General features: G+C 41.4%; 1 protein-coding gene across 1 annotated transcript; it reads left to right on the top strand.

The window, feature by feature from the left end:
• The first annotated feature begins 84415 nt into the window (after positions 1-84415).
• Positions 84416-238636, top strand: LOC126425234 (DNA topoisomerase 2-like). Its single transcript, XM_050088193.1, has 25 exons — positions 84416-84490; positions 90157-90325; positions 94293-94473; positions 97512-97755; positions 103125-103337; positions 103409-103582; positions 109515-109754; positions 109862-109967; positions 112840-113030; positions 114698-114829; positions 115762-115972; positions 116111-116220; positions 133011-133241; positions 141914-142161; positions 152145-152376; positions 156409-156608; positions 174062-174197; positions 174278-174577; positions 190292-190510; positions 192308-192541; positions 205313-205427; positions 205518-205700; positions 217867-218011; positions 219094-219332; positions 238166-238636. Exons 1-25 carry the CDS (start codon positions 84473-84475, stop codon positions 238288-238290), a joined length of 4596 nt encoding a protein of 1531 aa, XP_049944150.1. The 5' UTR covers positions 84416-84472; the 3' UTR covers positions 238291-238636.
• Positions 238637-288358: the final 49722 nt, after the last annotated feature.

Genomic DNA, 288358 nt, shown 5'->3' with positions numbered 1-288358 from the left:
CTCATTCAGGACTGTGTGGTGTAATATTTCCTTGCACGAGGTTAGCTCTAATTCTGTCAGCAAGTTAAGCCATCTTATAACAAGTTTTCGCTGGCTAAAAGTCTGTGCAGTGACCAGCCTGAGAGTGGCACTTGTGTTTACGGGCGTATCTAAATTGGTCAGTATTCTGTCTAGCCTGAACATCCCTGAGTGGGTGATTTGTGGCCCCCTTACACGGGTCCGTCATATCTGTTATTTTCTAATGGTATTCTAGGACACTTTTGTTTAAAAAATTTTTAAATTCCTCCAAGTTTGTAAATTCCTTTTATTGCCATTAATCGTGTGTTTGCTGAGACCTGTTTAATTTTTTTTAATGGCTGTGTTGGTAGCTTCACTACCTCACCGTACCTTATTAACAAAGTTCTGTATTTACTTTAGTAGCCTGTTTACTAATGTTCTTTAAATTGTTGTATTGCTATAAATTACTTTGATTGGCGTTAGCGGCGTGTTTTAAAAGGTAGTTTATTGCCGTACTGCTAGCTTCTGTACTTTTTTAAATTTTTTTAAACTGTTGTATTGCTATAAATTACTTAATTGCCGTTAGCGGCGTGTTTTGAAAGGTTGTTTATTGCCATGCTGCTAGCTTCTGTGTTTTTTTAATTGTTTTTATTTGTTGTATTGCTATAAATAACTTGATTGCCGTTAGCGGCGTGTTTAAAAGGCTGTTTATTGCCGTACTGCTAGTTTCTGTAAGATACGAATAAAACATTTGTGAAAATCTCAACTCGACAGTAAACTACCAGAAATCTGGCCCCGTTTCCCAACTTGTGGTGTGGCTTGTAGTAACCGTAACCACTGTGTGTGTCATCTATGCAGTAGTAGTAATATAATTAAAAAATTATGCTTCGTCTTGTTACAACAACGATTCTAGAGACGTTAGTCCTCCTAGACAGACAGCTGGGGCTATTCAGCAACTGCAGAAATAGTCTCCGGTACCCAGTGAGACAGCAGAGCAGTCCTGTAAGCGGAAAAAGAAGTATATAGGCCCCTTGTCCACAACAAGAATATTCGCCGGACCGGCGTTTCTGGCGGCCGGTAGAAAACCGGACGCCCTTGTCCACGGAGACGGCGCCGGAAATGCTGCAGTCGAGTTGTGTGTAACGGAGCAGTAGGATGGATAACAGCGACCTTTGCACTCTCGTTGCACTATATTATTTTTACAAAAAGAAACAGCGTCGTCGTAGGAAGTATTGGGTGCATCCTGTGCTGCAAGATCGATTTAAATTTGGTGCCTTCAGTACGCTACATGAAAAACTACAACAGGTCGACACAAAGCACTTTAATTTTTACAGGATGTCAAAAACAACGTTTGACAAATCACTGTCAATTTTACAAATTCATTTGCAACATGAAGACACCAATATGCGAAAACTGCATATCTCCTACTGAAATGCTTGCAGTAAGACTGCTCTGAGCACTATGGGACATAACTTCTGAGGTCATCAGTCCCCTACAACTTAGAACAGGGCTTCACAACATACGTGCTCGCGGAGCAAGCTGTGAGCAGAAAGGCGCGAGCACGGAGCAGCGCGAGCACGCTACCCCCACTACCGGACCAGAGCGGAGAGTGGGGAGAGTCACGTGGGGCACACAACAGCTGCCGCCAGTCAATGTAAATCCGCGGCCACCTGCACGGATGTCACTCACGAATTATTACTGCGACAAATGAAACAAATAAAGGAGAATGTACACGTGCCACATAATTTTATTAGCTTAGTGTATGCCTCTACATTCGTATTCATTTGTGAACTGTTACACAATAAAAGGTGTCACTGAAGTGTGGGATTCTCGGTTATCTTGTACTTTTTGCCTTTTACAATTGCGTCTATGTTGGGAGTAATAGTTCTTGTGCATTTTAGGCGTGCAGTTTAAATTTCGATCAGGCAATGCGATTCTCAGGCGCGTTTTGTTACATTTCACTGTAGAGAACAGTTGTTCACAAATATACGTGGAACCGAACATTGATATTATTGTAGCCGCCAGTTTGTGCAAACGAGGAAATTTATCCTGAGGGAAGTATCTGTAGAATTCCAAAATGTTTTTCTTGTTCTGAAATTTGTCTCTGTATTCTCTGTCACACTGCAGGTCAATAATTTCTTGCTGCAGCTCAGGACGAATCTCTTAAATATTCGCTGAATATGGAGAGAACAGATCAAAATCACTGTCTAGTGCTGTCAGATCTTGAAAGCGCTGGACAACTAAACTATGTGAATAACGTTCACAGTCTTTGTGAATATCTTGCATGGATGATAATTTAGGAAAATGAGCTAGGTTTCCTGTTTCCAGCTGACTCACCCAAAGTGTCAATTTCATTTTAAAAGCTCGTATTCGATCTATGAAATGAGTAATTAGCAGATCTTTACCTTGTAGTAAAATGTTCAAAGCATTCAGACGGCTAGTTAAATCTGCTAAGAACGCGAGATCACATTCAAACGTGCGCGTGCATTTCCCCTCCCTCCCCTCCCTCCCCTTCCTCCCCTCCCACCCTACTCCGGGACTTTGCACCTGCTCGGGTGCAAGTGCCTGAGCAGACGCGAGTACTCGCGCTCAAAACCGGCCAGTTGTTAAGCCCTGACTTAGAACTACTTAAACCTAACTAACCTAAGGACATCATACACATCCATGCCCGAGGCAGGATTCGAACCTGCGACTGTAGCAGCAGTGCGGTTCCGGACTAAAGCGCCTAGAACCGCTCGATCACTACGGCCGGCTAGGTAAGTACACAATTGAAATTTACTTATTAGAAACTATTAATTTGCTGTATCAAAAATTAACACCACAATTTAAAAACGCTCTTCATAAACAAAGTAGAATGACAGTGAATAGGGTTTTCTTATTTCCATTGAGATGAAAGAAACAATGTTCGATTTAGAATTAGTTTCAAAAATCAAATGTCTCGGAAATGTTGTATACGGTGGATGCAGGACTTGCATACGTTTCCAAAGACATGTCTTAATTAGGTGGCCTTGTACAAGTTGATACTTGATAGTGTTCTGCAGAGGTGTACGCAGAATAGTCGCTATCTTGATTTGGCCTTGGTGTATGGTACGACGATGTACCACCAAAAGTTTGGTATTCCTGTGAGGCATAGTTCCAGCAATCTTGGGCAGATTGCTGATGCATGTTTCTGTATTGTGGTTTCGTCCTAATTCTTTTTATAAGTTTAATGAAAGACCTAATTCTTTTTATAAGTTTAATGACTTCGTACTGGAAGTCTACGATTAGGCATCATTTTTCTGTCCAACTCATTTGTAGCTGTTTTGTTTCTCTGCGGATTTTCTTTAAGTTGGGGACAATGTTTTTCAGACTGATTGTCAGGGGCGTTTACGTTGTCACTATTACCCGGCATATTCTCGTCTGTCTGCTATTTTTTTTAGAAATTGCAGATGCTCATAAAATACATATATCCGCTTCTTGCTTGCTCCAGAACCGCTCTTATTTCCTTCGTTTAATTTCCTGTGGCATTTCATCCAGTTATCTCTTATGTTTGCCCATTTTTTACTGCCATCTTTCATGAAAAGAAAAGAAAGCCGGAGTAGAATCAAACACATTGTTTTTCTCATTTCAGATACTTTGCAACAGGAAATACTTTCACCAATCTCCATTACAGTTTCATACTAGGAATAAAAACAATTACTAGAATTGAACGTGAGGTTCGTATGAAGTTGTGGTTGATATTGCATAACACATATAAGCCCATTCTGGAGGAAAATGACTGGATGAATATAGCGCGTCAGTTTGAAAATACTGCAAAATTTCCAAACTGCGTAGGGGCCATTGATGGTAAACGCATGAGAGTTATCAAACCACAAGAAAGTGAATCAATGGTTTTCAGTTATAAAGGCTATTATTCGTTAGTCCTGATAGTGGTAGTGGATGCAAATTATAATTTTAATTATGTTGATGATGGTGCTTATGTGACTCAAGTGTTTTGAAAGGACCGTCTTTATGGAAAAAGTTGCAGACAAACTCGCTGAACCTGCCTCCTCCTAGGGTATTCCAAAATATTCCAGGGGAATTGCCTTACATTTTCGTTGCAGATGAAGCGTTTGCATTGCATAATAATATACTTCGTCCCTATGGTGGGGAAGATCTTGATATTATTAAGCGTATTTTTTAACTATCGCTTAAGCAAAGCAAGACAATTTGTAGAGTGTGCTTTTGGCATAATGGCCAGTAAATGGAGGATTTTTCACCGACCTTTAAATGTCTCCACCGATTTTGCGATTGTTTTGTACTGTCCTACAAAATTTCATCCATAAAGAAGAGGATTTTAATACTTTGTGTGCGGATACGACTATATATGTGGACTCTGACCTGCGAGAACTTCCACATACACAAGCAGTACGAGGTGGCGTGTCAGCGAACACTATCAGAAGTCAGTTCGCTAAATACTTTGTTTCTGAAAATGGGAAAATTCCGTGGCAAGATAAGTTCACCTAAGGTATTCATATTTTATGTGAAACAAACAGCAGTATAGAGAGAAGGAATGTGGTGTGTAATGAAAATGAAACAAAATAAATTTGATATGAAGTTAAACTACATACCTACATCATTTCTTTCCTTATCTCCAAGCGTTTTAAAATCTTCTTCAAGTTGTGTACACACATCCTTCCACGCTTCCAAAGTCAGTCGTCTATCATTATATTCTTCGGTTGTCTTATCCCACATCTACATCTACATCTACATACATACTCCGCAATCCACCAAACGATGCGTGGCGGAGGGTACCTCGTACCACAACTAGCATCTTCTCTCCCTGTTCCACTCCCAAACAGAACGATGGAAAAATGACTGCCTATACCCCCCCCCCCCCCCCCAGGGCTCAGCATTCATTTGCTGAGTACGGGCTTGGCGACCCTGGGGTCCTGAGCTGTGGACTGGTCAGCGCCGCCAGTCTCCTGTCACCGTAACCCCCGGACATGCTTCAGCGACCACCGCATGGCGCGGCGGTGGAATGTTGTGTGCTGCGGGGAATGGTAATCTTGGCTTGACCGCTTGGATTGCGAGGAAGGTAAACCTCTATAAAAACCCCTCAATCTTACGGTGTGCTGCGCGCCTATAAGATACATGGCTGTTGGGGTGGAACAGTCGCAAGCGGGCAACCTCTGGGGCACCTGCCGCACCCCAGTTGTATACGGCTTACTCAGGCACGCGGGGCTCTGTCTGAGCGGACCTTTAGTTCCCTAGCTGCTCGTGGGACCGCAATGGACCCTTCGACCTCTACATTTCCCCCTACCAGTGGATTGGGTGGGCCACTGGTAGGAAAACACACCCCATCGAAAAAGCGACTTCGTGCTGCGAGTCCTCCAGCACCTGGTGTTACTAGAGATTTATCAGACTGTCGTAACAAAGCACATGCTGATAACCAGAATGTGTTTTTGATTGTCAAATGGAAGGAAGGTAGCTTTGAGAGAGTTTCTCCCTTTTACATCCACAAGGGTCTTGAGGGAATTGCAGGAACACTGAAATCTGTGAAGCGACTGCACAATGGGACTCTGTTAGTTGAACCTTCTAGTTCCCGTCAAGTCACTTCTCTTCGGAAAGCAACCTGTCTCGGAGAGTACGCTATCGAGACCGAGCTCCACTCCACTTTGAACTATAGTAAGGGTGTTGTGACATGTAGGGACTTGGTGGATATCCCCAAGGACGAGTTGAAATCTGAGTGGGCTGACGAAGGTATTGTCGACGTGCAGCATATTATGAAAAGAGTCGATGGGGACCTAGTCAAATCCGACTCGTTTATTCTCACATTCAATTGCCCGAGACTCCCAGAGCATGTTAAAGCAGGTTTCTTACGTTTGCCAGAACGGCCATATTCCCCCAACCCAATGCGCTGTTTTAAATGTCAGCTCTTTGGGCATACTACGTTGGGGTGCAATAGGATAGCCACTTGTGGTAAATGTGGTCAGCCTACCCATGAAGGAGCCGATTGTTCTTCGCCTGTGAAGTGCGTGAATTTCTCTGGGAGTCACCCTGTCTGGAGCCGGGTCTGCCCCATCTATCTCGAGGAACGAAAGATACAGGAGATCAAAACATCTAAGCGCATCCCCTATGGTGAGGCCAAGAAGCTCTTTAAGGCCATGCAGCCTCCTGTGTTTACAACATCTTTCGCTTCCGCTCTGCAGAAACCAGTACAGTTGGCCACTGCTGCTACACAAACGGAGGTTGCTAGTGTCAGCCCCCCAAGACGAAGACGCTGAAGGTGAAGGTTTTGCCACCTGAGGAGACTAGTCAGGGTCAGTCCGATGACGATGCCATCATACTGTCTGACACCTCCCTTGGGTCGCCATCGGAGCTGATGGACATTGATGTCGATCGGGGGCGATATTCTCGCCCCAGGAATAAATCTCTGGCCAGTACGGGCTCTCCTCCTAAGCACAGAGGCAGGGTGAAAATTCAGCCACCCTGATCGCTGGCTCCCATATTACAGTGGAACCTGAATGGGTTCAGGACGCATGTGGCCGAATTACAACTCCTTGTACGAGAGCACCCCTTGTGCTTATGTCTCCAAGAGACACATTTTCGGGCCACTGATGCTCCTTCTTTACGGGGCTATATCCGTGTATCGAAAAGATGATCTGATGGGGGAAAGGGCAAAGGGTAGTGTTGCGGTTTTTGTCCGTGAGATGCACCACTCATCTGAGCTCCCTCTCGTAATGGATTTGCAAGCAGTTGCAGTTGACCTTCTTGTGCGGCGGAGGCTCACAATCTGTTCCGTTTACTTACCGCCTCAGGATGCAATAGACTCAGAGGCTCTCACAGACCTTATTAGCCAACTCCCCCGCCCATTTCTCCTTCTGGGGGACTTCAATGCTCATGTCTTATGGAGCTCTATGACTACTTGCCCCAGGGGTCGCACTCTGGAAAGCCTCATGGCGTCCGAAGAACTGTGCATCCTCAACTCTGGTGCTCCCACTCATTTCTGTACTGCTTCTGGGTCGTCGTCAGCTATTGACCTTTCCTTTTGCTCTCCAGCACTCGTGGATTCTGCTCTGTGGGAGGCTGCCGCTGACATTCATTCTAGTGACCACTTCCCCCTTTGGATTCGCCTCCTGGATGAGGCTGTGGCATTACCAGTGCCGCCCAGGTGGCACCTCTGCAGAGCTGACTGGACACTTTTCAGCCATTTAGCTGTTTTGGAACACCATTCTAGCGTCCACGAATGGGTCGACCATGTTACAGCCGTGATCTCCCATGCTGCTGAATTGTCGATCCCACAGTCTTCAAGTCACCCCAAGAGGCGTCCTGTCCCTTGGTGGACCTCTGAGTGCCGCTCAGCCATCCAAGCCTGCCGTGCAGCTCTGCGCCGCTTCAAGTGCCGTCCCTCAGCTGACAATCTTGTGGCCTTTCGGGTGGCGAGGGCCGAGGCGCGGCGAGTGATTAAAGAGAGCAAACGACGGTCATGGCAATCGTTCTTGAACTCCATCTCCCGCTCCACTAGTTCTACGAAAGTATGGGAAGCCATCAGGAGGATTTCCGGGAAACGCAGCCAACTACCTGTCACGGCATTGCTGCATCAGGGTTGTCTACTCACGGCGCCGAGAGACATTGCCCAGACACTGGCCATGCATTTTGCGGAATCTACTGCCACTATTAACTGTGTTCCAGATTTCTGCCGCTACCGCACTGCCATCGAGAGGGATCACTTGGACTTCCGGTCTCCAAATTCTGAACCCTACAACTGCCCCTTCACAATGTGGGAACTGGATTCGGCGCTGTCTGTGGCTCATGATACTGCGCCAGGTGATGATCAAATCCTGTACAGCATGCTGCAGCACTTGTTGCTGCCATCCAAGGAAGTTCTCCTGAACTGTTTTAATATGATATTGTCATCCGGCACGTTCCCTGACTGGTGGAGGGAGGCGATTTTGATTCCCCTCCTCAAACCGGGAAAGGACCGAATGCATCCCTGTAGTTATCGGAGTATTGCTTTGACGAGCTGTGTCGGGAAGACATTAGAACGCATGGTCAACCGTCGCCTGGTTTGGCTGCTCGAGACTAGGCAGCTCCTTAGCCACTCTCAGTGTGGCTTTCGGAGATGTCGTTCAACTATAGACAACTTGACCCTGCTTGAGGCAGCCATCCAGCAGGCCTTCCTACATAACCAGCATTGTCTAGGTGTATTCTTTGACATTAATAAGGCGTATGACACTACATGGCGCCGCCTTATCCTCAATCAACTCCATCAATGGGGCTTTCGTGGCCATCTCCCCATCTTCATTCGGTCCTTTCTTTCCCGCCGGCTGTTTCGATATTGGGTTGGTAATGTGCTATCTGATTTATACGTGCAGGAGAATGGTGTTCCTCAGGGAAGCGTTTTAAGTGTCACCCTCTTTGCCATCGCCATTAACAGTATCACGTCCACTATCCGGGGTCTGGCCCAGTGCTCCTTGTTTGTGGACAATTTTGCTGTTTTCCTTCATTCCTCCAGTCTTGTCACTGCTAGTCGGCAGCTGCAGTTTATGATAAAGCGATTAGAGGCATGGACTGCGAAGACGGGTTTTACCTTTTCTGCAGACAAATGTGTGTGTGTTCATTTTAATCGCTCTCGACGTGCTTTTACCTCCCTTGAATTGCGTCTGAGGGACACCATTCTTACTTTTAGAGACACTGTGAGGTTCTTGGGCCTCACTTTTGATTCCAAGTTGTCGTGGTTGCCGCACCTTAAAGACCTCAAAGTGCGGGCCCTGAATATTTTGAAGTGTTTGAGCCATCGGTCCTGGGGAGCAGATTGGGCGCGTCTGCTACAGTTTTATAGGGCTTTTGTCCGGTCGCGTCTGGATGCACCGTGTTTGGGTCAGCGAGGCCTTCGTATCTGAAGATTCTTGACGCAGTACACCATGAGGGTATCTGGCTGGCCACTGGGGTCTTCCGTACCAGTCCCATCCCCAGCCTGTGTGCTGAGGCAGGGGAACCGTCGCTCGCCATCCGGCGGAAACTCCTCATGGTGCGACGGGTGTGTCAATTCCTTGCCTGTCCTACCTCCCCTGCGTACCCTACTGTTGCCCGACCGCCTACGGAACATCTCTTTTCCAGTCGCCCCACGGCAACGAGACCATTTGGGGTTCGTGCCAAGCATTTGCTTGAGTCCCTTGGTGTGGAGCGTGTGGCACCCCAACTCCAGGGTTTTACCCGTCTGCCTCCCTGGTTGCTCCAGAGGCCCAGCGTCCTTTTAGACTTGTCAGAGTACGGGAGGAGCTGCACTCCTGCGCTTGTTTTTACCTCCTTATTTTACGATATTTTAAACCAGCATCCCGACCATGCACCAGTATTTATGGAAGGCTCTAAACAGGGGGACTCTGTTGGTTGTGCTGTTGTTTTCCCTGATCGAGTCGTCAAGTTACGGCTTCCTGCGGCGTTTACCATCTTTGATGCCGAATTGTTTGCGATCTTGCGGGCGTTGGAGCGGATGAGATGTGTTCCCAGTTTCTCATCTGTTCTGACTCACTGAGTGCCCTTCAGACCATGCAACACTTGTATCCAGCGGATACGGTCGTCCAGAACATCCACGATGCCCTACTCCACCTGCAACGGCAGGGGAAGGAGGTTTCTTTCTGCTGGATGCCGGGGCACGCGGGTATTAGGGGAAACGAACTGGCGGATGTGGTTGCCAAAGATGCATGTTCCCTCCCTCACGTTGTTGAATGTGCCGTCCCCCTCCATGCTGTTACCTCCCTTTTGCGTTTTCGTGTTATGCGTCAATGGGAAGAGGAGTGGCTGGCAGTCGGTGAAAATAAGCTGCGTTTGGTCAAGGCCACCACACGGCCATGGCGTACGTCCTACCAGTCATGCAGGTGGGATGAGGTTCTCCTCACTCACCTCCGCATCGGACACAGTCCCTTAACGCATGGTTTTTTACTCCGGCGGGAGGACCCCCCAATCTACTGTGCTTGTGGCGTCCAGATTACTGTCCGCCACATTTTACTTGACTGTCCTTTATTCTCTGATCAAAGGGGGGTGTTTTCCTTGCCACCGGATTTGCCCTCTATTTTGCAAGACGACGCAACGACTGTGGTTAAGGTCTTACGGTTTTGTGTGCTATCCAATTTGTTGCCTCGGATTTTAGGGAGAGGATTTTAATGTGCTGCTGGGTGACTGGCTCACCCAGGTTTTAGGTAAGAGGTCCGCCAGTCACGATTACCTGCTTGTTTCACTTCGATTTCTGTTCTCTTTTCCTTGTTTCCTTTCCTTTTTTAGTGCGTTTCTTTTCCACTTGTTTTGCCTCTGTATGTGAGGATTTGGAACTGCGTCAGGTCTGTGTCTTTTAGCCTGTCCTTCTTCGTCCCTTCACCTCATGTGTTCCTGTTTCTATGCGTTTGGGTGCCCGAAAACCTTAAACCACACACACACACACACTGCCTATATGCCTCTGTACGAGCCCTAATCTCTCTCATCTTACCTTTGTGGTCTTTCCACTAAATATAAGTTGGCGGCAATAAAATTGTACTGCAGTCAGCCTCAAATGCTGGTTCTCTAAATTTCCTCAGTAGCGATTCACGAAAAGAACGCCTCCTTTCCTCTAGAGACTCCCACCCGAGTTCCTGAAGCATTTCCGTAACACTCGCATGATGATCAAACCTACCAGTAACAAATCTAGCAGCCCACCTCTGAATTGCTTCTATGTCCTCCCTCAATCCGACCTGATAGGGATCCCAAACGCTCGAGCAGTACTCAAGAATGGGTCGTACTACTGTTTTATAAGTGGTCTCCTTTACAGTGAACCACATCTTCCCAAAATTCTACCAATGAACCGAAGACGACTATCCGCCTTCCCCACAACTGCCATTACATGCTTGTCCCACTTCATATCGCTCTGCAGTGTTATGCCCAAATATTTAATCGACGTGACTGTGTGAAGCGCTACACTACTAATGGAGTATTCAAACATTACAGGATTCTTTTTCCTATTCATCTGCATTAATTTACATTTATCTATATTTAGAGTTAGCTGCCATTCTTTACACCAATCACAAATCCTGTCCAAGTCATCTTGTATCCTCCTACAGTCATTCAACGACGACACCTTCCCGTACACCACAGTATCATCAGCAAACAGCCGCACATTGCTGTCCACCCTATACAAAAGATCATTTATGTAGATAGAAAACAACAGCGGACCTACCACACTTCCCTGGGGCACTCCAGATGATACCCTCACCTCCGATGAACACTCACCATTGAGGACAACGTACTGGGTTCTATTACTTAAGAAGTCTTCGAGCCACTCATATACTTGGAAACCAATCCCATATGCTCGTACCTTAGTTAGGAGTCTGCAGTGGGGCACCGAGTCAAACGCTTTCCGGAAGTCAAGGAATATGGCATCCGTCTGATACCCTTCATCCATGGTTCGCAAGATATCATGTGAAAAAAGGGCGAGTTGCGTTTCGCAGGAGTGATGCTTTCTAAAGCCGTGCTGATGTATGGACAGCAACTTCTCTGTCTCAAGGAAATTCATTATATTCGAACTGAGAATATGTTCGAGAATCCTGCAACAAACCGATGTTAAGGATATTGGTCTGTAATTTTGAGGATCCGTCTTTCTACCCTTCTTATATACAGGCGTCACCTGCGCTTTTTTCCAGTCACTCAGGACTTTACGTTGGGCAAGAGATTCGCGATAAATGCAAGCTAAGTAAGGAGCCAATGCAGTAGAGTACTCTCTATAAAACCGAATTGGAATCCCATCAGGACCTGGCGATTTATTTATTTTCAACCCATTCGGCTGCTTCACAACCCCAGGGATGCCTATCACTATGTCCTCTATACGGGAATCTGTACGAGACTCAAACGGCAGTATGTTTGTACGACCATTTCTCAAATGCTAAATTTAAAATTTAAGCTTTCGTTTTGCTGTCTTCCGTTGCCAGGCCAGACTGATCAGTGAGTGACTGGATGGAAGCCTTCGATCCGCTTACCGATTTTACGTAAGACCAGAATTTCCTTGGGTTTTCAGCAAGATCTTTTGCTAAGGTATGTCGGTGGTAGTGGTTATATGCTTCGCGCATCGCTCTTTTTACAGCAGCACGAATCTCTACTAACTTTTGACTGCCCTCATTCTCCCGATCTTTCTTGTACCGCGAGTGCAATTGCCTTTGCTTCCTGAGCATTCTCTGAATTGCTCTGTTAAACCACGGTGGGTCTTTTCCGTCCGTAACCTACTTTTTCGGCACATACTTGTCCAATGCGTGATTTACAATGTGTTTAAAATTTGCCCATAATTCTTCCACGTCCATAGTACCGGAAGTAAATGAAGTCGATTCATTTGCTAAGTGGGATGCTAACAACTGCTTATCTGCTCTTTCTAGTAAGAATACTCTCCTAGCCTTCTGGACCGACTTTTTAACTTTCGCAACCATAGTCGTAATGACAACATCATGATCACTAATTCCTGTCTCAACACTGACACCGCCGATGAGGTCTGGTCTGTTCATGGCTACCAGATCTAAAATATTTCCATTACGCCTTGGTTGTCGATTTAGCTGATCAAGACAGTTTTCGGATAATGTGTTCAAAAGTAATTCACACGACGGCTTGTTTGTACCACCTGTAATGAATACATAGACATACCAGTCTATACTAGATAGGTTGAAGTCGCCTCCGACTAATATAGCATGATTCGGGTACTTCTGCGATACAAAATGTAGACTCCCTTTGAATGATTCTAGAGCTGTCATGGTGGAACCCGGTGGCCGGTAATAACACACAACAATTAACTTTATTTCCCCTAGCCCTGTTAAATGTGTCCAGATAACTTCACAATCATACTCTACTTCGACCTCAGTAGACACAATATTTTTGTCAACTGCAATGGAGACACCACCTCCTACAGTGTCTAATCTGTCTTTCCAATACACGTTCCAACCTTCACTAAATATTTCAGAACTTTCTGTCTCAGGGTTCAGCCAGGTCTCAGTCCCGAGAATAATTTGCGCGCCACACGGGCAGTAAATTCAGGAACTTTATTCCGAACACTCTGAAAATTTACTGCTAATATCTTTATAGCTGAAGTGTCTTTACACTGAGCGCATCCTGATTTCCCTGCCTGCACGTCGACTGTTGAGTGTTCATCAGGACACCTCGCACTACTGCCTAGCCTAATACACCCACATATGCACACCACAAGTACTCTGCTACCCGAGTAGCCACTTCCTTCATGTAGTGCACCCCTGACCTATCTAGGGACGTCTTACAATTCCCCACCCAATAGCGCAAGTCTAGAAATCTACAGCCAAGACCGTCAGAGTCGACGAAGCCTCTGGTTGAGACCCTCCACTTGGCTCCAAATCAAAGGACCCTGACCCACTCTGGGAACAATGCTGCAGATAGAGAGCTCTGCTTGCACCCTGCATGTGAGGCCAGCGGTCTTCACCAAATCTGCCAGCCACCTGTACGAACTGAGGATCGCCTCAGAACCCAAGCGACAGGCATCATTGGTGCTGACGTGAGCAACTACTTGCAGACGACTGCACCCCATACGCTCGATAGCCACAGCCAGGGTGCCTCCACATCTTGGATGAGGCCCCGCGGCAGACAAACCGAGTGCACGTTGGATTTCTTTCCAGCCCTGTATGCTATTTCCGTAAGGTGCTCCATCACCTGCCTAACGTTGGAACTCCAAATAATCAGCAAGAATTTGCCCCCATGTGCCTGCTCGGGCCCTGCTGAAGGAGCGGCAACCTGCCCACTGACAGGACAAACGGGTGAGGCCCGCTGGACAGCCTCGAGCGACGCGAATGTGTTGCAGTCCGCCACTCACCCTGAGGTGAGGCCGGCTCCAACGCGCCGGGTACACTAGAAGGTGCCTCGGCGGCTGAGTCAGCGGAAGCAGCAAGTGACACCTGGGGTGTCTCAAGCGACGCGCCAGAGCCTCCGCCGCCGCTGCACCTCGAGGCAGCAGCCTGAAGGCGGCTGACCGTGGCCAACAGCACGCTCAGCTGCTCGCGAACCGCGGCCAGTTCCTCCTGCGCCCGCACACAGCACGCACACACCCTATCCATCCTACTGCTAATATCTAACGACTCTGCGACTTTATACTCTACAGCTATCAATAATGAATATTACTCCTCTCAAATACGAGAATACGCAAGGATTTTATGTAATTAAATATGCAAGTGCACAAACACTCAGAAACAAATTAAGAATCAAACTACAAAACAAATATGAAAGCTAAAGATGCGACTCGCTACAGCACTGCTACTGCACTGATACTTCACCAGCGGCTGCTCAAGGCCCACAGGACTGGTCATTCCTCCAACAACGCAATCAAAACTTCACAATCAATGTTCAGTTCAGCATTCATCTTGAAACTCAACAGGTACCACGTATGACGGCTCCAGGCGCGACTAAACTCTCCCGGCACCCGGCAAGCTGCCGGCTCGTTGACAAGCAGACACGTTCCAGGGAGTCCAAGTGAGAACCCGGCGCACCGTCCGGCTGTTGGCTTTGCAGTGGGCAACCGGAGGGGCATCCGGCAGCCGGGCCGGTCGTTTTGCCGTGTAGTCCCGTGGACAAGCCCTCATAAGAAACAATGTCTCACTACAAACCCGGCGAAACTGCCGGACTGGCGGCCGGCGGATATTCTTGTCGTGGACAAGGTCCCTAATTCTTACACTGTCTGTAGTACAGAGGTTTTTATTCTTGTAGACGAGGTGGGTCAGTGGCTCCATATAGATTCTGGAGAGGATGAGATACCTGAATGGGTCAAGGTTCAAATGGTTCAAATGGCTCTGAGCATTATGGGACTTAACATCTGTGGTCATCAGTCCCCTAGAACTTAGAACTAATTAAACCTAACTAACCTAAGGACATCACACACATCCATGCCCGAGGCAGGATTCGAACCTGCGACCGTAGCGGTCGCGTGGTTCCATACTGTAGCGTCTAGAACCGCGAGACCACCGCGGCCGGCAATGGGTCAGGGAAATGGCTATGGTTGAAGGGCTAGAAAGGCAGCATGACCTGGCCCTTTTAGAGGATGAGTTTCCTAAAGGGTAGAGATACCTGACAGTGCGCCATGCATCTAGAGTGTGAAAGATAATTACTCACTCTACTTGCAAATAATCAGTGTTCTTTCTTTCCTTGCAGCAGCAGCAGCAGCAAGCAATGTCTAGAACATTGAACTTAATTGTGTTCATTATTCTTTCTCTCTTCTGCAGCAGCTACATCTCCACAACCGCAGCACACTGTTATAATGAACTGCTACTGCGCAAAAGGAAAATTAATTAACTTGACCTTGACATAGATAATACAGGTACTACGTTTAAACTCTCTTTCGATTTTTTGCCTAGATGCACAGATTTTAAAATTTTGACCTGTGTAACATAAAAAATCTGTCACAAAATTTGTCTATAGATGAATACGTTTTCTTCGTGGCTGCTGCAAGGAGAGAACGGGTTAGGTGCGGGATAAGTTGGCAGTCGGAGATTTCCGTTTCTCCGGTTCTCAGAAAACGCCAGGCAAATTCGGAGAAAACTGCTACAACTCGCGATGAATACTCCCTCTCTCGTGGCAGTTAAAGTACTCACAGTTGCCGTAAGATTTTCTGGAAACATATTCAGATTGAGAAGTTTGAACAACAGTGGCAGTATGACATCTGGTCGCTCAGGGAACGTCTTTAACACACAAGCTGACGGCGAAATATTTCGCGTCGTTAGGACCGTGATAGTAGCAAGTTCGCCCAGTATTGTTAATTTGCGAAGAAATCACTCTGCACTGGATTGCTAAACACGCTAATGGTTTTATGAAGGTCGGGGGATCCCACATCGAATAGAAGTTCGTAGACGATATTTACCTTCTTTTTCACAAGATACGAGTGCATTTCGAAAAGTAAAAATACAATGGCTCGCAGTCCTTAAATAGAACATTTATTTAGAAAACGTCAGTTACATCTTATTAACTGGATTATTTGTTATTTTTCGACATAATCACCACTGGTATCTAAACATTTGTTAAGTCGGTGCACAAGCTTTTGTATCCCACAGTCATAGAAGGTTGCCGCCTGTTGTCGGAACCACATTTCAACTTCATCTTTGATCTCTTCATCGTCGTGGAATGATTTTCCACCAAGATGTAACTTCAGGTAACGGAAGACATGGAAGTCGGTGGGCCCAAGGTCCGGGCTGTATGGCAGATGGTCCAATACGTCCCATTTGAATTGTTTGAGTAGTGCTTTGGTTACGAGTGCTGTGTGAGGCCGAGCATTGTCATGAAGCAAGCGGACTCCACTTGTCAGCATTCCCCTGCGTTTGTTTTGAATTGCCCTTCGAAGATGTTTCAAAGTCTGTCAATATGCAGCAGAATTAACTGTCGTTCCAGGAGGCATAAATTCCAACAGAAGAATGCCTTGTCTGTCCCAAAAAACAGAAGCCATAATTTTCTTCGCTGAAATCGACATTTTGCATTTCTTGGCTTTTGGTGAATTCGAATGGCGCCATTGCATTGATTGTTGCTTGGATTCAGGTGTATGGTGATAAACCCACATCTCGTCACCTGTCACAATGTGATCAAGGAACTCATCACCTGCTTCAGCATAGCGTGTGAGGAAGTCGAGTGCAAAGCCCATCCTTTTCTTTTTGTGTTCTTCCGTTAACAGTTATGGAACCCAGTGCGCACACAATTTCCTGTACCCTAACTTGACAGTCACAACGTCCAGTATGATCTGATGCAATTCTTCCAATGTGAGACGTCTATTCGCACGAATTGCTTCCTCCATTCTCTGAAGAAGGGCGTCAGAGATCGCAGATGGCCGACCTGTTCTTTGTTCGTCATGATCATCGGTCCTACCTTCAGGGAAATGACGACACCATTTCGTTACATTTTCTCGATTCATAGTGTTCCCATAAACAGAAACAATTTCTTTGTGAATATCCGCTGGTCGCTGAACTTTTGCATGAGGAAAACGTATGACGGAGCGCACTTCGCATTCGGCGGGATTCTGAATCGGCGCAGCCATTTTAAACACGACCTACTCCAACCAGAAGCAACGTTCAACTGCCGAACGACTGCGAGGAGAAAGCTAACGGTTCAAGGTTAACACCAGTGTTGCCAACTTGCTCGCAAAAACTCTTCTATTCTACTGGCATACAGTGTATCTTTACTTTCCGAAGTACCCTCGTAATTTTTTTTTTTTCTTGATAAAGCAGGTTGTATCTCCTCTGCACTTCAAATTAATTCTACATGCAAATTACGTATTTGACTCTCCCACAAAAAAAGAATGTCTAATAGGCATTCCTTACATCAAAAATTACAAAAAGCATAGATGCTCCTTTTCGCAGCAAATTCTCAATTACAGTAGCATGTCATCCCTGGTAATATTACAATAATATTAGTTAAGCGCTCTGCTGCGCTTCTCAAAGTTCATCCTATGCAGGGGCATTGCACTGTGATGTAGTACCGGTGACGCTGGACCTGGTTAACATTGGGGCCAGGCTGTGTGCGGCACGCTTCGCCAGCTAGGCCGGCGCTAGTCGCCATGCCATGCTATAACCACCCCAGCACCACGCGTGTGGAGCAAGCGAGGAGCCGCCACCCACCACCCCCCAGGCTAGCGGGCCAGGCCCCCAGCAGCAACACAGGGTTATTTGGTAAGCGTGATAGCGTTACGGAGGTGTTTAGCAAACTCAAGTGGCAGACTCCGAAAGAGAGGCGCTCTGCATCGCGGTGTAGCTTGCTGTCCAGGTTTCGAGAGGATGCGTTTCTGGATGAGGTGTCAAATATATTGTTTCCTCCTACTTATACCTCCCGAGCAGATCACGAATGTAAAATTAGAGAGATTCGAGCGCGCACGGAGGCCTTCCGGCAGTCCTTCCCGCGAACCATACGCGACTGGAACAGGAAAGGGAGGTAATGACAGTGGCACGTAAAGTGCCCTCCGCCACACACCGTTGGGTGGCTTGCGGAGTATAAATGTAGATGTAGATGTAGAAATTCATCAGGCCAGAACCAGGAATTATTGTTGTTGTTGTGGTCTTCAGTCCTGAGACTGGTTTGATGCAGCTCTCAATGCTACTCTATCCTGTGCAAGCATCTTCATCTCCCAGTACGTACTGCAGCCTACATCCTTCTGAATCTGCTTAGTGTATTCATCTCTTGGTCTCCCTCTACGATTTTTACCCTCCACGCTGCCCTCCAATGCTAAATTAGCGATCCCTTGATGCCTCAGAACATGTCCTACCAACCGATCCCTTCTTCTAGTCAAGTTGTGCCACAAAATCCTCTTCTCCCCAATCCTATTCAATACCTCCTCATTAGATGTGTGATCTACCCATCTAATCTTCAGTATTCTTCTGTAACACCACATTTCGAAAGCTTCTACTCTCTTCTTGTCCAAACTATTTATCGTCCATGTTTCACTTCCATACATGGCTACACTCCATACAAATACTTTCAGAAACGACTTCCTGATACTTAAATCAATACTCGATGTTAACAAATTTTTCTTCTTCAGAAACGCTTTCCTTACCATTGCCAGTCTACATTTTATATCCTCTCTACTTCGACCATCATCAGTTATTTTGCTCCCCAAATTGCAAAATTCCTTTACTATTTTAAGTGTCTCATTTCCTAATCTAATTCCCTCAGCATCACCTGACTTAATTTGACTACATTCCATTATCCTCGTTTTGCTTTTGTTGATGTTCATCTTATATCCTCCTTCCAAGACACTGTCCATTCCGTTCAACTGCTCTTCCAAGTCCTTTGCTGTCTCTGACAGAATTACAATTTCATTGGCGAACCTCAAAGTTTTTACTTTTTCTCCATGGATTTTAATACCTACTCCGAATTTTTCTTTTGTTTCCTTTACTGCTTGCTGAATATACAGATTGAATAACATCGAGGAGAGGCTACAACCCCGTCTCACTCCCTTCCCAACCACTGCTTCTCTCGAGTCTTATAACTGCCATCTGGTTTCTGTACAAACTGTAAATACCCTTTCGCTCCCTGTATTTTACCTCTGCCACCTTCAGAATTTAAAAGAGAGTATTCCAGTCAACATTGTTAAAAGCTTTCTCGAAGTCTACGAATGCTACAAACATAGGTTTACGTTTTCTTAATCTATTTTCTAAGATAAGTCGTAGGGTCAGTATTGCCTCACGTGTTCCAACGTTTCTACGTAATCCAAACTGATCTTCCCCGAGATCGGCTTCTACTAGTTTTTCCATTCGTCTGTAAACAATTCGCGTTAGTATTTTGCAGCTGTGACTTATTACACATATCTAAACATCACGCTTGCTTTTGGGACCTCTTGTCGACAACTATGACCATCATATTCAAAATTCAGAGGATTTCATAGGATACCTGATGATGCTTAAACTAGAACCTTCAGATCTTCTAGTTAGCTCTAATGTTATATCATAACTTACAAAAGTGCCCATGCAGCCCTCATTAGAGGTTATTAGCACCAAGTTTGAGAAAGAAATTGTAGTGCTGTTTAAACATGTGCTAACCTCATCCTCTTTCTTATGTAACACCAATAACTTTGATCAAGTGGACAGAGTTCCCATGGGAGATCCTCTATTTCCCTTAGTAAATATCCAACCTTCCTCCTTCTGGCAGAATGTTGAAGAGACATTTGTGGTGTGGCGCACATAATACAGTAGATGTAGATGTAGGGAGCTGTCTCCACAGCCAGCGTGACCGGGTAGCCCAGGCTCATCCTCCTCCACACCTCAGCACATAGCCCTGTGCACCTCGCCGTCTCCACCGTCAACAGGATGGACCTCATCACCTTCTAGTAGTACACTACTGGCCATTAAACTTGCTACACCAAGAAGAAATGCAGATGATAAACGGGTATTCATTGGACAAATATATTATACTAGAACTGACATGTGATTACATTTTCACACTGGCCGTAATAATGGCCTTGATACACCTGCGCATGGAGTCGAACAGAGCTTCGATGGCGTGTACAGGTACAGCTGTCCATGCGGCTTCAAAACTATACCACAGTTCATCAAGAGTAGTGACTGGCGTATTGTGACATGCCAGTTGCTCGGCCACCATTGACCAGACATTCAATTGGTGAGAGATCTCGAGAATGTGCTGGCCAGGGCAGCAGTCGAACATTTTCTGTATTCAGAAAGGCCCGTACAGGACCTGCAACATGCGGTCGTGCATTATCCTGCTGAAATCTAGGTTTCCCAGGGATCGAATGAAGGGTAGAGCCACGGGTCGTAACATATCTGAAATGTAACGTCAACTGTTCAAAGGGCCGTCAGTGCGAACAAGAGGTGACCGAGACGTGTAACCAGTGGCACCCCATACCATCACGCCGGGTCATACGACAGTATGGTGATGACGTATACTCGCTTCCAATGTGTGTTCACCGCGATGTCGCCAAACACGGATGCGACCATAATGACGCTGTAAACAGAACCTGGACTCATCGAAAAAAATGACGTTTTGCCATTCGTGCACCAAGGTTCGTAGTTGAGTACACCATCGCAGGCGCTCCTGTCTGTGATGCAGCGTCAAGGGTAACCGCAGCCATGGTCTCCCAGCTGATAGTCCATGCTGCTGCAAACGTCGTCGAACTGTTCGTGCAGATGGTTGTTATGTTGCAAACATCCCCATCTGTTGACTCAGGGATCGAGACGTGGCTGCACGATCCGTTACAGCCATGTGGATAAGATGCCTGTCATCTCGACTGCTAGTGATACGAGGCCGTTGGGATCCAGCACGGCGTTCCGTATTACCCTCCTGAACCCACCGATTCCATATTCTGCTAACAGTCATTGGATCTCGACCAACGCGAGCAGCAATGTCGCGATACGATAAACCGCAATCGCGATAGGCTGCAATCCGACCTTTATCAAAGTCGGAAACGTGATGGTACGTGTTTCTCCTCATTACACGAAGCATCACAACAACGTTTCACCAGGCAACGCCGGTCAGATGCTGTTTCTGTATGAGAAATCGGTTGGAAACTTTCCTGTCAGCACGTTGTAGGTGTCGCCACCGGTGACAACCTTGTGTGACTGCTCTGAAAAGCTAATCATTTGCATGTCACATCATCTTCTTCCTGTCGTTTAAATTTCGCGTCTGTAGAACGTCATCTTCGTGGTGTAGCAATTTTAATGGTCAGTAGTGTAGTATTATAAGTACCAGAGATGATCCTGTGTGTAGCGGCAGTTCCGCTGCCGTCCTTTTAGTGAAGGACATCAGGTCAGTGACACCATACCGCAGTTAGAATACACAGTGAATGCAGACGCCTTTGCGGAGCGAACCTCGTTCAAAAGGATCGAGAATCCGGCAGGAGGATACTGCGATCCTGTCGGGTTTCTAAGAGTCTTGTGGCATGCGGTTAGGATTTCGGTATTTTACAAATAGTGGACAAGACTACGACAAAACCAATTACTTATTATTAGTGTAACATGAGATTTCATTTAATCGCTGCCTCTCCCGCCTAAACATAGTTATCCTGTTAAAGAAATCTCCACCCGGGAACGGGTACCAATGTTATCTGTGAGTACGAGGTTTGTCCGGAAAATACGTATAAAAGTTGAATAATGTCTTTATGTTACAAGTAGCAGTCACCGCCAGGTGGGACTACTGCTGTAATCAATCCCATCAACGCTCAGTTCGAGTCAGAGCACTCTGCGTGAAGGTGGGAGTGTGCGGCAGCTTGTTGACGGTTACCCTTTTTCACCTGCCGTCGGCATGGAGCTCTCTCTGATTGAGGAACAGCGCGTCAACATCAAGTTTCTTGCAAAGCTAGGCAAGAATGGCCGTGAGATTTTTGAGTGTTTGAAACAGGTTTACGTAGAGAATTCTCTGAAGGACCCAACCGTCAACAAGTGGTTAAAAAGGTTCCGGGATGGCCGAGAAGAAGTGAACGATGACCCTCGCCCAGGACGCCCGTCGACATCGAGTTCCGATGCAAATGTTGAATGAATTCGGGCTTGTGTTCTTAAAGACTGTAGATTGACAGTCAGAATGATTGTTGACGAGCTGTCAATCCCCAAAACAATCCTTCACGAAATCCTGACGCAAAAACTTGAAATGAAGAAATTGTATGCGAAAAGCGTACCGAAGCTCTTGACGCCACAACAGAAAGCAGAGAGGGTTGAGTGCTGTGAGGATTGGTTGGAAGCAGAGGAACGAGGGGACTTTCTCAACCGAGTCGTCACTGGAGACGTGTCTTGGTTTTACGAATTCGATGTGGAGCTCAAATCTCAAAGCAAGGAATGGAAACTAGCAGGAGAACGGAGAACAAAAAAGTGCCGGCCGGGATGGCCGAGCGTTTCTAGGCGCTACAGTCTGGAACCGCGCGACCGCTGCGGTCGCAGGTTCGAATCCTGCCTCGGGCATGGATGTGTGTGATGCCCTTAAGTTAGTTAGGTTTAAGTAGTTCTAAGTTCTAGGGGACTGATGACCTGAGAAGTTTAGTCCCATAGTGCTCAGAGCCATTTGAAACATTTGAACAAAAAAGTCGCGAAAATCAAGGTCCAATGTGAAGAAGATGTTGATTGTTTTCTTTGATTCTAGGGGTATTGTTCACAAGGAATTTGTCCCTCCCGGCCAGAGAGTGAACGGAAATTTTTACGTTGAAGTTCTGACACGTGTCAGAGCTCGTGTGGCCCGAGTTCGACCGGAGTTGGCAAAAGGGGGCAGGTGCATCCTTCATCACGACAATGCGCCCGCTCACACGTCGCTCGTTGTGCGCCAGTTTTTGGCCCGAAGCTCAATCACCGTGACAGACCACCCGCCTTATTCACCCGATTTAGCCCCGTGTGACTTCTTCATGTTCCCGAAATGCAAAATAGTGCTTCGGAAGCGGCACTTGGGAGATGTGGAAGCCATCAAGGCGGAAACGACACGGCAACTGAACAACATCACAACTGAAGACTTTCAGCAATGTTATCAACAGTGGAAACGGCGTTAGCAGAAGTGTATCGCGTCTCAGGGCGAGTACTTTGAAGGAGACCATATTGTAATACCTGAATAATTTTAAAATAAAGTTATTATTCAACTTTTATACGTATTTTCCGGCCAAACCTCGTAGTGCAAATAGCACTAATTTTTTTGCACAGCAGTGTTCTCACACAATTTAGCGAACGTCTATTCAAGGTGGCAAGACTTTTTCTTAAACAATATGAACTACTTTTACACCAATATTCAAGAAAGGTAGTAGGAGTAATCCACTAAAGTACAGGCCCATATCGTTAACGTCGATATGCAGCAGAATTTTGGAACATATATTGTGTTCGAACATTATGAATTAACTCGAAGGAAACGGTCTGCTGACACACAGTCACCATGGGTTTAGAAAACATCGTTTCTGTGAAACACAACTAGCTCTTTATTCACACGAAGTGTTGAGCGCGATTGACAAGGGATTTCAGATCGATTCCGTATTCCTGGATATCCGGAAGGCTTTTGACACTGTACCACACAAGCGGCTCGTAGGGAAATAGCGTGCTTTGGAATATCGTCTCAGTTATGTGACTGGATTTGCGATTTCCTGTCAGAGAGGTCACAGTTCATAGTAACTGATGGAAAGTCATCGAGTAAAACAGAAGTGATTTCTAGCGTTCCCCATGGTAGTGTTATAGGTCCTTTGCTGTTCCTTATCTATATAAACGATTTGAGAGATAATCTGAGCAGCCGTCTTCGGTTGTTTGCAGATGACGCCGACGTTTATCGACTAATAAAGTCATCAGAAGATCAAAACAAACTGCAAAGCGATTTAGAAAAAATATCTGAATGGTGCGAAAAGTGGCAGTTGAGCCTAAATAACGAAAAGTGTGAGGTCAACCACATGAGTGCTAAAAGGAACTCGTTAAACTTGGATTACACGTGAAATCAGTCTAATCTAAAAGCCGTAAATTCAACTAAATACCTAGGTATTACAATTACGAACAACTTAAATGGGAAAGAACACATAGATAATGTTGTGGGGAAGGCTAACCAAACGCTGCGTTTTATTGGCAGGGCACTTAGAAAATGTAACAGACCTACTAAGGAGACTGCCTACACTACGCTTGTCCGTCCTCTTTTAGAATACTGCTGCGCGGTGTGGGATCCTTACCAGATAGGACTGACGGAGTACATCGAAAAAGTTCAAAGAAAGGCAGCACGTTTTGTATTATCGCGAAATATGGGAGAGAGTGTCAGAGAAATGATACAGGATTTGGGCTAGAAATCATTAAAAGAAAGGCGTTTTTAGTTGCGACGGAATCTTCTCACGAAATTCCAATCGCCAACTTTCTCCTCCGAATGCGAAAATATTTTGTTGACACCGACCTACATAGGGCGGAACGATCACCACGATAAAATAAGGGAAATCAGAGCTCGTACGGAAAGATATAGATGTTCGTTCTTTCCGTGCGCTATACGAGATTGGAATAATAGAGAACTGTGTAGGTGGTTCGATGAACCCTCTGCCAGGCACTTAAATGTGATTTGCAGAGTATCCATGTAGATGAAGATATAGATACACACAATACCACATCCACACAACACTAATGTATTCTTTCCTGTCAAAAAATATTTCTTAAAAGTTCTTACTAAATAATCAGGGGTCATACATTAGCAGAGAACAATTTCACGACGTAAGATATTGTTTGCATCATATTTAAAGGTTACTCATGATCTAAGTCGAATTTATGATTTCTGGGTGGGTTCTGGGATCACGAATACACAATTATTACCATAAAAATAGACCATGAAGATTCTTGTGTCCTTAGTAGTTTGATTTAAAACTGCCGCTGCAATATTTCTCTAAGATGACGGCTAACATGAGACAATCACTTCTCGAATCTGGTTCAAGCGTTGTTTTACTCTCAACAAATAATATATATTAAATCTTTTCTGTACCTTAACTATATGCATTAACATTTAAAAGTATTTATCCATATTAATCACTCATTATTCAGCATTTTACCAACAATCCGCGCTGTAGATCAATGGCTGCACTCCATTGTAGCTGAACAGAAAACTTAACATTTATATAGGACGAGAATCATATTAAAATAAAAATTCAAACACACGTACAGATTTCAATGACACAGAAACTCTATTTTTCAAATATTACTTAACAACATATTACAGTTTTTCGCTGATCTCAGTGCTACAAGACATCAATCGCGTCCGATCATTTCAACAATTCTAACAAAAAGAAGGATTATTCTAGAAGAATCATAGATAACAAAATATGAAGATTTCCATATTTCCATTATCTTTTTCCATGAGTATTCTCTGAGATATAATTTTCACAGAAAATTAAATTGTGTCACTGACAATAATTAATTATTATTATTTCAGTATCGATGAAGTCCTTTTTTATTAAGATGACGAGAATGTATGCTCAAATTCCACACACAATGCTGTCGTGAATAATGTTCTGATTAAAATATAGTCTACATCTACATCTACATCCATACTCCGCAAGCCACCTGACGGTGTGTGGCGGAGGGTACCCTGAGTACCTCTATCGGTTCTCCCTTCTATGCCAGTCTCGTATTGTTCGTGGAAAGAAGGATTATCGGTACGCCTCTGTGTGAACTCTAATCTCTCTGATTTTATCCTCGTGGTCTCTTCGCGAGATGTACGTAGGAGGGAGCAATATACTGCTTGACTCCTCGGTGAAGGTATGTTCTCGAACCTTCAACAAAAGCCCGTACCGAGCTACTGAGCGTCTCTCCTGCAGTCTTCCACTGGAGTTTATCTATCATCTCCGTAATGACCCTGTAACGAAGCGCGCTACTCTCTGTTGGATCTTCTCCATCTCTTGTATCAATCCTATCTGGTACGGATCCCACACTGCTGAGCAGTATTCAAGCAGTGGGCGAACAAGCGTACTGTTACCTACTTCCTTTGTTTTCGGATTGCATTTCCTTAGGATTCTTCCAATGAATCTGTCTGGCATCTGCTTTACCGACGATTAATTTTATATTGTCATTCCATGTTAAATCACTCCTAATGCCTACTCCCAGATAATTTATGGAATTAACTGCTTCCAGTTGCTGACCTGCTATATTGTAGCTAAATGATAAGGGATCTTTCTTTCTATGTATTCGCAGCACATTACAGTTGTCTACATTGAGATTCAATTGCCATTCGCTGCACCATGCGTCAATTCGCTGCAGATCCTCCTGCATTTCAGTACAATTTTCCATTGTTACAACCTCTCGATACACCACAGCATCATCTGAAAAAAGCCTCAGTGAACTTCCGATGTCATCCACAAGGTCATTTATGTATATTGTGAATAGCAACGGTCCTACGACACTCCCCTGCGGCACACCTGAAATCACTCTTACTTCGGAAGACTTCTCTCCATTGAGAATGACATGCTGCATTCTGTTATCTAGGAACTCTTCCATCCAATCACACAATTGGTCTGATAGTCCATATGCTCTTACTTTGTTCATTAAACGACTGTGCGGAACTGTATCAAACGCTATGCGGAAGTCCAGAAACACGGCATCTACCTGGGAACCCGTGTCTATGGCCCTGTGAGTCTCGTGGAGGAATAGCGCGAGCTGGGTTTCACACGACCGTCTTTTTCGAAACCCATGCTGATTCCTACAGAGTAGATTTATAGTCTCCAGAAAAGTCATTACACTCGAACATAATACGTGTTCCAAAATTCTACAGCTGATCGACGTTAGAGATATAGGTCTATAGTTCTGCACATCTGCTCGACGTCCCTTCTTGAAAACGGGGATGACCTGTGCCTTTTTCCAATCCTTTGGAACACTACGCTCTTCTAGAGACCTTAGGTACACCGCTGCAAGAAGGGGGGCAAGTTCCTTCGCGTACTCTGTGTAAAATCGAACTGGTATCCCATCAGGTCCAGCGGCCTTTCCTCTTTTGAGCGATTTTAATTGTTTCTCTATCCCTCTGTCGTCTATTTCGATATCTACCATTTTGTCATCTGTGCGACAATCTAGAGAAGGAACTGCAGTGTAGTCTACCTCTGTGAAACAGAGGGTATTGAAGAGACAACTCTTCATTATCTTTGGGGATGAAAATGGCGTGATAACGCAGACCATGTCGATCGCCGAGTGCTTTCGTGAACCGTGAATTCACCTTGAGTGCTATACTGGCCCAGTTTTCCGAGATGGAAGTGAGAGGGTCAGCAAAAGCACTCGCCCAAATACTACAACTGGACATCCATACACATGCATAAGATCCGGTAAATGGAGGGCCCAGCTATATCAAGCTCCCTTGCTCGCTAATAAGAGGGCATGCATTAATGAAAATAAAACCGATCAGGCTTGTTTTGCACGACCAATTCTGGCTTGCGAGAGAAATTACAATCGAAGGCATCATCCCGAGCGTGCCGGTGTACGTCATGCAGTTGATAATATTCGTGGCTGTTATAACTTTCATGGTATCGAGATCCCCATCAAGATCCATATCATACCTAAATTTGAGGCGCAGAATACCGGAATATCGGTCAATGTTTATGGCCTGGAGAAGAAAAGCAAGTCAGCTGAGTCCAGAATGAGATTTTCACTCTGCAGCGGAGTGTGCGCTGATATGAAACTTCCTGGCAGATTTTTTTTTTAAGGAGGTGGGGGAGGGCGGGGAAGGCAGAGCGATCAGGGGTCGTAACCCGAGGCCTCGTCACAGTGTCCCCCTCGTCCGTCAAGGAATCAAGGAATCAGGGATGAGAAGGGGAAATCTTTTGTGGGAATTATTATTTATTTATTTATTTTTATTCACTGTTTTAATACATTCTTAATGTGGTTTTACTTTATGCCACAACAAAAATAAATGTATCTAGCACCGCATAGTGCTCAGAGTAAAGAAAACAATACTTGGCACGTTCCTACACCGAGGTAATGAATATGGGGAAAACGAAAAAAAAAAAGTGCTTCATACAGGATGCAGAAGGGTGTGTCGCTACTCTCCTTACGCTTCATCATTCAGGTACGTCTTCACGTATATCATGTTATTCCATCGAGAATCGAACTTAGTCTTGTCAGCTCACTCAATCGGTGTCTTCTCCTACCTGTTGATGATCCAACTACGTGGAGGGTTGCGTAGGGCACTCCCTAAGTAATTACAAAAATACTGTCTGTATTTTGGGTTCCGTACGATCTTGCAATGACGTTCTTGTAGGTAGTTCCAAAAGTCGAATACATCTTTAGGTCCATCGTGAAATAAGTAGTGTACCGCATGCGCAAGGATCCACGTGACAGCGTTGGTCTTGGCGCGTGGGAAATACTGTTGATCCGGAAATAGTAGAAACCGAGGTGTAATGTGTTCCGGAGTCACTCGTAGAAAATACGACAAAATTTGTCGCACCAAGCGCCATACGTCTTCTGCCGCGCCACATGAGAGACGGTGTTCGTCCGTGTCTGGTATCCCGCAGTCTACGCAGAGAGGCGATTCCACCATGTTTATCTTGTGGAGGGGTGATCGGGTGATCTGTTTACCACTGACTGTGATGTACCATGTGGATCGGACGGCTGTGTCCAGTGTAACCGCGTGAATCGTCTTCCACACCACCTTCCAGTTAACCTGAGGGCTTTTGGTCTCCACGATGTTTGGTGGGCGCCTCTGCTGTAGGACATGATATATATCCCGTGCCGAGGCCTGTTTCATCGGTGGTACTGCGATACGGACATAGCTGTGTTCAATGTAAAAGTTCCCGAAGTAGTAGAAGGGTGGGGGTATGTCTTGCGTCGTCAGTGGGGGCATAAGGGAGGGCGGAGCTAAGGACTCCAACAGCAAACCTGTCAAACTTTCCGGGTGGTGGCGCCACAGCTTGATGTGTGAGCTGACATACAGGGCCACAGCTCTGTCGTGCACATGGACGAGACCAAGACCTCCCCTTTCTGGGGGAAGGGTCAGTGACTCATAACTGACTCTGAAGAGCATGCCTGTGCTGACGTAGGCTCCGAGTGCCGCTAATAGACGTCGAGCCATCAGTAACGGTATTGGAAGAAAACGCGCTGTGTGTGGAAGGCGCGATGCGAGGTAAACATTGACAGAGTGTGTCCTTTGGAGAATGTCGAGGGTCCGCAGACGAAGGTTGAACATCTGGACCCGAATTTGTTGTAATAAGCGGCGGTAGTTAAGAGCCGCAGTGCGCCGTATGTCGTCGTGAAACTCTATTCCGAGACATTTGACAGTGCCACGAAGCTTTAGGGGTTCGACACACGCTGGGGTCAACCCGTCTCCTATGGCCATGGCGACCGATTTGACGACGTTGAGACAGCTGCCGGAAGCCACACCGTACGTGGTAATCCATTCTAGTGCTCTGTTGACATCGTCGCGATTGCGGAACACGAGAACCAGGTCGTCTGCATATGCTGTACAGCGAAATGTGACGTCACGTAGGGTAAGACCGGTGAGGCGTTGACGGAGGCCACAGAGGAGCGGTTCCAGTGCCAGAGCGTAGAGTAACGTCGACAAGGGGCAGCCTTGACGCACGGAGCGGAAAATCGGGAGGGACTGCGAGAGACGCCCGTTAACGAGCACTTTGGAAGTCGCCCTCGGAGGAGGCGCATCACGACGTCTGTGAATTGCTGTGGGTACTGCATGTGCTGGAGAACGGACGTTGGGTACGCGTGATCCACTCGATCAAACGCTTGGCTAAAATCTAGTGATGCCAGCGCTCCCGGGATGCGGCGTGCCCTGGCTAGGGCTATTAAGTCACGGTATCGACACAGTGCTGTGTGGATGTTGTTGACACCCCCTAGGGAAGTCTGATCTGGCGAGATGACGTAAGGTAGGGTCGGTCGTAGACGGTTTGCTAATAGTCTGGTGAATATCTTCATGTCACAGTTGACGAGTGTTAGCGGGCGGTAATCTTGTATTCGAGCCCCACCTTTAGGTTTGTGAACCGGTATAATTATTCCTTCTACGATGGTCGCAGGGAGCGGCACCGCGGGGGACATAAGCTCCCTACAGATGTCTGTCAACTTGGGAGCCAGTAAATACTGGAAAGTTCTATAAAACTCCACAGGGAGCCCGTCGGGGCCAGGAGACTTATTCGCCGCTCCTTTACCGATGGCGTCGATAACTCCGTCTTCCGTAATGTCGTTCAATAATTCAGTTTGTAAATCCTGTGGGACAACGCCGTAAACCAGTTGTGAGACTGCTGTCACCGTCGTCGGGTCGGAACATTGAGCAGAATAAAGTCGTGCGTAATGGTCGAAGGAGGCTGCAGCAATATCGCGTTGTGTGGTGTGATGAAGGCCGTCCTCAGTGGTGATGGCATGTATCAGCGCCCGTCTCCGCAGTGTACGTTCTCGGATGACGTGGTACATGGTGGGTCGCTCCGTTGCGAGTCAGTCTTGTGTTCGTGCTCGGACGATCGTCCCTTCGAGGTGCCGGCGCATATGGGCTACGATCCGTGCTTTCGCACGCTGAACTGTCAACTGTCGTTCCGGTGTGGGTGGCAAGGAGGCGCATTCGCGAAGGACGGTGAAATAAAAATCAAGGGTCTGCCGCCTCCAAGCAGCAGTCTCACGACTATACGTAATAAAGGTTCTCCGTAGGGCCGGTTTGGCGCGGGTTAACCACCAACTAATCGACGTAGGATACGTTGGGAGGCGGCGGACGCACAAACTCCACGTGTCTTCGATGGCGCGTCGACAATCCGGAGAAGCGAGATGAGCAAGGTTTAATTTCCAGGGATGTCGGCTGCGCCACACCCGTTGGCGACGAAGGGTGACGGCACATATATAGGCCTCGTGATCAGAAAAGGCTACTGGTCACACCTCCGCGTCACTCACCGTTGCCGCGAGAGAACGGAGACGTAAATCCTATCGATGCGACTAGACGAGTGACTCGTGAAATGGGTGTATCCCGGTCTATTTCCTCGGACATGTTCCCATGTATCTACCAGCTGGAGATCGCCGATGAGTGTCCCAAGTTCGGGGCACGTGAATGGCGTGGCAGCTGATCTTTAGGTGCTTGGGTGCAATTGAAATCGCCCCCTAATATCAAGTCATCGTGCCTGCCCTGAAAAAGCGTTGCTATTCCTTCTGCGAAGAAGAGCGATCGGTCACGACGGCGATTCGTTCCGGAAGGGGCGTACACATTGATAAACCGGACGCCTTGCACCGTTACGGCCATTCCTCTAGCGTCGGGGAGATATCGGACTTCGTCCGCCTCGAGGCCCTCTCTGAGGAGAATTGCGACTCCACTGTTAGTTGGCGAGGCGTGGGACACATGAGCCGTATAACCATACATACCCGGGAAATCGGTGACGAAGACTTCTTGGAGAAAGACAATGTCAACGTCTGCTGCATTGAGCATGTCTTGGAGCAGCGACAACTTCGTACGTGTCCGAATGGTGTTAATGTTGATGGTCGTTAAGCGATAGGTTTGTAGATCGTCTCCTGAGGTGGGGGCTGCCGTCAGTGTCGCCGTAAAAGGTGGGGCCTGTGATCTGCTGGCCGCGTCCGCGCCGTCATCTGTTGCTACTCGGGAGGGGCCGAGGTGTGGGAGGAGAGAACTCTCTCCTCATCCACCACAGCGGCCGTAGAATCGTCTTCAATGTCATCCGCCCAAGGTCCGCAAGTTAACGGTGGCTGCGGTAGAACACTTTTGGGCTGAGTGGCTAAGGGTGAATCCGCAGTTGTTTCCAGTTGTGTACCAACGGCGGGCGCTGTGCTGGCCATCCGTTTGCCCGAGAGAGCGGAATCGGGTTTGTCAAAATCAGACAAAGTGACAGGTGAGGTCGATCTCGTGCCATCCATTTTCCTCGTCGTTTCGTCGGCCGTCCGGTCTTCAACTGGAGAAGACGTCCGCTGGAGGCAATCGTCTGATGGCGTGCGACGTCGCTTTTTATGTTTTCTCGGTGACCTTTGTTTGCGGACTTGGGTTTCTGTGTCCGAAAGTGTTTGTTGTTCCCGTATAGCATCCCCCTCAGGTAGAAAGGCAGAGGTCGGTACAACCGTAGCGTCTAGTTCCATTCTCTCGTCCGAATCTTCATGTGGAGTCGATGGGCGGCGCTCTTCAACCTCTGCAGACACTGTAATGGTGTTGGTCAATACAGGACCGGCGACAGGTGCGCATTCTAACGCTTCCTGTCTGCCGGGGGGGGGGGGGGGGGGTTGTCGTCTGTCATTACGGTCGATCGTGTCACCTCTGCATAATTGAGGGGGAGGGCCGTGAGCGTAGGAGGTGGTGTCGTGTCATGCAATGGAAGTTGTGTAACCCGACGTTGAATACACGCCGAGCGCACATGACCCTCCTGGCCGCAACCAGAACGAGGTTGTCTGTCGTACATTACTATTGCTCGACAGCCATCTATGACTAAGTAGGATGGCACATGTTTCTTTAATTCAACTTTCACTTGGCGGACACCATTGAGAACCAGGTACGTCTCAAAGGTGTTCCATTTTTCGGCCACGTGGCTAATTACCGTCCCATAAGGGCGAAAAGCTGAGGTAACGACGTCCGGTGGTACTTCGAAAGGGAGTTCGAAGACTCTTAGTGTGCGTAATCCTAGTCCAGCATGGTCAACAGTAACCTCTCCGATGTGACCATCGGAGTGTTTGAACTTGAGAGTGTTCGCGCATCTGTTCACAACTGCGTGACATAACTCGTCATCGACCATCTTGACGTAAACGACGCTACTTGTGATGGATAGGTGGATACCGATGATGTGCTGTGTTGGTATTTGAACTTCGTCACGGATGACTCGTTCGACTTCAAAGGCTCGTGGTCGTGCGTAGTCGGGCTGGAAGCTGATCATGATGGTAGCTTTTCTGTACGAATGAGCCATGGCGACTCAGTGTAAACGGACGCGAGTATTAGCTGCGGCGAGGAAGTAAACAAACTACTCGCACTCGCGACTCTGCGGACGGGACGTAAACAAGACGTCCTCGCCGTTCACCTGCCGAAAAAAAACTGTGTGCCGGACCGAGACTCGAACTCGGGACCTTTGCCTTTGCGGGCAAGTGCTCTACCAACTGAGATACCCAAACACGACTCACGCCCCGTCCTCACAGCTTTACTTCTGCCAGTACCTCGCCTCCTACCTTCCAAACTTAACAGAAGCTCTCCTGCGAATCTTGCAGAACTAACACTCCTGAAAGAAAGGATATTGCGGAGGCATGGCTTAGCCACAGACTGGGGGATGTTTCCAGAATGAGATTTTCACTCTGCAGCGGAGTGTGCGCTGATATGAAACTTCCTGGCAGATTAAAACTGTGTGCTGGACCGAGACTCGAACTCGGAACCTTTGCCTGTCGCGGGCAAGTGCTCTGCCAACTGAACTAACCAAACACGACTCACGCCCCGTCCTCACAGCTTGGGTAGCTCAGTTGGTAGAGCACTTGCCCGCGAAAGGCAAAGGTCCTGAGTTCGAGTCTCAGTCTGGCACACAGTTTTAATCTGCCAGGAAGTTTCAAGTCAGATGAGCATGAAAAGTATATAGTCATCGGCCTCCTCCATTTCTCAAAATTTGCCAGTGAGTGTGATATGTATATAAACATGCTACTTTTCTCTGAAGGTGATAATTATTATGTTTGGATCAAAGACATTTTCCCACTCCTTTCCACCCACCGTGTAAGTATCACGGTAAATGGCATATTTGTTGAAAGGTGCCTCTGTGCCTTTTCCTCAAGTTAATAGCAGAGCATCTAATAGACTGTGCTTCCAAGGGCCCCATAAGTGTTATATGCCTACTGAGGAAAACAAATTCATAAACTTTAAAAATGGTCACCACTAGGAGCGATGCCTGTTTTTAGTGTATGCCAAGTTTGAATGCCTCTTCACTCATGTGACCCACTGTGAAGGTGACGCTATGACCTCACATACCACCTTTACAGAAAAACACGTACCATATGCGGCAGCGTTCCAAATTACATCGTCCTATAGTAAGAGTATTAACCACTACAAATCTTATGTCAGGGGTAATCCTGTGGTTTGGCTGCTCACTGAACTCGAAAAAACTTTCATAGGAGGTTGATAAGCTTCACAGCGACAACGTTCCCATGACCAGATCGAAGGAGAATGAAGATTCGTGCAACAAATGCGGTAGACTGTCATATTTGTGGGCTGCCGTGAGACAGAAAGGCGGAAACTCCTTGTAGGGACCACTGTCATCTTACGGAGGAGTTCCAAAGGGCAGGCCACAATCCTTGCGATTTGAAGTACTAAGGCATATATTTTCTTCCATAATTTAAGTGAGTATGACGGTCACTTTCTAGTTTATATGGATGATTTCGGCATGAAGAATGATCAGGCAGTGTCCTACCTGAGAGCGTCGAGAAATACATTTCATTCCCCAAACGAATGACGCCAAGAATTACGCTCTGCTTCCTTGACACGCTATGTTTCATACAGGTGGCACTGCAGGAATTCGTTGAAACTCTATCTCGGGGTGATATGCATATCACTTGAGCTGTATTTCCTGACGAGGAAAAGCTTCAACTTGTGACTAGGAGTGGGGTTTTCCCATACATCTGGATAGAATGGCAAAACTCAAAGAAACCAGGCTACCCGAGATAACTGCATTCTCCAGCAACCTTACAGGCGATGCCATAACGGATGCAGAGTATGAGCATGCCGCGGATATCCAGCAGAAATTCAACATCTCCACTTTAGGAGAGTACACTCGGCTTCACATGGACACAGATGTGTGCTTGCTTGCAGGCGTTTTCGAGAAATTCCGGAGTCTATGCATAGCCAAATATTCTGTGGATTCCGCCTTAAACACGGCTCCTGGGTTGTCTTGGGACACAATGCTCAAGAAAACGAAGTGTAGTATCGAATTATTGACCGATGCTGACATGCTCCTCGGTTTTGAGCGAGGGATCTGTGGGGGACTTTGTCAAAGTGTCCACAGGCACGCGAAGGCAAATAACCCGCAGATGGGTGACAGGTTCAGTGCATACCTTGATTCGAGTTACATAATGCACCTGGTTGTTGACAGATGTGAAAATTACCGAACTATCGGTTTAATAAGTCACAGCTGCAAAATACTAACACGAATTCTTTACAGACGAATGGAAAAACTAGTAGAAGCCAACCTCGGGGAAGATCAGTTTGGATTCCATAGAAACACTGGAACACATGAGGCAATACTGACCTTACGACTTATCTTAGAAGAAAGATTAAGGAAAGGCAAACCTACGTTTCTAGCATTTGTAGACTTAGAGAAAGCTTTTGACAATGTTGACTGGAATACTCTCTTTCAAATTCTAAACGTGGCAGGGGTAAAATACAGGGAGCGAAAGGCTATTTACAATTTGTTCAGAAACCAGATGGCAGTTATAAGAGTCGAGGGACATGAAAGGGAAGCAGTGGTTGGGAAGGGAGTAAGACAGGGTTGTAGCCTCTCCCCGATGTTGTTCAATCTGTATATGGAGCAAGCAGTAAAGGAAACAAAAGAAAAATTCGGGGTAGGCATTAAAATTCATGGAGAAGAAATAAAAACTTTGAGGTTCGCCGATGACATTGTAATTCTGTCAGAGACAGCAAAGGACTTGGAAGAGCAGTTGAATGGAATGGACAGTGTCTTGAAAGGAGGATATAAGATGAACATCAACAAAAGCAAAACAAGGATAATGGAATGTAGTCTAATTAAGGCGGGTGATGCTGAGGGAATTAGATTAGAAAATGACACATTTAAAGTAGTAAAGGAGTTTTTCTATTTGGGGAGCAAAATAACTGATGATGGTCGAAGTAGAGAGGATATAAAATGTAGGCTGGCAATGGCAAGGAAAGCGTTTCTGAAGAAGAGAAATTTGTTAACATCCAGTATTGATTTAAGTGTCAGGAAGTCATTTCTGAAAGTATTTGTATGGAGTGTAGCCATGTATGGAAGTGAAACATGGACGATAAATAGTTTGGACAAGAAGAGAATAGAAGCTTTCGAAATGTGGTGCTACAGAAGAATGCTGAAGATTAGATGGGTAGATCACGTAACTAATGAGGAAGTATTGAATAGGATTGGGGAGAAGTTTGTGGCATAACTTGACTAGAAGAAAGGATTGGTTGGTAAGACATGTTCTGAGGCATCAAGGGATCGCCAGTTTAGTATTGGAGGGCAGCGTGGAGGGTAAAAATCGTAGAGGGAGACCAAGAGATGAATACACTAAGCAGGTTCAGAAGGATGTAGGTTGCAGTAGGTACTGGGAGATGAAAAAGCTTGCACTGGATAGAGTAGCATGGAGAGCTGCATCAAAGCAGTCTCAGGACTGAAGACCACAACAACAAACAAACAACAATGCACCTGGACATAAATAACTTATACGAGCATAACATGCAACCATCACTGCTGATGGTGACTTTTGGTGGGTGCCCGAAGACGAATGCAAGTGATTAGGTGGAAAATCCGATGTAGGGTATGTGGTGGAGGCAGAATTCATATACCCCATTAGTCTGCATGATGTGCACGCCGATTTGTCACTGCGTCCAGACCAACTAGTTCCGTGAGGAGGCTCCACCCTGCGGAATAAGCACAGATACATTATTCACTATTGCAATCTCCAGCAGTGTCTCAGCTTGAGTATGTAGCTGGTTAGAATCACCTGGGCTATCTCCTTCGAGCACTTCCTCTGGTTGAAGGGGTATATTGATTTGAATATGAGACAGAGATATTCTATGATGGTGACTTTGAGAAAGATTTTTATAAATTAATGAATAACTCAGTTTTTGGCAAAACAATGGAGAATTTGAGGAACGACGAGAAATTTTCATTAGAACTGATTGGAATGGGCGTTATGACATAAGAAAATGCATTGCCAGCAGGCCACCATATTCAATAAGAACTTTGTTGCTGTGGAGATGGCGAAGACTGCAGTAGAGTTTATAAAACCCATTTATGTGGAGATATGTATATTAGACCTATCCAAACTCCACATGTACCGCTTTCATTATGAGTCTGCGAAAGTCTTTTCGCAGATCCTAAATTCATTTACATAGGTGCAGATAGTTTCATCTATTAGGTGAAGTAATGAGGTATCATGGTAACAAATTCGTTTTGCAGTCATACACAGCCAATAATCCACAGAACAAGAAGGTTATCGGCCTTATGAAGGACGAGGCAAATGGATTGCCGATTGTAGAGGTTGTAGGTCTGCGGCCAAAAATGTATGCGTATCGAACATTGGAAGGTGTCACACAGTAGTGGGCTAAGGGTGTGCATAGCATGGCAACGAGATCCCTCTCTATTGAAGACTATCTACAGCACCTGTACAGTGTCGTTCGCGGTTTTGCACTGCAGCCGCCACATGTGGTAAGGCAGACTAGTATTCAGTCGAGAGGACGCACATTGTATACTGTGTTGCAGCTTAAAATCGGCCTGTCGCCCCATGACGATAAAAGGGTCAGTTGTGATAATGGGATTGAAACTCTCCTGTACTCACACTACTCACTTGCAGCGAGAGAAGGGGTGGAGGACTGATTGAGAGAGAGAGAGAGAGAGAGAGAGAGAGAGAGAGAGAGAGAGAGAGAGAGTGTGTGTGTTTGTGTGTGTGTGTGTGTGTGAGAGAGAGAGAGGGGGGAGAGACTGCAGAGTAGTAGTATGACCCTTGTGTGGAAAAAAAGATTTAAAAAATAAGAAAAAAGTATATTTATGTGTTTATATATGCACTACCTGTGCGTGAAAAAAGATAAAAAAATTAAAAAACAAAAAAATATATTTATAGTTATTAAAAAAGCATAAACAGAAAAAAATATTTGTGTATTTATTTATTCATATGCAACATGTGTGTACCCTGTAAATATTTATATCTACACACCAAGAGTGTCTTGTAAATAGAATAGTTTTTAAGTTTTTCACCTGCTGCTAGGCATCCAAGTCAGATTAGTTTTTAAGTGTATATATCTATATATGAAGTTCGGTGGCAGGAGGAACAAGACTTCTGGTCAGGTGACTACAGGGTTATAAACACAAAATCAAATAGCGGTAATGCAGGAGTAGGTTTAATAATTAATAGGAAAATAGGAATGCGGGTAAGCTACTACAAGCAACGCATTATTGTGGCCAAGATAGACACGAAGTCCACACCTACTACAATAGTACAAGTTTATATGCCAACTAGCTCTGCAGATGACAAAGAAATTGAAGAAATGTATGATGAAATAAAAGAAATTATTCAGATAGTGAAGGGTGACGAAAATTTAATAGTCATGGGTGACTGGAATTCGGTAGTAGGAAAAGGGAGAGAAGGAAACGTAGTAGGTGAATATGGATTGGGGCTAAGAAATGAAAGAGGAAGCCGCCTGTTAGAATTTTGCACAGAACACAACTTAATCATAGCTAGCACTTGGTTTAAGAATCATGAAAGAAGGTGGTATACATGGAAGAACCCTGCAGATACTAAAAGGTATCAGATAGATTTTATAATGGTAAGACAGAGATTTAGGAACAGGTTTTAAATTGTAAGACATTTCCAGGGGCAGATGTGGACTCTGACCACAATCTATTGGTTATGACCTGTAGATTAAAACTGAAGAACCTGCAAAAAGGTGGGAATTTAAGGAGATGGGACCTGGATCAACTGAAAGAACCAGAGGTTGTACAGAGTTTCAGGGAGAGCATAAGGGAACAATTGACAGGAATGGGGGAAAGAAATACAGTAGAAGAAGAATGGGTAGCTTTGAGGGATGAAGTAGTGAAGGCAGCAGAGGATAAAGTAGGTAAAAAGACGAGGGGTAGTAGAAAGCCTTGGGTAACAGAAGAAATATTGAATTTAATTGATGAAAGGAGAAAATATAAAAATGCAGTAAATGAAGCAGGCAAAAAGGAATACAAGCGTCTCAAAAATGAGATCGACAGGAAGTGCAAAATGGCTAAGCAGGGATGGCTAGAGGACAAATGTAAGGATGTAGAGGCTTATCTCACTAGGGGTAAGATAGATACTGCCTACAGGAAAATTAAAGAGGCCTTTGGAGATCAGAGAACCACACGTATGAACATCAAGAGCTCAGATGGAAACCCAGTTCTAAGCAAAGAAGGGAAAGCACAAAGGTGCAGGGAATATATAGAGGGTCTATACAAGGGCGATGTACTTGACGACAATATTATGGAAATGGAAGAGGATGTAGGTGAAGATGAAATGGGAGATATGATACTGCGTGAAGAGTTTGACAGAGCACTGAAAGACCTGAATCGAAACAAGGCCCCTGGAGTAGACAACATTCCATTGGAACTACTGACGGCCTTGGGAGGGCCAGTCCTGACAAAACTCTACCATTTGGTGAGCAAGATGTATGAAACAGGCGAAATACCCTCAGACTTCAAGAAGAATATATTAATTCCAATCCCAAAGAAAGCAGATGTTGACAGATGTGAAAATTACCTAACAATCAGTTTAATAAACCACAGCTGCAAAATACTAACACAAATTCTTTACAGACGAATGGAAAAACTAGTAGAAGCCGACCTCGGGGAAGATCAGTTTGGATTCCGTAGAAATACTGGAACACGTGAGGCAATACTGACCTTACGACTTATCTTAGAAGAAAGATTAAGGAAAGGCAAACCTACGTTTCTAGCATTTGTAGACTTAGAGAAAGCTTTTGACAATGTTTACTGGAATACTCTCTTTCAAATTCTAAACGTGGCAGGGGTAAAATACAGGGAGCGAAAAGCTATTTACAATTTGTACAGAAACCAGATGGCAGTTATAAGAGTCGAGGGACATGAAAGGGAAGCAGTGGTTGGGAAGGGAGTAAGACAGGGTTGTAGCCTCTCCCCGATGTTATTCAATCTGTATATGGAGCAAGCAGTAAAGGAAACAAAAGAAAAATTCGGAGTAGGTATTAAAATCCATGGAGAAGAAATAAAAACTTTGAGGTTCGCCGATGACATAATTGTGTCAGAGACAGCAAAGGACTTGGAAGAGCAGTTGAATGGAATGGACAGTGTCTTGAAAGGAGGATATAAGATGAACATCAACAAAAGAAAAACGAGGATAATGGAATGTAGTCGAATTAAGTCGGGTGATGCTGAGGGAATTAGATTAGAAAATGACACATTTAAAGTAGCAAAGGAGTTTTTCTATTTGGGGAGCAAAATAACTGATGATGGTCGAAGTAGAGAGGATATAAAATGTAGACTGGCAATGGCAAGGAAAGCGTTTCTGAAGAAGAGAAATTTGTTAACATCCAGTATAGATTTAAGTGTCAGGAAGTCATTTCTGAAAGTATTTGTATGGAGTGTAGCCATGTATGGAAGTGAAACATGGGCGATAAATAGTTTGGACAAGAAGAGAATAGAAGCTTTCGAAATGTGGTGCTACAGAAGAATGCTGAAGATTAGATGGGTAGATCACATAACTAATGAGGAAGTATTGAATAGGATTGGGGGAGAAGAGAAGTTTGTGGCACAACTTGACCAGAAGAAGGGATCAGTTGGTAGGACATGTTCTGAGGCATCAAGGGATCACCAATTTAGTATTGGAGGGCAGCGTGGAGGGTAAAAATCGTAGAGGGAGACCAAGACATGAATACACTAAGCAGATTCAGAAGGATGTAGGTTGCAGTAGGTTCTGGGAGATGAAGAAGCTTGCACTGGATAGAGTAGCATGGAGAGCTGCATCAAACCAGTCTCAGGACTGAAGACCACAACAACAACAACATATCTATGTAGCTCAAAGTCCATCAGAAACATTGTAAAAACCTTTGCTATTGGGGCTGTGAAAATTAGTTTCTAAGTGTACACAATCCATCAGAATTATTGTGAAAGCTATTCTACAAGGACCGTGGAATTTAGTGTAGTAGTAAGGAAAAAATGTACCTCCGTATTAGTTTTTAGCGTAGACTTATATATCTGATAAACTGTAATCGTTCTCATCCACTGCTACTAGAAAGAAATGGTAAAGAAATTCGCAAGCAGTGTACTCTTAAGCATGTAAGTTAAAAGTATCTCTGCATTGGAATAGGAGAGGCAAATTGTACCTCAAGAAATATATTTTACCACAAAAACTATATTGTACCTCAAGAACTGCAGTGTACCCCAAGATCTGAATTTTAATCTCAAAAACTGAATTGTAATCTCAAAATCTGAATTGTAATCTCAAGAGCTATATTATATCTGTGTTAACTGAATAAACGAAAAGATTCGTTACAATATGTCTTTGTTATTACTTACAAAAAAGAACCTATCCCGCATTGCATAATGTGTATACATAAAGGATGTGCAGGCCACAAATAACATTAGTTTTTCTGAAGATGAGTATTATTAAGGAGGTGAAGTTCGAGACCGAGAACAACAAAATATATACAATGGTTGCATGGAACTACACCTGTCGTGCAGCACGAATTGGGTGATGGGAGCAGAAGGCACATGACCGCGTCCACTCGCAAAGGCTTATAGCAAACATCTCTGAAATTATATCCCTTGAAGAAAACCACAGACATAATATCTGGACGAAACTGTGTACTATCAAAGTGGGAACAGTGTGAAGAGAAATCATACACATATTATGAGGCAAAAATTCGTTTTTTTCTCATCAAACTTAAAGGTTATTTTACATTTTCATAAGCACACACAGCAACACTATCTTCACACATCTTCTTCTCGAATCGATGGAGAGCAGGAAACCCATAGAATTCCAGGTCTTGAATAGGAGTAAACTTGAAGATTTGACACATCCATGAGATCTTCTCCTTCCCTTTGACGGAGATGATGGTATTCGTGTAGTCGAATAATCGAAGTGTCACCATACCTTTATAAGGTATGCCAGGATCATCCCAGTGAATTCCATGGTAGAAATGTGTTAACTGCTTCGCGGTCTTCCGCGCTTTAGCATGCTTCACGTCTTTGAAAGACCTCTGTGATGCAATGTTTGCTGTAGATGTCTCTACATTCCGGCATCTTCTGCAACATCTTTAAATATGAACTGTCTACCCTCATCATCATATAAATCTTGAGCATCTGCAATGATGTTCACGCTTTGACATGCCACTGTGGAATTCTCTGAGTATGGAGCAGCACCTGTTGATTTTCACAGCTCGTTGCACAACAGCAGTGAACAGGCAGTAGTAAGTCACACGGTCGTGTACAGAACTAGAGCATACGGTGCAGCATATTCAGGGAGATTTGCTGAAGACCTTATTTCAGATTTAAGTGTACTGAAGTTTGCACGTAGCTCAATACCTTTCCCAGACTGTTTTAAGACATTCTTTAAATCATCAATATCATATGCACCTGGTTCTATTTCCACAATGTCTTTTTCACCATTGATATCCAGATGCAGCTTGTTGTTAGCCTTGGTGATATTTGAGATGCTGTTGTACGTCTCCAGTCCAATCAACGCAATACTCCATTCACCAATGCTCAAATTAATTAGTGGGAAGTAATTTGCATGAAATATAGGTGATTGTTCTTTTAAAGTCAAAGTGTTCGACATTGCATCTGAAACTCAACTGATAAAGGAATGTTTAAAGCTCTTCTGTATATATTCTTCTTCTTATTTTTCGTTATAAACATCAAGAGAAACATGATGCATAGATGTCCGCCGAGGGGTGTATTATAATCCTGATAGCGTCGAAAATTGGAGAACGCACGTCTTCTGTGTGTGAGGTATCGTTGTAATTCTTTTGGCGATTGCAGGTCACAAAATGAGTCGAAATAATAGATGGTATCCGCATATTTCATAACATATGACACCCAATGGGTGTCGGGACATCCAGCAACGTCTAAACTAACAATAAGACATCCACCAGTTTTCCACATAGTCTTTGGTAACGCATCTCACATAATCACAACAGGGAATCTTGGAATGCTGAATTTTTTTCTGAGAAATTTAATGTAAATGTTTGTGAGTTCCCGATCCAGTATTACTGCTAATGGGCTTTTTTTGAATTTATAAATAGAGTAAGCCCTTTCCTGTATGGTTTCAACTATAGTCCTTTCCTGACCGGTGCAGCTTCTACCGTGTGGTAACTGCACTTGGGAGTTTTGAGCGTTCTTAATTGTTTGAGCAACAGTTGCAGCACCACCAGAGGGGGACTCTATTGCCAAGAGAGCGAAGAGGGCTGGGATGAGGAGTGGAAGAAAATCAGTAGACGGGTGTTGGTAGAACTCGAGGTGCTTTAATCGTTCCTCTTCCTGCAACCTTCTGCTTCAGAGCGTTTTTAGCTGCATACACCGCTGTCAGGATACAGTTCTTCAAAAACCTCTGCTTTCCACTCACCTTCTTTGTCTTCTTCTTCTTCTTTAGTGGACAACTTGCACCATTCATAACTCGTTTGAAATTCGTCACTCCTTAATCCAACTTAATTTTTCCACACATGGTTTTATCAACTGCAAATGCAGCAGTATGTTGACCCATACCAATATACTTTCTTCTGCATATTGCCTTAGCCTTATCAGCTAAAATCCTGCCCGCAATGTGACGACTTGAGAGATCTTTATTTGCAGCGCATGCAATGACTTATTCCATATACAATTTTTCGAGCAGATTAATCCCATTATCACCTTGTGTCACATGTATTTGAAGCTTTGTTCCAGGTCAACTGTAGTTATATCCCAGAACGTGTAATTCCACTGGCAGTTTGTCTAGAATGCCACCACCTCTTCTAATGCATCTCGTAGCACCCATGATGTGCTATTGCAGTGGTTGTGGACTGCACACCCCATTATATAGCAAATCGTTAGCATCAATCCAACTGTTTTGTTCTGCAGAAAAACCAAGCCATTTGACTGACATTTCCATGACACCTTATGACTCTCTCCACAAGAAACACATCCGATTATCAGCTTTCCTGCAACTCCTCGGTGTAGAAGCAACCTGTAGTTTCTTCACCTTTACTGTCTTTCAAGATATAAGTTCTAGGATTCGCTCTTTGCACCTTTGAAACTGTAAAAGCATCTGTTGATCAGTTTGGCAGGTATGATTTCTCAAATGCTGTCTTGTGTTTTGAGATATGTAACAAATCACCTACAGAGGCATTAAAATGCTGTTTGCTTGGATCCAGCATTTTAATACGATAGTACACTGTATCCATGAGTCCATTATCACAAACATCAACTGGTCTCACTTTTATTATACTATATTTGGTTCGACTGTACTGAGAAATTATTTCTGGGAGGATATCTGTCCATCTTTATGAGCTGCACAGATTAAAACACATCCAATTTGTCCTTTTATTGTTCTGTTCAAACATTCCATGATACTCGCCTTCAGGTGGGTGAATGTTGGGTAGTGAAGTATTTCAAACCACTGCATCATGATCTTAAAATACGTATTGTAAAACTGTCCCCCATGATCAGTTTGGAGGTTGTCTGGGCATCAATTGGTCCAACAAATGCTCAAACATATCCGCAACATTTCCCCCCATTTTTGTTTTTCCAGGTAATGCCCAAGCAAATTTGGAGTATGTATCATTAACCATTAAAATATATTTGAATCCACTATTCTCATGTGAATAATCCCTCGTACCAACAAAATCAGCCTGCCATAAGTCGTCCAACCTTTAAGCATAACATGCCTACAAGGTTATGTTTTGCTTGCTGGTTTGTGCAATTCTTGAACTACTGTCTCCATACTTATTCTATGATACCTCTCTCTCTAAGCTCAGAGATTACTGAAACAACCTCATTCGAATGAGCTGTATTACCTGCATCAGCTGATACCATGAACAGATGTAGTTCATCTATTAGCTCATTGAAGCTGTCATAATATATACTGTGGGATTCGATTGTTCACTGCTTTATACTCAGTGTCAATACAATCACAACTGCTCATATTGTTTTCACCATCAAGAATTGGTTTTATATTTATTGTTGCTCTGGATTTTTGCGATCTTATGCACATCAGTCAACTGTAGTACTTCACGGTACATCATTAACTGAAGAATTTATGGATTTTTCGTGGTTCTTATGAAAATAAGATTCATTAAGTCAGGCGTTCTCTAAAACCGACTGTCACCAATCTGTACTGTGTCATGAGTTACGTTTATAGGTTGCGTACTCAGCATGGTACGGTCTTTCCCTGCTGACGCCAAATGTTCTATCTATCTGGCCAAAGGGCATGACGAATAGTGAATTAGTCAATGGCAAAAACATTGTTAGCATGTGGATTTGCTTTTGCTGAGAGCCGTCTGACAGATTCAGTAACCAGCTTAAAGGCCTCTCTTGGCGTTTGCTGTCGATCCGTATGCCCCAACCTTAGCAACCGTAATTTCTCTCAGACGGCTTTCCATGCTTGAATCTCTTTCTGATTTGTTGACATTTCAATATATACTAATCAGACGTTCTTCAGCGTGAGGCTTTATATATCGACTATTCTTCCTCTTATTACGTGCCTGCTCCCCTTTCTCAATACCAAGGGCATCTACATCGGTTACTTTCTCACCAATTTCATTAACTAACTCTTTTAATACGTTGATCATTCTCAAAAGATTCCGGCAACACGTCTCTAACTCCCTGTGCATACCTTCAGCTTTATGTACTGCCTATGTATACCAATTCTTTCGGGTTGAGAGCCATACATGCGCGCGAATTTGTCCATGGTACAGCGTGTACTGATGTAATCGCCTCTCTTACCGGGCTATATATACAGAAACTCTTGGAAGTTTCGCCTGTGCCTACCATCATTCAGTTTTCTTGTTTTGCCAATAACGAAAAACGCATACTGTGAATGATTCCAGAAATTGACACATATCTTTAAAAAATCATTGAATGACGTGTCAGTTCCTAGATGTGTTTGGTAAATGTGTTTGAAATTCAGATTGTCTTATTTGAGGGGTATAATGAGGTTTGCATTATCCCTAACCAACTGTTTGGGGATTCTGGAATACGTTTGGCTTAGATAAAATACCTCAGCACCCTTATGACGACCGAAACAGAAATATTTTCGAATGTGGCCTAGGTTTTGCACAGCAACATCGTGAAATATGAACACAGCACTTGGCTTTACATTTTGAGGTGGGGGGATGGCACTGCTTTCACTGATTGTCATATATGAAACGCCTTTTACGCTGCACAGTATCTCCTGTAATAGCTGATGCTGTAAACAGAACCTGGATTCATCCGAAAAAATGACGTTTTGCCATTCGTGCACCCAGGATCGTCGTTAAGTACACCATTGCAGGCACTCCTGTCTGTGATGCAGCATCAAGGGTAACTGCAGCCATGGTCTCCGAGCAGATAGTCCATGCTGCTGCAAACGTCATCGAACTGTTCGTGCAGATGGTTGTTGTCTTGCAAACATCCCCATCTGTTGACTCAGCGATCGAGACGTGGCTGCACGATCCGTTACAGCCATGCGGATACGATGCCTGTCATCTCGACTGCTGGTGATATGAGGCTGTTGGGATCCAGCACGGCGTTCCGTATTACCCTCCTGAACCCACCGATTGCATATTGTGCTAACAGTCATTGGATTTCGATCAACGCAATCAGTATTGTCGCGATACGATAAACCGCAAACGCGACAGGCTACAATCCGACCTTTATCAAAGTCGGAAACGTGATGGTACACATTTCTTCTCCTTACACGAGGCATCACAACAACGTTTCACCGGGCAACGCCTGTCAACTGCTGTTTGTGTATGAGAAATTGGCTGGAAACTTTCCTCATGTCAGTACGTTGTATGTGTCGCCACCGGCGCCAACCTTGTGTGACTGCTCTGAAAAGCTAATCATTTGCATGTCACAGCATCTTCTTCCTGTCGGTTAAATTTCGCGTCCGTAGGATATATATAGTATATAATTTAAATGTCATGCATCTGACTCTTTCCAGAATGAGATTTTCACTCTGCAGTGGAGTGTGCACTGATATGAAACTTCCTGGCAGATTAAAGCAGTGTGCCCGACCGAGACTCGAACTCGGGACCTTTGCCTTTCGCGGGCAAGTGCTCTACCATCTGAGCCACCGAAGCACGACTCACGCTCGGTACTCACAGCTTTACTTCTGCCAGTACCTCGTCTCCTACCTTCCAAACTTTACAGAAGCTCTCCTGCGAACCTTGCAGAACTAGCACTCCTGAAAGAAAGGAGACAGCGGAGACATGGCTTAGCCACAGCCTGGGGGATGTTTCCAGAATGAGATTTTAACTCTGCAGCGGAATGTGCGCCGATATGAAATTTCAGGAGTGCTAGTTCTGCAAGGTTCGCAGGAGAGCTTCTGTAAAGTTTGGAAGGTAGGAGATGAGGTACTGGCAGAAGTAAAGCTGTGAGTACCGGGTATGAGTCATGCTTCGGTAGCTCAGATGGTAGAGCACTTGCCTGCAAAAGGCAAAGGTCCCGAGTTCGAGTCTCGGTCAGGCACACAGTTTTAATCTGCCAAGAAGTTTCATATCAGCGCACACTCCGCTGCAGAGTGAAAATCTCATTCTGGAAACATCCCCCAGGTTGTGGCTAAGCCATGTCTCCGCAGTATCCTTTCTTTCAGGAGTGCTAGTTCTGCAAGGTTCGCAGGAGAGCTTCTGTAAAGTTTGGAAGGTAGGAGACGAGGTACTGGCAGAAGTAATTGTGAGTACCGGGCGTGAGTCGTGCTTCGGTAGCTCAGATGGTACAGCACTTGCCCGCGAAAGGCAAAGGTCCCGAGTTCGAGTCTCGGTCGGGCACACAGTTTTAATCTGCCAGGAAGTTTCATCTGACTCTTTATTTATCTTGTTTGCACCTGCACAATATTTCGAAATAAATCTTTTTGATATGCAATAAATTCCATGTGCATCTCCTCCATACCAATTGGCACCTCACAATACTCTGGTTTTTCACACACACACTTAACCTATCCCTCTTTTGGCTCTGCATCCATGTGCAAACAAATGTAGTGCTGTAAATGATCAACATGTACACTTGACACACATGAAAAGTTTAGAACATCATTGTATGTGGAGTCTGTGCTTGGAAACCAACCACTCAGCTCTCCAATACGAGGTGTATAATTTCATAACGGAGGCAATCCATAGATAAACACACTTGTCACCCAATTTCACACATAGTGCAGAGTCATCACACACTGTTGTAATAGTTAGTGTCACACCTGTAAGGTGAATGTCCTGTGGTAACACGATGGACAATACTCTGTGGTCATCTGCTGAATAATTTAGTTCTCTGCACGACATATCTCGTCCCAGTCGAACTCAGATACAGGCACTTTAACACCCTTCGATGCATTTTCAGTTTCTATCCCCCCATGCAAGTCCCAATCATGATGTGCTTCTATACTTATATTTACATGTTTTGTTCCCCTAGGAGTTAAATTTTATGTAGAACTGAAAAGCATGGGCACACTTGATACCTTTTTATCCAAAGAATCTGCACTCTGTCCCTGCACTAGCGCAGGGATGTTCTGGTGGGATGGGTTGTATATCAATGACCAGTACTGTCTTCCTTCTTGCTGTTGGTTAAGACGCCAGCAGCATTTGAGGCACTGGGAGCAGACCGTGAATCCTCATTACACAAATCAATGAGTCAGAAAGATTATTTATTTATTTATTTATTTATTCTTTGCCCATGGACTCCAGCTGAAACTCCAGCTGAGAGTATTGGGTGTGTCATACAATAGGCTATTAACATCAAACTTGATTTCATTATATATAAATGAAACAAATAATTAAACAAAAATGGTCTATAAGCATACAAAGGTATTATATGTTTCACATTATATATACACAAAAATCCTAACAACATACAGAAATGATAATTTTTAAAGGTACATTTCAGTTATGTTTTGACATATTTAAACACCATCTTAGTATTCACTCAGACTGTATATACATTTCTCTGTGAGATATAGTTTCAAATGATTTTTAAAACATTTTATGTCTGTTTATTGTTTAATGATTTTGGGGAGTTTATAAAAAACCATTTGCCAGCTTCTTCAGGGGCAGTCATATTTTTAGATTTCTGTTTATCATGTAGTAATTTTCATTTCCTCTTGTACTATGTTTGTGTACCTCTTTATTTAGGAGGTGTTTATCACTTGACCTTACCGCCATTATGCTTTGGTATATGTACAGTGAATATACTGTCATAATATTATAGTGTACAAAAGCTTGCCTACAGGTCTGTCTTGGTGGTATTTTTGCAATGCATCTCACTGCCCTTTTCTGAATTGTGAATATTCTTTTTAAGTAGCCAGCTTGTGCACTTCCCCATATATGAACTGAATAAGACAAATGTGGGAAGACAAGTCCATAATACATTGATCTGCAGACTTTATCATCCACAGTCTTAGCTGTTTTATGCATGATGAAGATCTGATTGTTAATATTTTTACACAGTGCATCTATGTGCTCCCCCCATGCCAAATGTTTGTCTATTATAGTTCCTAGAAAGTTTGTGCTGGTTAGTTCTTTAATAGTCTTTCCATTTATATTATAATTTTCACTATGCTTGGTCTGAAATACTACATTCATTGTTTTAGACTGATTCATAAACAGGTTGTTTTGTGTTAAATATTTATTTGCATTTTCGATATTCAGGAGTGCTTCCTTCTCAAGTTCCTCCTTTGTGTCAGCTGTGCAAATGATTGTTGTGTCATCAGCATACATTATAAGTTTCTGATTTATATAGCTAGGGAAGTCATTTACGTAGAGTATAAATAATATTGGCCCAAGCACTGACCCTTGCGGCACACCGTGTTTAACTGTTTGCAATTCTGATCTGTACTTTGTTATATTTCCCCCACTAGTATGTCTGATTTCCGTGCATTGTTTCCTATTTGTAATGTATGATTTAAGTATGTCATAGCATTTTCCTCTAATTCCATACTGATATAATTTCATCATTAATTTTGAGTGGTTCACACAGTCAGATGCCTTAGATAGGTCCATAAAAATCCCACAAGTCTTTTGTTGCCTGTCAAGTACATTAATAATGTGCTCGATTATATCTGTTGATGCTGTTTTTGTTGACTTCCCTTCTCTGAAACCATGTTGTGATGAATGCAGTATACTGTACTTTGTTATAAAACTTACAATTCTATTCTTTATTGTCATTTCATAGATTTTAGCAAATGTTGAGATCAATGATATTGGCCTGTAATTCCCTAATTCATCCCTTTTCCCTTTCTTAAATATTGGATTCACTTTACTTACTTTCAGTGAATCTGGAAATATACCTTCTTCTATCGCAGAATTCAGCATGTGTGTCAATGGTTTTAATATACATTCTCTGCATTCCTTTATAAGATGTAATGTAACACCATCCAAGCCAGACGAATGTTTAATTTGAAGTTGTTTTATGAGGTTTGACACTTCTGTATCTGTTGTAGGTATGAAAGCCATAGTATGATTTATATGTGGGGGACTTAACAATTTACTTACTGCATTTGTTTTATTTTGTCTTATTAATTCGTCTGCTACAGTAATATAATATCTGTTAAAAGTATTGGCTATTTCTAGAGGGTTTGCATTGTTTTTCCCACTCATCAATGGGCAGATGTCCTCTGCCCGATTTGTTACTTTTCCTCTCTCTTCATTAATGAAAGACCATAAACCTTTTGAGCACTTCTTTCCCTTATCTATAGACATCCTGATGAATGATGCTTTAGTTTCTCTGATAAAAGTACAGTACTCTTTCTTTTTTATTTTATACAGTGTGTTGTAGGCCTCACTATTTTTTTGTTTTGAGAGGTCATAATACACTCTCAGATTATTTCTGGCATGGATTACTTCTCCAGTCCCCCAGCGTTTCGTTTTTTGTTGCTTTTTGACAAGCTTTTTACTAACAGGACATGTAACATCATAATAATAATTGAATAAAGAAAAAAACTGGTTCCATTTGGTGTTTGCATCTTCAGATGCATGTATTGTTTCCCAGCTTTCTGCCTCTAACATCTTTTTTAGCAGATTTATGTTATGTGGGTAGTTCTGTCTTCTCATCTCCCATATCTTCTGCACTGAATCACTAGTCTTTATATTTATATCTATCATGATTGCAAAATGGTCTGCTAACGTGGAGTTTATTACCTGTGTGTCACAATAGCGTGTAGGAATATTTGTTATTGCACGATCAATTATAGTTTCACTATGCTTCGTTACTCTGGTTGGTTTATCTATTTTTATTTTTAGATTGCATATGCACAATAAGTCCAGTAGGGTCTTAGTATTTTCTGTATTTTTAATTGTGTGTATGTTGAGATCTCCTGTAATGATCAAATAAGCATATGTTTTTAAGAAGTGTTGTATTATATCTTCCAGCTGTTCAAAGGAGGTTTTAATTACACCATTTGGTGATTGATACAAACCTAATACACAACATAAATGGCTCTGAGCACTATGGGACTCAACTGCTGAGGTCATTAGTCCCCTAGAACTTAGAACTAGTTAAACCTAACTAACCTAAGGACATCACAAACATCCATGCCCGAGGCAGGATTCGAACCTGCGACCATAGCGGTCTTGCGGTTCCAGACTGCAGCGCCTTTAACCGCACGGCCACCTCGGCCGGCTACACAACATAAATTCCCATCAATTTTAGTTTCCAGTGCTGTAGCTTCAAAGCCCAATTCTGTAGTATATTTTGTTATATTTATGGCTCTAGTTGATTTATAGTTAGGAAAAATGGCAACCCCACCATCTTTATAGGAAGTTCTGCAAAAACTGGCTACTTTCACATAAATCTTCAAGTTGTACATTCCTGTGTGATTTTCTTTTAGCCGATGTTCTGTAACAACTAGAATGTTTGGCCTATATTCCTGTAATATTACCTCTAGTTCCTCCATTTTATTGTTTATGTATTGAACATTTTGGTGAGGTATTCTAACAGTTGGCTTTAAATTTAATAGTTCTCCTTCCTGTAATATACTAAGCACTTCACTTGCTCCCTTTGCTTCTGGTACTATGCAGTGATTTTTTTCAGTTTGTGTCATTAAACCTGGTTCATATCTTTGTCCTATGTTTATATTCCTCTAACTGTTGTCACACTGATATTTAAGATGGACAGTTTAACTTCCATCTTTTTCCATGTTCTCTTTCTGCTTACTCAATACCATAAAAAATCCTCACTTAGTGTAGCATGTCTCCTAGTTCTCAGGCATTTATCTTGATTGGAAGCTGCTTCTGCTGTTGATCTCCCAGGCCTTATGTATCTCTTCTGTGTGGTTGCTGTTGCTGGTGGCTGGTGATTGCCCTTCTTTGTTAGCTGCTGCAGCTAACGATACCTGTATGTTTTCCTCACCAGCATTTTCATTGCCTTGAGATAGTATTATGGTGTCTGCTGTTCTGGATGCTGTTGCTGATGACGACAGCTCTGCTGATGATTGTGGTGATTCTGCTGCCAGTGGTTTATCTGACACTGCTGCTGAGAATATCAGAGCCTTTGCTGTTGCTACTGGTGTTTGTTGTAGCTCTCCTGCAGATAATGATGGTTCCACTGTTACAGACGACTCCTGTTTTGGCGGAATTGGGATTGGAGACCCTTCCATTACAGATGACTCATTAATAAATTTAAGTATTTCGGCACTAATAATCTTTTTCCATTTTATGTTCATGTGGAGACCATGTCTTGTGAAGTGCTCTCTGTGAACACTGTTTATCTCTACAAAAGTCGTATTCTGGAAACCTCTACATATTTTCTCAAATATCCTGTTTGCTGTAACAATCTCGATGTTTACACATGAGTTTTCCATCAGATTGTGTCTCCTGGGGATACTAACAATGTAGAAATGCACTCGAGGCATCCTTTTGATGGTTTCCTTTAGAATTCTCGTTGCACGCCAAGTTTCATTACAGTAAACGTCATTTGCGCTTCCTGTTATGATGCAGCTGTTACCGGTCGTCAATATGTTGTCACTGTTTTTCAAAATTTCGCGTAGAGGCGCGCCTGGTTTGATGACGCCTGTTACATTAAGGTCTGGGTGATTTCTTCTCATAATTTCTGAAACTCCTCTCCCATGACTATCTGCAAAAATATATGTCTGTTTCTTGTATCCTTGCTTATGTATAACGTGGTTGTTTACTTTTCTTTCTTTACGAATATTTACCTTGTGTTTTTCTCCGTTTAATCCACTTGCATCTTTTTATGTGGATAGTTTGTTCATATTTTTATCCATAGACGCACTATTAACACTTTCTTTTCTTGCGTTTAATTCACTTGTGTCTTTTTGAGTGATCAGTTCGTTCATATTTCTAGTTACAGTCGTACTGTTTACACTTTGTACATTCGGTTGAGCAGACCTACGAATTTTATGGTTAGCATTAATGAGATCTTGTTGCCTTGACGATTCAGACAGTTCCCGTATGGTTAGTGCCACATTTTACATTGTTTTTATATATATTTTTATAATGTCAAGTTCTTTTTGAAGTTCGTCATGCACGCTGTCTTCTAATCCCGCGCAGCACTTTTCACTGGCGATCTCGCGGCCGTTACACTCTGTCACATTTACACTGTATTCGTAAATCTTCCAGTGCAAAGCAGTGTGAATGGCACCATTTATGTTTAAACACGCATATTCTAATTCCATTTAGCACTATTTCGTCACATACAATACACTTGATTGAAATTAAGTCTTCAAAAACTGCAGAGCGTTTTAAAGTTACGTATACACTTATCGCCAACTCCATGTCCTGCTCCAGAAAGTGAGCTATGTATGGAACCTTCTTATCCACAGCATCTACACTCTATGTCTACACTACAGCATGGATGTTCAGATGTGATGGGTCATATGTTGGTGACCTGTACTAACCTCCATCTTGCTGTCATTGAGGACCACCAGCAGCATTCGAAATGTTAGGAACAGACCAGGCATCTTCATCACCCAAATCAATAGGGGGATAGACAATTACAGCTTCTTTCCCCGCTCCAGCAAGTGCACTACACGATCCCATGTGGTTGTACAGGTTCAGACATGCCGGAGCTTGTTGCTGCTGCAGGTCCAGAGATCGGTGCAGGTCTTGACAAGATGGTGGCTGAGGTTGCTGTCGATCTTGATGAAGCAGAGATCGATATGTTGGTGCTCGCCCCCGCAGATCTCGACATGTTGAAGGCTACTGCTGAACAAGGAACTTTATATGCAGAACAGGACATGAAAACAACCAATAATAATAATGCTAACAACAGACAGAATTGTGAAATTGGATATTTAGTTTTCCGATTTTTTTCTGTTTTGCAGTGCTGTGCTGGATCTTTACTGCTTCTGCTGCTGACGCTTCATGGTTCTTCTTCTTCTGCTGCCACTGCTGGCTGAGTGAGATTGAGGTTTCAGAGCTGCTGAGCCCACCCTATATCTCCTCCGATGACGTCACCAGACACTGCGTTCTACTGGCTGTAGGCTATAACGTGTTTGGATTCGGCGTTCCCATTTATTCCCAAACTTTTTTCAGGACCACCATCTTGGATTACGTTATTGGAGGGGAGTGGGGGAGTGGCGACAGCGCCCTCTGGTGATGGCATGATGAACTAGGCCAGTTGGTTCAAAAATGGTTCAAATGGCTCTGAGCACTATGGGACTCAACTGCTGAGGTCATCAGCCCCCTAGAACTTAGAACTAGTTAAACCTAACTAACCTAAGGACATCACAAACATCCATGCCCGAGGCAGGATTCGAACCTGCGACCGTAGCGGTCTTGCGGTTCCAGACTGCAGCGCCTTAACCGCACGGCCACTTCGGCCGGCAGGCCAGTTGGTCTCCAAACCTCAAACCCCAAGATGAACACCTGTGGTTCATTGTGAAATAGGGGGAAGTTGATGTGGGGTGTTACACAATTTTAAAAAAGGTAGGCAGTTCCAGAACAAGCATCTATGTGCATGAGTTCTGACATGCGTGTTCACACCATCCCGCTGCATTGTCATTGTTTGCAAAAAGTATTCACCACATGCTCATCCATTATCTTTTGTTTCGACTCATTGTGTAGGAGGTTATGGATACAGTCCTCAGCTGTGTGCTTGTATCTAGAACATTTATTAAATTCATTTTTGCTCATCACCGGCATTTCCTCAATTGTACACAAGGTTGCTTCTGCTAATGAGGGTGAACATCTTACCTCTCGTGCTACGGAAGATTGACTGGACTTTTATTGAATGATCTACAGTTACAGAACACTAATTTATCAGCATGAGCTGTGAAGCATAACTTAGCCCCATCCTGCTGCATCTTCATCATTTGATAAAGCATATTCATCTTCTTCTTATATTCACAAAATATCATTGCCTTCCAAGCATTGTGCAGGTGGCTATAGACACAATCCTCAGCCACTTGATTACAGGTAATATACCCATTAAACTCCTCCTTCTCCAGCACAGACATCTCATCCATTGAACACATAGTACACAGTAAACAATTACATCCATCCTGTTGCAAAGCTCAGCACAGACTGAGCGTATTTCCCGCCATTTTTCCCCAAGCGCCATGTTGGATTATACCATGGGAGGAGAGGGGGAAGGCCAACAGCATCCTCCCATGGTGGTGTTGTGAACAAAGCCAATTGGACTCGAACTTCAAGGTGAATACACTGAATGGAGCTACTGTCTATGACAACTCAAATTATTTAAATAAACAATATACGACAATGTATACAAAATAATGACTTATGGTCATCCTACCCAGCAGCCCAGCACGGAGTCCCTTTCCCACCAATTTCCAGATGGGGGATGGGAGGGGACGGTAGTGGCGCTAGGTTAGCAGAAATAGCCCAATTGCCTTATTTTCCATCCAAAATTTGAATTTCTGTGATGACATCAGTGTGACGTTGCCATCTCTATGGTCCCCATCTTGGATACGCTATCTTGAATAAATTTGACAACAATGTAGAGGGGGCAATGTTCTCTTTGTTCCACTACTCATGCTGCCAGGACTCCTAGACCACGGGTAACTGATATGATGCCATCCTCACCCAGTTGGCCTTCTGGGCACCTGACCAGCAGGTCCTAGCAGCAGCTTGTCATCCATCATGGTGAGGTTGAGCCACTGTTACCAATTGTTATCAGTTACCCCAGTTCCTGCAGCAGACACAGATGCTGCCACCCTCTCTCTCCTAACAGCAGGTCACAGCTTTCCTCTGCATGGCTACATGCACTCCAGACAGGACTGGAGACCTCCTCTCTATGGCGTTGATCTTCTACGTCAATGAGAATGCTCTGGAAATCAGTAAACAGAACTGCAAAGCTGTGAACTACCACCCCGTGATAGCTGTGTTGCTGGCACTACTGGGGTCATTGTCCACCCTTGACGTAACAGCCTACTGCATGAGCCATAGCTGCCACTCCGAAGCTGCAAGGCGTTTATGTGTCATCATCAACAGGCCTGGTGTGGGCTCCATCAGACAGCTTAAGCTGATGGCATCCTGGGGAAGACAACTGTGTACTTGTGATTAATAAATACATAATTGACAATAATGTTTTCTCAACGCTTTTGAGCATATGACGGATCATCGCCACTGTATTCCACACAGCACAGTCGAGACAACTATAGGGGCCATGGTCTGGCGCTGTACAGTGTGCTGTCTGCTGATGGTGACTAATTTTATGATCAGGGAGCTTATGTTGTCATACGCAACCAAGTGAGACAACTGGGACTGCTCATACCAACCACATCCAAAATGTGCCATCATAGCAAACACTCATGATTGACTAGGTTTGTCGTCCATTTATACTGTTGGAAGACTGCTGTGGGTCACTTCTTTTAGGATGAGAGTATTGCTGATCTTCGACAAATGCACCTTTTCTGAAGACCTCAGAATTTAGTTCAATGGCAACTGAAATATTGCTAGTCACTGGAGCCTTCATCCACCATTCCAGCTGAGATACCACTCACTGTCCTAAAGCCAGGTCCACTGTTGTGGACTTACTGTGCTGTTGACTATAGGTCGTTCTTCCACCTCTATGGGAAATATTCAATTCCCTAATGACTACTAGGTAATATGCCTAGATGAAAGGCTGTTGGACTGGTAGTGGGGGCTTTTCACCTTGGATGCCATTTGGTCAGCAGAGCCTCATCAATCTAGAGCAGGGTACAGCACAATGGTGTAGGTGAACTCGAGACAAACAATTAAATGTAGGACAGTCTTGTGGTCTATCAATCAAGAAAACTGCCTCAAATTGGCCTGCAACAGCTGCCTGAGCTACAATACATGCACAGCAAATGAGGTTTTAAATATAGTCTTGTCCTCTTATGGCACCAGCTTCGTCAGTCAGATTATTATTTGCAATTTGTAATTTCGTGTGAGTGTAATGGAAGAAAAATGACTTTTATAAATACTTAGTGCAGTGTCTGTTTTCTTCAGTTTCTACAATGAAGAGCCAAAGAAACTGGTATACCTGCATAATACCGTGTAGGGCCCCCACGAGCATGCAGAAGTGCTGCAACACAATGTGGCACGAACTCGACTAATGTGCTGCAGGGAAGCGACACCATGAATCCTCCACGGTTGTCCATAAACCCGTGAGAGTACGAGGGGGTGGAGATCTCTTCTGAACAACACGTTGCAAGGCATCCCAATTATGCCCTATAATGTTCATGTCTGGAAAGTCTGGTGACCAGCGGAAGTGTTTAAATGCGAAAGAGTGTTCCTGGAGCCTCTCTGTAGCAATTCTGGACGTGTGAGGTGTCGTATTATCCTACTGGCACTGCCCAAGTCTGTCGGAATGCACAATGGACATGAATGGATGTAGATGATCAGACAGTATGCTTATGTACATGTCATCTGTCAGAGTCGTATCCAGACAATCACGGGTCCCATATCACACCAACTGCACACACCTCACACCGTTACATAGCTTCCACCAGCTTTAACAGTCTCCTGCTGACATGCAGGGTTCGTTCCTGAACACGTCGATCCGCTCGATACAATTTGAAACGAGACTCGGCCAAACAGGCAACATGTTTCCAGTCATCAATCGTCCAATGTCGGTGTTGACAGGCCTAGCGAGGCATAAGGCATTGTGTTGTGCAGTCATCAAGGGTACACAAGTGGGCCTTCAGCTCTGAAAACCCATATTGATGAAGTTTTGTTAGATGGCTCGCACACAGACCCTTGCTGATGGCCCAGTATTGAAATCTCCAGCAATCTGCGGAAGGGTTGCACTTCTGTCACACTGAGCAATTCTCTTCAGTTGTTGTTGGTCCTGTTCTTGCAGGGCCATTCTCCAGCCGCAGCAAAGTCGGAAATTTGGTGTTTTACCAGATTCTTGATATTCACGGTACAGACACTTGCTGTCTTATATAGGTGTTGCTGACTGTAGCACCGTATTCTGCCTGTTTACATATCCTTGTACTTGAATATGCATACCTATACCAGTATCTTTCACACTCGGTCGATGGTCGTCTCGTCATCAAGGTGAATGGCAGCTCGAAATGTGTAGGGCACCACCATGCAGGCTGGCTGATGGGAACAGTATTATGCTATGGGAGACATTCTCCTGCGGTTTACATGGCACCTGTGGTAGTGTAATCGAAGACATACTAACAGCTGCGAACCACTTACTTCTCTTCATGCTTCATGTCTTCTCTGACGACGATGTCATCTTTCAGCAGTGTAACTGTCCCTGTCTCAGAGCCACAACCGTGCTACAGTGGTTTGAGGAGCATTATAGTGAACTCACGTTGACATCTCGGCGACCGAATTCGCCTCATGCTAGTCCTATGGAATCCATCTGGTTCACTACCGAGCACCATCACTGCGTACGCAAGTCAGGACCCATTATTTACGCGAATTACACGACATGTGCATAGACATCTAATGCCACATACCTCCACAAACCTATGAACAAACCGTTGGAGCCCTGATACACATAATCAGTGATGTATTTCGTTCCAAAGATGAACAACCAAGCTATTAAGCAGATCGTCATAATTTTTTGGCTAATCGGTGTAGACAGATGCAAATATCCTTCAAACATGCATGTATGCATGCACTGTGTGTCCCTATGCAGGAATCACACGAACGGTGTGTGACCACTATGGGACATAGATACTATGACATATGGAAGTTTTGGTAAGTCTGAGAGGCATGCTTGGATAGCTGAAGTGGTTAAGGCAACGGCTCGTGCGAACAGGGAACTCCGGGTTCGAGTCCCGGTCTGGCACAAATACCAGTTTCTCTAGGGTGATCAGACGTCCGGATTAATCCAGACATGGCCTCCTTTTTAGATCTTTGTCCGGGGTCCGGGCGGATTTTTACAGTGTCCGGCTTTTTCGCAAAGTTGAGCGTAATACAGTTAAATTTACAATTCGTTCTGTTCTATTGCTCTTTTCTTAAAGTATCAATAATTGTTAAGGAATGTATGTATGTAATGCCTATAAATAATAAACTCATTTATTAAAATTGAATCTATGTTTGATGGGGAATACTGCAGATGAGGATACCACCCGTCAGCTTTGGACAAATCACATGAAAGTAGCCAATCAGGAGTGGCGTTTAGGAAGCCATCTTTGTTAAATCTTAAAACTACGCGTAAATATAAAAACAATAGATGCCACACTGTCACCACAATCAATGTTTTTAATTTAAAATAAAAAATATTGCTCTGGGGATCACCACCTGACCACCAGTAACAATTAACTACTAGTTTTACCAGTAATTACCGGCAGTCACGTGACTTGTCCAAAGCTGACGGGTGGTATCCTTATCTGCAGTTGACCCGTTTGATGTGTCCTCTTTTTTCTTCCTTTGTCCTCCTTTTTGAAGCTGTTTGTCCTCCTTTTTAAACAGTTGCATCTGGTCACCCTAAGTTTGTCTATAGTGAACCATACAGATGATGTAATACCATGTTCACAATTTGCAAATATATTTTATATTTTGTAAACGTTATGCAAAAACCAGTCACAATTAAAATTCGATCTCAGCTTAACTATTACAGAGACAGTAGTCTTATAGGCCAGAGAAAGAAAATAACTGAACTATTAAATTTTACATTGTTCAGATTTTTTAGGTAAAATTTACACAAACATCAATTTCAGATTTTGTAAGTGAAAGAACAAGATCGTTTAATATTCAAGAACGATTATTGCGAAAGAAATAAATGTGCCACAGACGATTATGTTTGGCTAAGCCGACGGAGTGAGAGGGTGAAAGGATATTCAAAATCTCGGGTGGCGCACCGGCGCTGTGACTTAAGTGATGGCATTTGTAAGTTAGTTTGAGATTATTTCCCGGATTGATAGGCCAGAAGTGTCTGATGTCCAATTGTTTGTATTGAGTTCCCCTACGCCACTGTGGTACGTTGTGAACAGTAATTGTTTATGGTCTGTATATGGAGTTGCTGTTGCAGCGAACAAGGGGCGATTTTTCTGATGTATGCAAGAAATTTTTACCATTTATCGCAATCTTTTTATTACTTCATCTATGTATTTTTTTCTTTTTGTAAGCAAACCACATACTTTTTTTCTGTGGTACTGGACTGGTCTTTCTAACAGGACCTCAATGACATATAATTTGTGCAGTTTTATGAAATATAGCGGCAGTCAAATGAAAACGAGACAGACTGTACACTGACATGGTAAAACTCATGGGATAGCAATATGCACACTTACACAGGGCTACTACAAATGATGGAAGCGATTTCATAAATTCACTGTAGCTCCATTCATTGACATGTGGTCACGACACACTACAGATACGTAGAAAAACTCATAAAGTTTTGTTTGGCTGAAGTCGCACTTCAGGTTTCTGCCGCAAGAGCGGTCGAGAGTGCAGTGAGACAAAATGGCGACAGGAGCCGAGAAAGCGTATGTCGTGCTTGAAATGCACTCACATCAGTCAGTCATAACAGTGCAACGACACTTCAGGACGAAGTTCAACAAAGATCAACCAACTGCTAACTCCATTCGGCGATGGTATGCGCAGTTTAAATCTTGTGGATGCCTCTGTAAGGGGAAATCAACGGGTCGGCCTGCAGTGAGCGAAGAAACGGTTGAATGCGTGCGGGCAAGTTTCACACGTAGCCCGCGGAAATCGACGAATAAAGCAAGCAGGGAGCTAAACGTACCACAGCCGACGGTTTGGAAAATCTTACGGAAAAGGCTAAAGCAGAAGCCTTACCGTTTACCATTGCTACAAGCCCTGACACCCAATGACAAAGTCAAACGCTTTGAATTTTCGGCGCGGTTGCAACAGCTCATGGAAGAGGATGCGTTCAGTGCGAAACTTGTTTTCAGTGATGAAGCAACATTTTTTCTTAATGGGGAAGTGAACAGACATAATGTGCGAATCTGGGCGGTAGAGAATCCTCACGCATTCGTGCAGCAAATTCGCAATTCACCAAAAGTTAACCTGTTTTGTGCAATCTCACGGTTTAAAGTTTATGGCCCCTTTTTCTTCTGCGAAAAAAACGTTACAGGACACGTGTATCTGGACATGCTGGAAAATTGGCTCATGCCACAACTGGAGACCGACAGCGCCGACTTCATCTTTCAACAGGATGGTGCTCCACCGCACTTCCATCATGATGTTCGGCATTTCTTAAACGGGAGATTGGAAAACCGATGGATCGGTCGTGGTGGAGATCATGATCAGCAATTCATGTCATGCCATCCACGCTCTCCCGACTTAACCCCATGCGATTTCTTTCTGTGGGGTTATGTGAAAGATTCAGTGTTTAAACGTCCTCTACCAAGAAACGTGCCAGAACTGCGAGCTCGCATCAACGATGCTTTCGAACTCATTGATGGGGACATGATGCGCCGAGTGTGGGAGGAACTTGATTATCGGCTTGATGTCTGCCGAATCACTAAAGGGGCACATATCGAACATTTGTGAATGCCTAAAAAAACTTTTTGAGTTTTTGTATATGTGTGCAAAGCATTGTGAAAATATCTCAAATAATAAAGTTATTGTAGAGCTGTGAAGTCGCTTCAATCATTTGTGATAACCCTGTACATTGCGGTAGTATCAGATACACAAGGTATAAAAGGGCACTGCATTGGCGGAGCTGTCGTTTGTACTCAGATGATTCATGTGAACCGTTTCCGAAGTGATTATGGCCGCACAATGGGAATTAACAGAGTTTTAACGTGGAGTGGCTGTTGGAGATAGGTGCATGGGCATTCCGTTTCGGAAATCGTTAGGGAACTCAGTATTCCGAGACCCACAGTGTCAAGAGTGTGCTGAGAATACCAAATTTCAGGCATTACCTACCACCATGGACAACACGGTGGCCAACGACCTTTACTTGATGACCGAGGGCAGTGTTGTTTGAATAGAGTTTCCCAAGCTAACGGACAACCAAAACTGCATGAAATAGCTGCAGAAATCAATGTGGGACGTATAATGAATGTATCCACGAGGACATGGTGTCAAAATTTGACGTTAATGCGCTATGATAGCAGACGGCCTAAGCGAGTGCCCTTGCTAACAGGACGTCATCGCCTGCAGCACCTCTTCTGGGCTCGTGACCACATCTGTTGGATCCTGCACGACTATGATAGGGTTCAATCGTGGTGAAGACCCCACAAAGCCACGGATTCAAGTTATCAACAAGGCGCTGTGCAAGCTGGTAGTGGCTCTGTAATGGTGTGGGCTGTGTTTACATGGAATGGACTAGGTCCTTTGGTCCAATTGAACCGATCATTGACTGGAAATGCTTATTTTCGGCTACTTGGAAACCAGTTGCAGCCTTTTGTAGTCTTCATGTCCCCATACAATGATATGATTTTTATGGAAGTCAGTGCGCCATGAGACAGGTTTACAATTGATTGCGCAGATCATAAAATTATGCTAAAGAAACTAAAATGGTATTGAGCCGTGCGTAGCTCATGTTTGTGTCATTTCTTATTTTACATCTTGTTTTTTTATTTTTCAACTACGCATTTCGCCTTATTTAGGCATCTTCAGGTTGATCATAATTTGGTATTTCTTAGAACGATCCTTTAGACTGTGTAGCCAAAGGGCATCGTCGAATACATCAGGCCAACATTGCCTTCGTTAAACTCAGTAAAAACTTTTCTAGATGGACGCGAGTGACTCCAAGACAAACAATACAGTACCACAGAACACAAACGAAACAAGAGTGAAGCTGGCTGCAAATAGAATGGCAAGTACAAGTGTAACCACACTCTGCTACCAGTGAAATGCCTGGTTAAATTCGCAGGACAACAGGTAGTTGGAAATGTGGAAAGGGGCCAAAAATGAGCGGCTGTCAGTTACACTCGAACACATATAACTTTATTTAGTTGCTCAAACATTACAGCACAAATTTCCGAGCTTAACTGTCGACTGAATATGTCATACAATCTTATGGCTTAAGGGCACAACCTTTGTTAATTTTAAAACGGTTGAAGGCCCATGATTTAAAAACACAACTACAATAAATTTTCAAAGGCAGAAGGCCCAAAGCTTTATCCTTAAATAATTTTAAAAAACGAGACTGAAGGTTCAAACAATCTAAGACTTAACAATAAGGAATTTTACCTTTAATACAGCTGAAGGTCCATGATTTAAAAACACAACTACAACAAATTTTCACAAGGCGGAAAGTCCAAGGCTTATCCTCAAAATGTTTTTATGAGGCTGAAGGCCCAAACAATCTAAGATTTAACAAGTAACAAATTTAAATTTTAAGGCAGCTGAAGGCCCATGATTGAAGAACACAACTACAATAAATTTTCAAAGGGCAGAACGCCCAAAGCTTTATCCAAAATAAATATGTTAAATGAGGCTGAAGGCCCAAACAATGCAAGACGTCACAAGTAAGGAATTTTCAATTTTAAAATGGCTAAAGGCCCATTATTGAAAACCCAACTAAAAGCATACAAATTCAAACCATCGGCTATGAGCCATTAAAATACACAGTAAAACACCTATAAGAAAAGGCAGTACAGCCAGCGGCACTCAGAAGTTTCTGGGGGTCAGTCTGCACTTGAAATATTAATGTTCACCTAGGTGAGACAGGTAGTCAGCCCAACTATATCCGATCCATCGGCAACCCAACCAACAGACAGTCAATTGACCCACTGACAAGGCGACTTGCTTTCCACCCGGCCAGTACACAAGAAACTCCAATGCCAAAACGTAAACGGTGTAGCCACCCACAACCAAGTATGCATAAGCTGTCAAAACTACACACATCTGTTGGGCAGTGACAACACGGTGAGGAAAGGACACTGCCTGAATTTTACGCCAGTGGCCAGGGCAGGTTACTGAAACGCTAACGGCCACAAGGCAGAAAATCCGCTGGTGAACTTGGACTTCAAATAACCAAAATACGGTAAAACTCCACTGGATTGTGGCCAAACTTTCCCCAACTCCAACACTCGCTGTTGCCCATGGGAATACTGCCAACAGCCAACCATGAAAGTGAATGGCACAATGTGAACAGACTGGCTTCGGTAATTAAATCACCATTCAACTTTGATGTCCTGCGTCGGTGAGCCACGAACCTTGTAGCTATCAGAACAGCTCCCACACACTCTGACACTGCGTAGAGACCGCCAGCAGGCCCGGCCCACTGTGCCACGCGGAGATTTCCAGGCTTATCCACACCAACCGACTGACTGTCACACATCAGCAAGGATACAGCACTAAAATAACTGAGCAGTCGACATCACAAGCTACACACAGTTTCATGAACACTTGCTTGAAGGACTAAACAATACTAATGGTAGCGACTGTGCCATACAAGGACGAATCACGAATCAGCACATGCAGGCAACCCATAAGCGATCGCTGGCCAACATACACGTTGTCAGACAGGACGACTGACCCTTGACCAATCAAGGTGGTCCGCAATCAAGTTATATGTATCGGCAACCATCGGGCGAGTCATGACTGTCCGGACCTCACTGCAGCCGCGCCCCAACTGAACTTCTGGCGTGTCCTAATCCGAAAACTGGCAGGTCCGAACTGCACTTCTAGCGCCTCCCAGCTCGCTGGCAGATCCGAACTAACTCCGAACACATGACAAACGGGAAGTAATAGCAGTCAGCAAAGATAATACGTCAGGGCTTATATCAATAAGCACCGCTGCTGACGCCCATGGGCAGGGAATGTGGCAACCAAGTGACACCAGTAATTGAAATTAACATAACAAGGTGGTAGTACAGTAGAAACAAGATGTCAAATGAGATATGGCACGAACATGAGCCACGCACGGCTCAGGTATGATATTAAAGATATTTTCCTAGCACAGGTACAGTCATATCTTAACAACAGAAAACAGAGAATCACATTAGCAAATGATATGACAAGAGTATGATTAAATTCAGAGTGGGCAAATATTAAGTATGGTGTACTGTGAGATTCAGTGTTTAGCTCACTCCTGTTCTCTGTCTACGTAAATGATTTACCTGTAGCACTGGAGGACCCTTCCAAAACTGTTACATCCATTGATGAAACAAGTATACTGATGAAAGGCCTAATGGGAGAAAAATGGAACAGTAACTGCTTGACCCTTATCTTACAAAAACTTATATTATGCAATTTCAGACACACAAATATGACTTGTATTCACCAGAATCCTGGTTAGGAGTGCTTTCACCATCAGTTCACCACTAATTTTGAAGTGTGTTTTCTGAAAAAATTGACCAGAGTCTGTTCGTGTGGTATCACTAAATCTAATACCTACGAGGGTCACTCAAAACAAATGCACACTATTTTTGTAAAAATACAGTTTTCATTCTGCATGTGTGAAAGTTTAAGAGTGTGTAGATACATCCTTCCCGCTTGTTTTCAAACTTAGTTCAACCTGTTCCCGTGAGTGGCGCCATCACAGCATGTCTTCAAGATGGCTGCTACACTTGATGTTAGTCAGAAGCAACGAGCTGTCATAGAATTCCTGTGCTGTGAAGACGAGACTGTGGGAAACATCCACAACAGGTTGGAAAAGGTGTATGGAGGTGCTTCTGTCGATCGCAGTACAGTCAGTTGGTGGGCAAGCAGGATATGTGATGAAAGCGGGCACGGCAATATTGAGGATTGTCCTCGCAGCGGCAGGCCTCGTACTGCACACACTCCAGACAATGTGCAGAGTGTTAACGAACTGGTGACTGCTGACAGACACATCACAGTGAACGAATTTTCACGCTACGTTGGGATAGGGGAAGGAAGTGTTTGCAGAATACTGAAAGCGTTGGCGTTAAAAAAGGTTTGTGCCAGGTGGGTTCCCAGGATGTTGACAGTGGCTCACAAAGAAACAAGAAAAACGGTATGCAGTGAACTCTTGGAACAGTATGAGAATGGTGGAGATTAATTTCTTGGACGAACTGTGACAGGTGATGAAACATGGCTCCATCATTTTTCACCAGAGACGAAGAGGTAATCAATGGAGTGGCATCATGCAAATTCACCCAAGGAAAAAAAAATTCAAAATCACACCTTCTGATAGAAAGGGTATGGCTACGGCGTTTTTCGATTCCGAAGTTCCTTTGCTTGTGGACATAAATAAATTCTGATGCATATGTGACGACACTGAAGAAACTTCAAGCACGCCTGAGTCATGTTTGACCACATCGGCAAAAGCAGGATGTTTTGCTGTTTCACTGCAATGCTCGGCCACATGTCAGTCAAAAAACCATGGAAGCGATCACAAAACTCGGATGGACAACACTGAAACATCCGCCTTACAGTCGTGACGTGGCTCCATGTGGCTATCATCTCTTTGGGAAACTGAAAGACTCTTTGTGGAAGACACCCTTGTGCACGCTGCCAAACAGTGGCTCCAACAGCTTGATCCAGAATTTTACCGAGCGGGTATACAGGCCCTGGTTTCAAGATGGCATAAGGCAGTTGAGAGGGATGGAAATTATGTGGAGAAATGAAAATATTGTACCTAAAGGATGTATCTACACACTGTAAAACTTTCAAACATGTAGAATAAAAGATGGATTTAAACCAAAAAATTTCTTTTGGAGTGACCCTCGTGGATTACATCAGGCACTAAAATCTTGTGTAGGACTTTAAAAAGACTCAGTTCTCAAATGAAAAGATCCACAGATCCTCATTATATAGAATGTGTATAGATTTAGAAGAAAATATTTCAGCGGGTAACTGCTAAGGTAAAACTACTTTGTAAATAGTGTAATAAGACTGTCAGCCAATAAATCAAAACTCCCATGGGAAATTGTAAAAATTGAAACAAGGAGGAGGCATGAAGTGCAGAGAGTAATAGTTAAAATGCTGATAACATTAGTAGTGACAAAAAAGACCTGCCAAATTACATGAATGATTACTTTATAAATGCTTCCCAAAACACAACGCTTAAATTTCACAATCAGGCTAAACATAAATATTTTACACCTATCTATAGCCTGAAATTAGTTCCAGCTACTGAATATGAAGTAGTAAAAGGTGATTTAAAATCTCAAATGCAAAATGTAAGCAATGTTAGATGAAGTATCACTTACAATCTACATTCCTTCACAAATTGCAAAGTTCTTGGCTCACAGTGCAAGTTTATCATTCTCTGAAGGAGTGTTACCCACACATTAAAATTTTATTAAAAAGTGGTAATAGGCCAAAGCTGAAAATTATCAACCCATATAACTCCTCTTGGCATTGTCTAAAGTATTTGAGAGATTAATGAAACATCAAATCACCATGTAGAAGTGCACAAACAGCAATAATGGTTTGCACAGAAATAAACATAATAACAATAATGTTATAGGAAAAACTTTTGATGCTGTAAGCCATGGAATACTTTTAGATAATCTAGAAACAATAGACACACAAAAAATAGTAAACAAATGGTTTCAATCGTATTTGCAAAGTAGATCGCAGGTTTTCGAATTCTCGTCTTCTCATTCTAATCATAAAAATAATATTAGTATCTGATACAAGACCATAGGGTGGTGTGTTAAGCCCAATTTTGTTCCTTATTTATAAAAATGATATACAGATCTCAGAATCTGCAGGTAAGATGAAGTGTAATAGTCAGCAATGCCAAGGAATCTCTGTCTATAACAATTAATCAACTTGAGGAGGATTACCGGGTTGGTTGCACCAATAATCACACCTATTTAGCAATAGTTCATTTATTAACCTTTGCACATACAAGGATCACAAAGAACTGAATTGCACATGGCAGAACAGCCAAAAATAATGCTTAGAGTCTAAAGATGAATGCATATCGATGTTGGTGTCGATTTCATCGGCGCCACATAGTCCCCCCCCCCCCCCCCCCCGTAGTACGGAGTACTCATGAGAGGCCGAGGAGGGGGCGGGTGACTATGGCGTCGGTAGGGATGGTCTGCAGGAGCTGGACCACAGTCAGCTCGACAGCATCGTCGGGGAGCTGTGTGGGTAGATGTCGTGGAGGAAGGTTCGGCCACCGAACTTGGAAATCGTTGAAGCGAGCCAGGCGTCGTGCTGGTCGCACGGCGACAGGTAGGCGGGCGGTTTGCAGGTGGAACGGAGCGACAACGACGATGTCTCCGGTGGCCGTGACGAACACACAAAGCATGCCCAAGTCGACGTCGGGCGGGAGGGGAACACATTTCACCAGGTGGCAGGGAATGGCAGAGGTTGTGTCATGAGCACTGGATGAAGAGAAACACACAATGAACAGTGTATAATCGCGCAGTATTATTGAGATGTCGTGGATTATATCCGGGGGGACAGGTACAAACGCCTCAAGCGAGGGCACGTTCATGATGGGGGGGCGTGAGAAACCTCGAGAGGGCGAGGAAGGCGACGGTGGAGAGGTCGAAGGGAACAGCGAAGGGCCCGGTGGCGAGGGGAGCATATGGTCACTCGACGAAGTATGTGAGACCAGAGTAGAGGGCGAGGTCAGAGGAGAGCTCGACGATTGGAGCTGGAAGTCACTCGATCGAGTGTGTAAGTCCGACGTGGAGGATGGGTCGGAGTGTCGTGAGCCACAACAGTGAGTGGTGTGGTCGTGGACTGAAGGGGGCTAGAAGAAGGCTTGATATGAGCAGGCTTAAGTCTGTTGAGAGAGACTGTAACAGCTGAATCTTTCATCTGGATGTCATAGGTGTTGGCTGAGCGCCGGAGAACTAGGTACGGGCCCGTATATGGAGGTTGGAAGGGAGCACGGACAGTGTCATCTCAGAGCATGACGTACTCGCAATTGTCCAGAGATTTTGGGATGTGAACCTTAGGGTGGGAATGACTGGCGGGTGGAGGGATATGGAGGTTGATGAAGTGGCATCTGACACGGTCCACGAAGGAAGGTAAGTCAGACCGAGGGAGAGAAGCGGAAGGGCTCACAAGTTCGCCAGGGACAACAATGTTGTGGCCGTATACGAACTTGGCTATTGTGCCTTTGAGGCCTTCCTTATAGATCGCACGAATGGAATGCCGAGTAGCACGAAGGGAAGGGCCTCTGTCCATAGAGAGTCGTGGCATCAAAGAGCCGCCTTGGAAGTGCGGAGCCAGTGGTCGACTAGCCCATTACTTTGCAAGTGATATTCTGTGGTACGGATGCACCCGATGCTGCAAATGTTACAAATCCCGTTGAACAGAGCCAACTCAAATTGTATACCCTGGTCAGTCGTGATGATAGCTGGACATCCGAAACATGATACCCATGACTCGACGAAAGCTCGAGCAACAGTTTCTGCCGTAATATTGGGGAGGGGGAAGCCTCCACCCAGCGAGTTGTTTGGTCGATAGTCGAGAGAACATAACGAAAACCGCTAGAGGGGGAGACAGGGCCGACAATGTCAATGTGAATATGCTGGAAACGCCCAGGAGGGATCGAAAAGGCGCCAAGGGGGACTGAAGTGGGATTGTGTACTTTGCAGCATTGGTACGCGATGCAGGAGCGTGCCCATTGCTGGCAGTCCTTGTTGACATTTCTCCACACAAAGTGCTCCGCTACGAGGCGGGCGGACGTACGAACTCCGGGATGGGCTAAATTACGCAATGCGTTGAAGACAGCTCGATGGATCATGGTTGGGATGAGGGGGCGTAATGTGCCCGTGCTGTCGTCGCACCAGATCTCACCAGAAATGCCAGGGAAGGTGGTGGGGACGAAGTGTAGTGAAGAAGTAGAGTCTGAAATCAGGTTTTGTGTTTCCTCGTCGGCGGGTTGGAGGTTAGGCAGTTCAGAGAGGTCTAACAGCGAATGGACGGCGTCGACTCGTGAAAGGAAATCAGCAACTATATTGTCAGCACTCTTTATGTGTCTAACATCGGTGGTGAACTGAGATATGAAGTCCATGTATCTGACACGGCGAGGAGGCGGGTCAGCTGGCGGGTGTGTAATGGCCGCAGCCAGGGGTTTGTGGTCCGTTAAAACATAGAAAGGGTGTCCCTCAATGTCAGTCTTAAAATGCTTAATCCCTTCGTAGACCGCGAGCAACTCCCTGTCAAATGTGGAATATTTCTGTTGTGCATTGGTGAGCTTGTGCGAGAAGAACTACAGAGGCGAAGTTTGGCCGTCGATTGTCTGGCTAAGGACAGCGCCGATGGCAGTATCGCTCACGTCTGTGGTGATGAAAAGCTGCGCATTGGGATGAGGGTGCGCGATGGTGCAGGCCCTGGCAAGAAGATTTTTGAGGGCAGTGAAAGAATCAGTCATAGCAGGGGTCCATCGAACGGTCCGAGATCCAGAATTGTTGGTGCCTGCCAAGGCGTCCGTCAGTGGAGCCTGAATCTCTGCAGCCCGAGGTGGATGTCGGCAATAATAATTATCCGTCCCCAGAAAGCGCCGGAGCTCTTTGAATGACGTAGGTCTGGGTAGGTTTAGTATTGTTTGTATTTTCTCAGGGGGCAGTGAAATGCCGTCGGCAGAGACCCGAAAACCAAGAAAAGTGGCAGCAGGTTGATGTAGCTGCAATTTGTCTGGTTGGTCTGGATGCCTGCTGCCACGAGAGTGTTCATAACAGTTTGCACATGTCGAATATTGTCCTCAACGGAGGAGCTGAACACAAGAATGTCATCAAGATATGCAAAGCAGAATTTTAGGTCGAATAGCACTTTGTTGATGAAGTGTCGCCAGGTCTGGGTTGCGTTTTTCAGATGGAAGGGCATGAATCGAAACTGAAATAACCCGATTGGGGTGGTGATTGCTGTCTTTTCAATGTCTTCAGGTGCCATGGGGTTCTGGTGGTAGGCCCGTTTGCAATCAATGACAGGGAACGTAGCCGCACCTGGGAGGGAACTGGTAAAGTCGGCAATATTGGGTACGACGTAGGTGTCCATTATTGTTCGTGCGTTTAGTCGACGGTAGTCTCCGCACGTGCACCAGGACCTGTCTTTCTTGGGTGTCATATGTACGGTTGTAGTCCAGCTACCGGCAGAGGGTTCAATGACGCCGGAGCTTAGTAGTTCAGAAATCTGATTTTTAAGGTTGGAGAGTCGCTCGGGACAAAGTCGCCGTGGTTTACTGGAGATCATAGGACCTGGCGTGAATCGAAGCTTGTGAACCGTGCTGTCGGTGACGACGGAAATGTTGCCAGCGGCACGGGAGGCGGTTTGTTTACAATGCGTGGCGGGCGGGGCAGGCGAGGCGTGGTCGTGGTGTTCGGAGCCACTCGGCGGATCCGACGGGAGCCGAGGTGGCGAAGTGTACCAGCAGTGCCCAAAGCAGCGGCACCGTGGTTGGGTGAGCTCGGTAGAGCTCGTGAGCCGTTAGTGTGTCCATTGTCCGAGGGCGCGGTCTGTGGCAGCACGGTCACGGACGAATCACTTGGCATGAGTGCATGTTTTTGTTGTCAGTGGTGGTTGCATGGCGGTGGGCAGGAGCCGAAGTTGCATAGTTTGAGGTGCTGTCCCCGAGGGGCGGGGTAGGAGCCGTCAGTTCGGGAACACGTGACGCTCGTCGCGCATGCTCACTTGTGTCCGGCCGAGTGTCAAACGCTGCTGCGTTAAGAGGGTGTTGCCCTGCGGAACTGTGAGTACACGTTATGGCAGTCCTGACAGCACGGTTGCGAGGGGTAGCAGGAGGTAAACACACGGGGGCTAGATTGCTGGGATCGCAAGCCGATTCGGCGCACTTACTGACCTTGCTTTGTCCTTGCTGTAGTGACTGTAATTCCTTTGCTGCATCGGAGAGCTGGAGCTTTGTTTCGTGGAGCCGGAGGGAGAGCTTGAAGTTTTCCTTGTGCAGGTGAGTGACGTGTTCAAGTTCGACAAGGCACTTGTGCGTGGTTTCTTGTAACATCGTCGACAGAGACGAGCACGTACAGATGAGATGAGCCCGGACCGATGTGTCACTGGGGGGTTTGCTCGACGGAGCACAGGGGAATTGAGTCTTGGATGGATGATGAAACACGGTGTATCTCACTAGGTCGGGTGAAAGTTTGTGGTGTCGCAAGAAGTCAATGCCTAGTATAGGTTCGTCAATTTTGCACACTAAAAAAATCCACTCGAGCTTGCAGTTTGCGGAGAGTGAGACGATGTGGGAAGTTGAACCCGAGCATTGTAGTTTAGCTGAATTCACGGCTTGCAGTGAAGTGTGATGAGGGCGGATGTTCGACGACGCTACGGACGTAGGCAGCAGCGAAATATCGGCGCCTGTGTCCACTAGGAAAAGGTATCAGGACGAAATGTCTTTAATGTAAAGTCGTCCACAATTATCTGGTCGTTCCCGAACATAACGGAGCACTGTGGGTGCCTGCCAAGTTGTGTGCAGGAGGTGGCACCCACACCTACCTGCAACTGGCGTTTGGGAAGTAGCAGGGTGGTCTGCAGTTCCGTGCCGCCTCACCAAACCATGTGTGGAAGTAACAGTATGGGTAGTGCGGTTGCATTTCCTGCGGAAGGTTCGTTGCCAGTGGCAGTGGCCGAGGTTCGGTGGCTGCAGCAGGTTCGGTTGCAGGAGGGGGCGTGACAGTGGGCGGAGCTGGTGACGTCCCAGTTGCTTGTTTACTGCTTCGCAGAGCGAGCACAACGGTCTGCACAGTACAGCCCTGGCCGCGTCCAGACACAGGGCGATGAGCCTGAACCTGAAACTTGTCAGGTAGGCAGTGGCTGGCGAAATAGAGCACTGATGCATCGTGTAGCTTGTCAGCAATTGTCATTCTTTGCTCGACAGGTTCAGGAGACCTTTGAGCCAGAGCAAAGCGGATGTGAGGAGATAGTTTATCTGACCAGATGGCGAGGAGAGCTGTGTCAGAAAGTAGATCGGCGCTGACCAAGGCACGTAGGCGTCTCCAGAGCTGAGAAGGTTTGTCGTTGCCTAGTTGTTCGACGTGGAGCACTTGCGGTATTGCTGCCTCAGTTGAGAGTGCAAGCCGATGTAGAACTGTCTTTTTGGCTATAGTGTACCGGGTAGATGAGTCCAGCGCGTCGACCAGGTCAGCAATCGAGTCCTCCTGGTCGTGCAGGTGGGTGATGAGGCACAGAAACCTGGTTGACTCGTCGAGTTTGTAATGGTCAAACACTTCATCCATAATTTTGAACCAGGTTGTTGCTCTGCTGGGATTAAACGGCGACAGCATCGGTAAGCATTTTAGAATGTTCAGAAGAACAGGTTGAGTTGAGTTTGTCAGGGCACGCCTGAATCGAGCTGTTGTTGCTGTAGTATTCCAGGAGAGTGTGCCTCCAAGGGATGTGGCAATGACAGCTGTTTGGGTGGCAGCGTGAAGGTGACATGTTGTAGTTGAGCGCGATCTGTCACGACATGGAAGGCCGACACGGGTGGGACACCGTAATGTGTCAATTTCAGTTGCGGAAGCTCAACACACTGTGGGTGTGTTCGGATTGACGCGTTGTGGAAGACCAACGTGGATAAGGCACTGAGATGTGCTGAGAACGATAGCGGAATCTCGACTGGAGCCGTCGCAGGGGCGACAGGTGAGAAAAAGTTCAAAGTTTGAGAAAGCGTGTTAGTCTGCGGAAAGCTCGACGTATGATCAGAGCCGGGGCCACCTGAGTTGCAGGGAGGCTGCAGAGGTGCGGGCTGTCCAGAAGCACCGTGTGGAAAATGATGTCGAACGTGGGACGAAATGTGTGACTGTTCCCTGTTCATAGTCACTCCACTCAAAATGGTGTGCGGATAAGGTGAAGATCGTGGCACAAAACAATGAGGCATAGCAGTGGGACGGAGGTGGAGGTCAAGCACAGATAACAAGTTATTGTTCCTGTTGCAGGCCGAGGTATCGAAGTAGGAAGGCATGTGCTGATGCTGAACCGAGGAAGGTGCAGGCGTGGTCGGATGCTGAGGAGGTAGACCTCTGGCCACGTGGCAGGTATCCGCATGGTACTGCACGGATTGCGGCGTGGCAAATCGTTGTCCTGGCGGTAGTAGGTTGTCCAACGAAGCATTTGTAGAAATCGGTCCTGCACTGCACGGAGATCCGTAAGAGGTAACTGCACAGTCAATGAGGGAGGGCACATGTGGCAGAAACAAAGGTGTTTGATAGCCAGAGTCATGCGCACTCCTAACCTCACTTATTGTTGCAGGCTCGAACACGTCCGGCGAAATCGGCGGAATCATCGAGTGAGAGGCATTGTGTTGCAGTTCTGGCGGGTGTACTTAGCCCGCAACACGATGCATGTCGATCACAAAATCTGGCGTTAGGCGCTGGGCCGAAGTCATTGTTCGAATGCCGTGTCGGTGTAATACATGCGAAAATAACCGACGCGGAGGTCGCGGACACAGTAAAACGGTGAAAACGGAAGACGTTACAACTCGGGGTCACCTGTGAGGAGGATTACCGGGTTGGTTGCACCAATAATCACACCCATTTAGCAATAGTTCATTTATTAACCTTAACACATACAAGGATCACAAAGAATTGAACTGAACATGGCAGAACAGCCAAAGATAATGCTTAGAGTCCAAAGATAAAGGCATATCGATGTTGGTGTCGATTTCATCGGCGCCACAAACTCAAATACTTTTATTCATTGTTCATTGTCAACAGGTTGAGCCATAGTGTGAAGAAAACAAACTTCATTCAATTCGTAAAAATGAATCAAACTCGAGACCTTCCGCGGATACTGGGCATAAATTAATTAAAAAGAGTACTATGTACAACACTTTTATAAATCTCTGTTGTTCAAGACTTATACTGGAAAGACCGTGTAAGAGAGCTCTCCCACAGACTCAGTTCAGTATGTGTTGCTCTGAGAACCATTTCCAAAGTATGCTCCTTAGCAGGTGCTAGAATGACATACTTTGTTTATTTCCTGTCCTTTGTAACATATGGAATAGTTTTTTTTGGGGGGGTAATACTAATAGTCAACTAAATGAAATTGTTACATTACAGAAAAGGGCTACTTGAATTCTGTCACATAGCTCTACAAGGACTCACGACAGGCCGCTACTTAAACAGATGTGTGTGCTTACAGTACAATCTCTATACATACACAAATGTATGACAACCATTTGAAATAACCTCAGAGAACTGCAGACTTGTAGTGATTACCACAGCTATAAAACTTGCAACGGTGGCTCCCTCCATGTAGAGTGATAAAAACAGCTCATACTCAAACACGTCAGCCATTTTAGCGTCATACTTTACAATGAACTGCAAACGTACATAAAAATGCTGGAGAAGGAAATGGCTTTTAGAGCTGAGTTAAAAACGTTTGTTATTGAGAAGTGTTTCTATAGTGTAAGTGAATGTGTTAGCTTACAGAGCTGCTGGACCCTCATTTATTGTGGAGTACTTTTTAATCCATTAGGAGTTGTACTATCTATGTTGTGTGTATCTCTGCACAAGAATGTTGCTACTTTTGGTTTCCTGTTTTCTCTACAGTGAAATACACCTCCTGTAGGATCCTTCCAAGAGGAGGATCTGTTGCAAGGATAGTTGTCACGGATGTAATGCTGGAAAATGTTCATATGTGTATATTTAAAATCAGTGTTCATTTGTTTGCATTTTTTCAAAAGTGTAAGTAACAAAGTTTTATTTTCTACACAGTCCAATCACATTAATATGACCACTGTCTATATTCAACATCAACATGCAATAACCACTCAGACGGCTGGTGACGGCACTAGCAATGGAGGGTATATAAAGCATGTTGGTGGGACGTGGGAAAACAGTGCAATTATTGTTGAATGCAGAAACTGAGTGCCTAGTTTATGCACCGTGCTGACTGTTGCTCGTAGGTGCCGAAGGCTGGAATTTGTACATCAGTGCCGGAACTGGACGTCAAGTGAGTGGTTATAGGGAGGCTTTTCAGATGAACCACCTTTTATACTCCATCAGACAGATGGCCGTTGGTGTGTACAGTACTGCAACAATCATCAAAAGGGTACAGGCAGGAGCACTGTTTGGTGTAGTGTGCAGGGACTGGGCTGCCACGGGCACAGTGTCGGGATGCTGTGGGGCAGGAAGGTCGGGAGAGGGGCACAAAACAGAGATAAAAAAAGGAGAGGAATGGGGAAGGAGAAAGACAGGCAGGTGCATTAGCAGGGGGTGGCGCACAAGGGTTGGGTTACCACAAATCCTCCACCCAACAGTTTCCAGCCCCTCTGTCTATCACTGCCTCCCTTTGTCAATCGACCTGTCTTCTTCCCCCTTCACCACTCCGTGTCCCCCCCCCCCCCCCCCCAGTCACCCTGGCCTACTGCCTCACGATGCTGTGCGTCTTGGCAGTCTAGTCCCTGCATGCTCCAGCATACAGCATTCCCCTCTCCCCCCACCCATACCCCGATATCCTTCCCCCTTCTCCACCCCCTCCAGATTGCTCCTTCCGTTCCATGTGACAGTTGCATTCCAGTTTCAGTTGAGTGCGCAAAAGCAACTAGGGCCATATGCCATGTCAGAACCGTGGAACACAAAAACGAAAGAGGAGTTAAAAATGACTGCACATGAAGCCCATTCGATGGAAGGAAAGACAGCTAAAAGCAGGGACTTGGACAAAGGTCCATAAAATACAACATAGAGACAACAGAGGTGCTGAACCAAAAATTAAATGTCCTTCACCGTGTAGCTGCCAGAGATGATGCCCATGTGTGTGTGAGGTGTGCTTGCTTGTGTGAATGAATGTGTGTATGTGTGTTTCCTTTTTTGACAAAAGCTTTGGCCAAAAGCTAATGTGTAAGTGTCTTTTTGTTCTTACTGTCTGAAACTCAATATGTCATCTTTAGGGTGAGTAGTAATCTCTCTTTTCCTTCTATTGCTGATATTCCAGCCTGAAGTTTCCATTACATTGTATTATGTTGTGGAACCCCACACTATTTGCAGATGACACTACATTTCTTGCACATGTAAGGGACTTAAGAGGATTAAGGCAGCAAATTAATTATCATCTCAGAGCAGCCCATATACCCAGAGACACTTCTCAGATTTGCTGCCAGATAACACTGTGTAAGTTTCTCTGAAGCAACAGTTGCTCTGGATTAATATTGTGGGACTTCCACAATGTTATCCAGTGGCGAACTGAAGATGTTAATTTCCAATAAATCTGCCAGGAAAACACAAATGATTTCTTTGTGTGTCTTCGTATCAATAAGTTACATTTTAATGTGTGTTAGAGATTACAATACTGAGAGTGCTTCTGCTAAATTTCAAACACAAAATTGGCATTGAAAAGTTATAGACCTACTGATTACATTTGTACAGAGCTAGAACATATTTTATATCTATTTCTGTTATTAATATATAACAGTGACTTTCCAGGCAGTATAAGATTTGGAGGAAAAATTCTCTTCACTGATAACAGCAGCATCAAAATCACTGATAAAAAAAAACACCAGAGCTCCTATTACAGAAAAGAAATCGAACCCTCAAGAATCTTTACAGTTGGGCAATACATAACAAATTGGCATTGAACATAGATAAAACAAACAGTATGCACTTCAACATAAAGAGGGAAAACAACACTGTCACATTAAGTGTATGTGATAAATCTAAAGGGTGTGTAACAAGCACAGACTGTTTTGCAGAAGAATACTGATCATCAGTTAACATGGAGTGAGCACACAAAGATATTGGCAGAAGGAATATTATCAACATGTTATGCTCTAAGGGTTTTATCATCAGTTTGTGACAGCCAATGTCTTGTGGTGATATACCGTACCTGCTTACACTAAATTCTTAGATACGGGATTCTGTCCTGGGGATCAAAGGAAGGAAACATGGATGCAACTTTTAAACTGTAGAAAAGGGACATAAGAATAATAACTAGAAGTAGCAGTCAGGCTCATTGTAAAGAGCCATTTAGAAAACTGCGCATCCTCAGTGCACCAAGTGAGATTCACCAGTCTGCGGTACATATCAGCGATAACAATGCTACGCATTCCCCTACTAGTGAATACAGTGGGCAAACTGAATCACAGTAGTAATAAGAGGCTCTATTTTACCATATCTTCTTCACACTGTACATAAGACTTGTACGTGTGTGTGTGTGTGTGTGTGTGTGTGTGTGTGTGTGTGTGTGTGTGTGTGTGTGTGTGTGTGTGTGTGTGTGTGTAGGTACAAAACAATCTCAATATTGAGTGAATTTAAATGCTTAAATATGAATAGTAAACAAATAAATTCATTTTAGACATTTAGCAGTCACTGTGTTGGCAAAGCTAACCAGTAATTTAAGTCAAGCAAGAGAATGAAATAAGTTGTTGCTTCAACATCGCTTAGCCCCTAATAGTGAACAAGAGCCCGTTTAGACTTACATTTACAAAGGAAAACAAACAAGAAACTCAAAACAGTATTTCTATCAGGAAATAGAATTGAATAACAAATTGCACAAGGAAATGAAAGACATTACTAAAAAACATTTGTTCAAAAAGGTACCTAAAACGTTTTGCATAATTAACACACATGTTCTAAAACACAATTAAAGGTTATTGGGAAGACTCAGAGCAGTGGGCAATAATGAAAGATGTTAACAACAGCCCCCTCTTGCATTTCACTACATTATTGCGAGAAAGTTGTATGTCAGGATATAATGAGCATTGTAGTACTGTTTTGGTGATGCAGTATTCTTCAGGCGGATAGAGGGGAGGACAGGAAGAAAACATGGAGCATACTTGAATGTTGGCCACACAGGAATTATTGTCCAAACAGGCTGGTGCTATTGTAAAGGGTGCAGCAACATATTCATGGCAGAGAAGTCATCAGCAGCTGAAAAATCAAATAGGAATCAACCGAATGAGATAGTGCAACTGTTCAGGCACTGGCCTCATATTTGGGAGGATGGGGTTCATTTTGTCTGGCTATCTTGATTTGGGTTTTCTTAGATTGCTGCAAGCAAATGCTGAGATGATTCCTCCATCAAGACCACGGCAGACCACCTGTGCTATTCTTACAGAGCATACTTAAGTATTCTTTGTTTACCTATATTTTGAGCTACTGATTTTTATTGTATTACCATGACATTTCCAATATCATTGTGAGATGTTCATCAGATGAAAAAAAAAAAAATAAGTTTGCTACGTAAACTGTGTTCCTGTGTATATTTTATTTATGTTAGCGATAACATACTGCTCAAAGCATTCAATGCCTTTTCCACAACCATTTGAAATATGGAGTTCTGTAATTGGGCAATTCCTATGACAAAGATAAAAATTTTTGTCTTCTTGCAAATCACATTTAAAATTTAATTCAATAAAGTAAAAATCCCCCCCATGAACCATGGATCTTGCCGTTGGTGGGGAGGCTTGCGTGCCTCAGCGATACAGATGGCCGTACCGTAGGTGCAACCACAACGGAGGGGTATCTGTTGAGAGGCCAGACAAACATGTGGTTCCTGAAGAGGGGCAACAGCCTTTTCAGTAGTTGCAGGGGCAACAGTCTGGATGATTGACTGATCTGGCCTTGTAACATTAACCAAAACGGCCTTGCTGTGCTGGTACTGCGAACGGCTGAAAGCAAGGGGAAACTACAGCCGTAATTTTTCCCGAGAACATGCAGCTTTACTGTATGATTAAATGATGATGGCGTCCTCTTGGGTAAAATATTCGGAGGTAAAATAGTCCCCCACTCGGATCTCCGGGCGGGGACTACTCAAGAGGACGTCGTTATTAGGAGAAAGAAAACTGGCATTCTACGGATCGGAGTGTGGAATGTCAGATCCCTTAATCGGGCAGGTAGGTTAGAAAATTTAAAAAGGGAAATGGATAGGTTAAAGTTAGATATAGTGGGAATTAGTGAAGTTCGGTGGCAGGAGGAACAAGACTTTTGGTCAGGTGATTACAGGGTTATAAATACAAAATCAAATAAGGGTAATGCAGGAGTAGGTTTAATAATGAATAGGAAAATAGGAGTGCGGGTTAGCTACTACAAACAGCATAGTGAACGTATTATTGTGGCCAAGATAGACACAAAGCCCATGCCTACTACAGTAGTACAAGTTTATATGCCAACTAGCTCTGCAGATGATGAAGAAATTGATGAAATGTATGACGAGATAAAAGAAATTATTCAGGTAGTGAAGGGAGACGAAAATTTAATAGTCATGGGTGACTGGAATTCGTCAGTAGGAAAAGGGAGAGAAGGAAACATAGTAGGTGAATATGGATTGGGGGGAAGAAATGAAAGAGGAAGCCGCCTTGTAGAATTTTGCACAGAGCATAACTTAATCATAGCTAACACTTGGATCAAGAATCATGAAAGAAGGTTGTATACCTGGAAGAATCCTGGAGATACTAAAAGGTATCAGATAGATTACATAATGGTAAGACAGAGATTTAGGAACCATGTTTTAAATTGTAAGACATTTCCAGGGGCAGATGTGGACTCTGACCACAATCTATTGGTTATGACCTGTAGATTAAAACTGAAGAAACCGCAAAAAGGTAGGAATTTAAGGAGATGGGACCTGGATACACTGAAAGAACCAGAGGTTGTACAGAGTTTCAAGGAGAGCATGAGGGAACAATTGACAGGAATGGGGGAAAGAAATACAGTAGAAGAAGAATGGGTAGCTCTGAGGGATGAAGTAGTGAAGGCAGCAGACGATCAAGTAGGTAAAAAGACGAGGGCTAATAGAAATCCTTGGGTAACAGAAGAAATATTGAATTTAATTGATGAAAGGAGAAAATATAAAAATGCAGTAAATGAAGCAGGAAAAAAGGAATACAAACGTCTCAAAAATGAGATTGACAGGAAGTGCAAAATGGCTAAGCAGGGATGGCTAGAGTACAAATGTAAGGATGTAGAGGCTTGTCTCACTAGGGGTAAGATAGATACTGCCTACAGGAAAATTAAAGAGGCCTTTGGAGAGAAGAGAACCACTTGTATGAATATCAAGAGCTCAGATGGCAACCCAGTTCTAAGCAAAGAAAGGAAGGCAGAAAGGTGGAAGGAGTATATAGAGGGTTTATACAAGGGCGATGTACTTGAGGACAATATTATGGAAATGGAAGAGGATGTAGATGAAGATGAAATGGGAGAGAAGATACTGCGTGAAGAGTTTGACAGAGCACTGAAAGACCTGAGTCGAAACAAGGCCCCGGGAGTAGACAACATTCCATTAGAACTACAGATGGCCTTGGGAGAGCCAGTCATGACAAAACTCTACCATCTGGTGAGCAAGATGTATGAGACAGGCGAAATACCCACAGACTTCAAGAAGAATATAATAATTCCAATCCCAAAGAAAGCAGGTGTTGACAGATGTGAAAATTACAGAACTATCAGTTTAATAAGTCACAGCTGCAAAATACTAACATGAATTCTTTACAGACGAATGGAAAAACTGGTAGAAGCGGATCTCGGGGAGGATCAGTTTGGATTCCGTAGAAATGTTGGAACACGTGAGGCAATACTAACCTTACGACTTATCTTAGAAGAAAGATTAAGAAAAGGCAAACCTACGTTTCTAGCATTTGTAGACTTAGAGAAAGCTTTTGACAATGTTAACTGGAATACTCTCTTTCAAATTCTGAAGGTGGCAGGGGTAAAATACAGGGAGCGAAAGGCTATTTACAATTTGTACAGAAACCAGATGGCAGTTATAAGAGTCGAGGGGCATGAAAGGGAAGCAGTGGTTGGGAAAGGAGTGAGACAGGGTTGTAGCCTCTCCCCGATGTTATTCAATCTGTATATTGAGCAAGCAGTAAAGGAAACAAAAGAAAAATTCGGAGTAGGTATTAAAATTCATGGAGAAGAAGTAAAAACTTTGAGGTTTGCCGATGACATTGTAATTCTGTCGGAGACAGCAAAGGACTTGGAAGAGCAGTTGAACGGAATGGACAGTGTCTTGAAAGGAGGATATTAGATGAACATCAACAAAAGCAAAACGAGGATAATGGAATGTAGTCAAATTAAATCGGGTGATGCTGAGGGGATTAGATTAGGAAATGAGACACTTAAAGTAGTAAAGGAGTTTTGCTATTTAGGGAGTAAAATAACTGATGATGGTCGAAGTAGAGAGGATATAAAATGTAGACTGGCAATGGCAAGGAAATCGTTTCTGAAGAAGAAAAATTTGTTAACATCGAGTATAGATTTAAGTGTCAGGAAGTCGTTTCTGAAAGTATTTGTATGGAGTGTAGCCATGTATGGAAGTGAAACATGGACGATAACCAGTTTGGACAAGAAGAGAATAGAAGCTTTTGAAATGTGGTGCTACAGAAGAATGCTGAAGATAAGGTGGGTAGATCACGTAACTAATGAGGAGGTATTGAATAGGATTGGGGAGAAGAGAAGTTTGTGGCACAACTTGACTAGAAGAAGGGATCGGTTGGTAGGACATGTTTTGAGGCATCAAGGGATCACAAATTTAGCATTGGAGGGCAGCGTGGAGGGTAAAAATCGTAGAGGGAGACCAAGAGATCAATACACTAAACAGATTCAGAAGGATGTAGGTTGCAGTATGTACTGGGACATGAAGAAGCTTGCACAGGATAGAGTAGCATGGAGAGCTGCAGGACTGAAGAACACAACAACAAAGTAAAAATAGCAACAGAACCATATATGGTACCAGTCTATACATCAACATGGTACACATCAGAAATAGTAGATCGATGTCACAGTTGCCAGACTTCAGAAAACTTTCAGATCACTTGGCATGAATGGGTTTAAAATTGGACAATAGTACAGCATATAGTGTGCACTTTGTGTATTCAGACAAATCACATAAAAATAGCTTTAGAAATGGCATTTTATATAACAGAAGACATCAAAAGATGTCCTAAGTTATTCTATATACTAATAGTATTACTACTGCACAAGTACGTGTGAATGTAATGGGCAAATTGAATCATAGTAGTAATGAGAGGATCTATTTTACTGTATCTTCTTCACAATAAATATATATATGTGTGTGTAAAAATCACAATATCGAGTGAATTTATATGCATAAATATGGATAGCAAACAAATAAATTCATTGTGGACATTTATTTATTTATTTATTATCATACCTATGATCACATTTGTGATATAGGATTTGTCAGGGTACATTTTAACAACTATATAATATCTTTACAAAATTTGTATCTGTGCTGAATTCATATTAATCTATCTTATGCTTAATACAATATACAACTAATAAGTGTTTTTATAACATAATTTATTATGCACTGATGTAATTTCATTTGTCACATTAACTTAAACATATATTTTATACAGTTGCGCAGAGATATTCAGTTATGCTGTAATAGCATTTGTCAAGCATGTGGTTCTGTAGAACAGTTTTAAATTTATCCTCATTTTCCAGCTCTTTGATATGTTTTGGTAGTGCATTAAAAAGTTTGATGCCTTATTACATACATGTTTCTGGCTTCGGGTCCTTGTTACAGCTTGTATGTGGAGATCTTTACATTGCCGTGTATCGTAATTACGGAAGTCTGTATTGGTTTTCATTTTGTCCTGATTTCTTTTGATCACCAACAGACATTTCAGAATGTATAATGGTGGAATTGTTAAAATTTTCAATGGTTTAAAAAGGGGCCTACAATGTGTTTGAGGTGGGCTGTGGGTCATTATCCGAATAGCACGTTTTTGCAGTTTGAAAATCTCATTTAGACGACAATTTGTTTTTCCCCAGAATACTATCCCATAGGATGCAATGGACTGAAAATATCCAAAATATACTAATCTGGTACAGTCATTACTACAAACTCTTGAAATTATTCTAAGCACAAAACATGCTGAATTTAGTTTTACTGCTGAGTTCACCACATGGTCCTTCCAATTAATCTTCTCATCAATGTGCATTTAGCGGTCACTGTGTTGGCAAAGCTAACCAGTATTTGAAGTCAAGCAAGAGAATGAAAAATATTGTTGCTTCGACGTAGCTTAGCATTTAAAATATAGTGCGGTCTCATAAACTTGGATTACCCGTGCACGCAATCAGAATTACCAGTCGATCCAAACGCCAAAACTTGAAATAACGGCCAAAAATACTGCTCGTTTGTTAATACGTCTCCAATGTAACAAGTATCACGAGAGGGGTACTTTAATTATCATTGTTGCTGGCACGAATTTGATGTGGAACGTATATTTATGAAACCCAATAAAAAATTCATTTAATGATTAGAAACCCACTTGTTGAGTGTCCCGTCTGCAGCAATTTCAGTTTTTCACCTAATAAGCCATTTCCCAAACTAAACAATGCCATGGTATGCGTGGCATATTTAAAGGGAACAGTAGTAGCTGTGACTGAGATACGGCGATTTACTAATACGTAAAAAGGTACGAAGTGTTTAAGAATTAGAATAACAATACGGAATTCTGCAGACGACGAACATCATTCTTAAGTTCAGAATTACTCCGTTACTGGCGCTGCAAGAGTTTGATACAACCAATGAGTGTGCAAGTTACGACAGCTGCAGCACGTGGGACTGACGCTGGAGAATAGTGGAGGGGTCGGTCTGGTGCCAAATTCAACTGCAGGTGCCAGGTGGAAGCTGTTATTTAACAATGTCAGGCCCTCTGACGGTAAGGGAAATATTGATTTCGCAAGTTTTTGTACAAGTATAATGTGATTTCCTGTCTGGAACGAATCATTGTCTCTTTCAACTGTATACTGGCCATTTCTTGGTATAGTTTCCGATAGAAGCCCATCAATTTTGCTTAATCAAGCGCACTGTGCTTTTTTCGGTTTAATGTGTATTAGTTTGTTGGATTAGGTCGCCAACCGTGGGTTTATGAATGTATGTTAACTGAACCGATGAAAGACGAAAGATTTGTGATAGTAGCCCTTTTTTCGGGTCGCTATGGGTTGTTAATTCATAGAATATGAAACTGCGATGATAGCGATCAGGAAGTTGCTCGTACAATAAATGTACACAGTGATAGTGATTTTGGCGGGATTATTATTGTTTAGGAGTCAGCCGTAATTTAAATTTAGTACCTGTTCTTAACTGTCACGTTAGTTGCACTGCAATATGAGTTGCTTTTAGTAATGACTTGTAATAGTAAACCTATTTATATTTTTAGTTGAATATGTAATGTGTATATATTGTTCGAGTACCAGCGTCCAGTAACGGCGTCTGTTGTACTTGTTTGAAATGTTGCATAGTTCTAAACAAGGACGTGCCATTTGACGGGTAACGAATATTGCGATTACGGTTTTACGGAGAGCGTTTAAGGTTTTACAGGACGAAATATTCTAAAGGGAATTTGGTTAAAACGTATAAATTTATTTATTCATTCATTTCAGAGCATTGAGTTAACCAGGCTATCGATGTGGTAGCGTAGTTTGTGAAACTAAAGAGTAAAGCCAATATTCAATGTCGGCTTGAACTACAAAACAGTTGTAAAGATAACAATAACATGGAAGTTGTTTACAAACTGTGAGGTCATCCTTTATATGGTTACAAGAGTCTCAAATGTATAAACCGTTTCTTTGCCCATTTTTTTTTAATGACGTTCCTACATCTTTAATTCGTCAGTACGTTCAAATGAAGGTGGTTAATAGAAAAGATTAATGCATAGATATGTGTAACTAAGATGACACGGGATATGTCAGGGAGGTGGTGTCTCATGTTAATTTCACAGTGAATGGCAACATAGTTTAGTGATTTCACGACAAATACGTTTGGTGCACTTAATTCTGATTAGTATCCTTTGCTGTTAATTCTGTTCTAAGTGATACATCGAACTGACATGGCGGATAAGATTTTGTTTTGCAAAGATTATTTTATAGGACTGACGACAGTGGCAACAGGAGCTATCTTCCCCTACCCCTTGTGAGGTGTGCTCATGGATTTGAGGTTTTGAAAGTTCAACACTGGTAGTGGTCTTCAGCACAGACTGTTTGATGCTACCCTCTATGCTAGTCAGTTGTGTGGAAGCCCCTTCAACTCTGTGTAACAACTCACATCCATTTGAACCTACTTACTGATTTCATCCCTCTGCAGTTCTTGAATTGGATTTATTTGCCTGAAGACAACTGTTATTATTTGTAACACCCCCCCCCCCCCCGCCCCCCCCCCCTCTCTCTCTCTCTCTCTCTCTCTCTCTCTCTCTCTCTCTCTCTCTCTCTCTCTGACTATACAAATACCTTCAGGAAATATTTTCTAACACTTAAATTGATGTTAACTGTAAACAAATTCCTCTTTTAAAATTGTTTTTTGTATATTCTCGTTCTGGCAATTACTTTGCTGCATGGCTAATCATACTACTCTCATCCACCACTTGAGTATTTCATTTCCTAATCTAATTCCATCAGCATCGCCTAGTTCAATTTGACATCATACCATTGCCCTTGTTTTACTTCTGTTGTTCATCTTCTCTTTTCAAGACATTCTGTTCCACTCAACTACTCTTCCAAGTCCTTTCCATATTTTACTTTTTTTTTCTCCCTGAGCTTGAATTCCTATCCAAATATCCCCCAGGTTTCTTTTACTGGTTGTTCAGTGTTCAGACTGAAAAATTTTGAAATTTTGGGGATAAAGCTACAGCTCTGCCCAATCCCTTTGCAACTTCTGCTTCCCTGTCATGTACTTTGAATGTTGTAACTCCTATCTGATTTCTGTGAATGTTGTAAATGACCTTCCTAACCTGTATTTTATCACTGCTACCTTCAGAATTGCAAAGAGTAGTTCCGTCAACAGTCAAAAGCTTTCTCTAAATCTACAAAAGCTATAACTGTTCGGCTTTCTTCAACCAATCCTGTAAGATAAGATACAAGGTTAAGTATTGGTTTTATTCAGGATTCCAATACCCCTTATTCCTCACCCTCTTTGACCACACATCCCGATTTATTTATTTTTTTTTTTCCTCCTCCTTCTTCTTCTTCTTCTTCTTTTCTTCTTCTTCTTCCAGCTTTATCTCTGGTCAAAGTGACAGATTTACACCACTCTGCTAGGGCATCCTGTGTGCTTGTCTGGTATCACTGTACTGGTCAGTTGGAACTAGTGTCATGCTTCGTCAATAATCTCCCCATCATCCAAGTATGTCTTCTCAAGAAGTCCACACTTTATTGGGCCAAGCAGATGGAAGTCTGAAGGTGAGATCCAAGCTGTGTGGTGGATGAGGAAGAACACTCCATTGAAGTTTCATGAGGTTGGTGAGGCCTTATGTTGTCCTAGAGACGGAAAAGTTTGTTCATATTTTTGAGGCAATGAACATGCAGAAGTTGCTTCTTAAATATCATGAGAGCAGCACAATAACCTTAAGAGTTGATCGTTGCTACACGAGGGAGGACGTCAAACAGAATAACCCCCTTCAGTCTCAGAAGACTGTTGTCACTACTACTGGTTTAGGGTGTTGCTTTAAACTTATTCTTTGGGGGCGAGGTGGTGTGGTGCGACACCGTGGATTGTCAGTTTGCTTCTGTTTCGAAGTGAAGAACCTGTGTCTCATCATCTGTGAAGATGTTGAACAAAAAATTATCACAATCAGACTCGTAATGTGCAAGCAGTTCTGCTCAGGTAGGCCTTCGTTGCACTTTATATTCTTCTATTAGGGAGCAAGGAACACAGTGGGCACACCTTTGAGTACCCCCAACTGGTGGACATGTCAGCTGTACCAACAGAGACGTCCAGTTGAGCAGTGAGGTGTCAGTGTGATCCATCGATCATCTTGAATGTATGTGCGCTTGTTCCAATAATTCAGGAGTCTCAGCTTTGTGCAGCTGGCCAGCACACGGGAGATCGGATATTTGCACAACCTTGTTGTGATGGCGCCGCCTTGCCTTCAACTTTGTGCTTTCGTTTGCTGCCAGGTCTTTGTAGACATTCTGCAAGTGCCTATGAATGTGATACTCCGGTTTTCTGCCAAAAGAAACTGAGACAGCTCTCTGCTTGGAATGCACCTCTGTTACAGACGCCATTTAGAAGGCTATGTATAGCACTGCCCCTCTCAGAACTTCACAAAACTACAGGGGCTCAAGTGGGAATATTCCACAATGTCCCACAACGATTTCTGCGTTTTTTAAATTGAAATTGGCAGAGAAAGTGTTGTTACTTTTGCTCCTCGTATTACGAAATTAGGAATCTTTTTTACCATAAAGAGTTACCCTGTAACACTGTGAAGCCTAGTTATCTGGCTGTAAAGAAACACACAGAATAGATCAAGCAACTCGTTCACTTGCACTAACTTGAAGTTTCCTTGTTAAGTGTGTGACTCTCGTTAGGTTAGTCTTCCTGATGGTTTCATGCCAATTTAAAGTTTGCACTCACTGGTTTAACAGATAATCATTAAGCTTTATAAGTAATTTCCAGTTGCTAAGAAACTGGCTTTGGCATACAGAACAGCATATGCATAGCATTATGCTAGGCAGATCACTCACATTATAAACAGTGACTATCCAGCCACAGAATCATGGAGTGCTCTTCTGGAAACATTTGGAAATTCGTAACTGCACTTTTACACGGAACTCCTCAATTTAAACTTTTTTTCCTATTACTAAGATATGAGCCTTTTAAATCTTCAGTCGACCGCAACGGTCGCAGGTTCGAATCCTGCCTCGGGCATGGATGTGTGTGATGTCCTTAGGTTAGTTAGGTTTAAGTAGTTCTAAGTTCTAGGGGACTGATGACCTCAGCAGTTAAGTCCCATAGTGGTCAGAGCCATTTTAACCATTTTTTTTTTAATATTCAGTTCTTGTTTCACTATTAAAATTTGATTATCCACAGAATCAAATGTTTTGCACAGATCAGGCAAAGGGCCCTTAATTATGTACTGCATAGCAGAACTACAGATGTCACACAGGTTACACAGATAATGTTATGAACTTAATAAGTCTGTCAGTCCTGCACCTACAGAACTTACAAGGCAGTAGCTTTGGAGAGGTCTTCATGAAGTCACTTAATGTTTTTAGAAAGCATCTTATTGGGCACTAATGAATGGTATGGGCTACTGTTTGCTCCATTGCATCAGTCACATTAGTGACTGTACAATTGTTGGTTTATAATGGAGTTTTGTGTACCTGTTTCTGAGTTGGCTTCAGATGTTTCTGGCAGCTGCACGCTCTTAAGCGGCACAGTCGGATCAGTCTAGCCGTATCGATCAATTTGTGTCCAATCATATTTACAACACTCTTCTAAATGGGACGGTGCAGTATGGTGGAAACTGTTGAGATCCCACACTGATGATCTTGATTGAAGCCTGGTGTGTGAAAGGAGAGAGAATTTTGTTGATGGGAGGGATGAAGGAACTGATTCATTACACAGAGTAGGCTGTATGTCAGTTGTCAAAAATGCATTTGGTGCAGTAATACTAAAAAATGAAAGTAGAAATTTATCAACTTAAAAGGACACAGTGTATTGCTCGACTTTCGGGTGACACTCTGGTAATTTTAACAGTAAACCACATCTTGATGCACCATGCCTCTTGTAATATCTACCATTGGAATTGGATGAGCACCTCTGTGGTGTTTCCACTTTTAGCAGCTGTATGGTAATGTGCTGCTTTTCCCTGAATTGTTTCTTACCTGTCAGTCATCCCAGGCTGACAAGTATGGGTTGGATGAGCAGACTGTTAACTACCTCCTTTGTGGGTTGTCTACACTTTCTGAGGAATCTTCAAATGGATCTTTCTGGCATCTGACTAACCTCTGATGAATTCTGTGTATTCTTTAACTTTATAAATTATTCTATACAAATATGGCTGATTTGACGCGGCATGTGCACAGAGAAATTTTTATTCTATACAAATACTCTCAGAAATTTAATGAATGTGACTGCTTTGGGTGATTGTGAAATTGTACAATTATAGGTTGTTTCACATATTTATGCAATGTGTTAAATTTGTTTGTCGAAGTTCAGCTTCCAATCACTGCCCCAAATGTCAGTCATCTGCATTTTATTATTTTCTGGCCTTCTGACTTAGTCACTGCTATTTTTGATTGATAAGTGGGGACTTTTCTTAGAGGACAAACTGTTTTGCACATCATGATAGCTGAATAATTGTACTAAAACACACCATTGACGAAAAACTGAGGGTGCTTACAAAAAGTATTACTAAAATTATTTACTGAGTAATTAGAGGGAACATATTAAAAAAAAAGACTAAAACCAAAATTCATAGTGAAAAATGACCATTTCCAAAGGGAGCAGTGGCATAATGCTACAGCATGAATCTCTTATGGTTAAATTTATTGCTGCCACATACTAGTTGGGGTAACATATCGTTCTGATATCACTCTTGTTTTCCAGGACTCTTCTTCGAGGATGAATGTTGCTGCCAGTGAAGTGCAGAATCTCTCTGCTGGCAGCAACACAGCCACTGCTGTGAATAAGAATGTAAAGAACCTGAGTGTGGAGAAAATATATCAAAAGAAGTCTCAGCTGGAGCACATTTTGCTGCGCCCAGATACTTACATTGGTTTGTATAATTAAATAACTTGTAAGATACTATATTGTTGGTATAAAATTGCACACAACTACAGTACAGTCCTACAAATGTATCTGATATCACAAAAAGCCATTGTACCCAACCTACTGTCAAAAGGAAACTTGCCAGCACAGGAGGGTATTGAATGGTGTTGTGTGTCTTGAACAATTACCTCCTGCCTTTGAAACCTGCTGTAAATGATGTGAATCCAAACTTGAAAGCATCTGCCAATACAGCTGTTTAGGATAGTTTAAATTTAAATTTCAAATTGTATAACCAGTCACATTTATTATGTCACAGTTACCACCAAGTGTTTTGGAGGGTTAGTTTTGTCATCAGATGGGTTTTTGTCAATGAATCCTTACACACCTGTGAACTTGTGTAGGAGTTAGGAGGGACTGTATCGCTGACCTGGTGGACTGCTGTAGCAGTTCTACCACTCTGGGTATTTCTCTGCTTCGCTACGCCTGACTTCTATGGGAGTTTGGCATATGCAGCATCTAGTGGCTGTGTTGGAAGACTAGTTAGCATTTGCATTCAGTCTCAAAGTGTGGTTTCAGCTCCAGTTGCACCACCGGTTTCCCACCTTGTTTCAATTCTGTACTGACGTGTTGATCTCTTCACTTGGATTCTAAGGAATGAAATAAAATAATCTGAACCTTTTCACACTTGGAGTTCTCACACACAGAAGACTCTTTGCCATGAAACTAACATAAAGAATGTACAGAAATGTAATTTAAACAGTGTAAATAAACATTACTGTGCATGTGAAAACAGAAATAACATTAAATATACTTTTTAAATAATAAAACACCCACTCCACTAGTGATGTGTGCAAAACTATGGATCTGATAGACAATCTGTCTAATCTTTTCATATTTTCTAAAAGATCCAGAAAAACTTTATTCAAAATGAAGATAAAAACATTTGAATGTATGCACAAATATTTTCCCAAATTACCATAAAATTGAACTGTGGTTGTGAAAGCAGGCCTAGAGTAGTACCAGGGTGAGTGGGAAATGTTTGTCAGACAGTGTGCACATTCAGGGAGGACTGGCTTGCATCCACAGCACACATAGATTTCCACTACTCTGGCATGAAAGGGATAAATTAGGTGTGGATGTGTTTTGTGTTTGACTTTTGAGTAACGTCTTGCATTGTCTTCCAGTGATCATAAGATGTTTTTCCAGTTGTATTTACAGAGCATACCTTGTATATAAGGTATAATGGATGAGACTGGTTAGATTTTTTTGTAGTTTAAATTGATACCCATAATGGTCACAACAGAGCCCAATCTAAAATATTCACATTTAAAATTAATGGAGCTCACTTGAGCTGAATAATTTTCTACTACAGCTAAATATGAAAAATTTAAATTGTATCAAATTTACATCCGTGCAGAATAAAATTACGTCTTGCACTAGTAAAATCGTTTTGTGAATTTGAGAAAATTGCCTTCTGCCAAACATAGCATAACATTAACTGCTAAGGGCATAAACGAGCAAATTAACTGATTTCTCTTGATAATTTGTGCTCTACAGTAAATTGTGTAGTAGTTCATGTAAGCAAAATGTGCATGTTTTTAAAGGATGAGTAATTAGTGTAATGAGGACTTCGTACATGAGTGATGCGTGTCACATTATTTACAACAATGAAGTGAAATGTAGGTAAAACAAACTGTGGACCAAGAACAACAAATTGAAGGACACAAAGAAGGTGTCATATTCAGTACGATTCATAACCTAATATTGCTATTATTGGTGAATAAGAAAGGACAGTTGAAGAGGGGCTAGAACACCATAGGAATATTTGACTGTCTGTGAGATTAGAAATTTGCAGAACAATAGAGGATAGTTAGCACCACTCTGAGCTTCTAAATAATTAGGAATATTCACATGACCTTTATTCTCTGGCAAAATTTACCAACAGTTCATTTGGTTCTTAAAAAGTGATATTAATAGACCATATTTAAACAAAATAATTGTTACATAAATCCTCCTCCTCCATAGCCATGGTGCAGCAACTATGATATATTTTCAGCAGGAAAAGTCTATGTTGCAGGGACTGCAGAAGCTTTGTATTCCAGTATTTGTCAAGATCAGAAGTGTGGCCCTATCTTAGCATAACTGCATGCCTTAGCTGAAGGTACACACCAAAAGTTTTGGCTACTTATGACATATGCGTTACTTAAAGTTCCCAAAGAAATTCTGAAGATGGCTAAAAAAATTGTAGTTTTTCATGGAATCTAACAGGCTAGGAAAGAAGGGAGGGAAACCTTGACACTTCATTAATTTACTCCACTGCATAAAATGACAGGCAAAAACACAGTAATACATTTAAAGACACACAAATGTAATTATTTTTCCATTATAATATTCACATATTAGTTGTGGAATGCAGTAAAAGTAGCCAATTGAATAGACAAAAATCACCAGCCTCTAACCACATACAGGGTGTTTCTGAAGGAGATTGTAGTATGAACAATCAGAAATTCAATTTAACATGTCTAGTTTTTATCGTTACAGAGGTCAGGTGTTAAGATTTAACCCAGTCCCAGATGATGTTGAGCAAAGGCAAATGATTAAGTGCAAAGTTGATTTTTATAAATTCCAACATCAATGCGGTTTCGAATTCTCCAAACAAAATCTCTTGTAGCTCTTCTGAGGTCCTGTTATCTTTTATGGGCCAGCATGGTTCATAATCAAAATGATCAGTTTCTCTTGTTTCCTGTTCTTTTGTATATTTCACCTTTCACCCATTCTGACAGGCAAAAATCTAAATGTGGAGGTGTGGGGAACTTTGTGGCCAAGAAACATGACCATTTCTGGCAACTGTCTTCCAGGAAATGTAAGATTTTAGATGATATCACATAATGACAAGAATGTGGAGGGACCCGGTTATGCTGTAATTAACGTATCCATTGTTGTAGCGGAAGGAACCTCTTCTTATATAACGCTGGAAGCTCGTTTTTGAGAAAGTCTAAGTATGGGCCCCTATAAAATGACGTAACATAAAATGCCAAATCAAGATTGTCAGTCATGCTACACCACACATTTCAAGAGAGTTGTGTATCCACAAAGGCACTTGGGTTCCTGTCAAACCACTGGAGTGAGACTGTGCTGTTGACCTTCATATTCTTCTCAAAGGTGTTGAATTCACTGTAATTGATAAGGTTGAAATTTCATTTGTTACTTTGATACAAGAAGTACCCTCTGCATTGCAAGCATTGATGTAGCCACCAATTAAATTGCTGTGTCGAGAAACTTTGTTGTTCAGAGGTGCACATTTTCTTTTACTTCAAATATTTTATTTGTATTCTTTATGCTAATCTGATGATTAGTGTGTGTTAAGAGAAATAACTTGCTATTCACTATTAATACATAGCAGAATATGGTGCTCTGTGTTAATGTTGACTGTGAGGTGATTTTTCTTACTGAAGATTTGTGGCCTGTCATTCTTTAATACTCCACTCTTGAAAATATTATGTAGTAGAGATCTTGCTTTGTCCTTGCAATAGTGTAATCCAACCAGTAACAATATAAATTGAATAATAAAGTTAAGGCTGTCCATCAGTTACTGGAACTAGCTTTTAAGTACAAAGATTCGGAGAACAAGTGTAAAACGCTAACTTTCAGTACTTTAAATAGTACTTTCCGTAAGAGAAACTTGAACAGAAGTAAGGAGGAAATGTAAAATTTGTGTGTGCTAGATGGAAGAAATCTACAAAACCTGGAGGGGGAGGTACTGCTCTGGCTAATTAAGATTTTTTCACCTTTGTTACTATTAATTATTATTATAAATGACTGAAGCTGTTGAACCCCCCCCCCCCCCCCCCCCCAATCCCCTCCCTGCCCTCCTGCACCAAATATCTGTAATTAATAGACTAATTTGATTGCATTGTTTGTTTAGCAGTGAAATGCTTTGAGATATAATATACCTCTCATGTCATTTATTTCAGGCTCTGTTGAACCTGTCACAGAACTTATGTGGATATTTGATACAGAGCAGGAAATGATGGTACAAAAAGATATTACGTACGTACCTGGTCTGTACAAAATTTTTGATGAAATTCTGGTAAATGCTGCAGATAATAAGCAGAGAGATCCAAAGATGGACTGCATAAAAATTGATATTGACCAGTAAGTAACTGCAGTGTAGTGTATCATGGGAGAGATGTCTCTGTGCTCATATGTCAAAACAGTATATCATGTAGTAGAGTACTTATGTATGAAACCTATGTATGTGTACAATTGTGCCTTGCAAATCAAAAATCTTTCTTGTGCTGAAGTTTAGCCCTGTGGAATTGGATTATTTCACACAATGACTTGGCTGGCATGGTCCTTGCTTGGTGGTGGCCATTTTAATGATGCTGCTGATGTCAACCATACCCAATCCAGCTGCCTCAAAATTGTTCATAGACGAATTTGTGCAACTGAATAGCACACTGCTTACTCCACATCCTACTGGAACCACATGTGACGTAAGACTCCCCCGTCTTGGAGACGATGCATTGACCACATTTGCAACATGGCCAAATATGAATTTCCGTTCACATACTTTTCACACATATACACTCTCAACAGATATCGTGATGATGTCCTGGCCCATGTTGTAACATTCTTGCAAACATTGGTGATTTTCTTCATACCAGAATGTGAGATTGATCAAATATTCATCTTCCTTTGACATGATGCAAAAAGGCGTATTACACTGTTGTCAAATATTTCATCATAGTTCTTTCAGAATGGCTAGCATGTAGAAACAGAACTACCCAATATTTGCTGAGAAACTGCTATTTTCAGTGCCGTTAGTTTCATACTTCCCTGTTGTAATCTTTAATCACCATTAAATTACATTCCCTGCACAAATCTTGAGAACTTAGAGGAGTAAGATTACAGAAGAACAACTTTTTTACTTACCTTCATTATCTCGTCGTCAATGGCTCAGTCTTGTCTAAGAGTACTTTCTTGCAGCTGAAAATTTAGATTTCTTAGGTTCGTGATGACAAAATAACTGTTGCAGAGTTGCGTCTTGCTATGAATATCTTTTGATTTTATCCCATTATTCTAAATCACACTAACGTAACAATTTCCACGTTCAAAAACGGGTAATTACATTGTTGTTGGCAAGTTTAGCAAAATACGTGTGTTTCCATCAAAGGCATGCCCTCCACTACTTACATTCTGTGTACTCACAATATTCCAAAGAGTTTACAAATTAAGAGTTTACAAAACAAAAGAGGAATCATTGCTAAAATATATCATTTCATAAATTAATCCAGAAATGAATTTAATAATTAGTGTTAGGTTGTGCAATTAATAATGTGAGTTTTAAGTGTGCTACAAATTTTGTAATTACAAATATTCTTAAAAAGAATAGTAATTTTAACTGTTCCAGTACATATCGAGTGTAACACATCAATTTCTTTGTTATACATTTTAGCCTGAAATATAATACATTGTATACAAAATCATGTGAATTCTTTTTAATGAAACAGCTGAGATAATTTTAACCTATTTGAGATTATACGTGGTATCTGTTCTATCGAAAAAGATAATGTTGGAGGACGACGATTCATTACACTGTCAAACAGGGAAGTGATTTGTTTCCAGTATAAATATGAAATGTAATAAAACTAGGATCTCACCTTCTGCTAACGTTAACATACAATAATATAATCTGCGTGCAGTGTAATATATACAGTTCACAGTAGCAGAGTCACAATTGTACTGTCAAAAACCTTTTAATGTGCGAAATGACTTGAGGTGATGTGAAGTTCAAAAGGAGCTGACTGCAAATATGTGTACTTGTCAGGTACTTTAGGATGCTTTATGCCAGTTTTAGGTCGTTTTATGAATTTTTTTTACATCAAAAACTAGGCACAGTTTTTATATTCTTGCAAATTTGCTCCTTTTTATTTTTATGAAAGATCTTTTGGGCTTTTTCTTAAATCTACGCTTTGCATACCTGTAAATTCCCCTTAATGACTGCAACATTTAGTCCTCCAGCCTGTCAGCTTGTTCTGCTTATGTACTTATGTGCATATCTTGACCTACAACTCGCCCATGTTCCATTTCATTCAGCACAAAAATTCAACTTTCAGGTACCATAGCTGCATCATCAATGAATTGAATTGTGCTAATTTTGCGTTCTTGACAAACAACTGTTCTTTAGTTCAATTTTCAGTCAACAAATGAACATCAATGGTGGAAACGAACTTGCTTAAATCTCTTGTGGTTTTGACTTCTTGTTCAAATCTGTGTAGACTACTCCAATTTGCTCTGAAGAAAGGTAGGTTTCCATTTCCCTACCAAAAAAAGGAAAAACACTTTAATTCATTATAGATTACAAAAGTGTCTTTCAATATTTATGCTTCTCCACACCACATATGCAACACACAATCATTTTTCATAGTGTGTGTTTGTGCCAGGCACTATCTGTAAACATAAGACAATTGTTTTCATTGATCAAATATAAGATGCACTAGCTTTGATGAAATAAATTTCATGAAAGGCAACATTTGACAAAGGTTCCTTGTTACACTGCACCAAATGTATTTGACAAACTGATTTTTGTCAAAGAAATTTGGTAGTGTAATACCAGCCTAACGAGATGCATCATTTGAAAATTGTGCTGACAAAGCACAGTAGGCTGCAACTTTGTTCTGAATTGTTGTCAGATAATTCAACTGCAAATTTCAATCCAAATACTTTAATGTTTAAATCTTCTTAAAGTAGTTGTACATTGCTGGCCACAATACTTAAGGCTGAGTCACTCTTATGTGAATGGATTTCATTGGAGACTGCTCAGTTAAACGATGGGGCACAAAATTCTTCTTCAGCTTTCTTGCATGCACCATATGACCTGTCTTTGAGACCATGTAAAATGGAAGCACGTTTCTCCCAGTCAACTAGTGTTGTATTACGATGTGGGGCCTTGTCAGATTAATCTAAAAATGCACCCATTATCTTTCCACAGCTGTAACAGTGCAACACAAGAGACTTCAGAACTGATTTAATGCATTTCGTCAGGGATACCAGTAAAACTAACTCTTCAGTTGAATGAAGTCAATATGGGTACAGGGACCTCTTGGATAACATGAAGAATTGCTTGATTATTTGCTGTAATTTTTTGTTTTTCATTAAATTATTTACATTTAGTTGGTTGTCTTTGTCAGGGAAAACAACACAATATCAGTGTGGAATAATGGTAAAGGTATACCTGTTGTGGAGCACAAAGAAGAGAAGATGTATGTGCCCACCATGATCTTTGGACACCTGCTTACCTCGTCAAATTATAATGATGAAGAAGAAAAGGTCACAGGTGGCAGAAATGGATATGGAGCAAAGTTGTGCAATATATTTAGCACGAAATTCATTTTGGAAACAGCATCAAAAGAATACAAAAGGGCTTTTAAACAAGTAAGCTGAATTGTTATCCTTCGTCTCATGAATTTTTTTTTTAGAATAATTTTATGTGAAAAATAGTTTTATCGTATTAACTATCTGGAATTGTGGCAGAGTTGTGATAAATAGTACCCTGCAACTATTTCATTATGTTGAGGTGTTTGGATTCATTTTTCTTGTGAGCTGGTTTGTCATGTTAACATTAACTGCAGCTCAGAGTAGTTTGGAAAAAAAAATGCTCGTAATTTTCTGCTTTGGAGGGGATGTTATAAAGAATAGTACTGGACAAGTTGCTTCTACTTCAGGCTCTGAAAATAAGAAACGGAAAAAGAGGATTGACCAGATCCACACCCCTAGGCCTATAGTAGAACCAATGATTCTGTTGTCAGTGGCAATATTGTAAATAATTTTAAAAAAAGAAAAAAGGTAGTATTCAGCAATGATTGGTTTTGGATGACTCTGCAGATAGCGAAGATCAATTTTCCCTGTGATCATGAAAGAGCTCCTACAAGGGGACTGCATCTGCTTGTCGCCACTGATTTTGTCCAAATTTGTGGTAGATGCTGGGCTTCACAAGAAATGAGTGATAGAAATTTTATTTATGAATTTTTTTCATAAAAAGTGTGAAAAGAATGTAATGTCCAGCATAGTGTAGAGAAATTACATGAGAAAGTGGGGGGGGGGGGGGGGGGGATGGTTGGGTGGTTCTGATCAGTTTGCAATTTGAGTGGCTGTAAGACAACAAACTGCCAGTGATGGCAAGTGATCACTCGGATAACCACCGAACACTCTCACAGGGCACCTACGAGAAGTGCGCATTTTGGGATTCGTTAAGAATACTTTTGGAAGACTTGGTGTGCTCGAGGATGTGAATGACATTTGTTCATTACATTCAAACTAAATTACTACTTGGAGGCTATTTCTAAACATTACAGAAAGAAAAGGATTTGACTGCTGGCACAACAGAAATGTCAGTCTGAGGGGGTGAGAACTAACAGAAGTTGCAATAACTACCAGCATCTTAGGGTACAAATGTTTGAGCAGCACTAGGTGTGAAAAAAGGTGTGATGTGGAATGTACTTGAGGTTGGCAATGAGCAACACTGAGTTGGTGTACAAATGTTATGAGAACGTCTGAATACATTAATGCAGGGTTTTTAAATTATTGGTGTCAACTGTCTGTAGTTGGCGTGCCAGTATTGCAGGCAATTTACATGCATTGTCATTCTGACATGAGGCTTTGCAATCTCCATGGTGCCTCTTGCCAACTGAATCCAGGTATTTCCCTTTCCTGTTCCTCTGCTCTGTAGGTATGGATTTTCCTGACCTTTCACTAATTAACTCTGTTTCACTCATTGTGCAAATGCGCTGACGTCGTTCTCAGTAGCGAGAATCGTGCTTGCTGCGTGTAGTAAGACATGTCTGCTTGCTACTACCATCTGCTGTGGTAGCATAAAATAACATCTAGATAATATATATGGAGTTACTAGTTAATTTTCTGAACAGAAACTTCTACCCTGGAACAACTGCACTGATCTAAATTTTGCAACCTTCTTCAGTTAAGGTTTTCCTTGTGTAACCTAAATGTTACCACTTGTACCTGCCACCTGTAGGCAGTCTGCCACCTGTATGCAATGCACTTGTTTCCTTTCCTGGTGTGCTCTAGCTGGTTTGACAGCCTCAAGCTCAACAGTGAATAAGTAAAAAAGGAATGTTGGGATTTCAAATAAATTTCCAGGAGGCATTGTACTGAGTACATGGAAACTTCACATGTAAAATTACTTTCTTTTATCATCTTACAGTTGACGATTTACACATGCTTGGGTGGTTTTCATTATAAAAACAAGGGAACCTGTTCGTTTGAGGCTGCCCAAAAGTCAAAATGAAACTTAACGGGGTACAAAGTCCTGAAAGTCTTAATTACAATCCGTTCTATATAAATTTACTATACCAAATTTTCTTTTGCCTCGTTTTCATGCCTTTTATGAAAGCATTAGTAAACACAACATATTGGACACGATTTCAGTGTATTTGCATTATAAATAAGGTAAAAATTGAAAATTTTTAAAACTGAAAGAAAAAATGTATCTGCATATGAACTCGACCTCATGGCTCTTGGATTACACTTCTGTACGCTTCCTGCTGCTTGAAAATTGTGCTGACATAAATGGTGTATAACTCACCTGACCCACATCAAAGATGCTGTTTTTTGTAACTGCTTGCCCATCTTGATCTCCCACTTTTATCTCTGACAAGGCCCTGTTTATACCATAAATGTGGACAAAATCTGTGGTGATGAGTAGGTCTGTCCCCCTTGTTAGACCAGTTTACATTGGAAGATAAAAGTAGATATCATAGGGATACTAGTTGAGGGTTTTAGTGAAAATTCCATGCCAATTGGGTTGATTAGCAGTTTATCTATTAATGGTGCACTGTCTTGACAGATAACAAACATGAGCTTGTAAGGCATTTAAATGACATAACATATCCTGATTCTTGGGATCACTTACATATTTGAATGAATGGCTGTACTAGACTAGTGTTCATTAAATCTTAGTGAGATCCAAAGTAGCTCACATCAAAAATGAACAATCAAAAAGCATGTCACAAAAGTAATGTCTTATATCTTGTTGTGTAATAAGATATTATTTAATGATATTCTTAAAGTTAAAAAAATTGTTCCATCATTTTAACTATTAGTCTGTAAACCGTGTTTGTTTGTTTCTTTGATTCCCTTGTATCTGGTAGAGATTCAGATTCCCCGCCACAATTCAATACAGGTATGGACTCCGATAGTGCTTAGCAAGTAACAACAGTTCTATGACTCCACAGATGGCAGAAGCTGAGGTTACAGTGCCTATGCTACCTCTTGAGTTCTGTGCTTAAATACACACTTGTGGTTACGTACAACATTTCTCTCTTATCACTTAGAGCCTTACGAACATCATAGAAGTAGGATGAAATGCTGAAACTAGTGAGGGTTGAAAACAATCCCACTTGGGTTCCACAGATAGCACTATGGTGTGGATGGTCACATCTGTTTGGCTGACATGTGTGTAATGAAAATGCTGATAATCCCCAACTGGAAGATATTGAATATATTGCAAAAACATGTTTGCAAAAATTCAAAGTAGCACCTACGTGGATAGTAGTGGTGACTGTTCCCCAGATTGTCCAGGTAACCATTCTTCCCCCTTGCACCTGTGAAACCAGTGTGAAGAAACCTTAATATATTGTATCATAAAAAGTACCCTCTGTTATGTTAAGTAGTGATTTGTGGCACATAGGTGTAAGAGGTACCAGATGTGTAGCACTCCCAAGACTTAGTCGCCATTATTTTTTTTTTGTCTCACAGGTGAGATAGTATACCCTGCTTATGCAATACACAATTCACTACCATCTCTATTTGTGTGACCATTATCTGCAACAAGTGTGTACATACTCATTTTATAAATTAGTGTGAATTTGCAGCTCACTAAGTTTGTTGGGTATGTTTGTGAATGTCTGCAGTAGTATTGTGAAGTGTAGTGAACATCCTTAAATGTTTCTTTTTGTTATTACAGTAAGATTAAAAGTACTTCATAGTTGACTTCTGTCTACAATGTTGCCACATCCACTGCTAGCTACTACTAGATTATAGGGACACGCTCAGTGGGTCACTTCAAAAATGCTGTTAACATTTCATGCGGAGTAATTTGGACGTGTCCAGTGAGGTACGACGGAAATGTAAGATGCTGTCGACAGCTGACTTTTAAGTGACCAATGACTGAACTGCAGCAGACAGCGGGTGTTGTAGCCCTGAATTTCAATTCACTTATTCACCTAACCACAGCTTCGTGATGTACAATGTATCAAAGAAAACGGCCATATCCAAGAAAACGGCCACCAGCAATCTGCGGCAGAACCAAAATCGCTATCACGTTGTTTGTGCCATTTAAGACCACATCTACAAGCAAACTCTAGACAGAAGAATTTGTTTCAGCGGTAAAAGCAAACTGTTAATTTCTCCTGTCATGGGTTAATTGAAAGTATCCTCACTGAAATGAAATGATTTTATGGCATTGATGGCTGCTGAGTTGGCTACACAGGATGCTGCATTACCAGCTGATGAGCAGTCTGTTTGGTATTTGGTTGCATATTATAGGGGACACAAGCAGATTCCAAATGAAAAAAGAATGAAGGGAAGAAAATGAGCAAATAAAAAGGTGAGTACGAAGATGAAAATGACATAGTGAAGTATTACAAATAAATAAATTTGAACCAGTTAATCGAATAAAAATAATAGTCTTGTAGACCTAAAGCGTCGACTGCACACAGACCATTCTATTGCCACGCAACTGCATCGAGAAGGTTCTGACGTGATCACCAGTGGAAAGAGCAGGCAGTGCCACACCTTCAGGGAGACAGGCTTCAGAGCCACGGATCAGTGCTAATTTAACCAGCCGCCCATTGCTAGTTGGCCCAGTTCGGTGGCAGGCTTACAGAGCATCGGTACTGAATAATAGGACATTACTTAGCTTGCATTCTGCAAATAATGATATAAAGTACTTGTTTGTAGGAGGCAAAGGACTCGTGAGAAGATAATTTTTTAGAAATAAACTTTTCTATTAATTAGGAAAAGTTTTGTAGAGATGGTTTTGGATTCCCACCACTGGCAATTGCAACTTCTCTCCTTCCTTCCTTCCTTGTTTGTGTCTATGCTGACTCCCACAGAAGCTGATGCTACAGAAGTTATTTGATTAGAGTTAGAAAACTAGAAATTTCGCTGCATTTGACAACATAAAAACCTGTGACTTTCCACACATTGTGTATAAGCTAATCATTGCCAGACACAGTTACGCAGTGGAAAATCGTATTTTTTACTCTGGTGACCTGCTCGTAACGATTAATTGCAGCCCACAAAAATTGGCTTCACGTAATGCCGTGCAAAGCTTATTTAATCCCTGTGGTTGTGATAACTATATACGACGCTGAATCGTGTCTTGTGGGGGAGGGATTAAGTAGTATTTGGTTAGTGCTGTGTATGATAAAAGTTATTTCATTAGCGTGTGCATGCATGCGTGTGTGCGTGCGTGTGTGCGCTGTTTCCAGTGTGTTATCATGTGATGAAATATGAAATAAAAGAAATGACCCAGGATTTGGGATCTGAACACATCAAGAAAGCAAACTTGACAAGGAATTGGAAGTGAGCTAATTACTTGTTTCATGGCAGTTTGGCAATGTTGAATGGTTTGGGCGTCATGTTGAGTGCTCTGGAGGAAACCAACTCACACAGGAACGGTCAACTAACAAATAATTTTAATTGAACTACAATGTTTTAGAGAGCTCAGTGTTGCTAAAATTTACTTTTCTGCTTATATAAATATACATATTTTTAATTTACAGGTTTGGGCAAATAATATGGGCAAGACATCTGACCCAAAGATTAAGGATTTTACTGGAGAAGATTATACAAAAGTCACATTTTCTCCCGATCTTACAAAATTCAAAATGGAAGCTCTGGATAATGATATAGTGGCTCTGATGTCGAGAAGAGCTTACGATATTGCTGCATCCACGAGGGGTGTCAAAGTTATGCTGAATGGAAAACGTTTGCCTGTATGTATTAGTTTATTTGCTGTGACTGTTCTAGTAACTGCAGGCACTTACACTGTATTCTTTAACTGCAGGTAAAGAACTTCAAAGATTATGTGGAACTTTATTTAAAAAATAAAGAAGATGAGACTGGTAATCCTCTGCAAATAGTGTATGAGCAGGTGAATGAGAGGTGGGAAGTGGCGATAACTATTTCGGACAGAGGATTTCAACAAGTTTCATTTGTGAACAGCATTGCTACAACAAAGGTACGTGGCATTAGTACACACTATAGTCAGATCCACGGATGATGGCGGTTCGTGCAGATTAAGAAACGGACGGCAATTGCGCCATTGTCGGTTCCTTGCGATATGCACGTACACATGCACTTAGCCTGACAAGTGCGTGTCGTGCAAATTATGTCTCTGACTTGCGTTTGTAGAATTTCACTTACCACCATCAGGGATAACTCAAAATAAATGGAATAAAAAATTCATGAAATAACTCGCTATGGCCATGTTTAATGCTTGCATTGGGTATGACATTCACAGCAATGTGTTCAGAACATTCCTGAATGCTCATTCGGCTGTCTGATAATGCGTGATGTCGGTGTGTGGAATGAGCCCAAACTTGACCGCCATTGTTCGTGACTCCAACTATAGTCACATTGTTTAGCTGCACCAGGCAAAGGCTTTGTATGCAGAAATTGGCATCTTTTGAATGCTGTGCTTACAGTGTGCACACTCTCAGCTTCTTGATTGCATGGATTCTGATTTCTTAAGACCCAGAGGTAGTGCTCTGGTGATGTGTGCTTCATTGCTGCCAGTCTTATCAACCGGTGCAGTGTGTAGCAACATTATAGTAGTTGTTTGAATGCGGTTTCTTATTTCAATGCCGTGAAGTGGCTGGACGTATCATTTCTTTGGTCATTGCATCATACAGGATAAATAAGTGAAAGATAAAGGATAATTAGAACATTTATCTGCAGAAAGGGATTCAGATATAAATAAAATTAGATCTACACTGTATTCAAATTATTTGTGGTAAAAAAAGTTGTTTTGCAGTAAATTATACTATAAACAATACTTTCTGGTTCCTGAATACCTAATTTTGTAAACTCATTAGATTTCTTTTTAAGGTGTCTGACAGCATGGTACACAATACAGGCCAGGACACTATTGCAGAAGCAATGAAAGACCATGCCAGGTGTAAGAGAATGTAAAACCTCCAAGGAGGTGTTTTACAGAAATTTAAAATTTCCAAACAGATTCTTGTCATGTATAAAGTATACCAGTGACAAGACACAATCAGCACCTTCACTGTGCAATAACAGTAGCAATGAGTGCCACTAAAGCATTGTTACTGAAGACGGTTTTTCGAAATTCCTTCAGAGATGACAAAGTAAATATTCCAGAATATGAATCAACAGAAGCTGCCAATACGAGTGACTTAAAATAGAAACCCCCAGTATAGCAAAGCAACTAGAGTCCTGTCCAGATAATGTACCAATTAGGTTCCTTTTGCAGTACACTGGTGTAAGAGCTACTTACCAGTCATATACAACCACTTGCACAAAGAAAGCTGCACAGCTCATACCAGCACACAAGAAAGGAAATATCGTATGTTTGTGAATATAGGCCACACTTTTTTCCTAAATTTTGGCTTGAAAAATCATGGTGCAGCCTATAATAAGATTTTTCTCCTCCAATCATAAACTGCCAATTTCAAAATGGCATACATGTATTTTGTGGTTTGAAATTGATACTGTTATTTATTACCGCAATTACTTTTGCAAACCATGAAAGACAGTGCTAGAAAATAGCAGAAAAACTGATGCCTGTTGGTGAACACAGTAGCTGTGTATTTGTTCACTCTTCCCCTGCATTTCACAGTAATGTTTGGTATATCAAGATACTGGTGTTTGGTCTGTGTTCCCTATTTGGGGAAGTAAATAAAAACTTTTGTGTCGGAGTTGGATCATGTAATGCTGGAAAGATATTAGACTGTTTTCATAAGCTGTAGGCCAGTTTTTACGCAATTAAGTTCTGCGACAAAGACATTATTTCATTGCATAAATCACTGAACCTGCCCCTATTAAACTTAAAATTCTAATGGTGAAATGTTTCAGCTGTCAGTTTGAACAGTTTGTTGTGGCGGCATATCCACATTTCCTGTTTTGAACTACAGAACTGAGGATGTCAACTTTTTGAACTCTAAGAGTTTGTCTTCACTTACACACCACTGACAAACATCTATATGAAACCTACGTCCAAATTTCCACTTTCTTTGTTACTTTGCATAATGTGTAGCTAACTTGAAGTTGGTCTGTTCTTGTGTAGTGTTGCCAACATAATTTGTCTGCATCATGTACATGGTAGTAATGCTCGTAATATGAAATTAAGTAGTGTGGCCTGTGTTAATGATTTACTTTTTACTATAACTTCACATCAGAAGTTTAGGCGCAGCCAGTATTTGCATGCAGCGTATATTTGTGCAAATGCAGACAAATACCACTGATGTTGATTTGCAGTAAGATTTTGGAATGTTTTGTTCGATCATTGAATCACATCAAAGAAAATGTGTTAACAACCCATTCAGAAAATATTGTTCTTGTGAAACACAACTGTTTCTTTGTTCTCATAAGGTAATGAATGCCATTGACAGAGTAATTTTGTAGTAATTGGTGGGAACTAGGTTGAAACAGATTTCTGATGTTCCCCAAGAAAATGTTACAGGCCATTTGCTGGTTTTGATCCATATAAACAGATATAGGAGACAACCTGAGCAGTGCTATTGTGCAAAATGATTTAGGCAACATATCTGTATGGTGCAGAAAGTAGCAGCTGACTCTACATAATAAAATGTCATCTACAAGAGTATTAAAAGGAGTCTGTTAAATTTCATTTACACCATAAATCACACAAGTACCTGGTGGTTACAGTTACGAGAAACTTAAATTGGAATGATAAGGATAATGTTGTATGGAAGGTGAGCTGAAGATTGCATTTTATAGGCAGAACTCTTAGAAGATGCTACAAATCCACAAGTGATTGTAAAATAGGCTTTCGTCTCTGCTGGTGTTGCTATGTGACGTGAGATCTTTACCAGTTAAATTGATGCACAGCATCAAGAGTTTGTAGGAAATCTTGTTTTGTGCCGCCTTCAAATAGGGAAGAGATTGAGTTGGGTGGCAGTCATTAAATTAAAACATTTCTACTCTAGATGCAAACATGTTTTTTTGACTCCCACCTACATAGTTAGAAATGACCATTGTAATAAAAGAAGAGAAATTGGAGTTAAAATAGAAAGATTTAAGTGTTAATCTTTCCCATGTGCTGTTAGAGTGGAATGGTAGAGAAATAGTCTGAAAGTGTTTCATGAACCCTCTGCCAAGCAGTTAATTGTGAATTGCAGAATAGTCAAAAAAGACCACCACATCTCCACCTCAGTATATTTTGTTACTTTTGTGTTTTTTCCTTTGCTGTGTTCTTGGTTTTATAGTCTACAACAGATGATACCACAAGAGATAAGATTGGCTATCCGTCCTTTTATTGTTGTGGGATGTTCAGGTTTGTTATTAAAGGGTGAAGGGACTAGACCCTTTTAACTCTATTTTGCTTCATCCGTCAACTGCTATTTTGCTTAGGGAGTAGAAGAATTCCTCCACTTTGTCTACTTCGTGCTCCCCATTTGTGATAAGTTCATTGGTAGTCTCATTTTTGCTGTTCCTCATTTTTGCCTTTTTTAAAACTATCAAACTATGTTATGTACATTCCATTCAACAAATCCAGTAATTTTTTACTTTTGTCAAGAACAGCAGTGTCACCAGAAAACTTTATACTTGTCCTCACTCCCAAAATTGTAATCATCTGCTGAGTCTCTCATTTATGTCCTTTCAAATTCAATGTACAAAGGGAAAAGTAGAGGAAGAAGACTGCAGTCTTGCCTCCCTCCCATTTCAAGCCAAAAAATTATTTCTTGGTCTTCCATTGTTAAAATTCACTCTTCACTCTTGTATATACTGTGTGTTACCTGTCTTGCCCCACAGCTTGCACCAATTTTCTGTGGGAATTTAAATGTCTTGCACTGCTTTACATTGTCAGACTCTTTATAAATTAACATAATCTATGTAGGTCTCTCCATTTTTACTCGTTGTATATCCAGGAATGTTCATTTTTAGCAACCAGATACTGTGGCAACTGCACAGTGGTCTAAGATATTGCTTTCTCTAAATAATAATAATGTTGTTGTTGTTGTGGTCTTCAGTCCTGAGACTGGTTTGATGCAGCTCTCCATGCTACTCTATCCTGTGCAAGCTTTTTCATCTCCCAGTACCTACTGCAACCTACATCCTTCTGAATCTGCTTAGTGTATTCATCTCTTGGTCTCCCTCTACGATTTTTACCCTCCACGCTGCCCTCCAATACTAAATTGGTGATCCCTTGATGCCTCAGAACATGTCCTACCAACCGATCCCTTCTTCTGGTCAAGTTGTGCCACAAACTTCTCTTCTCCCCAATCCTATTCAATACTTCCTCATTAGTTATGTGATCTACCCATCTAATCTTCAGCATTCTTCTGTAGCACCACATTTCGAAAGCTTCTATTCTCTTCTTGTCCAAACTATTTATCGTCCATGTTTCACTTCCATACATGGCTACACTCCATACGAATACTTTCAGAAATGACTTCCTGACATTTAAATCAATACTGGATGTTAACAAATTTCTCTTCTTCAGAAACGCTTTCCTTGCCATTGCCAGCCTACATTTTATATCCTCTCTACTTCGACCATCATCAGTTATTTTGCTCCCCAAATAATAATAATAAAGATAATAATAATTTAACCTTCCTAAGTTTTTCAGACAGTAGACTTTCCATATTATTAGTTCTACAGTATATTATTGTTGACTGTTTAATATCTCAAAACTGTATAAAATAGTTTTGTTCAGCCATCGCTTAAAGCTTCCAATAAAACGTGGGAAATCTGTCAAAATAAATTCTTCAAGCAGTGTAAGTTATTTGCACACTTCACCAACAAAATATTTTTCACACTTTGCAGTAATGAGATTCATAGTTAAAACATGTTGCAGTAGTGATGAACATTAGGTGTCTTTTCAGCAAGTTCAAAGACACACATATTTCCTGTACCAAAGAATAGACGAAACTTCTTACTCGGACAACTTTTCATTACTTCTTTTTGTTTTTTCAAGAACTACAATAATAATGGTTACAGGAAATGAGAACAAAAGGTTTTTATGTTCTGGTGATCACTGGCACTCTGTTATGTTACTCAAACTGGCCCGGTGTTCCTGAGTATATGAAGCTGTGTTGCTCTGGTCCCCATATGTTCAACATAATAATAAACATTTTGTAGTTATTTCCCAAATCATAGAGAGTAAAAACCTCATTGAATGTTATAAAAAGAAATATTTCTTATGTCATTCAGGTGGCAAGACAGGCATGTTCAAATATTTTGTCACACAGAAAAGTGCTTTTGCTTTTCCTATCTTAACTGAATACTTAACAGGTCCTCCAATTTATATTCATTTCTTCTGTATGCAATTTTTTTCAGTAGTGTCATTTGCTTTCTCATCAGAGCTCCCCAAGTTGGTGTGACGTGTGGTTGCTTGTGTGAATGAATGAATGGTATGTGTACCTGTGTGTTTCATGACGAAGGCTGTGGCCAAAAGCTTATGGGTAATTCTTTTAATTGTGCTTGTCTGCAACTTAAGTCACCTTTATGATAAGTAGCAATGTATCCTTTCCTTACATTGACATTCCAACTGGGAGTTTCCTTGGTTTGTTCTTGAATTCTCTTTCATTAGCAAGTATGTTTGCATCACTGACAGCCAAATGTATTAATTTCCCACTCACAAATCTTTCGTTCAGAGGGTGACATTGCAATATTGTTGATACACATGTTTAAAAGTAAAAGAAGTATCGTAGTTTTTGGACTCTGTCTCCTCTCATTCTTACAACAAATAGATCTTCCATCCTGGGAACCGAGTGACCTGCTGCTTCTTTCTATCCATCTTCCCTTTTAACAGGCTTGAAAACTACAAAACTAGAAATCAGTACTGAAATTTCACCTTCTAGAGGTGAAGTACTGGTGTTAAATTATTTCTTATATTTCAGTACTTTTCAAAATGAAAATAATTAACATATTTTGCTGTTAATCTCATGGTTTTGCATTTTCAGGGTGGTAGACACATAGATCATGTTTCTGATCTGATTGTAAAGCAATTAATTGAGACCCTAAAGAAGAAGAATAAAAATGGTATTCAGATCAAACCTTTCCAAGTTAAAAATCACATGTGGCTCTTCGTAAACTGTCTTATTGTGAATCCGACATTTGATTCACAGACGAAGGAAAATATGACTTTGCAGGCAAAAAGTTTTGGATCGAAATGTCCACTTTCAGAGAAATTCATAAACACTGTGAGTAGTAAAACATACAAATACTTGAGTATTGAAATTTTAAGTAATGGAGTGCGCAGTTTTAAAATTTCTGTGTTGATTAATCTTCGCATTTTCCTCTCCCATAGGTGCTTAAATCTGGCATTGTTGAGTCTATTCTCTTGTGGGCAAAAGCAAAAGCTGATTCTCTCTTGACAAAAAATTGCAGCAAAAAGAAACAATCAAGACTAACAGGTATGTTGTTACTTTTTAAGTTTTGAATGTAAAAAAACTGAGTCATGTGCAGTCTGTTCCTTCAGGACTGTTTTTTAATATGTAGTGGGTTGTACCTATTACCTGTATCATCCTTTATTAGGTACTTGTATTAAGAATTTTTTGCAAATAGATAATATTTTGCATGCTGTTATCAGTCATAGTAATCTAAAGACTTTGGACCACTAATAATTTGTCTGACTATAGTCAACCTAAATGATCGTAAATTTTTTTGTGTGTAGCTCTCCTTAAAGCACAAACCGTGTTAAGTATGATGACTGTCTCTGTTATCCTATGATTAGTCTCATGTCTTAGTGGCTCATTCAGGAGCAGTACTTAATGAGCTTAAGTCTCTCTCTGAATTCTTCACTTACAACTGGCTTCTGGAATTTTATAGGTACACATGCTGTATTTGAACTAGATTTGTTGTAACATTTACCTGAAACTTTTATACTCATTGTGCCCTGTTGGTGATGTGTTACACATTTGAGATAGCCTGTTTCAAAATTTAAATGCGGTAGTCAGAAATTATTAAATTTCTGTTATTTTTTCATGGCATTACCTGGACAAAATACATAGCACTACAACTGGTGGTTTTAGGCATAGAAAAGTTAGGTTATATGCCTTTGTGGGAAGATTTCATTTTGTGGCCTGTTAAAGATCTAGCCACCAGTGCACAACACAGAGTTGTAGTATGTAGTGCTTATTGCTGTCAGAATCATTTTCGCCCTACAGTGGAATGTTCACTGATATTTTATTTATTTATATACTTGTTCCATAGATCTGTACATGTGAGCAAGTCACTCAGATGTGGAACGTGTCAATGTACATAATAAATACATAGAATAAAGACATTGTTATAGTATTAATAACAGTGCACAAAAGTCATACTTATTAGCTTAAAAACTAGTCAACATAAATGTGAAGATAGCAGTTTCATATTTAGGGCATTATTGCATCTATTTTAACCTTGAACAGTAATCAAAACTTCCCACTTCGGGTTTAAAAGTGACCCAAAAATGGAAATGAGAAAAACAGGAATTTTTACATTAGGGCATTATTGCATTAGTTTAACAGTAAACAGTGTCAAAAAATTTAAAAACTTCTTTCCAATCTGGGTTTTACTTATTTCTCTGAAAGAATTCCTCTATGAATAAAGTGAGGTCTCAAGTAAATAATTTTTCAAGCTACGTTTAAATACTGATGTACTACTCCTTATACTTTTGATGCTGTTGGGTAGGGAATTGAAAATTTTCGTTCCATCGTACTTTACCCCTTTTTGAATAAGTGTCAAGTTCTTTAACTCACAGTGGAAATCCTCTTTTCTTCTGGTGTTATGTTCATGATGTAGGCAATTCGTTTAATACAGAGTGGGGTTATTTATTATGAAGCACATCAGTGAATATATGTACTGAGATGTTGCTGTCAGTATTTCACGTCATTTAAAAAGATTTCGACATGAGGTTCGTGGGGGTACACCACAAGTGATTCTTATTGCTCTTTTTTGTGCTGTGAGGATTTTCTCTGTGGCAGGTGTATTGCCCCAGAAGATGAAAATAGCCAAAGTAAGCTGACTTTGAGATGGTAATGTCATTGAAGCGTGACAAAATTCGTAAAGCAAATGTTGCCGACGTCAGCCGTTTTAGTGATTGTAGAACGTGATGTTCCCAGTTCAGCTTACTGTACACGTATACGCCTAGGAATTTTGATAAGTACACTTGCTTTATCATCTGATCATTCTGTGTGATAACTATTTCTTTTGGGTTTTTGTGGGTTGTCTGGAACTGGATAAAATTGGTTTTTTTCCAGGTTTATTGAATGAAACTTCCTGGCTGATAAAAACTGTGTGCTGGACAGAGACTCTAACCTGGGACATTTTCCCACGAAAGGCAAAGGTCCCGAGTTAGTCTTGTCCCGGCACACAGTTTTATCTGCCAGGAAGTTTCACTTATTGTTGTACTGCAGTTATTTTTGGGCACTTCATGAGTTCTGTTTAATCCTCGAGCTGTGTGAAGTCTTTCCTACATGTACTCTGCAGACCACAGTGAAGTGTATGGCAGAGGGTGCTTCCCATTGCCTGCTTATTGCTACAAAAATTGTCAAAAGGTTCTTGCCAAATTGTCTATACATTGTTTGTATCTGATGTCTTCTTTATATATGAAGTGAGATTGAGAATAGCAAAGACTAGAAACAGCAAATTCTCATAACTAGCATATGTGGGTGCACGAAAATCCTTGTGGCACAACTCTGGCAAGGTGCACCACCACCATTACCACCATGACAACCAGCAGTTTAAAATTAACATGCTGTCGATAATTGATGATTGCTGGGAAAGGTACATATTACCTTACTATTTATTTATTTATTCATGCATCCTTAGAACATTCAGCACAAACAGTATGTCAGACAAATTACAGAATGATATATATACATATAGACATACAAAGTAAGACAGGATTAGGTGAGGATAGGGAAGGAAGTTAGTCATATCATCAATGGAACCATACCTCATATGTATGCCAATCTAAGAGGACTTCATTCAAACTAGTCTTCCAAATAAGAGGGGGCAAGTGGTTTGTGTGTGATAAGACTCCAAAATTCTTCTGCCGCTGCCAAAAGTGCACCAGATAACAGCTGTCTTAATGGATGGGTAGTTTAGGGGAGGACCGGTTGCATAGTCTGCACATCTGCTCCTTTTCCCAGTTACCTCCTCCTCCCGCCTCTGATGCTTTGTATTGTTAGGCCATCTAAAGCTGTTTGTTTGTGCAGCGCATTCCCAATGCAGAGATAATCCATCGTGTCACAGATACCCGTAAAACCATTGATACTACTAATGTGTTTATTTCAATCGTAGGCATACCAAAGCTGGAAGATGCAAACCATGCAGGAACACAAAATTCTCTGGATTGCACTCTTATTCTTACTGAGGGAGATTCAGCCAAGTCATTGGCTGTGTCTGGCCTCGGTGTAATTGGCAGAGATAAATATGGCGTCTTCCCACTGAGAGGCAAGCTGCTGAACGTCCGCGAAGCTTCTCACAAGCAGGTGAGGCCAGGCTGCCTTGCATGTTGTCTGATGTTGCTGTTAAACATTTGCACTGAAAGTAACGTTTACTTCTAGCATGAATGGAGTGTACACTTCCAGAATGGTAGACAAATGTGATGTTTAGAAGATTCGTGCTGTTGGCATTCTTGATGTTAACTCTTGAAATTTTACTTAACCTGTATGCTTGTTGGAGTCAACTGTTGTTCAGCCACTGTTCATTGTAGAAGTCAACTCATTACTTAGCATTCATTATTTCTTCCGCTTGTGCTGCTATCAGTTTATTGCTTGGTTCATAAAAAGTCATTAATGTAGTTGACAGAAAACTAGTCCCACCACAACTAGTTGGAAAACTTGGTTAACTTTTGTGGTACATTGTCCAGTTATTACCTTAGAAAGTTTTTCAGGTAACAAGTTCTTTATTTAAATGTAAGTACATTTTAGGATGTAGATAGTTTACAAAAGCGCATTATTAATGATAATGAGTAATAAGAGATGTGCTGGTTTTAGTTCGTCCATCAAGATTTCCCCCTCTGTTTCCATGGCTTCATGTCAGAACATCACTTAAAAGCACTCCAACCCGTGCGCGTGTGCGTGGGCGTTTTTGTGGATGAAATGGGTTACTACTGTCAAAGCGGAAGTACTATTGGTGGCTTGGTGTGCTTGATAGGGACAGACGTATCTATGGAACAATCTGACAGGCAGAGATTGACATCTAATAAGGGGACTTTAGTTGAGATGGAAGAGGTAAGTGGATTTGAGAATAGCTGTTGAGGTTATGGAGGAAAGAAAAAAGGTTGTCCATGCCATGAGTCTGCATCATAAAAATGTCTTCAATGAATCCGAACCAGGCAAGAGATTTTAGGATTTGATGTGATAGAAATGATTGCTCTTGGTGGCTCATAAATAAGTCGGAATAGGGTGCTGTCACACAAGTACCCATGATACCATGGATTTGTTTGTAGATTTGGCCTTCAAAAGTGAAATAATTGTCGGGATGTGGTTGGATAGGAGAATTAGGCAAGAGGGGGTGGGGGGTTTGGTGTCAGGTGGATGCTGGGAATGTATTGTTACATGGCTGCAAGCCAATGGGCATGGGGATGTTGTAAAAGGACGTCACATCCACAGTGGCGAACAAGGAGTCTGGCGGTAATGGGACAGCAACTGTGGAAAGATGGTGAAGGGAGATAGCTGCGGTGTAGGATAGGAGGTTAAGGATTAGCATGTCCAAACTATTATCCATTTAGTTTAATGAAACTTGCTCAAACTAGTTTGTATTAAATTAGGTTCTCAGTAATGTTCATATGTAGTTTGGCCACAATAAGTTGATTTTTTCTGGTGCTACGAGTAGTGGAGAAAATTCACTAGGTGGAAGATGATTGATTTGTCACCGAATGCTGCCAATATTTCTGCGTGTCATATCTGCTTTCGTGTATGTACAGCATGCACTTATTGTGACCAAACAGGATATGTGTTCACTCTGAGAATATGATTGTCCATGCTATATATCTGAATGCTTTCTACACTTTCAGTTTAGGTTTTGAAATTTAATAGCTGTTATTCTGTAAGTAAGTACATCTCCTCTATCAAATATCCCTACCCACCTGGTTTCACTGTACTGATTACATTACAGAAATGTGTAACTGTTGTTCAATGTTCTGTTCTGACAGATTATGGAAAATGCAGAAATAAATAATATAATTCGCATTGTTGGCCTTCAGTACAAGAAGAAATATGAATCGGTGAATGATCTAAAGACACTGAGATATGGAAAGATGATGATAATGACAGATCAGGACCAGGTAAATAAACTTTAGTCTCTTCCCTTCTGTAAATGAACAACTGAGTACATAATCTTCTTGTACTCTAAGTAAAATTACTTTGTCATTTCGGCGAAGTGAGTGGTAGAGGCCAGTGGCCATCAATTCTTTCTTGCACGCCACATGCTTGTTTTGTTGCCTATTTCGCAAGCTGCATGCAGCGTCTTGTGAAGTGTGACCGGCCACGTGCTGGCAACACTCTTCGAGACTGCTCCTGAAGTTAGGTGTTTCTGAAAGTATTTTTTCCAGCAAGACGCAAAATTTCACATTGAATGGTTGCTCTCTTGAATTGGACTTTGCCAAATTTATCACGACAATTGTGCCACCGTTCAACACAGCTTCGAGAGTAAGACAATGTGAAATAACAAGCTTACTTGGGAAGTTGTTAGATACACCATATCACTAAACTTTGTTACTTTGTTAAAAGAAAATTATTTTTTGAACGGGCAACATAGAGGGAGGTTTGCAGTTTTATTTGCAAAAACTATTTTAATGGAATAGAGTAAATAAGTATAAAAAATAGAATAAATAGAAAAAACAGTCGATATGGGGAAGAAAAGGTTATTGAAGAGGACAGTGCAAGTGATAGTGATCTTGCAATAGACAGTATTTTTAATGCCTCATTAAAGAAGGAAGCCAGATGGTTACTATCAAACTAAAAGCATCTGGAACTGTAGAGAAACAATGCGGCAGTGCGAAAGTATAGCTCAGGAGTGTAAAGAGAACACCTGTTGTCTAAACTTGTAATGTTATGTGGAATATTGAGTACTAACTGCAGCAGTGGGCTTGTAAATGAGCAGTACAGTTTTGTCCCTCCATGTATGAGTCTGGTGGAGATGGACACTCAGTGTGTTGGTTCATGCTGTCTTTCATATGCAAACAATTGCTTGACAAACTTTAACTTCTAATTTCAGGATGGATCACACATCAAAGGTTTGCTGATCAATTTCATTCACCACAATTGGCCATCTCTCCTCCAGCTCCCATTTTTGGAGGAATTTATAACACCTATTGTGAAAGCTTCAAAAGGCAACCAAGAGTTCTCATTTTACTCACTGCCAGAGTTCGATGAATGGAAAACTTCAAGAGATAATTGGCATACCTACAAGATAAAGTACTACAAAGGTATTTTTTTAATATAGCTATTTCTGTACTCCAAATGAACACTCAAAGAACAGGAGTGCCATTCTGTGTAATGAATATTCTCAACATGAAGTAAATTGTTAAACATACGTCTCTTCTTTCATTTAAACACAATTTCAGGTTTGGGCACCTCCACATCCAAAGAGGCAAAGGAGTATTTCATGGACATGAGACGACATAGGATAACATTTAAGTATGGGGGTCCCAATGATGATCAGTGCATCAATATGGTAAATATTCATATGTTAATATTTTTTTTTTTTTTTTTGTAAAGATAAGGCTCAGAAACTGGATTAAAACAGAATCCAGACAGATCTAGCATTAGTGCTCTTACTGTAACCTATCCATGTTAGTGTCACCTATGATCCCAGTGTTTCTGTTTAATAGTATTAATCAACCTTCAGAGTTGCACTACTGTGGATGAAGATACAGCACATCCTGCATCTTTTGACAGGGATGTTGTTTAAAGTGTCTTTTGAAACAAAATAAACATTTATTACTATGAAATATGGTGAAATGGGTCCCTTTTTGGTTATGAAATAATATATACTGAAAAACCAAAGAAACTTGTAAACCTGCCACCTAACATTGTGTAGGGCACCCTCAAGCATGCAGAAGTGCTGCAACATGTGGCATGGACTCGACTAATGTCTGAAGTAAGGAGTTGACACCACCTGAATATGCAGGGTTGTCCATAAGTCAGTAAGAGTAAGAGAGGGTGGAGATCTCTTCTGAACAGCACATTGAAAGGCATCCCAGATATGCTCAATGTTCATGTCTGGGCAGTTTTGTAGCCAGCGGAAGTGTTTAAATGTGGAAATGTGTTCCTGGAGCCATTCTGTAGCAATTCTGGACATATGGTGTCACATTATCCTGCTTTAATTGCCCAAGTGTGTCGGAAAACACAATGAATGTGAATGGATGCAGGTGATTAGACACGATACTAATGCACATGTCACTTATCAGTCGTACCTAGACATATCAGCAGTGCCATATCACTCCAACTGCACATACCCCACACTATTACAGAGCCTCTACCAGCTTGAACAGTCCCCTGCTGACATGCAGGTCCATAGATTCGTTAGGTTGTCTCCATACCCGTACACATTCATCTACCCCCCAGGGGGTCCACAACTCTTTTGTGGATACGTGCGTGGCGAGCTCGGGGCCCCGAGCCATTGCAGCCTTCTTTCTCTCCCAGGCTGCATTTCCTTTCCCTTCCCCTCCTCTCCCCTCCATGCTCCTTTCCCCTCGCCCTCTCCTCTCCCTCTATTGGTGTCCTTGCTTATGTTGGCCCCCCGCTATCCTCCTGGTTCTATTGGTTTTACACTCCGGCTTTGTTGTGTAATCATCTCCTCCTTTTGGCATTCCTTGGTCCCCCTCTGGGGTTTGACCTCCATTCCAAAATTTCTCTTCCGTAGTGTGAGCCATTTGGGGAAGAGCACCTTACCTACTGTCTCCGACGTGCGCCCTCCTAGTACATTCCACCTTTTCTTTTACATCGTTGTCTGATGCTAGGGTGCATAGCCAGCACGGTAGCCAGCCCGTGTGGTGGGGTCGCTATGTACCCTTTTGGTTGAGCCCCCTGAACACACAGGGATCACACTTCTGATACCTGAGCTGTGACCACCTCATGCATGCCTTGGAGTGGTTGCTCATCATCTGGAGCATCGGAACTCCCGCCAATGGCCGCCGTGCCAGACGGCCCTTGCTGTGGCTGGGTGGCGCCCATGAGGAGAGCCCCGATCGGAGTGGGTGGTATCAGGGCGGACACTATGCAAATGAAACGCATACGGGTCCAAAACTCTAGCCGTTCTTCTGCGGCCGTCTCTGCGTGGAACTGATTCCTTGAGTGCTGCTTCTCTTGCCCCTTCGGCCTTCCCTTCCATGGCTACCCCCTGGGAAGAGGGTCAGGCCCGTCGTCTAGGGGCAAAACCTTTCCCCCCGTTATCTAGTTTGCACCAGGACTGATGGAGATACTTTCACCAGTGTCAAACCTTTATTCTTTCTTTGTGGAACACATTGAAGATAAGTTCGGCGAAGTGGACTCCCTGAGCAAGATACGGTCTGGTTCGTTGCTGATAAAAACTGCTTCAGCTGCCCAATCTGTGGCCCTTCGTGCCTGTACCCATCTTGGCACAATTCCTGTGTCCATTACCCCTCACCAGTCTCTAAATATGGTACAAGGTGTGATTTTTCACAGGGACCTCATCCTTTAAACTAATGAGGAACTTCGGGACAATCTCGGACGGCGGGGTGTTCACTTTGTTCGGCATGTTCAGAAGGGTCCTAAAGATAATCGTATTGATACTGGTGCCTTTATCCTGGCCTTTGAAGGGGTTACCCTTCCTGAGAAAGTTAAGATTATGGTCTATCGCTGTGATGTGAAGCCGTACATCCCACCTCCTATGCGGTGTTTTAAGTGCTTGCGTTTTGGCCACATGTCTTCTCGCTGTTCCCAGGACCCTCTCTGTGGTGACTGTGGACGTCCACTCCATGAGGGGAGTCCCTGTGTTCCCCCTCCTGTATGTGTAAATTGTCATGGTAGTCATTCTCCACGTTCACCAGATTGCCCAGTACATAAGAAAGAAAAAAAGATACGGGAGTATAAGTCCCTTGATCGTTTAAGCTACACAGAGGCCCGTAAGAAATATGCACGATTGCACCCTGTGTCCATGACATCTAGTTACGCCTTGGTTACATCTTCATCCCTTCCTCCCCCTTCCTTACCCCCATCCCGGACCCCTCTCCTCCCCCCCTCCCCTGCGGCTCCCACACCTTCTCTTCTGGGCGCTGCTCCCCTTTCCCAGCCGGAGAAGTGTCCCACTCCTTCGGTGTCTGCCGGTCAAGGGCGCCTCTCACGGGATGCCCCTTCCCGGCACCTTCCAGGTGAAAGGTCTGCTGCCGCGCGGCGACCGCGAGAGCCGCTGTCTATCGGCCCCCAGGTCGCCCGGTCTCTTTCTGTTCCTGATCTTGCTGCAGCTGGCTCCTTTATGCCACACAGTCCTCCTCGATCTCAGCCTGAAAAGAAGAAGAAACATAAGTCCCGGGACAAAGAGCCTCTGGTGTCACCGGAGGTCCCTTCCCCGACTTCACAACCGGATTCTGACCTGTCGTTCATGGATGTCGCCCCCTCCTTGTCGGTGACGGGTGGGGACCTGGCGGTATGACTGGATTTAGCGTGTTCAGCCCTCATTTAAACCATCGTTCTGTGGTTTTCCAATGGAATTGTAATGGCTACTATCGTCACCTTCCGGAATTGAAATCTCTTGTTTCGTCCTACTCTGCAGCTTGTGTGGTTCTCCAGGAATCTCATTTTACTGATGCTCACTCACCGACCCTCCGTGGGTTCCGTGTTTTCTGTCGAAATCGGGTCGGACCCTTGCGGGCTTCTGGTGGCGTTTGTACGTTGGTCCGTACAGACATTGCTAGCACGTGGATTCCTCTCCAAACTACATTGGAAGCGGTTGCTGTTAGGGTCCACTTAGACTCTGCAGTCACAGTTTGCAATCTTTATCTCCCTCCTGACAGGACTCTTACACCTGCTGCCTTAACCACCCTTCTTCAGCAATTTCCTCCTCCCTTCCTCCTCCTTGGGGATTTTAATGCTCATCATCCTTTGTGGGGCAGTGCCTTTCCATCTAGACGAGGCCTTCTTATAGACCAATTTATTGCAGACTGCGACCTGTGCCTTCTTAATGGTGGCTCCCCAACTCATTTCAGTGCCGGTCATGGTACCTTTTCTGCCATTGATCTTTCTCTTTCTTCTCCCTCTCTCCTCCCTTCATTACACTGGTCGCCACACGACGACCTTTGTGATAGTGACCATTTCCCGTTGATTATCACGCTCCCTTCCCGCTCCCCGATGGACAGGTTACCTCGTTGGTCTTTCCACCGCGCCGATTGGCCTCTATACACTGCACAGGTCGAATTTTCTCCCTCTTTGTCGGGTTGTATTGATGACGTCCTACGTGACGTGTCTGACGCTATTGTTCGCGCTGCTAACCTTGCTGTCCCGCGCTCATCTGGACCATTTCGCCGCCGGCAAGTCCCGTGGTGGAGTACGGCCATTGCCATTGCCATCCGTGATCGCCGTCGAGCTTTACAACACTTTAAGAGGCACCCAGGCTTACTACCTTTAAGCGCCTTCGCGCTAAAGCCCGTTATTTAATCAAACAGAGCAAGCGGATATGTTGGGAACGATTCGTTTCTTCCCTTGGTTCCACTGTCCCTCTGTCACGGATATGGGCTACACTTCGCTCTCTCCGAGGTTGCCATCGGCAGTCCACCCTCCCAGGCCTTCACCTCCCAGATGGCATTTGTACGGACCCTTTAGTTCTCGCAGAACATCTTGCAACCCATTTTGCAGTGGCATCAGTGTCAGCCTCCTATCCAGCTGCTTTCCTTCATCAAAAACAGCAGGCTGAAGCTCTCATCTTATGTTTCACCACTTGTGAGTCAGAATCTTACAACGAACCTTTTACTGAATGGGAATTTCTTTCTGCTCTATCTTCTTCTCATGATACGGCCCCTGGCCCAGATTCCATTCATAACCAACTGCTTCAACATCTCAGTGCTCCACAACGGCAACATCTTCTTCGGGTGTTTAACCGTATCTGGCTCCAGGGTGACTTCCCTTCTCAGTGGAGGGATAGCATTGTGGTTCCTGTCCTTAAGCCTGGTAAGAACCCCCTATCTGTTGACAGCTATCGTCCAATTAGTTTGACCAATGTTGTTTGTAAGTTACTTGAACGGATGGTAGCCCGTCGGCTCACTTGGGATCTATTGTCCCCTTACCAGTGTGGCTTTCGAGAGGGACGATCTCCAATCGATCATTTACTTCGCGTGGAATCCGCAGTTTGGCAGGCCTTTTCCCAGCGCCGCCATTTGGTTGCAGTGTTTTTTTACCTTCGCAAGACCTATGACACGGCCTGGCGCCATCACATCTTACTAACCCTTCATCAGTGGGGTCTTTGGGGCCCACTCCCGATTTTTTTATCCGTCAGTTCCTGATCCATCGGTCATTCGGAGTTCTAGTTGGTACTGCTTTTAGTTCTCCACGGACCCAGGAGACGGGCATCCCACAGGGTTCTGTCTTGAGTGTCCTTCTTTTCCTCATTGCTATCGATGGACTTGTGGCCTCTGTCGGTCCCTTGGTCGCCCCTGCCCTGTATGTGGATGATTTCTGCATTTGGGTTAGTTCCTCCTCGATGCCATCTGCAGAACGGCAGCTCCAGGTGGCTATACGGCGTGCCTATGCATGGACCCTCTCACACGGGTTTCAATTCTCTCCTTTAAAATCGCGGGTGGTCCACTTCTGTCGCTTTACTACGGTCCACCCTGATCCAGAGCTCTATCTCACTGCACAAAGATTGCCTGTGGTTCCACAGTTTCGTTTCCTGGGTCTTCTTTTCGACAACAAGCTCACTTGGCTGCCCCATATCAGACTCCTGAAGGTAGGATGTTTCTGTAAACTCAATGTCCTTCGCTTCCTTGCCCACTCCTCTTGGGGTGCGGACCGTTCCCTCCTCCTCCGTCTTTATCGTGCTCTAGTTCTGTCACGTTTGGACTATGGTTGTCAAGTTTATGGTTCAGCTGCTCCTTCCACACTGCATGTGCTGGATCCAGTCCACCATCGTGGTATCCGTTTAGCCACCGGTGCCTTCCCTACTAACCCTGATGATAGTCTCCTGGTTGAAGCTGGGATCTCCCCCCCCCCCCCCCCCCCCCTTTCTGTTCGGCGGTCCCAGTTTCTGGTGTCTTATGCCCTCACTATCCTTTCTTCTCCCACTCACCCTTCCTATTCTATCCTGTTCCCAGACCATGGACGTCGCCCACCCGACTCCCGCCCTCGGGCGGGTTTACCAGTTGGGCTGCGCCTTGCGTCTCTTTACCGTGATTTTCAGCTTCCTTCTTTGTCCTGTCTTCCTCGCTCCCTCCCCTCCACCCCTCCTTGGTTAGTTCCTCGGCCTCAAATTCGGATGGATCTCTGCCGCGGTCCAAAAGATTCCATCCCCCCCGGTGGTATTCCGTTCCTTTTTCCGCCAAATTTTATGGGAGTTTTGGGATGCTGTTGTTTTTTACACTGATGGCTCTAAATCTGCTGATCATGTTGGGTATGCCTTCACGTCCTTTGTTGGAATGGAAAATCATCTGCTGCCACCTACATGTGGGGTGTTTACTGCGGAATTGATGGCAATTTCCCGGGCCCTTACCTTTATTAAACAATCCCAACACAACCGCGTTTTGTTATGTACGGACTCGATGAGTGGCCTTCTTGCTATTGACTGGTGTTTTTCGCGCCATCCCTTGGTCTCTGCCATCCATGACCATCTCGCTGATCTTCACCGTGCTGCTTGTTCCATTGACTTTCTATGGGTCCCGGGCCATGTGGGTATCCCGGGTAATGAGCTCGCTGATCGTTTGGCTGGGGGAGCAGTTACTTACCCCCGTTTTCTGTAACCCCTCCTGCAGCGGATTTACGGCTTCACATCAAATCCCACTTCGCACAGTCATGGGCCAATTCTTGGGAGGCTACTCCACTGTCTAATAAACTTCGTGCAATTAAGGTGACACCAGGCCCATGGCGTTCTTCCTTTTGCCTCTCCCTCAAGGACTCGACCACACTGTCGTGTCTCCGCATTGGCCATACCAGGCTGACCCATGGTTTTCTTTTGTGTGATGAGCCACCCCTGCTATGTGGTTGTGGAGCCTTCCAGTCAGTGGCCCACATTTTGGTTGAATGCCCCCTTCTTTTGGCTCTGCGTGCTAAGTACAGACTCCCCCACACTTTACCTTTGATATTGGCTGACGATTCCCGGATGGTCTCTCTGGTTCTCGGTTTCCTCCGGGAGAGTGGTTTTTATTCTCAGTTTTAAAGTTTTTAATCTCTCTCTGGTGTTGGGGCAGGGCGGTGAGTGTTTGGGTGTCTCCCACTGTAGGCAGTGTTCAGAGATTCCCGATTCACCTCCCTGACCGGAATCCTCTTTTCTTCCCCTTTTACTCTGTTTTTACCCCTTCTTTTTAAGGCTTGGTTAGTCTTTCTATTCCCATGCGTACTTTCTGCATTATAGCAGTTGTACCTTTTAAGTCACAGGTGGTCTTGCCTATGCTGCTTCAGCATAGTGTTGGGTTCGTTCTCTTGCCGACTTCCCTCATTTGTTTTTACTAATGACAACGTGACTGCCCTTTTACGTTTTTCCCTTTTTCCGTTTTATTGTTCTGAATTTTCTGAGATGTCCCGTTAGCAGAATGGAGTCTATTTGAAACAAGGGAATGATGACCTTGCTGTTTGGTCCCTTTAACCTCAAACAACCAACCAACCAACCACATTCATCTACTCGATAAAATTTGAAACGAGACTCGTCCGGCCAGGCAACATATTTTCTGTCATCAGCAGTCCAATGTGTTGGTGTTGACAGGCCGAGATGAGGTGTAAAGCTTCGTGCCATGGAGTCAAGGGTACACAAGTGGGCCTTCGGCTCCAAAAGCCCATAACGATGTTTCGTTAAATGGTTCGAATGCTGTCACTTGTTGATGGCCTAGTGTTGAAATCTGCAGCAATTTGCAGAAGGGTTGCACTCCTGTCACACTGAATGATTCTCTTCAGTAGTCATTGGTCCCATTCTTGCAGGATCTTTTTGCAGGCACAGTGACGTCTGAAAGCTGATGTTTTACCAGATTCCTGATATTAACAGTACACTCGTGAAATGGTCGTACGGGTAAATCCCCCTGCTTCATCGCTATGTTGGAGATGCTGTGTCCTATCTCTTGTGTGCCGTCTAGAACACCACATTCAAACTCCTTAAATCTTGATACCCTGCCACTGTAGCAGCAGTAACCAATCTAACAACTGCACCACACATGTATTATATAGGCATTGCCAACCACAGTGCTGTCTTCTGCCTGGTTGTCTCTCTGTGTTTGAATATGCGTGCCTATACCAGTTGGGCACTTCGGTGTAGTTTATAATGTTATGACTGTTCTGCCCTGTCATTATCCAACAGTTCATCAAAATTTAATTTGAATGCATTTACATCATTTTGTGAATATCTGAAATTTCTGAATTGAGGAAGGATATGGAAAATAAAGGAAAATTGTTTCCTGTAGACATAATTAGTCACACAGTCAGTGATACTGTTTAAACAGGTGCTCTACAAAATGAATGAGTCATTGGTTTCTTTACCAGCAGTTGTACTTAAAATTAATATTTTCCAACACTAGAGAGACAGCAGGATTATTTCCTAGGAAATCTGAGTTAAAACTTTTTACAGCAAACAGTTTAGACTGCTTTCCTTTTCTCAAAACACGCACTTTTTTTGTTAATACTTGCCTTGAGGTATAATAAAGCCAAAGATACAGCTTTGGCTTCTATCACTTCTCAAAATTAAACTGGCTGTAACCAGTTGGTTAAAAGTCCCTAATAGGCACAAATGAAATAATGTTTTTTGTGTATGTAAGGTGGTATACATCGTTTGAAGAATATTGTTTTTCATAAAACACTTCAACATTTATTTCCCCTATGACATAAGATGTTTGGCCACATAAGTTTTACCCAATGCATAAAAATGAACTTGATTCTAGAGTGGCCAAGAAGAGACTGAATAAATTTTGAGACACACATTTAACATTGAACATAAATTCCTTTAGTTCAGTATCAGATCAAAATCATCTTAGGGATGTGGCATAATTTCTTCTTGTGGTAGGTGGCCAGAGGCCAGCTGGGTGTCACATCTGGTGTTGTACTAAACTTGCACTGTGCATAGTAGCCTTCGGCACTTGCCAAATCTGTGATGTACAAACAGAAACATTTTATAGTTCGCATTACACAAAAATATTATTGTAATAAAATTGATAAAATACAGTATCATATGTCATATACTAGGTACAGAAAGGTGGTTACCTTAAATTCGTAAGTAAGTTTTTTGGGGAAATTTAAGTGCGTATTGAAAGGATAGACAAATGGGTAATGGAGCTGGTGTATTTGTCACAGTAGACAAACACAACTCCACCAAGACAGAAATTGAAGCTGCATGTGAGATTGTTTGTGCAACATACAATATCACGGGTGGGCATAAAATAATGGGATCCTTTTATCCCTGACAACTCATCTGTTGTTACTAAAAACATGAGAGAGAACCTCAGTTCACTAGTTTGTAATTCAGTTAACTTACTGTAATTGTTGGAGACTTTAATCATCCAATATTGAGAAAATTACAGTTTTATTAGTGTTAGGCATGATAAGATATGCTGTGAAACATTACTAAATGCCTAATCAGAAAACTGCCTAGAAAAGATACAAAGCAACTGCAGTCATGATGGAAATATATTGGATCTAAGGGCAACAAACAGACCTGATCTCTGTGAGCATGTCCACAATGAAAAGGGTATCAGTGACCACGATGTGGTGGTGGTGGTGACGATGATTACCAAAGTGCAAAGGACAACTAAAACAAGCAGAAAGATATTTATGTTCAGTAAACCGGGCAAGGAATTGGCAGTGTCATAGGAACTTAAAACTTTCAGTTCAGGGCAGGAGCATGTAGAGGAAATATGGCGCTAAAGTTTAAGACTAGTGGACCCTGCAGTGAATGGGTATGTACTCAGTAGAACAGTTCATAATGGGAGGGATGCTCCATGGTATAGTCACCTTAAAAGAACTTCTAAAGAAACAGATTGCTGTATAATAGGTGTCAAACGGAGTAGGACTACAGAAAGAGAGATGCTGAATGAAACGTGTTTCACTGTCAAGAGAGCACTGTGTGATGCCTTCAATAACTAAAAGAGCATAATATTGTCAAATAATCTTTAACAGAACACCAAAGAAATTCTCATTGTGTGTAAAGGCTGTTAGTGTAGAGTCCCTAGCAAATGAGACATGAAAAATTGAGGGTAGCAAAGCAAAAACTCAAATGTTTAACTCCATTTTCAAATGTTCCTTTACTAAAGAAAACTCAGGAGAACTGCCACAATTTAATCCTTGTACCACTGACAAACTGAATGAAATAAGTATTAGCATCAGTCGTGTTGAGAAACAGCTGAAATCATTAAAACTGGATGAAGCTCCAGGGCCCGATAGAATCCCTATCAGATTCTATGCTGTATGTGCAGCTGAGTTAGCCTCTCTTCTAACTACAGTTTATTGTAGGTGGCTCGAACAAAAGCCGTGCCCAGTTCTTAGAAAAAGGCACAGGTCACACACTTCTACAAGAATGGTAGTAGAAGTGATTCACAAAACTACCATCCAATATCACCGACAGATTTGTTGTAGAATCTTAGAACGTATTCCGAGCTCCAACATAATGAAGTATCGTACTGAAGGCTTTGAATCAAGGCAGTCAGGTAGATGCAGTATTTCTCGGTTTCTGAAAATCGCTGACTCAGTATCACACCTATGTCTCTTGTCAAAAGTATGACCATGCGGGGTATTGAGTGAAATTTGTGAATGGATTGATGACATTTTGGTAGGAAGGACACAGCTTGTTATCTTGGATGGAGAGTCATTGTCAGATGCAAAAATAAACTCTGGTGTGCACCAGGAAGACCCTTGCTGTACATGTTCAATATTAATGACCTTGCAGCAGATAGTAACCTCAGACTTTTTACAGATCATCAGTTATCTATAATGAAGCACTTTCTGAAAGAAGCTGCATAAACATTGTCAGATAAAATTTAATAGTGGTGCAAATATTGGCAACTTGCTTTAAATGTTCAGAAATGTAAAACTGTGCACTTTACAAAACACATGTAGTATATTATAACTATAACATTAACTGTTGGAATCGGCCAAAACATATAAATACTTGGGTGTAACACTTGGTAGGAATATGAAATGGGATGATCACATAGGCTCAGTCATTGGTAATGAAGGTGGTAGATATCACTTTATTGGTAGAATATTGGGGAAATGGAATCAGTCTGCAAAGGAGATGCTTAAAGTCACTCTTGCAACTCATCCTGGAATATTTCTGAAGGGTGTGGGACCCGTACTAGATGGGACTAACAGGGGGTATTGAACATACAGAGAGAAGGGCAGCAAGAATGGTCACAGGTTTGTTTTATCCATGGGGAAAGTGTCTTGAGATATGGAAGGAACTAGATTGGAAGACTTGAAGTTAGATGTAAACTGTTCTGAGAAAGTCTGTTAACAAAGTGTAAAGAACTGTCTTTAAATGATGACTCTAGGAATATAAAAAACTCTACATATTGGTCACATAGGGATTGTGAGGATAGGATTAGAATGATGACTGCTTGGGCAGAGGCATTCAGGCATTCAGTCATTCTTTCTTCCCGTGCTCCATATATGAGTGTAACCGAAAGACACCAGTAACTGGTACAATGGGATGTACCCAGTGCTATGTACTTCATGGTGATTTGCAGAATAATAGTAGATGTAGGCAGTAGAATTCTGTGATATTGCACAACTTCTGTGTCACTGAAATACATGACACTGTTTCATCACCATGAATAATCCTGCCTGCTAGAGCAGTTGTTTAAATATATTTGTCTTCCCCTTGAACAGCATTCTATAGAAGTGTAAATAATAGATTTCAGCTACCAGTTGCCCTTTGGAATATTTATTAGCAGATCTAGATTTTGACAAGCAACTAGCCATTCTCAATGTTAAGAATACAACAGGTACATAGTTAGATGTCATAAAAAGTTGCAATTAATGGTTTAACTTGTGTGGTTTGTATATTACATACCACTACCCTTGTTTTTGGTCAATGCATGTAATGCCTGTTGGTCTGGCTTTATACACAGTTCATGGAATACTAATTTTTGCGGAAGGCAGGCTGTGTGGAGAACACATCGGTTGGTTATATGGTGCCATCTATGTGAACTACATATAAACCTCAATGGAAATAGACCACTTCAAATTTAATGACATGAAATGCAACATAAGTAAAATTCTTACATTGTCGTCAGACTTATTTCCCTTTATCGTCAAATAATAAAATTTCCGTGTTCACTCCTTTAAATGTTATTAAAACATTTAAATTATGTCAGGTGGGTAAAATGTTTTAAACAAAGATGAGGTGACTTACCGAACCAAAGCGCTGGCAGGTCGATAGACACACAAACATACACACAAAATTCAAGCTTTCGCAACAAACTGTTGCCTCATCAGGAAAGAGGGAAGGAGAGGGGAAGACGAAAGGAAGTGGGTTTTAAGGGAGAGGGTAAGGAGTCATTCCAATCCCGAGAGCGGAAAGACTTACCTTACGGGGAAAAAAGGACAGGTATACACTCGCACACACGCACATATCCATCCACACATACAGACACAAGCAGACATATTTAAAGGTCTTTAAATATGTCTGCTTGTGTCTGTATGTGTGGATGGATATGTGCGTGTGTGCGAGTGTATACCTGTCCTTTTTTCCCCCTAAGGTAAGTCTTTCCGCTCTCGGGATTGGAATGACTCCTTACCCTCTCCCTTAAAACCCACTTTCTTTCGTCTTCCCCTCTCCTTCCCTCTTTCCTGATGAGGCAACAGTTTGTTGCGAAAGCTTGAATTTTGTGTGTATGTTTGTGTTTGTTTGTGTGTCTATCGACCTGCCAGCGCTTTTGTTTGGTAAGTCACCTCATCTTTGTTTTTATATATAATTTTTCCCACGTGGAATGTTTCCTCCATTATATATATATATATCTCCCTTTATTAAAACCTAATAAGTATATTGTTCGTCATATTTACTAAATAGTTCATAGATGGTGTCAAACAGCGGTCAGATGCATGGTTATTGCAATTTGGCTATTCCGCTATAGATATAGAGGGTGCTAACCTCTTTCTTCCTTAAAGCCGATTTTCGTTGTAAATGTAAAACAACGAATATATGGAATTGCTGTTAATAATACTGTTTATGCATCTGACCTAACATATCATGGAAGTAGTTCTATTGGTTCAGAATTATACTCATCATACTCGAAATAGTATACGGCAAATGGTTGCTACATATTGGTAGGATACTCACTATCTGTAATATAAAGCTGTATTTACTGTTAACCAGACATTACTGTTTCAAAACTACAAAAAAGTTTCACAGAGGCTGCTACAACTAACAAAATTTTGTTGACATACTTAAATAGATCAATAAATCAATTTGTTTGTAGCTACAAACGTCCTCCTCTGGCTGCAATGGCAATAATGATAATGCTTAACAAAATACACCTAGATGTTAAAGTTGTTCTTTACAGTTGTGGCACGCACTGTCACTATTGCTGTTTATACAGAATGGCTGTCTTCTAGTGGTGGTCATTTACATCCATTGCTTTGGCTCCTTGGATTTTGTTAACCACAGTCTATGTAAAGTGTTTTCAATGCCCTTTGCGAGTTTATAAACAGTGCTTAACAAGACCGAAGGAGCTACAGTAGTCGGTGAGAGTGGGACTGAATATTTCAAAAGATGGCCACAGAACGTGAACTGTGTAAAAAACCACTTTACTGTTTTTTATGAAGTGCTTTTTGTGTTGCTATTATAGCACGAAGAAGTGGTTTGTACTTCGAAACATGTTGCTTTATTGAATAATTTAAGCAAGGCAACAAAAATTTGTGACCTAGTAGTAGTTTCTGAAAACCATTTTCCTCATTGTCTCCATAGTAATCTTTCCTTTATTGATAATAAAACACAAGCTTGCTAACTTTGAACTTTCTTGATGTCCTTTGTCAATAGTATGGTGTCACAATTTGGCTTTGGGGGAGAAATATCCAGAGGAAGTGCAATTTAATCTTGTATGTTTCGAGGTGTACACATCCCAGGAAATCTGGGAAAAATGGGGAGAATTTTTTCACCTGGGAAAAATTTGAAAATTTTTCAGAATTATGGAATTTTTCATCGTTTTGGTTTTCAGTTAATTTTTAAATTTTGTCTGATAAGAATTGATATTCTAACAAAGAGTTTTACTTTAGCCCATTATTGCAGAATAATCCTGCAGCAATAAAACATAAGAGAGAATTCTGGATATTTAACTGAATTGACAACCTTTAAGTGTGTGTGATTTATTATATAATTGAAATTCCAGTTTTTTAGTGCTTCTGTGAAGGACCTAAGTTTCTCATTGTCAGTTACCACACCATGGAGACATCTTGTCTAAGTCATTTTGTAATTTGTTTCGCTTTTCTGAAGAATTTAATGAATGTAAACAGTACCATCCACAAGCAATCTAATGAAGCTAGCTGCTTAGATTCTCTTTCAAACCATTTACAATAAAAAACCCTTTTTACACTTTCCAGTGGACTGACTTGAGAGTGTAAAATGAAAGAAAGTTTAAAATCCTAGAAAGCATAGGAAACCAAACAAGTGAAAATGAATAAATTAAAATTACTGTAATTCTCTTTGTTGTTTAAAATATGAAAGTAAAACAATATAAGTTTTGCCTATTTAATAAAAAGAATCTGAAGTAGTTGCATTTGTTTCTGTCTAACAGCAGTTTACTGCCCCAAAATGTTAATAGCTTCCATAGCGTCTCTACTTCTTGGCACAACTGGGTTTTGGTCATCATTTTACTCTTCCTCTTCACCACTCACCTTTCTTCCCTCCTTCAAAATGATTGGTACTGATGCTATCTACTGTTGGCACCTCTGAAGCGATGACTGAAACATCAACACTGACATATTCTTGAAATGTAGAGGGTATGCCTATCACAGAAAAATTTGTGGGCTCAAATCCATACGTTTCTGACTTCATAATGCATAGCATCCAAAAGTGATAGGGTCATGGAATTTGTTTCCATTCCATAATTGTGCATAAATTTGGCATTCTGGACAAGCATTTTTCTGTATATGCATTTAAATGAATGTAAGATTCCCTCATCTAATGGTTGAAGCTCACTTGTACAATTAGGAGGCAGGAGCACTAACATAACACTTCTGAGCTGCAGGTTGTCAGTGTGTGCTGGATGTCTGTCAAGTAGCTACAATATTTTCTTATTTTTTGCTCCCATTTTAGCATACAGTGCCTGAATGGTGGGTGTGAATATGGAACTGGTCATCTGTGCATTGCTGTTGGAACAAAGTTACTAAAGGAGGTACTTTCTAGGATCCATCAGCACTGACCATAACTGAAATGGTTATCCTCTGCTTTTTGCAGTTTCCCACTGTGGCATTTCTCACCTTTCAAACGTAAGATCTTAATTTGCAATATGTTATAAAAAGACCAGTTTTGTCAGTGTTTTCGATTATAATCCTTAGAGATTACAGTTCCTTTTTTTCCATTGGTCCACATTTCCTCTATCAACACTTACACTTTCAGTACAGAGCTGGTTTGCAAACAGTGTTAAAAGTTTTGAACTGACCAAGCTGACCATTTGATGCTGTGAAGGTGGTGGTCCTTAGTTTTGCAGCAAACTGAAGCACTTCTTCTCTCAGGATGTTGCCATCAAGTGGAATTCCCAACACTGTCATGTAAACAAACTGCTCCAATGAGTTTATCCAAACAATCATATGCTGATAGCTGATGGCTCAATGTCATGGAACCAGACTCTTGCATTGGCTTTGATGTCTGACACGATTTCTCACAATCATGTTCAAGGTAGAAGCAGAAAGTCCTAGGTCCTTAGCTAATTGAGCTCGTGCTCCAGCATGCAAATCTACATTGTAGAATTCACATTTTCTTCCACAGGAATATATTATATCCTGTCTTTCTAGTCATTTTACTTGCAGCCACTGATTAAAGTTACTGCAGAACATGACTTACAATAGTGTTCGTTTGGTTATTATTAGTGTTATGGTACTACCTTTTTGGAATCATTGTTAGAATTAGAGCCCCCTTGTTATTCTGAAAGAAGCAGTCACTACATGAAAAATGTAGACCATAAATTTTACGAACTATTGGTAATGAAGTTTAATCTAATGGCACATTTTGTTTTGGAATTCTTAATGAAATATGCAACAATCATTTTTATTTTTTAGCAACAAGGCCTCTTGTCTAGTTCTTTCCATGACATGTTGGCACGATTTGGAATATCTTCTGTCGACAGTCTTCTCAACAGTAATGACTAGCAGCAACCTTCATTTTGCTCATTGTACTGTTAAAACAGATTTAAATAAATTTCAGTTATCTATACAAACAAACACTGCTTTTGAAGATGGCTGTATGTTTAATGGGCTTTCACAATTTGTTATTTCTGTGTAAAATAATGCCAGTCTGTGCTAGATGTGCAGTCTTAGGTTGGTATGACTTGATGCCAGACATAAACATTTCTTCTCAATGTTCCACATGACAATTTCTGCCCTCTTTCTCACCAAAAACACTCCGGGCCAAGTAACCACTCAGCAGACTTCCAACCTTCCAAACCCTGTGAACCTATAATAAAGGCAACCATGACCCAACACATCGAGAATGTAAATCTTGCTTATCACTCTAATGCTACATTACATTATAAATAACTTTACTTGTCTGCATTTTCCACTTTGTTCCAAGGCTGACTTTGAACAGGAATACAATGTACTTTATCAAAAATCTTCGTGAAAAGAAATGTTACAGGTCATGGTAATGCTAAAGAAAAATTAAAATGTAGGAAATGTGTTGTTAAGTGTCCATATTACACCCTACTGTATTTAAGATGACGCAAACAGTAAATTGAAGGCTGTTGAAAACAAAAAGAACAAAGCACATCAGTTAACAGATGTTGTGGGTGGATTAAAAATAGTTCAAATGGCTCTGAGCACTATGGGACTTACCTGCTGTGGTCATCAGTCCCCTAGAACTTAGAACTACTTAAACCTAACTAACCTAAGGACATCACACACACATCCATGCCCGAGGCAGGATTCGAACCTGCGACTGTAGCGGTCACACGGCTCCAGACTGTAGCGCCTAGAACCACACGGCCACTCCAGTCGGCTGTGGCTGGATTACTGTGCATCAGTAATAAACATTTTAGTTGTTGAAGGGAGATTAATTGTTCTGTCGTGCTATTGATTACTCTTCTCACCTCTTTGGTCCATATATGTAGTGTTTTTAAAGTTCATAATATTTGCGTCTGTTTTCATGTAATAAAAATACCTTTTGTGTTGCAGGCCTTTAGTAAGAAGTGTGTTGAGCAACGGAAGGAATGGCTTACATCGTGGATGCAGGATTCGAAGAGGAGGAAGGAAATGGGTCTACCAGAACAATATCTCTATGAGAAAAACACACACAGTGTCAATTATGCAGACTTTGTCAATAAAGAACTTGTACTTTTCAGCAATTGTGACAATGAAAGATCTATTCCGTCCTTGGTTGATGGATTCAAACCTGGTCAGAGGAAGGTGAGATTCACATATCTTTCTACATATACACTAAAACTCCTCTTCAACAAATCACACAAATCGGTTGGGACCCAAATATTTTTCCCTTAAGTAGAGGTTTTGCTTAAATGTGGGTTTTGCCTAGGTACGTGGAAGGGGTGACCCAGAATCATAATTAAAGCATATTTAGATGATGTAAGAACTAGTTAATCACAAACTTACCATTAATTTGCTATGAATGTAAATATATATCACACTTTTTACAGAATATATTTTTTTTAAATCAAGAAGAGTTGTTTCCTCCTTCCAGCACACTGTAATGACAGAAACATCTGTGATTTTTTTTTCAATGCTTCTTGTCGAACAATGTTGTCTTTATCACAAACTATAGCCCTACAATCAGCTTTTGCAAAACAGTTTAACAGCGTGTAGTGAAACACAATTTCACACAGCAACAAACTTGTGCATGGCCTGTAAAATATCACGCATCATTATTTCTGTCTTCTCGAGTAATGTAATTGATTTCTTGATGACTGCCCCCTGTACTTGGCTTTAATGGAGTGTATTATGCCCAATGCCCAAGGCTGCAGATGTGTTGGGTAGTTCACATATGTATAAGCTTTCAGTCACAGCCTTCATAAGAGAGAGAAAAACACACACACACACACACACACACACACACACACACACACACACACACACACACACACCCGCGCGCGCACACACACACAGTCATTCACACAATCAAGCACATCTCGTGCACACACGACGAGATTCTTGTCAAAAATGCTGGAGTTGGCAGATGTGTGCATAAGGTGTGCTTGCTTGTGTTAGTGAATGTTATCTTTCTTTTTCTAACGAAGGCTGTGGCTGAAAGCTTGTGTATAAGTGTCTTTTAGCTGTATCTCTTTGCAACTTAATGTGTTAACTTAATGGTAGGTAGCATTTATCTTTTTCTGCATTGTCAACATTAATATTTCTCAGAAATATTTCATTTGGATGTACAGGATGTCGGTCAATTATAAGTAATATATTCCTAGTTGCTGCATGCATTTTGGCATCTAAATGCTGGAGAAATCTTGTTGAGATTTCTTTGATTGCATCTAGGCATTGCTGTTGTACTTGTAAGTAGAAGAAAGTGTCTTAATTTTCTTAAAACATGTGGGAGCTTTAAATTTCCCTATCATCAGTGGCAGCAGCTTCAGGCTCCAATTGCTATTTACACACAATAGTTTAATCATTCTGTCTTCCTTTCTTACCTCCGTGGTATTTTTTCCTCTTAACAGTGTAAGTTTTTTGCAGACAGTATAGCATAAAAACTGCTTGTTCATCTGTGTTAAGTGTCTCCGGTCTCATAACCCCGCATTGATCACAGCACTGTAGTATTTTTGCAGTGGTTTAGAGTTTGTGTTCACAACTGCACTCCCTTCACGTACTCTGAAATGAGAGATAGTGACTGTTTCTTAAAACAGTCTAACCACCCATTTGACACATTAAAATTTTGAATTCTGATCTTCAGGGAGCTTTGTCTTGTAGAATAGTTTAGCATACAAGAATGATGCCACTACTCATTCCTTGAAACCATTTTAACCCTCGAGCAGGTATGATGTATGAAGTGTACCAACTACAGATAAAACTGTTTTGCGTTGTTCCATCGTTTTTCACAATAACGAGCCCAGAGCTGTTCCTTCATTATTGCTTCAGCTAACAGTGATAAACTGTGTTGTCGTACATCCAAGTGAGTAGCAGTAATATAAAATAAATGGTGAGCTAAGTGAGAAATTTACATTACATGCAAGAAAATTATTCAGATTATGACCTATTACCACAATCCAACAACGAGGCAGGTGTCTTAGAGAAAATGAGTAATTGCATAAGTGGTTGGCTGGGATCTGGTGCAGTTGCACTGTTGACTCCTTAGTGGGTCATTACTGTTGTGTATAGTGCGTGCAGAATGTCACGGCCACTAGATGCGTAGACGGCAGGGCACTTGTGTATGCTCACATGTTCTGTAAATATTTAGTGGGCACCCTCCACTCCCACACTTCCATGGTGGCCATTCAAAAAGATCTGCTGTCACCTCTGACTTCGTTAGTATCTAAAAAGAATTTTGAAAAAATGGAGTTGTTTATTTTCACCTGGCTTGTTAACAGTTTGTAACTTCCAGAGAAGCATCACAAGTGGCGAATTTTGAGTAAAACCTACATAATTTCACCTCACTAACATGTTGTGGAGATGCAGTTGCAAAAGAATTCTGAAAAGTGGTTTATTAAGTTTAAGTGAGGAACAGAGGAAAAGTAGGGTCAGTAGCTCATGAAAAATCACATTTTCAGTACAAAAGAAGTGTGATGTCTTCACTTACGTTGTTCCAAAACCCATAGCAATTATTGTTTCACCTGCTATTGATGGCCCTTAAAAATTAGTCTTTCGTCGAAAAAGTCTGTTACTGTAATAACATGGTAGATAAGTCAGTTTTGTGTAATAACCAAATGACAAATGCTCTAAGCTATGCGTGCTGTTATTTGAAAAAATATCATTTCAATATATCAAACCATTTATGAAATATGAGGAATGTTGTGGATATTTCACTCTGGCTTTCACTGGCGCAGCACGATCACATATGTGTGATGTCAGGTCAGTTTTCTCAAAATAGGTGACAGGTAGACCTCCAGCCAAGTCTAAAGGAAAATTCAGTATGTTAACTAAATTTCATATGCTGCAACATATTGTGTAATACACACCAGATGCAAAATCATAGCGACCACTATTATTCATTACAAACTTTTCGAATTTTGCTTAGTATCTTACTTCCACATACATATAACAATGACCATTAACGAAATGATGGGCATGCCATTGTGAACCTGACACATAAAGAAACAAAGAAAGCAAAAAGGACTTTTTACCAAATAGTTTCAGTAAAATAGTTAGAGAGAGACTGCAGGGCGTGTGCCTCGGTTCTGTCATTGTTGACTGGCTGAAAGATTGACCTCCTCCTGTGAACAAATGAACGAACTTGCCCAACGCTTTTAATGAAAGTTGGACTCTGCACTTTGGCCACTGTATCCTGCGAACACTATATCGAAGTGTCGATGGCAACGGAGTGATATAATGAAAGTTCATTTCATTATTGTTTTACTAAACAGTGCTTTAGCTCATATAAGTTCATTTATTGGTATTTAATTAACATAAAACAGTGGTTTTTGCTCATACATATTTGCCTTGATAACACCCAGCCATTCTTCACATGTGTTCAAGCGGGTACGCGGTGTACTTTGTAAACAGCACACCTGCTAGAGGGTTAAAAGAACAGTTCCCACATCGCTGAATATTTGACATTCTTTCTTTTGCGACCAGAGGAACTGCTAGCTTCAGCATTTTAAAACTTCATTGTGTGGCATTCTCAAAAAACAATGAAGACAGTTCCAAATCATACCCTGTTTTCTTTTTTCCCCCCTTTGTCCAGAAGTTTTGTTTAGATTGTCTTGGACATTGTGGATGATTGTCAGCTTTTGCTCTATCAAAAGCTTCGTAGGTTTGCATACCTTAACTCCACAAAAGGATGAAGCTTACAAAGTCAGCTATATGACAACACGGTTCGCACTTTGTAACATGTTGACTGTGAAGTCAGATCACGTGAAGAGTATCATGGTAGGCAAAATGGAAATTCCTTTTAAATTCATTCAAAGCTTTTTCCGGTAGTACTACAATGGAATTCGATCTAGATATGTCGACTGAAAAATTAGATTACCATACACTGCCATCGCACAACATGAAGTACGGCCAGTGTGAAACTGAAATTAATCAGAAACTCACTTGGACATAATAGGAATTGGGCAAAAACTGGATTTTAATTTGCAGACTTGTGTTTATTCCTTAAAAGCGAGCATTTTCTTAAAGCATGTCTCAGTAAAAATGGGGTAGAATAACATTGTTCTTATGGGAGTTTTGGCAGAACCAATGGAAATATTTAAGTGGGATTTCCTAAGAAGTGAGTTTGTTAGTTTTGGGGGTTTTATAAATTTTTTTTGTGTCAGAATTACTATCAGAAGACTTCATATGCATATGGTATTTCTAAAAAGAAGAGTTGATGAAAGGAAGTTACTGTGTCAAAATTGGAAAAATAGTTGCTCAGTGTTACTTTCCACAACAGTTCTCCCATATTTTCATTATCAGTTCTGTTTTGTTTCACAGAATTATTCCCATCCAGTAAAGAAGCTTGGCTTACGATGCTTGTTGGCTGCTTTGCCTTTGCCGGTGTAAATTTTTATTGTTTTTTGCCATAGTATCCTTAATTTTAACCCATCTGTGCTCTACGAATTTGCCCTCAAAACTATCAGTATACTTTTATTCATTTTATCTGCAACACAGGTGCATCTGTTGTTTGTGTACCACAAAATCCGGGACTTACACTTTTCTACAGATTTCTTATCTGACATCTTCATTGTAGCCTGTTTATAGTGATCAAAATTCAGTAGTAGTTCTGATACCTTATTGAGGAATGTTGAATGTGGTTAGAGGCATTGTCTATTAAGAGATGAAATAAGCTTTTCAATAGGTAGTCCTTGGCTCACTAATGAAATGTTTATGCTCATTTCTTCTTGACAGCCGGTGATTCTCATGTGGTTTAACAATAATTAATTTCATCAGGAAGAGTTGTGTCAGTGTACAGTCATCCAGAAAAGTCAATATGCTATCATTTCCAGTTTGGATGTGGTGTGCTGGCAGTGCCTTCACATCTTTCGCTTTTTGTTGCCTCCTTTTCACAAGCTATCAAAAATGTGTTAGAAAAAGTACAGTTTAACTGGAAAAATAATCGCTTCTCTATTTTGGTACGAGGGTCAAAGTATTTTCATTCACCAGAAATGTTGTTTCTGTACGTCAGATTGTTTATAAATTTATAATGGTGTTATGACTTGGGTGACTCTCACTATAGATAAATATTTTATTATATCTGTGACAGTCTGTTTCCAATTGCCTTGTGAATGAAATGAAAACTGCTAATGCAATGTCAGGGTTGCCGCAAGTTCTGGAAATCAGGAAAATTTGAAGGGAAAAACACCGTAAATAGCAATTTTTTACCGAGGTGTCGTGCATCATTGGTGGGTGGGTGCTGCAGAGTGTGTGTGCCACTTCCCTACTCCCTCATTCCTGCTGCTTCTCCCCTTCCTACCATTCCCATCAGCTTGCTGTCAGTACTGCCACCATTTCTTGCTGCTAGCTTAGCAGCTGCTGACAAGAGGTTAGGAGACACGGGGAGTGGTTTGTTCAGATTGAGACCATTGACGCAACAGCTGAAAATGGCGGTCATGTGTGCACGAGTTGTGTGAGTGATTGTGTGAATGTGTATGTGCTTCCATTTTCCGAGAAAAGCTATGGCTGAAAATTTAGTTAAGAGTGTGATAGTTTTTTCTATGTGCCTGTCTGCAATTCAGCAATCATCTTTACTGCGAGTTGCTACTGGTCCTTGTTATAATTGATTTTCAGAGAATCTGAACAAGTTATTTATTGCACAGATTGATCACCGTGATCTCGTTTCATCAACATGCTGTTTGTGGCTTGTGAATAGCTGGCCATGCGAGTGGATTTCCACGACGGGCCAAAACTGCAGGCTGTTTCTGTGGGTATCTGTAATGGATGGGGCCTTCCGATCTGAAGCCATTCGTTTCCCACTAATGTGCAGGCTCTGCATGTTGGACCTAGTCTCACTGATCTACCCACAGGCCAGGTAAGTTTCTGTGTGGGGTATTGCAGCGGATTGTCATGGTTTATCCGTGGACCCAAGACTGCAGTACTCCTCAGCAGGTCAGAGACCATGGGCGATGGATTTCGGGATTTGTGACTGAGTGTGAGCAAGTTGTACATTGTGATGTTTTAGAGACATTTTATTTGTTTTAGTACATTTTGGCACTTCAAAAGTGTTTTGTTAGAAAGTATGGATGATATTTGAAGAAAATTCAGGTTCTGGTGGTTTGTATGGTATATACTCATATTTTTTCTTGAAAGAAAAATCGCACAATACCTGTAAAATAATAGATATAACACAGTGGATAATGACGGACAATAACGAACATAGTAGAACCAACATTTTATTGGCGGTCACCTACAGTGTTAGCTTACACAATTCTTCCCTGCCTTATACACTTCTTTCGAGAGACCTATTTTTTTTTCTGAGGTTTTCTGAAATCAGTGAAGATATTTAAAATCTGTCTTGTGATGCTAAGGAAATGTGTATTTTGTCACAAAGTGTGTTTAGTTTTATTGAAATAAAATAACTTCAGTGGTCTTAATGACACACACATGCCATTTGGCTTGCTTTCTCCATTTAAAAACAGTTGATTACAAAATATGTTGATGTTAGTACTTCAGGTTTTTGCTCAAATCAGGAAACACCATCTGCTTGCAAGTTTATTTTAGATATTTTCTAGTTTGCATTATTGTTTCTTGTGCCATAGCTGCAAAGACAGATGGTCAACTTATGTCTTAACTTATCCTTTGAGATCTCAAAATTTGTTGGGGAAATATCAGGAAATTTCACTTAGGGAAACTTGAGGCAACCCTGAATGTAAACTTCTGCTATGGCTGTGATAACCTCTATAATTGGTTTATAGAAGAGGAAAAAAAAAAGTCAATGAATTCAGAGTAGTGGAATAAGAACAGCTTTGAAGATAATGTGGCCTGGCATACTGCCACTGTAGGAAATACTTACTCCAAAATAGTAAAATACAGTTTTCCTTTCAGTTGCAGAAAGTTTTTGTGTGCTAATTTATGTTACTATTGTTTAGTTCCACAAAAAAATATTCAAATTACTGGTTTTGGCAAGTAGTCGCCATCTTCAGATGTGCTTAATCCACTGCAAAGCTTCATACAGATAGATATGAACAATATAGCAGGCTCTTTGAACCTCATTAAGTCATTTAACATTTAGACAAATAACTTTCCGTTAATTTACATCTATGTTCCCAATCTTTTTTGTTTAGCGGATTACCGGTTTTGGTCTTTAATGACCATCATCAGATCTGTTTCATAAAAACAAAGTCCTAATGTAATGCAGTACTTCATGATGTTCAAAGTGTCTAACTATATTCTTTACGTATCTGTGTGAAGGCTTTGAGTGGATTAAGCAAATCTGAAGAGGGCAAATACGTGCTGAAATGGTAGTGTAAATATTTTATGTATGTAAGTGATCATTATCTAATAATTATACAAACATTTACAAAGGTCACATATTTCTCATTGACAAATGTCAGTTTTAAAAAAAAGTTTTGATGTGCTACCCACTAGCAACATCTGATGTGAAGCACACTGATTACATTGTAACCAGGCGACTTTTGTACTACAAACTTAGTTTATAAAGTTCAGTAGTTGCAACTTGAATCATCGGAACAAAGAAAATGTTTGTTTCATTTTTTAATCAAAAATTAAAATATTCCCCCACCCCACCCTGTCAACCAGAAATGATGGAAAGAGGGTTGGGGGGGGGGGGGGGGGGAGATACTTCTTCAGAAATAGATGTGACTTAGCTTTACTTAAATTTACCTTTTTGGAGATGCAATGATTGATAAAAGTCCCATAATTGAATTCTCCCTTTCTCTCACAACCTGACAAGGCTTCACATGTACCTCGAAAATGGGCAACGTGGCAGGCATGTTCAGCTTGAGAAGGAAATGCCATTTGCTGATACTCTGCTACCGCTCTGCTCACTGAAATGTAGTTATTAAAAATTATTCATTTTTTGTCAGTGACAGCTCTGTAATAAATAACTCCTTTGGACCACACAGACATGAACATTTTTTTTTTTTTTTTTTTGGTTGTATAGTGCAAAGTGTGGGTAAAAACAGAAACCACACAAAATTTGACAGTTCTGAGAAACAAAATCATGTGTGTTTCTTGAAGATTCCCAGGTAGATAGAATTTTCCATCTTTTGGGTGTGCGTCTCGCACAGCAGTATTACTACTGATGTTTCGGCTGTTAATCATGCAGTCATCTTAGAGGCAAGTTGGTGACTAACTTAAAACCACGGTATATCGTAGTGTTATCACCGACTTGCCTCAATGATGGTTATTTGGTTCACAGCCGAAATATCGAAGAAGAAGAAGGAAGAAGAAGAAACATTGCTGTCCTGTGCAGATGCTAAAAAAGTAAAAAGGCATAAACAAGATAATATAGGGGATTGTATAATTTCACAGGGAAAGGAATAACCAAAGAGTGGGTAAAAAATATTTATATTTCTGCCACATTTGTCACAGGCAATCACAGCATTTTTGGGGTCTGTAAAACTCTTCAAAGTTTTTCTAAGTAGGTTGCGAATGTTAACAGTACTTTTTTTTCAGTAATTCAGTTGGTTAAGTCTTAAGACTAGATGACAATGATAAGAAAATCCAGTTTTCTTGAAATTGACTCTTGTTTTGAGGTTGGTACTGCCAAGAAACAAAATAAGTCAGAAAGGTGATTTTTCTGACTTTTGTGCATGTTTATAAAGACATTCACAAATTATAAACAAATGTATCCTGGTAATGAAAGCAATTCATCACTTCTCTCTCTCTCTCTCTCTCTCTCTCTCTCTCCCCCTCTCTCTCCCTCTGCAAAATGAGTCAGACACATTATTTTGTAGGATCACAGTTTGCTATGTGTTGAAAAACTTTTACTGTTGCAGTGTTAATTTATAATAATATGCACATCATTGTTATAGGTGCTGTTCACCTGCTTGAAACGAAATGACAAGAGGGAGGTGAAAGTTGCACAGTTGGCAGGCTCTGTGGCTGAACACTCAGCATACCACCATGGCGAACAGTCACTCATGTCGACGATTATCAACCTGGCTCAGAACTTTGTGGGTAGTAACAACATCAACTTGCTGCAGCCAATCGGTCAGTTTGGCACCCGTCTTAATGGTGGGAAGGACTCTGCCAGTCCAAGATACATATTCACCATGCTGAGGTGACTGTCATTTTATAACTGCAGAAGTATGCTTTTTTTGCTCTCATTCAGTGCTGAAAAGTTACTAGAATACGTCTTCATATGTCCTTTGTAATAACTTTTGAATGCCTCTCGGATTAGTTTTTGTTATATAACCTGCCTTTTAAGGCTGCTGTGCCAATTTGGAAATTAACTCCAAAATGTTGTGTACAATTCTCTAACTTCTTTTTTTGTGTGACTAGGTGATTTAAGACAACGTAAAATTAACACTTGTTGGTCTCCATTCCAGAAAAACGATTCATGTGCAGTGTGCATGTTTTTCCCCATTCTCAACCTCCAACTACTGCTGAGCTATAATTCTTATGGGATTGCATAGATGAATTATCAGTATTGTATAGTATGTGTATTCCACCCTTGTTGCAGTGACATGGATATTATAACATTGGCAGTGGTAGAAAACAGAAATAATCATATATATTAATTTTTTAACATAAGTTGTTCTTAAAATGGACTAAGAAGCATAAAATTATTTCTCCTAACCCCATACATGTAATTCTGAAAATAGGTAATTCTCAATATTTATATATGTCTATGGAGAGGGAGAGATTGATTTTGATTGAGACTTTACTTCAAGTCATAACTGGTACCTGAATTTTGGTTGCTGCCTCCTTAAATGATCAGCTTCTGCACCAGTTGATGTATTATAATTTGGAGGAAGTTATTGTTCTTAAAGATTTAAAGTACAACTCTGTTGGTTAATTTGCCGTATTGCGGATAGCTTTGAGCTCAAGTTTTTGTAGCTTATCATACCTAAGGGACCACTGTTGTAAGTAAATACGATCAAACAGCAATCTGCTTTTAGAAAAGGAGATTGCTTGGTACACTAACTTCCTTCAAACTACATGTCTTGCTACATCAAAATTAGTCAGTGGAGTTGTTCAGCACCATACTATTGTACAAGATCATAATCCAATTACTGTAATTAATAAATTGAGAGGTTGTTGCGTATTGAATGAAAAGTATAGAGAATGCATTTCCTTTCCTGCATTTTTGTGAACTTTGTACACCTAAAATTCTGTCGATTGATAGCCGGCGACGACAATGAAGTTCACCTCCTTTCCCAAAAATGAGATATTTCTATTCTTCACTTTCAGAAAATTTGTATACATAATGTTTGACAACTATTACACATACTTTACTCAGTGTTATCACTACAATAGCAATTTTCATTACATGTAACAATATGTTCTGAGCAACGGCCTAACAACACGCCCTCTTTCCACAAGATACATATTAAGTCTTTTTTTAATAAATCAATTTTTTTTAGTCCATACTCGATTCCCAACTACTATCGTTGTGGGGATTGCGTGCTGAAGTGTTTCTTGCTGTTCAGCTGCGCTTCACTTAAAGTACTTTTTGAATCACATACACATTTATAGTATTTACTTACATTACTTAGCTTCTCAGAATAAAATCAGGTACAAATTAGTTAAAAAGGACAATGAGGCTCACATAACATCACAACTTGCAAAATTTAAAACAAAAAATGTGGGTCACATGCAGTAGATGTGTCGTGCATGATTTTTCTCAATGACGGCTACTCTCTACATGCCTTACTATTGTCTATTCCACGCACTCAACATTTTTTGTTTTCAATTTTACAAGTATTGCAACAGCTGTTACAAATTGCAAACACAAATTTTCGGGGTACCTATTTGGTAGTTTGGAATCTGTATGGTGCTAGGAGAAATTTTCATACTTTCAGTCCATTTTATAAACATGTTATTAAAAGATTATTTAAATAATTATTTCCTGCTTCTTAGTGTTGTATGTGTGAAATTTTTCAATTGATTTTAAACATTCTGATAGATTACAACATAGGTATGAAATAAATTTAGTGTTTATTTCAGTTTTTCTTCACAAGAGTCATCCTATGTATATTCCACACAAAGATCATGGAGTTAAAAATGAGAGATGAGAGCTCGTGTGGAGACTTAGCAGCAATGTTTATCACAAAACATTTACATCTGGAACAGCAAAAGATAGGAATTTCAGTGAAGTACTCTCTGCCACACACCAGCCAACAGAACTAATATTGCATTGTCATCCAGTTCTGAGCTATGTGGAAACTTTAAAACCTCTAGCTCATTGGGAAATTAGATTAAAATAAACAGCAAAATTTGTCAAATGCAGTGCCCAATAAAAATGTGGCAAAAAGATCATTTCAACTTATCTTATTGTGATGTGTATGTTCAGGGGCAGCTAATTTGCTTTCATTGTTGTTGTTGTTGTTGTTGTGGTCTTCAGTCCTGAGACTGGTTTGATGCAGCTCTCCATGCTACTTTATCCTGTGCAAGCTTTTTCATCTCCCAGTACCTACTGCAACCTACATCCTTCTGAATCTGCTTAGTGTATTCATCTCTTGGTCTCCCCCTACGATTTTTACCCTCCACGCTGCCCTCCAATACTAAATTGGTGATCCCTTGATGCCTCAGAACATGTCCTACCAACCGATCCCTTCTTCTGGTCAAGTTGTGCCACAAACTTCTCTTCTCCCCAATCCTATTCAATACTTCCTCATTAGTTATGTGATCTACCCATCTAATCTTCAGCATTCTTCTGTAGCACCACATTTCGAAAGCTTCTATTCTCTTCTTGTCCAAACTATTTATCGTCCATGTTTCACTTCCATACATGGCTACACTCCATACAAATACTTTCAGAAATGACTTCCTGACACTTAAATCAATACTGGATGTTAACAAATTTCTCTTCTTCAGAAACGCTTTCCTTGCCATTGCCAGCCTACATTTTATATCCTCTCTACTTCGACCATCATCAGCTATTTTGCTCCCCAAATAGCAAAACTCCTTTACTACTTTAAGTGCCTCATTTCCTAATCTAATTCCCTCAGCATCACCCGACTTAATTAGACTACATTCCATTATCCTTGTTTTGCTTTTGTTGATGTTCATCTTATATCCTCCTTTCAAGACACTGTCCATTCCATTCAACTGCTCTTCCAAGCCCTTTGCTGTCTCTGACAGAATTACAATGTCATCGGCGAACCTCAAAGTTTTTATTTCTTCTCCATGAATTTTTCTTTTGTTTCCTTTACTGCTTGCTCAATATACAGATTGAACAACATCGGGGACAGACTACAACCCTGTCTTACTCCCTTCCCAACCACTGCTTCCCTTTCATGTCCCTCGACTCTTATAACTGCCATCTGGTTTCTGTACAAATTGCTTTCATATACTCCAAAAATGAGACCCACACTTGCTACAAAATGACTGAAATGCTTTCCTTAGTACCCGAAATAGATTATTACAAATGTTGTTGCTAAATCCATTAAGTCCACCACTCACCATATAAACTTGGCAAAATCTGGAAATAGTTGTATTGACAGCAAACACTGCTTTTAACAAGTCCATTACATTAACAACACTGTCTGTAACTTAACCAGAACTCGGAACAACTCCCTGCCACATTTGCTGCCAACAAACCACAAAAGACGAAGTATCAAAGATAACTTTCAAAGAATGTGACATAGATATTAAAATGTAAACTGTGATAATTTTAGTTGTATAGAAGGTGAAAATTCACATGTTATTTTACAATATGATTTGTATTAATAGTTACATTCTATTCTAACAACTTCTGTTTTAATTCAATATACGAATCCGTGAGTAACTTTTTGGAGTTTCTGTAACTGTTTTCTGAGTATATATATAAAATGCTCAAGCAAACTACAAATGGAACAAAGGAATGCTAATGACTGAAACTGATATGGATGCAACGAAATTTCGTGCAAAAATAGGTATTTTTTTTCATATTTGCACAAAAATGGTGCTTGTAATTTTAGTTGAGATAAAGGCTATTTATAGATGCAGTAAAGATTACAAAGCATAACCCTTGGGTTGTTACACCATGTTCATCCACATATGTTGTTTCACCCTCGTTTCTTTGTTCTTAAACCTTGTGTACATATTGTCACATTCCTGTTAATTTAGTGATCATCCTGAGAGCACGCGTGCGTGTGCATGCACGTGGTAACAGACATTAGGGTCAGTTGTAAAATGTAGTCTCTCATTAAATGCAGATTGGACCCCTCTAACCTACATGGTGTGTTACAGTAAGCAAAACTTACTACCTTAGAGATGTGCTGGGATTAATGAACACAGTGTAGTTTAGCAAGAAATGTCTGTGATCCATTTCCCTAACACAGCTGGAGGCAACTTGATTACCTCACGTCTTTTAAAAATGTCTCATAGCCCTTGTCCCTCCTGGTTTCCTCTCTGTCGTGAGCTCTAGCACTTATGCCCTGAACAATGCATAATAGTGTGATTGCGTAGGTTTAGAGGCTAACCATAGTAAGAATCATAAAATGTTAGGATGCCAACTAGTTTCGTTTTTTTGTTAATCTCAAAAATTAGTAAAAAGATTTCCAGAGCAATTATATCATTAATATTCACAACAGAATTACTGGTCATTAATCACCAGTTCCTGAGCACTGCAAAAATCACAGAAATGCTCCACACAATTGTAGAATCAACTTAAGATTGCACAAATAGGTTTTTCAAGGCAATTTTAACAATTAAGTCTGGCTGAAAGTAGAGTTGCAATTCACGTACTAGTTCATGTGTTGCCACCTTGAAAAAAAGATTGTAGACTGCCTTTGTTTAACACAGCATTGTACAATTAAGTCATATGAAACAGTTTTTCAAGAAACAATTCTGTCTTTACTCGAACAGTGGGCTTTCTTGGCTAACAGTGGGCTTTCTTGGCTAACAGTGGGCTTTCTTGGCTAACAGTGGGCTTTCTTGGCTAACGGTGGGCTTTCTTGGCTAACAACGGTGGGCTTTCTTGGCTAACAACGGTGGGCTTTCTTGGCTAACAACGGTGGGCTTTCTTGGCTAACAACGGTGGGCTTTCTTGGCTAACAACGGTGGGCTTTCTTGGCTAACAACGGTGGGCTTTCTTGGCTAACAACGGTGGGCTTTCTTGGCTAACAACGGTGGGCTTTCTTGGCTAACAACGGTGGGCTTTCTTGGCTAACAACGGTGGGCTTTCTTGGCTAACAACGGTGGGCTTTCTTGGCTAACAACGGTGGGCTTTCTTGGCTGGCTAACGGTGGGCTTTCTTGGCTGGCTAACGGTGGGCTGTCTTGGCTGGCTAAACGGTGGGCTATTTTAGCTGTTTGGTGCCTGTCCTCTCTGGACACACTTCATTGGTTCACCCTTTCCATCAGTGAGCAGTGACAGTAACTAAAATTTGTAATTAGCATTTTCTAATGAATTTAATGACATTGAAGTATTTATCCACATGTTCCGATTATAATTATCATCTACAGCATGGCTGTAGTGGTATGTTAATATAAATAAGATTCACTTGTTGGTGCCTATTGGGATAGGTGTATCCTCAGTCCCTTTGTCCCAGTAGAATATGGCTCTTGCTCCTCCAGCTGTTCTCACACTGTGAGACCGTCTGGCACATTGTTTGATGAATCTGCTTCATGATCCTACCTACTCACTACCACCCCATAGCAAAATTTTCTTATACTGTGCATAAAAATGTAGCAATAAAAATACATCCATTAAATTATTTAAATCACTTCATAGGTGGTCAAATATTTTTATGGCTGAATACCTCAATGCTTTTTGTGCTACGCTAATGCTGAGTGATGGTTAGTGTAAATCACTTCTCCTTTTAATATTGTTTATGAATGTTTCTGTGTTCAGACTGCAATAGATTGTTGACAAGAATCATACGGGAGCAAATCTATCGCTAGACTTTTGTCAGTATGCCCAGCTATTAAAAGTGCTGTCTAAAAGACATTTTGTGGAGGACACATTATCCTTAATACAATCTTCTATGCAGCAAACATCTTTCTTCAGTGACAGTTTACCCCAGAATACATTTACCTAAGTCATTAGTGAATGAAAATGGGAGAAGTCGACTTTTTGACATTTTCATCATGAAAATCTAATATTATTCACATTGCAGAAGAAGACCCTTACCTCTCACTAAAACTAAATCACTCCCCCCCCCCCCCCCCAAATGTCGTCTCATCTTCAAATAATGGAGCTTCAGGATAAATAAAAATTAAAATACTAGGAATTTTTCCTGTTTTAATAATGTATTTTATTATACATTTTAAAGGTGCCCCCTTCCCCCCCCCCCCCCCTCTATACCCATATGTGGAATTCACCAAAATAAGGTATTACACTCAAAGGATCATGTAAATTTTTACATAAATATTGCTGTCCCTCATTTTCTATTAGTTGTACTGGACAGGGGCTGACATAGCGCTGCTTTGGCAGGTTGAATATCTTCCTCATTCACAGAATGGATTCGGGTAAATGTGTGGGATGACGTGAAGCTTGCATTTCATTCTACCTCTCTGCCGTGGGAATCTGTACTCCAGAATGGTACTGCTGCCGAGTCCTTGTAAATTGCAACATATTTCATGAAATGTTTTGTGGGGAAACAATCAACATAAAAATGAACATTTGTGAGAAACTAGAATTTTGGTGAGCCGAGGCTTGAACCTGTATACGTATTGTGGGCAGTATGTAACGGATTGTATGTTTCCTTACATTCCATTCCCAGCAAAAAAATGCAGTGGAGCTTGATGGACATACAGTGCAACATACTTAGTTAGGTGAGAATATTTACAGAGCACATAGCAGGGCAGTGTCTGTATTTTATAGTATCTGTATAGTTTGATTCAGTGTTCCTTCGGACATACATACGTGTCCAAAGAAAGAGGCACTGCTGGTGTTAGACAGCTGTATTAAGTTATGAAATGCCTTTGCAAATTGCAAATACAGTTGTACAACACTATATGAGAATGTGTGCTTGACTGGGACTCTAACTAAATTTCCCACATTAGACGAGCGGCTGCCTTAACCACTGTGGCCATTTGAGCATACTTCCAGGACCAACCCAAGCTTCCGTATGTCCATATCCCCACGAATTTAGTCCAGATATTTACGTGAGTGGATTGATTCCAGTTTTGATTCATTGGTATTGTAGTCACAGCATGCCACATTCTTGTTTCATGAAGTGTTCAGTTTCAAATTTCTGAATATTTGAAGCTGATGGCAACTTTTGCACCACATTGAAATCTTCAGTATCTGGCTATAAATTAGTCTCTTCCCCCCCCCCCTCCCCCCCTCCCTCCTCACACCCCCAGACAATACAGAATACCCCACTGTACAAAACATAATCATCAAAATGTCTGAGGTCACTATTGATATTGGCTGATGAACCCTTGAACTTCATATTCTACACTATCAATCCAACACTCTTACCTGGAGAACATCTGACCTTGATTTTACCTTTGTCAATTTCCAGTATCTCTGTAAAAGTGACAAATGGATTAATAAGTCGCCATCGTGCTGTTTGTAACAAGGGGACCATAATTACAGACTTGTAATGGATCTTTCGTATGTTGAGATACATCACGTACCTGGAAAGTTAAATCTTTCAACCAAATGAGAGTAGAGCAGTAGTTGTGGTTCACTGCTACCACACTGGCTGTATAGATTCAAATTCCACATGAGAACTTGGCCCTCCCATCCCATTTTCCCGTCCTTAAATTTCCTTGTGTAGTATGTCGTGCAAAATTATTCAAAAATAGTCCTTTTGCCCTAGTGAACTTATTAATAAATCAATCATTACAGAAAACATTCTTCAATTAATGTGTGTTCCATTTTCTACAGAATAGATTACAGAATCATCTTACTTTCTCCTGCTGTGCTAGAACAGAATTCTGGATGGTGTTTGCCACAGAAGTAGCCAAACACACATTTGAGAAGCGCCACACACATTTAATGAAAGATGCTGCCTTGGATGCACACTGATTAGCCAGATGCACCAGATTGGTGCAGAATTAAAGAATATGTTTTTATGGGATGTTCCCTCAAAGTGATTTCTCTAAAAGTTTCAAGCAAGTCTGGAGCATTTTGAATTTTTTCATGAAACTTTTTAATTTGTGAATCAACTCGACTATTTTTTTTCTGAACGATCTGACCAAATTTCCCAGATGGTTCTTGCACACACAATAAAATGTAAGAGAATATCTTTCCTGATGTAGTTATAGTATGCTGTGCTATGAAGATATGGGTAATCTTGTTCAAATTAGTTTTTGCTCCTGTTCCACAAGGGATCCATTGCACATTGATTGGTACAGCCAGCTTGTTTGATCAGTATTAATTACATAATTGGGCATCAGTACTTTCGTCCCTATCTGGAAAGACACACTCTTTTTAAAGATATTCTGTACCACAAAATTGAAAGGGGGCAGGAGAGGAGGAGGAGGAGGAGGAGGAGGAGGACGATGACGACATAATACACTGGACTCCCTAAACCTGTACTGCCTATGTAGTAGCCATGAACCTTAGCTGCTGTGGTACTCTCACTTGGTCGAAACAAGTTAGCAATAAGCACATGCTTCTTGCATCTGCTTGCTTAGGTCTTGGAGAGAAATATGGGAGTTCTTTTGCATGACAGATGTTTCCTGTTTTTGCAATTGGTGCTTATTTGCATGGAGAACATTGTTCTGTGTGATATAACTCCTTGTTTCAGAATAAGTTCAAAGTTTCTGAAAGAGATGGATAGCAGTGAAATTGGGTGTAGTTTTGTGGATCACTTCTAGACCCTTCCTTTAGACGGGTGTGACCCATGTCCTCGTCCAAAAACTGGGCACAGGTTTCGTTTCATTAAGCTTAAAAGAGGAACAAACGAAATCAGAAATTCAGTATAGAGCCTGATTTTTTTTTTTTTTTCCAAGGATGGCCTTTGAGTTCCTGGAGCCTTGTTCAGTTTTAGAATTTTCAGTATTTTCTCAATGCAACTGAGATATATTCACTGGGATGCTATAATAAACTGAAACAGTTCGCCTGAACCTTACTTTATGAAGTAACATTAGAAAATGAAGTAAAGGACGCACATCATCCACTTTTGTCGGGGCACTAACTTTGGTGTGATGTAGCCTGTATGAATGACTAGAATTTCTTTGTGCTTTATGAGAGCTCTTTAGATAAGATCCTGTAGTATCAAAAACCTTTATGCACAGTCCTTTTGACAGCCAAAAGTATTTCACTTAACATTTTATATCGCTCTACACTTTTCTTGCACCTACTGTGCAGTAGTTGCTGTTTTTCTAGTAGGGTTTTTACAGATAGCATAGCATGGATACTCACTCACACAAACTGCTCTACAGGGCATACGTATTCAGATTTGTGATTCGAACCTTCCTCGAGATGAGACACTACTGTCTCTATGTGCATTACTGAACATGCAAATATTTCTACTTGGTTTTATATACTTTTGTTCTTCGGTAATCATTGTTACAAATGCCTCGTAGTTGCAACCTGATGAGGTCTGTTTGTTGCAATTAGATGCAATATATTTCCATCGTGAGTGGTCTTACGAGCTTATGATCGACATAGTTTTCAGAGAAGTTTGTTAGTGCTGTTTCACAGGAGATCTTTCCATTCCCTTATTTACAAAACTCACTGTCGCAGTTGCCAGTCGGTTGTTTGATGATAGAAGTCTCCTCCAGTGATGACATTGTGATTGAGGAACATATTTTTTATTGAGCTGAGAGTTTTTGGAAAGTTTTTGATTATGCCTGGGGGTGAATTTGATGATCGATAGGCCCACATAAATTTTTCCGCCCCACTACCTGCTCCACCTTATACTGAGTGTTGTCGAAAGGACCTCGCATTTTAATGAATTTGACTTTATTGTGGATGGCAACAAATGTACCACATCATTTCTCCTTTCGATGTACGTGTGTGATTTTCCTAAAAACCTCACTATCGCCTTTTGGGTTTCAGCCAGCTTTTGTAATTAAGATAATGTGAGCTCCACTACTTTAAAGGAATGCTTTACGCTCTGGGACTTCATTGCAAATACTTCAACAGTTGATGAATATAATTTTAGTCATATTGCTTACAATTCTTAAACTTCAGTTAGATTTTTGTGTGTTTCAGTCCACTGGCAAGACACATTTTTCACAAACATGATGATCCACTCTTAAAGCACAACACAGATGACAACCAAAGAATTGAACCAGTCTGGTACATACCAGTCATACCAATGATACTCGTTAATGGTGCCGATGGCATTGGAACGGGTTGGATGACAAAGATACCAAATTACAATCCCAGGGAAATAATTGACAATTTGAGGAGAATGATTGATGGTGAAGCCCCAAAACCTATGGTAAGTGTTATAGAGATAGGTGAGCTTTACATTAAATTTTTAGTCCTTGTTATGGAATAATTTGGGAAAAAAATTTGTCACTGGAATACATTAAAAATATTGATGAAGCATGTCGTTTGCCAGATTAAGTATAGTGTTGCAGGTCTTCTGTATGTACTTATTAGTGAATTCCTGTACTTGAGGTCAGACAGAATTTGCATTACTGCATAAGTGCTGTTGGGGGCATGTCCGATGTCAGTACGTCTCGTCTTGTTTAGTCATTCACAGAACTACGTGGAACATCACATTTCGTTTAGTAGTGGGATGCAATGCTGTTGGTTTTCTTTTTTACATTTGGTGTGTGTTGTATTTTTTAGATGATACAACTTTCTTCAATTCATCAGAATCCTAATGCCTAAGCAGTTTGCCCAAGGTGTAAAGGAAGTTAGAAGGTCGTGTGGCCTTCTGCACAAAAGGAGGCAGTCTGGTGATCTGTCATCACAAGCGTTTAAGAATGAATGGAAATCTTTTATTTTTTGAAGAAAAGCAAGAGTATTCTCAGAATCTAATACGCAACACCATTGTGTTTGGTCACACCAAATTTGCCAGAGAATGACATTGCAACAGAATGCAAAAAAATTAATGATTTGATGATGAAAGAGCAAAAATTTACACTAATCTACATATTTATATGGGATTCATTGTTACGTACATGTACATCAAAAAGCATTTAGACTGGCCGATGTATGCCTATCTCCGTCACCTTGGGCCACCATTTTGTGGAGATGTCAAGCTGCTCCCAATATCACCTTGTCTTCCTCCATCAGAAACCAGCAGAGGTGGCTCGGGCGATAACCCTCTCTTCTCTGAAATGTGTGCGCTACAGTGGCCGCCTTTACTATGAGGGAGCTAGGTCAGGCTCTCAATTCATCCAGATCCTCTGCCCCAGGGCCAGACTATGTTAACATTCAGACGTTGCAGCACCTTTCTCTTCTGGCCAAGCACTTTCTGCTCAATATGTAAAACCGAATTTGGGTAGAGGTTACAATTCCTAGATGCTGGTGTGAAGCCACTGTCATATCCATACCTAAGTCCAGTAAGGACAAACACCATCCTTCTAGCTAGCGCTCCATTTCTCTCACCAGCTGTGCCTGCAAGGTGATGAAATGTATGGTTCATGCCTGACTGGTATGGTGCTAGTCTCGCAATTTACTAACCACTGTACAGTGTGGATTTTGAGCATGCCATTCTGCAGTTGACCATCCCGTCACTTTTTCCACCCATGTTGTGACTCGTTTTTTGTGCAAATCCCAGATCGTGGCCATGGTTTTCAATTTGGAGAAAGCTATGATGCTTGCTGGATAACTGGTATCTTCTGTACTCTTTTTACACGTGGGGCTTCCGTGGCTGCCTGCCCAGTTTCCTTCAGGAATTTTTAAAACACTGAGTTTTCAAGGTTTGTATGGGTTCTGCCTTGTCTGACACCTTTATCGAGGAAAACGGTGCGTCTCAGGGTTCCGTCCTGAGAGTCGTCTTTGCTATTGCCATTAACCCTATAATGGCCTGTCTCCCACCAGGAATCTCTGGCTCCCAGTTTGTTCATGATTTTGTCATCTACTGCAGTTCTCCATGGACTTCTCTCATTGAAAAGCATCTGCAGCAATGTCTCTATTATCTTCACTCGTGAAGCATCAACAGTGGCTTTTGTTTTTCCACTGACAAAACAATTTGTATGAATTTCTGGTGGTGCAATTGATTTCTTCCGCGTTCATGTCTTGGGTATGTTGCTCTTCCATTTGTTGATACTACAAAATTCCTGGGCTCCTGTTCGTAGGAAATTCTCTTGGTCCTCCCACGTGTCTTACCTGGCAGCCCACTGTATGCTGTCACTCAATGTCCCGTGTGTCATCTATGGTACTTCCTTGGGTGCAGATCGAACCACCCTCTTCCATTTTACCGGTCCCTTGTCTTTTCAAAACTAGACTATGCGTGCTTTGTTTATGCATCTGCACATCTGTCCCTCTTATGCCGTCTCAATACTATCCACATTGTGGTGCCCATTTGGCTACTGGCAACTTTTACACTAGCCCAGTTAAGAGTCTGTATGCAGAAGCTGCCGAACTACCACTGTCCTACCGCTGTGATTCTCTCCTCGGCAGATATGCATGCTGTTTGTCATGCGTGGCCGCTCATCCTATGCCCACTTCTATGATTTCTTTCATTGCCAGTATGGGGCACGTCCCTCTTCTGTTACCTCCTGGAGTTTGCTTTTGGCTCTTGCGCCGGCAACTAAACTTCATGCTACCTGCAACTTTCTGGTGGGTGTGAACCCTTCACTACTGTAGCTTCATGTGGTGGTGTTCACCTTGGCCTTCATTCGGTTTCAGAGGACAGTACTCCAGCCTCGCTCTTATCGCATTCAATTTCACGACCTTCACACGGAATTTCTCGGCAGTACCTTTGTGTATGCTGATGGTTCTCATACTGACTGGTGTCAAGTGTGCCTTCATCATTGGCGTTGATGTTTTTTGATATTGGCTTCCGGCACACTGCTCGGCAGAGCTCTTTGCCCAGTATCTGGCCACGCAATACATCATCCGGCAACACAGGCTTATCAATTGTCATCTGCTCAGGCTCTGTGTGCCCTTAAAAGCCTCTGTCAGCTGCACACCGTCCATCCCTTAGTACAACAGGTCAAGGAAAGCTGTCACTTGCTCACTCTTGGAGACATTGTGATGATAGTGGGTTCCTGGTCGCATCAGTCTGACAGGGAACGAGGCTGTGCCAAGATGTGCTGGCTGTGCACCAAGGCATGTTTAGCCACAAGTTGATACTCATTACCAACAAACACTGTCTGCCTGTGTCCGTTCATGCGAATGGACAGTTTGTTGCTGGTCATTCCCACATAGAAGGCTTCACAGTGTAGGCATGTCAGTTGGTAAATCACGTGGGTGCTTTCACACGTGGCTCTGCCTTTGATCGTGTACACCTTCCGGGCTACAGGACTGGAGTATGTGATGGTGGGAGGGTGCATGGGACAGGTTTTACATCGGGGGCAGTTACAAGGGTAGGAGCCAGAGGGTAGGGAAGATTGTTTGGGGATTTCATAGGGATGAACCAAGAGGTTACGAAGGTTAGGTGGACGACAGAAAGACACTCTTGGTGGAGTGGGGAGGATTTCATGAAGGATGGATCTCATTTCAGGGCAGGATTTGAGGAAGTCGTATCCCTGCTGGAGAGCCACATCCAGAGTCTGATCCAGTCCCGGAAAGTATCCTGTCACAAGTGGGGCACTTTTGTGGTTCTTCTGTGGAAGGTTGTGGGTTTGAGGTGATGAGGAAGTGGCTCTAGCTATTTGCTTCTGTACCTGGTCGGGAGGGTAATTGCAGGATGCGAAAGCTGTTTTCAGGTTGTTGGTGTAATGGTTCAGGGGTTCAGGACTGGAGCAGATTCGTTTGCCACGAAGGCCTAGGTTGTAGGGCATGGATTGTTTGATATGGAATGGGTGGCAGCTGTCATAATGGAGGTACTGTTACTTGTTGGTGGGTTTGATGTGGACGGATGTGTGAAGCTGGCCATTGAACAGGTGGAGGTCAACATCAAGGAAAGTGGCATGGGATTTGGAGTAGGGCCAGGTGAATCTGATGGGACCAAAGTAGTTGAGGTTGGAGAGGAAATTCTGGAGTTCTTCTTCACTGTGAGTCCAGATCATGAAGATGTCATCAATAAATCTGTACCAAACTTTGGGTTGGCAGGCCTGGGTAACTAAGAAGGCTTTCTCTAAATATTTCACATAACAAAACAGGTTGTTAGGTTTTATACAGTCATGGTAACTCCTTGTATTTGTATCAGAGTGAGTTTACCTAAGTTTCTTTGCTGCTTCAGACACACACACACACACACACACACACACACACACACACACACACACACACACCAAAAAAAATGGTGTTATTGAATTGAGACACCAGTACCAGTATCTGTGAAATGTGTGGAATGAACTAGTGACTTAAGATTGCCTAAACATGTTCTGATATTAAAACACTGTTTCAGATTCCATGGTATAAGAACTACAAAGGAGTCATTGAGCCTTTTGCTGATAACAGATATGCTGTGTATGGTGAGATATCAGTCTTAGGAGAGGATAAAGTGGAAATAACAGAGTTACCAATTGGTGTATGGACGCAGACATACAAAGAAAATGTGCTCGAGCCCATGATGGGAGGTACTGAAAAGGTACCCCAACAGATAGTGTAAGTAAATCAATTTACTGTAAGAAAGTTATATATTCCATTTGTATGATAGTAATAGTTGCTGTTCAAGAAATGTTTGTGGGCCGAATGAATATACAGTGGTGTATGCCTTAATACAAATCTTCATAGGAATGTAAATGTGTGTAGGGGCTGATGCTCAGAATTATCACCAATAATCTTTCAGTTAATCTCTACTAGGGAATCTTGACTGACAATAAATTCTTCCCAACTCCAAGGAGGTTCCTGTTAAAGATTTAATGCTGTACTTGGATTAAAATAACATTTCGATTGATGTTTCAACAAGTGTAGTAGTAGGGGCCAGTTTCCAGCTGATGGAAGTTTTCTGTGATAGCATGTGCTCAGTGTGTTGTGCATTCTGCAGGTATGGCAGAGCCTTGTTGAAAAGTAGCTGGTTATGTGCCAACAGCTCTGCCCTCTTCCACATTATCATAGCTATTTTATTTGTGCTCTGGTGTCCCTGACCTGGGAGAAGGTGTGAAGCTGTTTCGCTTTCAGATGATGAGCTGTTCAAAGTTGCAGAAGACGATGCCCTCACAACCTGCACTCTAGCCAACCCTTAAGTGTGTCTGCCATTCTCCTTGGCCATGTTTCAGTGCAATCCAATTTCAATAAATATTTTCTTTCAGGTAATTAACTTGTGTGGCTTTGACACTCGTAAATATCAAATAATGAGATGGCAGCATCATTCTCAACTTGTTCTGCTACCTATCAAAAACAGACCTTACGACTTCTGTCAATTCCTCTGCTAATTACAATAAGAAGATAGTGTTCAGGCTTGTTATTGCAACCAGATTTTACCTGAAACTATTTCAGGCTGAGTATCTCCAGACATTAACCAAACGGTTCACATTTTACTCAGAGTTCATTTCAAAGAGAAATTACTAACAATATAAAATCCTTGGATACTCTAAAAGCATTCTAGACTTCATACTGCATTGGGTTCTACAGCAAACTGAAGTGGAGTTATGGGATGCTTAACCTGCAGGTAACTACTACTTCAGCTGCATTCCATGTTTTCTCCAACATCCTGAGACCTCTGAAACCATACTCAAAAACTGCCACATGCCAGCTGCTCTACAGCAAATGCAATCAGTTGCCTAAATTGTGAATTGAATAACACATCGTTAGATTACTTACATAGGTACTCAATTATTTTCTACTTTCGAGGCACTTGCTGTATATTTCGTGTGAGCAATTCTGTGTCATTACAAGTGTTTCACTGTTGTTCTGTCCCTGAGATGCAATAATTTTAAAGCAAGCGCCATTTATCATCATTTCAGTTGCTTAAAATTGTGTGTTTACTGCAGTTATCTCTCATCTGTCTCCCCCACCCTTTCTCCCCTCTTTGTTCTTGTTTTTACATTGCTGAATAAAACATAGTGAAGAAAATGTTGCAGATTAGACTTCTGCCTGCCTAGTATTGTTTTTGCTGGCTCCTCCCCTTCACTTCCTTACAAAATAATGCTTGCAGAGGGAACACACACACACACACACACACACACACACACACACACACACACACATTCCTACATCTGTGGGCAGAATACTTAAGTTCTTTTTATGTGATTGTAGTGTAGAATTTACTAAGTAAGGTTTAGTTCCACTACTTGTGGAAATCTGCTGTGTGTTTTCCAGGACATACATGCCCCAGCACAACCAAGAAATCTGGGAGAAACCCATGAATTTTCTCATCTGTGAGAAGATTGGAAAAACCTTTAAATTTTTTAGAATTTGGGGATTTTACATTGTTTAAGTTTTCTGTAATTTTGATTGGTGAGGACCAATACTCTACCAAAGAATTTTACTTTGGCCTGCTACTGAAAAATAATTTTATTATATATTGAAAGTTTCCTTTATACAAAGGTTTTTCCCAACGTAACAAATTCCTGGAAAGTATTACATCTGCTGCATAAGATCTTAATTTATCTCCTCAAGATGTCTGCCCATGTGTTTTAATATTGTATACAGTGTTCCTCTGTGCCAAGTCTTCTCATTGTTGTACATTTTGGAACCAGGTGGTCAAAGGTTGTCCTCTTCTTTCGCTCTGGTTCCCATTTCAGGATCATTTTTGATATTCTGGCTTCCTTTGTTCATCTTAAATGCTCCTACCACTGTAACTTCCTTGTATCTGTTATGTCATGTCATGTATTCTTCCTCTTACCTACATTCTTTTTATTATTTTCTCGTTTGATTTTCCGTTTTCTAGAAATTCTTGCTGGTCTCCTGCAGAAGTCCATTTCTCAGTTTTGTGCGTTTCAGACTAGTAGTCCATATCTGCACTCCATACATAACTATGCGCTCTAATATAGATTTATATAAGATTATGAATATAATAGAGGGAAACATTCCACGTGGGAAAAATATATCTAAAAACACAGGTGATGTGACTTACCGAACGAAAGTGCTGGCAGGTCGATAGAAAAACAAACATACACATGAAATTCAAGCTTTCGCAACAGACTGTTGCCTCATCAGGAAGGAGGGAAGGAGAGGGAAAGACGAAAGGATGTGGGTTTTAAGGGAGAGGGTAAGGAGTCATTCCAATCCCAGGAGCGGAAAGGTAAGTCGTTCCGCTCCCGGGATTGGAATGACTCCTTACCCTCTCCCCTAAAACCCACATCCTTTTGTCTTTCCCTCTCCTTCCCTCCTTCCTGATGAGGCAACAGTTTGTTGCGAAAGCTTGAATTTCATGTGTATGTTTGTGTTTGTGTGTCTATCGACCTGCCAGCACTTTCGCTCGGTAAGTCACATCATCTGTGTTTTTAGATATATTTATATAAGATTATATATATATAAACAAAGATGAGGTGACTTACCAAACGAAAGCGCTGGCAGGTCGATACACACAAACATACACACAAAATTCTAGCTTTCGCAACCAACGGTTGCCCCATCAGGAAAGAGGGAAGGAGAGGGAAAGACGAAAGGATGTGGGTTTTAAGGGAGAGGGTAAGGAGTCATTCCAATCCCGGGAGCGGAAAGACTTACCTTGGGGGGGAAAAAAGGACAGGTATACGCTCGCTCGCGCGCGCGCCCACACACACACACACACACACACACACACACACAAAAGCAGACATCAATATATAAGATTATTTTGATTCGGTTTATTACATTTCTTCTCCTTAAAATTGAGTTGGTCATCCCAATGACCTTCCTTCCACTGTTAATTCTTTTATTATTTTCTACCTGATTTTTCCTCCATCTCTAAAATTAATCCCAAGTGACAGAAAGTACTGACCTTCTTAATTCTCTTTCCTCTGTGTAGGTCATTTAGATCATAAGTGAGGTATTCTTTTTTTCTCATAATTGTCAATTCGTTTTCTGTATTCCATTGCTAACTGATTACATATAGAATTTGCTTCCTCCCTGTCTTGTGCTATAACTAAATCATCAGCAAATAGTAGGTGATGTAAACAAACTCCATCTTTAATTTATAGACCCATCCCATTGCACGTACGAAACATCTTGGGACTAGTGTCTTTATGGATTTTAAATAATGTTGGTGGCATGGGGCAACCTTGATCTAAATTTCTGTGAAAGTGTATTATCAGTTTTCACTTGGCATGTGTTACCTTTGTATATTTCTTGTTTATTTTAAAGGGCTCTTCATTTGCAATGTGTAATGCTCCCCAAAGTAGTTTTCTCGAGACATTTTCGTGTGCTTTTCTAAATCCCGGAAAATTAATCCTATGTTTTATTTTTTCCCTATGTTTCTGAGATATCTCCTAATGTGAAAATATTGTCTGCACATGATCTACCAGCTGTGAAGTCACATGGTACTTCCTTAGTTTTAAAATTCATTTCCAGCTTGTTTTTAATTATTTTCCCAAAATTTCTCATGTGTCTATAACATAAAATCCTCAATAGTTCTAGAGCTTTTGTGTATATAGCCCTTTTAATACTGACAGTGTTTCTTTTGCTCTCTCAAATCCTAGTTTGCTATTGACATTGCCACATGTCCTGTCCCATGCTTCATTTTTTGCTATCCTTTTTTTTTTTTTTTTTTTTTTTTTTTTTTTTTTTTTTTTTTTTTTTTTTTTTTTTTTTTTTCCTTGTAGATAGTTCTTGTTGCTTTCCATTCATTATTCAACCAGACTGAATGTGTTCCTCTTCTCTTTAGTTGCCATCTCTTTCCTCTGACCACCACTCTGCTGTACAGCTGTAATTGTTTCTCCTTATGTCCAGCATCACTTGCTATATTTATTTAATATAATAGAGGGAAACATTCCACGTGGGAAAAATATATCTAAAAAGAACGATGATGCAACTTACCAAACGAAAGCGCTGGCATGCTGATACACACAAACGCAAACAAACATACACACAAAATTCAAGCTTTCGCAACCAATGGTTGCTTCGTCAGGAAAGAGGGAAAGACGAAAGGCTGTGGGTTTTAAGGGAGAGGGTAAGGAGTCATTCCAATCCCGGGAGCAGAAAGACTTACCTTAGGGGGGAAAAAAGGACAGGTATACACTCTCGCTCGCACGCGCGCGCGCGCACATCTATCGACACAAGCAGACATTTGTCAATTTGTCAAATGTCTGCTTGTGTCTTTGTATGTGCAGATGGATGTGTGTGTGTGTGTGTGTGTGTGTGTGTGTGTGTGTGTGTGTGTGTGTGTGTGTGTGTGTGACAGGAACTGCGCGAGTGTATACCTGTCCTTTTTTCCCCCCCAAGGTAAGTCTTTCCGCTCCCGGGATTGGAATGACTCCTTACCCTCTCCCTTAAAACCCACATCCTTTCGTCTTTCCCTTTCCTTCCCTCTTTCCTGATGAAGCAACCGTTGGTTGCGAAAGCTGTAATTTTGTGTGTATGTTTGTGTTTGTTTGTGTGTCTATCAACATGCCAGCGCTTTCGTTTAGTAAGTTGTATCATCTTTCTTTTTAGATATATTTATTTATTTATATTGTTTAGACCCATAGAGAATCACATAAAGTGAATCTGTGGTTGCTATTTTTCTTGTTTCATCCTCTCACTATGTTAAGCTCGATGTTCTTCAGTCTGTTTTCCAATAGATCTTCTGGGTTGTTCTTCTGGTGCAACTTCCCAGCAGTGGATCTTCTGAATATTTTGAGATCAGTTTGATCCGGACTGTTGTTGTTTTCAGTTTCTGTGAGTATGTTAGAATTATTTTTGTTAATCTGTTGTCACTCAGTCTCGTGTTGTGTCAATTTTTCCGTTATCGTGTTCGAATGTAGCTGATATTCGTGTGTGACCTTTGGAACCAGGATTTTGCAAATGATTTTCCTTTCAACTTTTTTGATGTTGTTGAGATCCCCTTTGTAATTGAGTTTTAGGGTATCTCTTGCCTACAGTGTTTCAGGTTTGATGACAGTCGCATAGTGTCGAATTTTTTGTTTGATATTCGTGCACATTTCGTTGTAGATGTTCACAATTTTCCCATATGCTTTCTGCATTTTGACTTCATGTGCTTTTTGGGCTAATATGTTTGACCACCAGTATTGCATGTGAGAGAGCTTAGCTTCTCTTGTAACAATAATGTATGTACAGTAAAACTTGCTCAAATCAGTACGTGTATTTGGAAATCTGCCCAAACTGTACCAGTATTTCAGTTCCGATGCATTCAGTGCACTTTTATGTGCTGATTTTTTATTTTTTTTTTTACAAAGTTGAACGTGCCTAATGTGGAAATAGAAAGCAAATCTTAGAACATACTTAATAATTGATTGTATAATGTGGAAAGGAGCCTGTACAGTACTACTGTATTACAGTTAGTTATTCACGACTCTACAAGGACATTACATTTAACGCCTCTTGTTACGTGGCGCAAAGCCAAGAAGAGGTCCAGAGCGGCGTTGCTGGGGCAGACATAAAACTGCCCCTTTCTGTGCAACAGTGAATAGGTTGGGCTCGGTGTCGATACTTTACGTCAGTGGAAATGGTTCGTTCGTTAGCGCTCTGTTTGTCAGCTTTCTTGTTTTCCTCATTACTGAGGCACATACAGGAAGACTGTTGTGTATCTACCATCACTCTGCTGCAATGTGCACAGTCAGAGGTGGGTATTGTTCTGTTAAACAGTGGTTTTACCTGGCAATGTCATTATTTTCTGCCAGTTTCAGTTGACTAGTAGCATTTAAAGAGAAATGGTAACCTGATGTCAAACAAACAGTATTGTCCTTAACACTTAACGAAAAGGTTAATGTAATTGAGATGAATGAGACAGACTCTCTCTGCACGAAATTATGTTGGGTTTCAAATGCAGTAAAACACACATTTATGAGGCTTTCAGAAACGGGGATATTTGGGATGAATAGAGGAAAGGGAACGGGCAGATGAAAAGAAAAGCGGAAAAGACTGGAAATGAAGAAATTAACAAAATAGTGTGGGATGGTTCATAAATGCGTGGGCAAAAAAAAACTTAACTTTATCTGGACCCATGTTGCAGAGTGAGGCTCTGAAAGTCGCTAAAGAGCTTGGAATTACAAAGTGGAAGGCATCCACAGGATGGCTGGACAGTTTCAAAGCTAGGCACATCATCGTGTGGAATGGAGTGTGTGGGGAAACTAAGGATGTGCAGGAAAGTGTAGCAACAGAATGGAAGACAATACTTGTCCAACTTCACAATAAAGGATGGCAGCCAAAAACAGTTGCAGGATAGAATTTTTTTATTAAAATTCTTGACCAAGGTTTCGGTACATATAAATATACCTTCATCAGAAGTAAACTTCCTGAATAGAAAGACACATTCATTAGAAAAGCCATATCAACGAAAGTGAGAAACAGAAGCTTAAATAACGGTGAAATTGCTAAAGTAATACAGGCACACAATCTTTAGTACTTACTAAAATTACATCATGCACTGGAGAATAATGAAACAATTATGCCAAAAGGCGTCGTCAGTAATTAAAATATCATCTCCATTTGTACAACATGTGTAATGGGCACAGGATCAAAGCAAACAGTTTAACAATGTTACTTCGCCTATGAACTGTTGAGACACGAGTGTGAAGGCACTAAGGCAGATTGTTTCGCCGAGAGAGGGCACTTGCATGTGCCAGACTCACGCATATTACAATCCATAAATACATACATAAGCGCATCAAAATTATTAAAGGTTGTGTTAATTCAAACTTTGTCTTAATAAATAAAACGTATCACGCCAATTAAAGACATTTATGTAACTAGAAATATAGAACCAAATTTACCTGTGTCCTAGTGTCAAACGGATAAAGCTTGCGCTTGGAACATCTAACGAGAGAGGGCACTACTGTAATGCGCGAGAGTCTCGCGTAACGTAGGCAGTGAAATACATACTAGCGAAACAACCAAAATGTTATAATAAAACGAAACCATCTGTCTGTATGAATAAAACATAGTAGTCATTTAACCACACATACACATTGAAATTCATAATTAACAAACATCACAATATGTAGATCCCAACAAGATAGGAAAAGCGCATTTCACCGGCATCAACAAGCAAGAAAATAGCTCCTAGTCAGCCAGACTATATTACATTAAGGCAATGAGGGGTTTGTTAATTATGAATTTCAATGTGTATGTGTGGTTAAATGACTACTATGTTTTATTCATACAGACAGATGGTTTCGTTTTATTATAACATTTTGGTTGTTTCGCTAGTATGTATTTCACTGCCTACGTTACGCGAGACTCTCGCGCATTACAGTAGTGCCCTCTCTCGTTAGATGTTCCAAGCGCAAGCTTTATCCGTTTGACACTAGGACACAGGTAAATTTGGTTCTATATTTCTAGTTACATAAATGTCTTTAATTGGCGTGATACGTTTTATTTATTAAGACAAAGTTTGAATTAACACAACCTTTAATAATTTTGATGCGCTTATGTATGTATTTATGGATTGTAATATGCGTGAGTCAGGCACATGCAAGTGCCCTCTCTCGGCGAAACAATCTGCCTTAGTGCCTTCACACTCGTGTCTCAACAGTTCATAGGCGAAGTAACATTGTTAAACTGTTCGCTTTGATCCTGTGCCCATTACACATGTTGTACAAATGGAGATGATATTTTAATTACTGACGAAACCTTTTGGCATAATTGTTTCATTATTCTCCAGTGCATGATGTAATTTTAGTAAGTACTAAAGATTGTGTGCCTGTATTACTTTAGCAATTTCACCGTTATTTAAGCTTCTGTTTCTCACTTTCGTTGATATGGCTTTTCTAATGAATGTGTCTTTCTATTCAGGAAGTTTACTTCTGATGAAGGTATATTTATATGTACCGAAACCTTGGTCAAGAATTTTAATAAAAAAATTCTATCCTGCAACTGTTTTTGGCTGCCATCCTTTATTGTGAAGAATTTTAACAGTTGCTGCTGCAGCCATGTTTAAAATCTTGAAACTTGTCCAACTTTTGTAAATTATGACCCGAAATACATGTTAAATTCCAAAGAAACAGGACTGCTTCATTGCGCTCTGCCTTCAAAATCGCTAGCAATTCGTAGTGAAAAGTGCACCAGTGGAAAAATATTCAAGGAAAGACTCGTAGTACTGTTGTGTGGAAACATGTTCGGTGAAATGGAGAAGTAACTGGCGATTGGAAAGGTGGCAAAACTGTGTAGTTTCAAAAACATAGGTGTAATTAAGCTTGCAGTCACAATGCAAAGCAATAAAAAAGCATTCATGGTGAGTGGTCTTACGGAAGAATGGCTGGGCTCTTTCAATACCAGAATGAAGAAAGGAAATTGCCAAGTTCTCTTTTTCCTGCACAGTGCAACCTGCCACCCGAAAGTAACATTATCAAATGTAAAATTGACTTGGTTCCTTCCAGGTTTATCCAGCCTCACACAACCCATGGATCAGGGGTTTATTTACACAGTCAAGTGTCATTATAGGCGATTACTGATGCAATCTCACATTCTTCTTGGTGAAGAAGCCGAAAGTGTGTTTGCTCTTGCACTTCAGTTTCTGTCCTGGATGCTGTAAATTGGATTGGTGTGGCAGTAAAGGAAATCAAACTCAAAACTGTCACCAAGTGCTTCAACAAAGCTGGGTTTGGGGTTCAAGAACAAGACACTTCTGTGGCCATTGAAGTTCAGGAAAATATCGCAGCCATTGCTGAATGAATGCAAATGCAAAACATTTCATGTAGTGCAGATGATTACATTCGAAGTGATGACTTTGTCAATTCACTCCACTTTTGCCTTAGCAACAGATTTGATAGAAATCCACAAGAGAGAGGATGGTGAAGAAGAAATAGAAGAGCAGGAGGAGAAAAAGGAGGAAGAAAATGATGTCCCCAGAAAAATTAATACGCCTGAAAAGCCATTGCATGCATAAACAATACTGTTGGAGGAACATTCGCAACTGAGCATTAAACCAGATGTTGAAAATACCACTGCAGTTGTAAAGTTTTTATTTTCACATGACTAGTTTTGGTCTCTTACTTGCCATCTTCAGATGTCAAACTGAAAATAGCAAGAGGCGGAAGATACTTTTTACACGTAGCAATACACATAAAAAAACAAAAAAATTCTTATAAAAGATTTTTAAAAATATTTCAAAACTGCCGGTCGTGTAAGGTGCTATGAAACCTATGTTAATGCGAAAGTGACACCAGACAGTGCTACAGACGACGGCATGTGTCAAGAAATATACTAAGAATACCAGGACACTTCCACTTCGTGCTGTGATCCCTGAGCGCCGCAGTGGACGTATATGAGGCGCAATGTGCTACCGATGAGTGCAGAGCATGGAGCAGTGGCAAAAGTGCTGCCATCTGTTGACAGGGAAGTCACTATACAAAGTGCAAGTGTCGTGGTATTCTTTGTATATTTCTCTACACAGGCAGTCATCACCTGATGTCACTTTTGCGTTAACATAGATTTCACAGCACCTAGCCCGACCTGTGGTTTCGAAATGAATTTTTAAAATTTCGTAAGAAATTTTGTTTTTTATGTACATTGCTACGTGCAAAAAGTATCTCCTGTCTCTTGCTATTTTCAGTGTGACACCTGAAGATGGGCGTATAAGAGCCTGAAAGAGGTCATGTGATAGTGATAATAAAAGAACTTTACAACTGTAGCGGTATTTTCAACATCTGGCATGCGTAAACAATGTTATGAAATTTGCAGCACATACAAGTTCTCCCAACTAGTTGGAAGTATTGTATGGTGCAAAAAGTTGCTGAGTAAAAATATAGAAATGCTGTGTTATTTATCAATTAGTGTATTTGTTCAATTTACAGTGAATGAAAATATGCTGTGTTGGAGTGAAGGTACCTAAGTACAGTATATGCATAATTAAAATTTTTTACTGTAATTTTGTGCAAGATACCTGACAAATTTTACATACCCCAGTGAGTTTTTTGTAGTCTGGAAACCTGTCAAATTTGGAAAATTATTTTAGCCCCAGGCGATCCCGTTTTGAGCAAGTTTTACTGTATATTAATTTAAACCATTAGCTTTTCCTACTTGTGCGCTCGTGCTACTTGACAGCGATGTTGCTATTGGCTCACATCATCGTGTGTCCTAAGCTCTTCATATGTGCTGTCGATAGCTGGGGAGTTCAGGTGGCACAAGCTATGACTGGCTGACAAAAGCAAGCGGCAGTCTAGATTTCAATGCTTCGGAGGGTACCAATCTGTATTTGATGAAATCTGTGTTCATGCTTTGGTAATACCAAATTAGGCACTGTAAATGTTGTTGCGCATGAAAGATGTTTCTGAAATGCATTGTTTTTTGTTGGGTTTCATTTCCTAAAGTGCTGGGTGGTTACATGCTGATTTATAAAACTTTCACTATTCAAAAAATTTGTAAGTTTTACTGCTCTGAGTGAAAAACTGTTTTTTAAATCCTGGGATAGTGTTTTTGCTCCTGGGAAAAACTGAAATTTTTTTGTCCACATATACTGTTGATTTAGTAGATGACGGAAGTTGCAATCATATTGAACACACAGTAACCCATAGCAGCCACCACATGGTTAGGGCCATCACAATACTTCAGCAGCTTGCAGTGCTGGGGAGAGGCAGAAAATAATATAGGGCATCAATTATCCAAACGCCAGTCATTTGAAATTTCAGTCAATCGAAAGCTTTCCAGTTGTCAGTTTTGTGCATGTTGTCTAGTAATTCCACAGGCTCTGGTCAGGTCAGTTGGGGAAGCTTCCCCCTTCTTGCCAACTGTTGTTGCTGCTGTTTTATGTCGATCTTTGAACCTCGAAACACCGTAGTTCCTAGTTAAGACATAAACAGATTAAAAGTTGTAGGTCAGTAATTGCAATCTATCCATTAATTTACAGAAATTGTTGCAAATGATAAAATTTTTTGGAGTATGAAATCATTTATTGGGATTAGAATATTTACCTTAATGACAGAAGATAACAATTATTTGTCAAATCAGCATATCATTTTTGTTCACTGCAGAAACAGTGTGGTTACTTTTCTTTAGAGTTTTTTATATGGTCACTAGTTTAATTTTATACAAACAGTCCTCTGACAACCAAATTTAACGCTGTTTTTCATTTCTTGGAAATTTTTCACTGTAGATATCTTCATTACAACTTTATAAATCAACACTTATACCTTGACAACAGCCTGAAAACAACTCACAACTACTAATTGCTTTGGCCTAGCATCAGCCCTTAAATAGTTCGTTGGCAATTTTTGGTATTTTCAGTTTTATTACAATTTTGCGTAATCTACAGTCAAAGTTTTGCATACATAATTTCACATGTGACAACAAAGATAACAGAAAATAAATTTTCAATCAGTTGCTTTGTGGATTGCAAAGCAGTCATTTGCTGAATTTTATAAAGTAAACCTCTTTAACAACTAATATTTAAAAATATAAGTTTTTGCTAAAAATAAGTATTTCAATTCCGTGTAATAGTGATGCTACAGCTTAATCAATTTCTTGTAGAAAAGTATTTAAATACTTGCTAAAGACCAGTAATATGAAAACTATTAGTATCTTGATCACATAGTTTCATCATCTTATTCCATTTTATTAAAATACTTCATCCTGTAGATCAAATATATTATATATAATGTTAATGTACAATGATTAAATGTGTAAGTACGTAACGAAGTTATTGTATTGGGATTTTTATTAAAGAGAGTGTTTTGTATACTACAGTGTGGGAGTCTTGCTCTGTTATGTTACAACCTTCACTTGTGACACTTGGTGCTCTTGTTGGCTTGTTCACCATAGAAGCTAAATGCAAAGGCGTTTCTGATATTGCAGTCTTATCTCTGCCTTTGAAAGATTTTTCTTGTTAATTTGGCTGTGCTTGAGACAATAATTTCCACAAGTGTACAGGCATAACTATTAACATTCTTCAATGATTCCTATAACAGGGTTCTTTGATGTTAGGCCTTTGGATGTGGTATTTCTCTTATTATTAGAGTTCTGATAATATATATTTCTAGTTTCTTTATTGATTTTTGAACTCCAGGATGAGTTTTGACCATGGCTAACTGGCCAGCATGAAACATTAGTTGCCTAGGCTTTTGATTGTATTTTTGTAACCTCTAGGCAGCACTATGGACCAAATGATTGTTCACTAACTTACACTTGATAACTATTTGTACAAAAAAATTAATTATGTAACTTCATTCTTTTTTTCTAGCTGGTAATAATTAAGGCTTTGACTACCCGTCGTATCTGCAACATCTTGTGTTGTTTTTATTAGTTTTGCTCTTAGTAATTGCTGTTTCAGGTTGCATTCATATAATCTTCGTCTAAGATGCCTGATTTGTTGCTTGTTTTATTGTGTTAAGCCTCTCTATTATTAGAATTTCTCATAATATAACTTACTGATTAGGGTTATTGTCTGTCTTTGTTACTATCACAAAGAATGATTATTCTGTAGGTTTTATCATACTGTTATATTGGAAAATCTCATTATCTGTAATTGGTATCTGCTGTCATTTATCAGCTTCTGTAACATTGTCTCCTGCCTTTTCATCAGTCAGTGTTATGGTGTCTGGACACCATTGATTGCCATGGAGCATATTGACTGAAAAGGTAAAGTAGTTGGCTGGCTTAACAATACAATTTAAATAATTTTCAGTTTTTAGATGTTTGGAACGGAGTACGGGACGTAATCATCCTCACCATAACTCATTAGTTGTAGCTTGGAGGATAAAATGTAGCTATGTCATGTTCACATTCCCACTGAAACTTACAGGAAAGTATTTGAAATTGGTCTTACTGTCAGTATTGGCTTTATAAGGTGCATGTAAGTTATAACACCTCAGATTTTTTCCTCACAAACTAATCACACACAGACTGTGAAACAAGTGTCACTTCTCGTCATAATCTCCCTGCAGATGTACAAATGTTTCACAATATCGATGCCATGAGTCCGTGGCCGCTGTGAATGCATCTTCAGGAGTCTCGTTTAATCACTGGAAAATTGCTGAAACATTAGCAGCACAGCTAGTGAATGAATGTGCAACTCCAGAGTGTCTCTTTCGTCATCGGAAACATCCAAAAGTCGCCAAGAGTCCTGTTAGGTAAATAGGCAGCACGGGTAATGATTTCAGTTACTGTAATGAAGAAACAGCAGTGTTGTGTACTGGTGTTGGTGAAAGGGCACACACACACACACACACACACACACACACACACACACACACACAGAGCTTTTCCTTGCAATGCTTAAGATATGTTGCTCTTCATAATGTCTCGGTAGGATGCACCTGTCACCATAGTGCCTTTAGCAACAAAGTTTGTCAGTTTTTCACCACTGGTGCTTGCTAGTAATTTTTTCGGCAGTGCTAACTATTGTGTGTTTCGGTTAAATGAACAGGCTTTTTGTTTCCAGATTAAAAAATTGCATTCATGGCTCACCCATTGTCACAATTGATGAAAAGTCAGTCCTGTCCATGGCGGTTATACTCTGCACCCTCATTAATGTTCTGGACTGACCAAGAAAATATAGTGCACGTTTTCTAGATCTTGCGAAAGCTGCCGTTGCCCTTCTTTTCTAGATTAATCCCTCAAAAGGAAGTACAGAGTTGATTGAAATCTCAGCCAGCTTATGTTTGTCTTTGTGTGGTAACTTTATTGGGAAGTTTTCCAAAGATATAGTGCTTAGAAATCAATTTCTGAACATTAAAACTAATGTGAATTTAATTTTATTCCTCTGTGCTGATATTGCAATTTTAATCAAATCATCTGGGATGTAAATGTATTGTTCTGTCATACTAGCTTCAACATCTTTAGGAAAGAGTGAATTGTCAAATGCTACTGAACTTTTTATCTGTGCATTCTCAAGTTGTCGGGTGTACTGGTGGATACGGTTTTCCTTTTGGAGCCTGCAGCTGCAGATAATGTTCGGATTGTCGGACTCTGTGGACAACTGCGGGAGCAGACTGCAGATAGATTGGGAAGGTAGAAGTGTTCAAATTATGGACACTCCACCTGACGATCGGTCAAAGATAGCACTCGCCAAGGGGACGGGATCAAGTTGTGAAAATATCGTGTAACATTGGCAATATGACAGTACAGCTAACAACTAAAGAATGTCCGCAAATTGCTAAAAAAGCATGGAGAATTACTTCTAATCTATAGTTTCTATTTTTAAGGTCAGGTGCTCGATCTAGTTTAATCAGTTAGGATCATTTTGATGATTTGATTTTTTTCCTGTGTAATAGTCTGTAAACAGAAGTACATTTGTTTCACAAGTTCTCTCTCAAATACTTGCTAATAACGCATGATGCATTGTGAATTTGTATCGTAAAAACAAGGCTAATGTGGATTTGGTCCACTACAGCTCTGGAAACAATTGACTACTTTTGAGAGAAAGAGCTATCTGGCTAATGAAAATTTAGCTATGGACTTACTTCAGCACTACACCAAGGAAATGATAGGTTGTCTTGAGAAACAGTAAAAAGGAACTTTGTTAACTTCAACTCTGAGCCCTCCAGATATAGGAATAGATTTTTGATTACTGTAAGTAAGCGTATTAGTCCACATTGTCCATTTAAACCAGTATTCTTATATGTGGATGATAGAAATATGGACATCTCCGGAATGTGTACGTCGTCATAGGATGGACAGCATTATTCGTTGTACGCTGTACCTCAGTAGTACAGTGTCACACACGAACAGTGCTAAACATAACTAAAACTACACTCACCACAGTCTGGCCAGGTCTAAGTGCTGGCAAACCTGAGTACGGGATCAACACTGCAATTCTCTTGGTGTTTGTCACTGGAGACCTCTTGTCAGTAATGTCATTTAACACTCAACCTGCCTTTGTGTGACTCGTCCATTAGAAATGACTGCAGACTTAAATACATCATGCGGGTTGAATGTCTGCTTGTCTGTCTGTTCCCCACAAACTCGTAATGAAGAATATTAGCTAGAAGGTGCTAACACCTGCATGGTGTGTACAACAGTAGATTCCCATAATCCTCATTGAGGCTTCATAAAGGGCCCTCCTCCAAGCTGTTGCTATAGGTGAGCCGCTGTAAGATGATCCCTTACAGTTGCAGTGGGCTGGATGCAGCAGCTTCGTGTGCCTACTGCAACCAGTCACATTGTGTGATTTTGCAGGTGTATCTGTCGCAGCACCACATTGTTACTGGATTCTAGAGACTGCTATTGTTTTTGCCTTCAGCTGTTGAAAGCTGACAACGCAGATCCCACCTGTGGAGGATCAGCTTACACCATTTTCATTATAGAAACAATTTACAACCCTACAAACATTTAGAAGATTAAAAATAACTACTTAATACAAAGTTAATGAAGATGCTGGTTTCTGGAGGTTAATATTTGGCTACATCATGTTCTGTGATAAAGAGGATCATGTAAAATGACAGAAAAATATACAGAGATAAAAAGTTGCAGAAAGAGGCTGACCTTAATTTAGATGCTAAGGTGTCAGAAGTCCAGCACAAATAGTTCGATCACATTACACCCTACCCTAAGTCATACTTGGGCCTTTCTATTTCTCTCTTGCTGGTGGTCTTCTTTAATCTGTACATCTTTTTCTCCATATTTTATATATTTCCTCACCTAATTTATGTAGTGCAGTTTGGCAACAGGAAAAGGGCAGTTTTCAAATGAACAACAGTTTATTGATTTTTGGAAGAATATCTTATTTATACTAAGTCGAGGATTAAGATCTTCTACTTGATGTATACAGTCACGTGTGACATTGTCATGTGTGTGGCAGCTGTTCTCTCAAATACAATTTTAAACTCTTCCAGAAGTGTCTCATAACTTGGGTCAACAGGTGTTGGTCAAACAAACCTACTTCTTTAATGACAGCTTTCAATTCCATTAAATTTAGGGGGTTGTTGTGAGGCATGTTCTAATAATCTTGGTGGCCATGGTAAATCACCAAAACTAGAAAAACCTACTTCTTTAATGACAGCTTTCAATTCCATTAAATTTAGGGGGTTGTTGTGAGGCATGTTCTAATAATCTTGATGGCCATGGTAAATCACCAAAACTAGAAATAGGGTGTCCATGTAAAACTTGCCTGCAACTGCCATTGGTGCATTTGCAGTGTGCTGATGTTGAACCACCCTGTTGTAAATAAGCACACCTCATGTGTACTTGTTGTCTTCACAATTCTGGCAGAAAGATTGAGTCTAGCATGTGTGTGTAATGTTAAGAGTCCCCACCTTCCTTCAGTGAAAAAGAATAAATACATAAATATAAAAAAAACTTCAGGCAGCAGCTATAGTGCTCCACACAGTCTCTCAAGGTTAGTGAAGAGGCATTTCATGACCTGTGTGGGGTAGTTCAGCAGCCCAGTAATGGTAGTTTCTTTTCATTTATGTGAAAATGCACCACACCACACCACTCACATACACAACATGTGGGTAATCATTAAAAAAACTGAAATGGTCACATTGAAGTGCTCTGTGTTGGAAGACCCTGTCTTCGACCTGCTGAAGCACCAGAATTTTTTACAGACCAAATATTAAATCTAAGTGTAAAAACTCTATTAAAGACTCCAAGCTCATCTGTAGTGTGTGTGTGTGTGTGTGTGTGTGTGTGTGTGTGTGTGTGTGTGTGTGTGTTTTTCCTTCGACTCCTGATGATTACCCCTCTCACAATGATGACCTTTTCAGATGTATGCCACTTCATCAGATTCTTCTGGCTTCCTCTTAAGTATGTCCACTGTTGGTATTAAAACTGTAATGTGTCTTAGGATGGTATTTGCTGGCAACAAAATATCTGCCATGTTGCAATGGCAGACTTGGCATTTAGAACAGACGTATTGTATGTGGATAATTAGTGCTGTCATCCACTATTCCACTGCTACTGAAATGGGGGAGAGTTTTGATGTGAACAATGTTTGTGTAGTCTAACAGCTCTCTCTCTCTCTCTCTCTCTCTCTCTCTCTCTCTCTCTCTCTCTCTCTCTCTCTCTCTCTCTTCATTTGATTGTTTCTGACTTAAAGGCGGAGTACGCTTGAATGTCATAAACAGCGAGGATAATTTGCAGTCTGCATTATTGTATTTCAGGCATTTTCAGGAGTATAATACTGATACAACAGTGCGATTTGTCGTCAAAATCGATCCTGAAAAATTGCGGAAAGCAGAACAGGAAGGGCTGCACAAATTTTTCAAACTGGAAACTACAATGATGACTACCTCCATGGTGAGTGCTGTAGTGTGTCAAATAATAGGAAATGCTAAAACTGTAGCCTCTGAAACTGACATGTTTTGTTACTATTTCAGTGTGCATTTGACGACATGCAGTGCCTCAGAAGATTCGACTCAGTTACTCAAATCCTGAAAGAATTTTTCAATTTGAGACTGACCTTCTATGAAAAACGCAAGGGCTATTTAGAAGGAATGCTGCAAGCAGAATCTTTGAGGCTGAGTAACCAAGCGAGATTCATTTTGGAAAAATGTGATGGTGTTCTGGTTGTTGAAAACAAGAAGAAGAAAGTGATTATTGATGAACTAAAATCAAGAGGATATGATCCTGATCCAGTAAGGCAGTGGAAACTCAAGCAAGACAAGGAAGCATTGCTGGTAAATATATATTTCTTGTGTGTATTTGCATTAGGCAGCAGCATAGTTTACAGTTATAAAGCTAGGTTGTCTGGGGTAGCTTTAACAAATGAATGATAATTAATTGAAACCCTCAGCTGCCGTCAGGTGGTGTTGACATACCTTGATGGGGACAGCTGAAAATGTGTGCCCCGACAGGGACTCGAACCCGGGATCATCTCCTGCTTACATGGCAGACGCTCTATCCATCTAAGCCACCGAGGACGCAGATGAATAGCACGACTTTTCTCTGCGTAGTTGATGAAAAAGGAATAATCTAGATAATGGACTTCACATGGCTGTGGCTTTTTTCTCGCTTCTTTAGATATTGTAGCATGTTGGCTAGGAAGTGTAACTTTACGTCCTTAAAGCTTGCACTCATTGTAACTATGAACTGAGTCACATTCCATCTGAGTATGGCCTTTTTCCAAAAACTTTTGTGTAATCAGTACTCCAGTATCAATTGCTAATCTTATAAGAGCATTTGATAATATCACATTCCTGTTCTGATAAGTGCAGTTGTCAGAATACAGAATGACTTGAACAAGATTTTCCTTAATAGTTCAGGATAGGCTGTCCACTATGCATGGGGCAAAACAATGCAACCAAATCGCCTTGCGTTTCATCGAACCAGTAACGTACTGCATCACGACTTTCTAAACTATACATTGTAAAGTTATGAACAGCTGACTTTGTTTTATAATACACTGCACTTGCACTTAAAATGGAGCTACTTTCATGGTCCGTAAGTCCATGGTGTACACTGAGCAGAGCTTCCGCTGGGCTTCTTTCCTGTCGGCAATTTTTTTTTTTTTTTTTTCCGTTCTGTGTGTTGCTTCCACACGTCTTCACTCAACTTACCAAGCCTGTAACAACAACACAAGTCACACTGGTATTTCTTGGGGGAAAATAAGCTAATATTACCATCTTCTAAAATAAAGTTAAAAGTAGCCAGACTTAATGGTGAAACCTTCTCCGTGTGACATTTTTTCCACATAGCGTACATACAGTTGTTGTTTGGATTGTAGAATAGCCTCAAGGTACAACTTTGAGGAGGATTTCCCGCAGTAATGCGATGGAAGTTTCGGAAGAAAGTCCTGGAATTCTTTCATGAAGGTACTCTCATCTTTCTTCTTCGTCTGTTTGAGACGATTCTGTATCAGGACTCAATCCATGAGTGGAATTACCCATCCAATATCGGACAGTCCATTCTTTAATCCCAAGAGTATTGAGAAACATGTTTTTGCATACTTTGTTTCCCCAGCTCGTTTTTGAAATGATAAATGAGTGTTCCTTTTCTCCTGGATTTGCCAGTGTTGTTTCCTGGACATTTGGTTGGAATTACGTCCACAAGGTTGATAACGTAAACCTTCCTCTGACCCCATGACATTGTTTCCCATAATGTGTTAAATACTGTCTGCCTATCAACAGCAGAAAACTGATGACACTTCCTTTGAATGGATTTCTGGCACATATTCGAAGCACAAGTTGGACCTAATTTTCGTGCCTCTCTTGGAGTATCAAGAGTGATTTTTTACCAATTCAACTTCTTTTGTACCTAATATACACCTGTCCATGCATTCTCAGAATTTTATTGACATTTTTCTTCCAATCTTCAGGATGTCGTTTAGATTTCCTTTTCCTGTCACTGCTTATGTCACCATAAAATTCTTGGCCTTCACTGTCAGCACTATTGTTGCTCCCGTGATCTTCCCGATAATTTATCCAGTGTGTTTGGCAGTGAGCACCATCGCATAGCAATGAGTGTGAAGTACTGTCGTCTCTAGTGGAAACTGTGACTGTGGTTTCATTTTGAGCATTGTTGGGTACAGCCACTTAAGTTTCTAAGTGGAAAAATATTTATAAATTAATTTAAGCAGACAAAGATGAAGCTCAAATGCATGTATTTATGAGAACAGCGGCATCAGTAATACTATTAACAATAATCCCAAGAAAATTTACCTGCATCATTAGATGTTGCAGGAACAGTAACCAAGAACCCTATACACACAATTAATTTTTCTTCGGTAAACGTAAGTTCAGCGTTAAAACTTTTCTCGCCTGTTGTTTGTTCTGCATTTACGGGAGATCGTACAAGAAAGTGGCAGAAATGAATAAAGCACACGATGAGTGAAGTGGGGGCGTTCTGTTTTATATCACAATAAGACACTTGCGGTGCTACTAACATTCAAAGGTGAATAATAAAACAATTTTCTTACCGCTATCAGTCCCTCTAAGGAACAATTCTCCACTTTCATAAGCTGATTTCAGCTGAGAAACAATTTCTTCTTCAGTAAAAAGATCATCTATATCGTTGTCCATTATCACGAATGAAGCTACAAGCATGGAACCACTTTCGAGCACTGTTAAATATTTAATAAGGCAGTAACAATGTGCTGTGGCTGCGTGTGCTTTTGTATTTACGCGGTATTGTTCACAGTATCCATAGATGGTAGATACGCGATATTTAATTCTCTCAGTTCCGTGGTATTGACATCTATTTGCTGTTACATACGCGGTATTGTTGTAGATAATTTTTTTGTGGTAAATAATTAAAAATTTGGCCTCATGGCATTAAGAGCAGATGCGCGTACGGTCAAATCTCAGTATTGGTCAGTGTGTGGCTTATTATGTAGGCCCAAGTGACTCTAATGTCAAGCCTACTAAATGACAAGTTATTCCCTATCAACTCGCCTTCACCTTCCTGCTTGATTGTAACGAATTTCGATGAAATTGTGTATGAACATTTGCACGTGACACCAATGAACAAGGGTGAAGTTCAACGTTTGTCAAAGTTACACGTGTTTGCTCCAGGTATAACTTTGATGATTTGGAGCTGTTACCTCGGGCAATAATTTGTTGAAGGAAATGGTATGTGGCCATCTTGTTAAACTCTATGCATTGTCTTAAGAATAGTAATGAAAAGAATTTTATGCACCATATTCACCCAGAATATTTTAGACAAAATTGCCTGAAAAAATTTCGAAGTCAGTATGACGAATTTGAAACTTGGTGTGTAGTGACCTAACACAAGGTTCTCAAAATAGAAAGTTTCATTTATGTATGACTTCTCAATACTGATTAAACAAAGTGCAAAGTTGAATATTTTGTAAAAAAAAAAAAAAAAACATATGAATGTGCTATTTTTGACCTGAGTTTGCAAATAACTGTTGTGTAAGACTTTCCAAACTGGGAATATTGCAAAAGTTACGGTTTAGATACTAAAAAAGATGTATTCGATTATCCAATACTCGCTAACAATGCTAGGTGATGTGAATAGTCGTTAGGTGCAAAAATCGCGGCACAAAAAATGAGAGCTTCAGATTCTGATATCCCTTAAAGTAAATGCATGATATCCCTTAGAGTAAATGCATGCTGAACGTGAAAATTAATATGCAATCGGTTGGTAGCACAGGGATGTGGACTACAGAATTTCTCTCACCTACTATTTTCCAATAATCTACAAATTCATCATAAAAGTAACAATTTTATGTAAAAGGGTGAAAATAGGGTATATGTGACACATCCTTTACAAGTACAATTTACTATTAAAGCTTCAAAACCAGTCTCATTCAGAGTGTGTTTCAAGCCCACTCCCTTCTCCGAAAGACGTGCCCGGAGACACTCCAGACAGTAGTGGCGCACCAACGTGGCTGTCTCCTGCCATAAGGCCTGGCGTGGTGGTTATGAGCACCATTTCATTTCATAGCAGGACTGCCTCGGTTGACATCTGCGGCACTGTGTATAGCACAGCGGTACGCTGGCAATATTCTGTGCCTTATTTTTTTGTTCTTCGTGGCATGCTGTCCTAGGCTTAAATTTCAGCAAGATAATGCCCGCGTGTACCCAGGGAGAGTTTCTATTACTAGTCTCGGTGCTTTGCTAAACCCTGCCTTGGCGATAAAGTTTGCTGGATCTGTCCCCAGTTGAGAATGTTTGGAGCCTTATGGGTATGGCCCTCTGACCAGCTCAGGATTCTGACAATCTAACGCACCAGTTGGAAAGAATTTGGCATAAAATCCCCTCACTGCGACATCAGACTATTCGGTTATTGGAAACTTGAATAACATCTTGCGTAAGGACCGAAGGTCGACCATTGTGTTAAGACTTACTAAATTTGTGAAGCTCTTTCTCTTCAATAAATCGTCAAATTTAATTTCTACAAAATCAGTCAAACCCTTATTATTTGTGTAAAAACTGACAAAAGTAGATTGCATTAAATTTGCTTTTAGAAAACCTTTTTACTGTAATTGATTTCAAACTTATCAGTTGGAAAGAGCAGTCAGAAAATTAAATTGATTTTCCAGTGTGCACTAACACCTGAAAATGACATTCAAATTTGAGGGAATGTACTACAGCCACAGGCTCATTGCAGCAACCTGTCGCCTGTTTTTTTTGTTGCGTGGTCTTTATTTTTAAACTGATGAATAATGTATCACTATATTGCATTGATCTATGGTGACATTTGGTTTCTTAATTTAGGTTCCAGAGCCTTGCGGCGGTGCCTGTCTGTGCACAGAGCCATTTGCTAAGTACCTTGTCTATGATTCTCAATATTGTAGTTCACATTTTACAAAATTTTTGATCCACTTTCTGCATTTCATTTTCTGGAAATTAATATTTTGGCCAGTTGAACAAACAGTGTGGAAGTACAGCATAGTTCTGCTACCCGACAATCATCGTGTCTTTTGGGCCAATAAAGTGGATGATCTGGTTTTAAGGATGCATAAATTTTATAAATGTACCATTTTATTATATTAATGTTTGCGTGCTGCCAATCTACATCTACATCCTGCAAAACCACCGTGAGGTGCAAGGTGGAGGGTAAGTCCCATTGTACCAGTTATTAGGGTTTCTTCCTGTGCCATTCGCATATGGAGTGCGGGAGTAATCACTGTTTGAATGCCTCTCTGCGTGCAGTAATTATTCTAATTTTATCCTCACGACCACTATGTGACTGATGCGTAGGGGATTGTAGTATATTTCTAGGGTAATCATATAAAGCCGGTCTTGGCACTTTTTTAATACTTTCTGCAGGTAGTTCAGGTCTGTCTCAGAGCCTTCAGTTCAATTCCTTCAGTATCTCGTACAGATTAAACAAACCTGTGATCATTTGTGCTCTCCTACCCTGTATGCTTTCAGATTTCCCCCGTTAGTCCTATCTGGTATGGGTCCCACACACTCGAGCAATATTCCAGAACCGATTGTATGAGTGATTTTTAACCAATCTTCTTGGTAGACTGCACTGTATTACACCACTAAACCGAAGTCTACCACTTGATTTATCCACGACTGAACCTACACTACGTGATCAACAATATCCAGAGACCCCCCCCCCCCCAAAAAAAAAATGTTTTTCATATTATTTGCTTTGTGCTGCCACCCACTGCCAGGTACTCCATATCGGTGACCTCAGTAGTCATTAGACATCACGAGAGAGCAGAATGGGACACTCCACGGAACTCACGGACTTCGAACGTGGTCAGGTGATTGGGTGTCACGTGTCATTCGTCTGTACGTGAGATTTCCACACAACTAAACATCCCGAGGTCCACTGTTTCTGATGTGAAAGTGAAGTGGAAATGTGAAGGGACATGTTCAGCACAAAAGTGTACAGGCTGACCTCGTCTGTTGACGGACGGAGACCGCTGACAGTTGGAGGATCGTAATGTGTAATAGGCAGATATCTATCCAGACCATCACACAGGAATTCCAAACTGCATTAGTAGCCACTGCAAGTACTAAGACAGTTAGGTGGGAGATGTGAAAACTTGGATTTTGTGGTCAAGTGGCTGCTCATAAGCCACAAATCATACCGGTAAATGCCAAATGATGCCTCACTTGGTGTAAAAAGTGTAAACATTGGACGCTTGAACAGTGGATAAACATTGTGTGGAGTGATGAATCACAGTACGTAATGTGGCGATCCAATGGCAAGGTGTGGGAATGGCGAACTCCCGGTGAACGTCAGCTGCCAACATGTGTAGTGCCAATAATAAAATTTGATTTGTGTGGTGTTATGGTGTAGTCGTATTTTCCATGGAGGGGGCTTGCACCCCTTGTTTTGCGTGGCACTACCACAGCACTGGCTTACATTGATGTTAACACCTTCTTGCTTCCCACTTTTGAAGAGCAATTTGGGGATGGCAATTGCACCTTTCAAAATGATCGATCATCTGTTCATAATGCACTGCCTGTAGCAGAATGGTTGCATGACGATAACATCCTTGTATTGGACTCGCCTGCACAGAATCCTCTGATAATTATTTTGAGCAGTTCATTCAGGGGCCCATACGAAGTGTAAATTGTTGCGATAACTATGACCTCTTAGCAAGAATTCCAAGTAAATTAATGAGAGATGGAACACAACAGATACTGCCATGGAACACACAACAGGTCAGACAATGTTGCAGAAATAATGGGGAAAAAAGCATTCCAGATTTAAGAGCATAAAAGGTCAAAGACTGGCGATGTTTCACGGAAATTGAAATAATATGAACTGCAATACAAGATGCTTTTAATAATTTAATAGTTTCCACAAAGTAAGTGTCTCAAAATCTGGCAGAAAACTCAGAGTGATTATGGACATATATTAAGTATAACAGCAGTAGGGCACAATAAATACCTTCACTTTATGATATCAGTAGTAACGTAACTGACAAGAGTAGCACTAAAGCGGAGTTACTATGCACAGTTTTTTGAAATTCCTTCACCAAGGAAGATGAAATAAATGTTCCAGAATTCAAACTGAGAACAGTTGCCAACATGAGAAACTTAAAAAGTAGATACTCTTGGTGTAACAAACCTAGTTGTCACTCAAAGAAAAGTCATCTGGTCTAGGTTGTATCCAAGTTAAGTTGCTTTCAGAGTATGCTAATGAATCAATTTTTGGCAGTCGCGTGCAACTACTTGCTTGGCAGAAGCAGCACACCTAAAGAGTGGGATGTTACACGCGTCACACAAATATACAAGAATGGAAATAAAATCCAACCTTCTGAATTACAGGCCCCTACCACTGCTCTGACTTGCTGTAATACTTTGGAAAAATGCTGTATTCTAATGTATTTAAATACCTCAAATATGATATTTTGTTGACACACAGCCAGCATGGATTCAGAAAAATGACTGCTCTTTGTACACCAGAAATAATGTGTAATTGAGGAGTTTCCATATTTCTAGATTCACGAAAGGTTTTTGACAAAGTTCCTTGCAACAAACTGTGCCTGTGTGTATTGTCTTGGCTGAGTGATAAAATTTGTGATTTCCTTTCAGCCAGGTCAGTTTGTAGTCATTGATGGGAAGTCGTGGGGTGAAATAAAGTGATATTTGGTGTTCCACAGGGAGGTGTTATGGGTCCTCTTACACATCGTTTGTATGCATTAAGAACAGCAATCTGAGCATAAGTTGTGGTATGAAATGCTCAGGCTTTAGTCAACAGTGCTCTTACATTGTTTGTGGAGGATTGTCATTTACCACCTAGCAAAGTCAGTCGACAAGAATTACAAAATGATTTAGACACGAAATTTGCATGGTGGTAATAATCACCCTTGAGTTTGAACAGTAAAAAGTGAGGTCCTCTATGTGAATACCAAAATTAATAAAAAAAATTTTTGGTTACGCAGTAAATCGTGCATGTTTAAAGGTTGTAGATTCAGTTAATTGTCTGGGGATTACAGTTTGAAACAACTTACATGGGAGCCATCACATACAAAATGCTGTGGTGAAGATGATCCAAGAGACTGTTGTCTTGGCATATAACTTAAAAGATGAAATAGGTCTACTAGAGAGACTTTACTCACTGTGATTGTTAGTCTTCTGCTGGAGTATTGCTGTGTGCTATGGGGTTGAAGGGCAACATCGAAAAAGTTCAAAGAAGAGCACCTTTTCCATGTTACCACAAAATAGAGGAGTGGATGTTACGTACATTGGCGCGAGAGTTGGAATGGCAGTTGTAATAACTAAGATATTTTTCACTGTGGCTAGATCTTTCACAAAATTTCAGTCACCAACTTTCTCCTCTGAATAAGAAAATATTTTATTGACTCCTAACTAAATAGCTAGAATGACTATCGTAACAAAGTAAATTGGAGTGTGTACAGAAAGACCAAGGTGTTGAATAGTCGAGAAATAGTCTTAAATGGTTTCATGAACCCTCTATCAGGCACAAAGTTTGCAGTCTCTGTCAGTACTAAAATTTAAAATAGTAGGAGTGAGATGTAAATATGTTGCTGTACTGTAAATTTTTAGTTCTTCTCTCCATGTAAACTGACCCATATTTTAGAACATTTCATTGACATTATCAGACAGTATTTTGTATGTGTGTGCATCTATATTAATAGAAACAGTTCTGTTTCAACATTTTAGTATTTGTAAAATAGGAATTTGTTTTTGATCTGCACTCATCTAGAAATGTTTGGCCATAGGTGTGGTTTTTTCAGCAATAGGGACTTTGTTACAAAACAGAAAAATTGACACGCTGCATGAAGACACGCCAGTGTAACAGAGATCTTCAAATTAAAAAAAGGTCTGGAGACAAGTCTGTGTAAAGATTTTGAGCAGTTATAGACCACTAGCTTGAAATGTAACTCTCCCATGAAAGTTTGGTTAATATTTCTTAGAGAAGTGCCTTACTCATAAGCATGTGTGTTACGGGAGTGCAATATTCTGCCTGTGATAAAAAGATCATATTGGGTGAACATGAGAGGGGATAAGTCTTAACTTCCTTATAATGACTTGTGGTTGCCATATCGTTGGTGAGCATTTCATTTGTATACACTTTATTTATCGGTCCTGTGAATCTAGGATTGTACATTGTACAAAAGATTTTGGACCATTCATTTATTAAAATATATTCCCCCAAGGCAGAATTTTAACAAAAGATAAAATAATACAATATTTTCTTACTCTACACATTTTATAAAAGTTTTAATCAGTGAGGCAGTTTTGTTTTTCTATTTATTCCTTTACTATATAGAAGCTGTGTTTGCCCAAGTAATCCTTCAGTTGATTTGAGCTTGTTTAATTCCATTGTTTTTGTGGATTTGAGTAGTGCATTGTACAATTTGATGCCAGGGTGGAGCATGTCTTTCTGTAATATCACTGTTTGTCTGATGTACATGTGCATCATTCATCTGTCTTGTGTGGTAGCTATGTACAGATTCATTATGGGTGATGCTCGGACTTCTGCTGTTTAGTTTTTCTTTTATAATAATTGCATTTTCAAGTGTATATACATGGTAGCGGTATTATTTCATTTTTTCTAAATAGTGGCTTCCATGTTGATCTTTGATCTAACCCTTCAATTATTCTAATCTATTTCTGTACTCTAAATGATTTCTGATGAGTTCCACAATTTCCCCAAAACACTACACCATATTTAAATACTGAATGAACACAGGCAAATTATATGATCCTGAGATTATCATGTGACGTGTAGTTTCTTAATACTCTCATTACAATACATGTTTTGCTCAGTTTTTTGTTCACATAGTCCACATGTGTATCTCATTCCATGTTTTGTTGAATCCATATACTGATAAATTTTGTACTCACTGTTTTTCAATTGTTTGTCCCCTTATTTCTACAGGTGGATGTGCTGGTGTCCTATTCTTAGTGGGGAAAATATCCATTGCAACAGTTTTTCCAGATTTAGTCACTGTTTGCATCAACGTACTGTACTATCTTCTCTATAATGGTCTTAATGTCATTTTCAAAGTTTTCTTTGCTACTTCCTGTACATCAGATGCTGGTGTCATCTGCAAATTAATATAGCTTACTGTTTATACAGTATGTAAGTCATTTACATATAGTAAGAAGAGAATTCGACCCAATATGGAACCTTGGGGAACTCCGTTTGATCACTAATAAATCTGACTGATTAGTTTTGACTGTCCCGTTTACTTCATTTTATCTCTGATCTGTTTTCATGGCGGTATGATTGAATGCAGTTATGGGCTGCTCCCCTAATATCCCAGTTCTGAATCTTTCCTACTAATTCATCATGATCAATGGTATCACACTTCTGACAAGTCCAGGAATAGGTTTGAGGTATGTTCCTGCCTATCTAGGACCTGTAGAGTTTCATACAGAAAAGAAAACATTTCTGTTTCAGTAGTGATTCCTCCTAAAACCATGTTGAGATGCTGTTAACACATTATATTTATTTATGAAATTTGACAGTCTTTTATAAGAGTTTCTATAGAATTATTTTTCCTACCCCCATGAACCACGGATCTTGCCGTTGGTGGGGAGGCTTGCGTGCCTCAGCGATACAGATGGCCGTAGCGTACGTGCAACCACAACAGAGGGATATCTGTTGAGAGACCAGACAAACGTGCGGTTCCTGAAGAGGGGCAGCAGCCTTTTCAGTAGTTGCAGGGGCAACAGTCTGGATGATTGACTGATCTGGCCTTGCAACACTAACCAAAACGGCCTTGCTGTGCTGGTACTGCGAACGGCTGAAAGCAAGGGGAAACTACAGCCGTAATTTTTCCTGAGGGCATGCAGCTTTACTGTATGGTTAAATAATGATGGCGTCCTCTTGGGTAAAATATTCCGGAGGTAAAATAGTCCCCCATTCGGATCTCCGGGTGGGGACTACTCAACAGGACATCGTTATCAGGAGAAAGAAAACTGCCGTTCTACGGATCGGAGTGTGGAATGTCAGATCCCTTAATTGGGCAGGTAGGTTAGAAAATTTAAAAAGGGAAATGGATAGGTTGAAGTTAGATATAGTGGGAATTAGTGAAGTTTGGTGGCAGGAGGAACAAGACTTCCGGTCAGGTGATTACAGGGTTATAAATACAAAATCAAATAGGGGTAATGCAGGAGTAGGTTTAATAATGAATAAAAAATAGGAGTGCGGGTAAGCTACTACCAACAGCATAGTGAACGCATTGTTGTGGCCAAGATAAGACATGAAGCCCACACCTACTACAGTAGTACAAGTTTATATGCCAACTAACTCTGCAGATGATGAAGAAATTGACGAAATGTATGATGAGATAAAAGAAATTATTCAGGTAGTGAAGGGAGACGAAAATTTAAGTCATGGGTGACTGGAATTCGAGAGTAGGAAAAGGGAGAGAAAGAAACATAGTGGGTGAATATGGATTGGGGGACAGAAATCAAAGAGGAAGCCGTCTGGTAGAGTTTTGCACAGAGCATAACTTAATCGTAGCTAACACTTGGTTCAAGAATCATGAAAGAAGGTTGTATACATGGAAGAACCCTGGAGATACTAGAAGGTATCAGATAGATTATATAATGGTAAGGCAGAGATTTAGGAACCAGGTTTTAAATTGTAAGGCATTTCCAGGGGCAGATGTGGACTCCGACCACAATCTATTGGTTATGAACTGTAGATTAAAACTGAAGAAACTGCAAAAAGGTGGGAATTTAAGGAAATGGGACCTGGATAAACTGAAAGAACCAGAGGTTGTACAGAGTTTCAGGGAGAGCATAAGCGAACAATTGACAGGAATGGGGGAAAGAAATACAGTAGAAGAAGGATGAGTAGCTCTGAGGGATGAAATAGTGAAGGCAGCAGAGGATCGAGTAGGTAAAAAGACGAGAGCTAGTAGAAAGCCTTGGGTAACAGAAGAAATATTGAATTTAATGGATGAAAGGAGAAAATATAAAAATGCAGTAAATGAAGCAGGCAAAAAGGAATACAAACGTCTCAAAAATGAGATCGACAGGAAGTGCAAAATGGCTAAGCAGGGATGGCTAGAGGACAAATGTAAGGATGTAGAGGCTTATCTCACTAGGGGTAAGATAGATACCGCCTACAGGAAAATTAGAGAGACCTTTGGAGAAAAGAGAACCACTTGTATGAATATCAAGAGCTCAGATGGAAACCCAGATCTAAGCAAAGAAGGGAAAGCAGAAAGGTGGAAGGAGTATATAGAGGGTCTATACAAGGGCAATGTACTTCAGGACAATATTATGGAAATGTAAGAGGATGTAGATGAAGATGAAATGGGAGATACGATACTGCGTGAAGAGTTTGGCAGAGCACTGAAAGACCTGAGTCGAAACAAGACCCCGGGAGTAGACAACATTCCATTAGAACTACTGACGGCCTTGGGAGAGCCAGTCCTGACAAAACTCTACCATCTGGTGAGCAAGATATATGAGACAGGCGAAAGACCCTCAGACTTCAAGAAGAATATAAATATTCCAATCCCAAAGAAAGCAGGTGTTGACAGATGTGAAAATTACCGAACTATCAGTTTAATAAGTCGCAGCTGCAAAATGCTAACGCGAATTCTTTACAGACGACTGGAAAAACTGGTAGAAACCGACTTCGGGGAAGATCAGTTTGGATTCAACAGAAATGTTGGAACACGTGACGCAATACTGACTCTAAGACTTATCTTAGAAAATAGATTAAGGAAAGGCAAACCTACATTTCTAGCATTTGTAGACTTAGAGAAAGTTTTTGCCACTGTTGATTAGAATACTCTCTTTCAAATCCTGAAGGTGGCAGGGGTAAAATACAGGGAGCGAAAGGCTATTTACAATTTGTACAGAAACCAGATGGCAGTTATAAGATCCAAGAGGCATGAAAGGGAAGCAGTGGTTGGGAAGGGAGTGAGACAGGGTTGTAGCCTTTCCCCGATGTTATTCAATCTGTATATTGAGCAAGCAGTAAAGGAAACAAAAGAAAAGTTCGGAGTAGCTATTAAAGTCCACGGAGAAGAAATAAAAACGTTGATGTTCGCCGATGACATTGTAATTCTGTCAGAGACAGCAAAGGACTTGGAAGAGCTGTTGAACGGAATGGACAGTGTCTTGAAAGGAGGATATAAGATGAACATCAACAAAAGCAAAACGAGGATAATGGAATGTAGTCGAATTAAGTCGGGTGATGCTGAGGGAATTAGATTAGGAAATGACACTTAAAGTAGTAAAGGAGGTTTGCTATTTGGGGAGCAAAATAACTGATGATGGTCGAAGTAGAGAGGATATAAAATGTAGACTGGCAATGACAAGGAAAGCGTTTCTGAAGAAGAGAAATTTGTTAAAATAGAGTATAGATTTAGCTGTCAGGAAGTCGTTTCTGACGGTATTTGTATGGAGTGTAGCCGTGTATGGAAGTGGAACATGGACGATAGTTAGTTTAGACAAGAAGAGAATAGAATCTTTCGAAATGTGGTGCTACAGAAGAATGCTGAAGGGTAGATGGGTAGATCACATAACTAATGAGGAGGTATTGAATAGAATTGGGGAGAAGAGGAGTTTGTGGCTCAACTTGACAAGAAGGAGGGACCGGTTGGTAGGACATGTTCTGAGGCATCAAGGATCATAAATTTAGCATTGGAGGGCAGCGTGGAGGGTAAAAATCATAGAGGGAGACCAAGAGATGAATACACTAAGCAGATTTATAAGGATGTAGGTTGCTGTAAGTACTGGGAGATGAAGCAGCTTGCACAGGATAGAGTAGCATGGAGAGCTGCATCAAACCAGTCTCAGGACTGAAGACAACAACAACAACATAGAATTTTAGAAAACACAGTAGGGAAACTGGTTTATAGTTTGACACCTCTTTTGGCTTCCATTTTGTGTAGTGGTTTAGCCTAGCTATTTGTGAACATGTTGGAAAGCTGCCAGTTGAGGGGGACATGTTTACAAGATATGTCAGTGGTTCAGAAAATAAGTCTACACATTTTTTACACCAAAGTCTGGTATGTTACCTATTCCTGAGAAATGTTCATTAACAAAATAACTGTTACATGTATTTCCTACCTTTCTTGGTTTGCAAATAGTGTGTTAATTTTCATTCAACTGTGTATTATTAGTTTTTGTTTCGTTACATCCTGTTTCTTTACAATACTCAAAACCAATTTCATTTTATTGGGTGAATTTCTTATGTATGTCATTTTCCATTGTGGCACTTATTACTTCCCTCAGAATTATTTTATAGTTTTTAAAATACCTATCAAATTCTGATGTCACAGGTTTTCGTAACTTGGTAGAGGAATGGTTCTTCTGCACATGGTTTTCTGATACCTGTAATGATCCATTCGTTTGTGTGAGTTAGTTTTGACTTCCTAATTTAAAGTGGAAATCCTACATCCAAAATATTTGTGCCGATAAAGATATTAAATTTGTCAGATATATTTCCAGCTCTATAAATTTGCTCCCATGATTCTTTCTTTAAATGATACATAAATATTGCAATATTCTGATCATTGTAAGCTCTGGTCTCATATGTACTTTCCAGTTTGTTGGCCTTACCAAACTTAATATTGAAACTTACGATTTGTCCATAGTGGTCGCCAAGTCCAGTTTTTATTATTTCTGCTTTGTAATGTTGTTAATTGTAGTTAATTATTATTAGGTCTATTGTGCATTTTATTGAGCAAGTTTCTTGTGTTGGGAATGTATTGTGATTTTTAAGTTATAAGAAACTAAGAGATTTAATAATTCTGTTCTTATTTTATGGGGTTTGCAAAAGACTATATTGAAGTCACTGCATATGAAGAGGGTGTTTTTATAAAAATTTTGTCTAGTACCAATAAACGATCTGTCTTACTATTGGCTATGGACTGAAATTTCACTTCTAATAGTACAAGTTATTACTATTTCCATCACAATAATGCACGGAGACTAGCATATATGCATTTGAAGCTAAATAATATAATAGGCATTTTATGTGATGTGTTTGGAAATTTCTGCCGTACAAATTGAATTCACTGTGGCATTCTCATGAAGGGGATGATAGATTTATAAATCCAAATAGAATGGAATTAATATTTAACAGTAGACACTATCAGTTTATGAGTGCACCACCAGGTAGCTTAGTTTCCTACCTGTATCAGAAAAGTGTGCTAAACTGAAATATTACACTGTCTGTGGTTCAAACTGTAGTTGCTTTGTGAGGTCTGATGTATTCTGTAATAAAAGTTTTGTATGTTGCACATTTGCTACCTGTGTGTGGAACTTCGCGTATAAATTTAATATTTGTATTATTCGTTCATGGTGTCAGCATCAGAAAATGGGCTTTATCTTTACAAGTAAATAGGTGCACCATATTTAGTCTTTCTGTTTAAAATGTGTGATCACATAGGTTCAGTTGTGTAGGTAAGGCAAATGACCACCTTTGTGTCACTGGCAGGATACTGGGAAACTGAAGTCAGTCTACTAAATGAATGCTTGTGCATACCATCCTAGAATCTTATGGAAGATTGTGTGTGGTGGGGGGTCAGTACTGAATGTATACAGAGGAGATTGTAAGAGTGGTACCAAATTTGACTAACAAGGGGATGTTAGGGAAATTTTGATAAATCTAGATTGGCAGACTTAAAAATAATTGCCAATTACCCTGCAAAATCCTACTTAAAGTTTCAAAAAATGGCGATCAATTGTATTCTTCACTCCTGCATGACCATGAAGATAAGATTGGACTAATTACACCAAGAACAGAGGCATCTCAGCGGTCATTTTCCTGTGCCTCATACGTGATTGGAATTATTATTATTATTATTATTATTATTATTATTATTACATTTAACATGGATTTTGTGCCATGTGTTAGTTCTGGTGATGTAGGTTTTTTGCAATGAGACAATTAAAAATTTTATGGTTTGCATTTCTGGACTTGTCTAACCTTGTTAGATTGCTGTAGCCACTTAATCACATTGAAATGTTTAGTTACGTGTTCTCTAGCAGAAATCTTATGTACTGTTGCAGGAGGAGGCAAACAATGCAGATGATTCTCAGGAGGAGGTGACAGAGGATGTGGATAAGCTGTATGACTATCTCTTAGGGATGACGTTGTGGACTCTTACTAAGGAGAGAAAGGATGAACTGTTGGCAAAGCGCGATGAAAAGCTTCAAGAATACAAAATTCTTCAGGGCAAGTCACCGTCTGACCTGTGGAGGGAGGACCTGGATGTTCTCTCGGAGGAGGTAAAACTGATATCAGAAAATGACTTGGCTCCTTTTAATTTTCCCTACTTCTCTATTCTAGAAGATGAAATATCACATTGATTAATATCAACAGTAGTCTTCTGGCAGAGCATCTTTCCTTACTTGAACTGTTCAGGTCAGCCAGTAAAAAGGACTACATTAAATAGCAGAATTGAAGAAGTATCACCTTTTAATAAATTTATGGTTGCCATGTCCTATGAAGATTATGTAATATAATCTACTGTTGGTGTCTTTCGAAGAAATATGCACTAAAGTTGTTTTGATGAAGCTGATAGGTGACAGTCCCATGTAGCAATCGGTGCAGATACCTCTGGTGCTTCTGAGAGAAAAATTTGTGCATAAAACATGGAACTCTTGTACCCTGGAATAAAAATTAACTAAAGTTATCACAATGGTTAAGTTTGTGTGGCTCCTAGCTTCACCTGTTCTTAACCCTTTGAGACCCTCTGGCTACAACTGTGCACATTAAATTCTACTGCGTCGTACCTGCAACAGCAGTATTTTTTTGCGGTGCAAACCTGAGGTAAACATTAGGAGATGTTCAACCTTTGCATCATGTGAAAGTGCTGCCAACTGTTGAGTATCACTTAGAAAGTATGAGCAAGTCACTGTAGCAATGTGCAGCAGCTCGTGACAGCCAGAATACACGGATGTGGCTGGTTCACTATATTCCACACTGTATAATTGAATATTGTGACCCCCCCCTTTTTTTTTCCATGGGAATATTGAAAGATCATTTTGCTATTTATTACAATGGAGACTATTTTGTAAGTACTTATTTTAGTCCACGAAATGTAGCCAAGTTGACAGTTGTTTTGAAAGTTGGTACATATTTTTGTATGAATCTTAAACCTAAAATCATTTTTTAAAATCACCTAAGAGCATTACAATGTTAAGAAAAACTTTCCTTCCTACAGAAAAATTTTTTCTGAAAGGGTTAAATTAAAATATTAAATTGACAAATTGTTATTGGGTACCTTAAAAAGTGAGAGAGACCTGGTTTCTGAAATCTACACAAGTAAAATTACTTTCTAAAAAATTATTTGTGTCAAGTACCTCATTCTGCATACTCGAAAGGAATATCAACAATGTAGGAAAAGACAGATTGCTACTTACCATAATGAAGAAACACAATGAAGACACACAATTCAGACACTCGCATACCACTTTCATTCCTGCTTCTGATATAATGTGTAATATATCTTATTAAAATTGGAGTTATAAGTGAAATACCCTACGGTGCCACGAACAAAGAACAGGCCAGAACCGATATTTTATTACAGCTCAGTTCTAAAATTTGTTGAAGAGTTCATGAAGAATTGTGTTTCTGTGCATTTTTTTCTGTACATGAGTAAGTTATACATGATTAACTTAATATTTACTTAGCAGCCAGGTACTTAAAAGTTTGAGCATTGTTTCATACTCAGAATTGTTTAGTCAGTCTGTTTTGTAGTTGTAGTTAGAATTAGTAATTCAGAGCCTGCATGTTTCAACTCGTGCTTTAAACATTCCAGTTTTAGGGTTTTCTTCACTCTTTCAGTTTTATGTGGACCATAATTTTTTATAGCTATAAACAAACAAATTTCTCAGTGAAAAATGAGACAAGCAGCTTATGTAGTAAGGTGGTGTAGTTAGCAGTTCACAATAAATTCATTCTGTAGCTAACGATTAAACTGGAAGTCATTTTTATCAGTTTCAGAAGAATATAGGATGCATTTGGAGTCTCACTATGATGATGATCTTGTTTACTAAGTATACCACTCATTTTTATTCTAGCTGGATAAAGTTGAAGCAAAAGAGAGAGAAGAGGAAGCAGTTGGTGTAGTTGGTAAGACTGCCAAGGGCAAGAAAGCTGTCGGAAGCACAAAGCTTGGGGTAAGCAGTCAGAAGCCCAACACTCTGCCTTCACCTAGCGGAAGGCGAATTGCTCCAAAAATTGATCCTGACCGCATTAAAAAGGCAGAAAAGGCAAAAAAGGCAGTTGCTGTAAAGGAAAACAGAGACAAACGTGTAAGTATGAGAAGTTTTTGCAGATATTTCTGTGTAGCCTCTGAATATCTATATTTTAGTAGGTTTTCAGGCACTTTGAGTTGAGCAAGATATATTATGTTGATCGAAAGCTCACATTAAATATGAATCTAGTCGCCAAGCAGCAGCAGCAGGACGACACTCTCGTACAAAAAATGTTTCACGTTTGTGAGCTTTTGAGCTGGTGGCTCCTGGTAGAAGGGTTGAAGGGGAAGGAAGAGGGGTGAAAAAAAAAGGACTGGAGAGGTTTAGAAAAAGGGGTAGAGTTAAAAAGTCTCTCAGAACCCCGGATTGAGGGAGACCTATTGGATAGTATGAGAAGACACTGATTTGTTTTTGGGACTGTCCCGGGCAAGATTTGAAAAACTGAGAGCTGAAAAATGGAAGATAGGGTAATACGCAAGTTAGAGATTACTGGTAAAACATTGTGCTCCGCTTTTCACTCTTAACTCGTGCACATTACACGCGATTTTTTTTTCTTTTTCTTTTGGGGGGGGGGGGGGGGGGTCGAAAATACACACACAAAATGAATATGTAGAAAACTAAAACAGTGAAGAAAGGATTGGTGTGAGGAAATTCCAGGACTAAAGAAATTAACATCAGGTGATTTGTGAGAACCGAGGACATGTTGTAGTGCCAGTTTCCATGTGTGGTGATATGAGAAACAGGTGCCAGGATGAAGAATCCAGATGGCACATATGTTAAAACAGGCACCAATATCACAACTGTGATGTCGTAGAGCATGATCTGCAACAGGGTATATCGTGGGTTGCCAACATACACCCTCTGCCTATGCCCGTTCGTCCTAACTGATAACTTGGTGGTAGATGTGTCGATTTAAACTGCCAAACAGTGTTTACATAGCAGCTGGTACATGATGTGCTGTTTCACAACTGGCTCTCATTCTGAAAGTGTGTGTTTTGCCACTCACAGGGCCAGTATAAGGTGGTGGTGGTAGGATGCGAAGGGCAAGGCTTACATCAAGGATGGTCACAGGGGTAGGAGCTGTAGGGTAGGGAGGTGGGTGCACAAGGAACATACAGGGAGGGCTACAAAAAGCTATTCTAGCTGTGGTGGGCGAATCTCAGATAGTGTGAATCTCTTTCCAGGGTATGATTGTAGGAAGTCGTGGCCTCGTCGAAGTAGCTGATAATACATTCAAGACCAGGATAATACCGACTGACAAGTGGTGTACTCCAAAGTTGTGTTGTGGAGAGATCAGCAGTACCAGGATTGGATGTGATGGCGCAGGAAATCTGTTTTTGAACTTGGCTAGTGGGGTAACTTAGTGCAGTGAGGACTGAGAAGAGAATGGTATGTATTGCTGTAAAGTGTCTGCATCCGAGCAAGTATATTTGCTTCAAATGCCAAGGCTGAGTGGGAGGGAGTGTTTGACATGGAAGTGATGGCAACTGTCAAAATGTAAGTACTGTTGCTTGTTAATGTGGACAGAAATGTGTAGCTGGCCTTCAGTGATAAGATGAACATAAAGGAAAATGGCATGGAATTCAGAATAGGACCATGTGAAATTTGATTGGGAGAACGTATTCAGAGATTACAGGAATTTTACGGTCAGACTCAACGTGTGTCCATGTGGCAAAGATATCATTGTATGAAAACAAACCAGTGGCTTGAAGGCTTCTGGATAACAGGAAAGTCCCCTCAGTGTCCCATGAAAAGGTTGGCATAGTAAGGGGCCATCCTGGTCCCCCATGGCCATACTGTTGATACATTTGTATGTCTGCCCCTCAGAGGTGAAGTAGTTGCTAGTAAGTATAAAGTTGATTAAGGTGAGCAGAAAGGATGCCATAGGTTTGGAATCAAGTGGACACTGACGGAGGAAGTGTTCAGTGGCAGACAAACCATGTACAACCCGCATCGTCCCTGAGGGCTTGCCACTCTTTGGCGGCTTCCTGCTTGGCTACCACAGGCCCCAGTCTTTGCCGTATCCTTTCCCTTCTGTGCTGCATGTCTATCCTCTTGCTACCCCATTTCACCTGTCTTGGGGAACATGCCTGGGGTGCTTTTGGGAATGTGGGAACGTGATCCGCATTTTCGGTAACTGACATCAGAACAATCCCACCAGTGGTTTTTATTCCCTGTTTTTCTTCTTTATCCTTCCTCTATCTCTGGCATTAGAGGATTCTCTTTTTCTTCCTCCCTGTGCACTCCTGAAGGCTAGCCCACACGTCTGACACGTAACAGGTGACTGTGTAATGTGTAATTCCCAGCCCCGGGTCGACAGGGAGGGTTCGCATGTACCATATTTACTCGAATGTAAGCCGCACTTTTTTCAGGTTTTTGTAATCCAAAAAGCCGCCTGCGGCTTAGAATCGAGTGCAAAGTAAGCGGAAGTTCTGAAAAATGTTGGTAGGTGCCGCCACAACTAACTTCTGCCATCGAATATATGTAGCGCTACACAGGATGCTTTGCAGGCACGAAGATAAATACTAGCGCCAAAACCTCTGAGTCAGTAAATAAATTTAAAAAAAAAAGGTAGAAGACGAGCTTTTTTTCTCCGCCTCGAGTTTCGACCACTGCATTTTCATGCATTATCCAATGAAGTAAATAAAAATTCCGTATTGTTCATCTTCGAATGTAGCATCATTTCGATGTACTACGAAAATCCGACTGGCAAGACTGTTTTGGAAGTTTGTCAATATGGCCAACTCTTAAGTTCTGAATTTTTTCCTACCTGTGAGAAGAGATGGTTGCTAACAGGAACTTTTATGAATTGTAAATCCACATGCAGTATTCTCTTCACCTTAAGAATAATACGAATATAAACATTTTGCCATGTATTCTTTCGTGTTTGCTGCTATCTCATTTGAATCCTGTCTGCCTAATAAACTACGAAACTAATGTGAGACAACAGTAAACGCGTAAGAATATACACATCATGTCATGTTTATATTCGTATTATTCTTATGCCTAATAGCGATACAGTCAGAAATGAAGCACGGCAATTGACTAGATTTTTAAATCTAAGATGACTCTAATTTCTGTGCAGAATGTAATGAACAAAAGAGGCGTCTGCAAAGATTTTCAAACTGTGAAAAATTTTAGCTAAACTCTCGTGCAGAACATCTTCTATCATACGCAGTCGTATTATTTGGTTCTTGTTGATCATTATCAAAGAAAGCAGCAGTGTAAGTAACAACAAATCGCAGTATCTTGCCATTGTTTCGCTAATGAGGCAATTCCTCTTTTTTTATCGTAAGCGGCGGTAGTGCGCACAAATGCAAGCCATGCCGCGAGCGGCGACAGGTCGTAAACACACATTATCAGAATGCGACAAACAATGCATGACACAGTACAATAATGCATTTTCAGCTTAGAGTGACGTAAACACCTATAACAAAGAGAACGGCACTTATCAGATCAAAGAAAAATAAGCAATCGATTCAAACCATACGAAGCACGTGAAAAAGGAAGGGTTCCGGTATAAATATGGACGGAGTGCCTGATGTATAGCAATGGCTACCTGGTAAAGCTTAACTGCTAAGCTTACGACTCGAACCAAACTACTGTAGCTGTATCGTCATTCGTGTCTCATATTACAATGGGCCAACTTTCTTTCAATTTGGAGGTGCGGCCTAAAACTTTTCTCTCCCTTGAATTTCGAGTCTCAAATTTCAGATGTGGCTTAGATTAGGGAAATTTTTTTTCCTTGATTTCGAGTCTCATTTTTCAGGTGCGGCTTAGATTCGAGTGCGGCTTAGATTCGAGTAAATACGGTACCCCTCCGGTACAGGCCAGCCCCAGGGAGGGGTGATTACCTCAACTGCTACACTCCTAAATTGCAGATATTTCCCTCTGTAAGGTGTTAGGCAGGTGTGACCTGAGGTTTGAATAATCACCTAATGCAAGTGAGGCCACCTCTGAAGGCTCCTGCCCCCAGTTGGAAGGATCACACTATTGGAGACACTGGCAATCATGAGGATTTTCGTGCAGTGAGCCAATCCTCTTCGCAGCCAACATCTAACAAACGTAAATGGGATAAAGATTGAAAGACCCTCCCTGCTGCAGCAGTTCCTTATGGTTTCATGTACTGAAAGAGGTCAGTCCATTGCAATGGTACATCCATTCCTCATTATGAAATGTGTTGATGCAGTTGCCAGACCTGTGAAATCCTGCTTGTTTACGCAATGGCACTTCGCTTCTGGAGACTACTTCTGATTCTCAGGCACAACTGCTGCTTGCTTCTTCGCTTCTCCACAGCTATCCTGCTCATGTTGAGGCCCATATAACTCTGAATTCTTCCCATGGTGTTCTGTTCGATGGTCTGACAGAAATAGAAATTCAAATATAAACGCGGTAAAAACCCTCTTAATGTGGATAGCTGTCGGCCCAACAGCCTCTCCAACATTTTTTGTAAGCTGCTGGAATGTATGGTATGTCGGCAGTTGGGTTGGGTCCTAGTCACGTGGTTTGCTGGCTCCATGTCAGGGCAGCTTCCTCCAGGGTCGCTCTACCACTGATAATCTTGTGTCCAACGAGTCTGCCATCCAAACAGCCTTTTCCAGGCGGCAACACCTGATTGACGTCTTTTTTGACTTATGTAAAGCATACGACACTACTTGGTGACATCATATCCTTGCTACATTATGAGTGGGGTCTCCGGGGACCACTCCCAATTTTTATCCAAATCTTCCTGTCACTCCATACTTCCCGTGTCCTAGTTGTTGACTCCCATACTTCCATCCGTATCCGGGAGAATGGAGTCCTGCAGGGCTCTGTATTGAGTGTCTCTATTTTTAGTGTGGCCATTAACAGTCTGGCAGCAGCTGTCGGGCCCTCCATCTCACCTTCTCCGTATGCAGACGACTTCTGCATTTCATACTGCTGCTCCAGTACTGTTGTTGCTGAGCGGCACCTGCAGGGAGCCATCCACAAGGCGCAGTCAAGGGCTCTAGCCCACGGCTTCCAGATTTCATCCACAAAGTCATGGCATGCACTTCTGTCAGTGTCGTACCGTTCAACTGCAACCTGCACTTTACCTTAATGACGATCCACTCACTGTACTGGAGACATATCAATTCCTAGGACTGGTTTTTGACGCTCGATTGACTTGGCTCCCTCATCTTCCTGGCTTAATCAGAAGTGCTGGCAGCACCTCAATGCCCTCCGTTGCCTGAGCAACACCGATTGGTGTGCAGATCGCTGTAAGCTGCTGCAGCTCTACAGAGCCCTTGTCCAATCACGAGTTCACTATGGGAGTGTGGTTTATGGTTCTGCAGTGCCTTCAGTATTGCATTTACTCGACCCTGTGCACCACTGTGGGGTTCGATTAGCAACAGGAGCCTTTAGGACGAGTCCGGTGACCAGTGTACTGGCGGAGGCTGGGCCAGCCACTGTAATCTGCTTTCATGTTTTACTCTCTTCTGTTTCTAACGTCTTTGTTGTTTTCTTGTCCTCTTTTGTTCCTTTATGTTCGTTGCCTTCCCTTTGTTCTTGTGGCTTTTCCTTTCTTTCCGTTTTGTGTTATATGTTTCATCCGTTTTATTCTCACACTTACGGCATTGTTTCATTAGGATGACCTCGTAGTTTGGTCCCTTCTCCCGCCTTTAAACCAACCAACCATATCTCTGTGATCAGTGTGTCATTGCAGTACACCAGGTTTTGAAAAAGGTTGATGCATCCTTAGTGCCCACACGCCCTCTTGTTTTGACATTTGATAGAATGGTGCTTCCTTGCAAGATCAAAGCAGGCTATGAAGTTATCACAGTCAGACCGTACATTCCTAACCCGATGAGCTGCTACCAGCATCATCATTTCAGCCACACTCGAATGTCCTGTCGATACTCGGCTAAATATGTAACCTGTGGCAGGGATGCTCACGAGAGTGATTGTTCGCCACATCCTCCCCATTGTATCAACTGCAGTAGCGACCATGCTCTTCCTGTTGAGATTGTCCCATATACCTCGACGAGCAAGCTGTCCAGAAGATCCTGGTAATGGAAAAAATGCCTTACTTATTTGCTCACATGTTATTGGCTAGCCACAAACTTGTGTTCTACCATCTGGCACTTAAAGTACTGTTCTTTCTAAATCTCGCTCCACAAAGGACATGCCCACGCAGACATGCGACCACAAATTAAGCACTGCAGTTGTAAAATTGCCCAGTGTCATGGTAGCACCACAGTCTCCTTGTCCATCTGTGCAGCAAGCCACCAAAACTTCGCCCCACAGGGCAAAGTCCACTGCTACACAACCGGCATGCTGAAAAGGACAGAATGAGTACTCTTGTGAAGACTTCCTATGCCCCTCCAGCTAAGAAACATAGGAGTCTTCCTGTGCCAATGGGAAAGGCTCCAAGAAGTCAAAGAAATGCAACGAGTCTACTCCTTTATTGAATCGGAGATCCTCTTAGACAGTGTCACCACGTGATACCCTCGCCCGGTGAACCTCTGTGTTGCCAGTGTGTACCACCAACCATTTTTCTGTTGTAGACTCCTCAGTTTGACAGGGGGGGACTGCAAATGCCTCTAGATCTCATGGAGCAGGATCTGCACCCTGTAGCAGGGAGTCTTTGAAGGCTGGCACTCTACAGCCACTGAGGTGACACCCCCTTCATTTCTTCCCTCCTCCCCTGCCCTTATGACTCTCGTTCAATGGAACATTTGTGGCATTCGATCTGACAAAGAGGATTTGTGGCTGATCGCAGCGTCCACTTGTTCTCTGCCTCCAGAAAACAATTGTGTCCTCACAACCATTTTGAGCTCTCGCATTTCTTCCCAGTCCCCCCTCCCCACCCGCTCCTCACAGAGGATGGCATTCCGTCTCGTGGGAAGTCATGCTGCTCATATGGGATGACGTGCATAGTGAACCTCTCCCCCTCAGTACCCATCTTTAGGCTATTGCAGTTCACATTTTCCTTTGTCAGTTGACCTTCTCCCTTTGTACTATTAACATCCCTCTGTAATTTGATGACACCAGGGCAGACTTTCTCCAACTTACTGATCAGATTCCTCAACCCTTTCTGCTGATCAATGATGTAAATGCACACCATGTTGTTAGGACTCGCCCAGAACCTGTCAGAGAACTGTCCTCAGCAAACTTAACCTCCTCCTGCCTTAACACAGGAGCACCCATATTCCTTTCACACTCCAGGCACAAACATTCCCATTTGGACCTATCCTCCTGCACTGCCCTGCTTTCCCATAATCTTGAGTGGTCCGTTCTGACACACAATAGTGACCCATGTGCTATCCTTTCGCTGACTTATCCCAGTCAAATGGCGGCTTACGAAGGCCAACGATGCCTTACTCCTCCCTGGTGACATATCTTACAAACTTATTCCTTACCACCGCAAAATGTTCCATTCTTTGCACTTCATCTCTATCATGCCGTGTCCTGGTCCCTCAGTGGACTGAAGTGTGCCATAATGCAATTCGTCCATGGAGATGTGCTCTCGGCATTTTTAACAGTGATCCTACGATGGCAAACTGCATTTGTTATAAACAGTTGCTTGCACAATTTCGTTGTGTTCTTCTGGATAGCAAAAAAGCTAGCTGGATTACATTCATTTCTTTAACAGTTCCACTCCTTTTTTTGTCATGTGGGCCAATCTCAGAAGTTTCCCTGGGACCATGATCCATTCCCCCATTTCTCGCTTGACAGCAGCATATGATATCCGTGGACTCTCTTGCTATCTCTAACACCTTGGGCCGCCATTTTTCAGGGATTTTGAACTCCTTTCACTATCTTTCTGCCTCTCCATTGTAAATGAGCAGAGATGGCTTGGTCAATTCCCTTCTCTTCTCAGAAGTGCTACAATGCTGTCTTTTCTATGGGGGAGCTAGATCGTACTCTCACTTCATCCTGATGCTCTGCCCCAGGACCAGACAATGCTCACATTCAGATGTCGCAGAACCTTTCTCTTGTGGACAAGAACTTTCTGCTTCATACATACAACCACATCTGGGCATAGGATACATTTCCCATACGGTGGTGTGAAGCCACTGTCCTTACCAGGTTTAGATAAGGGTATGACAAACATCTTTCTTCTAGCTACTGCCCCATTTCTGCCACCAGCTGTGTTTGCAAGGTGATGGAATGTATGATTCATGCCCGGCTGGCGTGGTTGCTCGAGCCTCGCAATTTACTAAACACTTCACAATGTGGATTTAGAGCACACTGTTCTGCAGTTGACCATCTCATCACTTTGTCCACCCATGTCATAGTTTACCTGAAGAGCTTGCACGTTTACGGATAGTGTTCAGAGACAATGGATACTTGTTCCGGCAAATTAACAGGGCATTCTCAGCTAAAACCAAGACCTGGAAAAATGGATAAAGAGGAGAATGTACAAGGAAAGTTCCTAGCTTTTGTTCCCTTCGTTGGAAATATTTACTTCAAAATAGGAAGAATCTTTAATAACATTCAGGTGAAAGTGATTTTCCGCGCATCATCTAATGTTTCGGATCTGCTGGGATCAGTGAAGGATAATTCGCAATTGTGGAAAGCAGGAATTTATAAAATGCCTTGCCAGTGGGCTACGGCCTGTATAGGACAAACACGCACAGTGTAAGAATGTTGCATTGCACTCATCTCCTGTGACCCAGCAAGTCTGCAATAGCAGAACATTGTATCTCCAATGGACATTCAATGGAGTATGACAAATCGTTAATTTTGGCCACAACAACAGCTTTTTGGGACTCCGTTATAAAAGAAGCTGTTGAAATACGCATCGTGAAAAAGTCAACCGCAACAGTAGCTACCAGCTGGATAGTGCGTGGAATCCTATCATCTCCGAGATTTGCTCAAGATGAAGACGCCATAATACTTTAATAACTGCAGCAAATGACAACACTGAAGAGAGCTGATCCTTGCAGTTTCACCAGTGAGGGTGCTGCCGCCGGGCTGTGTGATCCTTCTGTCACTGTGACTCTCACCTATGCGCGGCAGTACTATCAGCGTGCGATATATGGCAGAACGAAGGATGTCGTCGTCATAGATGGCTCGCCAGAAGATAACTGGCAGGTGTCCAGTTGAAATATGGTGGAATGAAATTTATGACGACCGGCTGCAATCCCAAAATCTCTTTAAACAATTGGAGCATGTTTACCAACTCTTACTTCATCTAAATAACAATTGAGGATGCACTGTATTATTTGTGTATTATTTAAAAAGTAAGATTTAAATAGATTTGTTTTTACATGTCTCTTAAACCTTGTCGGAATATTTGTTGTATATTTCAGATCCCAGCAGAATATACTGTTTTGAATTCTTTCTTGCTAAATGTTAGTTAAGTATGAGTTTTGTTCCATGGCTGTGTATAGTCTTCAAATGTAATAGTTGTTGATGCTGTTTTTTGTGAATTGAAGATATACCCAAATGGTGGAATGGGAATCATTAACTCTTCAAACAAGTTTCTTAGTAATGAGCTGGATAATGAGTTTTCATTATTGTTCTTGTGGACATTTTCTGTAGTTCGATAATTGTATCCATTTGCAAAAGGTCTCATACATATAGCAACTGAATGTACGTAAGAATGGCGTGTAACTGTTGAGCACTTGGCTGCTGTTCTCACATTAGGGCTGAAAGGGCATAAAGTGCTTAAAACTCCTCTTGCCTAGTATTTTTGTGTGTTCATCCCACATAAGATGACTTGAATAAAACACTAGCAAGGGCAACCTGCTCAGTAAGGTATAATTCTGACTGGCATATGTCTAAGACACTGGAAATTTGTTATAAAGCAAATCTAAACTCGAATGATGGTCCTCCAGGGAGAGACAATTGGTTGAGTATTTTGATGCAAAGGATTATTAATCTCCAATGACATGCTACAGAGTGATTAATTCAGTTAAAATGTGGGACTACGTTGATAATGTAACACCTACACCCAAGTTCAAAGCTGTGTACTACTATAGGATGTGGGTTTTTTGAGGGCAAATCAGATATAAATGGGATTTTTGTTATGTATTGTTTCCTTCTTTAGCAAAAAAATTGTCTGAACAAGGAAGATTTTTTTTTGTCCCAAGCAGTGGAGAATGAAACTGGTTGTGTCAGTAGCCAATTGTACTAGTATCCCTCCATGCCTCTCATTATCAAACTGTTGCCCTTGTAGAGCTTCTGTCAGCACCCAAAAAAAAAGCACCACAGGGTGATAAGCCTTGGAGTGTAGGGAGGATGATGAAATTCAGTTCAGTGCACTTACTGAAGTTTTGAGTCAGTTACAGCTGCATTGTTGGGCCTGGCATTGTCGTGGAGGATGATGGCCTCTCAAATAGGTCTCGTCTTTTGCAGCAATATCCAGCCCTCACCCAGTTTGACAGCTCACAGTTGTAATCAGCATTTGTTGTGCATCATTAAAGTGAAATATCAATTAACAAAATGACTGCAGTTGAAGATGGTAGGAAGAACGGTGGCAGCTGACATTAGATTCTTGGTTTGCACTGACGCTCTCCCCCCTTTTCTCTGCCACACCATACTGGTTAGTTTTTGTTCTGGATTGTAGTGGCGGACGCACATGTCGTCGCAGGTCAGGATCCGTCTAAGAAATTTTTCTTCTTTGCAAAACCTTGCTGTAAACATCTCCCAGACCTGCAAACTCGCAACTTCTGATCTGCAGTAAAAGGTGGGGGGCCCCACATAGCACAAACTTTCCTGAACTTCAGGTAATTTCTGATGATTATTTGATAGCTCCTGCAACTTATTTGAACCTATTCTGCAATTTTGGATGCACTCACATGTTGGTCTTCTTAAAGAATGTCTTGAACTGTGTGAATGTTTTCATCCATAATGCTGGTTCGAGGACGGCGATCATGTTACTGATTTTTGTACTAGTTCTTGTCCTCCCTGAACTCTTTACGCCAACTAAACATGAGTCATCGAAATTTTTTTCGTGAACTGTGGCATCCATCTCTAAAAAATTGTTGCTTGATCTCCTTCACAAGCAAGAAATTTTATAATCGTGCATTGTACAATGGTTGAGTGTACCTGTTGCTCAGATATCACAAATGCTACTGACAAACTGGTTGGGAGTGTGGAATGGCCAGCTCTCCTATTAGAAATTGGAGTGTGTTTTTAAAAAGTATTGCTTTTCCAATTTTATGGGTGGAATTTGTGAAATTTCCCGCCTGCTGGGTTCTTTCATTTTGACTACTATTTGCTAATAATACAGCTTCACTGAATGTGGCAGAATAGGTCTTTTATTTATTATTGACAAAACACGCCACTTACAACATTTTCACTAATTACATTTTAATTTTCTAATCAATTTTGATTCTCTCGGTTGGTTTTTTCTTTAAATACCACAGACTTTAACTTCGATACTGTTTTAAAAAAAAAAAATCTTTCAATCGTACTTGATCATTTGTTCCAGATTTCACCTAATTACATTAATCCTAAATATTCCTACCAATTGCAGGACCTATATACTTCAATAAAATTATAATTTAGTAACCAGTTTAATTATAACAATTTTAGAAGTATATATTTACCTATACCACTACCTTTTGTTTAAATCAGTGATTCCTATTTATTTCAAATTGGATCGTAAAATATGTGTTTTAAATGGGTTTCAGTGGACTGTTAAGTTTCAAATTCCTTTGTTTTATTAGTTATAAATTTATTCTAACATTTGGGATTGAGTGTATCAAAGCTTTGGAGCCTTTCCTAAACTGGGTGATTGTGCTCTTTCTTGGATTTATTGGACCTAATTCTTCAATAAATTTTAATTTGTAGTACTCCGTATTTATTAATTTGGTTTGGTTGAATTTTCTTGTACTTTTATTTGTAGAATTCTTCGTTACCATAGCAGTCAATTTTATTTTGATCTTTACAATGTAATGGTCAGACTTGTCTGTTGCCCTTGGGGCTTAGATTTCACAATGGTGAAATTTATCCATGCAGATATGTTCAGCTGCCATTTGTATTTTCTGAATTCAGAATGTTTCCAGATTTTTAATTTGAGGTTTCTTTTTAAAGCATATTAATAATTATAAATTCAAATATATTAATAACTGAAATGTGTGACTCAAGATATGTCAAACCTAAGTAATTAAGATTTAAAATTGCCTCAAATTGTGTCTCCGTCATATTAAACCAGTGCACTCAGTACGAGGCAGTAGGCTGTTTCCATTGACAGCAGTGGGTACCAAGATTCAAAGGAAACATTTTATTTACAAATCAAACACTACTGTATTAAATGCTTTCTGCCCTAGTGTACAAGTATTAATTGTGATGTGGTCACAGATAATTTGGGTAACAAACTTGCAAGGTCACATGCTAGTGACTTAGACCTGGGCTTTTTGAATTGACTATCTTGGAAGGTGACATTACTGATTGCAAGGCTATTATAGCCGCAGTATTGCAAAGAATATTAACAAAAGTAGGAAAATTATTTTCTTATATTGCATAGTATCTGGGTAGTTGACATCAAATATTCAGCTCTGAGGAAGAAGATAAGCGGCAAAAAATGGCAATCTGCAACTGGGATCTGGTGATACAGATTATGTTACTGTTACCGAGTGTTTTAACCTGTAATTACTTAACATGGGGAGTACAGCAGTGTGAAAACTCCCATCTTACATCATATGACTTCATGTAGAGGATGACAGTTATCCAGTGCCAGATTAACTCAGTGTTATCTCAGATATAAGTGTCACTCTGGAATGGTGTAAAATGCAGAGGTGTCCTTAATCGTGCAGAAAAACTGTTGTGGGTAAGGCCTGCAGAGTAGTTGCAGCCTGTGAATTGCAGTTTTTTGTGGAAAGTGTTTTTACAGCTATAAAAAATTGTTTCCAGCAAGGAAAGAAAGATGAGGATACTCCTGATGATGGTGTGGATGCCAGACCACTGCAGGAACGAGTAGGAGTAGCCCCAGAACAGCTGGAAAAGAAACTCGAGGAGAAACGCAAAGGTTCGTGTGCTTAATTGTGAATTATCAGTAAAGTTTTGTCCACTGAATTGTAAGTTTTTATAATGTAACTTTTTTCATTTGTCTACGCAGAGACGTTGAAAGAAACAAAGCTGACTTTCAAGGGTAAAAGCAAGGGGTCTCCTAAGAAGAAGAGAAAGTTTGTGGATTCAGATAGTGAAGAGACAGATGCCTCTGTGTATTCAGTGAGTGAGTCCTCGCCAGAGAACATCTCTCCCCCTGCAGCGCAGAGGACGACAGCACGAAGGACGGCAGGTGAGCAGTAAATGTCACTGTCTCTGTCTTCGCCAGCTGTATTGTGAATAGTCTGTGGACTCGGACGTGAAGAAGACATTCAAAAGCATTTGCTGGACTTGGGTACTTTAAATAACATGACATTGGTCATTATTTTTACCCTTTCCCACATCATCTAGCCAACTATTCTGAATAGCTCTGTATGTGTAATATCAAACTACCCCTTCTGTTAGTAAAGTTACGCCACAATCTTCATTCGTGATCAGCTTAGTTAGTATATTTCCATTAGTTACCTGATCTACTCATCTTATCTTTTGCATTCTTTCATAGCATCACATTTCAAACGTATCTGTTCTCTTCTTGTCTCCACATGATAGTTATCCATGTTTCACTCCAGTATTATCTCTCACTTCTGGCAAACCATTTCAGAAAAAGGCTTAAATTATATTGAGTATTAAAGTACCCAGAAAAGCTTTACTTACTGTCAGCATGCATTTTATATCCCCTCCTTTCCATGAAGTTCATACTATTACCTCTTTTTTGAGACGACATACCTTCTGGTCAACATATTTTCAAAGTCCTTTACAGTATCTGACAAAACTTTTTTGATGAAGCTCAGGATTTTAACTTCTTCCTACCTGAACTTAAATTCCTTTTCCAAATTTGTCCTTGATCTCCTTTGCTAAACCTTGCACAATGTAGAGGTTGAATACCATCAAAGATAAGTTACAATCCTGTGTCACTCTTCTCCACTACTGCTTCCCTTTGATATCCTTTGACTCTTAAGACTTCAGTCTTTTTGTTAAAAGTTGTAGATATCCTTCCATTACCTGTATTTTATCTGTGCTACTTTCAGTATTTTGAAAAGTGTTTTCCATTCAGCATTGTCAAAATCTCTAACTCTACAGGTACTCTAAGTGTAGTGCGCCTGTCTTCAACCTGTCTTCTGAAGTAGTGGTAAGGGCAGTTTTGCCTTGTGTATGCAAACATTTCTCCACACCCCAAAGTGAAGTTACTGAGTGAAGTGGTGCAGTAATTTTTATTCCTTCTTAACTGACCTACCCAGAGGTTGACTTCTAATGGTTCTTCTGCTTTTGTATAAGGAATTTGTGAAAGTATTTTGCAGGCAGAACTTACCATGCTGATTGTCCTTTAGTATTCATACCTGTCTTCTTTGGAATTGCAATTAATTGTTGAAGCCTGAACGTATTTTGCATTTCTTGTCGTCGTACATCCCTTCTACATATTCCTTCCATTTTCATTCTTCCCTTCTTAGCTTGCCCACCTGAGCTTTTGATATACATAGTAGTGCTTGTCCTTCCTCCAAAGATTTCCTTTATCATAATATCCATGTCATCTGCCTTTCCCATATTCATGTGCACTTGGGCGGTTCTGCATTTCTCCTGTAACCATTCCTAATTTGCCATAATACACTTGTCACTCATTTTCAGACATTTTTACTCCCTTTTGCTTATTCACTTATCAAATTTTTCTACTTTATCCTTCCATCAATTAAATTCTATATTTCTTGTGTTAGGCAGCCTCTGTAGTCTTCAGTGCATAAGGGCCTGGGTTTGATTCTTATTACTTCCTCAGATTTTTTTTTTTATGTGGTTGGGAGGCTTGGTATGGGGTTCACTTAGCCTTTCTGAATCCAGTTCAGGAGCTGCTCGTATGAAAAAGTGGTGGCATCATCCGGATTCATTTGCTGGAAGGATTGGTGACACACTGATCACGTGTCGCGCTATTGTACCTTGTTACTACTACTATTCTACATGCAGCAGTTGGTCATTTGGAACAAGCCTAATACGTAATCTGTGAATAGTTATCACGTTTTCACTATTACATCTCTCTAATCGACCTATTTGGCTTCTACTGTGTTGCTGTCCCCTGATTTTCAGTTGATGCTTAATGCTACCTGAGAAACTAGACAATCTCTGGTTATCTGTGTACCCTGGTCCCATCTCCAATTTTATACTGTTCTGCAATGAGTGAGGGTGGCAATTCTTCTGGAAAACATGGAATCCTCAGGGAATAATATTTTACCTGGAAAAATCGGGGAAGACTCGAGGAATTGTGCTTTTTTCACCTAGTAATGAAATTGAATTTTATTGAGTTTTATAAATCTCAAATTTTAAAATACTTAATATCCCAGAATGTTAATTATATAACTATTGTTCCAAATAAATTAGCAGTGTTTTAAAACTGCAGTTCAAGTACTGTGTGTGGCTGGTATACAGCTCAGCTGGGAGGAAAGAAAAGTAATTATTGCGGTATACTGCCCCCACCTGCTCCCGGCAATCTGCCTCTTCACACTCAGAATTCAGGGAATCCTTTTTTCCAAGTTTGAGTAGCCACCCCGAGTATTCAGTTATAATCAGCAGTTTTGCAATTTAAATCGGGTTTTGAATCTCATTCTTACCATTATTTAATCTGTTTGGAACCTTCTGGTCTTAAAGATCTCTTACATGTATACAATCTTCTTTCACAACTCTTAAACAACAGTCAAATTGTGCTCCAGACAAAATTATACCAGTTAATGTCCTGCATCATTCTGTTCCTCCAGTGCCTGTTCTAGGTTCTACTGCTTTTCCTTCTCTTTCCTTATGTTCATCACTGCATGATTTTCACCCTCCTAACAATCCTGAATAAGTTCCATCTGGATGCATATTTTTTTGTATTTTCGTCACTGGTAGTGGTAGTAGGTATATACACCCCTACTAGAGATCACACAGGATAATGTGGCCCCTGCCCAGAAACGCAGTCTCGTCCTGGTCACTGGGTGAGTCCACTGCTCTGTTACGAAGGGGCGGCTGCTTCAGTAGTGTGCCGCGTGCTGTGCTGCGCACTTTGTCTGGCGGTGGTGGCTGTCTCATTTTTAAAGTCTGCCACATGCCACCCCAAGTACTTGAAGTGTTCTCATTGCCCTCTGTGTTCTGAGTAGTAGGGCATCAGAGTCCCTGTGCACAGCAGGTGCAGGTAAGTGATTTGAATCGTGCAGTGTCATAAAATTTTATGTTGGAAGGGGCAAGAGGCAGTGGGTGAGTAAAAATCCCATTAAAAAGTGTGGTTGAGAAGGTGACACTAGCCACTGGCGTTTCCTATTGGATAATAAAGAGAATAGACAGTGGGAAGGGAAATGTGTCTACAGCTACTTTCCAAGGCTTCTCTATTCCGGGAAATATGTGGAAGGAGAATGATAGACATTTCAGTAATTCTGAGGAACAAGTTGTCAAGAGGCTGTTACATAATTTCCTCATGACACAGAGCCCAATAGTCACTAGCCCCATTAATGAAAGTAAACCTGTTGTTTGAAAGAGATATTTCACCATTATGATCCTTGCTACACATGTTAGAAAAGGTGGACCTGCGGTCTCTTATGGCTGGAGGGGATTGGCACCAGAACTGCACGCGTGCACATGCACGCCGCCTAATTACCATGAATTTTGAGGCATTTGGCATTTTAGCTTCAGAGGGAATATCTTGAAAATGATGATGTATAAAAAAATATTTTTCATACAAAAGCTGATACATAATTAACATTCTTCAAAACTGTAAATCAGCGTTTTTTAGTAATTTGAAATTTTGCAAACTAACTTATCACCATCAATTAAGTTTGAAAAATGGAAAATTTTGTTACAAACATGAAGTAATTTCGTTCATTTTATGGGTGTGGTGTAAAAAAAAAATCACATGTTATAAATTTCTTTACAGATTATCATTATTATAATTCCTGTCTACCATAATAATAGTTATTATTTACAATTAAAAAAAATACACGTATCTGAAATGATAAAACAAAAAAAAACATAAATCTCAAATGTATGTCGGATGATTTGAAACCTTAAACAAATATAAGTAAAATTAATAATTAGAATAGTAATGAATGTTCAGATACTTTAACTAGATGTGATGAAAATACTCACAGCTTATCGTCTACAGCTTATTTTGCAAAAAGGTATTTCAGAAATCGGCTTTATTACACAGGAATGGAATCTGAGGAAGTAGATCTCACTAAAATTGGCGTGACATCACAATGAGATCAGTCAGTGAGCGAGTGTGTGCATCAGAAAGGAAATAGCACGCAAAATATGGAGTGATGCAGGGAATGCAATCAATTAAAAAACCAACAAACTGTGGCCAAGAAACGAGGGGACCACCCGGCTGCTGAGCTCACTGCCACACATGACATCCATCATTTCAATGACTGATTCACAACCTGTGCCTTCCCACGAACACCAACTTTTCTGAATTGTGCAGGTGGGAACTTCCCTGTAATATACCCTATGTTCCCGTGACCCTCCTGACCTCAACCCTCCCTGTTCCCATTCCGGCACTGCACAGTCCTCATTCCAGCATTGCATTAAGTCTTTTTACTTCTCTCCTTTTCCACCAACCCCCAACCCTCCCCCACTCCCCACTGCCCTCCGTCTAACCTCCTGATGGAACATAGCTGCCGTGCCCTACCCTCTGTCCACCTTGTCCCTGCGCGCTTCCCGGCAGCACTGCATTCTCTGCCACCCCTACCCTGCTATTCCTGCTCTTCCCCACCTCAGCCTCCTCCTTACCCCCACCCAGTCGTCACTCCCATCGTGCACCGTTGCTGCTGCTGCTGCTTGCAATGTGGCTACAGTTGCTGAGACGACAGTCGTGTGTGTGAGCTGTGCGCGTCATATGTTTCTGACGAAAGCTCTAACAGGCTTTTTGTTGCCTATCTGTGACTTAGCATCTGTGCTATATGGTGAGTGGAAACTTTCCTTTTCGTAATATTGTTAAATTATGGGACAAATTTAAGGTCAAAGACTAACCTTTCCACGCCACTGTCCTCCGAACTACTGCCTAATAGGATAACTCTAGCATGTAGGCACCCAACACTAGCACTGTTCTCTGTGGCAATTGAAAGCACAAAAGATGTCGGATCTGACACCAATTTTGGTAGGAAGTATTGCCCCGGTTCGGAAATATTGTAGATCCGGGGCTGATGTGCAGAGCAGTCTGAGCTATAGTGGGGAAGTGTGTAGTCTCCACGTGACCCGTGTTAATGATTTTGTTTCCTCTTCGTTTACTGCTCATATGTCAAATGAAAACGGAACGAATTTCTGTGGACGGGAGCTATCAACTGAGTCTATCGATTATTCATATGACTTTGAAACGGATCGCTGTCAGTTTTTGAACGCATTCTAAGTTAATTTCTGAATGAATCGTAAGTTGATTTTTGAATGCGTACATAGTGTACATGTTGTCTCTGTCAGGGGAATCCTCGTCTCATGTAGAAACAAACTTTCCTACAGACAAAAGGGGCTATACAAGCTGAGTGAGGTAATTCCGAATGGATGAATGCCAACTGCTGCCTGATTGTGTGGTTGACTGGGTTTGCGAATGATGAGCGTTGTTATAATTACTAGCTAAATCCATAGATTCAGACTACCAGAGTGGAAATGAACAAATAACAGGTAAGAAAGATTACATATTATAATGTCTCTGAGCACTTTGGGACTTAAAACCTGAGGTCATCAGTCCCCTAGAACTTAGAACTACTTAAACCTAACTAACCTAAGAACATCACACACATCCATGCCTGAGGCAGGATTCGAACCTGCGACCGTAGCGGTCGCGCGGTTCCAGACTGAAGTGCCTAGAACCACTCGGCCACTGCGGTCAGCGATTATGTATTACCTTCTTGGTATATCCAAGAAAATGAAATTTTGACAGAATTTTTGGCCAGATCGCTATACTAGTAAGGGCCAGTTGTACAGTCCCCAGCTAGCAGCCGCTTTAAGTTCTTTTTTGGAAGTAGCACAGAAAATGTGTTGTACGATCATGTAACAACACCTAACCGGAGAATAATCGCGGGATAATTAAGCCGGTGATTATGGCAGAGTTAGTGAAGTTAACTGGCGAATAAGCTTTGACATTGAAGGAATAGTTACAGAATTAATGACAACAAAATTCTTTGTTAGAACGAGGAAGGAGAAGAAACGGGGAAATCACACAAATTATGGAACAATATGACAATTCAGTTTGTATAAAAATTTCGTGCCACTACTTATCGATTTCATGCTTGAGGAACTGGAGCGCATGAATGAAGTGTGAAACTATTTCCTAAAGTAAAGCTTGTTGCTTGTAGTAGGCCTAATAGGCATTCGATATTGGCACTTCGTGAATTATATTATGTCGTGTTATAAAAATGACCATTTGTGCCAAAACAGTCTTGTTTATTTGGTGTGTTACAACTGTTGCAGTATTAGAAAGGCTTATTTTGTTTTATCTAGCAGAGAGTGACAAAATAGACGTAATCAGATCAAGAAACCACACTAGCCTTGGGTCCTGTTTGTATTAATAGCTTTTTCAGTATTAGACGACGACATTTTGATTTTTCATGTAGCAAACGTTTGACGAACTTTGCGTAAGCTATTCTTTCGCAGAAAGGAAAGCACACCATGTAAAGCTGTAGCAGGATTAGAGAGGGAAAAAAAATTCTAGGAGCTAAGGATTGAAGATATGTGTGTTGTCTTGATTGTCTCATGTCTTTACTGGTTTTATATATTCTATATTTAATTTTGTCACACAAAGCAGGAAGTTGTTAGCTGATAGGGAATAAAGAGTGCAAATGTTCTGAAGAGGTTTTTAGGAAGAGGACAGAATGTCAAACTGGCCAACTGTAAGCATGAGAGGCACCACAGGACACTTTAATTTCCACTGTCCTGAATATGGTTTGATGGCATCCATTACAAAATATACACATTTCAATTCCACAGAGCAAAATACAGTGACGTGCGATAGGACAAGGCTGTGTGATGAGGTGTGGCACTGCACTTTGGCACACTTACAGTCAAATGACATATCTTACATTTCCTCGAACACACATGTTTTATGCATTAGACTCTTCAGAAAGATGTGCGCTACAAAATGAATATATTTTTGAAAATTTGATTTTTTCGATTTTTTGACTTCCTATCTCAAATGCTCGAGGGAGTGGCGGGGCATTACCCCCGGTTCCAAAATATCGTAGATCCGGGGCTGATGCGCAGAGCAGTCAGAGTTATTGTGGGGAAGTGGGTAGTCTCCACATGATCCATGTTTACATTTAGTGATTTGCTGTTTCCTCTTAGTTGACTGCTCTCGCGTCAAATGAAAACAAAACAGATTTCTGTGGCTGGGGGCTATCAAGTGAATTAATATACATTCATATAATTACAGAAGGGTAAAATGTGTTGTTAGTTGCAGATTTTATTTTATTTCCACCAAGCACTAATTGCCTTGCAGAACAATGAAGTTACTTTTGTCAGTTTGCTACAGAAATTTTCTTTTATTTATCCTTTCCACTGAGGCAGACAATATATTTGAAACGAATTGTTTAATTCCACACACTGTTCGCTGCATTTCAAGTGCAAGTTTTCAACTTCTAGCACGTATGGCATTATGCCATAATAAAGAACCAAACATGAGATAACATAGTACTGGTACTCAAAAAAAATTTACATCCCAAAAACTACATTAAAAAGCTTAATATCAGGTCGTGGCCTCCTTCACTGGGAGTCTAGACATACGAATGTGCACTTTAAATGTGCACATTTTAGTATGGGTCACGAAATTCCAATGCTTTGAGTATTCTCTGATGTCGTGTTTCTTTTATGACATAATGTAAGATCTTCTAATGTTTTACATGTATGAACATACAGGCTCCCTACGACATAGTAGCTGCGCAAGTGCGGTGACCCATGTCATCTGGCCCTCTCTGGCAACTGCAGAAATGAACCTATTTCAAATAGGTTGCGGGAAAATATTCAGAATGGTGGTTTGAAAAGTGTTGCTATCAAAGTAAATTTCCTTTTACGCAAGTTGAACTATGTGCGAGAATGTTCGATGAATTTCTTAAATCACAGAGCGTTCGACTCTCATTTAAAAATAAACTCTGATGAAGAGTCATTTAGATGAATTTCGAGCCCAGAAGATCAGACATTTAGGACTGTCAGTTAACAGGGAAAAAGTATGTTTTCACCCAGGAGAAAGTGTATTTTTAACTGGAAAATTCGGGTATTTTTTTCCTTGTCCGCATATACATCCGAATCTGGGGAAGAGTGTGTTTTTTTAGCCAGGAAATCTGGAAAAATCTGGGATTTTTTTCTTGTCAGTGTATACACACTGCAAGTACTTCTTTTTTGATACAGTTTGCTTCGTGTAACAATGCCTACGCAGTGGTCAAAATTGCCTTTCAAATGATGAACAGTGTCAAGAGATGAAGAGAAGATTGGCATGTTGGCATAGGTGTACCAGGAGGTTTTATCAAGGATAGAGGATAAAATGTCTACATGTACATTGATACTCTGCAAACCACAGTACGGTGTGTGGTAGAGTGTACCCTGTAACACTACTTGTAATTTCCTTTCCTGTTCTAATTACAAATTGAGGGAAAAACAACTGTCTGTGTGCCTGCATGTGAGCCATAATTTCTTGTATCTTATCTCCATAGTCCTTACATGCAATATATGTTGGCAGCATTAGAATCATTTGGCAGTCATCTTCAAATGCTGGCTCTCTAAACTTTTTTTAATAGTGTTTATCAAAAATAATGTCACCTTCCCTATAGGGATTCCACTCAGTGTCCAAAGCACCTCTGTAGCACTTACGTGTTGTTCGAACCTATCGGCAACAAATCTAGCAGCCCGCTTATGAACTGCTTCGATGACTCCCTTCTATCCGACCAGGTATGGATCCCAAACATTTGAGCAGTACTCTAGAATATCCTGACGATACCCTTGTCTCTGATGAATCCTCTCTGTTGTAGGCAAATAGTGGATCCTGTTCCATAAGAAGTCTTCAAGCCACTCGCATAATTGTGAACTTCAGCCATATACTCATACCTTCGTTTACAGCCTGCAATGGGGCACTATGTCAAATGCTTTCGACAAATCTAGAAATACGGAATCTGCGTGCCGCCCTTCATCCATAATTTACAGTACATCATGTGAGAAAAGGCAAGCTGAGTTTAGCATGAGCGATGCTTTCTAAAAATGTGCCAATTCGTGGGCGTAAGCTTCTCAGTCTCAAGGAAGTTGAATGTATTTGAACTGAGAATATGTTCAAGGATTCTGCAGCAAACCAAAGTTAGGGATATTGGTCTGTGATTTTGCAGGTTTGTTCCTTTACCATTCTTATATACATGCACTTTTTACCAGTCACAAGTGACCTTGTACTGGGTGAGATTAATGATAAATGCAGGCTAGGTAAGGGGCCAATGCTGTAGAGTACTCTGTGGAAAATCTTTCTGGTATTCAAGCCAGACACGGTGATTCATTTTTGCTACCAGATCTTGCAGTTTCTGTACAGTGTTGTCCATGCAGAAGTCTGTCAGATGGTCAAATGATGGTGTGTTTGCATGATTCTCCTGTATGAGTAAGTCCTTGAATGTGTAATTTAAAACTTTGGCTTTTGTTTTACTATCTTCAGCTGCCACACCAGATTGGCCAAAAAGACTGAATGAAAGCCTTAGACCCTCTTAGTGGTTTTACTTAGGACCACAATTTTCTTGGGTTCTCTGACAGAACATGTAAGGTGTGACTGTGGTAATTGCTGTATGCTTCACACTACATCTTCTCACAGATACCCAAATCTCTAATAAACTTTGCTTGTCACCAATTGTGCGTTCCCTTTTGAACTGAGTGAAACAGCATCTTCATAATTTTGTTACTAAACCATGGTTGGCCTTCCCAATCTTCTGTCCACTTACTAGGCACATAGCTCTCCAAAGCACAATTTACAGTCCGCTTAATCTATGTGATCAAAAGTATCGGCACATCCCCAAAAAAATAAGTTTTTCATATTAGGTGCATTGTGCTGTCACCTGCTGCCAGGTACTACATATCAGCGACCTCAGTAATCATTAGACATCGTGAGAGAGCAAAATGGGGTGCTTAGCGGAACTCGGACTTCAAACATGGTCAGGTGATTGGGTGTCACACGTCTGTATGCGAGATTTCCACACTCCTAGACATCCCTAGGTCACATGTACCAATGTGATAGTGAAGTGGAAATGTGAAGGGACACACACAGCTAAAAAGCTTACAGGTTGGCCTTGTCTGTTGACTGACAGAGACCGCCGACAGTCAGAGGGTCGTAATGTGTAATAGGCAGACATCTAACCAGGCAGTCACACAGGAATTCCAAACTGTATCAGGATCCACTGCAAGTACTAGGACAGTTAGACGGGAGGTGAGAAAACTTGGATTTCGTGGTCAAGCGGCTGCTCGTAAGCTGCACATCGTGCTGTTAAATGCCAAACGACACTTTGCTTTGTGTAAGGAGTGTAAACATTGGACGATTGAACAGTGGAAAAACATAATGAGCAGTGCCGAATCATGGTACACAATATGGCAATCTGACGGCAGGATGTAGGTATGGTGAATGCCTGGTGAATGTCTTCTGCCAGTGTGTGTAGTGCCAACAGTAAAATTCAGAGGCAGTGGTGTTATGGTGTAGTCATGTTTTTCATGGAAGGGGCTTGCACCCATTATTGTTTTGCGTGGCACTATTACAGCACAGGCTTAATTGATGTTTCTAAGCACCTTCTTGCTTCCCACTGTTGAAGATCAGTTCGGGGGTGGCGTTTGCATCTTTAAACACGATCGAGCACCTGTTAATAATGCACGGCCTGTGGTGGAATGGTTACATGACAATAACATTCCTGTAATGGACTGGCCTGCACAGAATCCTGACCTGAATCCTAGAGAAAACCTTAGGGTTGTTTTGGAACACCGACTTCGTGACAGGGCAGCTGATTGAAGGTATGCCTGCGAGAGTGGAAGCTGTCATCAAGGCTAAGGGTGGGACACCACCATATTGCATTTCAGCATTACCAAGGGAGGGCACCATGAACTAGCAACTCATTTCAGCCAGATGTCCGGATACTTTTTGTTGCATAGTGTATCTTCGCCCATAATCCCTCTGCATCCATCTTACTGGAACTAAGTGATGTCAGTTCACTGTATAAGTGAGATGCTAACAACTAGCTGCTCTATCTAGCAGAAACACTCCCTTAGCCTTCTTGACTGATTTGTTAACTTTTGTAATCATAGTTCATATGATTGACGTGTTGGGATTCAAAGTTAAAAGAGATGTAGGACAGGCAAAGATGTGAAAGTTGTTTGAGGTGGTGCAGTATCTTGCTGACTAGTAACAGATGTGGGTGGAGGAAAGTAGGGATGGTATGTCACCACAGGACATTGGCTATTGCCCACTGACTGAGTCTTACTGGGTTTTGCTATGTCTGGTGGTCTCATGTTGTGGGTCTCCTGTGTTCAATGTTGCGAATGACTGGCACTCAGCCTTCCAACTTTAAATGTTCCTGTACTTTTTCTACCACCAGGCAGAGACAGCAATTACTGCAAGATCATAGATAACTGCTTGCTTTCACCACCACAGGATGCCCCCATTACAGGTGAAACTTGTTTTTGTATAGGCAAGTAGCTGTGGTGCCCAGCTTTGCTCAGGGAGTTGGTATGAGATTGTGTGGTAGTTAAAATGAAGGGATAAACTTTAAAGTATGGCGTAAAATGATTTTGTCACACTTCACTGTTTTTATTCACTCATTGCACTAGTTTTTTGGTTCTTCCATTCGTCACTGATAAGAAACTAATGTTGGAACACACGACTGGTCTTGCTTTGTATATTCCTACCAGAGGGTAGCCTCACCAGTGGCAAATTCCAGAATATACCAAAAAGGCCCAGAATGGTCCACAATGTTCCAGAAGATTCCACAACATTAGAGTGTGTCGTGAAATGTTCCAAAATGATTTAGGATGTTCCCAAACATCATGGATTCTTCACAAATGTTCAGGACTATTCCTGAACTTTTCATAACATCGCTTATAATTGTGAAACATTCTGGAATGTTGTGGAATGCTCTTGAATACTCTCAAATGTTCTGCAATATTTTAGAAAATTATAGAGGGCGAACCTTCCCAGCTCTTATATCTTCAAAAGCCCACCATTCAGATAAAAATTGATACCACCTTCATGGCTAGGGGATGGCTACACACCATATAACTCCCTTGTTCGTACCAGGTATCGTTTCTGAGCTTTAGCAGAATGCACATCGTACACTTAATTTTATAATATATATATTGATTTATTTTTGTTTTATATATATTTTGTAAATAGCGTGGGATGTCTCTTATTTGTGCTCCAGCGGCAAAGGCGAAGTTCACATTCAGTGACAGCGATGAAGGAGAAAGTGGTGGTGAACTGGAGCTGCATGATAATATCTTGGTGCAGGAGAGCGAAATTGCCCCGCATGTGGATGCAGAATTGAACACCGCTGATGACAGCTTCATGTGAGTTGATAGCAGTTCCACCATTGGATTTAATGGTGCTATGAATGACAGTCAATAATAATTCCTGTTCCTGCTGCCTTTTTTTTTTTTTATTATTATTTCCTCACATGATGAAATCTGGTTTTTCTCAGTTGAAAGCTTTTGTTGGCCACCTCCTTCCAGCTGCTCTCTTTCCCTCTTGATATTTTTTAATTCTTTCTTCTAGGTTTATCTGATATTGTATGCACACTGTCCAAAGAAAGCAACTGTTGTCATACAAACTTTTTCCAGTTTGTTGTCATAAAATTTCATTGTATCTTTTACTATGTGAGAGCAATGTCAGTTCCTTTATAATATATCTTCTTTATGCAGAAAAACCCCTTTTGGTCTCAGCATTCCCATGAGGCAGAGCTCATTTCACCACTGTACTTATCTGAGAATATTTCAGTTGTTGTGCACTTCGTATTGATGGATTGGTTCCAGTAACTGTCAGTTGGATATTGTGTTAAAGCAGAACACACTCACAACTTACAATGACACCCAACTGGAAAAGCTTCCATTCATCCACTAACTGATCACAATCAGTATCCAACGGCAATGCTCTTGCGGTGCTTACAGCATCACTGACACTTGCTGGTGATTTTCTGTTGGTTATTTTATGCTCTTGCTCTCACAAACCCATCCAACTTGCCTCAGATTGAATAAAATGACCTGCTGACTTCTAACAAGTAGTAGTTACTGAAAGTGACTACAGATGACAAGTGACCTGTTGGCAGCACTGTATAACCATTCAGAAATTGATCTTCTGTAATTACATTTTCCTGGAGTCATATTGAGTCTCAACCTTACCTATATCAGGATAGAATATGTAGCTGTGAACTGAAATTTCTGCCAAGCCAAATTGGCCAGGTGGTGTAGTGGATAGCACATCTAGTAAGCAGTGTCAGCCCAAATCTTGATGCATTACTTCAGCTTCTATCCTTATTGTTCAGAAATTGCCTGTAGTTGCGTTAAAAAATGGATTCTTGTTAGTGATTAGATGACGTGCATGATGTGAAATCAGATTAAAAGTGATCCCCTAAATGCAGTGGTATGTTTTGCAGGGGAGAAAATGTTGTGAGCAGTTCAGTCAGAGAGCCCAAAGAGAAGACAAAGAAAGAGGCTAAACAAAAGAAGAAAGCAGTTAAAAGGATATCTGTCTCTGACTCTGACACTGAGAAAATCATTGTCAGTGATACGGACAGTGAGTTTGAAGCGAAGAAAAAAAAGGCAGCTAAACCAAAGAAGAAAAAAGTTGCAAGGATCTCTGATTCGGATGGCCCATCGACGAGCAAGCCACAGGGTAAGAATTAATTTTCGGATAAGTTGTTTAAGAACTATGAACCACATTTACCCATAGTCATTGTAATTATATTTTTCTGTCAGTGTGTTATTAGGCTTCTATATTCTGTTTTGTGCAAAGTGTAATTGCAGTGTGTTAATTATCATCCTCCCACTCCACCCACCCATGAACCGTGGATTTTGCCATAGGTGCCTCGGCATTATGGGTAGCTGTACTGTAGGTGCAAACATAATGGAGGGGTATCTGTTGAGAGGCCATACAAAAATGTGGTTCCTGAAGAGGGGCAGCAGGGTTTTCAGTAGTTGCAGGTCAACAGTCTGCACGGTTTGACTGATCTGTCCTTGTAACATCAACCAAAATGGCCTTGCTGTGCTGGTCCTGTGAACAGCTAAAACCAAGAGGAAACAGCTGTAATTTTTCTCAAGGACATGCAGCTGTAGTTTGTGGTTAAATGATGTTCTCTTGGGTTAAATATTCCAGAGGTGAAGCAGTCCCCCCACCCCCACCCCACCCCACCCCTCCCCAGGCAGCAGTTGATTAGAACATGGGAAAGCAATACAGTAAAAAATGAAAGAGTAGTTTTAGGAGATGAAATAGGGAAGGCAGCAGAGGATCAAACAGATAAAGAAAGTTACATACCGCCTACAAGAAAATTGGAGGCCTTTTAGGAAAAGAGAAGCAGCTGTATTAGTACAAAGAGCTTAAGTGGTGAACTAGTCCCAAGAAAAGAAGAGAAAGTTGAAAAGTGGGAGTCTATACAAGGAAGAACAACTTGAAAGCAATTTTGCAGATGGGGAAATGGGTGTGGATAAAGATGAGATAAGAGCTTTGTCAGATTATTCTCCCAGTATCGTAAGTTCCAGTGTCGAAACAAGGCTCCAGGGGTAGATGGTATTCTATCAGAATTATTGATAACCTTGGGAGAGCCAACCATGACAACTCTTCCATCTGGTGAGCAAGATGTGTGGGACAAGTCAAATACCCTTGGACTTCAAGAATAATATAGGAATACAAGAATACCAATTCCAAAGAAAGCAGTTGCTGGCAGGTGTGAAGCTTACCGAACTATGTTTGGTAAATCATGGTCACAGGACACACACACACACACACACACACACTACAGAGGAATGGAAAGATCAGTTGGGATTCTAGTGAAATGCAGGAATATGCCAGACAGTACTAACCCTATGACTTACCTTAGAACATAGGTTAAGAAAAGACAACCTGCGCTTATAGCATTTGTAGACTTGTAGAAGTGTTTGACAATATTGACTGGAATACTCCCTTTCTGAAGGTAAAGGCGTAAAATACAGGGAGTGAAAGGCTATTTACAACTTGTGCAGAAACCAGACAGCAGTTATGAGTGTCAAGGAGCATAAAAGGGAAGCAGTGGTTGAGAAGGGAGTGACATAGGGTTGTAGTCTATCCGTGATGCTATTCAATCTGTACATTGAACAAGGAGTAAAGGAAATCAAACAAAAATTTGGAATAAGATTTAAAATTCAGGGAGAAGAAATAAAAACTTTTGAGATTTGCTGAGTACGTAATTCTGACACGGTAAAGAACTTGGAAGAGCAGATGGACAGACTGGACAGAGGATATAAGACGACCATCAATAAAAGCAAATCGAGGATACTGGAATACAGTCGAATTAAACTGGGTGAAGCTAAGGGAACCAGATAAGGAAATGACACTTAAAGTAGTAGAAGAGTTTTGTTATTTGGACAGCAAATAAAATGGTGGCTGCGGTAGGGAGGATAGAAAATGTGGACGAGCAATGGTGAGAAACATTTCTGAAGAAGAGAAATCTGATATCATCAAATATAAATTTAAATGGTAGGAAGTCCTTCCTGGAGGTCTAGAGTGTAGCCATGTATCAAGGTGAAATATGGATGATAAACAGTGGAGGTAAAAAGAGAATAGAAGCTTTAGAAATGTGGTGCTACAGAAGAATGCTAAGATTAGATGGGTCAGAAATGTAACTAATGAGGAAGCACTGAAAGGAATTGGGAGACAAGAAATCGGTGGCACAATGTTACCAAAAGAAGGCATTGTTTGATAGGACACATTTAGAGACTTGAAGGGATGGCCAAATTAGTATTTGAATTATGCATGGGAAGGAGGAGGAGGGGGGGGGGGGAGATGGTAGAGAGTTCAACAGATGAATACAGTAAGAAGATTCAGAATGATGTAGGTTGCAGTAGTTATTCAGAGATGGAGGCCCGCGCATAATAGTGTAGTGTGGAGTGTCTTAAAACCAATCTTCAAACTGAAGATGACGATGACATTTACAATTGTTGTCTCAGAAAATATGAATGTGTTTAATGAATTTTTAGTTAGTTTGAAGGTACGCATCTGCCAATCCCTGACACAGTGAAACCCACCACCACCACCACAGCACAGACTACTAGAGCTGCCAAAGCAAAGTAACACAGCCCATGGGTGAAGTGGAGATGGAAGTTGTATACGCTCCTGGACAACTGGGAAAAACCCGAGAATTATTTCATCTGGGAGAAAACTCGGGAATTTTTCATTGTTTTAGTTTTTGGTTAAATTTTTGTATTTTTCACTGCTAAGACCTGATACTCCAACAAAGAATATTACTGTATCCCACTACTGCAGAGTAATACTGCAACAATAAAACGAGAGAGAGAGAGACTTTAGTTGCAAAGGTAAAATACAGTTTACAACAACAAAACACCCTGAACTAAAAAACTAAGTGTTCACCAACAGCAAAATGTCTAAGATCTTAGGGCGACAACGACTGTGCAATAATTAGTAACAATTAACTGGTTTCTATGAGTGAGTGCTGCATCACAGCTGTCTACATTAGGCTTGCTTGAGCAGTTGCCAGCGGACTCAGTAGCAGTGCTTTCTCCTGCTTCCTGTAGCTGTTAGCTGTATCGGCAGTAGCAGCCAGATGCTAATGAGAAAAATATTTCTGGCACGTACTAGCTGCCAGATGTGCGCATGCACAGAGTTGTTAGTATAGTGGAGAGGGGGGTAGTCTGAAAGTGACTCGTATTTACATTTAGTGATTTCGCTGTTTCCTCTAAATTTACGGCTCTCACATCAAATGAAAACAAAATCGATTTTTGTGGTCGGGAGGTATCAAGTGAATTAAAATACATTCACTTAACTACAGAAGGAATATGATTAGTTTGTTTTATTATTTTATTTCCAGGTATTTGGCAGTAGAGCATTAATCGCCTTGCAGAACAATGAAGTTACTTTTTGTCGGTAAAGAAATTTGGCTTTTATTAATCTTTTCTGTTGAAGCAGTCAGTTTATTTGAAATGAAGTGTTTCATTCCAGAGTATTGACTAGTTCCAATAGTTTCCTAATTTAAAGTGCACATTTTCACCTTCTGGCATAATGCCATAACAAAGAACCAAGCAAGAGATAGTACAGCACTGGTACTCCAAGAAAATTTACACCCCGGAAACCACACTGAAAAGCTTAATATCAGGTGGGGTCTACTTCATTGTGAATCTGGACAATCCAATGTCTGCTCAAAGCCAAATTATGCATTTTAGCACGGTTTACGAAATTCCAATGATATTGACTTATCCTCTGATGTCTTGTTTCATCATCACCTAACGCAAGATCTCTTAATGCTTTAGACATACAATGCACGGGCTTCCTACATCGTCACAGGTGCACACGTGCAATGATGCCTGTTTCTTGGCGCTCTCTGGCAGCCGTTAAAATGAACCTATTTCTTACAGGTCTCGGGGAAAATATTGCTAATGGTGTTTTGAAAAGTGTTTCTTCCAAATTAAATTTCCTTTTATCGAAGATGAATTATGTTATGTGGGATGAATTTCTTAAATCACAGTGTGTTTGAAACTTAGCACTTTGAGGAACGGCCTTGTAGAATAATTAGTCCTGCCGAACAGACATTTATGTCATTGTTTTTAATTTTACTGGCACATTTGTGTGATGTATCTTGAAGTGTGTGTAAAAAAAAAAGCCAATATTACATGTGAAAGCTTAGCTTTCCTTGTAACAACATTAACTTTTCCTCTACGTGTGTTCGCGCTACTTAAGTGATACTGCTATTGGCTGACGACATGTATCCTATGCTCCGAATATCTGTTATCAGCTGGCAAAATCACATGACATGAGGTGTGATTTGCTTACAAAAAGACATCACAATCTCAATTTCAGTGCTCCAGAAGCTAATGTGACCCGTTTAGTGGAATTCGAATGTATACTTTTTTTTTAATACAAAAATATGCAGCATATATGTTGCTGCATATCAAAGGTCTTTCCAAAACTCTTTTTTTCCGTTTCCTAAAGTGCTCTATGCTGGATATTAAACATTAACCATTCAAAGGATTGATAAGTTTTACAGTTCAGAGGGAAAAATCTGCGGAAACTTACTGTGACTTAATATGAAAAAAGTGTGTTTTCACATTGGGAAAAGTGTTTTTTAACTGGGATATCCAGGAAATAATCCTGAAAGTTTTTGCCTTGTCTGTGTACCTACCCTGAAGGGTTTCTCATTTTGATTTGGCAGCTCTAGCAGTGTGTGGTTGTGGGAAGAATTTCAGTGTGTCTGGGATTGTGAATATTTACCTGCAGACTAAAAAAAATTGTGGAACTTCATTTTTTTAGGATGACAATTAAAACTTTCAATACCACTCACACTTATTGTTAGGTGTAGAAGCTAGCAGTATTTAACATGTAGTTGATCTTAGTACACAATATTGTTAACCAAATTGTGTGGTTAACAGGCTGAGAGTGCCAATCTCAATCAGACAGGTAAAAAAAAGTGAAATTACCCAAATACCACCCACGGGCTCCAGTGGGCTGATTGGTACTAAGCAGCCACCTCGTTATCCTCTGCCAGCGATATCACTGAATGCAGTATGGAGGGGCATGGGGTCGGCTCACCACTCTCGTGGCTGGTGTCATTTTTGTGATCTGCAGCAACAACTCTTCAGTTGAGTACCTTGTCAGTTAGCTTCAGAAGGGAAGGGTGCAGCCCTCCCACTGAAGAAACATTCCTGGCAGTTCCGGGAATCGAACCCAGATCCTCTGCGTTGCAGTTACCCACGCTGACCACTCTGATACAGAGATCAACAAAAAATGTGGCATTACAGTGTTCATTCGTGCTGGTATGTGAGCAAACAAGCTACTTGACACTGGAACTGAATGTTCAGAAAATTGTCCTACCTTGTATTTGTCAGCAGATCTGAACAAATTTCCACTCTGTCTTTCTTAAGCATCTCCAGAACCCATCTGGCACACAATTCGCAATAACAGTGTGTGTGAAACATTTTGTCCATGGCATTATAGCCAAAATTCAGGTGTGCACACAGTTTCATTGTAGTAATCTGCAGACTGAAACAGATGCATCAATAGACCCTCTTCATTGTGAGGGATCGCAGCTGAGGTGGTTTGACCAGGCTGTGGCTTGTCGTGTATACCCTTTCGATAGCTACTGAAACTCTGTAGGCACCATCCGTGTCATGTTATTCATATGACATACTTACTGTATAGTCTCCATACACCTTTAGCAAGTGTTTGGCCAATTATGTTTACAGCGTTAGATACTCCACATACTGCCAAACATGCAACCACAATATTGGCTGCTAATGGCAAGTGGGGTGGGACTGCAGGTATCCAATGGTGAGCACAGCATGAGGCTACAGAGCATAGTTGAACTGCTTAGTCAGTAACTCGAGAGAGCTACAGTGCTAGTGGTGTTGATACAAAGCAGAGCAGTGGCAGCAATAACAAAGCAAAACTTGCATTATATCTACAACAGTTGCCGAAGTTGACATTTCATCGAAAAGTAACCCAAGGAATTTCGCAGTGTGAGAAAAAGTGACAGATGAAATATTAGCATTTGTGCAAGATAAATAAGAGGAATGTGTGGTGTTGTGTACACTCAGCTGTGTGGACAATGTACTTGAAGAGTACAACGATGACAGTAAGTGTTCAGCAAGTGAAAGTTACACTGAAACAAGTGTAGAGCCATGTAGATGTAGATGATGATGATGATGATGATGATCCTTATCAGACAGGCCGCCTCAAATGCTGTCACCGGTGAAACATAATGGAGGACTATCATTGGCAGAGGAACAAGTACTGAACATAACTATGTATGTGGAAGATCATTCGCAGCACAGTAAAAAACATCTATGAACAGATTTCGAATAAGTCTGCAGCAATGTGTGTAGTCCATAAGAACTATGGATATTAAAGACAAGGAACAATCTTCAAAAAACTGATGTTTGCGTATTGCAAGGATGGTAATACAGTCTACAGGCTATGTGTGACCTGATCTTGTATGTTACGCACATCAAATTGCATATGATGTAGATTACAATGATCTAGGGGGGAAGCAGTGGATATTTGCACAACTGCAAACTGTGCTACTGAATTGGAAGGGGTAAGGTAATGAAATTTCAAACAAAACGTCAACTTCATGTGGCACAGCAAACTGTGGAGTTAGCCTGAAAGTTTGTAGATAACATAAACAATCTTATCCCGTCATTCAGTAAGTAATTTGTTCTCATCTCTGACCAATTGGGGCTTGAAGAGGAAATGCAGATTAGAGGTCCCCTGAAAATCAGAGGTGCCAAGCAACATCAACTGATATCAGTGCCTCGATACATTCATATACAAATATGCCAAATGTTAATCTGGTTGGTAAATTGATGGAAAGCCTTTTGTTATGCTGCAACAAGTTGGTGCTCCGCACCCTACAGTTCTTTCTCGTGTGTGACCTCGCAAGGGCCCTCTAGGGGGTTCACGGTTCTTTCGTGAGTTGTGCGTGGTGCACGTGGGGCCCTGAGCTATTGTGGCCGATTCTTCATTCCCTGGCTGAATTTCCTTCACCCTGCCCCCTCCCTCCCTATCCCCACTCCTTCCCCGTTGCTACCTCCTTCCCCTCTCTGGGTGTTGGGTGTTCAGAATTTTGTCGACTTGGCTATCCACCTGGTTTCCTGTATTGGCCGCAATTTTGTTCTTTCATCCTTTGTGGCGATTAGCTCCCCACTCGAGGTTTGACCTCCCCTTCAAAATTTAGTTCTTTTAGTGTGAGCAATATGGGAAGAATTCCCTCCCTAGCATCTAGTGTGGATTCCTCTCTCCCCTTCCTTCACCACTGTAGCCTCCTTCCACCCTGCTGGGTCACTGACACATTAGCCAGTCCATGTGGTGGGGCAGCAATGTACCCATATCACTGAGCCCCTGAGAACACAGGGATTACGCTACTAATACCTGAGCTGTTCCCTCCCCAAGTATGCCAAGGAGTGGTTGCATATCTTCATGGAGCATTGGAGCTCCTGGCAACGGCTGTCTTGCCAGGCGGTCCTCGGTGTGACTGGGTGGTGCCCGTGGGGAGAGCCCCTGGTCGGAGTGGGTGGTATCAGGGCGGATGCTCGGCACACAGTGTGTCGAGCTGCAAACAGCCGTCTCTTTGAATGGTGAAGGATCCTTGAATGCTGCTTCGTATGACCAACCTTCCCTTCTGTGGCCACACCGTGGGAGGAGGGCCAGGCTTGCCGTCTTGGGATGAAACCCTTTCCCAGTTACCTCATCTGTACTAGGATGGATGGGGACACATTCACCACCACCAAGCCATTGTTTTTTGTGGGGAATATAAAGGACAAGTTTGGTGAAGTGGAGTCTCTTAGTAAGATGTGGCTGGACTCCATCTTGATGTCTATCACTCCTCACCATTCTCTGAATATGGGCCAGGCAGTAATTTTTCATAAGGACCTCATCCTGCAAACTGATGTGGAACTCCGTGCTATTCTGGCGTGGAATTCATTTTGTTCAACGTGTGGAGAAGGGCTGCAAAGACAGCGGCACCGATACTAGCACCTTCATTCTGGCTTTAGGGGGATACCCTTCCACAGAAGGTTAAGGTTATGTGCTGCAGGTGTGATGTGAAGCTGTACATCCCTCCACCTATTCAGAGCTTTTGGTGGTTTTGCCTTCCCGCTGTATGGCGGACACTTTGTGTGGTGACTGGCCGCCCACTCCCTGAGGGAAGCCCCTGTGTTCTGCCGTCTGTGTGTCAGTTGTGCTTGACCGCCACTCCCCTCGCTCGCCGGATTGCCCAGCTTACAAGAGAGAAAAGAAGATCAAAGAATAAAAGTCCCTCGATCACCTGTCTTATGCTGAGGCTCATCAAAAGTGTGACACACTCCATCCAGTGTCACTGTATTCAACTTGTGCGTCTGTTACTTGCTTTCCTCAGCCCTGTCTCTCTCCCCTTCCCCTCACCTCCAGTTCCCATGACCTCCCATCAGGGAGCCATTCCCCCTCCCCAGCCGTAGAAGTCCCCCCCCCCCTTCTTCAGCATCTGCCAGCGATCGGGCTCCTCCCCAGCATCTCTCAGGCCACACGACACACTCGGCCACGGCCATGAGACATACCATCTGTGCAGCTCAAGGTGGCCTCTCTTTCAATTCCCGATCTTGCAGAAGCCTGTACTTCCCTTGTGCCCTGCCCGGGGAGGAGGAGGAGGAGAATATAAATCCCATGACAAGGTGCCTGGAGGTGCCATATCGCCCCTCGCAAACTGAGTCTGACATCTTATTTATGGATGTCACCCCATCCTTGTCGGTGACTACTACTGACCAAATGACCTGATGTCCTTCTTGGCTTCGTGTCTACCTTGGACTCGCGCCACATGGTCATCAATGGAATTGCAATGGATACTGTTGTCACCTATCAGAAATGCAGGCTCGTCTCCTCGTATTCTGCATTCTCTCTCGTTCTTCAAGAAACGCATTTCTGTGATGACAACTCTCCAGCTATTTGTGGTTATTAGGTGTTCTATCAGAACCGTGCTGTCCCCGGGGTAGCGTCTGGTGGGGTCTGCGCTTTGGGTTGCTCTGATGTCATTAGTGACTGGATTCCCCCTAGGTACCAAATTGGAAGGGATAGCAGTTAGAATGCAGATGACTCCAGCAATCACCATTTGCAATGTCTACCTCCCACCAGGTAGACCACTTGCTTACATTGCACTGTGTACCTTAACCCAACAACTCCCATTCCCATTTAGCCTCCTTCAGGACTTCAATGCGCACCATCCACTGTGGGGGAGTGTCACTTCAACAGGTAGGGGTACCCTAATTGACCATACATCATGGACCACAATTTGTGTGTCCTGAATGATGGTTCCTATACCAAATTCAGTGCTGCTCATGACACTTTCTCTATCGATCTAACGATCTCATCTCCTGCCCTCGTGGCTTCCCTACATAGATCATCCCACAGTGATCTTTCTGACAGTGACAACTTTCCGGCGATTCTATTGTTCCCCTGCTGCCACCAGGCAGACAGCCCCCCCATGTTGGGCATTCTGCAGGGCCAATTGGCCTTTATATATGTCTGCTGTCCACTTTGACACCTCCGTCTCAAATTCCATTGATGTAGTCATGCGAGGCATCTCTGCCGCTATTCTTCGTGCTGCTGGCACTACTGTCTCCCTTTCCGGATCCTCCTTGTCGTCGTCTGGTACCGTGGTGGACCACGGTTGTTGCAGTCGCTGTCCAGGACCGCTGATGGGCGCTGCAGTGATTTGACACCCTTCACACACCAACCTCCTCACTTTTAAGCGTCTCTGTGCTAAGACTCGTTACCGTATTAAGCAGAGTAAAAAGGAATGCTCGGAGTGCTATGTTTCCTCCCTGGGGACATATGCCTCATCATCGCAGGTTTAGTCCAGGCTCCGTAGCCTTCTGGGCTGCCAGCAACAGTCAACTGTCCAGGCTCTGAAATACCAAGGTGCTCTATGCACTGTTCCATTGGTCCTCACAGAACACCTCTCAACACACTTTGCCGATGCCGCCCCCCACCCCTTCCAGACGTCTCCCAGAGGTTTTCAACCACATTTGGCTCACAGGTGCTTCTCCTTCACAATGACGAGACAGTAAAATTACCCTGTCCGGGAAAAACCCAACGTTGCTTGACACCCATTGCCCAATTAGCCTGACGAATGTACTTCGTAAACTGCTCGAAAGGATGGTCAACTTCAGATTTTGTTGGTTACTCAAATCTCGGGGCCTTTTGTCCCCCGTATCAGTGTGGCTTCCGGGCAGGGTGATCAACTGACTATTCACTCTGATTGGAATAAGCCATCTGACAGGCTTTTACTCCCCGCCAGCACCTTGTCGTGGTCTTCTTTGACCTACATAAGGATATGACATGGCTTGGTGCCATCACATTTTAGTTACCCTCCACAAATGGGGCTTCCGTGGTCCCCTTCAGATTTCTATCTGTGAGTTTTTATATGACCGGCTCTTCCAGGTTAAAGTTGGCACTTCACTCTGTCTCCCTCAGGTTCAGGAGAATGGTATCACACAGGGTTCTGTGCTAAGTTTCACACTCTTCCTCATTGCCTTCAATGGCCTTGTGACCCCTGTTGGGCCTCTGGTTACCCCGGCATTGTACATCGACGATTTTTGCATGTGGTGGAGCTCCCACTCAGTAGCGTCTGCTGAGTGCCAGCTCTGAGGCGCCATCTGATGGGCCTCTACGTGGGCAACAGCCAGTTTCCTCCTTTCAAAACGCGAGTTACGCATTTTTGTCGTCAACCGACAGTGCACCCCGATCTAGAACCTTATTTACGCAACCAGCTCCTCGACGTTGTAGCACAGTCCTGTTCTTGGGGCTCATTTTTGATAACAAGATGACATAGGTGCCCCACATTCACCACCAAAAGACTACATACAAGTGGAAGCTTAATGCTCTCTGCCTCCTGGTCCACACATCTTGGTGTAGACTGTTCCACTTTTCTTAGTCTTTCCTGTGCCCTGGTCTTCTCCAGGCTAGATTATGGTGGTCACGTTTATGGCTCATCGGCTCCTTCTGCTATGATACTCTTTGACTATATCCATCATTGTGGGGTGCATGTGGCTATTGGTGCTTTTCGCACTAATGCTGTTAATAGGCTCCTCACAGAAGCGGGGATTCCAACTCTACACATCTGACAGAGCCAACTCCTTGTTTCCTATGCAATTGCCATTCGCCAATTCTGTGACCATCCTGTGTACCTTGCGTTCTTCGTCAGTGATGTATGTATCCCTCCCAACACCCGCCTGTGGGTGGGATTGCTCGTTGGCGTGCATCTCACTTCCCCCTGTCGGGATCTCCATCTCCTCTCACGGGACTGCACGACGTGTCTTTTCCCCACACTGCCCCTTGGACGGTGCCTAGACCACAGATTAGGACTAGTTTATTCCAGGGTCCTAGGGTCTGTGTCGCTCCTGCGGTTTTCCAGCATCTTGTCGGTGGCACCCTGGAACTTTGCAAGGATGTCACAATCTTTTACACCGATAGTTCTAAGACTATCGATAAGGTGGATACGATTTCACGTCTCTCACTGGCTTCGAACACCATTTATTACCGGGGTCATGTAGTGTGTTCACAGCAGAACTTCTAGCCATTCACGGGGCTCTCCTTTTTGTTTCTCAGGCCTTCCTCCACAGTGTTATAATTTGTTCAGACTCCATGAGTAGCCTGCAGGCTATTGACCGATGCTACTCTTGTCACCATTAGGTCTCTGCTATCCACGACCTTATCTCTACCCTCGAGCATGCCGCCTGTCCAGTCGTCTTTATCTGGGTCCCAAATCATGTAGGTATCCCAAGCAATGAACTGGCTGATCGTTTGGTTAGAGAAGCAGATACTTACCACATTTCCTTTCAAGATTCCAACTGCGGATATGCAGATCTACATCAAATCTCTCGTTGCCCATAACTGGAAGGCCATCTGGAGCACTACTTCTCATAGTAATAAACTGCGCACGATTAAGGAATCTACTGCAGTTCGGTGCTCTTCCTTGCGTTCCTCTCAGGAGTAGCCACTGTTTTATGCCATTTACCCTTTGGTCATAACCAGCTCACACATTGTTTCCTCCTATGTAATGACCCACCCCCACAATGTGGTTGTGGAGCCAGTTGACGATATCTCACATATCTCACATATTGATGGAATGTCTTCTTCTTTTTGGCCCTTTGTGTTAAGTATAGTCTTCCCAATTCCCTACATTTTATGTTAGCAGATGAACCACGGATGGTAAACTTGTCCTAGGTTTCCTCCGTGAAATTGGTGTTTATTTTCAGATACAAGGATGTCCTTTAGTCTTAGAGCAGGGATGGGTTGCTTGTTGTTGGGACTTCTTTTACAGTCTTCTCAGTCTGTGACCCCCTGGCCCTGCCCCCCTCTCTTTTCCCTGTTTTTTCGATTTGGTCCCACATATTATGCCTTTACTCTGTGTTTTACTGTTCATTATTTTATAATTTGACTCCCCTTACTGTATCCGTCCACTTTTCGCAGATTCTTTTTCTTCTGTCACTCACTCCAGAAGTCTGGGTCTGATGAACTCCCAGTTTAGTCCCCTCTCAATTATATTCCCATAACCCGTCTCAATCAATCAATCTTGCAAGGGAAGTAGGGAATATTTACGTCACAGCAAGCAGGAGTGTTAGGAGCAAACTATGTCTTCTGAAAAATGTTTGACATTGTGTTTCATACCACTTGAAACCACAGCCTCTGGATGTTTGCTTTTTCTGTACCTATAAAATATATTATCACTCTATCTGCAGCTATGCTTTAAAATGACAGCCAGTTTCGTGATAAGCTCCACAACAGACTGTTTGGCTTTCAGTTGCATGCCGTCTCATTCCATCAGTTCTCATTACCCTGTTAAAACGGTTTGATTCTGTATGCATTCTCTAATAGTGGATACTTGGCTGAATGTCCTAAACAGTTTATAACTCCCAACGAATGTTTTTGATCTTGGGGTGTGAACCTTTGTGATCCATGTGGCATGTTATTTTTCATTTGGTGTTCATGGTGCACGTTAATGGTTTGTTTTGAACATTCTCGAATGTCAACGATGTCTATTTTGTGACTTGTTGATACATACATCCCATTAGAGGTCGATCTCTGCACCTTCCGGACACTCATTTTGTCACTCTCCTGATGCACATGGGGAGTCATTAGCAACTAATACTTTTTCTGTCGGAACTGTTGACAGAACACTTTCAAATAAAGATTGAACTTGCAACCTTGCACTCAAGGGGTTCCTTGTTAGTGAACACGAGGAATAGCAGGCATTCATTGTGGAAAGACTGTTACAGCTTTGGTCATCTTGTGTTGTCCAGTATCCCCATCACTGTGTACATCTCTCTTCGATCCACCTATCATACTTGTAAAGCATTGTCATAGCAACCTGCCATATGAGAGCCAAACATCAGTTTTTCTGAGTGATCACTCCGTTCAGACTCACGTAGTACACTGTGACATCTGTTGCTTGCGGTGGTGATTCCTTTCTTAATGCCACTTCAGCTATTAAAGAGAAGTTCATCACTGACCATTCTTGCAACCCAAGTGTGTGTAATATAGAAACCTCTTCTCCTTCGACTTTTTTTTTTTATTGACTAGGTTGCTAATCTGCTTGCTTTTAATTTCATGTAAAGAGTAGTAGCATTCCAGGAGTGTTCGTTGAAATAATATTGACAGTGCAGATGCTGTTGATTTGATTTGATTTTAACAGGGAAGCTAAAACAGCTAAGGTCTAACCCGCCACTGCCCGCACCGAAACTGTTTATTGTGCGGTATCGCTCCCTGTATACCTAGTAAAGCCAACCAATGCCCTCAAATAGTGCAGAGTGTCCCTCTACCAGTTCTTTGTTAGACACAATTTCTTCAGGTCTAGTTGTATCGAAGATTCTGTATCTTTTACTCTCCAATACCATGCATTCGAAGATTAGGTGTGATGCAGTTTCTTCACACTCATCGCAGATCCTACATTTAGGGTCCTCTTCTGTTATACCCATTGTGTGTAGGTGTTTTTAGAAATTCCCATGACCGGTCATCAGTCCAGTCAGAGGTTTGATCTCTTTCCTGTTCAATTCCAGGATTACAGAGCTTCTTTTAAAACATGGCTTGGGCATCATTACCTTACCATGGTTTTGTTTATGAACCTTGGTCCAATATTCTACATGCTGTTTCCTAAGCCAGTTCCGTAGTTCTAATTTGATCATAGCGTTGGTGATAGTCAGGACAGGTTCCGGTCCAATAAATGGAGTTGTTGCCCCCCATCCTAACCAATCTGTCGGCTTGTTCTTGCCACAGATCCCCGAGTGGCCAGGGATCCGCACTAGGTTTACCCTATTGCTTCCCCCTAGCTCCACCAGAGCCCTGTGGCATTCTGCAACAATCTTAGATCTTGTTGCATGAGCTGCCAATGATTTCAGGGTTGCCTGGCTGTCTGAATAGATATAGATGCCATGGTCCTTGTAGCACCTACGCATATTCTCCTCCACACATGCCCTGAGTGCAGTAATTTCAGCTTGGAATACAGAGGCCAGATTTCCTAGAGAGATGATTCTCTCCAGTCTTGGCTGAAACCTGTACACCCCTGCCCCAACGCCTCGGTCTGTTTTCGACCCATCGGTGAACCAAACGATGGCCCCTGAGCAGTGTCAAACTGTTTTTTCCCACTGCTCCCTACTTCCAATTATTATGTTGTAAGGCTTGTTGAAGCAGTTGGGAGTTATTATAATGTCGGCAGGCATTTCCCCATCCACTCCTATATTTACCTCACTCACTGTATTAGTGTGTCATTCTGGATATCTGAATGAGACGCAGTTCTTGCCAGTTTTAAGTCTGTGCACCCCAGCTGCTGCCTCCATCTTGACCCAAAGGTGTAGTGGAGGCATGTCCAGCACGGCTTCCATTCCAGCGGTTGGTGTGCTGCTAATTCTGCATGGTACGGCTAAGGAGGCCGATCGCTGCACCTTAGCAATCTGCTTAGCTGCAACCCGCTGTTCTACCTTCTTCCACCACACTACGGCCCTGTAGGAAATCCTAGGTCTGACCACTGTGGTGTATATCCAGTGCGTACCCCTGGGGCTTAGGCCCCAGTTTTTGCCACAAGCCCTTCTAGTATTCACTAGAGTACTTCTTGCCTTGGAGCAGATACTCTTAATGTGAGGGGTCCATGTCAGCTTCTAATCTAAGGTTACCCCTAGGTATTTCACTATCCCCTTCTCAGGTAGAGTTTTATTGAAGAGCTTTAGATTCCAACTTGAGTGTCGAATATGTCTCTTCGTAAATGGCACCACAACAGTTTTCTTAGGATTAACCCTCGGATCCTGTTTGTTGCACCAATTTTTGCACAATGTCCAAACTTCCTTGTGCCATATTTCTAACCTTGTCAGTAAATTTGCCAAGTATTACTATGACAAGGTCACCTGCGTATCCTTGACAGAAGCATTGTCTGAAATTTAATTCCTCAATGAGTTCATTCACCACTAGATTCCACAATAGAAGGGACAAAACTACTACTTGTGGGCAGCCTTTAGTGATGGTAATTACTATCTTTACATTCATCATGGTAGCCTCTACTTTCCTTCCACTGAGCATGGCCCTGGTCCACCTGCATATAGTGGTCCCCAGGTCATGCACCTCTGCTGCAGGTAGTGTTACCGAAGGCCCCCTTGATATCCAGGAAGATGCAGAGGGCTATTTCTTGGAAGTGAAGGGCTTTCTCCACCTTCTTAACAAGTTCGTGGAGAGCTGACTCGCATGATTTACCTGGTTGATATGTGTGTTGATATCCATGTTGGTTTGAATGTAGAGGGGCCCTACTTAGTCTCCTCTCTCCAACATATACATTAACCCGTTTTTCCAATGTTTCGAGAATGAAAGAGGACAGACCGATTGGTCTCATATCCATAGCCTTGGTATGATCAATTCTCCCTGGCTTTGGATTGAAGACAACCTTCACTTCCCTCCAAGCATTGGGAATGATCATACTGCTGGGCTAACTCTGAATAGCCTGCATAGGGCTCTTACGAGCTCTCCTTCTGCCTGTTGCAGGAGAGATGGAAAATTTCCATTTGGCCCAGGTGACGTGAACGGTCGGAATGTTCCCACCACCCACTGGATTTTATTAAAGTTCACACACTCCTTGGCCGATTCCCAGTCCTCTCTTTGAGTGCCTGAGAACCATTTTCTCTCCGGGATCACATTCCGGACTGTTGTCCGGCAGAGCATATTGAGGAAAGCGAGTTTTGAGGAGCAGTTCCAATGTCTCGTGTGTTGTCTTTGTATATTCTCCAGCCTCCTTCCTTAACGTACCTCCTGGATTGGTTGGTACTCTAGTGAGAATCTTGTGAAGTCTGGCTTGTGCAGCTGTGCTCTACACTTCCTCACAGAATGCCTTCTTTGCTTGTCTGATCGCAAGATTGTAGTTGACGAGGGCCTCACGATATTTAGCCCATTGTCCTTTACGTCTCGCAGTATTAAACGAACTCCGTACCTGTTTTCTTTGTGTTTCAAAGTTATTCCACAAAGGCACACTCCTGTTTGTGCACTACTTGGTGATTGTGTAGCTGTTGTGACATGAGGTCACTATGGCAGAGGTAACAGCCTCTGCTACTTCCTCAAATTATACTGGATCCTGTATCGAGGTTTTAATTTTCGATAAGCCTAAGTCGAGGTCCCTCCTATATGTCTCCCAGTCCGTTTTCCTCGGATCCCTATAGGTCACAGTCTGTCTGATTCCCATTTCAACCTTGAATTTAATGTACACGTGGTCCGATGAAGCTGGCTCCAACATCACATGCCATTGTTTGACATGGCTGCCCATCATCATGGAACTAAAGGTTGTGTCAATTACTTCTTCCCTTCTGCTATTCCTGAATGTAGGTTCATTGCCCCTATTCAGGACCTCTTAAGTTCTTAGCTAAAAGGAATTCAAGAAGGTACTCACCTCTACTGTCGGCGTCCTTGGTGCCCCACACTAGGTTGAGGGCATTGGCGCGCATCCCACCAGCAGTTGGTCACCTTGCCGATGGCAAGTCTCTACCGGTCTCCTCACCTCCGAGGGAGGAAGAGAGTTGTCTTCATAAGTAAGGTATGCTGATGCCAAAACAATTTCCCTCATGATACCTTCCTCACATTATTGCATTTTAATGGTCAATAAGTCCCTAGAGCAGAAATCCATCATTGGCATGAAAGAAATTTCATTTCTTACATAGATGCATGTTCTGAAGTTTCTTAGATTTCTAGCATAAATCAGCTTACCTTCAGTGCCACCGATGCCTGATACACCCCCTTTATATAAATAGGGTTCTTGTATCAGGACCACGTCCACTTCTTGCCTCCCCAGGCAGCGACTCGGGGCAGTAGATGCCCCTTTACTGTGCGGCAGACTAATCTGCAGCACCTCCAGTCTCCGTCTTGCTGCCACCTTTGAGAACACTGATGGTAACCTGCGAGAACCCTAAAAACAATGTCAGGTCCTGTTCCTTCCAGGGGGGACTTCTCTCTGACCTCCACTACCAGGGTTCGTCCTTCTGGTTGATTACTTTCCAATCTTCTGTTGAGACTTTTGGGTTCAGGGCCCTATTTTCCCGAACAGAGTCTTAGGAGAGACTTCCTTAAGGATCTTAGGTACCCATATTGATATCTTTGCAGTCTTAAGAAGCTCCGCTGCCGTCTTAACCAGCAGCTTTGCATCTTCCCATGGGGATATCATGGGCACCTAGTCCTTGAGACATTCTAATGTGGGCACCCCCTCAGACAAAAATTGAGGGCACAACGATCTAGAGGGACACTCCTGAAGGTGGGTCCTGGGCCAGTGTCGTCCCCGTCCCACTTTTCTCAAAGAGGGCCATCTGCAATAGTTCCTCCTGCTGCAAGGTGATGGCCACATGTGGATAACCTTCCTGGATAACTGCTATCCAAAAAACAGAGACTGAAGTACTATAGGTCTGTTTCCCTATTTGTTGCTTCCATTTTTTCTGGACCTGCTTAGCCAGGGAGGAGGGAGTCTATAATTCCTCATTTATCCACTTGCTACCTGTCTTTCAACCTGAGACAGTTTCATCCTGGGGGTCTTAGGTTCAAGTCCCTTTAATTCCCTTCACTTGTCTTTAGGAAGCCGTTCTTTCCCTTCCTTTTTCCTCTGTTCCCTGAGTAGTTTCCTCCTCTGGGCCCCAGACAAGCATTTGATCTTTATCTGGTCTAGTTTCTTGGTTGCAGTTCCCATTTCTGGCTCAGGTCTAGACCCTGATTCAGTAGTGGGAATGCCTTCCATTGGTACTGATCTCAATGTTGGGATATCTGAGGTCTCAGTTTGTTTTTCTATTATGTTTTCTTTAATCGTGTCCATATGGGTCTCACGAGATTTGGGGATCTACAAGGTCCACACCACGAATACCCTGCCCGGTGTAAGGCTACTTATTCAGGGAGGTCGTGCGGTATCCCCGAGGCTTCATTTGCGACACAGCTTTCCACGTGCTGCGCACCCCTCGGCACTGTTTGCATCACACCTTGGGTTGGGTCAGGGAATTGGATAGGACTAGAAATGGATAGGGAAGATGGGAAGTTGTGGGACACTCTGTCTGATCCATCGGCTGAGGCCTTTCTGGTAGTAGTTCCTCTACCTTCGGCATAGCCCTCAGCTTCACGTGGATACGCAAGCCTCTCCACCCGCACGGACAGTGCTTTATCAAAGTGGTGTCCCCTGGAGAGGGCAGATGTTACTATTACAGAATGTCGTGGCACTTTCCAGTTTGTCTGCTAGTTACCACAGCTACCAGAAATTTCTTTATCACTATTGCCAGTCTGCTTCCTTTTCGTATACTTGTGGTCTGGTTTCTGTAAAAGTTGTAGGTAATCCTTCGGTCCTGATATTTTATCCCCCACTACCTTTTATTTTTCTATATAGGGCAACAAAGAAACTATGGTATAAGATTTTCACTTGTATAGAATACACAATAAATTTATTTCATTCTGAGGACTGCATAATGTAACAGGTTCATGGTCATACTTCTGTGTTACAGAAATAAAAAAGGCGGCTTCGGACAACGATCTTGAAATGAAAGTGGAAAGAGTAGCTCCAAAGACGAAGCCCAGTCGACCAAGGAAAGCTGCAAACTACATTGTAGATGATGACAGTGACTTCTAATTCCTTGTGTACATTTTTAAGTGCTGTTTTTACCCTCCACTTTGTTCAGTTTTGTGTATTTTAAGACAGTCTCCTTCACTCATAAATCTATATTGTTTTCTAATGATAGATTGGTGACTAATATGATTTAGTTTTCAGCATTTTGGACATTATAGTGTTACAAACTCTGTATTTTAAATTCAGCAAAGCTGTAGACATGTCGGTGCTCAGTGGTTTATGACTCTGTATTGTGAACAGAAAAGGAGCTTCTTTGCTGTGCCATAGCAGTATGTGCTATGCTTTTATATTTTTATTTTATTACAGAAACTGTGAAAACGAAAAACTGAACTGCTCGGAAACTAATATTTTGCAAGCTTAATAGCGTGATTTTAATAAGAAAGTAGTACCATTGTTACTTGTTTTGCTCTTTATCATGCAACAGTTGTCAGTGAAAGAGAAGACTTTTTGAAGTGTTCTGTCATTTTTTATTCAGTATTATTGTATGTGTTTAATTCGATTGTATTTAAACTGGTTCATAATCAAGAAAACTGGTATTAAATATGCTATTATTTTTTATTCAATGGACAGTTTACAAATTAAACAGTGAATTCAACTTTGTAGACAAACCCAATGATTGGGTGACAGTAGTTTGCACCTTAGAATAATCTGTTATCTTGAGCAAAGTTTTTACTGTAACCAACTTCTAAAGTTTGTTTTACCATTATTACTGTATTAGACATATTTAGCATAAAAAAGAACCAGTTTTAAACTATTTATAAGTTGCAGATGGTTTAATCATTAATTGTACTGTTGAATACTTGAAATGTATGTTTTAGTAAAATACAATAAAAATGTATTGTTTTGTAATACTGATGGTACTGTAGGGAGTACAACTCTGGCTTTATAATTACATCTCAAATTATGATATACTCCACAGGGATGTAAGTCACACACACACATAATGGTGCACAATTCACTAACTAAAAATCAGACCACCTGTATGGTCTGATTAACTTTGTTATTAACATTTTGGTGACCAGCCTTGACCCAGATTGGGCCACATCACTGTATTCAAAAGATCGAGCCACAGTCTGGCTGCAGTTTTCTCAAACACAGGTGTACATGCTGGCAAGGTATCTGTAGCCTCAGGTACATCATTACAAAGCAGTCGCATTCCTACAGTACTGGTATAAAACACCTACCCACAGTCGTAAGAGGATGGACTCTTCATAATTCATTGCTTTATAGTATACAGTACAAGCACTTCGAGACAATCTTCAGTAACAGTTTGGGTAGAGGTGAATGAAAGACGCACTTTTGGGTTTTGTTAGGACTCCTAATATAACGTTGTGATTATTGCTTTAAGAAATATAGTTACATGATTTTTAGTTTCTTTGCCTATATGTGCCCTCAGTCACAGAACACATTTTAATGTTTCAGCTGTAGAACTTCAGATCACCACTAGATGGGCCAAAACAAGAGGGTGCAAGCCCATCTCCTCGTTACCAGTGCGCATGCGCGCGCGCACATACACACACACACACACACACACACACACACACACACACACACACACACACACACACACAATGCCTTTTCTCTGGCATCAGCCATTTTCTTTTATGTTCTCTGTAATTCTGTCTTGCTGTGTATTTATCAGTTATATCTGTTTCTAATGGGTACTCTTTTTGAATTGCACTATATTTGGTGTGTACAAGTGGGCAATCTCTTTTTGATGAGGGCAGTTATACAAAAGTCAATTACATTATTTACACATAGTAGTTATGCTAGTTCCTTAGATACCGTGGCCTGTCAGCCCGTGCATGTGGGTCTTTGTTGTGACATGGCATTAGGTAATACATGGTCAGACTGTTGTTGCACTTGCCTGGGAAGGATCCACACAAAATAACCCCACACAACTCGAACAAATCAGTACAAAATAGTTATCAGAGTGCCCCTTGATTGTTCATACTAACTGCATTTATCTATTACTAATAAAAATCTTTTTCTCCCACTGTATGAAGTGTTCAAACAACTTGTGAAGCTGGGTGATATCTTGTGCCGTGGCAGTTGTCGAATATGTCGCCGGGGTACATATCTGTAAGTTCTTTGAGCAAGCTCGTCAGACGTCCAGTGCTCTTGTACGTGATGTGGATTGGTCATGGTGATGCTATTATGTGGTCAGCTCAGTCGCAAGATATAATTTTGAAGGCCTCTCACTTCAGGTGTGATGTGAAAGGTTCAGCTTGAGGTGATTGTTTTTCTCACGTGAGCAAGTACAGCCAAAGAACACAGTAACTATTCGAGGCAGTAGTTTCCCAAATGCAGCTGTCGGCATTTCTATTGATGCAGGGTTGATCATTATTTCTCCAGTTGTAAGTTGGATGTCATCGTACGTGCTTATTTAAAAGGTCTTTAAATAAATAAAACCGAGAGGGGCCAAGCTATACTCAACTAGAAACAGTTGCATGTGGATCCTTGGGGGTTTTTTGTAATAAGGGAAGTAGGCTGTGGTGGGAGACTCTCATTATTGCCTAACATTTCATCTCGTAACATTGGAGACATCTGTCTATAATGAAAGAGTTAATATTTTCAAATATAAAAGAACTCAATAAGCCAAACTGTTTATATGTAACTGTGCAATGGTCGGTTCATGACGTCAGCAGACTGCTGTGTAACATTGTGGAGTTGCACTGATGTAGCACGGAGCTTGAACTGTGGAAGAGTTGTCGCTGTTTTAAATAGCACAGATGCCCACATATTTTTTTAATTTGACTCCTGTACCTTTTCTGTTAAAACTACTTTTGTGCCTTTGTATTTCTACGGTCTCTCGATACACCAAAGAATAACAACAATTGGACATGCGCCCTTGCCAAGCTAGCCGTACACAAAATCTCTAGCATTTGCAACTGATTGTATACAGAATGTTGTGTCTCAGGTACAAACTACCAAATGGAACGTCAGAATTAATTACGACTTTGAAGTTTTATTCTCAAGTTGAGGTGAAACCTAACTTTGCGTAATCACTCGTGTCCGCGTCTGTAGCTAAAGTTCATCTCCCGTAAACAGTATCACAGAACAGGATCGTGACAGAGAGGAGACCTGTTCTGTATTCCAGGAGGCCCACCAGATGACTCTCCTTCTCTGCCACAGCGACTTCACTTAATCATGTGGACCCCCCACTGTGAGCAATTTGAAGTATGCTGCGCTGCTGCCACTGTAGCATTGGCACACGGTGCTCGAGAAGGCAGTGGCCCTGTCTTCTGTGTGGTGACCGTGCCTTATGAACATGTGGCACAACACAGAAACTACTAAATGCATTGATATGCAATGTAAAAGTACATGAGAACAATTTCATCTGAGCAACACAGGTAAGAGGGTAGATCAAATATGAACTGTTTGTTCTGTGTGTCTTTGGTTGGTAGGACTGGGCTAAAACTTCTAGTAAGCTGGGGAGAGCCAACCAGTTCACCTTCCCATCCAGTTAATTATAAGTGCTCATTATGCCGGAGCAACAGGTGCACCTGCATGTTGCACAATGCATTACTTTAAAATTTCTTGCTTGTGAATGAGTTAGTGATGGAAGTTTTTCAGTGATAGTGTACAGTTCGGGAAACTGTAGAGGTCTTGTGTGTCTTTCTGGCATAAGTAGTTAAAGAAAGGGCGAGAAGCAGCAAATTAGGAACATGATCACTGTCCTTGGACAGGCATTCCGAATGAACATTTTGCATAATGGTTTGTGCACGAGCTATGCTCAAGTCAGTACTGCTTACTACTGCAAGTTGTCGAACTTGATGTAGCTCTCGTGTAGTGTAGGCCTATACCAAGAAAGTGCACTGGTGGAAAACATTTTTACTCCATTTACCTCAATAAATTTAAATGGCTGAACAGCGTTTTATGGAACATAGGTAATAGCCATCCAGATTAAAATGGCTTTTAAACAAAAAAAAAAAGACCTCCACTGAAATCGAATCTTTCATCTGGGAGATATGATGCTACAGCCATATGCGTTAAACATATAATATCCATCTGTTTGCGTTGGGGGTTAAAAACAGAAAAACCTTTAGTAGTGTATGATGGGAGAAAGGTCATAGATAACTGAAAATGTTTTCCTTTTATGCGACCCACCTTGCTAACTTGTTATAATTGATACCTCACAAGGATTGGGATAACTTTAAGGAAAAACACATAAGGTGGACCCCACATTTTCTAATTTGTTGTTTCATGTATTAGACCTTACTGCTTAACCATAATATTATAAGTAAAATTTACAATAATAAACTCAAACAATTTATACCATTCAGAGCAGAGCTTGAAACCGGGAATAGACAAGTAGAAGTCTCTGCCAGGAAGTTTCATATCAGCGCACACTCCGCTGCAGAGTGAAAATCTCATTCTAAAGAGGAGTTATCGGATAAAACAAATGCTAAGAAAAGCAAATGCCATGCTCACTTACTGAGAGAAACTTAAGGATTAAATGAGTAGTTAATGAGCAGGTATAGTGAGGAATGAATTAGGGCTTGTGAAACTCACCTTAAACCTCAAAAGCTTAGTGGATTCACCAAATAGGACTGACTAATAGTTCCCGATTAATCAGTGGCGCTCCGCTGTAGCACGCATCATACGGTCAAAATTACTTAACTTAAAGCACTACTATCCAGCTGGTAGAGGCAAGAGTTTGTGGGTCTAATAATCTCCCCCCCCCCCCCCCCCCCCCTCCACCGACAGCTGTAATCCCCCTGCCAAACTGAATGTAACCACACTCTACATATACCAATTGATACCACACAAGGCTTGGGATAACCACATCATCTGTGAATAACCTCACAGAGCTCCAGCATTATCCACTAGTATATGTTGAACTGCATCTGGAAGGGAGTCATGAACTCACAAATGTGGCCCAATACTTAGTAAGTCCATATTTTATTTACTAAATGACAGTGTGGAACAGTAGCAAATTCCTTCCAGAACAACACATCACATCACATTAATCCTGCTAATTAATCAAACGTGATGGGGGGAAAAGAATGTTAAGATTATTTAACCACGGACCTAGTTCACTAGTAGAATAATTTAATACCTTTAAATTTCCAAGTAAACAAAATGAAGTAATAGACTTGGAGAGTCCCCAACTAGATATTGTTTGAAGTTCCGCTTGTGCTCTTTGTCCCTGATATCCTGAAGGCAGTCGATTTTGTACCTGCATTGGCCTTTGACTTCCACAGTGTTGCTAGTCTAAATGACCCAAGTAAGTAAGCAAAAAGTTAGTATGTGGAATACTGAACCCTCTAGATGTGTATCTATCCTCTGCAAGCCACTTGGTGTGTGTGGCAGAGAGTACTTCTGCAACCACTCTCTCTACACTCCTTCCCTGTTCCATTCAGAAATGCTGCAAGGAAAGAATGATTGTAGTCAAAGCTCTGTTTGAGCTGTAATTTTCTTGTCGGGGTTATTTCATGAGGTGAGATAGTATGTTTTCCAGTCCGTGTGGAACACACACACTGTCAAAATTTCACTTGTAAACCTCTCCATGATGTACAACACGTATGGTGTAGTGTCTGTTACTGGAGTTTGTTGAGCATCCACAAAACGCTTTTGTGCTTACTAAGCAATGCCGTAATGGAACATGGGAATACTCATTGGATTTTCCGTCACTCTGTTATTAATCATACTTTGTAAGGGTCCCATACTGATGAACAGTACTCAATAATTGATTGAACAAGTGTTTTGTAAGCTACTTGTTTCTTGTGCAAGTATCATTTCCTTAAGTTTCTCTCAGTAAGTGAGCATGGCATTTGCTTTTCTTAGCATTTGTTTTATCCGATAACTCCTCTTTAGAATGAGATTTTCACTCTGCAGCGGAGTGTGCGCTGATATGAAACTTCCTGGCAGAGACTTCTACATCTACATCTATATTGATACTCCGCAAGCCACCCAACGGTGTGTGGCGGAGGGCACTTTACGTGCCACTGTCATTACCTCCCTTTCCTGTTCCAGTCGCGTATGGTTCGCGGGAAGAACGACTGTCTGAAAGCCTCCGTGCGCGCTCTAATCTCTCTAATTTTACATTCGTGATCTCCTCGGGAGGTATAAGTAGGGGGAAGCAATATATTCGATACCTCATCCAGAAACGCACCCTCTCGAAACCTGGCGAGCAAGCTACACCGCGATGCAGAGCGCCTCTCTTGCAGAGTCTGCCACTTGAGTTTGCTAAACATCTCCGTAACGCTATCACGGTTACCAAATAACCCGGTGACGAAACGCGCCGCTCTTCTTTGGATCTTCTCTATCTCCTCCGTCAACCCGACCTGGTAAGGATCCCACACTGATGAGCAATACTCAAGTATAGGTCGAACGAGTGTTTTGTAAGCCACCTCCTTTGTTGATGGACTACATTTTCTAAGCACTCTCCCAATGAATCTCAACCTGGTACCCGCCTTACCAACAATTAATTTTATATGATCATTCCACTTCAAATCGTTCCGTACGCATACTCCCAGATATTTTACAGAAGTAACTGCTACCAGTGTTTGTTCCGCTATCATATAATCATACAATAAAGGATCCTTCTTTCTATGTATTCGCAATACATTACATTTGTCTATGTTAAGGGTCAGTTGCCACTCCCTGCACCAAGTGCCTATCCGCTGCAGATCTTCCTGCATTTCACTACAATTTTCTAATGCAGCAACTTCTCTGTATACTACAGCATCATCCGCGAAAAGCCGCATGGAACTTCCGACACTATCTACTAAGTCATTTATATATATTGTGAAAAGCAATGGTCCCATAACACTCCCCTGTGGCACGCCAGAGGTTACTTTAACGTCTGTAGACGTCTCTCCATTGATAACAACATGCTGTGTTCTGTTTGCTAAAAACTCTTCAATCCAGCCACACAGCTGGTCTGATATTCCGTAGGCTCTTACTTTGTTTATGAGGCGACAGTGCGGAACTGTATCGAACGCCTTCCGGAAGTCAAGAAAAATAGCATCTACCTGGGAGCCTGTATCTAATATTTTCTGGGTCTCATGAACAAATAAGGCGAGTTGGGTCTCACACGATCGCTGTTTCCGGAATCCATGTTGATTCCTACATAGTAGATTCTGGGTTTCCAGAAATGACATGATACGCGAGCAAAAAACATGTTCTAAAATTCTACAAGAGATCGACGTAAGAGATATAGGTCTATAGTTTTGCGCATCTGCTCGACGACCCTTCTTGAAGACTGGGACTATCTGTGCTCTTTTCCAATCATTTGGAACCCTCCGTTCCTCTAGAGACTTGCGGTACACGGCTGTTAGAAGGGGGGCAAGTTCTTTCGCGTACTCTGTGTAGAATCGAATTGGTATCCCGTCAGGTCCAGTGGACTTTCCTCTATTGAGTGATTCCAGTTGCTTTTCTATTCCTTGGACACTTATTTCGATGTCAGCCATTTTTTCGTTTGTGCGAGGATTTAGAGAATGAACTGCAGTGCGGTCTTCCTCTGTGAAACAGCTTTGGAAAAAGGTGTTTAGTATTTCAGCTTTACGCGTGTCATCCTCTGTTTCAATGCCATCATCATCCCGTAGTGTCTGGATATGCTGTTTCGAGCCACTTACTGATTTAACGTAAGACCAGAACTTCCTAGGATTTTCTGTCAAGTCGGTACATAGAATTTTACTTTCGAATTCAATGAACGCTTCACGCATAGCCCTCCTTACGCTAACTTTGACATCGTTTAGCTTCTGTTTGTCTGAGAGGTTTTGGCTGCGTTTAAACTTGGAGTGGAGCTCTCTTTGCTTTCGCAGTAGTTTCCTAACTTTGTTGTTGTACCACGGTGGGTTTTTCCCGTCCCTCACAGTTTTACTCGGCACGTACCTGTCTAAAACGCATTTTACGATTGTCTTGAACTTTTTCCATAAACACTCAACATTGTCAGTGTCGGAGCAGAAATTTTCGTTTTGATCTGTTAGGTAGTCTGAAATCTGCCTTCTATTACTCTTGCTAAACAGATAAACCTTCCTCCCTTTTTTTATATTCCTATTAACTTCCATATTCAGGGATGCTGCAACGGCCTTATGATCACTGATTCCCTGTTCTGTACATACAGAGTCAAAAAGTTCGGGTCTGTTTGTTATCAGTAGGTCCAAGATGTTATCTCCACGAGTCGGTTCTCTGTTTAATTGCTCGAGATAATTTTCGGATAGTGCACTCAGTATAATGTCACTCGATGCTCTGTCCCTACCACCCGTCCTAAACATCTGAGTGTCCCAGTCTATATCTGGTAAATTGAAATCTCCACCTAAGACTATAACATGCTGAGAAAATTTATGTGAAATGTATTCCAAATTTTCTCTCAGTTGTTCTGCCACTAATGCTGCTGAGTCGGGAGGTCGATAAAAGGAGCCAATTATTAACCTAGTTCGGTTGTTTAGTGTAACCTCCACCCATAATAATTCACAGGAACTATCCACTTCTACTTCACTACAGGATAAACTACTACTAACAGCGACGAACACTCCACCACCGGTTGCATGCAATCTATCCTTTCTAAACACCGTCTGTACCTTTGTAAAAATTTCGGCAGAATTTATCTCTGGCTTCAGCCAGCTTTCTGTACCTATAACGATTTCAGCTTCGGTGCTTTCTATCAGCGCTTGAAGTTCCGGTACTTTACCAACGCAGCTTCGACAGTTGACAATACCAATACCAATTGCTGCTTGGTCCCCGCATGTCCTGACTTTGCCCCGCACCCGTTGAGGCTGTTGCCCTTTCTGTACTTGCCCAAGGCCATCTAACCTAAAAAACCGCCCAGCCCACGCCACACAACCCCTGCTACCCGTGTAGCCGCTTGTTGCGTGTAATGGACTCCTGACCTATCCAGCGGAACCCGAAACCCCACCACCCAATGGCGCAAGTCGAGGAATCTGCAGCCCACACGGTCGCAGAACCGTCTCAGCCTCTGATTCAGACCCTCCACTCGGCTCTGTACCAAAGGTCCGCAGTCAGTCCTGTCGACGATGCTGCAGATGGTGAGCTCTGCTTTCATCCCGCTAGCGAGACTGGCAGTCTTCACCAAATCAGATAGCCGCCGGAAGCCAGAGAGGATTTCCTCCGATCCATAGCGACACACATCATTGGTGCCGACATGAGCGACCACCTGCAGATGGGTGCACCCTGTACCCTTCATGGCATCCGGAAGGACCCTTTCCACATCTGGAATGACTCCCCCCGGTATGCACACGGAGTGCACATTGGTTTTCTTCCCCTCTCTTGCTGCCATTTCCCTAAGGGGCCCCATTACGCGCCTGACGTTGGAGCTCCCAACTACCAGTAAGCCCACCCTCTGCGACTGCCCGGATCTTGCAGACTGAGGGGCAACCTCTTGAACAGGACAAGCAGCCATGTCAGGCCGAAGATCAGTATCAGCCTGAGACAGAGCCTGAAACCGGTTTGTCAGACAAACTGGAGAGGCTTTCCGTTCAGCCCTCCGGAATGTCTTTCGCCCCCTGCCACACCTTGAAACGACCTCCCACTCTACCACAGGTGAGGGATCAGCCTCAATGCGGGCAGTATCCCGGGCAACCACAGTCGTAGTCCGATCAGGGGATGCGTGGGACGAGCTGGCCGTCCCCGACAAACCCCCATCCGGACCCCCACAGTGATGCCCATTGGCAACAGCCTCAAGCTGTGTGACCGAAGCCAACACTGCCTGAAGCTGGGAGCGAAGGGATGCCAACTCAGCCTGCATCCGAACACAGCAGTTGCAGTCCCTATCCATGCTAAAAACTGTTTTGCAAAGAACGTCTGAACTAATCTACAGAGAGCGCAAACAAATCGACAAAATTTAAACGGTTATTAAAATACAAGATTGCCTAGTAAATGCAGTAATGCTGCTACTTGCGCACTGCTGACACTGCTCGGCGGCGGAAGGAGACTAAGCGAAATTACACTATTCAGGTACTAAAACACGATGCTACACTCTCAAATACTATAATACGCCCGTAATTTATGAATTAAACAATGCAAGTACCAAAAACACGCAAAGAAATTAAGAATTAAACTATGTAACAAATGAGTGAGCTAGGAGTATACGACTTGCTGCTGCAGCTGCTTATCCAACGGCGGCAGGGAGCACACTGACTGCGACCAACCGACACTGGCCGTTCAAAACAAAACAGTAGACAAACGACTACGCGAATTTACACTATTCAGGTACTAAAACGCGATGCTACAACTCTCAAACTCAGGTCCTTTGCCTTTCGCGGGCAAGTGCTCTACCATCTGAGCTACCCAAGCAAGACTCACGCCCCATCCTCACAGCTTTACTTCTGCCAGTATCTCATCTCCTACCTTCTAAGCTTTACAGAAGCTCAGATGGTAGAGGTCCCGAGTTCGAATCTTGGTCCGGCACACAAGTTAAGGCTTCTTCACACCTGAGTGGAGTTAAGTGTTGTTTTTTTATGTTTTGGGCTCTTCATATTCTAAGGCCACATATGTGCAAATGTGGAAATGGACCTGTTATATACAGGGTGTATACGAACCAGGAGATCCGTGAAAAACCTGAAAATTTTTTTCATCCGGGAGAAAATCGGGAAAAACTCAAATTTTTTAGAATTCCGGGAATTTTTCATTGTTTTAGTTTTCAGTTAAATTTTTGTGATTTTGACTGGTAAGAATCAATACACTAACAATGGATGTTACTGTATCCCGCTACTGCAGAATACTACTGCAGCAACAAACCATGAACAAGAGAAAAAAAAAAAAACGAAAATAAAACTTACATTGGCACGGAAATGCGCCATATACAACAACAAAACAGTGCTCATACAAGCGTCTGCCAACAGCAAAGTATGTCAAAGGCTTTAGGAAGACTGAAATGCTTCATAACATGCGCAGTTGAGTCCCGTATGAGTAGTATCTTCTCCCGCTTCTGGTTACAGAAGTGTGGCTGGGCGCCACTACTTAATATTGCCCCGATTCGGAAATATCGTAGATCCGGGGCTGATGCACAGAGCAGTCTGAGTTGTGATACTAGAGCAGTCGGAGTTGTGGGTGGGTGGGTGGGTCGTCTCCACGTGACCTATGTTTACGTTCAGTGATTTTGTTGTTTCCTCTTCGTTTGTTGCTCTCACGTTAAATGAGAACAAAACGGATTTTTGTGTATTTTGTTAAAATACGTTCGTATAGTTACTGATGGCCAAAATATGTTATTAGTTTCAGATATTATTTCCACCTTTCTGACAGTCAAGCATTAATCGCCTTGCGGAACAATGAAGTTATTTTTGCCAGTTTTCTGTAGAGATTTGGCTTTGATTCATCTTTTCTGCTCAGGCAGTCAATGTATTTGAAACGAAGTATTTGATTTCACACTATTGGCTAGTTTCAACTGTTCACTGCATTTAAAGTGCACGTATGGCATTATGCCATAATAAAGAACCAAACATGAGATAATACGGTACTGGTACTCCAAGAAAATTTATTACATATGAGTGTGCATTTAAGCCGAATTATGCATTTTAGTATGGTTCACGAAATTCCGACGCTTTTTAAGTATCCTCTGATGTCTTGTTTCGTTTATGACATAATGCAAGATCTTTTAATGTTTTACACGTACGGCCGGCTGGGGTGGTCGAGCGGTTCTAGGCGCTACCGTCTGGGAACAGCGCGACCGCTACGGTCGCAGGTTCGAATCCTGCCATGGCCATGGATGTGTATGATGTCCTTAGGTTCGTTAGGTTTAAGTACTTCTAAGTTCTAGGGGACTGATGACCTTAGAAGTGATGTCCCATAGTGCTGAGAGCCAATTTTTTTTACACGTACGAACGTATATATGCGCTTCCTGAGTCATCGTAGCTGCGCAAGTTCGGTGACGCCTGTTATCTGGCGCTCTCTTGCAACTGCTGAAACGAACCTATTTCTAACAGGTCGCGGGAAAATATTGTGGATGGTGGTTTGAAGAGAGTTCCATTCAAAGGAAATTTCCTTTTGCACAAGATGAACTATGTACGATGAATTTCTTAAATCACAGTGTGTTTAACTCTGATTTAAAAGTCAACTTTTTGAGGACGACCATTTAGAAGAATTTCGAGCCCAGAAGATCAGAAATTTACGTAGTTATTAAAAATTTTACTTGCGCATTTGTGTGATGTCTTAAAGTGTAACACGCGCAAAAAAGATCAACATTATATGTGGAAGCTTGACTTTTCTTGCAGCTTATTAATATTTGAGACCAATATTATCTGTGAATGCTACGTATATTAATTTAAACCATTAACTTTTATTATTTGTGTGTTCGCGCTACTTAGGAGTGATCTTGCTATTGGCTGACTACATCACGTGTCCTATGCTGTCATCAGCTGGCGATATCACGTAACATGAGCTATTACTGGGTTACAAAAGCCCATCATAATCTCGATTTCAATGTTTCAGAAAGTGACATGCGCTGTTTGGCGGAATTGAAATCTATACCTTCGTAATTCGAAAATATGCAGCGTACGTCTTGCGCTGCACATCAAAGGTCTTTCAAAACATGTTCCCCCTCCCATTAGTCTCGTTTTCTAGAGTGACGGGAAATTCTATGTCGGTATATAAAACCATAAACGTTCAGGGGATTGATGAGTTTTTCAGTGCCGAGGAAGAGTATACTGTCGCTTAATACGGAAAAAAAATGCATTTTCACCTGGGAGAAAGTGTATTTTAAACCGGGAAATCTGGGAATTTTTTTTCCTTGTCCACGTATACACCATAAAAAATTTCTTAATACTACTTTTCCATCTCACGTTTGAGAAGTTGGTGCGTATGAATGAAATGTGAAACTATTTCCTAACATAAAGCTTTTTGCTTGTAGTAGGTGTAATAGGCATTTGATATTGGCACTTCGTGAATTATATTATGTCGTGTTATAAAAATGGCAATTTGTGCCAAAACAGTCTCGTTTATTTGGTGTGTCTTACAAAATTGCTCCAATATTAGAAAGCCCTATTTTGTTTTATCTAGCAGACAGTGACAAAATTGACGTAATCAGATCGGGAAACCACACCAGTCGTAGTATTATTTGTGTTAACAGCTTTTTAAGTATTAGATAACGACATTTCGATTTTTCATGTAGCGAAACGTTTGACGAGCTTTGATGAGGTAATAGATTCTTTCGCAGAAAGGAAAGCACACCATGTAAAGCTGTAGCAAGATTAGAGAGAAAAAAATGCTGGGAGCTGTGGATTGAAGAAATGTGTACTTTCTTGCTTGTCTCTTTTCTTTATTGGTTTTATGTATCCTATATTTAATTTAGTCACACATAACAGCAAGTTATTAGCTAATAGGCAATAAAGAGTGCACATTTCCTGAAGAGTTCTTGTTCTCCCGATTACAAATAATCCCATCCGCTACTAATTGCCGGTTCATATTTTTTTTTTTTTTTTAAAAAAAAGGAAAAGACGGGTAGGATATCAAACCGGCCGACTGGGAGCAAGAGAGGCACTACAGGACATTTCAATTTCCACTGTCCTGAATATAATTCGATGGCATCCATTACAAAATATACACGTTTCAATTCCACAGAGCGAAATACAGTGACGTGCGGTAGAATGCTTTATGAAGAGGCGTGGCGCTGCACTTTGGCACACTTACGACCAAATAACATGTCTTACATTTCTTCGAACACATATGTTTTGTGTTTGACTTTTCAGAAAGACGTGCGCACAAGATGAACATATTTTTGAAAATTCGATTGTTTTTTAGTATTGACCTAGTTCGCAAATGTCGTAGCTCCAAGGCCGATGTGCAGAGCAGTCTGAGTTACAGTGGGTAGTCTCTACGTGACCCGTGTTTACATATAGCGATTTTGCTGTTTCCCCTTCGTTTACTCTCACGTCACATGAAAACAAAACAGATATCTGTGGCAGGGAGCTATCAAGTGAATTAAAATACATCCACATAATTACAGAAGACTAAAATATGTCATTAGTTTCAGATTTCATTTTATTTCGACCTTCCTGACTGTCAAACATTAATCGCCTTACAGAACAATGAAATTATTTTTGTCTGTTTGCTAAAGAAATTTGGCTTTTATTAACATTTTTCCGCAGAGGCAGCCAATGTATTTGAAACGAAACGTTTAATTCCACAGAGCTAGTTTCAACTGTTCACTGCATTTCAAGTGAACGTTTTCATCTTTTAGCACATATGGCATTACGCCATAATAAATAACCAAACATAATATATACAGTACTGGCTCTCCAAGAAAATTTACATCCCGACAACCACACTGAAAAGCTTAATATCAGATCGAGGTCTACTTCGTTGGGAATCTGGTCATACAAATGTGCACATTTTAGTATGGTTCACGAAATTCCGATGCTCTTGAGTATGTATCTTCTGATGTCTTGTTTCTGTTATGACGTAATGTATGATCTTTCAATGTTTTACGCGTACGTACATAAGGGCTCCCTGTGTCACGGTAGCTGCTCAAGCACAGTGTCGCCTGTTATCTGCGCTCTCTGACAACTGCTGAATGTGTGTGAAATGTTATGGGACTGACTGCTAAGGTCATCAGTCCCTAAGCTTACACACTACTGGACCTAAATTATCCTAAGGACAAACACAAACACACACACACACACGCATGCCCGAGTTAGGATTCGAACCTCCGCCGGGAACAGCCGCACAGTCCATGACAGCAGCACCTTAGACCGCTTGGCTTATTCCACGTGGCGCAAGTGCTGAAACGAACCTATTTCTAACATGTCGCGGGAAAATATTGCGAATGGTGGTTTGAAAAGCGTTACTTTCGAAGTAAATATCCTTCTACGTAAGTTGAACTATGTGCGAGAATGTACCATGAATTTCTTAAATCACAGAGCATGTGACTCTCATTTAAAAATTAGCTCTTTGATGACGAGCCGATTAGAATAATTTCGAACCCTGAAGATCAGACATTTATGTCATTATTAAAAATGTTGCTGGCACATTTGTGTGATATACATTAAAGTGTAACACGTGCAAAAAAGATCAACATTATATGCGAAATCTTAGCTTCTCTTGCAGCTTATTAACCTTAGAGACCAATATCATATGTGAAAGCTTTGCTTTTCTTGTAGCAGCACTATGTGGATTAATTTAAACTATTAACTTTCCCTGTTTGTGTGTTCATGCTACGTAACGTGTCCTGTGCTCTGAATATCCGCTGTCATCGGCTGCAGAGATCACTTGAAATGAGGCCGGCCGGAGTGGCCGTGCGGTTCTAGGCGCTACAATCTGGAGCCGAGCGACCGCTACGGTCGCAGGTTCAAATCCTGCCTCGGGCATGGATGTGTGTGATGTCCTTAGGTTAGTTAGGCTTAATTAGTTCGAAGTTCTAGGCGACTGATGACCTCAGAAGTTAAGTCGCATAGTGCTCAGAGCCATTTGAACTTGAAATGAGCTGTGACTGGCTTACAGAAACGCATCGCAATCTCGATTTCAGTGATTCGGAAAGTAACGTGCGGTGTTTGGTGGAATTCCAAGGTGTACTTTCGTAGTACGAAAATACGCAACTTACATGTTGCTGTACATCAAAGATATTTCCAAAACGTATCTTTTTCTCTGAGTTTCGCATTCTAAAATGCCCGAGAAATTCTACGCCCGTGTATCAAAACCTTAACCATTCAAGGGAAAATAAACCGTCACTTAACACGGAAAAAGCATGTTTTCATCTGGGAGGAAGTGTATTTTTAACTGAGAAAATTCCGGGAATTTTTCTTCCTTGTCTGCGTATACACCCTGTAGTAGAAATCCTTGGGTAACAGAAGAGATACTGAATTTAAATGATGAAAGGAGAAAATACAAAAATGCAGTAAATGAAGCAGGCAAAAAGGAATACAAATGTCTCAAAAATGACATCGACAGGAAGTGGAAAATGGCTACAGGGATGGCTAGAGGACAAATGTAATGATGTAGAGGCGTATCTCACGAGGGATAAGATAGATACTGCCTACAGGAAAATTAAAGAGACCATTGGAGAAAAGAGAATCACTTGCATGAATATCAAGAGCTCAGATGGAAACCCAGTTCTAAGCAAAGAAGGGATAGCAGAAAGGTGGAAGTAGTATATAGAGGGTCTATACAGGGACGATGTTCTTGAGGACAATATTATGGCAATGAAAGAGGATGTAGCTGAAGATGAAGATGAAATGGGAGATACGATACTGCGTGAAGAGTTTGACAGATCACTGAAAGACCTGAGCCGAAACAAGGCCCCAGGAGTAGACAACATTCCATTAGAATTAATAGCCTTGGGATAAACAGCTCTGACAGAACTCTAGCACCAGGCTGCAGATTCCTTGATTTGCGCCAATGGGCGGTTGGGTTTCGGGTTCTGCTGAATAGGTCAGTTGTCCACTATACGCAGGAGGCAGCTACACGGGTAGCAGGGGCTGTGTGGCGTGAATTGGGCAGTTTTTTGGTTAGAGGGTCTCGGGAAAACACAAGAAGGGCTTGCCAGAAAGGGTGCAGGCCGAACACAGGGAGAATGTAGATACAGAAATCATTGGTATAACAGTCGTAAATTGTTTTAGCTGTGTTGGGAAAGTAACAGAGCTCCAAGCGCTAATAGAAAGCACTGATGCTCAAATCGTTATGGGCACTGATAGCTAGCTAAAGCCGGGTATAAGCTCAGCCGAAACTTTCGAGAAGAACCTCACGGTGTCCCGAAAGGATGGGCTAAACACGGTTGGCGGTGGCGTGTTTGTTGCTGTTAGATGTAGTTGAACTTGTTGAAAAACTGAGGTAGATACTTCCTGGAGTTAGTATGGGCAGAGGTCATTGTTGGCAACCGGAATACAATAATTGGATCCTTTTACCGACCTCCTAATTCAGGTGATACAGTTGCTGAAAGGTTCAAAGAAAACTTGAGTTTGATTTTAAACACGTACTCTACTCATACGATTATAGTTGGTTGTGACTTTAATTTACCCTCAGTATGTTGGCGAAAATACATGTTTAACTCCGGAGGTACGCATAAAATATCATCCGAAATTGTGCTAAACGCAATCTCTGAAAATTATTTTGAGCAGTTAGTTCAAGAGCCCTCGCGAATAGTAAAAGATTGTGAAAACACACTTGACCTCTTAGCAACAAATAACCCTGAGCTAATAACGAGCATCAAAACAATACAGGGATTAGTGAACACAGGGTTGTCGTAGCGAGACTGAATATTGTAATCCACATATCATCCAAAAATATACGAAATATATACCTATTCAAAAAAGCAGATAAAAATTCACTTGACGCCTTCCTGAGAGACAATCTCCACTCATTCCAAATTAATAAAAGTGTAGACCAGATGTGGCTCGAATTCAGAGAGATAGTATCGGCAGCAATTGAGAGGTTTATACCAAATAAATTGAGAAATGATGGAGTTGATCCTCCGTGGTACATAAAACGGGTTAGAACAATGTTGCAGAATCAACGAAACAAACATGCCAAATTTAAACAGACACAAAATCCCCAAGATTGGCGATCTTTTATAGAAGCTTGAAATTTAGCGCGGACTTCAATGCGAGATGCTTATAACAGTTTCCACAACGAAACTTTCTCTCGAAACATGGCAGAAAATCCAGAGGGATCCTGGTCGTATTTGAAGTATGAAGTATGTTAGCGGCAAGAAACAATCAACGCTTTCTCTGCGCTATAGCAATGGAGATACGAGGTGCATTCAAGTTCTAAGGCCTCCGATCGCCCTGCAGACGTACACATTTTCCACAACACTGACGCCATGATTCCATGGCAGCGACGAAGGCTTCTTTAGGAGTCTGTTTTGACCACTGGAAAATCGCTGAGGCAATAGCAGCACGGCTGGTGAATGTGCGGCCACGGAGAGTATCTTTCATTGTTGGAAAAAGCCAAAAGTCACTAGGAGCCAGGTCAGGTGAGTAGGGAGCATGAGGAATCACTTCAAAGTTGTTATCACGAAGAAACTGTTGCGTAACGTTAGCTCGATGTGCGGGTGCGTTGTCTCGGTGAAACAGCACACGCGCAGCCCTTCCCGGACGTTTTTGTTGCAGTGCAGGAAGGAATTTGTTCTTCAAAACATTTTCCTGGGATGCACCTGTTACCATAGTGCCCTTTGGAACGCAATGGGTGAGGATTACGCCCTTGCTGTCCCAGAACATGGACACCATCATTTTTTCAGCACTGGCGGCTACCCGAAATTTTTTTGGTGGTGGTGAATCTGTGCGCTTCCATTGAGCTGACTGGCGCTTTGTTTCTGGATTGAAAAATGGCATCCACGTCTCATCCATTGTCACAACCGACGAAACGAAAGTCCCATTCGTGCTGTCGTTGCGCGTCAACATTGCTCGGCAACATGCCACACAGGCAGCCGTGTGGTCGTCCGTCAGCATTCGCGGCACCCACCTGGATGACACTTTTCGCATTTTCAGGTCGTCATGCAGGATTGTGTGCACAGATCCCACAGAAATGCCAACTCTGGAGGCGATCTGTTCAACAGTCATTCGGCGATCCCCCAAAACAATTCTCTCCACTTTCTCGATCGTGTCGTCAGACCGGCTTGTGCGAGCCCGAGGTTGTTTCGGTTTGTTGTCACACGATGTTCTGCCTTCATTAAACTGTCGCACCCACGAACGCACTTTCGACACATCCATAACTCCATCACCACATGTCTCCTTCAACTGTCGATGAATTTCAATTGGTTTCACACCACGCAAATTCAGAAAACGAATGATTGCACGCTGTTCAAGTAAGGAAAACGTCGCCATTTTAAGTATTTAAAACAGTTCTCATTCTCGCTGCTGGCGGTAAAATTCCATCTGCCGTACGGTGCTGCCATCTCTGGGACGTACTGACAATGAACGCAGTCTCATTTTAAAACAATGCGCATGTTTCTATCTCTTTCCAGTCCGGAGAAAAAAAATCGGAGGCCTTAGAACTTGAATGCACCTCGTACTATCCAAAACAGTGCTGCAAAAGCAGAGTTACTAAACACAGCCTTTCGAAAAGCCGTCACAAAATAAGATGATGTAAATATTCGAGAATTCGAATCGAGAACAGCTGGCATCATGAGTAACGTAGAAGTAAATATCCTCAGAGTAGTGAAGCAACTTAAATCACTTAATAAAAGCAAGTCTTCTGGTCCAGACCTAACAGATTTAAATTTAATAGTTGTAGCTTTGGGCTCAACTAAGATTGGAGGCAATTCAACAGATGATTTTGTTAACAAGTTAGTGTCTTTATGTGAGACAGTCTGCAAGTATAAGTGTAAGATACTAATCTGTGGAGATTTCAATTTGAATTTTCAGTTGTCCACTATCTATAACTCATATGTAAATAATTTATTAAATTCTTTTGGTCTTTATATTACAACCACTGAAATAAAAAGACCACATTATAAAGGTACTGGTACCTGTCTTGACAATATAGTTGTATCAAATGAGTTAATGCATACTAACAAAGAGATAGAGGGGCGGGCCAGCACTTACCTCAGCTCAGTACAGCCAATAGATACACAAAAAACAGAACCGAAAATTTTCGGTTCTGTTTTTTGTGTATCTGTCGGCTGTACTGAGCTGAGGTAAGTACTGGCCAGCCCCTCTATCTGTTTGTTAGTATTTGTTTCACATCTTTACATGAGATTTTCCATTAATCATTTTAATGCATCTCAAGTCAAAGGTAATTAAGACCTGAGTATCTGACCACTGGCCACTACTTCTTACAAGGGAACCTCCCAATCACGCCCCCCTCAAATTTAGTTATAAGTTGGCACTGTGGATAGGTCTTGAAAAACTGAACACAGGTCAATCGAGAAAACAGGAAGAAGTTGTGCGGAACTATGAAAAAAATTAGCAAAATATACAAACTGAGTAGTCCTTGCGCAACATAGGCAACAACATGGACGACGGAAGTTCAGGAGCGCCGTGGTCCCGTGGTTAGCGTGAGCAGCTGCGGAACCAGAGGTCCTTGGTTAGAGTCCTCCCTCGAGTGAAAAATTTGCTTTCTTTATTTTCGCAAAGTTATGATCTGTCCATTCGTTCATTGACGTCTCTGTTCACTGTAATAAGTTTAGTGTGTGTGTTTTGTGACCGCACCGCAAAACCGTGCGATTAGTAGACAAAAGGACATGTCTCTCTGATGGGAACTGAGAACATTTGATCACGAGGTCATAGGTCAACCGATTCCTCCACAGGAAAACACATCTGATATATTCTATACGATACTCGTGACGGCATGTGCGTCATATGACAGTAATATGTTGTCGACCCACCTAACTTGTACACTTGGCGATTGGGTAAAAAGATTCTTCTACCTTGGCCGATTTAGGTTTTCTTGTGGATGTGATTATCACTCCCAAAAAAGTGATCGCATCGGACGGACAGATATAATTGTCTGAAAACAAAAAATTAAAATTTTCACTCGAGGGAAGACTTGAACCAAGGACCTCTCGTTTCACATCAGCTCACGCTAACCACGGGACCACGACGTTCCTACGCGTGGACTCTCCTTGATATTGCTTATCTCACATGGACTACTCAGCTTGTGTATTTTGCTTATTTTTTTCATAGTTCCACATAACTTCTTCCTGTTTTCTCGATTGATCTGTGTTCAGTTTTTCAAGGCCTATCCACTCTGCTAACTTCTAACTAAATCTGAAGGGGGTGTGATGCGGAGGTTCCCTTGTTAGAACAGTTATAACAAGAAATTGTAACACTGACTCAGTGGACATGGCAGGAAAGAAGGTATGTGTGATCAATTATGATAATCTAAATATGTTTAATTCTCATATTGATAAAAGTAATTGGTTGCAGGTTTATCGAGAACATGCAATAGACAGAAAGGTGGAAGAACTCATATCTACTCTTTCTGTATGCTAAGATGTCCTATCCCATTAAGTTACTAAATAATAAAAAGGCACTTAGAGTAAATAAGGTCAAGAATGAAAAGGTGTTGAAGATCAAGAGGGAGTGTGATCAATATTATGACTGGTATAGAAGTACAGGTTCTCAAGTATTTAAAGACTTGCTCACAGTGAAAAAGAAAAGATTAAGACAGGCCTTAAAGGAAGCTAGGTGTAAAAAAAAAATGAAGATATAATACTAACATCTGAAAATAAGACACATGCAATGTGGAATATCGTTAACAGTCCGTGCAACAGGAAAATGACTTCACAGGCTGAAAGCAGTAATCTGAATGCTGCACAGTTAAATACATTCTTCCCTGAGAAGGTGCAAGAAATAATAAAGGTGATTGGCACTTCCAATATAGCCACTGACCATAAATACTACCTGAGAAACACCACAAAGCCTGAAAGTACATTTAGCTTTAAACTGGTCAAGGTACAGGATGTTACTAATATACTGAGGAAAATGAAGAACAGTTTTAGTAATGATGTTTATGGTTTAAGTTCAGCCATGTTAAAGTGTGATTCAGTTCAACTGCCAGAATTGATAACACATGTAGTAAATACATGTATTTTGGAGGCTTAGTTCCCAAAGGCACTAAAGTTTGTTAAAGTCAATCCAATACACAAAAAAGGCAGCCTCTCAAGTTGTGATAATTTTAGGCCTGTTTCAATTGTGCCAATCTTGACTAAAGTGATAGAAGCTATATTAAATAATCAAATAGTAAAATACTTTGAAGAAAAAAAAAATCTTCACTGATAGTCAATTTGGTTTCAGATCAGGGTTACGAACTGTTAAATCTGCCTTATCACTTTTAACACAGTGTGTGAAGCAACTAGAAAGAAAGCTAGTGGTTCAGAATAACTCTTTGATTTATCAAAAGCTTTCGACACCATGTCTCATGAAATCTTATTGAACAAACTGCAATTTTATGGTTTTACAGGAAGTGCTCTGGAATTGATAAAATCTTATCTAAGTAATAGAGTGCAGAAGGTGGTTTTTAATGGAGCAGAATCAGATTACTTACCTGTGGGCATGGGTATCCCACAAGGTTATGTACTTGGCCCAATTCCATTTATTATTTATATAAATGACTTGCCATGTAACATAGTTGGGCCGTCAACTAGGACTTACTTATTTGCAGATGATCTTGCAGTCTGTATTACTGCAGAAACAGCACAGAAGGTGAAATATGAAGCAGACCAGTGCACTGTCAAAGTTGAAAATTGGTGTAAAGCTAATTCCTTCTGTGTCAACCGAAAAAAAATACAAGACCTGTATGTATCGTGGAATAATAAGACTGAACTTGAGCAGAGCTCAAATGCTGTTTATTTCCTTGGAATCTCCATTGATTCAACATTATCCTGGGGTAGCCATATAGAAAAAGTGGGAAGCAGCATTAGCAAAGGAATATTTGCTCTAAGGAAGCTGCGTATTTGTCTAAACATGCCAGTACTTAAAGTGGTTTATTTTGCTGTAATACACAGTCACATTTCCTATGGTACAATACTATGGGGACATCAAAGCAAGGCAGCTAATGTCTTCAAACTACAAAAGAAGGCAATAAGACTGATATGTAGGCCAAGCTTTAAAAAAGCTGCCGTCAATATTTATACTACAGTGTGTAATGCATATTAAGGAAAACTATCCAAGTTATCAACAGTATGACATGCGACATAATTATAACACAAGAAACAAGCAGGACCTAGTTTCTTTCCAATGTAACTATAAAAAAAACGCAAAAGTGCTTCTTATACAAGTCCACAAAATTTTTTAATGCCAACATATCAGGGATCTTTCAATTCAACAACTCAAAAAAAAAAAAAGTAAAAGAATTTCTTCTTGAGCTCAGCATTTATGAAACTGATGAATTTTTAAGGGAGGCAAAGAATATACACTTCGTGATCAGTTTTTATATGCATCTATATACGAGTAAGTCTGTAATTGGCTAAATTTACTATGCAATATCAATTTCTACCAGACGTTTCTCTGTTTTGTATTTGTGTGCTCCCTGCCGCCGTTGGATAAGCTGCTGCGGCAGCAAGTCGTATACTCCTAGCTCACTCATTTGTTACATAGTTTAATTCTTAATTTCTTTGCGTGTTTTTGGTACTTGCATTGTTTAATTCATAAATTTCGGGCGTATTATAGTATTTGAGAGTGTAGAATCGCGTTTTAGTACCTGAATAGTGTAAATTCGCGTAGTCTCCTTCTGCCGCAGAGCAGTGTCAGCACTGCGCAAGTAGCAGCATTACTGCATTTACTAGGCAATCTTGTATTTTAATAACCGTTTAAATTTTGTTGATTTGTTTGCACTCTCTGTAGAGTAGTTCAGACGTTCTTTGCAAAACAGTTTTTAGCATGGATAGGGACTGCAACTGCTGTGTTCGGATGCAGGCTGAGTTGGCATCCCTTTGCTCCCAGCTTCAGGCAGTGTTGGCTTCGGTCACACAGCTTGAGGCTGCTGCCAATGGGCATCACTGTGGGGGTCCGGATGGGGGTTTGTCGGGGACGGCCAGCTCGTCCCATGCATCCCCTGATCGGACTACGACTGTGGTTACCCAGGATACTGCCCGCATTGAGGCTGATCCCTCACCTGTGGTAGAGTGGGAGGTCATCTCAAGGTGTGGCAGGGGGCGAAAGACATTCCGGAGGGCTGAACGGAAAGCCTCTCCAGTTTGTCTGCCGAACCAGTTTCAGGCTCTGTCTCAGGCTGATACTGATCTTCGGCCTGACATGGCTGCTTGTCCTGTTCAAGAGGTTGCCCCTCAGTCTGCAAGATCCGGGCAGTCGCAGAGGGTGGGCTTACTGGTAGTTGGGAGCTCCAACGTCAGGCGCGTAATGGGGCCCCTTAGGGAAATGGCAGCAAGAGAGGGGAAGAAAACCAATGTGCACTCCGTGTGCATACCGGGGGGAGTCATTCCAGATGTGGAAAGGGTCCTTCCGGATGCCATGAAGGGTACAGGGTGCACCCATCTGCAGGTGGTCGCTCATGTCGGCACCAATGATGTGTGTCGCTATGGATCGGAGGAAATCCTCTCTGGCTTCCGGCGGCTATCTGATTTGGTGAAGACTGCCAGTCTCGCTAGCGGGATGAAAGCAGAGCTCACCATCTGCAGCATCGTCGACAGGACTGACTGCGGACCTTTGGTACAGAGCCGAGTGGAGGGTCTGAATCAGAGGCTGAGACGGTTCTGCGACCGTGTGGGCTGCAGATTCCTCGACTTGCGCCATAGGGTGGTGGGGTTTCGGGTTCCGCTGGATAGGTCAGGAGTCCACTACACGCAACAAGTGGCTACACGGGTAGCAGGGGTTGTGTGGCGTGGGCTGGGCGGTTTTTTAGGTTAGATGGCCTTGGGCAAGTACAGAAAGGGCAACAGCCTCAACGGGTGCGGGGCAAAGTCAGGACATGCGGGGATCAAGCAGCAATCGGTATTGTAATTGTCAACTGTCGAAGCTGCGTTGGTAAAGTACCAGAACTTCAAGCACTGATAGAAAGCACCGAAGCTGAAATCGTTATAGGTACAGAAAGCTGGCTTAAACCAGAGATAAATTCTGCCGAAATTTTTACAAAGGTACAGACGGTGTTTAGAAAGGATAGATTGCATGCAACCGGTGGTGGAGTGTTCGTCGCTGTTAGTAGTAGTTTATCCTGTAGTGAAGTAGAAGTGGATAGTTCCTGTGAATTATTATGGGTGGAGGTTACACTCAACAACCGAACTAGGTTAATAATTGGCTGTTTTACCGACCTCCAGACTCAGCAGCATTAGTGGCAGAACAACTGAGAGAAAATTTGGAATACATTTCACATAAATTTTCTCAGCATGTTATAGTCTTAGGTGGAGATTTCAATTTACCAGATATAGACTGGGACACTCAGATGTTTAGGACAGGTGGTAGGGACAGAGCATCGAGTGACATTATACTGAGTGCACTATCCGAAAATTACCTCGAGCAATTAAACAGAGAACCGACTCATGGAGATAACATCTTGGACCTACTCTTAACAAACAGACCCGAACTTTTCGACTCTGTATGTACAGAACAGGGAATCAGTGATCATAAGGCCGTTGCAGCATCCCTGAATATGGAAGTTAATAGGAATATAAAAAAAGGGAGGAAGGTTTATCTGTTTAGCAAGAGTAATAGAAGGCAGATTTCAGACTACCTAACAGATCAAATCGAAAATTTCTGTTCCGACACTGACAATGTTGAGTGTTTATGCAAAAAGTTCAAGGCAATCGTAAAATGCGTTTTAGACAGGTACGTGCTGAGTAAAACTGTGAGGGACGGGAAAAACCCTCCGTGGTACAACAACAAAGTTAGGAAACTACTGTGAAAGCAAAGAGAGCTCCACTCCAAGTTTAAACGCAGCCAAAACCTCTCAGACAAACAGAAGCTAAACGATGTCAAAGTTAGCGTAAGGAGGGCTATGCGTGAAGCGTTCAGTGAATTCGAAAGTAAAATTCTATGTACCGACTTGACAGAAAATCCTAGGAAGTTCTGGTCTTACGTTAAATCAGTAAGTGGCTCGAAACAGCATATCCAGACACTACAGGATGATGATGGCATTGAAACAGAGGATGACACGCGTAAAGCTGAAATACTAAACACCTTTTTCCAAAGCTGTTTCACAGAGGAAGACCGCACTGCAGTTCCTTCTCTAAATCCTCGCACAAACAAAAAAATGGCTGACATCGAAATAAGTGTCCAAGGAATAGAAAAGCAACTGGAATCACTCAATAGAGGAATGTCCACTGGACCTGACGGGATACCAATTCGATTCTACACAGAGTACGCGAAAGAACTTGCCCCCCTTCTAACAGCCGTGTACCGCAAGTCTCTAGAGGAACGGAGGGTTCCAAATGATTGGAAAAGAGCACAGATAGTCCCAGTCTTCAAGAAGGGTCGTCGAGCAGATGCGCAAAACTATAGACCTATATCTCTGACGTCGATCTGTTGTAGAATTTTAGAACATGTTTTTTGCTTGAGTATCATGTCGTTTTTGGAAACCCAGAATCTACTATGTAGGAATCAACATGGATTCCGGATACAACGATCGTGTGAGACCCAACTCGCCTTATTTGTTCATGAGACCCAGAAAATATTAGATACAGGCTCCCAGGTAGATGCTATTTTTCTTGACTTCCGGAAGGCGTTCGATACAGTTCCACACTGTCGCCTCATAAACAAAGTAAGAGCCTACGGAATATCAGACCAGCTGTGTGGCTGGATTGAAGAGTTTTTAGCAAACAGAACACAGCATGTTGTTATCAATGGAGAGACGTCTACAGACGTTAAAGTAACCTCTGGCGTGCCACAGGGGAGTGTTATGGGATCATTGCTTTTCACAATATATATAAATGACCTAGTAGATAGTGTCGGAAGTTCCATGCGGCTTTTCGCGGATGATGCTGTAGTATACAGAGAAGTTGCAGCATTAGAAAATTGTAGCGAAATGCAGGAAGATCTGCAGCAGATAGGCACTTGGTGCAGGGAGTGGCAACTGACCCTTAACATAGACAAATGTAATGTATTGCGAATACATAGAAAGAAGGATCCTTTATTGTATGATTATATGATAGCGGAACAAACAATGGTAGCAGCTACTTCTGTAAAATATCTGGGAGTATGTGTGCGGAACGATTTGAAGTGGAATGATCATATAAAATTAATTGTTGGTAAGGCGGGTACCAGGTTGAGATTCCTTGGGAGAGTGCTTAGAAAATGTAGTCCATCAACAAAGGAGTTGGCTTACAAAACACTCGTTCGACCTATACTTGAGTATTGCTCATCAGTGGGGGATCCATACCAGATCGGTCTGACGGAGGAGATAGAGAAGATCCAAAGAAGAGCGGCGCGTTTCGTCACAGGGTTATTTGGTAACCGTGATAGCGTTACGGAGATGTTTAATAAACTCAAGTGGCAGACTCTGCAAGAGAGGCGCTCTGCATCGCGGTGTAGCTTGCTCGCCAGGTTTCGAGAGGGTGCGTTTCTGGATGAGGTATCGAATATATTGCTTCCCCCTACTTATACCTCCCGAGGAGATCACGAATGTAAAATTAGAGAGATTAGAGCGTGCACGGAGGCTTTCAGACAGTCGTTCTTCCCGCGAACCATACGCAACTGGAACAGGAAAGGGAGGTAATGACAGTGGCACGTAAAGTGCCCTCTGCCACACACCGTTGGGTGGCTTGCGGAGTATAAATGTAGATGTAGATGTAGATGTATTTGTGTAATATTTATATTGTGTAATATTTTTCTTGTTTTTGTAATTATTTGCGTAACATTTATACTGTGTAATATTGACTTTTGTAATGCCTCAGATGATCTCTGAGGTCTCTACAACAATAAAAATCAATCAATCAATACCAATTGGGCTCCTTTCAGAGTATGCTGATGCATTAGCTCCATACTTAGATACTTAGTAATCATATACAATCGTTCACTCGACGAAAGATCTGTACCCAAAGACTGGAAAGTTGCACAGGTGACGCCAATATTCTAGAAAGGTTGTAGGAGTAATCTACTTAATTACAGGCTCATATCGTTAACATTGATATGCAGCAGGATTTTGGAATGTATATTGTGTTAGAAGAAAACTGTCTATTGACACACAGTCAACATGGGTTTAGAAAACAGCGTTCTTGTGAAACACAACTAGCTCTTTACTTGCACGAAGTGATGAATGCTATTGACAAGGGATTTCAGATCGATTCCGTATTTCTGTATTTCCGGAAGGCTTTTGACACTGTACCACACAAGCGGCTTGTAGTGAAATTGCATGCTTATGGAATATCATCTCAGTCACATCACTGGATTTGTGATTTCCTGTCAGAGAGGTCACAGTTCCTAGTAATTGATGGAAAGTCATCGAGTAAAACAGAAGTCATTCCTGGCGTTCCCCAAGATAGTGTTATAGGCCCTTTGCTGTTCAATATCTACATAAACGATTTGGGAGATAATCTGAGCAGCCGTCTTCGGTTGTTTGCAGATGACGATGTTGTTTATCAACTAATAAAATCACCAGAAGATCAAAACAAATTGCAAAACGATTTAGAAAAGATATCTGAATGGTGTGAAAATTGGCAGTTGACCCTAAATAACGAAAAGTGTGAGGTCATCCACGTGAGTGCTAAAAGGAATTTGTTGAACTTCAGTTACGTGATAACTCAGTCTAATTGAAAAGCCGTAAATTTAACTAAGTACCTAGGTATTACAATCACGAACAATTTAAAACGAAAGGAGCACATAGAAAATCTTGTGGGGAAGGCTAACCAAAGACTGCGTTTTATTGCCAGGACACTTAGAAAATGTGACAGATCTACTAAGGAGACTGCCCACACTACGCTTGTCCGTCCTCTTTTAGAATACTGCTGCACATTGTGGATCCTTACCAGATAGGACTGACGGAGTGCATCAAAAAAGTTCAAAGAAGGGCAGCACATTTTGTATTATCGCGAAATATGGGAGAGAGTGTCACTGAAATGATACAGGATTTGGGCCGGACATCATTAAAAGAAAGGCGTTTTTCGTTACGACGGAATCTTCTCACGAAATTCCAATGACCAGCTTTCTCCTCCAAATGCGAAAATATTTTGTTGACACCGACCTACATAGGGAGAAACAATCACCACGATAAAAAAAGGGAAATCGGAGCTTGTACTGAAAGAAATAAGTGTTCGTTCTTTCTGTGAGCTATGCAAGATTGAAATAATCAGGAACTGTGAAGGCACTTAAATGTGATTTGCAGAGTATCCATGTAGATGGTGAGCAAGATGTATAAGACAGGTGAAATACCCTCAGACTTCAAGGAGAATATAATAATTCCAATCCCAAAGAAAGCAGGTGTTGACGGGTGTGAAAATTACAGAACTATCAGTTTAATAAGTCATGGCTGCAAAATACTAACACGAATTCTTTACAGACGAATGGAAAAACTGCTAGAAGCTGACCTCAGGGAAGATCAGTTCGGATTCCATAGAAGTATTTGAACACATGAAGCAATACCACAGTCTAACATACATGTCTAACATGTTAGACTGTGACAATACTGACCCTGCAACTTACTGTAGAAGGTAGATTAAGAAAAGGCAAATCTATGTTTCTAGCATTTGTAGACTTAGAGAAGGCTTTTGACAATGTTGACTGGAGTACTGTCTTTCAAATTCTGAAGGTTGTAGGGGTCAAATACAGGGAACAAAAGGCTATTTACAATTTATATAGAAACCGGATGGCAGTTATAAAGAGTCGAGGCACACAAAAGAGAAGCAGTGGCTGAGAAGTGAGTAAGACAGGGTTGTAGCCTATCGCTGATGTTGTTCAATCTGTATATTGAGCAAGCAGTAAAGAAAACAAAAGAAAAATTCAGAGTAGGAATTAAGATCCATGGAGAAGAAATGAAAACTTTGAAGTTTGCCGATGACGTAATTCTGTCAGAGACAGCAGAGGACCTGAAAGAGCAGTTGGAACAGAATGGACAGTGTCTTGAAAGGAGACTATGAGACAAACATAAACAAAAGCAAAACGAGGATAATGGAATGTAGTAGAATTAAATCAGGTGATGCTGAGGGAATTAGATTAGGAAATGAGACACTTCAAATAGTAGATGAAGTTGCTGTTTGGGGTTCAAAATAATTGATGGTCGAAGTAGAGAGGATATAAAATGTAGACTGGCAATGGCAAGGAAAGCATTTCTGAAGCAGAGAAATTTGTTAACATCAAGCATTGATTTAAGTGTCAGGAAGTCTTTTCTGAAAGTATTTGTATGGAGTGTAGCCATGTATGGAAGCGAAACATGGACGATAAATAGTTTAGACAAGAAGGGAAAAAATGTAGTGCTACAGAGGAATGCAGAAGATTAGATGAATAGATCATGTAGCTAATGAGGAGGTACTGAATAGAATTGGGGAGAAGAGGAATTTGTGGCACAGCTTGACTAGAAGAAGGGATCGGTTGGTAGGACATGTTCTGAGGCATAAGCTTGCACAGGATAGGGTACTGTAGCGTGGAGTGCTGCATCAAACCAACCACAACAACAACAAAAAATACAGGGTGACAATTATTGAATTATGTAAAAATAAACATAAATTATGGCATGCACATACTTTATTCAACATGCAAATGCCACTGCAGATATTCAGATTTAGGGTGTGACACGTTCAGTATGCCTGCCACCATTAGTGACGATGTGGCACAGATGAATAGCGGAGTTCTGCACGACCTGCTGAAGTGTTGGAATGTCGGTGTTGTCTATGACCTCCTGAATGTATATTTTCAGCTCGGCAACAGTTTTGTGGTTGTCGCTGTATACCTCGTCTTTAATATAGCCCCACAAAAAGGAGTCGCACGTGTTCTGATCCGGAGAATATTGCAGCCAATCGAGATCAGTGCCTGTGACCTCTGTGTACTCCAGAACCAGAATGCAGTCCCCAGAGTGCTTCTCCATGACATCCAACAGTCTCCCGCTTCGACGGGGTCTAGCTCCGTCTCGCACGAACCACATCTTGTCACTTTGGATAACTGGGATGAAATCATCTGCCAAAACCTTCACATACCATTCGGTAGCCACCGTGCCGTCAGAGAGTATCGCACCGATCATTTCGTGACAGGATGTCAGACACCACACAGTCACCCGATGAGGGTGATGAGACTTCTCGATCGCTAAATGCGTATTTTCTCAGTCCTCCAAATGAGCCAAATTTGCTTATTGAGATCCCATCCACATTAAAGTGGGTTTCGTTGCTAAACCAAACCGTCACACCCCACAGCCAATCGTGCAGTTTGTAGATCCTAACATAAACCATTCAGAAGTTATGGCGATGTTATCTCGGATGACATCAGTGCTTTGTAATGCCCGACAAACGAGCATATCACTCCTAAAGTTTCTTCTGTGTTGTCAGTGTTTCCCCACTTCGCTGTAGGAAATGTGGCACAGGACTTTCTTGCCCCCACATGTTACACATTCTCCTGCTTGCGTGTATGCCCACTTGACATTTTTCCCATTAAGTGTGCCACTCCAATCTGTTGCCTCACCCATCTGTTTACGTCTACATTACTGCTTCTGCTACACTGTAAAGACTGTAATCCCATACTGCACAGCAATACTATAGCAGAGGATGGACCAGCATAGATTAAACAGTCTCTCTTGCAGGTTTGTTGCATCTTCCAAGTATTCTGCCAATAGTGTGCAGTTATGGTTCACATTCCCCAATGGTATTATCTATGTTATTATTCTAATTTAAGTTTTTTGTAATCCTCAGGTACTTCACTAAATTGGCAGCCTATAGATATGTGTCATTTATTGCATAACCAATATTTAATGGATTTCTTTCAGTACTCCTTTGCATGCCCTCACTCATTCCATTATATAAGGTGAATTGCCACTGTTAGATAATGCAATTGGTTTTGGCCTTGTGAGGACTTTAACTAGAGGGTAAATGACAGCATCACCAGAAGTGACCACCATTCGCAATTACTGGCCATATCTGTAAATCACATTTCGACCAGTATAGAAAATGTTATCCATAAAAGGATTTATAGTAGGAAAAATGTTGAATACTTCCAGTACCTAATCAGCGAACAATCTTGGAGAGAAGTATATGATACCTCTATTTCCAACGAAAAGATGGAAAATTTTTTGAAGATTTTCAAGCATAACTTTGACATAGGTTTTCCACAAAGGAAAGTGATTTCCAAAAGCACAGATAGATTCAAAAACTGGATTACATCAGGCATTAGAGTATCTTGTAAAAGGAAGCGGGAACTTTTTCTGCAGTCAAAAACTCACAGCAGTCCAGAATTTATTATTTTTTTCAAATAATCAAAGCTAGTTTTGAAACATGTCATAAAAGAGGCAAAAATTAAGGAAAATGACAAATATATTATGAAGTCATCCAATAAAACTAAGTCCATGTGGAAAGCTGTGCAGGATCTTACGGGGAAGAAGACAACTCACAAAAATATTGTGATATCACATGATGGCAAGAATGTCACTGACCCTAGGGCAGTTGCAAACAGTTTCAATTCTTATTATGCAACTGTTGCTCAAAAATTAGTGAAGGAAAAATTTGGAAATCCACCTAATACAACATGGAAAGGACTTTCATCTATTGAAATAAATAATATATCCATGTTCCTCAGTCCAATAAGCCCAACAGAGCTTCTAAATACCATTAATTCACTGAAGCATGAAGTATTCAACTGGTATTGATGATATTCCAGGTTATATTATAAAAATAACTGCAAGACAAATACTTTCGCCTTTATTGGACATATGCAATTCATCATTATCATGTGGTGTCTTCCCTCGGCAACTGAAAATGGCAAAAGTAATATCCCTATATAAAAAAGGTGATCATCAATGTATGGGTAACTATAGGCCTGTATCTCTGTTGTCAGGGTTTTCAAAAATTATTGAAAAAGTGTTCCTTTTAAAACTAATTACATTCTTCGACAAGAATAATATTATTTCTGGATGTCAACATGGCTTCAGACCACAGCGATCAATTGAAACAGCCACTTTCAGCCTGATAGACCAGGTCTTAAATGCAGTGGACATCCACAGAAATATCTCTGATTTATTCTTGGACCTAACAAAAGCTTTTGATGTGATTGATCATTCTATACTCCTGAGGAAGCTTGAATGGTTTGGTGTAAGAGGTGTGCCAAATCAGTAGATTAAATCATATTTGGAATATCGCTCTCAGGTAACTGAAATTAAGTACATGGAAGGAAATGAACTCCAGGTACACATTCCAGAACCGTGTGGACTAAGTCATGGTGTTCCACAGGGCTCCATTTTAAGCTCCTTTCTGTTTTTGGTCTACATTAATGATTTCCCATCACACCTTAGGGATACTGAACCAGTACTGTTTGCAGATGACACCAGTCTGTTGATTGAAGGGAATAAAGAAGAAAATCTTACTACATCTGCAAAAGATATTACAAAAGGAGTGTCTGAATGCTTTACCAGAAACAGGCTAATAGTAAATCCCCAAAAAGCAGTAGTCATGAATTTCCACACTGATCAAAATAAAAATCTAGCACAATCTGTAATGTGCATAGATAACTAAAACATTAGTGCTGTCAATGAAACTAAATTTCTTGGGATTCATATCCAGGAAAATCTTAAATGGAGCACCCATATCACATCCCTAAATTCAAAACTAGCAAAAATGAGCTATGTAGTAAGAATTCTCTACAACAATATTAGTGCAGAAACAGTTAGAGCTGTATACTTTGCTCATGTACATTCAATACTGAAGTATGGTATCATTTTCTGGGGAAATGTACACCAGGCCATAACAGTTTTCAGGAAACAAAAGGCAATTATAAGAATAATGAAACAAGTGAGCAGCAGAAAACCATGCAAACCTTTCTTTAAAGATCTAAAGACCCTACCCCTTCCCTGCATTTATATACTGGAAGTAGTCATGGATGTCAGAAAAAAGCATACTGAGAAAAGAAAAACCTTTTTCCTCAAAACAAAAGTGTCCATGATTACAGTACCAGGTCAGACAGTGACATACACGTCAATCATTGTAACACCACATTATGCCAGAAAGGTGTATATCATGCAGGAACAAAACTTTACAACAGATTACCAAGACATATAAAATCTCTTCATGAACTATGAAGCTTTAAAAAGTCTGTGACAGCCTACCTTCTGAAAAACTGTTACTATTCAATCTCAAGGTATCTTATGCAAGAAAAAATGTAATTTGTGAAATAAGTTTTATGAAGTGTGGGCAGAAGAGCCAACACTGTGTTGCTAGAGGAGGCCGAAATGCACGCGTTTAATTACACGCCAACTGGCACGAGATCTGGAACAGTTAAAGGAATTAATAGTAGCAAATAAAGTATGTAGTTGATATAATACTTAACTTTAATCCATAATTGTAGAACATCTCTCTTGATGGTACATGTTATAACCACAATATAAAATAATATCCAATGCTATGGCGCCTTGCTAGGTCGTAGCAAATGACGTAGCTGAAGGCTATGCTAACTATCGTCTCGGCAAATGAGAGTGTAGTTGTCAGTGATCCATCTCTGGCAAAGTTGGCTGTACAACTGGGGTGAGTGCTAGTACATCTCTCCAGACCTGCCGTGTGGCGGCGCTCGGTCTGCAATCACTGACAGTGGCGACATGCGGGTCCGACGTATACTAATGGACCGCGGCCGATTTAAAGGCTACCACCTAGCAAGTGTGGTGTCTGGCAGTGACACCACATTTTAAATATATAGTATTTCAAAAATTTGTAATTATTAACTGTTTAGATTCAATTTGTCATAAAAATTTAAAAACTGAATGTTTGACATTTGAAAAACCAATAGCTGAAAAGGTTTTCTGCCCAATATCCTGTGTTCAATATATGTACTGAAAAAGAGATTTATATGGACAAACAAACAAATAAATAAACAAACAGTCTAAGGGCTGCTCAGATTGTCTCCTAAATCATTTATATAGATTAAGAATAGCAGAGAGCCTGTAACACTTTCTTCAGGGACACCAGGTAACACTGCAGTTCTACTCAATGATGTACCGTGTGCTACTACGAACTGTGACCTTCCTGTCTGGAACTCACAAACCCTGTTGCATGACTGAGACGCTGCTCTGTAGGCATGCTATTAAATTAGAAGTTGTGCTTGTGTGGACTGGTATCAAAAGCCCTCAGGAAACACAGATGTCTGGAATTAACCTGAGAGCCTCTGTCATTACTTCAGGTGAATAAAGAGCTAGTTGCATTGCACATGGATGATGTTTACTGGACCCATGCTGACTATATATCAACAGATTGTTTTCTTTGAGGTAATGTTCAAATTCAGTAAATGCTGCAAAATCCTACTTCGGATCTGTAACTCAGTGGATTACTCGTATTCCGTTTCTTGAGTAATGGTGTGATTTGTGCGATCTTTCTGTCTTTAGGTACTGATCTTTCATTGAGTTAGCAGTTGTATACGCTTGCTTTATATGGAGCTATTTTTTCAGCTTACTTGAAACAGTATATATCTGGTATACTAGCTGGATGTGAAAACTTGAGTTTATTAAGTGATAAGAGTTGTTTCACTATACTGAGCATATCTGCTTATATGTTACTGATGTAGGCAGCAGCTCTTAGTTTGAATTCTGGAATTTATTACATCTTCTTTGGTGAAGGAGATTAAGAAAATGGTATTTTGTAAATTGTGTAAGCGGAACTGTTATTGGTAACATTACCATCACAGTCACACAATGACGACACTACTTATGGCTGGTGTGTGTTAGATGATTTTCTGCCAGATTTCAAGACAGTTTCATTGTGGAAAATTGAAAGCACCTCACACTGAAATCTGTGCTAAATTTAGAGCTTTTGTAAAATTTCACCATTGTTGGGGAATTTGTGTTCCATTAAATTTTCTATTCTCTTTCCATTGCTTCTGCTGCAGGGGTCTGGCCTGTTTTGTGTACCACAGAGGGTCATTTGCGTTGCTTGTTAACTTATTTGGCATATCTCTCTCAACTGCTGTCGGTATTATTCCTTTGAATTTAAGTCACTTCTAATCTACACTTACATACTTAGTTTGGAGAGACACTCTCCAAGAATGATGTAAAGTGAGTTTTTATTTGGTTTGTTAAAGACATATATATATATTGTATTTACTTTTGGTGGATCTGGATATTAAGCTATTCAGTCTCAGTACAAACATCTTTTTTCCTATTTTTGTTGCGATACTCTCTATTTGCTCAGTTTTATTTGTTGCCTTGAGGTTGAGTATATTTTTAGTAGTCTCTACACATTGAGTGGGCTCAAAATAAATTTTTGAGAAAGCATTTCATACAGTTTTGGACGATGTTTTGTAATTACCACTGGATTTGAACATTTGTTTTCACTGACATATTGAGAGTAGATTTAAATCACCAACAAATATGATTGCATGAGTGGAGTACCTATTTGAAATGAGACTCAATTTAACTTTGAACATTTTAACAGGTGTGTAATCAGTTGGCATTGATGAAAGGAACCAGTTATTAATTTGTTCTGGTCACATGTAACCTCTATCTATACTAACTCAACAGGAACTATTTCAATTACGTTACAAGATAAACTACTACTAACAGCAAGAAACACATTGTGATGAACTGTATTTAATCTCTCCTTTGTGAACCCATTGGGTCCTATGAGAAAATTCTGTGTGACCTAACCTCCAGCTTCAACCTGCTTTTGGTACCTGTGACGATTTAACCATCAGTGCTTTCTATTAGCGCTATGGGCTGAGGTTTTTTCCCATTATAACCACAATATTTTGTTACAATGACACATACAGTTTCCAGGTATACTCTATTGCTCTTAGGCATGTACCATTTGAGAGTGGAGCCCATTTTGTTCCTTCCCAGGTTCCTCTAACATAAAAAACCATTCGGCCCACTCCACACTACCTGTACAGTTGCCTCCTACATGTAGTGAGCCGTGACCTTTGAGAGTAATTGATACCGGCCACTCTTTGGTGCTAGTCCAAGAATCTGCAGCCTACACGATTGCAGAACTGTGTGAGGCTTTCGTCTCGGACTCCAGGTTCGGCTACATAGTGGAGGTCTGCGATCGGTCCTGTCGACGGTGCCGGGCCAAAATTCTTCAGATCTGAAGTGATATGTGGCGTTAGTACTGACGTAAGTCACCACCTGCTGTGGGCTGCAAATAGTGCTCTTTGTGGCATCCAGAAGGACCTGCTCCACATCTGGGATGACTGTCGGCAGTGTGCTCACAGAATGCACATATTCTCCCTGCCTGCCACGTTCCTAAGGGGCCACATCAGAGCTACCGACTACCGATAATCCCACACTCTGTGAACGACCGGACGTCGTGAGCTAGAGGCTTCCTCTGTGACGATGTGAGTGAGTGCATCCAGTTCGGGATCTCGTCAGCTACAGTACGTTTCTAAAACTCCCGTCTGTCAGGCCTTTCAGTCATTCCCTCGAAAGTCTTCGGCCGCCTGCCGTCCCTCAGAACGGTCGTCCACTCTACCGCAGGTGGGAGTTGACCCTGGGTCAGGGAATGGCTGCGGTGGCCACAGTAGTGAAGTGACAGGGGGACGTGTGAGACGTGCTCGGTGCCCCTCAGATCTGCGGGTCTGCCCACCCCGGAGTGAAGCCCGTATGTGAAGGCGTCCGGCTGCACGAACAGAGCCTGCCGGCCACCTGGAGCTGCGAGTCGAGGGTCGCCGACTGGGCCCGCATCCGAATACACCGGTCGCAGTTCCTATCTGCACGAAAGGTGGCGGACCTCTACACTAGACAGTTACGAAAATTCAAAACTGTACCTAATGAGCAAATTATGTGTGAGAAATTTACAAAATTAAACTACTCCACATAAAGGTAAGTTGCCTCTGTTTGAAACTCGTAAAAGTAATTCACCAACAACAGATGTTGTGCCCCTGTGTGGTGCTGCTGGGACAACAGCTGTCACCTCACCCCTATACAAGGAGCCCAGCAAATAATTCCCCCACACTTTATCTGACACACTCTCCTTTCTGAGTATGACCCCACCTCCACTTCGTTCCCAGTACGTCTTCCACTCCAGTCTGTTGCCCGAGCCATCGGTTTGTCTTCCTTCTGCACTTCTGTAGGACCAGCACAAATTTCCTTTGCCCCATCTATCAAACATTCTCCTGCCTCGTAATTTGTCTTTGGCCCCCTTTAAATGATTTACTGAAATTCACTATTGTTGTTGCTACAGTATTATAGTATTCCTGTGATCTGTAAGCACAATTTTTTCTGTCAATATAGCAGTAATTTCAGTATATTCAATGTGTAAGGACTTCAGTACATTGTAAAAGCTGTTCCAGGATTTGCTGACTACTTGTTTTAGAATTAATTTCTAAGATGAGCAGACGTCACTTCTTTCGTGTACTGTTGAAAATTTTTAGCAGTATTTATTGTTTCCGTCATGTTTGAAGCTCGATTTAATCGGATGCTAGCTTCGTCGAAAGAGTGGCTAAGCACTGTGTTTATAAAATGAATAACATGGCGATGCCTTTTGTAATTTGTCAGAAGTATTACTCTCTTGGCACTTAAGTCAGATAAAAAAAGAAAACTGGGTTACATGTCTGATGAAATGTTGCAAACTGCCATCCTCTCTTCTACTTGTTTTTCACATTATTTACTGTCTTTATAATGCCTCAGAATTTATTTGGAAATAAAACATTATTTACAAGAGACCAATCTGTGTTCATGTAATGTGCTGTAATGCACCTGATTCTGCTTTATGACAGGAGCTGCTGTTGTGCCAGTACAGTCACTTATCGTCTCTCGACTGTCCTCTACTCTAAGCGATTCACGATGCTGTCGGATATGTTCATATACTTCCACAATTGCTGTTTCATAAAGTGCACTGAGGCGATCTCACCCTAACCACAGAAAGCATCTGCACATTGTAATATCAATCTGTCTGTACGTAACTGTAGGCACTACGTGTGACATTATGCGGCGATCTCCGGGCACTCGGCAGACCTGAAACACTTCCTTCAGCTCCTAAGGTACAGCACAAATCGTCCTTCTGAGTCACTCGCTCCTGGACGCCCATTGTCCGTCGGTGCTGTCGTTCGCACGACCTCAGCCACGACTTAATGTTGTCGACAGAAATACACGGGTTTCGAGCAGCTGCTAAACTGTTGTACACGGTTCTTTTTCTCTCTCTGTGCACAATCAATGTGCTAGCTGGACTTTTAACTTGAGAATGATTCCGTTGACTTATTTCGTGAGAGTTTTTCTAACCACTTTCCCGAATCTGCCTAGCCTCCGTATAGCTGAGGTCATTGTGTCGTAATTCCACTTCAGAGTCCCATCGCCGACAGCTGACTTTGGCAGCTTAACAAGTGCCGAAGTGTGTCACTGATGGACCCACTCTGCTTCTCTGCTGGCAACACGGTACAACCCACCTCCTTTTATGCTGGAGAGCCCAGCTCTCGGGAAGTCTAGTGGTCAGTTCCACTTTGCCTTGTAGCGACCAGGTCCTTTTGATCAGGTAGTGCATTTAGTCAGTACTTGTGTAAATACTGTTACCTGATACTCAATCTCACAGACTGACATGAATTAGAGTCCACAAATTGTAATATATTTTATTATATATTTTCAAATAATGCAAGTTGAGACTAACGGCAGACAGATACCAATTTTTAATGCGTAAGGCTGAGGGTCACTCTGGTAGCAGCATTAACGTATAGTGGAAATTACTGGGAGAGATAGAGAAATGCACAAAGTTGGATCGGGGTGGAGACTGGACTGGGAGGCGTATGTGAAGTAAGTGGAGGTTTGCAGGAGGTGAGACCCAGAGAATGTGTGACAGACCAGCTGAGAGAGTTCTCTGCTGCAGTCTGTATAGAGAAGTGAGACAAGGGAACACTCCAGGCTGGGTGATGGAAGTTCAGGAGATGTGCAGTAAAGACAGGGATGCTTGTAGCCTGTAACTGGAATGCCTGGAGAAGTCTGGAGGGAAACTTTGCCCAGCGGTGGAGCTCTAATGTCTCGTGATGTGAGCAGAGTAAAAAGTTATTTATTGAGAGGGGTTTGAATTGTAAAACTGAAACTTCATCTATAACTCATTAAGTAAGTAACTGAAGGGAAATATTCAAGTGAGGATATATAATTGCACATATAATATAATATAATAATAATACCCCAAGGCAGTGTTTGGAATATGGTTTATTTATTTAGTTAAAGAATTTGTTGGAAAACTAACTGCAGTGTATCGAACACTGCATATTTAAACAATTTGTGGTTGACAAGGCAGCATGAAATATGTAAACAGTTGCAGGTTTGTTTTATTCTGATAGTGCATGGAGACACTAAGTGTGCTTAGTTCATATTTGCTGCCAGAGTCGGGGACGGTAAGGCTGTTATTTTTTATTTTCCTCACTCTTTGAAGCACACTGTTGTCTAAAGACAGACGGGAAAATCAGAACAATGACATATCTAAAAGTTTGTGACACATTTTGAAACCACCGCCACTTTCTGTAGACGGACAAATTACTAGAATTTCAGTGGCAAATGAATGATTTAATAAGCAGTCTTCTATTAAACTGGTAGTAGGACCATAGTTTTCTAATAATACAGATACACAGAGGAATGCAGTAGGGAACTACAGTTCATCATAAGACAACCAGTTAGGGTGAAAGATTCCATGGCAAGTGAGCTTTCTACAACACAGGCCTGTACAGAAAAACTGAACTTGCATTAGAATATTAAAAATAGCTGGAAAACTAGAAAGTGGAGTTTCTCCAGAATTTTTTAGAATCATATCAAACTATTTTGTGGTATTTAACATTGGAGTTGTGAAGTCACTGTACGATAAATGTAAAGAATTACAAGAATCCAATTGCTGTGTGCTCGCTTCGTTAGACTTATTGATCCGAGCACGTCATTCTCAGTGTTCCATTCATAGTGTTTCTTCTGGAATCTGGATTATGTCTCATAGACCTAGCGTTGGTATACAATATGTGTAGTGTACAGTACCTATATGTACAGTAGTGTTATGTGGTGCAATCAAGATTTTTGCATAGCCTTATGTGGATGTGTAGTGTGTGAACAGACTTGTGAGATTACTTAATTTTAATTTTTTGTCGTGTGTGTGTGTGTGTGTGTGTGTGTGTGTGTGTGTGTGTGTGTGTATGTGTGTGTACGTATATTATTGTCAGCATAAAGGTTACTCTTGTGTGATTAAGGCAGTTCAAATGATTCATCAGTACATGTAAAATTCTCTACAGAATAGTATACGCTTTTCTACTGAATCTCTTATGTGCAAAATAATAAATTATACAATAAAACTCAATAGCAAGTATATATGGAGAAAATGTGCCTAGATGGAAAGAAAGTAAATCTAAAGTAGATAATCAAACAAAGAGAAAGTAGATAAATGTATTATGTGACTTAATATGTAAATTTATCTACCTAATTGCTGTTTGCAACTACCCCAGTACATCTTTGAGTTTTGCCTGCACTGGATGCAAAAGTTGCCTACACGTCAGTCACGTACAGCCAGTTGTCCCTTAGTTAAACGATTCAGCCAAAATATAGTTTTCACTATTATTATTGTTAATGATAACTAATGAAATAAAGTTACAATTTCATACGATCTTATTTAGAGACACAACACTTCAGTGTTCACACAGTCTCCATCTTTTTCCACACCGCCGCTACTGCTGTTCTTCCGTACCACCTCGTCATATGCGTACTCCCTCCCAATTGTCCCCTCTCTTGTGTTGACCTTCCTCATATAAATATTTCTACACAAAATAGCTTCTCGGAATTTATTTATTTCATTCCTAGCTGTACTATTCGTGAAGGAGAATAATGTGAGAATGTCATGTTTGACCCAGCCTGAGGCAGCCAACAGCTGCTCGACAAGTGGGGGGAGCTCCTCCCTGGAATGTCTTGATGATTCTGTCTCAGGTGAGCCCACACATGAGCTACACTGCACTAGCAATGCTGCAACAGCGGCCTCTGTACACGATACAAATTACTGTTCCCTCTACTAAATATAAGCTGTCAAGCAATAACAGTATATATAAAAATTTGTTTTTGAGTCACTACCACAGCAGCAAAGTACCAAAGAAATACAGCAAATAATCAATTGATGACGACCAGTATCTTGAAAACAAGTACATAGTTTACAAAATAAGTAATAACCGAGATTGTAACTTCTCACTACAGGTTTTATTATGACAATGATGCAATAAATAACTAATATTTGTAGGTTTTCACTCAGCAATTTGCAGTGACAGTGGAAAAGTTCCATCCAACTCCCCATTCTCAATGTTGCCAGAATCCTTACCAACCGTCTTCGCCGTCGTCATCACTGAGACAAATTGTTCGCTCTTTGTAGTCACACTGGTACCTTCTGTTCTCTGTGCTGCTCGAATAACTTTTTTTCAGAGCTTGACCCTTATCCTCAGTGAGGCTGCACCCACAGTTGCAAGTGCTTCATGCAACAGCCTTTCCAGCTCTCTTATCGTGAAGGAATCTGTGTTATTCCTTATGTACATCTTCACACCACTCTGCACCAACTCGATGAGGTCGAAATGGCAGTGATATGATGGCACCCTTATTACTGTATGGTGCTGCTCCATGGCAATTTTGTCTACTATGTATTCAGGCATCATAGGCTTATTTTCTTTAGCGAGCAAATATAACAGAAGCTTTGTCACGCTGGTATCTGCAACAATATTTTTCCCCTGTAACCGCTGCACTGCGGTCATTTGTTGTTGGGGCTTTGTTCAGCGTCACTGAAGTGGAGCCCTGTCCATTACAATTGTTGTAGGGACAAAAAACTGTTTTAAAATGTTCCTGAACCGCTCAGTGTATTGTGAGTTGTCCGTGCCTATACGGTAATCACATGTGTTTTTGGACCGAAAAACTAAAACTGCTTCAGGTATAAAAACTCTTGGAAGAACCTGCAGGGACCATAGTTAATCCAGTTCCTCTTCCTGATGGCTGATGACCACTACTTCTTGGAGCATCATCTGTCCAACATTTATTGGCAGCTTGCTCGGCATTAACCAACATTTTATCTGCATATATTGTGGAATAAATGTCCTTGTCCACAATTTTGTGCAAAAATATGATTTTCGCCATTTGAATATGTGCCTTTTCTACCAGGACTTTCCTACCATCTAGTGCTACATAATGGAAACAGATACTTTTCAGCACAAGTTTTAGTGACTTTTCCCACCCCTGAAAAGTTCACTTTCTTTTAAGCATAAATCTGCCTGCAAATTGCATCAGTCTGGATATAAAATAAATTGGTGTTAGGATGAGGGTGCTTTTCCTTCTGTCCAGGAGTCACTGAAAATACATTATCTGATGTCGACAGAGGCTGCTGAAACTTTGCACTCAATGTGTGTGTTTCAGGTTGGCAGTGTAACAGTGTAACAAGTGAAGAATTAAAAGTGCAAACCAGCAGGCGTGAGGCACAAACCAATCCCAGTGCAGTAATCGCTTCATGTTGTGTTGTCAAAGCTCCCACATTGTGGGTTTTATTTTTGTGTGTACTTTTAACAATGTGTGATGTGGTTCATTTCAACCAAGTGCTTCCATTGTTCTGTGCTTTAGAAAATTATGTTACTTAACAAATGCCATGAAAAGAGTTCATTCGCCTAGTGACAATCCTTTGCATTGACATGTGCCACTAAACAGCCAGACACTGGAGTAATTACAGAGCACTTGTGAGTATTATGAGCAGTAGAAACTGTATGTAAGTACTTCCATACAGCCATCAGTTGCTGCCCATAAAGTAGTGGAACACGCATCAAAATCTCTTGGAATTATTGCAAGAACAGTAGTAGTGAAGGGAGTGTTACTGCAAAATTTGAGAAATGTACACTTGAGCGTAACCATTCCAAGGCATTTGAATCAGATAATGTGTTTTTAGTGACTCCTGGACAGACGAAAAAGCACTCTCATCCTGTTACCGATTTCGAGTCTCCCAGGCTAATGCAGTTCACAGGCAGATTTATACGTAAAAAAGTGAACTTTTCAGTGTTGGGAAAAGTCACTAAAGGTTGTGCTGAAAACAATGTGTTTCCGTTACATAGCTCTAAATGGACGGAAATTCCTGTTAGAAAAGGCACACATTGTAATGGCTAATGTATTCTTGCACAAAATTATGGATAAGGACACTTATTCCACAATATAGTTACACAAAACATGGGTTAATGCTGGGCAAGCTGTCAGTAAATGCTGGATGGTTGACGCTCCAAGCAGTAGTGGTCATCAGCCATCAGGAAGAGGAATTGGATTAATTATGGTCCCTGCAAGTTCTTCCAATGGTTTTATGTCTGAAGCAGTTTGTTTTTTAGTCCAAAAACACATGTGATTACCGTATAGGCACAGACAACTCACAATACACTGAGCGGTTCAGGAACATTTTAACACAGTTTTTTGTCCCTACAATTGTAATGGACAGGGCTCCACTTCAGTGACACTGAACAAAGCCCCAACAACAAATTACTGCAAATAAGTTACGGTGCAGTGCTTGCAGGGGAAAAATATTGCTGCAGATGTCAGCATGACAAATCTTCTGTTATATTTGAGTGTTAAAGAAAATAAGCCTACCATGCCTGAATACATAGTAGAGAAAATTGCCATGGAGCAGCACCATACTGTAATAAGGGTGCCATCATATCATGCCATTTCGACCTCATCGAGTTGGTACAGAGTGGTGTGAAGACGTACATAAGGAATAACACAGATTCCTTCACGATAAGAGAGCTGGAAAGGCTGTTGCGTGAAGCACTTGCAACTGTGGGTGCAGCCTCACTGAGGATAAGGGTCAAGCTCTGAAAAAAAGTTATTCGAGCAGCACAGAGAATGGAAGGTACCAGTGTGACTATGAAGAGCGAACTTTGTGTCTCACTGATGACAGTGACAAAGACGTTCAGTGAGGATTCTGCCAACAGTGAGAATGGGGAGTTGGAACTTTGCCACTATCACTTCAAAATAGTGAGTGAAAAGCTACAAATATTAAAAAGAAAAAGTTTCATCCATTGTAACTCGAGTGCATGACTGTCTAGCAGCACACGTTGATGCAAAGCATTATAACTCGGCAATCGAACTCTTTCCTGCGGCATTTTCCACATAACAGAATTTTCTAAAGCACAGTACAACACAAGTATTTGCTAGAAACTAAACACAACACCCATCGGTTTTACGTACACACAAAGCTAAGCCGGCAATGCATGGGCTTTAACTCGATTACTGTGCCAGAAACGGTTTGCACCGCATCTCCATTAGCTCGCACTTCTCATTCTTAACTCGATAAGCTGTTATGTGCCAACCTGAAACACGTATGCCGAGGGCAAAGTTTTAGGGGTCTAAGTATATTTGACGTAAAGTGAAAATGATTGCCTCACAATGTTCACTGTTTCAGAAATCGTACAGGATGTACTAGAACTCTGACAAATTTGTGGAGGCTGTTCATGGGTTCTGTCACATTATTTTGGCAGCATGGACTCACAGTTTCCAGCAGCTCGTTACAGAGTAACAGTGAAAGTAAAATTTATTTGGTTTGTAACTCGTATTACATTCAGTTCCATGAAAAGACCCACACGCCAATGAAAAAGTGTATAATATGCACACGCCAAAATCTACGACATAAAAAATGCAGATAAATGCAGCACCTCTCAGAAGAAACAGCGACACAGCTGCAGTCCCTGCAGAACTGGCTCAGAGTAGTGTCACAGTTCTTCTCATCTGCATAGAGTAAAACAGTACAGGAGTTGCACATCAGTACACTCTTAGTCAGCAATGTATTCGTACTGCTGCGTGTCTCACTTTTCACAGGTGACTAACAGTACCAGAAAGAGAAACCTTGTGAGCAGCACTGAGTGCGAACTGCACACGAGAGAGTAAAGAGGGCAAGTATGTCGTTCATTTCCAAACAAAAAGTACAGTGTACATCTTCGATGCTTGCAGTATTGTGCTGGTATTTTCAGTGCAATACAGATACTAAGCTAATCTGCCGAGAAACCAAATGAAATTCAATAACTCGGTAACGACCTGCTGGAGACGGTGGATATCTTATGCCAAAGTGCTCAGAAGGAAACCCTGAAGGACCTCTGAAAGTTTGTCGAGTTCTGGTTCGTCCTGTATAGTGTACCTGTCTTGTCAGGTTTCAATTGGAGTCTGTGTCCTGTCCTGAGCACTTTTCTTCATCTGCTTGTACAGATGTCCTCCATCATTTCAAGTCTCCTCCTACCTCTTTGTCTCATTCCTTCCAATTTCCCTTTTCTTTGTTATAGGCATTTGCTATGCAGTATATGTCCAAAATGGGGCTGTTTGCTCTTTCTGATCACTCTCGGCAACCTCCTTTCTCTCCCCATTTTTTGCACCAAAGGTAAAAGGTGACACAAGATTTACACACACAATGCACTCACAAATCAATGGTTACGATAATGAGAGGTGGTCAGATTAAAAATGCTACATTTTGAGTGGGCATGAAATTTACTGAGACAGTGAGTGAGCTCTTAGAGAATTCTGTTGGACAGTATGGTGGAGAGGGATGTGAGCTTGTACTGTGTGGACAGAAAGTAATTTACAAAGTCATTTGGTTAAAAATTGCAGAACTTTGATGTTAAGCTGTTTTCCATCACAGAGGCACACTGAGATCTTTATTGTTCTACATTATAATGAATTATGTAACTGCAGAGTTAGAGAAACAAACATTGTGGAACCTTTTGCCTACTAATGATGCAGTCATTGTGTCTGATAATGTCGAGGAAATTGAGAAGAATCTTGAGCAATGGAGGAAGTCAGCTAAAACATTCTGCTTCCACTTAAATTAAAAATGAGTAGTTCACAACGTGAAACTTCAGTTGTGAAGCAACACGAGTGGCTGTTACGGAGGTCGGTAATGGTTCGTACGAATTGAATGTTATTAGCTTCTACAGTTAAGCAAGCTGTGGAAAGACTTGCATGGGGTAGTATTGTTCGGTCCTCTAGTAGGCTACCTGGGGATAAGTTGACTCTCAGTGCATACTTATAATACCATCAGTCAAGAAGCTATATGGTACCACTTTTAATTTATGTAGTTTAGTTAATTGTTTATTTATAACAATGATAACAACCAATTATTGATGAAAGTCTTTAATTGGATAGATAAAAAAGCTACTCGCCAAGCAGCAGTAGAACACACACATAAAAAGCTGTTGTGATTGGCAAGCTTCTGGAACCAGTGGCTCCTTCAGGCAGAAGGGTTGAAGGGTGAAGGAAAAGGACTGGAGAGGTCTAGGAAAATGGGTAGATTTTGGGAAATTCACCCAGAACCTCAGGTCAGGGATACTTACTGTATGGGATGAAAAGGAAAGTCCATCCAGAAATGCGGGTCCTGGGCGATTTACCATATGGGAAGAGAAGGAAAAGCTTTCCTTCTTATCTGTACAATAAGTCTCCCCTGACCCGCAATTCTGGGCTACTTTACCAAACTCTACCTCTTTTTCTAGACCTCTCCAGTCCTTTTGCTTCACCCTTCTTCCTTCCCCTTCAACCCTTCTGCCTGAAGAAGGAGCCACTGGCTCCAAAAGCTTGCCAATCACAACAGCCTTTTACGTGTTTGCTCTGCCGCCACCCGGTGAGTAGATATTTTCTCTATCCAAATAAATAACTGTTTATTTAGTTTGTTAATGAAATGTTAACAAATTTGTTGTTGCGTGTAGTTTCTTCTTTTGCAGGGCTTCTGAGAAATATGTAAATGTTGAAACTGGTTTATCCAGTGAACAGTATACACTGCTGGAAAAATGACACACCCTCAAGGCAAGGTCATTTTATTGACAAGTAATATGACAGGCAGTTCATCACTGTAAGAGCACACGATAACAAATGCAGAGCAGATGAAACAGAAATGTCACAGTGGAAGTTGCCCGAACATCTTGCTTCAGTATCGTCAGCTTTGTCGCCGTCGTTTCTGTCTTCCATTCAAAGCCCAGTTCAGTGCAGCTCTCTGCATCAATCCTACTGTGTGCCTCACAGTTTCCATATAAAAAATGCAACCTGTATCTGCTTAGAGCTGCCGACAGCCATATTCGAGCCTGCGTCTCCGTCTAAAAGTTTAACCCCGCACACTGCCCCCCTTTACCGAGGCAACGAGTCCCCGATGCCTCCATACGTGTCCTGTCAACTGATCCCTCATATTACGTGAGTTGTGCTGTAAATTTACTTTCTCTCCAGTCCACTTCAGTATTTCCCCATTAATTATTTGTCCTACCCAATTGTCAACATAATTCTGTAGCACTACGTTTTGAAAGCTTCTATTCTTTACTAGTCTGAACTGTTCGCAGTGCATGTACACTCCAGACAAATACCTTTGGATAAGACTTCCTCAATTTAAACTTATCATTTGATGTCAACAATTTTTCCCAAAAATGCTTTTCTTGCTGTTGCTAGTCTTCATTTTATACTCTCTCTATTTTCACCATTGTCAGTTCTTTCACTGCCTAAATAGCAAAAATCTGCGACTACTTTTAGTGCCTAATTTCCTAATCCAGTCCCATGTTTATCTTTCCATATTATTCATTTTTAACCTTCCTTTAAGATGCTATCCATTTTCATCAACTGGTCTTCAAAGTCGTTTGCCAACTCTGACAGAATTACAGTATTGTAAGCGAACTTCATTTTTTGCCACTTCTTCCTAAACTTTTATACCCTTCCCCATTTTCTCCTTGTGTTCCATTACTGCTCGTTTAATGTACAGATTGAATATTGGAGTGAGTCTCACTCCCTTCTTGACCCTTTCTGTGTCCTTACTCTGCTATAATCACAGTTTTTTTTTTAATATACAACTTGAAGATAACTTTCAGTTCCCTGTATTTTACCCGTTTCTTTGGGAATTTTTAAAGAGTGTATTCCAGGCTGCATCATCAAATCTCCCCGAAATCTACAGATACTGTAAATGTGGTATCACCTTTTTTCAGTTTACCTTTCAACATAAGTCGTCTGGTTAGTATTATTTGGCACATTCTTATGTTTTATCGCAACCCAAACTAACATTCCTCGAGGATGGCTTCTAGCGATTCTTCCATTATTCTGAGACTAATTTGTATCAGTACTTTCTGATCATTCCTTTTTGTATCTATTGTTTGTTAATAACCACTAGACTGACCACCTACCTTCTTTGGAATAGGAATTATTAAATTCCCCTTGAAGTCCGATGTCACTTTTGCACCCTATTGTTGTGCGCACCAGGTGCAATAATTTTGCCATGGCTGGCTCTCCTTATGACCTCGATAATTCTGAGAGAATGTCGTCTGTTGTGAGGGCATTCTTTCTACTTAACTCTTTCAGTGCTCTGCCGAATTCTTCTCACAGTATCATGTCTCCCACCTCATCTTCATTTATTTATTTTCAGTTTCTGTAATATTCCCTCCATGTACACATTCTGCATATTACTTCCACCTTTCAGCTTTTTCCATTGCTGCTTAATACTGGCTTGCCATCTGAGTTCTTGGTATTTATGCAGCTGCTCTTCTTTTCTCAGATATCTCTCTTAATTTTTGAATAGGTGGAATTTATTTTTGCCTTCAGCTTCCACTTGTCCTCTAGCCTTTTGGACTTCCTATCCATCTCATTTTTTGGACTGTATTAACATTAGCCTGCTTCATTTGCTGCTTTCTCACACTTCCTCCTCTAATCAGTTAAATTTAGTATCACATACCCATGGATTTTTAATGGGTTTTGCCTTTTTGTCTGTTTTACCTTCTGCTGTGTTCACTATTTAGTCCTTCAAAACTACCTGTCCATCTTCTGTTGTATTCTTTTGACCTATTTCAGTCAGTTGTTGCGTTAACTAACAAGAACACTTGATTCTTGTAATTTATCCCAGTCTCACATCTTTAAATTTCCACCTTCATGCAATTTCTTCAGTTTCGGTCTGCAGTCCACAACCGACGAATACAGTCAGTTGAGTGGTCAAAAAATACCGAGGTTTCAAATTTCATATTCCACTAGGCTTATATTGTGCATTTATGTATAGAAGTGAGATAACACAAAATTTTATAAAAAAAAAAAAAATCTTCTTTCAGAGATCGCTCAAGGGCACAAAAGTTTTGTAATACGAGGAAAAAAATCTCTCTCTTGATGAATGTGCAAATTGTGACACGAGAGCAACTTCTGAAGAGGTAGAGGTCTTTTCAGTGTTTGGAAATAATTTGAAGAAGAAACAGTTTCTGCTCCTCATCCTTCACCAGCGTTCCATTGTAGTTTCTGATCAGGCCAATAGTGCGTTCTGCTGTGTCATTTACTACTTCCATCTGAGAGCAGTGGTGAAGAAACTCTTTGAATACCAGATGATGTAGCTTTCTGTAGGAGATAACTGTAGAAAAGATGCTGATTTCATTCTTCTTTCTTTCACAATATTCTGTAATTTCAGGTCTTCCAACTCTTTCAGCTGATTCATTATCTTGTATCAATAAGAAGCACCAAATATTTGTGGGCATTGCAAGTTTTTCACCATGTTTTCCTTTCTCTGTTTTTACTCCATCATAAAAGAAAGCTAGGGCAACCAAGTGCTCAGAGAGAAACCAAAGGTTCTTGCAAAGAGCCTTATACGCTTTACTAGCTACAGTTTTGTCGCGGTAATTCTCGAGGAGAGAAGTAAGTCTAATACCATTTTAAGGACTTCAGATACTAATATGTGCTTCATTCCACTCCCAAGTCAGTTGTATTCTGGATTTCTTATTGTGTTAATTTA

Source organism: Schistocerca serialis, chromosome 10 (assembly GCF_023864345.2).
Source record: "Schistocerca serialis cubense isolate TAMUIC-IGC-003099 chromosome 10, iqSchSeri2.2, whole genome shotgun sequence".
In the NCBI taxonomy this organism is placed as follows: Eukaryota; Metazoa; Arthropoda; class Insecta; order Orthoptera; family Acrididae; genus Schistocerca; species Schistocerca serialis.
The sequence above is the reverse complement of the archived record's forward strand: the minus strand, read 5'-3'. Positions and strand labels throughout refer to the sequence as shown.

Excerpts from the sequence above, each read along its gene's own strand:
- LOC126425234 (XM_050088193.1), top strand. Across the intron at positions 113,031-114,697 it reads GCGAAGCTTCTCACAAGCAG|ATTATGGAAAATGCAGAAAT; the intron begins GTGAGGCCAGGC and ends CTGTTCTGACAG. Across the intron at positions 218,012-219,093 it reads ACCGCTGATGACAGCTTCAT|GGGAGAAAATGTTGTGAGCA; the intron begins GTGAGTTGATAG and ends TATGTTTTGCAG.